The following is a 283,056-nucleotide window of genomic DNA, read 5'->3' as shown; positions in this document are numbered from 1 at the left end:
CCTGATACCCTGTCTTTGTGGGTACTATCTTAATAGGAACAATTTCTTGCTCTCTCCCAACAGTCCCAGAATTCAGAAGGCCGCTGGATTCGGGGTCTATTGGCTTTCCTTTCATATACTGGAAGACGTTCTGGTATATGGAAGTAAGACCTCAGGAGCACACTGAGGACTCTAGGTTTGACAATTTCTGTGGACACGCAGTCATTGTCTCTCCTAGGTGGAACAAATTATTACACAAATGCATGGAGCAAGGGCAAAGTATGATTTAAGTTTTACTGTTTGGGAGTATGGATTGAAAACATGACACAACAGGCACAGATAAGCTTGTAGAAAAAGCACATTGGATATTATACACTGACAACTAGGAATGAAAAAGCTATGTCAAATTCTATAGGTACAAGAAACCCTAGAAATTGTTTCTACGTGAAAGACAACTTAAGCTTCTATTTACCCAAACATTGGTTTGGTGGAATGAATTTTGCAAATATTGGTAATGTTATATGCTTGGTTATCATATTGATGGGTTTATTTATACTAGCAGAGATTTAAATAAGAATGACATAAGGAATATGCAGTCAGAACTTGAAATATTACTTCATTATCTCCATCATGGTTATTTAAGCTACAAATCAGATGTAAAGTGTATGGGAATATTGGTATTTGTTGAAAATTGCACTGTGATGTATTAATGTTTTTGCAAGGCCTGTAATGGTGCAAAATTATGTTCATATACAAGGTGAATTTTGATCTATTTAGATCAGGAATTAGGAATCATTTGGGATGTAAGTTCTGATATTACACATTGGCTCAGTTTCAAAGATACCACATAGACAGTGAGCCAAGAGTCTAGAATTTTGTATTAATTTGGGATCAGGTTCCCAGGATCATTTTCTAAGATCATTTGATAGGTGATAACATGATCCTCCAGAATTGTTCAGAGAGGATGTTTTTCTTTGAAGGGATCTCTCCCAACACACAAACAAAAAGAAAAGGGAGAGGAATCTTATAGAGATCAGTATGTTCATTTGAGAGAACACTTTTGATTCATTTTCAAGTATTCAACTTTGATTTTTCTGTTGCACAATTATTGCCAGAAATTTTAAGTACTAGGAAAGTACTGTTGATGCTCTGATCCAAAACTACAGAGGTGCAAGTATGTAACTGTTTCAGCCACAGGGAAGTATGAGACTGTGAGAATTATGATAACATTTGTTAATTTTCAGATAACCATCCTGGAGAGTGATGTCTGATTGCATGTAAGGGGAATCATAATGAATCTTTCTTTATGGACCAGACAGCCTCAGCCACGATTATACACTTTCCATATGAAATGGATGTTTGAGGTTGGGAAAAGCAGAGACATGGCGTGCTGACACCCTCAGTCGCTGGATGTCCTGGCATCGAGCTACTAACCAGTTTCCTATGTGGCAGGCATCTGGCAGTGAGCACGGAGAGATCCCTAAGATGCAGTATCAGTACGAGAGAAAGGAAGGACTTATCCTTCATCTCCAGAGATAGTATTTTGCTAACTGTTGAAAAGACTGACAACTTCTGATAGTCCAGACTGTGAAAGGTGGCGTGTTTGATTATGGCACCTGTCATGTGAGCCATAGAATTCTACTTCATTAAACCAGGATCAGTAGTGTGGAAATTATTTTCTTAACATTTTTATATCTACTAAGACTGTTGCATTGATTGTGAAATGCAGACAGGCAGATAGAAAGATCAGTTTGGGATTTTTAAGATTGATCTCTGAATCAGTTTATGCTGATGTTCACTCTTGATTGTTATATCTAAGTTATACAATCTGGTTTGGTTTTTCATCTCTGTATCAGAATATGATTATGCACCAGAGTGTTTGTATTTGTTAATGCCGTAATGTTGTTACATTTTGATATTGCACTATTTATTGTTATGTCAAACAAAAAGGGGGAGATGTAGCAGTCCACCCCTAGCTATGGGCAAGGGAAACAGTTGGTATGTACAGATTGTCTTAGAAGAGAGCATGCTCAGTATTGCACATGGCTGGGAAAGCCTCTGACCCTTGACCCCAGCTTCCCCCAGGTTAGGTGGGAACACAGGTTTCTTTGTGCTCACCTGGTTGAGAGAAACCACACCTATACCTTGTCATTAACCAATGATGATCATCCCTGTGTACTGTGTATATTTGCATATCAAAGAGATTAAATATGCCTCAGCCAGCTCCGCCTTTCTCTCTTCTACTCTTCCTCCCTTCCAGCTAACACTGATGCCTGTCCTTGCTGGAGCCTGGCCTTTGGCCAGACTCCATCTCTAATCTTTCTCTATCATCTCTCCGACCAGTGTGGTATTGAATCTGGATCTCTGGACTGGTATAAGCTTTCAGAATGGTCCTTTGATCAGAGCTTGGCTGTGGCTCATTGATAATTAATAAAGACTCACTCCTGCCACCTCATATTTCTAATTCGACTCCATCATCCCCCGCATGGTATCTAAAACTTCTATCCTCTCTCTATCTTCCTACCTTAAAGCTTCTCTCTCTCCCCTCTGAGGAAGCTTTACCTTCCCCGAAATAGAGATGGAAAAACACCTTCCTTATAGGTCAGCTAACAAACTGGTTCTCTCATGGTCTGCAAATCTTGGCTGAACTTAGTCCTCAAGACCCCTCCCCTGCAATACCAGTTTCTCATGTTCCTTCTCCTTCACAAAACTAAATTCTAGTCCAAAGGAAAACTTGTCCTTCTAAAGAAACTCGTGTTAGTCAAACTGACCCACAGGTACAAAATTCAATTAGAGGCCTGTTTTCTCTAAGAGAAGTACCTGAAATAGGATGGAACAGGGATGTGGTGACTTTAAGGCACAATATACCATTTACTCACCTAGAAATAAATGAATTTACATGAAATATCCCCACATATGAAAAAGATCCCTTTCTAGTAACAAAAAGATGACAGATATTTTTTTTCAGTATAATCCATCTTACAAGGATGTTGAAAACTTGCTATAGGCTTTTTTAACTGAATATGAGAAAAATAAAATAATTGCTCATGTTAATAAAACCCAGGAGCACAACGTAGCACATTGGCCATCTCAGGATCCGGAATGGGACTATTATGACTCTGAGGATCTTTTACAACTAATCCTTTGTAGAGAGGCCATTCTAACAGCAATGAGAGAGTGTGCAGACAGTACAGATAAGTGCACAGAATTTGAAAAAATTAAGCAAAATGAGGTAGAGACACCCTCCAGATTCATGAACAGAATAACTGAATTTGGGGGTAGATACCTGGATTTTGACCTATGTAAAGAAAATTGCATAAGACATGTTAGAAGGTACTTTGTCAATAACTCTTGCAAAGTGATTAGGGATAATTTTAGAACACATTGCCCAAGATGGCCAGAGATGGACCTTGAAGAATTGCAGAAAACAGCTCTATATGTTTCAAAGGGAAACAAAGAAAAGGAGGAAGAAAATAATGATGTCATAGAGGAAATAAAGAAAGAATTGAGATGTTTAAAAGATAAGATGGCTTACACTTGCCCCTCTCCAGGAATCTAATTATTGATCCATTACCTGCCAAATCTGTGAGAAGAAGGGCCACAAAATGATAGAGTATAGAACTTTACTCAAAATTATCAGAAGGAATACACAGTTTAATAACAACTACAGAAAGTGATAATTACAAAAATAACTATAATAATGACAATGGAAACCAACTTAAGGAATGATGACTATAGGAATAGATATTGGGAAAATGATAACTCAAACCAAATGACCCCACAACAATATAACTCATGTGGTGCTCGTCTAAAAAATACTCGGGGTGCTAATGCCCCTCAGGGGGTGCCTTTCATGGGATGCACAAGGAAATTCCCAAACACAATGAAGGTGTGTGTGTGTGTGTGTGGGGCGGTTGGGGCACAGGAATCAGAGGATACAACCTTTGATTTTCTGGACCCTGATGTCCTACTACCTTTTGTCTCTATCCACTGCCTCCCCATGTTACCTTAAAGGTGGGTAACCCCATGTTACCTTAAAGGTGGGTAACACCTACTATGATTGTCTATTAGACACTGGAGCATCCTGGTCTATATTAAAGAAAACACCAGATTTACAATGTTATTCTGTTGGCTCAGAGAATGTAAGAGGAGTATCAGGAATAACCCAAAGAGTTAAAAGACTTCCTCCTAGAATGGTGTCTGTAGGACCCCAAGAGGTACAACATTCCTTCCTTTTGATGCCTGACTCCCCTTTAAACTTGCTGGGGAGGGACCTTCTATGCAAACTCAGAGCCACAATAACCTGCTTCCCAGATGGTTCCTTATCACTGGAAGTACCTGAGGAATCTTTAAATTTACTCCCTGTAATTCTCTCAGAGAGTCAGGAGAAAAAAAGAGCATCCCATCTTTGCAATACCTGAAGATATACTGGAGTCTCTTTGAGCCACATCTTCTTCCGATGTAGGCTTACTTAAGTCAGCTGTTCCTGTGCAGATAAAAACTAAATCTAACCCACCTCCTTCCATTCTTCAGTATCCTCTCTCAAAAGAGGCAGTTGAGGGAATTACCCCAGTAATTAACTCATTAATTGCACAGGGAATAATAATCCCTTGTAAATCTGAATACAACACGCCCATCCTGCCTGTTAAAAAAACAAAAAGAGGGCCTCATGCAAACACCTCTATAGATTTGTACAGGACTTGAGGGCTGTGAACAACCACGTTATAAAGAGACACTCTGTAGTTTCCAACATCAATAGTATTATTTCTTCTATTCCTAGCACAGCTACATACTTTACAGTAGTATATTTGTGCTCAGCCTTCTTTTCCATACCCATACATGGGAACTCCAGGCATATTTTTGCTTTCACCTGGCAGGGCCGGTAGTACTCCTGGAATCATCTGTTGCAAGGTTTCAAAGACAGTCAAAGCTTATTTGCGCAAATTTTGAGCCAAGATACAGATAATGTAAAATTTAAAAACAGCAAATTAATCAAATATGTAGATGATCCACTCTTGGCTTCAACAGATGCAGAAGCATGTCAGAAAGAGAGTAAACAGCTTCTTTTGGAATTGCACAAAAGAGGTCATAAGATCTCAAAGAATAAGGTTCAGTGGTGCCTCCTTATCTAAGAGAGTATATATAGCCCCTGGTATAACTACCATAGCCTCTAAAGTGTGTTCAGCCTGCCCTATCTTCCAGGCATATAACCAACATGCCTTTCGTGGCAAAGCTTTTGGTAGGCGTCCTCTGGCTTACACACCTTTTGAGCACCTGCAGATAGATTTCATAACAATGCCAAAGGCTGGACATTATAAATTTTGTCTAGTCATATTAGATCAACTGACCAGATGGCCAGAAGCATTTCCTGTGACCTGACCCACAGCAGCTTTTGTTGCTAAGGCACTTTTAAAAGAAATGATTCCTCTTTTTGGCCTGCCAGCACATATTGATTCAGATAGAGGAAGTCATTTTACTGATTCTGTCTTAAATCAAATATACTCTTCCTTGGGAATAACTCCCAAATTCCACGTTCCATATCATCTGAAGAGCCAAGGGCCAAGTTGAAAGGATGAATAAAGAACTTAAAACTATGGTTGGCAAATTATGCACTGAGACCCCTTTAAAATGGCCTGAAATTCTCCCTCTGGCCCTGTTTTATCTTAGAAGCAGGCCTAGAGGAGACTTTCATATTTCACCATTTGAAATGCTTTTTGGACATCCACCTATACAGGCTAAGCCTTTCTCCCTGGCGTATACATCACTATTAGGGGGAGATACTACTAGTGCTTCCTATATACAGGAATTACAGCACAAACTGTGTGAACTCTATGAATCCAGAACTGCAGTACAAGATGGACCACTAGACTTCACTGCATGACCTGAACCCAAGAGACAAGGTATATATTAAGAATTTCCAGGGTACTAGAGTAACTCAGCCTTCCTGGGAAGGACGATTCCAAATATTGTTAACTACTCCAACATCTATAAAGGTTGGAGAGAAGGACTCTTGGATTCATTGCTCACATGTAAAGAGAGCATCTTCTGTTGAGACTGATTGCCTGTATCCTATCACATGCATTGAAGATTGGATGTTGTTTTTCGAGAACACATTGAATTCCTGATTTTTTCGTTTTCCCTTGTTTTTGTAACCTGCTAATGGTGGTTACAAAAAGGGATTTTTCCTTTGTTGGTTGGGACTCGAGAAGAAGTGAGGAGTCTGAGAATATGAGTGAAGAATGAGAGACACAGACAAGTCAAAATAATTGACAGGGCAGGCGTGATCCCTATGACATTCTCCCAGGTAGGAGAATGTGAGAAGTTTGCAGACACGTGGAAGTAAAGATTCTGAGACAGAAAGTATGTGGCCAAGAGAGGCCTTAGTAAAGAGACAGTAGTGAAGCTTTAAGATTGCTGGAACAAGAGAGAGAGGGGGAATAATGCCTTTACCCCAGACTTTATTGGGGATTTCCAGGATCAATGACCACGTAACAAAGGATAGATAATTCAGATTGGATGGCAAGGTAAGGGTGACCCCTTTTGGGTGTGTAGATTTCATCCTGAGCTTTCACAGGAATGTACTCTGCACCTAAATGTTAATGAGTTTGCCCTAGGCAATAGGCCGCATGGCCAGGTCAAGATTTCATTCACAAACATCAGAGTATCACCTTGTGTCTGAGGACACAGCAATCATACAATCATTTATATTTCATAGATGGGAATATGCTTGGAATGCTACAATTTTTATTATTGTTTTTCTTTTATTTTGATTAGAATATTTGATTTTTTCCCCTTTTCCTCATTTCTTGTACTAAAGGTACATACAATTAAATATTTTTTCTCTCTCTGCAGTAATATAAGATATAAGTTAGTTATATATATGTACACACACACGTGCACACACACACACACATACACACACACACACACACACACACATATATATATATATATATATATATATATATATATATATATATATATATATATATATACTTGCTGTAATATCAATATATACCCCAAAGCTTTAAACTGTTGGAACCTGCCATTTATTAATAAAATGTTATGGGACTATGATTAATGTTTGGGTCTAATTCCAGGAAATGGGATAAAAACAAGGAGAACCAACCTGAATCGTGCCAAAAGAGCACACAGGAAATACTAATGTGGACTTGAGGTTGCGATGCTTGACATATGTTAAGTTGTAGGACTTCCTTGTATCTACACCCTTTGTGAAGTACTCATACAAGTACCAAAATTTGCCTATCATGCTGGCTCCCTATATCCCTGAGAATGGAAAAAGTCAGACCAGGAAATGCCACTTCCTTATCAAAATAGAATTCTAGTTCCTTTCCTTTTTATAGTATGGAAACTTCCTGTAGTCTTGGCTGCAAATGGGTAAGTGAAATATTACTGCATTCTGTCCTACAGACTTGTGGGATAGAAATTACTTTAAATTGGATCTGTACAAGGGTCTATTATGAATCTATTCTTGCTTACTCAACATTTTATATACGTAGATTTTGGTATTTTGTTTCTGATTTTGAATTTTTTTCTTTCTCCCAAAAGTTTACCTTTCTTCCATATTTTTCCCTTTATATATTTTTTGTTTTGTTTTTGTTTTATTTTGTTTTTATTGCTTTTGAATTCTTTTAATAACTGACTCATATACCCCCATAACTCAACAATGCATCCTGAGATGAACTGGAGTTTTTTTTTTAACACTCACTTAAGGGAGGGATTGTATTTTAATAAAAATTGAAGATTTTGAAATATTTTTTTTGTTCAAGAAAGATCTTCAAGGAAGAAGCTTGCTAACTCCTAAATCCAGAGAATGAACTGTTACAGAAAGATGCCAGAAAACTGACATTACATCACGATCAAGAATGAATCTTGGGGTGTGGTTGATTGAACTGAAGGTTGATTGAACATTTATTTTGAATATACACTCATGTCAAAGGGGACTGCCCCCTAATTGGCTTTTGTCAATGAGCCCAGCAAAACATTGGTTTTGTTGTCTCTCTCTCTCCTATTTCCCCCTTATCTATAACTACTGTAATTTTATAGCTGGTATGTTTACAAGACCCATCAGAGAGACTAGTGTTCCTCAGGCCTCAGGGGAAATTGTGAATTTTAAAACTATTCCACCCTAATCAAACCATTCTGTAAGAAGATCTGATTTAGCTATTTCCTGATCAATAACAATAGAGATACTTGGAATAACAGAATCAGGTCTTGGAAACTCCACATTCTCCACCCTACTCATTTTAACAAGATTTTGAAGCTCTGCATCAAACTCAAGATTTATTTATCTGAGGAGAAGTGCAGAAAAAAGGACAGACCTGAGTCTTAAGAGAGAGCGATCAGTCAGTCCGTCTTTTATCACTCACCACAAGGTCCATCTAAGCAAGGATTCTAGTGAAACCAGGCCAGCAGCATCTCAGCTCCTTTCACCAGCTCCCTCCTCAATTTGAATGTTTCAGAATGAGTCCCCAGCTCTTCTCTGAGCTCTTATTTTTAAGGGCAAAATCTCCTATGTCACCTCCCCTAAGTTCTTCCATCTACCAATCATCGTAGATGTTTTCCAAAAGACAGCCCATTTTGAATTCACAGCTGTGTAGATTAATCTCTTTAGTAAGTCAGAAAAAAAATGCTGCTGTGTCGACTAATTCCATTAATAGAAAACCTCTGAATAAGTTTTCACCTTTTAGGTCTAAGTACTTTCAGTGTTTAGCAAGGAGTTTTCTGCCCTAAAGCAGTCTTAAGTATGGGTGGAGCAGGGATACTCCCATAGCAAGGAGTTTTCACATTCAAGTAGACTTCTTACTATCTGGTAGGGAATTATTTTAAGTAGTGAATTGGAGGATTCCTCAATGTGGAGTAAAATTTTTAATATTCATAAGTCTGTGAAATTTTAAGGTTTACAGAAGTCAGTGCTGAGGGCAGGTCTGTGGGGTAACAAGCTCTCAGCCTGTCAGTGTAGAGTTCCAGCTGCAGGAGGAGGATGGAGCTTGGCCTTTGTCTGGAAGCCTCAGTAGCTCAGATTAGGCCATGTCAGAAAGTGCCCCTGAGCAGGAGAAATCCCAGCCAAACTCCCTCTGTGCCTCCCCCTCAGGCTTGTCCCAGCTCCCCTTTGCGATCACAGACTGGGCAAAGAGAGAGAATTCTGAGAAGGCTTCAGCTTCCATTTCTTTTCCCCCTGACATGCCCAGAAGGCCTCCACACCATCATCCCACCACCAGACTGTCCCCACAAATGTAAAGCTCTGCCAGGCTGGCTGGGGAGGTTATTGTGGGTGCAGGAGACGGTGGAGGAAGGATGGAGGGCTTTTCTGGGATCGGGAGGACCACAAGACACTGATGGTGAAGCATGGAGAAGTTTATTTCCTCACTGCTCTGGTGAGGAGAGATTTTGGTACAGACTAAGCGATGAGGAGAGCTTTCCTCATGAACAATGGGGGGTAATGATTCACAGGAGCAGCACAAAGGACTTAGTTTGACCTTACAAAATTCATTGGAGATTATGGGGGGAAAGATGAGGAATCAAGAAAAATAATTAAAAAAATTAATAGTAATGACCAATGTACACATATTAGAAATAAATAATAAATAAATAAATAAATATTTACAATTCATTTTTACAAAAGGGCAAAAAAATCACAGAGTTCAGGGCAGCATCCAATGTGAAGGAAGCTCATTTCTAGCCCCATTTGGCCCTCAGTGCTGGTTGTTTCCCTACAAACTGAGAGAAACTGAGAGAAGGCAGGGGGGCGGGGGGATGGAATCTTAGATAACAGGATGAGGACATGAATGATTCTCCCTGGGTTTGGATCAGTCCAGTACAGTAATGATCCCAGGGGCCAATGATGAGGAGGAGAGGTCAGAGGTCAACAGGAACAAGACAGGAAATGTGGCCTTCGATATAACCAGGATTTTTCCTCAGCTCTGCACAAGGAGATTCTCATAAGCTGCAGAAAAAAGGGAAAGCTTAAAGGAGATTCTCCAAGTCATGTGTGGCCTGGAGCCTCCCCACCAACCCACCTTCTCCCTGAATCCCTCCCCTGCTGGTCCTCTGCTTTGTCCCCTTCTCCTCAGCCCCCCTCTAGCTCCAGGGCCCCCGGGGCCTAACCTGTGGCTGTAACAGACAGGTCTGAGCCCTGGGCACTGTCCTGGTTTGGAGAGAAAGGAGGGAAAGGACCCAGTGAGGAACATCATTGCCAGAAAGGGGGTGTGAGAAGGGAAGGGACCCCAAAAGACTACTGGGGTGAGCCTTTCACTTCTCCTGTCTCAAAGGTCATGGAGGCTGAGCCTCCTCTTTCTAGCCTCCATGTTAACCCTTCACTTACCTGCAGCTGGAACATAGGCTCCTCCTTTTCCACCTAGAAAAGAAACAACAATGGCAGTTGGGCACTCAGGAGAGGAAACCCTCTGAAGGGCCCAGAAGTTCACTTGATTTGCCTCTTAGACACAACAGGTTCCAAGTGTGACTCCACGACCCCTCCAGTACAGTATACAGATCCAAGAGGAAGTGAAGAAAAGGAACCACAAATGGGCAACTTCCAACCTCCAGGCCTTTATCCTTAAGCTTCTAGCCCTCATGTGTCCCCCCTCAGCCCCAGACACATCCCTTTCCTTGGCTGAATTCCCCACATTCATCTCTGCTCTGAGGCTGAAGCAGTTTCCCCCCTGGGCCAGCCTCCTGCTGCCTGAAGGGCCCCTTCCAGGCTTCTCTACCTGAATTCCTTCTCCTCAGGATCACAGCTCCAGCCACCACTGCAGTGACCAGGACGAGGACCCCCGCAGTGACCCCCACAATGACCCACAAGGAGGAGGCCTCGGGCTCTGAGGAGGGAAAGAGGAGAGAAAGGCCTGAGCTGGGTCTGCCTGGCATTCTCTGAGCCCTTCCCAGAGGCCCTCCAGAGCTCCATCTTCCTCCCCCTTGGCCGGCCCTCCTCACTGACCCCATCTCAGACTGAGGGGCTGGGCCAGGGCCTCGTGCTGGACTCGGCAGCTGTATCTGTCTTCCTGGCCCGGGGCCATGGCCACAGCGGCCCACTTCTGGAAGGTGCCATCTCCCCCCGGCCTGGTCTCAATGAACTCCGTGTCCTGGAGCTGCTCCTCGCCATCCCGCAGCCACATCAGGGAGATCTCCGCAGGGTAGAAGCCGTGGGCCCGGCACCGCAGGCTCACCTCCCCGTCGGGGCCTCTGTGCCGGGTCACTCTGGCAGAAGGGGGATCTGGGGGAGAAGGTCAGAGGCATTTCCGGGCTCCCCTTCTGCCCCTGCCCTGGGGGGAGGGTCTGATGGGGGGGACAGGAACGACCCCACCATCGGTCAGAGGTCTAAGGGGGCTCTGGGGGTCCGGACACCCGGGCTGGGGGTGTAGGGGAGGTTCAGAGAGGCCAGTGGAGGGTGAGGCGGGGCCTTGAATGCCGAGCACACTGGGGCGGGGGAGGGTGGTACCTGCCCTCAGCAGAACATCCTTCCCCATCTCCAGGTACTTCTTCAGCCAGTGCGTGCACTCCTTCTCCAGATAGGCTTTATAGCTCTCTGCGATGCTCTTCTCAGGCTCCCACTTGCGCTTGGTGTTCTCGGCTCCAGTGTCTGCTGCTGTCCAGGAGAGGGTCTCCGTATGCAGGGCGATGTAGTCGTGTCCATCATAGGCAAACTGGTAAAACCCCTTCCTGAAGCTGCCATCCGGGGAAACCTCGCAGCCCATCATTCTCTGGATGGTGTGAAGCCCTGCCCCGCCCCCGGCCTGGTCAGCAACTCAGGAAGGGCCCCGCCCGGTGCTCCTCCCCGTGAGAGGGCGGGGCAGGGCAGGCCCCTCCCATTCCCCAGGGAGAGTGACCTCCCTCCTCCTCCTCCCCGCCCCCCTCCCCTGCTCTGCTTGGGGGGACCCCGGACCAGCACGCACCGCCCTGGCTCTGGTTGTAGTATCCGCGCAGGGTCTCCAGGTTCCTTCGGTAAATCTGCGCGTTCTTCCTGTAGATCTGCGTCTGCTCCTCCCAGTAGTTCGGTTCCTCCTCCTCCATCTTGTCCATCCAGGCCGCCCGAGGCTCCATCCTCTGACTCTCGCTGCTGCTGTCGAAGCGCACGAACTGCTGATCGTCCACGTAGCCCACCGTGATGAACTGGGAGTCCCCGAGCTCAGGCCGGGACATGGCAGTGTGGAAATACCTCATGGAGTGCGAGCCTGGGACACGGAGAGCACCGGCCGGGCTCAGGGCGGCTGCCCCTCCCCCCTGGGGTGTGACCCCTGAACCCCCTCACACCGTGGGTGACTCCAGGCTCCCCCCAGCCTCTGCACCCCCACACTGCAGGCCCCTCCCTGGGCCACAGTAATCTCGTGGCTATGGCTCCGTGAGGGCACCTTTTAGACGGAGAAGCCCACACAGGAGAGGGAGGAAGCTCCGTTTGGGCTGCGGGGGGAGAGGCTGGGAAGTGAGAAAAGTCCTCAGGCACCTGGAGAGGGGAGGGAGCAGCTTGGCTCCAGAATCTCGGCCTTTCTAGTAACAAACGCTTGGGGGTGGAGCTTAGAGGGCAGCCCCCTTGGCCACAGGGAGCTCTGCATGCCCACTGGCACTCCCGAAATAGGTTTGCCATCCCTGCTATAGTGCTTTGAGGTCAAGAAACCACCTGCACTGAAAACAATCCTGCAGTTCCTAGTGTCCCAAAGCGTAGACTGCCCCGTCCCACGTCTCTCCTTCTCTGCACCAGAGTCCCTTCCTTAAGTTCTTACCTGGCCCCCATCTCCTCCACCCTCCCCACTGCCCTGTGAAGCTCCTTAACGAAGCTGCTCCTGGCTCTTCTGTCCTCACCCCTGGGTGTCGGGGATCCCAGATGCCTCTGTCACACCCTTACTTTCTCTGGCCAGCTCTGCCCTCAGTGTCCGGGACTCACACCCGCCACCAGCCCGCTCCCCTCCCCCAATTAAGTGGCCCTGCTGGACCCCCACCCTCCTGCCAAAACACCTGCCAGGCTCCCGGCTCCCGGGGAACATTTACCCGCTTATTCCTTCTTTCTTCCCTTCACCTCCACCCAGACTGCGCTGAGATTAAGCAGCTCGTTTCCGGGCAGCCACCTGGGGGCTTGTTGGAGGCGCTCTCCGTAGCGGAGCCCCCAGATAGCCCAACATTTAGCCCCAGAGGTTTGGCCCCGTCTCCAGGCTACCCTCTAATAGTCTCCTCTCCTCACCTGCCCGGGTCTCCGTCAGGGCCACAACCCCCAGCACAAAGAGCGACAGCAGAGAGGGCTTCATGATCCTGGGAAGCGGAGGCCCAAACAAGGTTTATTTAAGGGCGATTTCTTAACTTGTGATTGGCTCCACTCAGACTCTGAGATCCAATAGCCGATGGAATTCCAAAAAAAAAAAAAGAAGGAAAGAAAACAAATCGCTTATGGGCGGAAGCAGGTGAGGAGAGCAAAACTGAAAGTGACCCAAAGGAAATTCCAGCAGCCAAGACCTTTGATCAGTCTTTTACCAAATGGCCTCTAATTCTGGGCCGCCCTTACGCCTCCCCTCTGCACTCCGGGAACACCCAGCTCTCCTGCTCCCTGTTTGATCCAGAGAGCTCCTGAGAAGTGAGATCGCAGCCTCGACCCTTTTCCCAACTTCATCCCTTCTCTGCCGGCCTTCCTGCCTCCAGCCCTCCTCAGTGTCGCCCTTTCCTCTCTTTGAGATGAGGGAAGATTTTCTGCACAGACAACTGAGGAATCTGATGACTGGAGAAAGAAATCTGCAGACAATTGGTGTTGGCTGAACAGCTCCATTTTAAGGACATCCAGTCCAGCTGTGCCTCGGTCAAGTTATGTCACTGTCTCTCCTCAGACCTTGGAGATAACCCAGAGACCCAAGAATAAAAGAGAGACCAATAGCTGGAATTTGGATATAGAGTAGAGGCTTTGTCTCGGGAGAAAAGGACCACCTGAGTGGAGCAGTGGATCAAGCCCTGGGACAGAGTGCAGGGAAGCCTGGACTCAGGAAAACCCGAGTTCAAATGTAGCCTCAGATGCTTCCTAGGTCTGTGACCCTGCTCAACTCACTGCGCCCTGTTTATCTCAATTCACTTAATAGTAAACCCCTCCAGTATCCTTGTCAGGAGAACCGCAAATGGGGTCACAAATTATGTGAGACAGAAATGAAAGAACGTCCTTATTAGTAGGGGGAGGGAGAAGAGAAGAAAGAGCCACTATCAGGTTGATTCTGAACCACCTAGAATACGAAGACAGGATTTTGTGAGAGACTCATGAAACAAGGGATGTGGACCCTTTGGTCAGATTTTCCCTTCCTATCACCCCAACCTGGAAAGCAGGAAACTATAAGTTTCATGGATATTGTAAATTTCACCTGTAAAAATAGAGACTTGAACTCTGGACTCCCAGAATGCCCTCTAATCTCCCTGAGATTTCCACCTCAAGAATTTCTATTTAACCTGGCTGTAAAGGCTACTGGGTCTCTTTCCTGCATCTGCCTCTGAGCAGAGGGTCCCATCATGTAGGTGAGGTCAAATGGGCCTCTCGGCCCATATGCTTTCCTTACTTGTATTTTCTTTATATTGTAATCTTTAATAAAACCTTATAAAATATAATACTCTTTGCAGAGAGAAACTAATTTTTACCTGCCTCAGTTTCCCCAAAATTTTCATCATAACAGTTGAATTTTAACTGTTGCACACCCTAGAAAGTATCTTAGAGATAATCTTCTTCATTCAATGGATTAGAAAACTGAAGACCAATGAATGTATTAAAAGATTTTTAAAAGGTCATAAAGGTAGTGAATAGCAGAATTGAAATCTGAACCTATACCCCATAATTCCAAATTCACTCCTCTTTCCACCACAGCATGCTAGTCTAGAAAGATTCCTGAATAGGAAGCCTTCCCTCCACCTTAATCCTTCAAACCATGTTGAAGTTGATGTTGCCTGGAAAGGCAATGGAACAGTTGAATTACTTCGTTATGTATCATTTTCTGCTATCAGAACATTTATTCAGCCTCCTATCTCGTCTTCTTTTGATCCCAACAGAGCTTCAAAAATGCTATCATGAGAAAAAGTTTATCGTTTTCCATTGTACTTTCCTCCCCCATAATGCAATTATCTAGACACCAGTTTTCTAGAAAAAAATGTAGGCAAGTCCTTAAGATTTTCCATTCTTCCAGGAACATTTCCTCCGTGAAAAATAAGGAACAAATCTCCTTAGCCCTTCTCTACCTCAGTTGCTAACACTCTCCTACCTCTCAGAGTCTTCCTTGTTCTCTTTTGTCCCCCACCAAACTCCTTTAAGCAGCACTTCTGCAGTATCCGTCCTTACTCAAGCTACATCTGGTATATTATGTCCAGTCTGTGGCACAATATTTTAGAACAGAAAGGTCAGGAAGCTAGAAAAAAGGTGTGGAGTATTGATTTCAGGGATTGGGGATGTTTACTGAAGAGAAGGGAAAATATGGAGGGGAAAATGGTTGTCTTCATATACTTGAAGGAGGAAAGAATTAGATGATTCTAAGAGGACACACCCAGGACCTGAGTGAACATTGCCCAGATACTGATTTCATATCTAGATAAGGAAATCTTGCTAAGGATTAGCCTATCCAAAAGTGTAATGGAATGTCTCTGGAGGTAATATCTTCCCCTTCCTTGGAGGTCATCAAGAGGATTCAAAATGGTCACCTGGCTAAGATGTAGAAAGGACTGTTGTTGCATTATGAGTTGGAGTGGACATCTCAGGTCCTTTCAAGCTCTGAGAGTCAATGATTCTGAGTTCTTGACCCAAACACATCAGCATCCACACTAGCAAGTGAAAATGCTGGGTTTTTTCTCCCTATTTATTCCAATGGCAGATGGAGGGGAAAGGAGGAGCTAGCCAAGGATTAAGAGCTTGTATATTCTTCTAGCTCTCTATGAGTTTTAATTCAAGATTAAGTCTGCAAACTGGTAGCTGGGGTGGTGTAACAGTCCACCCATGTGTATGTTAATCTATAAGGATTGTATTGGGAAGGCATGCTCAGTCCTGTTCGTGGCAATCAAGGCATTGACCTTTGATCCCAGCATTCTTACGATTGTTGTCTGAACTCAGGTTTGTTTGTGCTTACCTGGCTGGACAATCCACGCCTCTACCTTGTTACTTTACAACTGAACCAATGGCAATCCACTGTGTCTTCATTAATATGTATTACGTAACTTTACATCACAGTGTCAATAAATACAGCAGCTAACAGAAAGAAGCCCTCTTGCTCTCTTTCACCTTTCCCTCTCCTACCTGGAACTTGGCCTCTGGCCAAGAGCAGCTTTTCTTATGGAATTTCCTCACTCTCTGTAAAAGACCTTTCCTTCTTAGTCTCCTAACCTTAAGGCAGTATGATCTGAGCTTGGGGTGCCAGCTCTAAGCATTCAGAGGTTATCTGACTCCCGTGTTGTTGATTTAAGGTTATCTATCTGTCTTGTGTCCCTGCAAAGAAAGATAACTGGGGCTCTCACTGGGTAGCTCGCTCTTTTGTTTAAACTGGTGGTGTCTGGCTCTATTCTTATCCATTCCCTTGATTTCAGCTCTTCCCTCAAGCCCTAATCAACTATCCTTTCCTTCTATTATGAAGGCTTCTGGACAGCACCTTATAGGTGGAATCTGGTGTCATAAGCTTTGTTAACTGCAGGGACACAAGCAGCCATTTGAGACACAATAGGCTCTGGCACTCTGCAAAACTAGTGATCCCAGTACTCCAAAGGAAATGGTAAGAAGTAAATACTGAGGGTTCTGCTGTTTCCAGTTGTGTTTCACTTCTCATGATGCCATCTGAGGTGCTCTTAACAAAGAGACTGGAGGCATTTAGCATTTCCTTCTCCAGCTCCTTGTACAAATCAGGTAATTAAGACCAACAAGATGAACTTGCCCAGGGTCACACAGTTTCTAGGTAAGACCAGATTGGAACACAGGAAGAGAAATCTGCCTGACTCCAGCTCTGGCACTTTCTCCACTGTGCCTCTAAGAAACCCAAGTGCTAAAAGAGAGATAGCCAAAACCTGTTGACTTTGAATAAAACACCTGGAAATCAGCTGCCTGGGGAAGTGGCATGGGCATTGTACCCCCAGAAACTCTGTGAATTTTAAAGCTACTCCACCCTACTCAGGCCGTACTTTAGAAGATATGACTATAACAGTTAAAAGTGGTTGTCTGGGAAAGGGATACAATTATGATAAATATAAGAGTGGGTGAGTAAATTGTGACCGCGGAAAATATGTTTCACTACAGTGTCTTGGTTTTTAAATCAAATATAAGGTGGTCGCCAGGGAATATATTCCCAATTATGAATATACCCAAGTCAACTGGGTTTTATAGAGAATTTAAATTAATAATACAATGAGGAATTAGAGAAAGAGAGAAAGAGTAAGAAAGGAATAAGTATGAAGGGCCTCAAGCCAACATGGCCTAGACCTGAGTCTTAAGAGAGAAATTGGTCAGTTTTTTATCACTCACAACAAGATCTGTCTAAGCAAGGATTCTAGTGACACCAGGCCAGCATCATCTCAGCTCCTTTCACCAGCTCCCTCCTCGATCTGAATGTTTCAGAATGAGTCCTAGAGCTCCTCTCTGAGCTCTTATTTAAAGGGCAATTTCTCCTACGTCACCTCCCCTAAGTCCTTACATCTACCAATCACTGTAGACATTTTCTAAAGGACAACCCATTCTGAATTCACAGCTGAGTAGATTAATCCCTTCAGTAAATCTGAACCAGAGAAAAAACCTGTTGGGTCGACTAATCTCATCAAGAGAAAACCTCTGAATAAGTTTTCACCTTTTAGGTCTAAGTAGCTTCACTGTTTAAAATGAGGAATAGTCCCATGTAAGTAACTTCATTGTTTAGCAAGGAGTTTTCTCCCCTAAAGCAGTCTTAAGTATGGGTGGAGTAGTGGTTCTCCCATAGCAAGGAGTTTTCTCCTCAAAATGGGGAATGTTTCCAGTAGGGAATTTGGTTCCAATGGAGGATTCCGCAATGTGGAAATTTTTAACATTCACAAGTCTGAGAAATTTCAAGGTTTACATGACTTAGTATTTCCTGATTAGTAACCATGGAAATACTTGGTCTAACAGAATCGTCTTGGGATCTCTACATTTCTCCACCCTACTTAGTTTAACAAGGTCAGGAATGTCTGCACCATACTCAAGGATTAAGTATCTGAGAAAATGGCCTTCAACAGACATGTGCAGAAACAGTGGACAGACCCTTGGGCTATCCTATGTCAAGCTAAGCTAACATTGGTACAGATGAGAAGCAGGAAAGTGACATAAAACGTCTATATTGGGCACATCACTTCCTCTCTTTGGCCTCTTTTCCCAGAGAGGACGCTCTGGCTGGGAGCATGCTAAGCATTCTGATATCTTGGCATGGTGGCAGTTATTTGTCTGGGTTTTGGCAGTGAGTTTTCCCTTGAGCTAATTCAGGTTCAGGTATCTTGGCTGAGCCCTCTTGGAGTTCAGGCTGCTTCCTTCCTCTTTTACTCTCCAAAACCTTACCTTCTAGAGCCTCTAATCTTCCCACCCGGCACAAGCCAGGCGGGAGAAATCCTATGCCCTTTTCTTCTCCCTTCTTCTTAAATTTCTTTCCACTATATTAATTAAATCACCATAAATTTCCAGACTGACTTGGGTAATTTTTTTGTTATTTGGGATATCCATGGCAACCAATAATTAATATAGTTTAGGTCACAATGCTAAAATTATCCTTTACAATTTTGGCTGACCACGTCAGTTATGACAAAATACCCTCAATCTTCTAAACTTTCCTAAACCTTTTCTCTACTGTGACTATCCCTAAGTTCAGCTTTTAATAACTTATTTTGATCAGCTGTAGAGGTAAGTAAATTTGGATTTTTTTCACTCTTTCCTTAAATTAGATAAAATACAGCTGTTATTCTTTCTTTTTTTTTTTAAGTCCAAAGTGGCAGGACTGGGAAAGTTGTTTAGCTACACATCCTCTTTCTCTCAGGGAACAATTGCTTAGATTACTCTTAATTAGGAGTGAATGGGACCTAAAGAGAGTTTTGGCCTTGCCCTGCTAATATATATATATATATATATATATATATATATAAATGAATACTACATTCTTCAACATTTATATGGCGGTTGAAGTATTAGGGACATTGAGGAATTCAGCATACCTCCAATTTTTTATATTATTAGGTAATGTCATTTTGGTACTCCTCAGTACTGTGTTTAGAGATGCTAAAATAAAAAATTATTTGAAGCTGAAATTCAGAAAAACATCCAAAATTACAAAGCTAAAATACAAGAACTTATGCAAGAATCTGAAGCTAAAATACAGAAAATTATGCAAAAAATACAAGAACTTATGCAAAAATCTAAAGATAAAAACAGGAAAACATAAAAAACATGCAATATAAAACACATATTTAAAAAATTGAGGCTAATATGCAGGAAAACAGGTAAGCCCAATTGGCCAATTTAAAATGTTTCTTACAGGACCAATTGGCAAACAGCCACCCCACCAGAAACAGGACTGGACATGACAGACCTGTTTCTGAACCTCTAAATGAGGAAATTTCCTTCCCCGAAGTAGAGATGGAAAACACCTTCATTATAGGTCAGCTAACAAACTGGTTCTCTCGTGGTCTGCAAATATTGGCTGAACTTAATCCTTAAGACCCTTCCCCTGCAATACCAGTTTCTCATGTTCCTTCTCCTTCACAAAACCAAATTCTAGTCCAAAGGAAAACTTGTCCTTTTAAAGAAACTGGTGTTAGTCAAACTAACCTACAGGTACAAAATTCAATTAGAGGCCTGTTTCCTCTAAGAGAAGTACCTGAAATAGGATGGAACGGGGATGTGGTGACTTTAAGGCACAATATACCATTTACTCACCTAGAAATAAATGAATTTACATGAAATATCCCCACATATGAACAAGATCCCTTTCTAGTAACAAAAAAGATGACAGATATATTTTTTTCAGTATAATCCATCTTACAAGGATGTTGAAAACTTGCTACAGACTTTTTTAACTGAATGTGAGAAAAATAAAATAATTGCTCATGTTAATAAAACCCAGGAGCACAATGCAGCACATTGGCCATCTCAGGATCTGGAATGGGACTATTATGACTCTGAGGATCTTTTACAACTAAACCTTTGTAGAGAGGCCATTCTAACAGCAATGAGAGAGTGTGCAGACAGTACAGATAAGTGCACGGAATTTGAAAAAAATTAAGCAAAATAAGGAAGAGACACCCTCCAGATTCATGAACAGAATAATTGAATTTGGGGGTAGATACCTGGATTTTGACCTATGTAAAGAAAATTGCATAAGACATGTTAGAAGGTACTTTGTCAATAACTCTTGCAAAGTGATTAGGGATAATTTTAGAACACATTGCCCAAGATGGCCAGAGATGGACCTTGAAGAATTGCAGAAAACAGCTCTATATGTTTCAAAGGGAAACAAAGAAAAGGAGGAAGAAAATAATGATGTCATAGAGGAAATAAAGAAAGAATTGAGATGTTTAAAAGATAAGATGACTTAATCAGAAAGTGGGCATGATACTCAACCAATGACACTTGACCCTCTCCAGGAATCTAATTATCAATCCATTACCTGCCAAATCTGTGAGAAGGGCCACAAAATGATAGAGTATAGAACTTTACTCAAAATTATCGGAAGGAATACACAGTTTAATAACAACTACAGAAAGTGATAATTACAAAAATAACTATAATAATGACAATGGAAACCAACTTAAGGAATGATGTGTAAACCTTAAAATTTCCCAGACCCTACTTTATAAGATTGGATTAAGACCATTCCCCATTTGGGCAGTGAACTCTACTTAAAGCAGGAATGTGAGAATTCTACTTTACCTACTTGGGTCTGCCCTAGGGTTAGATAAAGTTGTAAACTCTTTTCTGAACAATGAAAAGTACTTAAACCTATACTTTTCTTAAGCTAAGTACCTATAAAGGTCAAGCAACTTGTGAATTTACAAGGAACAAAGAACTGGAAAACTTACTCAGAGCTTTCCTGGTGTGAATTACTCAAAAATCCACACCTTCTTAGGTGTGGACTAAGAATGGGCGGTCCTTTAGAAACATCTACAGTGATTGGTAGATGTAAGGACTTAGGGGAGGTGACAGAGGAGATTTTGCCCTTAAAAATAAGAGCTCAGAGAAGAGCAAGGAGAGATCTCGATTTCTGACTCTCATTCTGAAGGAGAGCTCCTTGAGGAGCTCCTCTGAGGGGCTCTGTCCCTCTGGGGTAGGAGCTCTGGAGGCTCTTGAGAGAGGCCCTTTGAAACAATCTCTGGCTGGAAGACTCTTTGAGGAAGGATGCTGGCCTGGTGTCACTGAAATCCTTGTTTGGTCCGACCTTGTGTGAGTGTTAAAAAACTGACTGATTTCTCTTTTAAGACTCAGGTCTAGGCCATATTGGCTTGAGGCCCTTCATACTTATTTCTTTTTTACTCTCTCTCTCTTTCTTTGATTACTCATTGTATTGTTAATTAAAATCTCTATAAAACCCAATTGACTTGGGTATTTGAATAATTGGGAATATTTCCCTGGTGACCACCTTTATTTGATTTTAAAACCCAAGACACTGTAGTGAAACATATTTCTGCGGTCAAATTTACTCATCCTCTCTCATATCTATCACAATTTATATCTTCCACTATTTTAATCACTACAGTTTAAGACATCAACCATTTTAAATCTCACAGATGACTATAGGAATAGATATTGGGAAAATGATAACTCAAACTAAATGACTCCACAACAATATAACTCATGTGGTGCTCATCTAAAAAATACTCGGGGTGCTAATGCCCCTCAGGGGGGTGCCTTTCATGGGATGCCCAAGGAAATTCCCAAACACAATGAAGGTGTCTGTATGTGTGTGTGGGTATGGGACACAGGAATCAGAGGATACAACCTTTGATTTTCCAGACCCTGATATCCTACTACCTTTTGTCCCTATCCACTGCCTCCCCTATACTAATGAACCCCATGTTACCTTAAAGGTGGGTAACACCTACTATGATTGTCTTTTAGACACTGGAACTTCCTGGTCTGTATTAAAGGCAACACCTGATTTGCATTGTTATACTGTTGGCTCAGCGAATGTAATGGGAGTGTCAGAAATACCCCAAAGGGTTAAAAAATTTTCCCCTAGAATGGTGTTGTAGGACCCCTAGAGGTACAACTTCCTTCCTTTTGATGCCTGACTCCTCTCTAAATTTGCAGGGGAGGGACCTTCTATGCAAACTCAGAGCCACAATAACCATCCCCAGATGGTTCCTTATCATTGGAAGTACCTGAGGAATCTTTAAATTTACTCCCTGTAATTCTCTCAGAGAGCCAGGAGGCAAAAGAGCCTCCCACTTTTGTAATACCTGCAGATATGCTGGAGTCTCTTTGGGCCACATCTTCTTCTGACATAGGCTTACTTAAGTCGGCTGTTGCTGTGCAGATAAAAACTAAATCTAGCCCACCTCCTTCCATTCCTCAGTATCCTCTCTCAAAGGAAGCAGTAGAGACTATTACCCCAGTTATTAACTCATTAATTAAACAGGGAATAATAATCCCTTGTAAACCTGAATACAACACACCCATCCTGCCTGTTAAAAAAACAAAAAAGGCAGCTCCATGGCAGGCACCTCTATAGATTCGTACAGGACTTGAGGGCTGTGAACAACCACGTTATAAAGAGACACTCTGTAGTTTCCAACATCAATACTATTATTTCTTCTATTCCTAGCACAGCTGCATACTTTACAGTAGTATATTTGTGCTCAGCCTTCTTTTCCATACCCATACATGGGAACTCCAGGCATATCTTTGCTTTCACCTGGCAGGGTCGTTAGCACTCCTGGAATCATCTGTTGCAAGGTTTCAAAGACAGTCAAAGCTTATTTGCGCAAATTTTGAGCCAAGATACAGATAATGTAAAATTTAAAAACAGCAAATTAATCAAATATGTAGATGAGCCACTCTTGGCTTCAACAGATGCAGAAGCATGTCAGAAAGATAGTAAACAGCTTCTTTTGGAATTGCACAAAAGAGGTCATGAGATCTCAAAGGATAAGGTTCAGTGGTGCCTCCCTAAAGTAGAATATTTGGGGTTCATCCTGATTGTGGGTGCCCACTTTATTTCTCCCAAACGAATTGAGAATATTCAAAATGTAAGTGCTCCTACCACTAAGAAACAGTTGAGCGCAATTTTGGGAGCAACAGGGTTTTGTAGACAATGGATTCCTTGCTATGGGGAAATTACTCAACCCCTTATAACACTAACAAGGGATTCGGTCCCTGAACTCTGAAATTAGAGCCAGAACACCTGTCAGCTCTATCAGATCTAAAACAGGCCATCCTGTCTGCCCCCTGCTCTAGGCATCCCAGGTTATTATACAAACCATTTACTTTGTATGTACATGAGCAAAGAGGGGTAGCTTCAGGTGTTTTAACTCAGACTTTGGGGCCTTCTCAGTGCTCAATTGCTTATTATTCTGCCCAGCTGGACCCAGTAGCATCAGGAGCACCACCATGTCTTAGAGCAGTAGCTGCTACAGCCTACTAGTGACAAAACTATAGATTTAGTATTGGGATGCCCATTAACAATTATGTGCCCACGTGAGGTTGAAGCATTGTTGCTAAGACATAGAACACGGACATTTTCTCATCAGCGAATTACGAAGTATGAAATAACCTTGTTAAAAAATGAAAATATTACCTTGAAGCACTGTTCAACTCTTAACCCTGCCACCTTGCTTCTGATTTACCAACTTCAGGAGAACCATTACATAGTTGTGAAACACTAGTGTCCATGGCAGAAAAGCCTCGAGATTATCTCTTGGACACTCCCTTAAAGAACTCAGACCTGATATTATTTACTGATGGTTCTTCTTTCATGAGGGATGGCATATGCTACAGTGGAGCTGCTGTAGTCACAGAATTTGCCACTGAGTGGTCAACTTCACTGCCCTCTAACATTAGCGCTCAAGGGGCGGAACTCATAGCTCTGAACCATGCCTCTATAGTTGCCAAGGGTAAAAAGGCAACAATTTATATGGATTCTAGATATGCTTTTGGCATTTGTCACTCAGTCGGGATGCTATGGCTCCAGAGAGGATTTTTAACCTCAGCTGGAAAATCTATAGCTAATGCAGAAATTATTAATGAAGTCCTTTCTGCTCTCCAGCTGCCTGAAGGCCTAGCTGTAGTTCATTTCTCTACCCACATAGGTGGCACTGACCCTGCCTCTAGGGGAAATGACCCAGCAGATGCTGCTGTAAAACTAGCAGCCATAGAAGAAACTGTATCAATTTTAACATTAACAACTGCTGATGATTTAAATTTATCAGTTTCCTATAATGAAAAGGAAGTGGAAAAATGGAAACAAAATTTCAAAACAAAACTGATTAATGGAGTATGGCTGTCATCTGAAGGAAAACCCCTGTTCCCTCGAAGTTTCTATCACCAAATTTGCCAATCTGTTCATAAAAATGATCACTTTGGTACCCAGGGAATCGTGGACTCTGTTAAGAGAGTATAGATAGCCCCTGGTATAACTACAGTAGCCTCTAAAGTGTGTTCAGCCTGCCCTATCTTCCAGGCATATAACCAACATGCCTTTCGTGGCAAAGCTTTTGGTTGGCGTCCTCTGGCTTACACACCTTTTGAGCACCTGCAGATAGATTTCATAACAATGCCAAAGGCTGGACATTATAAATTTTGTCTAGTCATATTAGATCAACTGACCAGATGGCCAGAAGCATTTCCTGTGACCTGACCCACAGCAGCTTTTGTTGCTAAGGCGCTTTTAAAAGAAATGATTCCTCTTTTTGGTCTGGCAGCACATATTGATTCAGATAGAGGAAGTCATTTTACTGATTCTGTCTTAAATCAAATATACTCTTACTTGGGAATAACTCCCAAATTCCACGTTACATATCATCTGAAGAGCCAAGTTGAAAGGATGAATAAAGAACTTAAAACTATTGTTGGCAAATTATGCACTGAGACCCCTTTAAAATGGCCTGAAATTCTCCCTCTGGCCCTGTTTTATCTTAGAAGCAGGCCTAGAGGAGACTTTCATATTTCACCATTTGAGATGCTTTTTGGACATCTGCCTATACAGGCTAAGTCTTTCTCCCTGGCATATACATCACTATTAGGGGGAGATACTACTGTTGCTTCCTATATACAGCAATTACAGTACAAACTGGGTGAACTCTATGAATCCAGAATTGTAGTGCAAGCCGGACAACTGGATTTTTCTCTTCATGTCCTGAACCCAGGAGATAAAGTGTATATTAAGAATTTCAAGCTTACTGGAGCAACTCAGCCTTCCTGGGAAGGAAGATTCCAAATATTGTTAACTACTCCAACATCTATAAAGGTTGGAGAGAAGGACTCTTGGATTCATTGCTCACATGTAAAGAGAGCATCTTCTGTTGAGACTGATTGACTGTATCCTATCACATGCGTTGAAGATTGGATGTTGTTTTTCGAGAACACATTGAATTCCTGATTTTTTCATTTTCCCTTATTTTTGTAACCTGCTAATGGTGGTTACAAAAAGGGATTTTTCCTTTGTTGGTTGGGACTCGAGAAGAAGTGAGGAGTCTGAGAATATGAGTGAAGAATGAGAGACACAGACAAGTCAAAATAATTGACAGGGCAGGCGTGATCCCTATGACATTCTCCCAGGTAGGAGAATGTGAGAAGTTTGCAGACACGTGGAAGTAAAGATTCTGAGATAGAAAGTATGTGGCCAAGAGAGGCCTTAGTAAAGAGACAGCAGTGAAGCTTTAAGATTGCTGGAACAAGAGAGGGAATCATGCCTTTACCCCAGACTTTATTGGGGATTTCCAGGATCAATGGCCACATAACAAAGGATAGATAATTCAGATTGGATGGCAAGGTAAGGGTGACCCCTTTTGGACGTGTAAATTTCATCCTGAGCTTTCACAGGAATGCACTCTGCACCTAAATGTTAATGAGTTTGCCCTAGGCAATAGGCCGCATGGCTAGGTCAAGATTTCATTGACAAACATCAGAGTATCACCTTGTGTCTGAGGACACAGCAATCATACAATCATTTATATTTCATAGATGGGAATATGCTTGGAATGCTACAATTTTTATTATTGTTTTTCTTTTATTTTGATTAGAATATTTGATTTTTTCCCCTTTTCCTCATTTCTTGTACTAAAAGTACATACAATTAAATATTTTTTCTCTCTCTGCAGTAATATAAGATATAAGTTAGTTATATATATGTACACACACACACGCACACACACACACACACACACACACACACACACACACACACACACATATATATATATATACTTGCTATAATATCAATACATACCCCAAAGCTTTAAACTGTTGGAACCTGCCATTTATTGATAAAATGTTATGGGACTATGATTAATTTTTGTGTCTGATTCCAGGAAATGGGATAAAAACAAGGAGCACCGACTTAACCTGAATCGTGCCAAAAGAGCACACAGGAAATACTAATGTGGACTTGAGGTTGCGATGCTTGACATATGTTAAGTCATAGGACTTCCTTGTATCTACACCCTTTGTGAAGTACTCATACGAGTACCAAAATTTGACCATCATGCTGGCTCCATATATCCCTGAGAATGGAAAAAGTCAGACCAGGGAATGAAGCTTCCCTATCAAAATAGAATTCTAGTTCCTTTCCTTCTTATACTATGACAACTTCCTGTAGTCTTGGCTGCAAATGGGTAAGTGAAATATTACTGCATTCTGTCCCACAGACTTGTGGGATAGAAATTACTTTAAATTGGATCTGTACAAGGGTCTATTATGAATCTATTCTTGCTTACTCAACATTTTATATAAGTAGATTTTGGTATTTTGTTTCTGATTTTGAATTTTTTTTTCTTTCTCCCAAAAGTTTACCTTTCTTCCATATTTTCCCTTTATATATTTTTTTGTTTTGTTTTTGTTTTATTTTGTTTTTATTGTTTTTGAATTCTTTTAATAACTGACTCATATACTCCCATAACTCAACAATGCATCCTGAGCTGAAGTGGATGTTTTTTTTTTAACACACACTTAAGGGAGGGATTGTATTTTAATAAAAATTGAAGATTTTGAAATTTTTTTTTGTTCAAGAAAGATCTTCAAGGAAGAAGCTTGCTAACTCCTAAATCCAGAGAATGAACTGTTGCAGAAAGATGCCAGAAAACCGACATTACATCACGATCAAGAATGAATCTTGGGGTGTGGTTGATTGAACTGAAGGTTGATTGAACATTTATTTTGAATATACACTCATGTCAAAGGGGACTGCCCCCTAATTGGCTTTTGTCAATGAGCCCAGCAAAACATTGGTTTTGTTGTCTCTCTCTCTCCTATTTACCCCTTATCTATAACTACTGTAATTTTATAGCTGGTATGTTTACAAGACCCATCAGAGAGACTAGTCTTCCTCAGGCCTCAGGGGAAATTATGAATTTTAAAACTATTCCACCCTAATCAAACCATTCTGTAAGAAGATCTGATTTAGCTATTTCTTGATCAATAACAATAGAGATACTTGGAATAACAGAATCAGGTCTTGGAAACTCCACATTCTCCACCCTACTCATTTTAACAAGATTTTGAAGCTCTGCATCAAACTCAAGATGTAATTATCCGAGGAGATGGCCTTCAACAGACATGTGCAGAAAAAAGGACAGACCTCTGGGCTGTCCTAAGTCAAGCTAAGTCCTCACTGGTACAGATGAGATGCAGAAAAGTGATGTAAAAATGTCCATATAATGCATGTCACTTCCTGTCCCTTCCTCTTTCCCTGGAGAGGCGACTCTGGCTGGCAGCCTGCTATGTGTTCCAACATCTTGGGAGTAGTGGCAGTTATTTGTCTGGGTTTTGGCAGTGAGTTTTGTCCTTGAGCTGATTCAGGTTCAGGCGTCTCAGTTGAGCCCCTTTTGGAGTTCAGGTTGATTCCTTCCTCCTTCACACTCCAAACTCTTACTTTCTAGATCTTCTAATCTTCCTGCCCCATAGCAGCCAGATGGGGGGAGAAATCCTTCACCTTTTCCTTCTCCCTTCTTCTTAATCTTCTCCACTATATCAATTAAATCACCATAAAATTTGGCAGCTGACTTGGGTATTTTATTATTTGGGTTTTTCATTAGGGTTTTTATAAATAAAATTCTTGGCAACCTAAATTAATTATGCATTCAGTCTCAGTCATAATTTCACCCTTTATAATACTGCTACTAGGTCTATACCCCCAAAAGATAATAGAAAAAGGGAAAGGATCCATATGTACAATATATATATATATATATATATATATATATATATATATAACTGCTCTTTTTCTAGTGGTAAAGACTTGCAGAGTGAGTGAAGGGATGCTGGTCAATTTAGGAATGGATGACCAAGTTATAAATGTGATGGAATGCTATAGTGCTGTAAGAAATGATAAGCAGGGAAGACACATATGAACTGATTCAGAGTCAAGGGAGGAGAACCAGGAGAATAATTCATTCGACAACAATAACATTAGAAAACCAAATAACTTGGAAAGACTTAGGAATGCTGACCAACATAATGATCAACCCCAATTTCAGACTATCCATGATGAAATATACTATCTACCTCTCGATAATAGATTCAATGTGTAAATATATGTATATTTATACATATACACTATATATGTATATTACATATGCATATATATGTATATATATGCCATGTTAAAATATAGGCAACTAGATAATATAGTGAATAGAGCCTCAGGCCCAGAGTCAGGAAGATGTGGGTTCAAATCCAGCTTCAGACACTTACTAGCTGTGCAACCGTGGGCAAGTCACTTAACATCGTTTGCCTCAGTTTCCTCATCTATAAAACGAGGATAATAATAGTATTTACTGCTCAGTATTGTTTTGAGGATCAGAAGAAATAGTAATTGCTTGGCACACAGTAAACACCATATAACTGTTAGCTATATTATTATTATCACATATATATTTTGACATGGCTAATGTAGTTATTTGTTTTGTATGACTGTATTTGTAACAGGTTTTGCTATTCTTGCTTTCTCAATGAGGAAAGGAAAGGGAGAAGATTTATAGCTGAAAATGAAATGAAATTAAAAATGGAAAAAGAAAGGACTGGGGAGCAAATCAAATATCTTGGAAAAACTTAGGAACGCTGACCAACATAATGATCATAATGGTTGAAGGAAATGGGGGACATATTGCCTGAAGAAGAGAAGACTCGGGAATGGCTGTGTTCAAGTAATTGGAGTTTTGTAAAGGGATTAAACTAGTTCTGCTTGGTCCTGGAGGGTAGAGTCCTAGTTCTACCTGGAAACAAAGAGGTAGTGTTGGGGTGGGGTGGGGTGGGGGGGTGGGATGGGGGTAGAGGAGGGAAATGTATTTTTTGAGAGTTGTTAGAATTTCTGTAAGGAAATAACTTTCTATCAGTGACATCAAGAAAAGTCACTCAATCAGTCAAAAAGCATTTATTAAGTGTTCAGTGTGTACCAGGCACTGTGCTAAGTGCTGGGGACACAAAGAGAGGCAAAAATAATTCCTGCCCTCAAGGAGCTTACACTTTAGTGGGGGGCGGGGAACAAGTCAATGACTAAGTAGATACAGGATATATAGAAGGGAGAAAGAATGAACTACTAACTCTTCAGCAGGGACTCTGGAAAAGGGATTCTTATGCCGGGATATATCAGACAATGTCACTGAAGTCTCTTCTAGCTCTGAAGTTCAGTCATGTCCTGATTTTCCTGGGAGATGGGGTGGGGGGGATCCCCCTGCTTTGTGATGGGCTGATGAGTGACTCCAGGCCCCCACACTCACTCTTCTCCAACCTTTGCTCTTTCCAGATCAACCTCTGGATGGACCAGACTTCTTTTGGACAAGCTGCTTGAACTGAGACAGGATGGGCTCAAAAAGGTCATAGTAGATTTGGTGTGGGGCACTGTGGTTCCGTATGTAAAGAAGGTCATCTACCTTCACGGGGTCCGAGCCACCCTGCCACAGAGTCAGGCTGTACCTGGGGCCGAGAGAGATCTACATCAACCCAAGAGCTTTCTCAACCACAGCCCACACCAAATGCAGGACTCAGTCTGCAAACAGAACCTCCCAGGAACCTGGTCCCCGGCTGGGGAGTGCTGAAGTGGACAGCTCCTATTTCTGGACTCAGCTAGCAATGCTGGGGGTGGAAGTACAATCATCCCCATTTTACAGATGAGGAAACATAAGCTTGGAAAGAGGTTTGCCAAGGGATATATAGCCAGTAAATGTCAGAACCAGGACTCCTTCCTTCATACCTCAGGCTGCCTCTCTCTCAGCTTCACCTGCCCAGTAATTAATTATTTGTGAAGTAAGAGGTAGAAATGAGAAAATGAATCTCCTTCCCTTCTTTGATGGGGGAATCTGGGGGCAGAGCACTACATATATTATCAGACTCATTCAACAGGTTGGTGAATTTGGCTGAAATGGCTCTTCCCCTCTTTTTCTTTTTATTCTTGGTTACTGGAGAGTGCTTGCTGTGTGGGGAGGAAAGGGGATATATTTGGAGATTAAGGTGCCTTAAAGACAGAAGGTATTCATTAAACATTCTTTTAAAGACCTATGGATGCCCAAGTAGAGAGCTCTCCATAGGTTGGGAGCAAGGCAGGGATTGGGGAAGAGTTCATGGATTTCAGTGGGAAAGACGACAAGGCTTCGAAGATGGGCAGAGTTTGGACAGTAGCTATAACAGGTCCCATTCATAAAGCAATGCCCAGTTCACAAAACATTTTCCTTGCAACTTCTCTGGGTGGTAGAGTATCACATTTGACAGACAACTGAAACCCAGAGGAGGTAGTGAATGATCCAGAGTCACAACTATGTATAAACTCTCTCGAGGCCAAGCTCAGGGTATCTTCCAACAGATCTTAAAGCAATAGCTGAAGATTTCCAAGGGTGTTCAACTCTTGGTGACCAGCCCAGTGGAGAAAGGATGTTGGATTCATGGTAAGAAGAGCTGGGCTTGAGTCCCATCTCCATCATGGCTGGGTAACCACGGACAGGTCTCTCTGCTTCTCTGGATCTCAGTTTCTTGGGGGCAATAACTCCAGGTCTGCCAGTCTCATAAAGGTCCCAAAGCATGGGAAGGTGCCTTGTCTGTGTAAATTTATGTACAAACAAGGGAAATTGCAGCTTGCTCAAGTCACACAGCTAATAAGTGGTGGGCTATTCCTTCAATGGCCATGGGGTCAGTGAGACACCCTGGAAGGTAAAATGGCCTTGGAGTCAGGAGAGATCTGGGTTTGAATCCCAACTTTGACATTTACTAGCCATGTGACAACAGGGAAATAACTGAGCCTCAGTTTCCTCATGCATAAAATATAGGGAATAATGCCTAGAATACTTCCCAGGGTTGTTGTAAGGATCAAACAGGATATTTGTAAAGTCATTTGCAAACCTTAAGGTTTCTGATTATAGCAGCAGCAGCAGCAGCAGCTGATCTGACCATAGAAGTCCTGTATTCAATAAATTGCTGTGGCTCCCTATTGACTCCAGGGTCAAATATAAATTCCATTTTGCTTTTAACTGTGAGGTCCTTGAGAACTTTTCATTGCCTCTCCATCTTAGCACAGTGCCTGGAATGTAATAGGCACTTAATCAATCTTTGTTGACTATGTAAAGCCTTTCACCTGTATAGTTTCTCTTTTACTGTGCATTATTATTTTTAGTCAGGGATTAGATTTGAATCCAGGCTCAAGCCAGATCTTTATCTACTATCCCTTTCTGCCTCTCAAAATGCCATCTGTGGGCTGTCAGCCAGGTACCTGGTCAAAGATGCTTTCCAGATGCCCGAGGCAGAAAGGGACAAAGAACTATCCTGGCTGCCTTTCCTTGAGCCAAAAGAAGGAGTGACTCATAGATACTCTTCCTACCAGGGGAGTTTTCTAAGGAGTTCAGAGAATGTTGCTGTGCCTCCCCAGGATTACCTGGTCAGCCTCTCTCCTTGCAAACACCTGATATACTAGAGGCACCTCATTCACTTCTGACAGCCAGCACTCTTCCAATTCCTCACACGCCAAGCTACATAGCATCCCTATGGGCCAACAGTGGAAGTGCAGTGTAGACCATCATGTCAGCTCTGCTGCCTCACCAGGCCATTGAGCTGATTGTGCCAGAACTGTCAGTTCTGCTTTCTCCATGTCCCCAGAGCTTAGTCCTTCCTTCCTTCCTTCCTTCCTTCCTTCCTTCCTTCCTTCCTTCCTTCCTTCCTTCCTTCCTTCCTTCCTTCCTTCCTTCCTTCCTTCCTTCCTTCCTTCCTTCCTTCCTTCCTTCCTTCCTTCCTTCCTTCCTTCCTTCCTGTTTTCTTCCTTTCGTTTTCCTTCCTCCCTACTTTCTTCCTCATGTCCCCAGTGCTCAGTGCCTGGCACATAGTAGGTACTTTATACATGTTTATTGTATTTGATTTTTGATTTCTAAATAATCCTTGCCTTCTGTCTTAGAATTAATACCATGTATTGGTTCCAAGACAGAAGAGCAATAAGGCTAGGCAAAGGGGGTTAAGTGACTTGCCCAGGGTCACACAGTTAGGAAGTGGCTGAGGCCAGATTTGAACCCAGGATCTCCCATCTCCTGACCTGCTCTTTATCCTCTGAACCACCTAGATTCCCCTTAATACATGTTTATCGAAGAATTGATTGATCTTGGTACTCTTAGATGGCATCCCCCTCTCACCTCTCAGACTGCCTCAGGAGCCAGCTAAAATGAGACCAGGCAGCCCTTGCCATGACAGCTCTCACTGGGAAGGTCACCTTCTGTGGCAGGGCTGCCACCAGCTGGTGCATCTTCTCAATCATGGCCTGCGTATAGGTTCTGTTGGGAAAGAGGGAGATGTAGAGGGTGGTCCAGCCCAGAGACAGCGTGGCATTGGGGTACTTTTCTTGGACCAGGGTCAGGAACCTAGAGAGAAAAACAAGCAGATAAACACTTGGGAAAGACTTTAACTTTCTCTGAGCCTTGGATCTTTCCTGTTCTAATAATACTCACAGTCCTCATTCTTTTGGACCCCTCTGCAATATCCTGCTGTATTGCTCTGCTGCAGCGGCAGCCTAGCCCCTATACCCAGGTATTTGCCAAGGATTTGTCCTCTCTCCAACCTCTTAGCTATTCCATCAAAGCCTGTGTTTGCAGCAGATAGAGTGTTGGACTTGGAGTCAGAAAATCTTGAGTTCAAATTGCGCTTCAGATACTTACTAACTGTGAGACCTTGAGCAAGTCACTCTAGGATTTCCCTATATATAAAGTGGGGATAATAATAGAACCTACCTCACAGGGCTGTAGTGATAATCACATGAGATATTGTGCTCTGCAAACCTTCGATTGAGATGTAAATCTACTTAGTATTATTGCTACTCTTATTAAAATACTCCCAAATTGACAACCAACTACTGACCAAAGTATAAATAAAAATGTTTGATCTTCCCAACTCAACAATAATAACTAGCTAGCATTTATAAATGCATGAAAACATTTATAAACATTTTTATTTAAAACATTTATGAATGCTTTAAAACACAAGGCTTTACAAGTATTATTTAATTTTATTCTCACAACCCTGGGAGGTGGGTGTTATTAGCCCCATTTTATAGTTGAGGAAACGGAGGCAAATATAAGGTATAAGTGACTTGCCCAGGGCCATGTAGCTAGCAAGTAGCTGAGGTAGGATTTGAACTCAGATCTTCCTGACTGAGTGCAACACTCTACCCACTATAATGACAAATGCCATGATTTGACCAACAGATACTATTCCCAACTTCTCTTAGAATGAAGCTTGTTTGCTTGGAATGGAGTCAGTCTGAGTCATCAATCAATTCTTTGAATGAGACCCAAATATCATTAACTCCATTACAAGGACTCCTGGATCTAGACTCAAGTCAAGTCCGGATTCAATCTTAGGAAAGTCTGGCCCTTAAAGAATGAGATAGGAAAAGGTGATTTTCTCTTGCAAGAAAACATTTGTTTTTTTTTTTTCCCCTACCAGCAGCCTTCTGACTCTGGCAGATCCTGTCCCCAAATCCCTGTTCTTGACTCCTTCCTGTGAGTGGTCATTTCCCCCTCAAACTGCTATTTTAAGGAACAGCCCTCAAGTGAACTGTGACATGCCACTTCTCTTTGGGCCCTGCTCTTGACTTTCTGGGCTTCCCCCCCACACACTGTGACCCCCCTTCTTCTGGTTACCCACTCCTATTTCTCAGTTTCCTTTTTATGTTTTCCCCATTTGAATGTAAGCTCCTTGAGGCAGGGGCAGTCTTTTATTTTCTGCTTCAGTTTATATACACAGTAAACACTTAGCAAATGTGTTTTGACCTGATTTCACTTTCACATCCTGCCTTCACTTCAGAGTAGATAAAACCACCAATGTGATTCTATTTAAGTGATGACCTGATGATGTCACTCTGTAGTCAATAAACTGCTATAATAAAATATAAACTTCTCTTTTTTATTTTTAACTGTGAACTCTTTGAGAACCTTTATTTATTTATTGTTAATTTTGGGGGGATTTTATTTAATTAATTTAGAATATTTTCCATGGTTACAAGAGTCATGTTCTTTCCATCCCCTCCCCCAACCCCCTCTCATAGCTGACGTGCAATTCCACTGGGTTTTACATGTGTCCTTGATCAAGACCTATTTCCCTATTATTGATATTTGCACTAGGGTGATGGCTTAGAGTCTACATCCCCAATCATGTCCCCATCAACCCATGTGATCAAGCAGTTGTTTTTCTTCTGTGTTTTTACTCCCACTGTTTTTCCTCTGAATGTGGATAGCTTCTTTCTCATAAGTTCCTCTGGATTGTCCTGGGTCATTGTATTGCCACTAATAGAGAAGTCCATTATATTCAATTGTGCCACAATGTTTCAGTCTCTGTGTACAATGTTCTGGTTCTGCTCATTTCACTCTGCATTTCACTCTGTCTCTGTCTCTGTCTCTGTCTCTGTCTCTGTCTCTCTCTCTCACACACACACAAGCACACACACACATGATTCTTCCATCTTCCATCTCTGTTCCTTTGTCCTAATGGTCTTTCCTACCCTCTACCTCCAGGTGGGAATGCACTCTTTCCTGTCTCCTGGTCCATCTATCTTCTGCCTTTCCTGATCCCTCCAAATGCTGGTTTCCTCCTTGCCTAATCACCATGGATAAAATTACTTTGTATTTATTTCCTATTTATTCTGTATATGTTTATTCTGAGTGTAATTGTATATATCAATATAATTGCATGTATCCAAGTAATTTTATGTATCAATTCAATGTAACACTTGAACATATTATTCAACAAACATTTACCAAACTTGTCATCTGCTTGATTGAGAATAAGCTCCCTGAGAGTAGTGATTTACCCTCCACTTTTTATATTTGTGTTCTAGTATTTGGCACATAGTAGGTGCTCATGGAATGTTTTGAGCACTTAGCACTGTGCCTGGCACATGGCAAGTACTTAACAAATGTATGTTAATTGGTCGAGTGAGTCTGATTGTGTTTAAGTAACTCCAGGGAAACAATGTATTCTTCCCAGTCCTTATTAGGGGTATTCTGTCCCTGGTCACGAGTCCATCATTCTTGTATTTTAAATTTTGGTCCAAAGAACCAAATCCCTCCTCAGATAGCATCTTAATCAGCAGGACATTTCCCAGATTGTCTCTTCTGAAACTCTTGCCTTTTAATGGCTGATGCAACTACAGATCTTCTCAGTTTTGATCATCACCTTTAGCTTTTCAGCTTCCTTCTTGACACCATCTTTTATTATGCTCAGATGAGTCACTGAAATGAGGAGTAGCCATCAGGTCTTGGGTCAAGCTTCAAATGTTCCTCTTCATCCCTCCCATACATTCTCTGGGAGGCTGCTAGACCTCTTTGTTGTCCAGTTGCCATTCACCAGTAGGTTATCCTCCTCCTTCTCTTCCTTTGATCTCTCTCTCTCTCTCTCTCTCTCTCTCTCTCTCTCTCTCTCTCTCTCTCTCTCTCTCTCTCTCTCTCTCTCTCTCTCTCTCTCTCTCTCTCTCTCTCTCTCTTTTAAAATAAAACCTACCTTCCTTCTTGGAGTCAATACTGTGTATTGACTCCAAGGCAGAAGAGTGGTAAGGCTAGGCAATGGGGGTGAAGTGACTTGCCCAGGGTCACACAGCTAGGAAGTGGCTGAGGCCAGATTTGAATCTAGGACCTCCCATCTCTAGGCCTGGCTCTCAATCCACTGAACTACCCAGCTGCCCCCCCCCCCCCCTGATGTCTCTCTTGATGACTTTTGGGAACTCATTTCATCTTTCCTTAGGGCATGAGCAGCTGATGCTTCCTCTTTGGAGCTTCCAGTTCTCCTCCCACTTTGGACACAAAGAGCCTCAGATTATTATTTAGCCCAAATGGTTCCATTGTCTTTTTTCTCTTCTGACCTCTTGACATCAATCAGGATAGCCTTCTCTCCTTTCAGGTCTTTTTCCTCTTTAATTTGCACGGATTCAAACCTTCCTAAAATGTCTTTCCTTTACTTGGAAAGCCCTTCTTCCATTTTTAAAAGGAGCATTTCATTCACTCTGATGGCATAAGAGAGTGGAATGACATCTCTACCTTGAATGAGGCCCCTCTACCTTGTCTTCTGGGGGTGGGGGGGAGTCAGACTGTTCTTTGAGAAGAGACCATGGCAGGTCTTTTCTATGTGTCATGGAAGGTCATGTACTCTAATCTTCTTATTGTACAGATAAGGAAACTGACACCCTACCCTGAGAGATTTAAGTGACTTTTTCAAAGTCACACAGGGAGTTAATCATCAGACACAGGATTTGAACTCAGGTCTTCTGACTTCAGAACCAATGTTTGTTTCACTATACTTCACTGCTCACTTTACTCTGATAGAATGGAAACTCCTTGAAAGCAAGAAATGTTTGTTTTTTATCTTTTGGCTTAGTGCCTAGCACATAGTGCCTGACACATAGTAGGGACTAATTAAGTAAAACTAATTAAGTAAATCCCTGTTGAATTGAATTTGGATCATGGGAGGTTAGGGGAATTTGGAAAAAAACATTTTATTTGAACCAGGAGGGAGTCTGAGTTCAAATCTTATTACTTCTATTTCCTGTCTATGTGATATATAACCACATGCTGGCTGCTTAACCCTGTGGGCCTCTGTTTCCTGCTTTGTTATGTCAATGGAGGAGGACTAAATGATGTCAGTGGTCCCTACCAGCTTTAAATCCCCTAAATTCTATGATTATATGATCCCTCAGTTTTGAATCTGCCATGAAGACAAGCAGTTGCACTGACCCATTTTTTCCAGCTCTCTCCTTCCTCACATTATTTTGAATTTGATTACCTGTGTCCATCTCATGTCTCTCCCCATCACCCCAAATTCCTTCCCACAGAGACTAGAATTTCAATGAAGGAAGGGATTACTTTGTGTCTATGGTGCTTTGCATACAATAGGCACTTAATAAATGTATGTTGAATTGAACTGAAATAAATTAAATCTCTGTGCCTCTAATAGATAGATGGATGGAGGGGAGAGGAGGGAGGGAGGGAGGGAGAAAGAGAGAGAGAGAGAGAGGGTGGGGGGAAGGTGGGAGGGAGGGAGGGAGAAAGAGAGAGAGAGAGAGGGTGGGGGAGGGTGGGAGGGAGGAAGGAGGAAGGGAGAGGGAGAGAGAGAGAGAGGGAGGGAGAAAGAAAGATAGACAGACAGATGGATGGATAGATGAATAGACAGACAGCTATAGATAGGCTGACAATTAGATGGGGAGATATAGGAATAGATGGACAGATATATAGGTAGATGAATAGACAGCTAGATAGGTAGAGGGATGTATGGATAGACAGATGGATATAGACAGAACATTTAGCGAACACTTATGTGTCAAGAGTCTGTGCTAAGCACTAGAGGTACAAATACAAAGAAAATTGAAAACAGTCCTTATCCTCTAAAGAGGGAAGAGAGCACAGAAAAGGGGGCTGGAGGACGTTCCTCACAAAAGAAGGTAGAATTTGTATCTAAGATCTCCTATTCTCTTTTAACCTTCTGAGCCTTCCACATGTATTTGTGCCAGTGGGTGGATAGTCCAGAGTAGGGGTGGTTGGGTAAGGGACCATAGATTCAGTAGTATTCTTGTTTCATTCAGAGAGGAGAGAAACCATTGACTCACTGTGTGGCATTGACAGCAACTGGGATGGGGACATTGGGGCCATCTAGGACATCGGCATTGATCCACACAGGCCTCTGGATTCTCCCTTCTTCTGTCTGATTCCTCAAGAGATCCAAAGAGGGACCAACTGCTTTGATGTTCTTGAAATCTAATTTGATGCCTGGCAAAGAATGGTGAGTGGTTAGAGAGCTTTAAAAGTTCTAGACTAGAGAGTTAAGCAGTAGAGGGAAACCTGGACTGGGAATCCAGAAGGAGTTGAGTTCAAATCCCTTTTCTGACACTGTGTATGACCAAGGATAAGCCACTCTTGGAGTTTCAATTTCCTTGTTTGTAAAATGGGCATAACAAAACTTGTAGTAGCAGTGATCTCATTGCATCATGGTGAATATGCAACAAGGTAATATATGGAAAGTGCTTTGTATACCTTTGAGTACTATATAAATGTAGCTCTAACATGCTAGGGCCATGATGGCAAATCTATGGCACACATGCCAAAAAGGGCACACAGAGGCCTCTCTGTGGGCACACAAGCCTTCACTCACCAGTTTGTTACTAGAAAGGGAGAGGGACTCGGGAGAGCTCCTCTTTTCCTCATTTCCACCACACTGAGGACATTTTTTCAGTTCATCTGCCCCTCTGCCCTGCAGCTTAACAGAGATACTTCCTTCCCTATCTGGGGTAAGGAGTGGGGGGGAGGCAGCACCTGACCAAAGGGCATAGAATCTCTGGGGGGAGGCACAACCCTATATCTCAAGAGGGGCATGGCACAACACACAGTTGCTAAAAGGTTCACCATCACCGCTCCAGGATCTATGTTCCCAGACCCCTCCTAGCCCTGATATTCCCTCTTCTTTGGCCCCTCAAAGCCCTGACATTTATTGCCCTGAAGGCCCCTCCTTCTGATATTTTGTATTCACTGTGGTAGTTTTGTTATCTTTGTGGGTTGAGAAAGGCTTTATTACATGGAGGTCATTTTACCAGTAGGATGCTAATAACTCTGGGTACTGTGTTTTCTGACTTACAAAAAAAACTTTCACTAGATTTTCTCTTTTGGGGGTGCTATCCCCATTTTAAAGGTGAAGGAATAGATTCTCAGGGAGGCCTGAGCCCATATAGAAAGTTAAAGAGAGAATCAGGAATAAAATATCATATTGTGGAAAAGCTGCAATTTTCATTTGCCTTAGACAAGTCCCATAATATCTTTGGACCCCAATTTTCCTCATCTAGAATGAGAGGGTTAGTCTCCATAACTCCTAAGGCCCCTTCTAATGGTCTTTTACCATCTTATGAGGCACCCAGAATTCTGGCTTCTCAGCCAACCTCTTTCTAGTGGACCACATAAAGGTCTAGGAGCAATCAACCCATCAGTTAACATTTATTAAGCACCTACTATGTGCCAGACATTGTGTTAAGAGGCCAGAGCAGTTGTTACCTTTTCTGGATCTGGGCAATACAGCTTCCAGCCACTGTTCCAAGGTGTTGTCACTGTAGATGGCAGGGGGGTGGGCCATTATTGGGATCCCTGTCTCATTGGCTGTGCCCAGCCCTTCCACATTGACATCTGCTTCCAGTACCATGACATCGCCTAGGTCCCAAGGGGAAAGACAGAGAAAGAGTATCAGGGAAAGGTACAGCTCCTCCCCTCTCCCTTCATCCCCCCCAACTCTCAAATACTCTCTTGATTAGGGGGACCTTCTGAAATGGGAGATAGATGGCTAGTCCTATACCTGGACATAATGTGTGGCTACCTCTAGAGTGGGACTTAAGGGGGGTTCTGTTGATCCCACAAATATCTGCTTGGTTCCACCCACTCCTCTGCCCTAATCTAAAATTCTAAGCAACCACAGCATTCCTCTGTCTGAGTCCAACAGCCAGGACAAAGTTGTTGCCTTTAGGGAATCTCCATGAAGATCAACATTGAACAATCATATTTAATTGAGGAGGTGCAGTATGGAAGGGGAGTGTGTTACCCAGGAAGGCATGGATTAAAAAAAATCACACTCTTGGAAACAAGACACCTCAGACATTCCAATTAAAGAGAGAAAATCTCAGAATTCTAGAATCCTAGAAGCAGAGAACCCAGACCATGACTGAGTCACATTTTTCACCCATTGGATCCCAAGATTCATGGGATTTGGGAGTATTAAAGGAACCTATGAGACCATCGAGTTTAATTCCTCATTTGGGCTTAAGCCCAATTTTTAAGGTTTGTTCTTCTAGGCTGAAGGGACTATTGCTACACATAACTGGCCTATCTCTGGCTCCGAATTTTAGTTTTAGGGGTTCTATTAAGAATGAATTTGGGGGGGGCAGCTGGGTAGCTCAGTGGATTGAGAGGCAGGCCTAGAGAAGTGAGGTCCTAGGTTCAAATCTGGACTCAGACACTTCCCAGCTGTGTGACCCTGGGCAAGTCACTTAACCCCCACTGCCTAGCCCTTACCAATAGACAGTATTGATTCCAATCTGGAAGGTAAGGGTTTTTTTTTTTTTTTTAAGAATGAATTTAGGGGCAGAAAGAAATTAGTGGCACAAATGGATAGAGCACTGGGCCTAGAGTCAGGAAGACTCGTCTTCCTGAGTTCAAATCTGGCCTCAGATACTTTCTAGCTTTGTCACCCTGGGCAAGTCACTTAACTGTTTGCTTCAGTTTCCTCATCTATAAAATGAGCTGGAGAAGGAAATGATAAAACACTGGTATCTGTCAAGAAAACCGCAGATGGGTTCATAGTCAGATATGACTGAAAAATGACCAAATAACAACAGTAGTAAAAGAACCCTTCATTGAACACACCATCAACTTGGTCTCATTCTAAGCCATTGATGGTTAAAAAAAAAAAATTAGATCACTCTAGTACCTAGTCTCCAAAACATCAGTGGATTTAGGACTAGAAGCGGTCCCTAGAGGGCATTTTCTCTCTTATTTTACAGATGAGAAAACTGAGCCCCAAAGAGAAGCTTAGGTGGCAAGAGCTAGAAGGGATCTTAGTGGTCATCGAGCCCAACCCCTTCATCTTACAGAGGAGAAAACGGAGGCCCAAAGGAGTTGTTATAAGAAGTTATTGGATAGAGGCAGCTAGGTGGCTCAGTGGCTAGAGCCAAGCCTGGAGGTCCTGAGTTCAAATCTGACCTCAGACACTTTCTAACTGTGTGATCCTGGGCAAGTCACTTAATCCCTATTACTTATCCCTTCCTGCGCTTCTGCTTTGGAGCCAATTTGTAGTATTGGTTCTAAGACAGAAGGTAAAGGTTAAAAAAAAAGAAATTATGGGTAATCAGAGAAGCTACTTTCCAGGGTTGAGATGAGGAATAAATGAGATAATCCATGCAAAAATGCTAATTAAAACTTCAACCTCTCTCTATAGGTTAGCTATTATTAAGAGCCAAAGGTGGGATTTGAACCCAGGGCTTCCTGACTACAAGGCTAGCACACTATCTCACTCATCGCAGCCCCTCTTAGGTGTCTTGAGTTCATGCCATATGAGGATCAGGTGAAGGTTTGAGGGCTGTTTAGCCTGGAGGGTAGAAGATCCAGCTGCATTCAAATATGTGAAGGGCCACCATATAGAAGAGGGATCAGCCTCACTCTGTTTATCCCCAGTGGGCAGAATCAGCAGCAGTTACAGAGAGACTCCAGGGCAGAGAGAACTTTCACACAATTCAGGAAAGTCCCAGTGTGGAAGGGGCTTCCTGGGAAGCACATGGGCTCATCTTGGGGTAGAGGCTGGATGGTAGCTTCCTGGGGAGGACGTAGAAGAGGGTCACCGATTAATTGGTCTAGGATGGGTTGGACTAGATGGCCTCTGAGATCTTTGAGATCTTCTGTGTGATTCTTCTGAGTCTCACAATCACCCTGGGAGGAAGAGGCTCTTACCATGCCCAATGTTACAGATGAGAAAACTAAGGATCACAAAAGATTTGTGTCAGAACTAAAACCCAAGGCTCTCCTGAGTCCAAGAGCAGCCCACTTTGCGGCACACCATGGTGCATCTAACACAGAACACATTAGAACATAGGATGTTAGAGTTGTAGAAACCAGCCTCTTAGGTTAGCCAAAGGGCTGGAGGATATGTCTCTAGACTCAGGGTCTTAGACAGGTGGGGATGGGGGCCTAGATCGTGGCTTTCTCAAAAAGATTTGCCTCCTCCCTTTCCTTTGTTCATTGTGGTTCTTGCAGTGCTCCCTCCAGGAACTAGATGCCATTTTACCAATTTAACTCAATTCTATCACTATTTATGTATTTATTTTTTAACCCTTACCTTCCTCCTTAGAGGATCCTGTGTATTGGTTCCAAGGCAGAAGAGAGGTAAGGGATAGGCAATGGGGGTTCAGTGACTTGCTTAACTAGTAAATGTCTGAGGCAAGACTTGAACCCAGGACTTCCTGTCTCTAGGCCTGACTCTCAGTCCACTGAGTCACCCAGCTGCCCCTTCTACAACCTTTTAGAAAAAGTGCTGGAATGCATCCTGAGTCCAAGACACTCTCGTCTTGGCAAAAGGGAAAATCAGCCCCTGCCCACAGGGGGCTTACACTCTTGTAGGGACACATGTAAGGAAATGTAGGGCATTTGGAAGAGGGAGAGAACTCTGGAAAAGGCTAGCCTGGAAGGGACTAGAGATTCTAAGAGGTAGACATGAAGAGGGAGGATCTTCCAGGCATGGTGGGACAGCCCATGCACAAGCATGGAGGTGGGGAAGTAGAAGCCCCAATTCAATGGATGGCAATTTGGAACTGATGTCTTAGGGAAAGGATTTGGAAAAAATGGGAGAAATTCCTTCCCATTTCAACTTGCTATCATATATTGGCGAGCCACCATTTAGAAAATGGAATGTTATATTGAAAAAATGGAAAGAATGAACTTGGTTCAAATCCCATGGGTAATTCACTTAAGTATTTTGACCTTGGTCTTCTCTTCTATAAAATGGGCATAAAAATATCTGTCCTTTATGACTCACAGGGCTTTTGTGAAGATATCCAATAAATGCCAGGGTGAGCTTGAAGCCTCTTTAAGCTTGGGTTGACTATGTAAGGATGTGAAAGACTAGAATGAGGGTAGGAGGGTAGCAGAAACAATAACTGCTGTCCCCCTGGGCTTGGTTGGCATCTCTCTGCCTTTCCCCACCCCTCATTTACTTAGGAGAGAAGAGCTCTTGGGAATTAAGAAGCCAGAGGACTGTGAAACCTCAGGACTCTTGGTTGCCTGTATTGGGGCAGTAGCAACTTCCTTGGGTGATGCCCAGGTTTTGCAAAGTCTTCAGTGATTAAAATGGGGAAGCATACAGAGCAATGGCTCTCTTAAACCTGAAACCCTCACCCCTGTCCCTGCTCCAGATCCATTATGCCCCCCCCTTTCTCCTGGCATCAGGAAAGTCTCAAGAGTAGCTCCATCCATGAAGGCACAAAACCCCATCATCCCCTGTGAGTCCTGGGCCAACAAAGGATGAGGTGAGAAGATGGAAGGGAGGAGAGAAGCCTTCGATCCCAGGAATTGGGTTTGGTGGCACAACCGTGTGGGCGACCTTCTTTGTAACAGCTTAGATGTTGGGATGCCTCTTCATTCCTAGCACCAAGAACAAAAGAAATTGGAGAGCCATTGAGCTAGAGATCCAAGGGATCCCGGGCAACCTAGAGAGCTGCGAAGCTTCTGGGGAGATCTAAGCCCAGCAGCCAGGAAGTTGAGTCCAAAGAAAAGATTCGGCCTAGAGGTATTAGCCACATAGGAGGGAGGACCTTGTTCTCTGTTCTACTGACCTCAGCACCTGGGCAAAGAATCTCCTGCCTGAGAGCAAAAAACCTGCCCTCCAAGGCTGCATGAAGGAATGGAGTAGCCTTTCCTCACTGGAAAAAAAGCTGAGAAAGGTATTTTTCTAGGACAAGCTGGTGCTGATCGCATGACTAAGGCAAGGGAGGCTGTTTTTCTCAAAGAATTATTTGTTGTTGTTCAGTCGTGTCTGACTTTGTGACCCCATTTGGGGTTTTCTTGGCAAAAATATTGGAGCAGTTTGCCATTTTCTTCTCCAGTTCATTTAGCAGATGAGGAAACTGAAGCAAACAGGGTATGGTGACTTGCCCAGGGTCATACAGCTACTAAGTGTCTGAGGCTGGATTTGAATTCATGAAGTTGAGGTTTCCTGACTCCAAACCCAGTACTCCATCCACTTGCCACCTAACCGTCTCTAAAGAGTTATAGGAGGGGGCAGTTAGGTGGCTCAGTGAATTGAGAGTCAGGCCCAAAGATGAGAGGTCCTGGGTTCAAATCTGAACTCAGATACTTCCTAGCTGTATGACCCTGGGCAAGTCACTTAACCCCCATTGCCTAGCCCTGACCACTCTTCTGCCTTAGAACCAACACATAGTATTGATTCTAAGACTGAAAGTGTTTTTTTTTTTTAAGTTATAGGAGTTTTATATGAAAACAAGGATACGTGAGTTTATAAAAGTCTTTGGCTTTGAACTAAGAGAACTTACAATCCACTCTTCTTGAACTGCTCTGATTAGCAAGGACTTTAACTAAGGCCAGAAACTGGAAGCAAGCAGAAGCATCTAATACCTGGCACTAGACAGCACAAAGTAAGCAGCCAGTCTGGCCAGCAGATCCGAAGCCTTGAGTAGAAACTACCCATCCAATGTAGACTCAGCCTGGAGCAGGAGGCCTGATGTGTGCGGAAAGAGAGCTGGGCTCCAAGCTGGGCACTCTGCTCCAATTTAGCAGCTGGGTCACCCTGGACAAGCTATTTTGCCCCTCTGGATTCTGGGCAGCTCTCTAAGATTTGATGGTGTTGGCCTGTACAAGTCCAGATTGTTTTCTCCCCTTGGAGTTCCTTAAACCAATGAAACTGTAAGAATGTGAGGGATGAGGGACAGAGAAAAATTCATAGATTGGAGGAGAAATTGGATACAAACCCTGGGGAGAAAGATTCTGGAAGGAGAAAAGGATCTTGGAATTTGACTGTTTTTAACTGTCACTCCTGACTCTGGCTTTCCACTGAGCTGGAAGGAGGATCTTTGCTCTGGCATCCCCTGGGAAGAACTAATCTTGTGGAAAGGTTAGGGATTCCTGGGTAGGAGAATTTGCCTTGGAGTAGACTGCCTTTTCCCTGGAGTACAGAGATTCACCTGTCTGAGTGCTACCGGTCAGAGATCCACTTGGCTAAGGTAATCCCAAGGGTTTGTCACCTGGGACTCTGGGTTACCTAGGAAGCCAACCCCAGGCTTGAGAGGGGATTCAGGCTACTAGTGAGTCCTGTCTCCTTAGCCTTCTTAAAGACAATCTGGGTAATTAGGTTAGCAGATCGTCAGATAACATTTGGGGTTTTAGTAAGAGCAGGGAGTGGATAGGCAGGGCCTACAGAAGCAATGAAGAGTACCTCTCACGAGGTGCGTAGAAGGTGGTTTGAGTCTAGATCTGTAGTTTTAGGACCCTTCCTACCCTTTCCCTTCACTACAATGACCCAAATAAACTTGGTTTCAAAAGCCCAAAGGTTTTGTGCTTTGCTGGCCCTGGGAAGGTCCCAGGTGGGTGTTTCTCCCATCCATCTAGGCCTTTCCCAAACAATCTACCTCCCTTTGGAGGAAGGACTTTATTTCAAAACCACAGTTCCAGTCTCTAAGCCTTTCCTGGTCCAGAGAAGTCTCTGGGTGAACAAGAGAATGATCAAAAGTGGGAAATTCCATTTCCTCAGCTTGGCCCCAGAGCAAAGTGGGGGAAGTGCAGAGAAGGAAATTTATGTTTAATGTAAGGAAGCATTTCCCAGCAATGGGAGCTGTCCAACACAAAAGGGGCTCCCTTAAGAAGTGGGGGGGGAGGGGGGCTCCTCCCTGGCAGGTTCAAGCAGAGGGCTCCTAACATAGAGGGGATGTTTGATCAGGGATATATTAGACCAGGTGGCCCCTGGGGTCCCTTCTCCCTTGGAGGCAACCCTTCTTGTGACAATCTCCCCAGAAAATTCCACAGCCACTAGAAACTCTTATCTATTTACCTTCCTTGGAGACAATGATAAGATATTCCCATGTTATCATTAAAGGCCCAGAGTCCAAACCCCAGGTTTTTCTCCAAAGGAGGAAAATGAGACTCAAAGAGAAATGACTTGCCCAAAATCACAGAGAAAATCAGTGGAAAAGCTGAGATTCAAAGCCGGACCTCCTGCCTCCCAAGCTGGGTGGACGGACCTCCCTGGATCTTCTCTGTGTCCCTGGTTTGCTCACTCAAGTCTGGCTACAAGTCTTTCTCAGGAAAGATGATGAAACTTGAATGTGACTAATCTTCCCAGCATCTGCTTATCATTAGGAGAGAAAATCCTCCCAGTTAAGCCAGAGTTCATGACTAGTCTATGGTAGTTAGAAGTTATCTTCTTTCCTGATCACCAGGGGTAGAGTTAGCCCTCCTGTTTATCAGGTGAGATTCCTCTAGACCTAAGAAAGCGAAGCTGGCAAGCTCACTGCTCTGGTATTGGGTGTTCTGAGACTATATTTCATGGTCACTTCTGACCTTCTATGCTCTAAGGCCCTGTCTAGCTCTGACGTCTCTTGTTCTAAGGCCTCTCCTAATTCTGATCTCCTCTAAGGCCCCTTCCAGCTCTGACACCCTTTGTTCCAAGGCTCTTCCCAGTTCTGATCTCCTGTAAGGCCCCTCCCAGATCTGATCTCCTCTGCTCTAACATTCTAAGCTCTAACATGTTCTTTTCTAAGGTCCTTACCTACTCTAACTTCCTATGCTTTGAGGTCTATTATGATTCTACTACTTCCTAAAGTCCCTCCAAGTTCTAACATTCCAGCATGTTGGATTCGGAATGAATGAGGCCAGAGTCTTTCTTGTAAGTTGGTAGGGAGAGAGAAGTAGGCAGAAACTGGAACTCTGAATTAGGTTAGGAAAGAGGAGCCTGGAGGCCATTAAGACACAACCACTCACTGGGCAAGAAGGGCAGAAGACTCCTGAGCCCCTTGACTCTATTCCCATAGTCTGATCTCCTAGAATTGACTGAAGGAAGCATCCCTGCTCCCAGAGCTCTACTGGGGTCCAGCACATCTCTTCTCCTCCCACTCTAACCCCCTCCTGCCCAGCCTTCTAAGGGTTAAGGAGTTCTGGGCCTCACTGCTCAGGGCTGTCTCCATCTCACTCCGGTTGTTGGCAGCATGGTGCCAGGTGACCAGCAGGCCATCTCTGTGGCTGATATCCCCAGTGCTGAGAAGGTAGTCCATCATGTCACCATCTGGCCGACAGCTTTCACAACCTAGGGATGGGTTAAGAACATGGTCTTCATCAAAGGAATGAACTGGGACCTGGTCTAGTGTCCTAAGAAGAAGGACCCTTGATCTAGGAGTTCAGGACCTGGGTTCCAAGTTCTGGATTTGACCTGAAGTCATGTTTACCTTGGGAGATCTACTTGGGAGGCTTCGCTGGGGTTGAAGACTCTTGGGGAGAGGGAGCCCATATTATGTCAACTTTTACTGAGAAGAAGGCAATCAAGAGGGTCACTTTTGGGAGAAAAACTTGGGAAGGGGAAGAGGAGAGCTAAGTCCAAGTCATAAGTTTCCCATCACTCGGGGTTTCAATGTAGGGGAGGGTTTCCCCTCCCTGGAGGCCTTCAAGCAAAGACTATCAAGCATTCATTACAGGGGGGTCATGTTCAGGTAGAGATTGGACTCAATGGTGTCTGGAATCCCTTTCAATTCTGAGATTCTAGGGCTCAATGGAGAAAAATCTTGGGAAGGGAAAGGAGGAAGCAAACCCAATTAGATCCTTCCAAGGGGAAGGGGATCTTGGGAAATCTAAATAATGAGAACATTGCAGGGTCCAGAAAAGGGAGACAACAATCAGAGCCTCTCTTGGGCAGAATCCTGGAGAGAAAAAAGAATGGAGCACTGCTAATTAGAGCCTTACTGATATTAATCTAGGGGATTGCAATAGGGAGGATCAGGGGGAAGGTAAAGCAAGGTGGGAAATAGAGGCAATCAACTTTGCTGAGGAAGAATGGGTTGAGCATCCTGAGAGGGGGAAGAAGGAGGAATTAAACCAATAAGAGCTCTGCTGGGAAAGATGTTTGGGAGGAGGGAAAAAGGGTTGATGAGCCTATTAGAACCATTGCTGGAAGAGAATCCCTTGACTAAACCAGGGGATTCTGATATCTGGAATAAGCATCACAAAATACACTTGGTTCAAATACATTGTGTCCTCAGCTAGAGTGGCATGGGACATGGCTCTGAGACCACTGCAGAGGACATGGCCACAATGGGTAGGGGGCTGGGAGGAAGGCATGTGGGACCTCCCCCACCCCAAGAACTGCAGTACATTGTTTCCTCTATTGGGCACCATGAGGCAAAACTTGGGCTCTCACCCTTAACTGCAAGACCATCATAGGAAGGAAGGAAGGAAGGAAGGAAGGAAGGAAGGAAGGAAGGAAGGAAGGAAGGAAGGAAGGAAGGAAGGAACCTGCACCAAGCAGTACATTGCTAAGTGGGGTGAAGGGAGGGGGGATGTTGGGGAGAGGAGAATATTTGAGCCAATCAGAATACTTTTTGGTGGGGGAGAGCCCATCGCCTGAACCTCCTACCTGGCCGCGAGTTACCACTCTGGGTGAGGCTGACAGCCAGGACTATGGCAACCACTGAAGCTGCTCCCACACCTCCAGCAACTGCCCAGGCCTTCCCTGGAGCCATGGTACCCCCTTCCACCAAACAGCTTCACAAATGTCCTTGGCTTCGCTTCCCTCCCAGACAGGGTCCCTTCTGGGGCTCAGTCCTGGCTGTTTGGTATGAGCAGGAGAGAATTCCTTGTATCAGCCTGACTGTACAATGAAGGCCCCTCCTCCTGCCTTCCTTACCTAGCAGAAAATCCAAACTCCCCACCCTTTGGCTTTCCCTCCCTAGGACTGCCCTTTGCCCCACAGTGTGTCAGGCTATTAGGAGGAGAAAAGCAGCTGCAAAGGGTCACCTGTCCTTTAACTGGGCAGCTTGGTGGGCAGAGGAATCTGAATGCCAGAGCAGATCTGAAGGAGGGGTGGCTAGCAGCTGTAGAAATGTCCGCTCAGCCCTTAGGTTCGGAAGCTTGCATAGACTGCAAGACTCTGGACAAGTCACTTCACTCTCCATCAAATAGGGATAAATGTGTTCATTTCGTACCTCATAGGAGTGCTGTGGAAGGAAGGAAGGAAGGAAGGAAGGAAGGAAGGAAGGAAGGAAGGAAGGAAGGAAGGAAGGAAGGAAGGAAGGAAGAAGAAAGGAAGGAAGGAAGGAAGGAAGGAAGGAAGGAAGAAGAAAGGAAGGAAGGAAGGAAGGAAGGAAGGAAGGAAGGAAGGAAGGAAGGAAGGAAGGAAGGAAGGAAGGAAGGAAGGAAGGAAGGATGGGAGGGAGGGAGGGAGGGAGGAAGGGAGGAAGGAAGGAAGGGAGGGAGGAAGGAAGGAAGGAAGGAAGGAAGGAAGGAAGGAAGGAAGGAAGGAAGGAAGGAAGGAAGGAAGGAAGGGAGGGAGGGAGGAAGGAAACACGCATTTGCTAAGATGTGCTGGGCACTGTACTAATTTCTGCATACTTAATCCTTTCTGTCCAGGAACTCCCTGGAACTGCCCTCTTTGGTGAGGGTCTTATTTGGCTTCACCAGATGGAGGCTTGCTCTAGCCATGCTTCACTTCCCATCCAAGTTATCTTCTTTCCCTTCTCCATCCCAATGTTGTTCCAGTTCAGGACTTATATAATTAATACCGCCATGGCTACTGACAAGAGTATCCATCTGCTCCCTCTTGGCTCCTCTCTCCATTCTTATGACTTTCCTCCTTGGCCAGCAGGCCCCAGGTGTGTTGTCTTTCCCTATTAGAATGCCAGCTGCTCAAGGTCAGGGATTGTCTTCCCTTTTGTTTGGGCCTCCTCAGGGTTCAGCACAGGTGCTTGGCACATGGGAAGTCCTTCATAAATATTCATTCATTTCATCCTTTAGCAGTGCTAGATAAGGAATCAGAGGACCCAGGACAAGTCCCGACTCTGCTCCTTCCTCCCCCTGTGACCTTGGGCAAATGGCTTTTCTTGGTCTTAGTTTACTGATCTCTAAAATGGGTGTGTTGAAATCCATAATCTCTGAGGTCTGCCAGTTCTAAATTGATGTTTCTGTGAGGAAGTGACTTGCCCAGTGTCACACGTCTAGTAGTGCCCTCTAGAACTAAGTCAAAATCATCTAGTTCTTCGCGATCATGAGAGCTATAGGAGACAGGGGAATGGGGACCCTTTCCTCTGCTCCAGGGGTGAAGTCCATTGTCAGATGGTAGGAACCCTTCATTATTCTGAAAACCTAGCATGAGACTTGGAACAACCAATCAATCCACCATCATAAAGCACCTACTATGTGTGAGGTGCTGTGAACACACAAGATATAAGCAAGGTAAATGGGAAGGCATCTCTGAGGGAAGGTACTATGGGTAGGGGTGGGACTAGGAAAGACCTTCTGCAGAAGATGAGTTGAGTCTTGAGGAAAGTCAGGGAAGCCAGGTGTGGAGGGAGGGAGAAGATTCCAGGCGTAGAATTGGGAATCCCTGAGTTTGGAGTTAGAGTTGAGAAAGGCAGAGTTGGAAGGTGGAATTAATCTCTTAAATGAGGGATAGTAAATAGTAAATGGATGTAGCTGAACCTTAGCACTTGGAGAGAGTAGGAAGACTAGAAAAGTAGGAAAAAATCAGGTAGTGAAGGGCTTTAAAAGCCAAAAGAGACTATATTTGCTCCTGGAAGCAGGAGAGAGACTCTGGAATTTATTAATGGGGAGTGGGGTGGGTGCAGATAGACATGGACAGACCTGGGTTTAGGAAAATCATCTTGGCGACCCAGTAGAGGATGGATTGGGGCAAGTACATAGTAGGTCCTTAATAAAGGTTTGTTAATTGGTTCATCTAGTCCAATGTCTGAATTTTACAGAGGGGAAACTGAGGCCCAAAGACTCAGATCTCCCAAGTTGCCCAAGTGACAGAGCTGGTATTCTACACATCTGACAAAGGCATCAAAGATTCCTTTTAGTACATCACCTCTTAGGGCCATAAAATTGATACTACCCTTTGATCCTGTAATACCATCTGTATTATGGGTCTGTATCCTTAAGAGATAAAAAGGGGGGGGGGAGGACCTACTTGTACAAACATATTTATAGCTGCTCTTTTTGTGATGGCAAAGAATTGGAAACTGAGGGGATTCCCATTCATTGGAGAATGACTGGACAAAATGTGATGGAATATTCTTGTGCTATGAGGAAAGATGAGAAGGAGGATTTCAGAAAGAGCTGAGAAAATCTACATGAACTGATGCAGAGTGAAATAAGCTGAACCGAGAGAACATCGTACACAGTAACAGCAATGCTGTATGATGATCAGCTGTGAAAGTCTTGACTCCTCCCTGCAAGGCAGTGATTTGGGACAATCTTGAAAGACTTATGATGGGGAATGCTATCCCCCCCCCCCCCCCGAGGAAAAACTGGTGGAGTTGGACAGAAGTGGATCAAAGTAGACTATCTTTCACATCAGAGCATTTATGGTTTTATTTGGGGGTTTTGGCTTTGTATGAGTGTGTTCTTACAACAAAGATCAACATGGAAGTGTGTTTGCATAATAATACATGTATGGCCCAGATCAAATTACTGAGCATCTCCTAGAGGGGGTGTAGTGGAAAATCCTCAGATTCCCCCTTTAGGGACCCCCTTATGCTCTAAGGACTGGCTTTGCAAGGCTGACACACCCAGAAGCTTCCTCCCAATAGTGCCTCCTTCCCCTGCACCTACTGGAACTCCAGAACAAAGCAAAGTGGTTCCACTTCATAGGGCACTGTTACTTCCCATTCTGTGACCTAACAAATCCATTACTATGCAAGTCTGCCTGATCTCTCGATGTCTGCCCTTGCCTATGTTCTGTACTTGCCTGCCAAGTTTGTGTTCATAAACCATGGAAACCCCTGATTGTGTAGGTATCATGTAACCTCTGGAAATCCTCCCTGTGCATAAAGTAGAAAGAGCCCCTGCCCTTGGAGCCCAGCTCTTAGAGGAATGATCCCTGGCTGGATGGGCACATGCATGGGTGATAAACCTCCTTCCTTCCTTCCTTCCTTCCTTCCTTCCTTCCTTCCTTCCTTCCTTCCTTCCTTCCAAGTGACAATCGTAGTTTCCTATATGGCTAAATGGAAAATTCTGCAACAGGGGGAGGGAAGGAGACAGTTTAGATCTTATAACTTTGGAAAAATGTATGTTGAAAATTATGACATGTAATTGGTAAAAGAAAATATCTTTGAATGAAAAGTCTATCACCTTTGCATGAGCTGCCATTTTGAGATGGAGTTGGGGTAGGGAAGGGAGTTGTGCCAACAGATCTACAGGAGCTAAGTGGAAGCACCACAGATGATTCCTTGGGCACTGCCAGGTTATACAGATGCAATATCCCATATGGAGAAGGCTGGGAGTGAGCCACTAGGAGGGGTAGGACTAGAGTTCATGTTGGGTTTTACAGCCAGCTGGGCCAGGATTGAGGCGCTGAGTAGGAATCCAATCAGAGCTAAGATATAGAATCCTCTACTGTCCATATTACATTTGACCAGGGTTTTGATGGGACCCGTACTAGGCAGAAATTTTAAGCCTGAGCCCACTCTCCTCAGGAAAGTGTGTCCCCAAGGGCTGGGGAGAAATGTTGGTACTTAAAAAAACAAGTAACCCTTACCTTTGGTCTTAAAATTTATACTAAGTATCCATTCCAAAGTAGGGCTAAGCAATGGGGATTAAGTGACTTGCCCAGGGTCACACAGCTGGGAAATGTCTGAGGCCAGCTTTGAACCTAGGACCTCCCATCTCCAGGTCCAGCTTTCTATCTACTGAGCCACGTGGATGCCCTCAGAAATATTGGTGCATCTGTTCTTGCTTGGTCCTCAAAATAAATATCCCTTTGTAACAGCTAATAAACACTAATTGTCCAAATGGGGAGTTAAGAGTGGAATGGGGGTTTGGTTGGATAGTGTGAAAGAAGAGGCACTCTCAACACCTGGGAGAGCCTCTAGAACCCTGACCAGGAGATGCCACCAGTCTGGGAGAGTGAGGCTAGAGCTTCATGGATCAATACACTTGTACTAGTTCTTTAGAGCGCACAAGATAGTTTCGCATCCCCCTTCAAAACAACTTGCGAGCTAGACAGAGTAGGGATTATTCCCCCCACTGTGCAGAGGACAGAGCCCTGGCTTGAATCCCTTTCCTCCTCTCTCTGGGCCTCAGCATCTCCCTCTCAAAAAGGATGGGGCAGGACCACATGGTATCCAAGTTTCCTCTTAGCTCTAAAACCTACAAGCTTTCACTTTCACCCAGGAGGAAGCGGAGAGATGAAGGAACTTTGAGCAAGTTCATGGGAAATCATGGAAGCTGGAGACTTCAGAGCAGGGAAGGCCTTTCATTCAGCCCATGCCTGAGCAAGAAGCCCCTCTGTAAGAGCATTGAGCTCGGGGAGGTGTGGTGCACTGGGTAGAGAAGGTCTGGAGTTCTGGAGTCATAGGCTTTGATCTAGAAGGGACCTCCAAGGCCAACTAGTCCTCATGTTAAAGATGGCACAGAGATCCTGAGGCTCAGAGAGGGTTAAGCTATTTGCCTGGGGCTATACAACTAGTTCATTTCAGAGCCTCTGAAAGAAGGGGAGATGGGGAATAAATGGCGAACTTGACTGGCCACATCATCAGACAAAGGGGGGATGAAGAAGGGAACTGACGGGCTTTCTCCTAAATATCATTCTCCAGTAGGAAGTAGGAAGATTACAAGGTGGCTGTATTGGGGATTACCGAAAAAGAGATTTCATAGCCCCGTTTAACTGCTCTCCTTTAACAGGGAGTGTCCCACGAAATGTTACATTACAAGTATTTTGGGGTCTAAACCTACGGTTTCATTATGTACATTGGGTTCCATCAGCACAGGAAGGAATTGAACTTGGGGTTGACAATAGGGTCCCTCCCTCCCCCCGACATTCCAGCAACTCTCTCTTTCATGTCTCCTAAGAAAATAGGAAGAAGAAAGTCATTGGGGAACTAGAGGTTAGATTTGAACCCAAGACCTCTCATCTCTACTTGAAGACCCTTTGGAGGTTTGGATTCTCCTAGAAGGGAAACCCACCCAAGTCTATAAGAGCCAATATGGCAGAAGCAGCTGGGTGGCTCAGTGGATTGGGTTAAAATATGGCCTCAGACACTTCCTAGCTGTGTGACCCTGGGCAAGTCACTTTTACTCCATTGCCTAGCCCTTACTGCTCTTCTGCCTCTGAACCAATATACAGTATTGATCCTAAGAAGGAAGGTAAGGATTTTAAAAAATGTAAAAGGCAAAAATGGTCCTACATGTGCTAAACCAAGTTATTACTGTACCGTAGTTGCTTAGTGGAGCTCAGGAGTCTTAATGAACCCTTTGATTTTGGGGGTCACTCAACACTCAGCCCTAATTATATCTGCCAGGCAAGCCCATCACTTTATCAAAGATCAGGCAGACCTCTCTAAAAATGGGCAAACATCTATAGAGAAAGGCTAGTCATAGATAATGATCTGCCTGAAATCAGCATCCATCCTAATCAATCTCCAAGCAACAGCTGGAAACAGACCCCTGCCCTCAAGGAGCTTACAGTCTAATAGGGAGATAAAATATATATTTATACATTTTATTTTATAGTCAGATGACTAAGCATTTATTATAATAACCCCTTATATAATATTATTATAATTTATTATTATAAGCATTTATTAAATGCCTACTGTGTGCTAGGTTAGGTGCATAGCAGATAGAGTGCCGGTCCCTGCATCAGGAAGACCTGAGTTCAAATATGGCCTTAAACACATACTAACTATATGATTCTGGTTAGGTCATTTAACCCTGTTGGCATCAGTTTTCTCATCTGTAAAATGAACTGGAGAAGGTAGTCATCAGGAGTCAGACATGACTGGATGACAACTACAAAAAATAGACTAAACCCTGGAAATACAAAAGGAAGCAAAAGACAGCCCCTGTCCTCAAGGAGCTTACAATTGAATGGGGAAGACAACAAGTAACCAAATATATGGGAGATAATTAGTAGAGAGAAGGAGCTGGGGAAAGTTTCCTATAGAAGGAGGGATTTTAGTAAAGAGTCTGACTGGGAGAATGGTGCCACCTTCTATGGTAACGGGGAAGTTTGAAAGGGAAGAGAGTTTAGAGGAAAAAATATTGAGTTCAATTTTGGGTATAGTGAGTTTAAGTTGTCTACTGGACATCCAGTTTGAGATGTCTGAGAGATTGCAGTTGGAGATGCAAGACTGGAGGTCAGCAGAGCAGTTGGGGCAGGATAGATAGAACTGAGAAGCATAAAAATGATAATTAAATCCATGGAAATAGAAGGGAAAGGAAACTAGCATTTATATAGCTCCTACTATGTGTCAGGCATTATGCCAAGTGTCATTTTTTTACAGATATAATCTCATTTGATCCTTATAACAACCCAATGTAGTATAGGCTGCTATCATCCCCTTTTACAGAGAAGAAGCTGAAGCAAGTAAAGGTTAAGTGACTTACCCAGCTTGGCACACTTAGTAAGTGTCTGAGTCAGGATTTGAACTCAGGTGTTCCTGATGGCAGGCCCATCACTCTAAGGACTGTGCTAACATAGTTGCCTAAGCACCATAGGAGCTAGTCCCCAACTGTAGTATAGAAGGAAAAGAGAAGACCCAGGACAGAGTGCTGAGGGACACCTATGCTTAGAGGGTGAGATGTGGATGAAAGAAGATAGAGGAGCAATCATAGAGATAGGAGGAAAACCAGGAGAGAGATGTATCCTGAGGAGTTAGAGAGAAGAGAGTATAAAGGAGGAGAGAATGATCAACAGAGGCAAAGGCTGCAGGGAGGTCAAGGAGAATGAGGTTTGAGAAAAGGCCATTGGATTTGGCAATTAAGAGATTGTTGTTAACTTTGGAGAGAGCAATTTCAGTGGAATGATAATGTTGGAAGCTAGATTGTAAAGGGTTAAGGAGAGAGAGACAGTAAGAAAGAGAGAGACAGAGAGTGACAGACAGACAGAGACAGACAGAGACAGAGAGACAGAGAGAGGAAGACAGAGAGGGAGAAGGAGAGACAGAGAGACAGAGACAGAGACAGAGAGAAAGAGACTGAGACAGAGACACACAGAGAGAGACAGTGAGACAGAGAGACAGTGAGACAGAGAAACAGAGAGAGAGACAGAGAGACAGAGACAGAGAGAGACAGAGAGAGATAGAGAGAGACAGAGAGAGAAACAGAGAGAGACAGAGAGAAGAAGAAAAAGAGAGACAGAGACAGAGAGACAGAGAGAGGAGGTGCCTATTATAGATGGCTTTTTCAAGGAGTTTAGTTGTAAAGGTTAAAGGAGAGAGAGAGGAAGAGAGCAGGGATGGAAGGATCAAAAGAGAATTTTTTTGAGGCTGAGGGAGACATAGAAATATTTGTAGGCAGTAAAAAAGAAGCCAACCAAGAGATTGAAAATAAATAAACAAATGTGGGCATGAAGAGGAGGGAAGGCAATCTGCTGAAGAAGACAGGATGGAGCAAAATCACTTGTGCAGGTAGAAGGGTTAGCCCTTGGTTAGGAGTAAGGCCACCTCTTCATGTGAGAACATGTGAGGTGGGGAGGAGAGGAGGAGAGAGTGATAGAAAGTATATGAATGATATGAGTTGAGGAGGTGAGAAGAGCTCATGGTAAATGTTCTCAATTCAAAGATTCTCAGCTGAAGCAGGGGGAGAGGGTGGCATAGGTTTGAAGAGGGATACAAAGGTTTGAAAGAGCCCCTGTGGAGAGTGGGCTCTTGAGTAGATAAGGATTGCCAGGCAGCAGTGAGGACCCAGTTGAGGTTGTACAGCAGGACAGGTGTAAGAGTAAAGGCAACAAATATAAGAGTGATCTAAGGCTAAGGCTTAGCAGGGCAAGAGCAGTAATATAAGCAACATGAGAGAGCCAGGGAATCAAGAAGACAGTGTAGAATTAAACTGCTTCACCAATGGGTCAAGATAGAGAAGAGTGGAGTGACTAGGACAGGAAAGTTACTCTGGGAAAGAACTATGGGGTTTAGGGTCTGGGGGTCATGGCACAGATGAAGAGTAGGGTTTTGCAAGGGAAGACCAAGGGAGAGGGGAAAAGCCAATAGATTATAGTCCAATAGAATTCTTGAACAAGGAGGTAGACTATTTGTCGGTGGTTGCAGAATCGAGGGTGACCATATCTTTGTGTTGGCTAAGGTAGGGTAGAGTAGGTCATGTGAGGTGAGCATAAAGAGGAACTGAGTGATTAGTTTGAGGGAGAGTCAACATATATGTGTTGGAGTCTCCTAGTATGAGGTCAGGAAATAAGAGAGAAAAATCATGAGCCATGTACCAGGCTCACTGAGGAAGACCAGGAGGTCTGTGGACAGTAGCTACCAGCATTTTGATCGAAAGATAGAGATGAATAGCATGAACTCAAAGGAGATTTCTAAGGGCTGGAAATAGGGAGCAGACATGGAAGTGATCCTGGGGAACAAGAGGATTCCAACTCCCCTATTTCAGCTAGTAAACTGAGGAGAGCGAGCGAATGAGAAACCAGTATTGTAAAAGGGTGACCAGGGAGGCTCCCTCATTGGGAGAGATCCAGGTGTCACTGACTCCTAAAAGATGAAAGGAGTGGGAGAGGAAAAGAGTTCAGGTGAAGGTAAGTTTGTTGCTTATGGAACAGGCATTCCTGAGGGCACAGTGGGTAGCATTTGGTTGGGATTTTGGGGTAGGAAGGGAATGGGAATAAGGAATAAGGTGGGAGGGGATGGGAAATGGGGTTGGGATGATAACCTACAAGGGCTCAGAATCACTGGGATATATAAGGATGACCAAATGTGCAAATGTTCATCATTGAGAGGAAAGCAGCACTGAAATCTCAAGGGAGCCCGAAGATGCAGTTGGAGATAAGGGCACAATGAGATGGAAGGCACATGGTCAGATGGTCAAATGGGAGGTTCTGTGACAACTTCATTCCCTCCTTGGCAGTAGATGGGGGTTTTAAGGTTCCTGAAAAGGATAAGCAAAGGGGGGCAGCTATGTGGCTCAAAGGATTGAGAGATGGTCTAGAGATGAGAGGTCTTGGGTTCAAATTTGACCTTTAGTTCCCCAATGACTTTCTTCTTCCTATTTTCTTAGGAGACAAGAGCAGCATGAGATAGAAGACTTGAGGGCAGAGGAAAGATCATTTCCTCCAGCACAGAGTCTCTTCTCATCACCAGATTAGGCTGGTGAGGATGGAAGTCACCTCTACCAGCTTTGCCTCAGGTGACACATGCAGCAGGAAAAGGAAAGCAGGTGATCAGAGGAAGGGGGAGGGAAAGGAGGAGAAAGGAGGATGAATAAGCATTTATTATATGCCTACTAGGTGCCAGACAATGTACTAAAGGCTTGACAACCATTATCTCACTGGAAGATGAAGAATCTATAAATATAGGTTCGGTTCAGGTTGGGAAAGGAATTAACCATCCGACAGATGAGTTTGTGTTTGACTCTAAAGGGAGCCAGAGGAGCTTATTGAAGAGAGAAGTGATACATTCAGATCTGTGTTTTAGTAATATCTTTTTGGCCACAAAGTGGAACACAGAATGGAGTAGGGCAAGACCGGATGCAGTCTTGGTTTTGGAGAGGGCAACCTATTTAATACTTATTCTGGTCCAGATGGGATATTACAAGAGGAAGGAGGAAAAAACTAGCGGTCCCTGACCTTGGGGAGCCTACTAGCTGGAAGACAAGACTCCCACATGGGAGGCTGCTATCATTTATTGGAAGGAGTAGAAGCATCTTGCCCTGACAGTGAGAAGATCCAGGCTCTGGCCCTAGTTTTGCCACTATGTTATATTGGTCAAATCCATCTTCCTCTCTGAGACTCAGTTTTCTTATCTGTAAATAAAGATAATAATAATACCAGGTAGTTTCTACATTGTTGGATTGTTGTGGGGTCAATGTTGATCCTTTTTTTAAAAAACCCTTACTTTCTTAGAATCAATACTGTGTATTGCTTCCAAGGCAGGAGAGTGGTAAGGGCTAGGCAATGGGGGTCATGCCCAGGGTCATAGAGATAAGAAGTGTCTATGGCTAGATTTGAACCCAAGACCTCTCATCTGTAGGCCATCTCTCAATCCTCTGAGCCACATAGCTTCCCCTCTTTGCTTATCCTTTTTAGGAACCTTAAAACCGCCTCTAGAGGTTTTAGATGTTGGGTCATCATCATAACCAACATCCAAAGGGAAGAAGCTTAAAACATTAATCACTGAATACAACACTGGCCTTGCAGAATTCCTCAAATATAGGGCTCATTACCCTAAGGCAGTGATTGGTGGACCTTTTCGAGGGACAGATGATGTGAGAAATGTCCTCAGGTGCTTGTGGAGAGGGAGAGGGGAGCAGCCTGGCCCTGCACTCTCTTGTTTTCTAGTAACAAGCACTGGCAAACTCTGTGCTGAGGCAACAATGCACATGGCCACAGAGAGGGCTCTGAATACCCCCTCTGACATGCGTGCCATAGGTTTGCCACCATGGCCCTAAGGTGACTCTAGAAAGGGTTTTTTCACATTTAATCTCCCCCCCCCTTATTAACAAACATTTGTTTTCCCTCCTTCCTACTTCTCCCACACCTAAAGGAAAATAAAATCCTTATTGCAAACATGTGTTGTCAAGCAGAACAAACCACTACAATGGTCAAGTTCCAAAAGGCATCCTAAATCTAGAGGTGTGCTGCATCCTTCATCCTTGGCCTCTTGGAATCATGACTGGTCCCTGAGTTGGTCAAAGATTTTGTGTCTTTCAAAACTTGCTTTTATTGTGTTTTGTTATTGTATAATTGCTTTTTTGGGTCTGCCCTCTTTACTCTGCACCAATCCATACAAGTCTTCCCAGGATTCTCTGAAATGGTTCCCTTCATTTCTTTTATTTTTTTTAATGGTACAGTAGTGTTCCACTAAGTTTAAATACTATCATTTGTTCAACTGTTTCCGAGTTGATGGGTACCTACCCCCTTAATTTCCAGTTCTTTGGCACCACTAAAAGAGCAATTATAAAAGATTAATGCCTTTGCACCAAAAAGAAGGAAGAAAATTGGTAGACCTTATCAAACCTGCTAATTAAGTAAAAAAAAATGGTGAGAAATACCTTGGAATACCCAGGCACGGCTTCACCAGGCACTAAAAGAAGCTTCTGACAGTCACTGAAAATGGGTCGCCTCTGTGTTTAGCCTGTGAAACAACTAGAATCTGAGAGAGCGATCAAAAGGCCCTCTTTGGGTGACATCCTCACAAACTCAGAAAACAATTGGTAGACCCAGAGCCTTACAAATGGCACCACAACAAAACGGTTAAGTCATTTCACTTGTGGGAAGAAGGAGGGACTTATGCGGGCAATTAAGAACACCAGAAATTACTCAATGGCTATCTTCAAGCGATCAATACTGATTATGCCAGAAAACAGCAGGAACACAGTAACAACTAAGCTTCAGGCTGTAAGAATGTAGCACCTACTGAATGCTTAGTGAGACCTGACCCAATGCCTCTGTTTTCTATATCCTAAGTTGTCTTTCATGGACTGAGAACAAATGCCCCCATCCCAAATATGAACCTCAAAGTATCCTGGTGAATTCAGCTAGGAAACTGCTAGAACCTCACCATTTATCACAGATCGATCTGTGTTCTTCAATTACCTGGGTATAATATAGATTCATAAAACTCAAGAACGATTATAACAATAACAACAATAATAACATTTATGTCGTGCTTTAAGTTTTGCGAAGTAATTTACACATATCTTCACTTTAGCCTCACATCAGTTCTGTGAGGCAGGGCTGTTGGTCTTCCCATTTTACAGATGAAGAAACTGAGGCTGAGAGAGGATAAGTGACTGGCTTAGGGTCATACAGCTAGTAATGTGTTTGAGGTAAGATATAAAATCAAGTCTTCCCAACTTCAGATCCCAAACTACTCACTGTGCCACCTGTTATCAGCCTAGGAAAGGGGATCTAGAAAGTTTCAGGAAAGGGCTGATTCTCTACCCCTCTTGACCCCACATCACCATTCCAAATACTCATAACTCCCAAGCTCAAGAAACAAAACCTTTTCAAAGTATAAACATCTGTCTGGGGAAATCCAAGCCATTTGGGAACAGAGAAATGACTCCTCATCCCTATTCTCTTGTTTGTTATAGTTGTCCTGGAGATGCATTCTGGGAACCTACAGAAAATGAGCTTACTTCTTAATATTGTTATTGTCCTTCAGTCACTTGTTACATATGACTCGTGACCCCATTCTGGATTTTCTTGGCAAAGATACTGGAGTGGTTTGCCATTTACTTCTCCAGTTCTTTGTTTAGATGAGGAAACTGAGACCAACAGGGTTAAGTGACTTATCCAGAGTCACACAGCTAGTAAGTACCTGAGACCAAATTTGCACTCAGGTCCTCATGACTCTCTCAGGTCCAGGGCTCTATCCAGTGCACCTCTAGCTGCCCTTATATTCCCTAATATTTTTATTTGATTAGCAGAGGTAGTTATTTTATACAGGAATGTCCACTGGAGTATCCACTGATGGCGGGATTTTTCTCCTTGTTGAGAAACAAAAGATAATTTTATTGGAGAGAATCAGACCATGAATATTGAAGGTCCAAAGTGATGAGGATGTCACCAAAGGTGGGATGAGACCCAAAAGGGACCAGCTGTCATTTTAGACTCCTGCCCCAAGATCAGAGAAGGCTCTAGAGGTCCCAAATTCTTCCCAGGGTTCCCTTGCCTCATCTCTCCCTCCCCCCTCCCCCACTTTGCTCACAGGAGAGGTGGGAGCCCATTGGCTGGCTGACACCTTGGATGCTGGATCCTGGTGACCTCACAAAGGCCTTCAGTTGACCCAGTCTCTGGCTGGAGGGAGTCTTAGGTGAGTCTCTGGCATGGGAATGGGCTTGGGGATGATCTGCAGGTTATGTGGTTGCCACCCTAGATGAGTCTTCATAGCCTCCTGAGGACTTCTCTACACCCCATTAGCCCTGTCAAGGTCATCTCAGAGCTGGCCCCGATAGAGAGTGATTTTGAGAGTCAGATTCCCTTCCTTCGACCACCCCCAGAGGAAAAAAGTTGCCTCTCAACTTCTTGAATTTTCCCCATTAGAGATTCATATTTCTGGCTGAACATTTTTGGATCATAGACTTTTAGGAATCTCAGAGGTCATCTAGTCCAAACCCTTCATTTTGCATAAGAGGAATTGACTTGCCTAAAGCCACATGAGTAGCAGAAGCAAGATTCAAACCCAAGTCTTCCTGTCCCAAAGATGACTTCTCTGGAAAGTCTCACCATAAGCCCTTGGCTACTGGCCCTTAGTGTTGAATGGGCTTATCAGAACAAAGATGGGGATGGGGCCAGGCTATGAGTATGAGACAACAGGCACTTCCTGGTGGTTTTCCAGAGGGGAAGAATGGCCTGGGAAAAGGGAGGGCTAAACACACCCTTTATGGGCAAACTCTCTTTCCCTTCCTTCCTTATTGATTGCCACTGAAAGCCCGATCTTGTTTGAAAATCTGGTGATCACGAGTCCAAGGAAAGCAGCTGGGAATGTCGGTCTCTCCGTCATCTTCCCCCACCTCTAGGAGGGGACAGGCTGGGGCCAGAGTAACAGTCAAATCTGTAACTTAGCCCAGTGGACCCTGAGCTTACAGGATGGAGGCACATCCTGGCTCTTGGATTTCATTGTTTGATTCTTGAATCAAATCTCTTGAATAAAGCTTGGCTGTGGTTTAAGCCCAGGGATCCCCTTCTATTGATACTAGGTCAATGTCCCCACTCCTTAAAGAACGCTAACTCTGGGGGCAGCTGGGTGGCTCCGTGGATGGAGAGCTAGGTCTGGAGATGGGAAATCCTGGGTTCAAATGTAGCCTCAGACACTTTCCCTCTGGGTGACCCTGGGCAAGTCACTTCACCCCCACTTCCTGGCCCTTACCTCTCTTCTGTCTTGGAACCAATATACGGTATTGATTCTAAGATGGAAGGTGAGGGTTTTTTTTTTTAAGAATAATAGTATTTGTTTTTCTACTGTTATTCATGGCAACCCGGGGAGGTAGGGAGGATGAGGATGAGGATGAGGAGGGGGAGCAATAAGTCAGTCAAGTGGCAATCAGATTGAAAACTTCCCAACTGTAAGATCTTCTCTCCTCCCTTCTGTAAGATATCTCTTGCAGCATTTTAAAGCCTTTTCTTCTTGCCTTGCTCAGGAAGTAGGGAGAGCCAGAATCATTTCCCTAATCTATTGGCCAACTTCAGAAGGCAGGCCAAGGCCCCCAGCAGGTGGAAATTCCAGGCAGATGGATCTTAGTTGGGCAGGAGGAAAAGTTGGCTAACAGCAGTCTGGGAGATGTTGGTTCGAGTTCTACCTCTGACATTCACCACCTGGGCACCAGCCTTTTTTTTTTTTAATTTTAATATTATTTTATTTGGTCGTTTTCATACATTATTCACTGGAAACAAAGATCGTTTTCTTTTCCTCCCCTCCCCCCCCCCCCCCCCCCCCCCCCCGCCTTTCCCTCTCCCATAGCCGACGCATGATTCCACTGGTTATCACATGTGTTCTTGACTCGAACCCATTTCCCTGTTGTTGGAGTTTGCATTATAGTGTTCATTTAGAGTCTCTCCTCAGTCTTATCTCCTCCAACCCTGTAGTCAAGCAGTTGCTTTTCAGCGGTGTTTTTACTCCCACAGTTTATCCTCTGCTTGTGGGTAGTATTTTTTTTTAGATCCCTGCAGATTGTTCAGGGAAATTGCATTGATACTTATGGAGAAGTCCATCACCTTCGATTGTACCACAATGTATCAGTCTCTGTGTATAATGTTCTCCTGGTTCTGCTCCTTTCGCTCTGCATCACTTCCTGGAGGTTGTTCCAGTCTCCATGGAATTCCTCCACTTTATTATTCCTTTGAGCACAATAGTATTCCATCACCAACATATACCACAATTTGTTCAGCCATTCCCCAATTGAGGGGCATCCCCTCATTTTCCAATTTTTGGCCACCACAAAGAGCGCAGCTATGAATATTCTTGTACAAGTCTTTTTGTCCATTATCTCTTTGGGGTACAAGCCCAGCAGTGCTATGGCTGGATCAAAGGGCAGACAGTCTTTTATCGCCCTTTGGGCATAGTTCCAAATTGCCCTCCAGAATGGTTGGATCAATTCACAACTCCACCAGCAATGAATTAATGTCCCCACTTTGCCACATCCCCTCCAGCATTCATTACTTTGCATAGCTGTCATGTTAGCCAATCTGCTAGGTGTGAGGTGATACCTCAGAGTTGTTTTGATTTGCATCTCTCTGATTATAAGAGATGTAGAGCACTTTTTCATGTGCTTATTAATAGTTTTGATTTCTTTGGCTGAGAATTGCCTGTTCATGTCCCTTGCCCATTTGTCAATTGGAGAATGGCTTGAATTTTTGTACAATTGATTTAGTTCTTTATAAATTTTAGTAATTAAACCCTTGTCAGAGGTTTTTATGAAGATTGTTTCCCAATTTGTTGCTACCCTTCTGATTTTGGTTACATTGGTTTTGTTTGTACAAAAACTTTTTAATTTGATGTAATCCAGATTATTTATTTTGCATTTTGTAATTCTTTCTAATTCTTGCTTGGTTTTGAAGTATTTCCCTTCCCAAAGGTCTGACATGTATACTATTCTGTGTTCGCCTAATTTTCTTATAGTTTCCTTCTTTATGTTCAAGTCATTCATCCATTTTGAATTTATCTTGGTGTAGGGTGTGAGGTGTTGATCTAAGCCTAATCTTTCCCACACTGTCCTCCAATTTTCCCAACAGTTTTTATGAAATAGTGGATTTTTGTCCCAAAAGCTGGGATCTTTGGGTTTGTCATATACTGTCTTGCTGAGGTTGCTTGCCCCCAGTCTATTCCACTGATCCTCCTTTCTGTCTCTTAGCCAGTACCAAATTGTTTTGATGACCGCTGCTTTATAATATAGTCTGAGATCTGGGACTGCAAGACCCCCTTCCTTTGTATTTTTTTTCATTAATTCCCTGGGTATCCTTGATCTTTTGTTCTTCCAAATGAACTTTGTTATGTTTTTTTTCTAAATCAGTAAAAAAAATTTTTGGGAGTTCCATGGGTATGGCACTAAATAGATAGATGAGTTTGGGTAGGATGGTCATTTTTATTATATTGGCTCGTCCTACCCATGAGCAGTTAATGTTCTTCCAATTGTTCAAGTCTAGTTTTAGTTGTGTGGAAAGTGTTTTGTAGTTGTGTTCGTATAGATCCTGTGTTTGTCTCGGGAGATAGATTCCTAAGTATTTTATTTTGTCTTGGGTAATTTTGAATGGGATTTCTCTTTCTAGTTCTTGCTGCTGAGCTGTGTTGGAATTATATAGAAATGCTGATGACTTATGTGGGTTTATTTTGTATCCTGCAACTTTGCTAAAGTTGTTGATTATTTCAATTAGCTTTTTGGTTGAATCTCTAGGATTCTTTAAGTAGACCATCATGTCATCTGCAAAGAGTGATAATTTGGTCTCCTCCTTGCCTATTTTGATGCCTTCAATTTCTTTTTCTTCTCTAATTGCTACTGCTAGTGTTTCTAATACAATGTCAAATAATAGAGGTGATAATGGGCATCCTTGTTTCACTCCTGATCTTAATGGGAATGGATTTAGTTTATCCCCATTGCAGATGATATTAGCTGATGGTTTTAGATATATACTGTTTATTATTTTTAGGAATGACCCTTCTATTCCTATGCTTTCTAGTGTTTTTAGTAGGAATGGGTGTTGTATTTTATCAAAGGCTTTTTCTGCATCTATTGAGATAATCATGTGATTCTTGTTGGTTTGCTTGTTGATGTGGTCAATAATGTGGATAGTTTTCCTAATGTTGAACCAGCCCTGCATCCCTGGTATGAATCCTACTTGATCATGGTAGATGACCCTTCTGATCACTTGCTGGAGTCTTTTTGCTAGTATCCTATTTAAGATTTTTGCATCTATATTCATTAGGGAGATTGGCCTATAGTTTTCTTTCTCTGTTTTTGGCCTGCCTGGCTTTGGAATTAGTACCATGCTTGTGTCATAAAAGGAGTTTGGTAGGACTCCCTCTTTGCTTATTATGTCGAATAGTTTGTATAATATTGGGGTTAACTGTTCTCTGAATGTTTGATAGAATTCACTGGTGAATCCATCAGGCCCTGGGGATTTTTTCTTAGGCAGTTCTTTGATGGCTTGATGGATTTCAATTTCTGATATGGGATTATTTAAGAAAACTATTTCTTCTTCTGTTAGTCTAGGCAATTTATATTTTTGTAAATATTCATCCATATCACCTAGATTGGTAAATTTATTGCCATATAGTTGGGCAAAGTAGTTTTTAATGATTGCCTTAATTTCCTCTTCATTGGAGGTGAGATCCCCCTTTTCATCCTTGATGCTATTAATTTGCCTTTCTTCTTTCCTTTTTTTAATTAAATTAACCAGTACTTTGTCTATTTTGTCTGTTTTTTCAAAGTACCAGCTTCTAGTCTTGTTTATTAGCTCAATAGTTCTGTCACTTTCTATTTTATTAATTTCTCCCTTAATTTTTAGGATCTCTAGTATGGTTTTCTTCTGGGGGTTTTTAATTTGTTCATTCTCAAGTTTTTTGATTTGCATTTCCAATTCCTTGGTCTCTGTCCTCCCTAATTTGTTAATATATGCACTCAGGGATATGAATTTTCCTCTAAGTACTGCCTTGGCTGCATCCCATAAGGTTTGAAAGGATGTTTCGCCGTTGTCATTTTCTTTAACGAAATTGTTAATTGTTTCTATGATTTCTTCTCTAACTATCCGATTTTGGAGTATCATGTTATTTAATTTCCAATTAATTTTTGATTTGGGTCTCCATGTACCCTTGCCGATCAATATTTTAATTGCCTTGTGATCTGAAAAGGCTGCAGTTAATATTTCTGCTTTTCTGCATTTAAGTGCCATGTTTCTATGACCTAGTGTATGATCTATTTTTGTGAATGTGCCATGTGCTGCTGAAAAGAAGGTGTATTCTTTTTTGTCCCTATTTATTTTTCTCCATATGTCTATTAATTCTAATTTTTCTAAGATTTCATTCACCTCTTTTACCTCTTTCTTATTTATTTTTTGATTTGATTTATCTAAATTTGATAGTGGTTGGTTCAAGTCTCCCACTAATATGGTTTTACTGTCTATTTCCTCCTTCAATTCTCCTAGTTTCTCTATTAAAAATTTGGATGCTATACCATTTGGTGCATACATGTTGATTAGTGATATTTCCTCATTGTCTATACTTCCTTTTAGCAGAATATATTTACCTTCCCTGTCCCTTTTGATCAGGTCTATTTGTACTTTGGCTTTGTCAGATATCATGATTGCAACTCCTGCCTTCTTTCTATCGGTTGAGGCCCAAAAGGTCTTACTCCAACCTTTAATTCTAACCTTGTGAGTGTCAACCCGTCTCATATGTGTTTCTTGAAGACAACATATGGTAGGGTTTTGTGTTCTAATCCATTCTGCTATTTGTCTGCGTTTTATGGGTGAGTTCATCCCATTCACGTTCAAAGTTATGATTGTTATTTGTGGATTCGCTGGCATTTTGATGTCTTCCCCTAGTTCTGACCTTTCTTCTTTAGCTTTCTCCTTTTGAACCAGTGATTTACTTTAGGTCAGTCCCCCTAGTCCCCTCCCTTGAGGTGCTTCCCTTTCTAGCCCCTCCCTTTTTATGCTCCCTTCCCCTCCCCCCTCTCCTTCCCTCCCTTTTTGTACTCCCTCCCCCCTCCCCCTCCTTAATTTTCCTTTCTTTCTTGCCCTAATGGATAAGATAGAATTCAGGATCCCACTGGATCTAGATGTTCTTCCCTCTCAGATTTGATTTCACTGAGAGTAAGGTTTAAGTACTTCCACTTCACGCTCTCTTCCTCTCCTTCTCATATGAGAGTTCTTCCCCTCCTCTTCCCATGTGTATCTTTATATGGGAAAGTTTATTCTATTGATTCCCCCCCTATTTCTTGAAGTTAATCTTAGTATTATCACGGTTCCCCCCTCCCTTTTCCTTTTTTTGCCCCAACTTTCCCCAAATCTTCTTGATTCCCCAATCTTTCCCTATGCATGTTTCTTCTAACTACTCTTATGATGATACAATTTATGAGAGTTACACAAAACATTTTCCCCACATATTAATATATATAATTAGATGTAAATGTAGTCCTTATAGAAGAGAGTTTGACTTAAAGAGAAAGATAAGATTTATCTCCTTTTCCCTTTCTTTCATATTTACCTTTTCATGTTTCTCTTGCTTTCTGTGCTTGGATATCGAACTTTCCACAGAGCTCTGGTCTTTTCTTAGCAAATGCTTGGAAATCTTCTATTTTGTTGAATGCCCATACTTTCCCCTGGAAGTATATAGTCAGTTTTGCTGGGTAGTTGATTCTTGGTTGGAGACCCAGCTCTCTTGCCTTTCTAAATATCGTGTTCCATGCTTTGCGGTCTCTTAGTGTGTTAGCCGCTAAGTTATGTGTGATCCTTATCGGAGCCCCCTTATATCTGAAGCTCTTCTTCTTGGCTTCTTGTAGGATTTTCTCCTTTACTTGGAAGCTCTTGAATTTGGCAATTACATTCCTAGGCGTTGTCTTTTGGGGATTTAGTATAGAAGGTGTTCTATGAATCCTTTCTATTTCTATTTTGCCCCCTTGCTCCAGAACGTGGGGGGAATTTTCTTTTATAATCTCCTCTAGAATAAAATCCAATTTGTTGTTTACCTCTGGTTTTTCTGGGAGACCGATGATACGGAGATTTTCTCGTCTTCCTCTGTTCTCCAGGTCCGTGACCTTCTCAGTGAGATATTTTCTGTTTTCTTCCAATTCATTAATTGTTTGGGTTTGCTTTATTGATTCTTGCTGTTTTATCATCTCACTTTCTTCTAGGTGCTTGATTCTGGTCATTAGGGACTGGATTTGCTTTTCAGCCTTGTCTGCCCTTCTATTGGATGCTTCGAGTTCTTTTTCCAATTGAGCAGTCTTATCTGTCAGACAGCTGATCTCTTTCTCCCATTTTTCTTTCCAGAAGGTTTCCATCTTTTGGATAAGTTCCAGTTTGAGATCTTCCAGAGCTTGTTGATAGTTTCCATTTTGGGAGGCGTGTTCTGAATTTTTTTGGATTTCCCCCTCATTCTCCTCTTTTCCTTGGGTACTTCCACCATAAAAGTTTTCAATAGTCACTTTTTTCCCTTTCTTCCTGGAGGCTTGATTTTGGGCCATGTGAGCCATCCCTTTGGTGGTTTTATTTCCCTTTCCTTTTTGGTCTGGGGTCTGGGTTATAAGAGCGGTTTTTCTGTGAATTTAGGTTGCTTCAGACTAGTTCTTCCCAGCCTCCGAGCCCAGGTATTCAGCTGAGCCCAGGTATTCAGCTCCGCCCAGATAATCAGCGCGCCTTGTTCAGCGCAGCCCGCCCGAAGTCCGCTGGCTTCTCCAGTGAAAGCGCCCTGAGACGTTTTTTCCTGGCAGTCCCCAGATCCCAAGGACCCTGGAGTGCCCCCCCAGACAGAGACGCTCCCCACTCACTCGCTGTCCCGGTGAGCGCTCAGGTAGCTCACTCTGGTTTAGTGGGGGAGGTGGGGTGGGGGAAGGGCGGCTCAGTTCACTTTTCTGTGCAAGCTTTTCCTTCTTATTTTAGTGTGGAAATGTTCAAGCCCCACGTACCTTTGCCTCTGTGGGGTCCTGGGGAGTCCTTCTGTTCCTCCAAAGGTGATTTTATGCTCCTTTGATGTAGTCTATTTCGTTCGGTGCTGGGGAGAGAAAGCGTGCAGCGTCTAGATTGCAGCCATGATTACCCGGAAGTCAGCCTTTTAACTCCCTTTCTTTAGTTCTCTGTAAAATGAGGTTAGACTTCAGGATCTTTGAGGCCTCCTTCAGCTCCTACTGGTTGCCCCCCTAAGGTAGTAAGCTCCCCATCTCTAGAAGTGTGCAAGTAGAGGCTGGGTGATTCCCTGGCAGGGATATTGTAGAGGGGGCTCCAGCACTGGGAGTGAAGCAGGGAATAAATGGCCCCTTAGACCCCTTGCAGGCTTGGTACAGCCTTCTCTTAGCCTAAGTGAGCTGCAGAAAATCATCTTAACGCACCATGATCTGCCCTCTACCCCAGGCCTGTGTCCCTGGCCGCATAGGGTTAATGCCAGAAGGCTCTGGGGAGGCAAGATCCAGGGAGGGCTCTGTCAATGATTCTCCCATAGCCTTGGACAGCAGGATTTGTTTTATTGCCTAATCTCTGAGCTTCCTGGGGAGCATCTGTCCTGGGTGGAGGCAGGCAGGGCAGAGGATGAGTCATAGGTGGGAGTCCTAGGGGCCAGCAAGGCCCTTCCAGATCAGTCAGTCCAAGGACTCATTTTACAAAGAAAGAAACTGAGGACCAGATAGGAGAAGGGCCTCACCCAAGATCACACAGATAGAGAAGAAATCCAGATGGGATTTGAGTCTAGATCAGGATTTCCAGGTGAAAGGGACCATCTGGTCCAGCTTCTTCATTTTATGGAGGAAGAACCTGAGGTCTAAAATGGGGAAAGGCAAGGCAATTGCTAGGGCTACAAGGTATAGAACACTGATCCTAGCAGGAACCAGGAAGACCTGAGTTCAAAATCAATCTCAGGTGCTTATCAGAAGTGTGACCTTGGGCAAGTCACTTAACGTTATTTGCCTCAGTGTCCTCATTTACAAATGGTGATAATAATAGCACCTTTTCCCCAGGGTTGTTGCAACATCTATAGAGCTCTAAATAACTGCTAGCTGTTAGCATTACACAGTAAAGAAACCCAGCTGGGATTTGAATCCAGGTCCAGTATACTTCCCACTATACCACTCTGGCTCCCTAAAGACCAGCACTGCCCCTCCATGCTAAGCCAGAAGTGGAAACCCTGCTCCTGATTCAAAAGTCTGACTGCCCCAAGATGAAAGGAATAACTTATTACCCCCAGACTCCCTCAACAAGAAAAACAGAGCTTAAAAGTTCATGAATAATAGCTCACCTTTTAATGGTGCTTTGAGGATTACAGCCCAGTAACGTAGGAAATAAAAGAATTTTGATGCCCATTTTACAGGAGGGAAACTGAGGCTCAGACAGTTGAGGGAGTGAGCACAAAGCTAGAGAGTGTTTGGAGCTAGGGTTCCAGCCGGGAGCCCCTGACTTCAATATGTGTGTGTGTGTGTGTGTGTGTGTGTGTGTGTGTGTGTGTGTGTGTGTGCTTTCCTGTTGTTCACTTATTCAGTCGTGTCTGACTTCATGACTCAATGGCCCAGCCAGACTCAGCCATCCTCCACTGTATCCTGGTCTGTCCAAGCTCACACTGTTTGCTTCCACGACCCTATCTATCCATCTCATCCTCTGCCATCCCTTCTCCTTTTGTCTTCAGTCTTTCCCAATATCAGGGTCTTTTCATTATATTTATCTATTTTTATTTTTATATTTAAGCTTCAGCTTCAGTAGCTGACCTTCCAGTAAACAGCCTGAATTACTTTCTTTAGCTATTGGCTGATTTGATCTCCCTGCTGCCCAAGGGACTCTCAAAAGACTTCTCCAGGTGGAAGCCAGGTGGCCCAGTGGATGGAGAGCCAGGCCTAGAAGTAGCATGTCCTGGGTCCAAATCTGGCCTCCTACTTCCTAGCTAGGTGACCCTGGAGAAGTCACTTCACCCACTTACTGCTCTTCTTCCTCTGATCCAATACACAGTATCGATTTTAAGAAAGAAGATAAGTCGTCTGCAGGAGCACAGTTCCAAAGCCCTGATTCTACAATGCCCAGCTCTCCTTAAAGCCATCTTCATTACTGGAAAAACCCATCGCTCTGCCTATACAGGCCTTTGCCAGCAGGGCGATGCCCCTGCCTTGCAGTGCGCCGTAGCTTCCCTTCCAAGGAGCAAGCGTCTTTTAATTTCATGGTAGCCGTTGCCATCTGCAGTGATCTTTGAGCCCAAGAGTAGAAAATGCCACAGCTTCTATTTCCTCTCCCTCCGTTTGCCAGGAAGGGATGGGACCAGTTGCCAAAATCTTTGCTTTTTTCATGTTAAACTTCATACTAGCTTTTCCACTCTCCTCTTTCACCCTCACGAGGCTTCCTAATGCTTCCCTTTCTGACATCAGAGTGACATCTGCCTACGTGAGAGAGTTGATATTTCTCCCAGCATCCTTCATTCTGGCTTTTGATTTGTCCAGCCCGGCATTTCCCATGATGCACAGTGCATATACGCTAAATAAATAAGCCTTCTTGGACTCCTTTCCCAGTCTTCAACCCATCAGTTGGTTGCTGTCCTGTTCCAACTGTTGCTTCTCGATTCTCATACAGTAAGATGACGTGGCACTCGCAGCTCTTTGAGGACTTGCTACATTGGGTTGTGACCCGTAAAGAGAAGGCTTTAGTGCAGTCAATGAAGCAGATGTGACTGTTTTTCTGGAATGTGGTCCCCAGTCCTCTGCCTCCTCAAAGACCAGCCTGCTCCTCTGCTTTTTCTTGGTTCACACGTTGCTGAAGTGTAGCTTGCAGAAGCTTAAGCATGACCTGCTGCCATTTGAGATGAGCGCAATTGTTGAGTCATTTGAACGTTCTTTGGCGTTGCCCTCCTTTAGGTTTGGGACGTAAACTGATTGTTTCCAAACCAGTGGTCACTGCTGCATTTCCCAAATTTGCCAGCCTATGGAGTGCAGCATTTTTAACATCAGCTCTGCTGGGACGCCATCACCTCCCCTAGCCTTATGGTTGGCAATGCTTCCCAAGACCCACTTGACTTCATTCTCGAGGATGGCTGGCTCTCGATCAGTCACCACATCATGGTGATTAATCTGTGATATTAATACTTTTCTGGCACAGTTCTTCCATATAGTCTTGTCACGTCTACTTATTCTTTTCTTCTTCGGGCAGATCCCTCCCATTTTTGTCCTTTACCAAGCCCATCTTGGCATGAAACATTCTCTTGATATCTTTAATTTCCTTGAAGAAATCTCTCATTATTCCCATTCGATTGCTTTCTTCTGTTTCTTTCTATTGTTCACTTAAGAAAAGCTTCTCATCTCTCCTTGGTATTCCCTGGAATTCTGCATTCAGTTGGGCAGACCTTTCCCTTTCCTTCTTTCTCAGCCATTTAGCTTTCTTGCTCTTGAATGTTTTTCATTAGTGGCTCCTGAAGATTTTGGGAACCTCTGTCCATAGTTCCTCAGACTGGATCGAATCCCTTAAGTTTATTCTTCACTTCTGCTTCATAATCATAAGGGGGGGGGGGCTCTTGAGGTCCTACCTCTGTAGTCTCTTGGTTTTCTCTACTTTCTTCAATTTAAGTCTGAATTTTGGAAGCAGAAGTTGGTGATCTGAGCCACAGTCAGCTTCAGGTCCCGTTTTACCTGCTTGGCCAGAGCTTCTCCACTTTGGGCTGCAAAGTATATGAAGTCCAATCCACCCTGACCATCTAGATGGTGGCATCCATTTGGGGATTGTTGAAAAAGTGGGTTTGCTCTGACCTGTGGGCTCTCTTGACAAAACTCTGTTACAGTCTCTGCACTGCTTCATTCTGTACCTCAAGACTCAACATGTTCACTATTCCAGGTATCTTTGAATTTTTCACTTTAGCATTCCACCCCGCCATGAGGAATGGGACATCCTTTGGAGTGTTATTCCTAGAAGATGTTGTCGGTCTGAGGTAGAACTGAGCAAATTTGACCTCGTCAGCATCAGTGATTGGAGTGTAGGCTTGTTTGACTGTGGTGTTGAGCACTTGGCCCTGGATTCAAACAGAGAGCATGTGGCCATTTTTGAGATCATTCCCCAGAGGTGCTTCTTGAACCCCTTTATTGACTCTGAGGGCTCCTCCATTTCTTCTGAGGGATTCTTACCCACAGAAGTAGAGGCAACAATCACTTGAACCAAATTCACTCTTTCCCATCTGCTTACGCTCACTGACCCCTTGATGCCGATGTTTCATCTGTCTATTTCCTGTATGGCCCCATCCAGCTTACTGCGGCCCAGAGATCTTACATCCCATGTTCCTATACACTATGGACCTTTAGAGCATCAGACTTTCCTTTCATCACCAGGCTTTGGCTTCATTCGTCTTGTAGCTGTCCTCCACTCTTCTCCAGTAGCATGTCAGGCACCTTCGGATGGAGGGACTCATCTTCTGATGTCACACGTTTTTATCTTCTGAATTCTGCCCACCATGTTTTCTTGGCAAAGAACTTGGAGTAGTTTGCTATTTCCTTCTGTAATGGGTCACCTTTTGGCAGAACTCTCTGCCTTAACCGGTGCATCTTGAGTAACCCCACACAGCATTGCTCATAGCTTTATTGAGCTACACAAGCCTCTCTACCATGACAAGGTAACGATCCAAAAGGGAGGAGTGCTCTCCTATCCCCTCCTTGAATCATTCAGTCCTCATAGCTGAGCTGGGACGATGGAGGCTGTTAACTCCATTTTTAGGGCCAGGGGAAGGAAGTGACTTACCCCAACCTTCATGACTTCTCGAAGAAAAGTGAGGCCACATCCCTCTATGTTCCTTGCTCTTCTCTCATTATCTCTCTGTTCTCCCTTCCTTTGGTCAGTGAGTCAAGCAATCAATCAAAAGCTTTTTTAAAGCACCTATCAATCAATCCACAAGCATTTATAAAGTGCCTACTGTGTGCCAAGCACTGTACTAGGGGCAGGGCATACAAAGATCCAAAATGCAACATTCTGGCCTCGAGGCATTTCCATTCTGTCAGTGGAGACAACCTATAAGTAGGTACAAATTACATTAGAAATAGATACTCAGGGGGCATCTGGGTGGCTCAGTGGATTAAGAGCCAGGCCCAGAGATGGGAGGTCCTGGGTTCCAATCTGACCTCAGACACTTCTTAGCTGTGTGACCCTGGGCAAGTCACTTAACCCCCATTGTCCAGCCCTTACCACTCTTCTGCCTTGGAACCAATACACAGTATTGATTCTAAGACAGAAGGCAAGGATTTAAAAAAAAAAGAAAGAAATAGATACTCAGTCATTTTGAGAAGAGGGAAGAAATAATCTCTAGAGTGATCAGGAAAGGTCTCATGCACAAAATGACATGAGAAGAACTTCAAAAAAATCTGGACAGTCCAAGAGGTGAAGAGCTGGAGGGGAATGCATGGGGCACAGCTAGTGCAAAGGCATGGAGATAGGAGAAGAAGTGAAACAGCTGGTTTGGCCATACCATAGAGCATGTATAGGGGATCATGTATCAGCATAGTTGAAAAGGTAGGAAGAGATAAAATTTTAAAGGGCTTTATAAGCCAAGCTGAGGAGTTACATCGCACCCAGGGCTTAGGCCAGTCCCTGGCTCTTGGAAGGTACTTCCTCTATGTTTCTGACTACATGATTTGAACAGAGAGGCAGTAGGGGACTACCAAAGTTTATTGGGCAGAGGGGAGTCACATGATCATAGCCAAACTTTGGGGAAATTACTTTGGCAGCTTAGTGGAGAGCCTAGTGGCAGGGAGGCCAATTAGGAGGCTGTTGCCACAATCTAGGCAAGAAGCAAGTAATGAGAGCCTGAACTAATGGGGCCAGTTCAAGGAGAGACAAACAGCAGTTGGTGGTTGTGATTCAGGATGCTGAGGTAGCGCCTTGTTAATCATTTGGGAGTCAGTTATCTTCCCAGTGCCTGCATCCAAGACTTAACAGCATATCCCAAGGCTTATCAGAAATGGATGGCAGCTGCCCATGACTGGTAATTCACATGGGCACAAATGACACTTACAAAGAAATCCTAGAAAGTAGTGCCAGTCATGATCAAGTCTTGGGCAAGAAACTCTATCCATGGGGCCGCCTAGCTGCCCTTGATGAACTCTCATCACTGGGTCCAGATGAACTATAATTCCTGAAGGTTCCTGAAAGCCCTAGATGATAGGATAATTGAGCCGTTGTCTGTGGTTTCTAAAAGATCTTGGAAGCCAGGAGGGGTGCCCCAAGACTGGGGAAGGGCACATGTCCAGATTCTCCAAAAAGAGGAGGCCAAAGTCTCCAAATGAGAGGTCAGTGAGCTTGTCTTTGATTTCTGGGGAGTTACAGACACGTCATTCAAGAGATGGTTAGAGAAAACCCATCCAGAGAAGGGGGTGATTCCTGAGAGCTAGCCCAACTTCATCAAGGAAACTGGCCATGCATACACTGGGGTCAGAATTACTTCAATTGTAGATGAGAGAGCCAATTCCCTAAAGTTGATCTAAATTTTAGCAAAGCTCTGGATGAGGTATCTCGTGGTATTCTTCATGAAAACATGGAGAGGTATAAATTAGACAAGAACAGTGTTAGATGGCTTCAGAGTTGTTGGGTGGATGGATGGATGGATGGATGCAAAGAGCATGTTCATGGTTCAGTGTCATTGTGACACAGAGTCTTGGGGGGAACCACAGGGATCTTTGCTTAGTTCTGTGTTATTTTAACATTGTTATCAATGGCTTGGATAAAGGCATTGGCTGTATGCTCATCAAATTCTCAAATGACCCAAAGCTGGAAGGGACCACATGCATATTGGATGATGGAGTCAGGATCCAAAAGAATTTGGACTATAGCTATGGAGTGAATCAAGAAGATGAAATTCAATAGACATCTTATGCTTGCTTACAAAAATCTCAACTTCATAAGTAAGGAATAGAGAAGTATGGTTAGACAGTAGCTGTTCTGAAAAGGATGTGAGGGTTTTAATGGACTCCAAGCTCAATGTGAGCAGTGTCACAACCAAACAAGCTAGGGAGACCTTGGGATGCATTGAGAGACTGGCCTTCCCCACATAAGGAGAGGATGGTCCCACTGTCCTCTGTCTTGGTCATAGTAGTTTGGAAGGACTCCATTCATTTCTGGGTACCATGTTTTAAGGACGTCAGAAACAAACTGGAGGGTGTCCAGAGAAAAGCATCCAGATTGGGGTGAAGGGCTTTGAGTTCAAGTCATATGAGATTTGGTTGAAAGAACAGGGTGGGGCAACTAGATAGCACAGTATACAGAATACCAGGAGTCAGGAGGACTTGGGTTCAAATGTGAACCCCAGACATTTCTTAGCTATGTGGCCTTGGGCAAGTGACTTAACCTTGATTGCCAAGCATTTGCTACTCTTCTGTCTTAGACTTGATACTAAGACATAGGGAAAGGAAGGAAGGAAGGAAGGAAGGATGGAAGGAAGGAAGGAAGGAAGGAAGAAGGAAAGAAAGAAGGAAAGAAAGAAAGGAAGAAAGGAAGAAAGGAAGAAAGGAGGAAGAAGGGAAAAGGGAAAGATGAAAGAAAGGAAGGAAGGAAAGAAAGAAGGAAAGGAAGAAAGGAAGAAAGGAGGAAGAAGGGAAAAAGGAAAGATGAAAGAAAGGAAGGAAGGAAAGAAAGAAGGAAGCTTTAGGAGATGGTCAGTTCTAATCAAGGTTGTTTAAGATTGGGGGATGCCCAGACCTATTTATAGGCAGTCTGAATTGGTTGATGAGTAGATGATGAAAGTTAGGAAAAGGAGGATGAAATGAATGAGAAAACAACCTATTAGAATAGCTGGGATATTGTCCAAAATGTTGAGAGGGGAAAGAGTGCATTAGGGTGGCTAACAGGTTAAGGTTAACAGTGCCAAATACTGCCCTTGGTCAAGGAGGAAGAGGAAGCCTGAGGAGAGTCCACCATCTATTGTAACAAGTCCAGGGAGCCCTCTTTCTAATACTGTCTTCTCTTGCTTGTCCTTAGGGGCTGCTCCAGTTCGAAGACACCATGTGTGCAGGTAAGCTGGCCCTTGGCAGCCCCTATGAGGCTGGGGGACACTCCACCTTTGGGAGGGAAGCCCCTGGGTGCCTGGAGGGAGCAGAGACCTCTGGGTGGCTGATTTGACTGGAGTAGTCTTGGCTTTGTGACAGATGATAGCCAAACTCCAGATTTTCCCATAGCATATGGACACACTGTTGAGGGTCACCTGTAAATCTGTGAATGGGAGGAAAAAAACAAAGTAGAAATTAATAGAGTGGCCATTCACAGAGTGCTTTCTGGAGCTCATTAGCATCTCTCTAGCTTGGGCCCTATAATCCTTTTCTTTTTCTCTTCTTTCTTTTAAACCGTTATATTCTGTCTTAGAATCAATACCATGGTTTGGTTCCAAGACAGAAGAGTGGTAAGAGCTAGGCAATGGGGATCAAGTGACTTGCCCAGGGTCACATTGTTAGGAAGCATCTGAAGCCAGATTGGAACCCCGGGCTTCCCATCTCCTGACCTGGCTCTCCATCTACTGGATCACCTCGCTGCACCGTTCTCCTCCCCCCAATCTTTTTTCTGGGTCTAGCCTGAAATAGAGGCTCCTATAACCTCAAAAAGATGGCTTAGTGTCTAGAACTACATTGATTTGGTGAAGCACGTGGGCCTAAGGGGACCTCCTTTTGAAAAGGGTTTGAAAAGGGTTCAAACGTTACTCATTTTCACCCACTCCCCTCCTCTAGCTTCTATGTGCTGGTTGGAAATCCAGGCGCTGTTCAGGAGGCATCCACCTTATCTTTCTTTTTTCAAAGGAACATCTTATTGATGCTCTTTTCCCTCCTTTGCTCTAACTTCCCAATGACTCTTCAACACCCCTGGATGCATGCTATCACCTCCACGGAATCCTCCCTTGCCGTGAAGATGTTTACATGAACTAAATGTGGTGAGGTAGGCCTCACTCTGTACCTGCAGGCCACCACCTCTCTGTCCCCAAGTGGCCCTCCTCCATCCCTTCTCCCTCTTGGATGTAGAGCAGGAAGCCGGAGGGTGGGGAGGCTCACGTCTCTAACATTTCCCTTCTCTCAGGGAAGCTGCAGAGTGCTGGAGAGTCAGCTTTTGGAGGGAAGAAGGGGACAGTGACTTTCAGAGCCCCAGGGGCCAGGCATGGCCCTGAATCCAGACAAAAGTGCACACCACAGTAAGAGCTCTGACATGACCCCCAGTCCAAGCATGGTGCTCTCCCCAACCCTGGGCATCTCCCTAAGTCCCAGCACCAGTGAGACCCTGGTCCCCAATCTGGGCAGCCTTCCCAGGTTGGCTTCTACGGCAGCCCTGGCTCCGTTCTTTGGCTTGGCTCCCACCCTCATGGTGAGCGACGCTGAGAGTGCAAGCTCGGACCTCGCCCTTGTTCCAGCCTCCATCACGTACCAGATTCCCACCTCCAGCAAGGCTGTCAGCATGGGCGCAAACGGTGGCCCCAATTCTGGCTCCAGCATCATCCTCGGCCCAGCTTCCAGCACGATTCTCATTCCGGGCCTCAACGATTCCAGTGATCCTGGGCCCAACCAGATCTCCAAACCCCATTCGAACGCAGCGATGGCCCCGGGCCCTAGCCCCAGCCTCCTGGCCGGCAAGGAGGCCGACAGCCCCAACCCCAGCTCCACCGTGCTGCTCCAGCCCGCGCTCTCCTCCGCCTTCCTGGTGAGCAGAAGTCCGAGCACCCACCGGGCCCTGGGCCTGAACTCCAACAGCACTCCCAAGTCCAGCTCCACCGGCTTTGACAAGGCGGTCAAACTGAGTCAGAGCCCCAGCCTGACCTCCGGGAAGGCCCTGTGTCTGAGCTTTGATACCAGCCACCTGATGGGCCCTGCTGGGACGCACCTGATGGTCACCGACCCGAGTCCGAACTTCCAGAAGAACCCGGACGTGGAAAGCGTGTCGAGGCCGAGCTCCAACTTGACGCTCTCACCCTTCTCCGGCTTGACCTCCAGTCCCAGCTCGAGGAAGGCCCTGGGGGTAGGGATGGGCAACGTGTCCAGGTCCAGCTCCAGCGTGGCCCTGACTCCGACCCTGAGCAGGCCTTCCAGTCCGGCCTCCAAAAAGGCCTCCAACGCAGAAACGGACAACTCCAACGGCACGCCGGACTCGGCTGCCAATACGGAAGCTCTCTCGGACCCCAACGTCTCCAGGCCCAACTCCCTCATGGCCCTGGCGCCCATCGCCTGCATGGCCCTGGTGGTAGACCACAGCCAGGACAAGAAGAACGATTCGGGCTGCATGTTGACGGACGCTTCGTGCGTGACCCTGTCAAGTAGCCAGGACAGCCCGGACAACTTCAGCATCGTCCTGGAGAGCAACAGCAAGACCACAGAGCTCAAAAGGAAGCTGGAAAGCAGCCAGTCCGTGATGCTCCAAACCCTGTCCAGGTCCACCTCGGAGGACAGCCGCCTTTCTCAGGCCAAAAGTGACGGTAAGGAAGCTCTGGACCGAGATAGCTAGAGGAGAGCCTCAGGGGTCTGAATCCGCTCAGCCAGTCCTACCCATTTATTTTGTACGTGAGTAAACTGAGGCCAAACAAGATGAAGGGAATTGACTCTCATCTTGTAATAAGTGAGTGACAAAACTTGAACCCAGCATTCTTTCATGAGCCCACGGAGAGGAGGGGACCCAAATTTAAATCCTGCCTCTGCCATCCCCTCTCTGAGGCCATGGGCCAGTCACCCCCCTCCTCCGTTGGCCCCCCATTTCCTCACCCATGAAATGGTATAAAAAACACGGGGTCCTCACTACCTGTTGCCCTGTGATCTTTGTCCTGAGTGACAAAGGACAGAGCAGTGGGGAGAAAATGAACTCAAGGATAGAACAACCCTTTAACCATGAGACAAAAGACGATTACAGCTGGAGGGGGGGACGGTGAGACGAGGGGGAGGGGGTGAGGAAAAGAGGGTGAAATGGAGAGAATGAGAGGCAGAAAGAAGGAGAGAGGAGGAGGGAGGGAAGGGGAGAAGGAGGGAGAGGAGGAGATGCTCGCCGGCCCAGATTGAGAAGAGCATCTTCAGGTTTGCAAAGCACTCTACATGTATTTGATTCTCACAAAACCCTGTTTTACAAATGAGGAAATTGAGACTTAAGTGAATGGACTTGCCCAGGGTTACATTTAGCAAATGACAGAGTTGGAATTCGAATTCAGGTCTTCTTGACTCCAGGTCCAGCTCTACGCTGTCCAGGGTTCCAGTGTCTGCAGGGGATGCTTGAGGATCTAAGGAACACAAGCTAGGCCTGGAGAGAGGCTAACAGGCTCAAGATTGTCAAAACAGGGAAGACTGTGGACTAGTGAACTCGCATCCTCTTACTGGCAAAATTCCCCCTAGATCGTAACAGAGGACCTCTTGTGAGCTTGTAGAAAAGGAGAGCTCCCGACGAGCCAGCATAGGATCCCTGAGAACAAGCCACACTAGACTTGTTCATTTTCTTTATTGACAATTACCAGCCTGGCAGACGAGGGGGATCCCACTAGCACAAGAGACCCCACGGAGGCAAAGCATAGACCAAAGGTCGAGACATGCAGGGGTTGGTGGTAGAGTTTGGGAGGTATAGAACGAGCCAATACCGTGCTGGAAAAGTGATGACAGGCATGAATCCACCCTCCTTCTGCCCATAGAATTTGCACTTAAAAATATTTCCTCCACGCCACTGATTATCCTTATTCCAAACACTGAGCCTGTTGGTTTATTCCTGAACATTCTTTTTTCCTCATGCCGAGACTACGAGGGATTCAGAAACTGTAAAATCTACAAATGTCACAGTTTGTCACCCTGGTCCCTAGTCTGGAGATTAGGTGGCTCTCCCCACTGCTCACATCCCTTCCTAGAAGGATGCTGGAAACCAGAGCTGCATTGCGGTCTCGTGTTTCAAAGGATGGGCAGAATGAGCGAGCCTCTGGGGAAGCTCCTCCTTCTGAGTTCCAGTAAACCCAGACTCATGCCCTCAACTTGTTGTTCAGCCATTTCAATCATGTCTGACTCTTTGTGACCCCATTTGGGGTTTTCTTGGCAGAGATACTGGAATGGTTGACCATTTCCTTCTCTAGTTCCCTAAACTAGCTTCAATTTACAGATGAGAAAACTGAGGCAAACAGGGTTAAGTGACTTGCCCAGAGTCACACAGCTAATAAGTATCTGAGGCTGGATTTGAACTCAAGTCTTTCTGGTTCCAGGCTTAGCACTGTATCCACTACACCACCTTGCTGCCCAACTTGAGGAGTTACCAAACTGCCAAGTCTCACACAGTACATACACTCTCTTTTCACACACATCCACCAAATGATGGTTTCACATATCTATCCGTGGGCCAGCCTTGCTTTCACCAAACCTCCAATCATCAGCAATCAGAGCACACCCTGACACTTTCTTCTAGCCCAGAGAGACCAATGAATTCTGATAAGATATGGGGATTAATGAATGGCAAGCAGTTGCATGAAAACCAGTCTTCCACTGACAGCTATCTGTTTTCTTCTGATGTTCTCATACTTTGTCTTCAAAGGCCCAGTGAGTAAAAGTGATTTGCTCATGATCACATAAGTAAGCTCAAAAGTAGCTCAGTGGATTGAGAGCCAGACCAGGAGGTCTTGGATTCAAATCTGACCTCAGACACTTCCCAGCTGGGTGACCCTGGGCAAGTCACTTGACTCCCATTGCCTACCCCTTACCACTCTTCTGCCTTGGAGCCAATACCCAGTATTGATCTAAGATGGAGTTAGGTAAGGGTTTTTAACAAAAAGTTTTATAGGTGGTGAAGTGTTGCTCATTGGAACTTGAGTCTGGAGGACATAACTGTAATAAGCCCATGGCTTCCCACACCAGGCCACCAGATCTTACCTTGGCAGCAAGTCATAAAAATATTCCCCACCCAGTTCATAGCATTATTATTGGAACCTTAGCTTTTATCTGCTTGGATTTTTTTAAGCAGCTAATCTTTTTGTACCTGGGATGATTTTTTTTAACATTTCTTTCACTACAGAGGCATATGTGGGCTTGTCCTAGCTCTCTTGCTTAGCTACCCGAGAGAACTAACAAGGATAAATAGAAACAATAGCCTACATTTCTACAGAACTTTAAAGTTTGCAAAAGTACTTGGTTTCTGCCAACCCTAGGAAATAGAGTGAGTTAATGAAAAAACTTCTCTGACAAAAAGGGGAGTGAATCATCCAAAGTCACCCAGTGGTAAAGCTAGATAACACTCAGTTTCTCCCTCCCTCCGAACCCTTCTCTTTAAAGAGAATTTAAAAGAGAATTTAAAAGCTCTCTGAGCTCTTCTCTTTACATTACACCACCTAGATTTCCCATCTAAGAAAAAAAGAGAAGCCAAACGATGGAATCAAATTTCTATGTCAGCCTGCCTTCCTCCAATCTGAGTTATTTTCCACTCTCTTTCCAAGAAGAGAGTGACCTCCCTACTCCCAGTAGTAATCTCCTACTCAGTCAAATTTGACGTGTCAATACATTATCACTTAGTTTTTTCCTTGTTGAGATGTTTTCTTTTTTTAAAACCCTTACCTTCCATCTTGGAATCAATATTGTGTATTGGTTCCAAGGCAGAAGAGTGATAAGGGCTAGGCAAGGGGGGGTGAAGTGACTTGCCCAGGGTCATACAGCTGGGAAGTGTCTGAGGCCAGATTTGAACTAGGACCTCCTGTCTTTAGGTCTGGCTCTCAATCCACAGAGCCACCAAGCTGCCCCCAAGATTGTTGTCTGAAGTAGAACTATTAGTGACAAACCCAACCTTACACCAAAACTTGTGTGTATGTCTCTCTCTCTGTGTATTTATAAACCAAAAAAATTAATGTTTTTCTGGAAGAAAAATTAATCATTACTGCATGATAGAAGGACCTAAAAGAAAGTCTGGTCCCTGTCCAGAAGGAGCTTATGATATGGTCAAGGGGATAAAATATTCACATTTAGGGGGAAAAAAAGGTCATTGTGTGAAAATTAATTGTAGGTTTTGGGCAAGTCATTTTCTGGACTTGTGTTTCCAACTGTAAAATAAGGGAGCCTGACTTTCAACTGTATCATTCTGTATTTTATATTCCTATATTTTGTAATATTCCATATTGAAGATCCTTTTCAGCTGATATTCGATGCTCTAAGATTCCTTGTAACTTTGAAATTCTGTGTTAAAGATCTCTTCAAGCTAGTGTACCTTTCTATATTTTATTTTGTTTTTTTTAATCCACAGCTTCTATCTTAGAAGTAATACTGTGCATTGGTTCTAAGGCAGAAGAGGAGTAAGGGCTAGGCTACTGGGGTTAAGTGACTTGCCCAGGATCAAAATAGGAAGGAAATCTGAGATCAAATTTGAACCCAGGACCTCCCGTCTCTAGGCCTGACTCTCAATTCACTGAGTCACCTAGCTGCCCCTAAATCCTATATTTTATATGATTTATACACATATATATTTATATTTTATTCTAAGGTCCCTCCCTGCTCTGACATTCTGAGATTCTGTAATTCTCTGACTCCCCAACATTCACTCAGAATCAAGCTCAGGGGAACAGTCAGCTCCCTGAGATCTCCCAGTGCTCAGAGGCTGGACTGGCCCTTGGGCTTCCTGCCCTCTAGTCTAGGATCTGGGGCATACCTGGCAGAGGCAGGAGATTGTATGAACTAGCCCCCACCACTACATCCCATACATTTCTCTCCCCCTTAGCGAATGATGGGAAGAACTTAGCCCTTCTTCTTTCCCATGTTTTGGTCTGATGACATACAGAGATCTGTGATGAGGGCTATTCAAACCTCCCTGAGGAGGAAGAGTTGAGATTGAATAGCAAACATGTTGTGCAAGTATGATGAGGACGCCATCTCTGCCTTCCTCCAAGACACTGATAAAAAATGTTGAGCAATACAGGACCAAGGACAGATCCCAGAGATGCTCCACTAGAGACTCGCCTCAGATTGACATCAATCTATAAATGGCTCCTCTTTGAGTCTGACCAGTCCGAACCTCTGACTCTAAAGCTAAGAACTCTTGTCTCCCTGCTCTATATTGTCTCCTTCTGACAAGGCCTGGGAACTTGACTCTTCCTTGCTCAATGACTCAGATAAAGTCTTGTCTATACATTCTGCTTATGGGGGAATCCTTGTATGGGGTCTCCTCACTAAGTTTGGAAGACGGATCTAGATCTGTCTAGATCTTCACAGAAGACCCTGAGACTTGGAGCAATCCCCTAGCAAAGCTGCCTTTCCCAGGAGCAATTCCTACCCTTATTCCTTTGTTTAGTCATGTCTGCTATGCAGTTGATGTCTTTAAGACCCTTTAAAATCCTGTATATTTAAGATAACGGAAAAACCTGGAATATAGAATGTTAGAGCTAAAAGAGACTTTAGAACTTAGAATATTAGAGTTGGAAAGAACCTTAGAATATAGAACATAGGATGTCAAAGCTGGAAGGAATCTTAGAACATAAAACATCCAAGGTGGAAAAGATCTTAGAATATAGAACACAGGATGTTAGAACATAGCATGCCAGAGCTGGAAATAGTCTTAAAATAAAAACATTTGAGTTGAAAAAAGGCCTTAGTACACAGAACACAGAATTATTAGATCTGGAAGTAATCTTAAAACATAGAATGTCAAAACTGGGAGGAATCTTAGAACATAAAACATTCAAAGTGGAAAAGATCTTAGAATACAGAACACAGGATGTTAGCACATAGCATGCCAGAGGTGGAAATAATTTAAAATATAAAACATTTGAGTTGAAAAGGCTTTAAAACACAGAACACAATATTAGAACATAGCATGCCAGAGCTCGAAATAATCTTAATATATAAACATTTGGGTTGAAAAAAAGGCCTTGGAACACAGAACACAGACTATTAGATCTGAAAGTAATCTTAAAACATGGAATGTCAAAACTGGAAGGGCCCTTAGAACCTAGAACATTAGAGGTGGAAAGGACCTTAAAATATAGAACATGTTAAATGTTTAAACAAAGATGTCAAAGCTGGAAGGAATTTTAGAACATAGACTGTCAGAGCTGGCAGGGACCTTAGAACCTAAAACATTAGAGGTGGAAGGGGTCTTAGAATACTGAACATGGAATGTTAGACATAGAAGACAGTTTGAGGGACTTTAGAACATAAAAAGTTAGGGCTAAGAGAAAGCTCTAAAAGAACATCTAATCCTGTCCTCTCAGTTTAAAGTGGAGGAAGACTGGGGAATCAGATTGGGGAAGCTCCTTAGCCCAGACCTCAAGGAGTTTACAGTCCATATGGGGAGGCAAGACACCCCCTAGTAACACCAGAACATTTGAGCTCAAAGGGACCTTGGAGATCATTTACTTTGCCCCCCTAATTAAGGCTACCCAGTGAATTAAAGGCTGATTTGAGGTCTATGAGATTCTGGTGGTCTTTTCTCTATATTGCTGACTTCCAAATACGTATATACAAGGGCTGAACTCAAGCTAAGTCTATGCTAAAGGCCAAGGGATAAGTAGAGAGAAAATTATTGTGGTGGGGCTTAGGGAGATGGTCATGGAAAGCTTCATGGAGGTGGTGAGTGGCTCATGAAAGATGGAATTTGGAAAGGCTGAGAGAGGGAGATATCTTGTGTACCATTCTCACAGGACCATTTCTTTCCATGAGATAGAAAAATAATGGATAAATCAGGCCAATCAAGGAATGTAAAACAAGTCCCAGGCAACAGAATACCTTAATTCAGTTAGATTACACATGTCTCCAGAAGGTTCTCAGTAGTTCTCGTAGGGATTTTTTTAAAACCCTTACCTTTCACCTTGGAAATGATCCTGTATATTGGTTCCAAGGCAGAAGAGTGGTAAGGGCTAGGTAATGGGGGTCAAGTGACTTGCCCAGGATCACACAGCTGGAAGTGTCTGAGGCCAGATTTGAGCCTAGGACCTCCTGTTTCTAGGCCTGGCTTTCAATCCACTGAGCTACCCAGCTGCCCCCATCAGAGATTTTGATGGATGGAGTAGGGGATATATTTTGAATGGGAGCAGAAAAGTACTATACCTTCTCAGTCTAGGTATAGGCTCAACCCTCCCATCCCTTTCTGGGACTTGTCTCACCACTTCTTATCCTTTCTCTATCTCTCCCAGTCACTGGATTCAGAGGATACATAACCTTGGGAAGTCCCTTGACAAAGCCCAAGACCTTTAGAGATTCACCTGGCAAGGAGACACAGGTGGAACTGAGCCCTTTTCATTTCCTTTTAGACTTGTGGCTTATTCAGGGCATGTTCTTTCCCTTCTATTTCTGAACACTGATGATGCTGGCCCCTTGAGCTGGGGTCCTACTCTCGATACTGGGCTTTGAAACACCACCTCCCTGCCTCCCTGTCTAGTAATTGATCTACCTGGTTTCCTTTCCAAATGTTCTTCCTTGGAGTTTGGGCTCCTCCAGACATTTGTCACCTGAGCTGAATTCTAGCTCTTCTTTTGGCTTGTGTGATCTTGAAAGGTGAATTAAGCCTCAGTTTCCTCATCTATAAAATGGGGTATCAGACTAAATGACAATTGCTGTCCTTTCAAACTCTGCCTGTGATTTTGAACATGACGCTCCCCTTCCTTGACTCAGGTCCCCTCAAAGTCCAGACCTTGGTTAGGAACTGGAGAGAAGAGGGTTCAGTTTTGTTCCTGAACTCTGACCTGTCAATGGGGTTTGGGAGGAGTGTCTGAGGGTGTGTGTGTGTGTGTGTGTATGAAAGAGAGAGAGAGAAGGAGAGGGAGGGAGGGAGGGAGGGAGAGAGAGATTGAGAGAGAGAGAGGGAGGGAAAGAGGAAGGGGAGGGGGGGAGGAAGGGGAGAGAAGGGGGAGAGAGAGAGGAGAGAGATATTGAGAGAGAGAGAGGGAGGGAAAGAGGAAGGGGAGAGGGGGGAGGGAGGGGAGAGAAGGGGGGAGAGAGAGAGGAGAGAGAAAGAGAAAGAGAGAGAGAGAGAGAGAGGCAGGCTGTGGAGAGCTGGGGCTCACCCTGTGGCTTTTCCTGTTTTGCCCTCTGGGAGGAAGAGAATAAGAATGTCCCTGAGAAAAGCCAAGAGCAGTTGGAGCCAGAAGGAGAGACAAAGCAGCTGCTAAGGAAGATGATGGTGCGGGAGCCATGAGCTGGTCTGTGGTACCTGGGGAGGAGGGGCCCCTTGAGGGAGGGGACAGCCCTGGTAAGTTTGCTCCTATGTCTGTCTGATCCTCAGCAGTGGGGAGAGGCCATGGTATCAGGGAATGTTCTGGGAGGAACCTTAGAATAGAGACTATCAGAGATAGGAGTGAGCTTAGAACAGAGAACATCAGAGGTGGGAGGGAGCTTGGAACAGGGGATTGTCAGGGCTGGAAGTGAGCTTAGAACAGGAGATGTCAGGGTTTGGAAGAACTCTAGAACACAAATTTTCAAAGCTGGGAGAAGCCTTAAAACTCAGAATGTGAGAGCTGGGAAGATGCTTAGAACTTAGATGATCAGACATAGAAAGGTCCTTGGAATACAGCTTTTCAGAGATAGACGTGATCTTGGAAACTAGAACACTAACAAAAAGGCCATCCTGTCCAAGTTCATAAATGAAGAATATTGGGAATCATGCCAGTCACTTAAAACCTTGTCCAAGGTACTTGCCTTTCCTTATTTTCTCACCTATGCTGTACCAGTGACAACTGATCTCTAGAGAGCTTTTGGATTTACAAAGTGGCTTTTTCACCATTGTCCCATGAGGTGGAGGATGCACCCATTATCCTCCCCTATAAGTTTAAGAAGCTGAAGGATAATAATATAACAATTTCCATGACTGCTGACATCTCAGGATCCTAGATTTGGGGCTAAGAGGGACCTGAGAGGCCATCAAGTTTCATCCCATCCTCTTATTTTACATATAGGAAAATTGAGACCAGGAAAAGTTAAATGACTTACCCAAGGCCAAATCAAATCAAATCAAGAAGCATTTATTATATATCACTATCCCTATTTCACAGAGGAAGAACCTGAGGCCCAGAGAATTTCCATGACTTCCCTATAGTTACACAGTTAGTAAATACAGGAGACAGAATTTCAGTGTGGGTGTCCTTGATCTCAGTTCTCTTCCATCCAGCAAGGCGCTTTTTCACTATGACCCTGGGCAAGTCATGGCACTCATCTCTAGCCTCATTTTTCTCATCTGTAAAACAGGGAGAGAAATATTTTCACTACCCACATCACAGGCTCTTGGTGAGAAAAGTTCTTTGAAAACCTCCAAGGGCTCAAGGAGCAAAAGTTGCTGTTATTACAGTGCTGGAAGGCACTCAATTGTCCGCCCCCCCCCCCCACCAGGACCAGTGCCTCCACACAACGCAACACCCCACCTTGAGCATTTGCAGGGCGGCACATCTGCTCATCACCAACACTCTTAGAGATCTTAGGCACAAAGGAATGGCATTCTGCCTGGGAAGACTGACCCAAAGAGCCAGAGGCACATAGCCACAAATGTGGCCCAACCATAAATTGCAGGAATGGTGCCGCCTGGGACTGGTTAGTCCAATGAAATCAGAGGTCCAGTCCTTAGTCAAAGGCAAGCAATGAAGAACCATTAATAGTCCTTGAACAGCAAGGTGGATAGTGAGCTTGTTATTTCCACGAGAATTCCCATCATGTCCTCTGTAAAAAGGGAAGGACTGAACTCGGTGACCTCCAAGGACCCTTCCATCTCAGAATCAAAGATTCTACTCTTTCCTGACTCCCTAGTCTGGTGTTCTTTACTCCAGAGCACCCCTCTTTATAAGGTTCCTGATCTACGATTACAAGGGTGGGCTTCATCCTGTCTCCTCTGCCCTTCACTCTGACAGGAAAAGCCTTGTGGAGGTATTAGTGCTGTCTGACAAGTTACTGTCTCCCAAGGTAGTGGTTTCCCCATCCCTGGAAGTATTCAGGGAGAAATTGAATGTCTTCTTGTTGGATACTGTAGAGGGGATTCCCACTCCCAATATAGGCTGGACTGTGCCTGCCTTCCAGAGTCTTGATTCTCTTTGGGGACCTTTATGGGTGAGGCCGGGGGAATGGAGGAAAGAGGGCTCATTTGCTCCATTTTCCCTTCTTCAGAAGCAGATCCAGGAGGAGCCCATCGATGTACTCTCCAATTCCAACCGACAGCAGGCAATGATAACCCTGGCCCACCTGAGGTATGTGGATGTCCCCTCCTACCCTTCTCCCTGCTTCTTCGGCCTCAACCTACCATTTATTTCAGCTGGATCTCATAGCCAGAGCTCTGCTCCTTGTCTGACCCAATTCTTCTGCTAAGAACAGGTCCATCCCTTTCCCTACCTGATGCATTTCTCCTGGTGTCCTCTTTAAACCTTGGTCCCCCATGAATCCTCCTTGTGTGATTCTAGGAAGGATTAACCCTAAACTAACAATCACAAGTCTACACAGTCCGCATGCCTGCTTAAAATGGTTGTTGCTATCCCACCCACTAGAATTCCCACCATTGACAGCATCCCTGAGAACCTTCTGGAAACCTGGACATTCTAACTTGATTGAGACATTCTTTTGTGAAACAGAAGGGTGTTCTGGCTTCAACTTGACCTGTTCCAAATCTTCCACACAACTCTACTTTCCCTACACAAATTCATTTCAGTCAAAAGTGTTTTTTTTTTTTAATTTAACCCTTACCTTCCATCTTAGACTTAGCACTATGTATTGGTTCTAAGGCTGAAGAGTGATAATGGGAATTAAGTGACTTGCCCAGGGTCGCACAGCCAGGAAGCATCTAAGGCCACATTTGAACCCAGAACCTTCTGTCTCTAGGCCTGGTTCTCATGGGGGAACAGAGGGAGAGAAGGGAGGGAGGGAGGGAGAAAGGAAAGAAAGAAAGAAAGAAAGAAAGAAAGAAAGAAAGAAAGAAAGAAAGAAAGAAAGAAAGAAAGAAAGAAAGAAAGAAAGAAAGAAAGAAAGAAAGAAAGGAAGAAACAAACAAACAAACAAAGAAACAAAAAAAGGAAGGAAGAAAGAGAAAAAAGAATGAGAAAAAAGAATGAGAGAGAGAAAGAAGAAAAAAGAGAGAAAGAAGAAATAAAGAAAAAGAAAGAGGGAGGAAGGAATGGAGGGAGGGAGGAAGTAAGTAAGGAAAGAAGAAAAGGGAAGAAAGCAAGAAAGCAAGAAGGGAGGGAAAAGGAAGGAAGAGAGAGAGGAAAAAAGGAATGGAAGGAGAAAGTAAGGAAAAAGAAAAGAAGAAAGAAAGGAAAGAAGGAAGAAAGAAGAAATAAAGAGGGAGAAAGGAGGAAGGAAGGAAGGAAGGAAGGAAGGAAGGAAGGAAGGAAGGAAGGAAGGAAGGAAGGAAGGAAGGAAGGAAGGAAGGAAGGGAGAGAGGAAAAAAGAATGGAGGGAGAAAGTAAGGAAAAAAGAAAAGAAGAAAGAAAGAAAGGAAAGAAGGAAGAAAGAAAAAATAAAGAGGGAGGAAGGAAGGAAGGAATTTTGAAAGAGTTGACTCTGACAGAGCATCAGGGCCAGAGTCTCCGGGAGTCTTTGGCCCGGCCTGTATTGTACCCAGTTCACCTGGAGAGGGGATCAGTAGATCATGTCAATGAGTAACTATATAAGTCGGGCAGAGAGGTAGCACAGTAGAAAGCATCCCAGGCCCTTGAGATGGGAGGTTCTGGGTTCTAATCAGACACTTCCTAGCTGTGTGAGCCTGAGCACGTCACTTAACCCCCATGGACTAGTCCTTACTACTCTTCTGTCTTAGAACTGATACTAAATAGGTAATTGTTTTAAATATATATATACACACATATAAAGCGTATCCCCACACACTATATATGTATATGTGTGTGTATATATGGGTCCCTTCCACTAGCAGACTTCCCCCGGGGGGTTTCAGTGCTCAGCGGGGTGGCCGAGCAAATGAAATGGGCGTTGGTGTGGGGGAGGGGCGCAGAACCCACCGATGACCCGCGGAGGCCAGGCCATGGCCAGGAAGGCAGGAGCTGAGCTCCGAGGTGGCTCGCGGGATCGGGCTTTGGGACCGCGGCTCTGGCAGCGGAGAGGAGGCGGGCTGGGAGGAGGCAGAAGGAGGGACGAGGCCTGGGGAGGTCCGGCGGGCGGAGGAGGCCACAGACCCGTCTCTCCGTTTTGTTCCCCCCAGCCAAATACCTCCCCGCCTGCACGCCAAGGAGAAGTCGGAGCTGGTGACCGTGTGCGTGCGCAGTGTGTTCTCGTTGCCCTCAGTGCAGACCATGCAGGAGCAGGACAGTCCCAACGCTGACTTCATAAAGGTGAGGCTGGGTAGCCCCGCCCCCACCCCCACCCCCATCCCCCTACCTCCCACCCCCCCACCCCCCACCCTTCATTCCTCTCCCAGATCCCGGAGGGCGCCGAGCTTCCTTCAAGGGGCTTTCTGGAGGAAACGTGGGAGGACCGACATAGCCTCTGTGGATGACCATCTCCAGAGAAAGGAGATCATGTGCAAAGGTGCCCAGGGGGGTCAAAGGCTCCCCAGTCGCTTTAGGCCCGCAGGGTTAGTCAGGGATGAAAATATAGCTGGGAGGGGCAGCTAGGGGGGCTCAGTGGATTGAGAGGCAGGTCCAGAGGCCGGAGGTTCTGGATTCGAATGTGGTCTTAGATATGTCTCAGCTGTGTGACGCTGGGCAAGTCACTTAACCCCCACTGCCCAGCCCTTACCATATAGTATTGATTCTAAGAGAGAAGATAAGGGTTTTACATATACATATAGATCGATGGATCTATCTATATACATAAACACATATTTACACTTATAAATAAACATGTCCCATATATATGGGAAATGTTTCACAAAAAAATAAAAACACGATGCAACATAAACAATGTGAATTTGTGGTTTTCTTTTTTTAAACCCTCACCTTCCATCTTGGAATCAATACTGTGTATTGGTTCCAAGGCAGAGGAGCAGTAAGGGTTAGGCAATGGGGGTGAAGTGACTTGTCCAGGGTCACACAGCTGGGAAGTGTCTGAGGTCAAATTTGAACCCAGGATCTCCCTTCTCTAGGCCTGATTCTCCATCCACTGAGCTACCCAGCTGCCCCCTTAATGTATGGTTTTCTAAGTCAATAGATGGCCCAAATTTGACACCATGACTCAAGTGCCCTCTTTAATTTTACCAAGGAAGTCCAAAGGAGAAGAGGATTGTTTCCAATTCTAGACACCACATTTTAGAAGGGATGTTTATAGGAAAGATCTTTCTTTAGGAAGAACTCCAGAGCCAATAGAATGAATCCAGGCTCTAGGGGTCAGAGGGATCTGACTTCGAATCCTGCCTCTGTTGCTTATGACCTGAGTGACCTGGGACAAGTGATTTAACTTCTCAGGACTTCCATTAGCTATTCAGTAAAGGAGTTAAGCGAGAGGTTTCCAGCTCTAGGTCTGTGCTCTCTAGTTGGCCCATGTGCAGAGGAGGTCTTGACCGAGGCCTGGAGGGCATGGCTATTGAGCTCAGGGTAGCAGATACTTGGTTGGGGGACAGACAAAGTTGCTGTTTCTCAAAATTTTCTATTCTATATTTCTAAAATGTTTCTATTTAAAAGGTGGTCAAAGGGAAGGAGAATTGGCTGTGTTCTGCTTGGCCCTCATGGCCAGAAATAGGTCCCATGAGAAGAAATGACCGGGAGTAGATTCTGGCTTTTTCTAAGGAAAATCTTCCCAATAATTCAAGTAATCTCCAAATGGAATGGTATTGGAGTAGGCGGTCTTCGAGCAGTGTGGTTGGTGATTTATTGAAAGTATTATCAACCAGGACCCACAGGGTGCAGTAGATGGTCTCTGGAGTCTCTCCCAGTCCTGCCTCTTTTTTTTTGAGATTACACGATATGCCCAGGATCATGCAGTTAATGAATGGCACGGTCTGGGACCTGAAGTCTAGAAGACATGAGTTCAAATCCAGCGTCAGACATTCATCAACTTTATGATTCTTGGGCAAGCCTCTTAACTTTGGTGTGCCTCAGTTTCCTTCATCTATAAAATGAAGATAATAATTGTACCAATCTCTCTTGAGTTGTTGTGAGGATAAAAGGTAATCATTGTATAGTGCTATGTATAGAGAAATATTTCCTTCAGGTCCCTGGTCTCCAGACCTTCCTACATTTGGAAAGGGGCTGTGCCGGCTCCTGCCTCTATGACGTGGGGCAAGTCCCTCTCCTTCTCTTGAGCTTAAAATAGATATTCTCCAAGGTCCCTCCTAATTCTATAATCCTCCAGATAGCTCATCTGGTGAAGAAGATGCCCTTGGTCAGAATTTGTGGCAATCCTGAACCTTCTGAGGCCATGGAAAGTGGGGGAGTTGGGGATACTAATATGTGGACTGTGAGGATAGGACCAGACTCTTCCCTGGCCATATTCCCTCCCCATTCATGGTAGCTGTTTGGAAATATCATCCCAAATAAAATCCTTTTTGGTCCAAAGTACTACATCTCCTCAATAACAATGTGACACCCTTGGCACTCTCAGACCTGTGAACAGAAGAGTTTAGATAATGCTCAATATGAGTCCCCTTGAGTCCCCAAGAGGTTCTTAGAATGAGAAAACGTAGAATCTCAAAGCCCTAGAACTTTAAAACCATAGAAACTTAGTGAGATCGAACTTTAGAACAACTGAATCCTAGGACCCTCGAGCAAAAGAAATGTAAGGTTGTTACAGTGATTGATTGTTGGGTTGATGGAACCATACAACTCCTGAATGATAGAATTTTAGAATCCTAGAACCATAAAATCTGGTTGATAGATCCTTAGAACAATAGAATCATAGATCAGTAGACGTATAGAATACGCAGAATAACCAGTTCATAGAGTCCTAGAATGATAGTCTCTTAGAACCCTCAAACTATAAAATCTGGTGGGTAGAACCCAAGAAACATTAGGTTCTAGGATCATAAAACAAAAGAATCTTAGATTGATTAACCCCTATTATCTTGGAATAACTGAACCCTAGTATCCTGGAACAATAGACTTGTTGCTAGAACCATCAAACCCCTAGAATAATCAAGCTGTAGAACTTCTGAATTTTAGAAAGTAAGATCCATAGAACCTTAAATTGCTAGAATTTTTGAATATAGTATTCTAGAATAAGATAACTTAAAAATAGGAAAAACACTGATTCCACGAATTTTAGATTCCAAAAATGTAGATTCTTTAAATTCAGTTGGACCCCTTTTAGATCTAAACGCTATTATTCTTCATAAGGGGCCTGAGGATATTTCACCCAATCCAATGTCTCAGGATGGGTAAAGACTCAGCAGAGAGTGTTGACACCACATTATCACAGTAGGTTTATCTAATGTAATCACAGAGCACATGATGGACTGGGGACAAATCATAGAATTTCAACCTTTAATGCTGGACAGCTCCTTTAAAAAAAAATCAAAGAATCAAACCACCAGGCCACACTGCTGTTCTCTTTGTCAGTATTTATACATGACCACATATGTACGTACATGTTAATCAACAGATCTCTTAGGAACTCTGGTCTGTTCCTCTTGGTACTATTTTAACTTAATTGTTCTGAAAGGGGAGAGGAAGGATGTATCTCTTGCCTTTCCCAATCTGAATTTTAGGAATAATGTGCCTTCTGGATATTTGATTCTAAAATTATGATTATTTACTTCTCCCCCTTCCCACCCCAACATACTCAAAAAGTTAATCATAGAAATAAATTTTGGAAGTGAAGTGCTGTTTCTTTTCTTTTGTTAGGCTTTAGGTTAGGATCATTGAAATAAATCATTTCCAGTACAAGGCTTAGTCCAAATAATGAAAACTTGAGGATTCAGGGAAATCAGGCCCTTCACTCTGAAAAATATCAGTTTATATCCTTTCACCATTTATCAATTAGGACTCTCTCTGTCTCTCTCTCTATCTCTGTCTGCTTGTCTGTCTGTCTGTGTCTCTCTCTCCCAAATCCTTACCTTCTATCTCGGTATTAATTCCAAGATACAATCGCAGTTAGGGTTAGGCAATTGGGGTTAAGTGACTTGCCCAGGGTCACACAGCTGGTATCTTAGGTCAGATTTGAAAATGTCTCTTATTTTTATAAATTGAATCATTTCCCCATAACCTTTGAAATGAGATTGATATCAGATAAACTTCCTGGAAAGCTCCCCCACCCAATATTTTTGCTTCTCTTTTAATTTTAGCTACCTTGGTTTTATTTTTACAAAAAAAAACTTCTACTTTTATATAATCAAAAGTGTCCATTTTATTTACTATGTATCTCTCTGTTTTGTTTGGTCAGAAATGTTTCCCTTACCCATAGCTCTTATAGGTAATTTCTTCCATGTTCTTCTAATTTGTTTATGTTGTTAGTCTTTATGACTAAGTCAAGTCTCCATTTGGAGTCTGTCTTGGTGTATTGTATGAGATGATTGTCTATATCTAGTTTCTGTCGGACTTAAATTCCAGTTTTCACAGTAGGTTTTTTCAAATAGTGAGTTCTTATTCCAATAGCTGGTATCTTTGTGTTTATAAAATAATAACTATTGTGTTCATTTGTTTCTTTTGACTGTGTATCTAATCTATTCCACTGATCAACCGTTCTATTTCTTAACTAGTACTTTCATGAGTATGGCTTATAGTTGAAGATTTAGTACTATTTGACTGCTTTACTTCCCTTTTTTTTCACTAATTCTCAACATTCTTGACCTTTTTTCTTCCAGATGAATACTATTGTTATTTTTCTAACTCTATAGAGCAATCTTTGGTAGTTTGATTGTTTTGGCACTGAATAAATAATGAATTTAGATGGTATTGTCATTTTTATCATTGCCTTATTTAGGTTGCCTTAACCTACCCATGGACAATTAATATTTCTCCAATAATCTGACTGTATTTGTAGAAACAATGTATGATGAAATAGTTCCAGTGGGTGTTATGGGTAACCAAGAAAGCTGAAGCAACTCTACTTTGTATCCTCTATCTTTCCTCACGCTGTTTGTATTGGAACTCCCACCCTACTGTAAACTTCCTAACACAGCAAGGACAAGTCTTGTCTATTAGAATAGGATTACAGGAGATAGCTAATCTGAAGCAGAACTTCTTCTATTGCTAGCCCAGCAACAAGCTGTCTAATCATAGGTTGCCCCCAGCAGCAGGTCTTATCCAATCCTAAGGTACCCCCATTCCCATTTTGCTTCCTGCCTAAACCTATTGAAACCTATATAAACTTGGTCCTTTTGTTCCTCTGTGAAGTCAGCACCTGTACAAATGAGGTTCCCTTGCTGGCAAACTCAATAAATCCTGGTTAGTTTCTAAATTTTTAGTTTGGTTTTGGTCTTGGTTCTGGTTCTGGTCCTGGTGTGTTCTGGCACCAACAATTTGACCCAAAGTAAATGGTAGTGGTGGAATTCCAGGAGTTGTGACCTGGGAATGCCATGGACTCTGCTTGGGACAGCCCTAAAGTGTTGGAGCTGAGAACCTGGTCAATATTTGTGCTCACGCAGTGAGGATTGGCCAGGCTGCCCTGATCCACAAATGGCAATACCCATCTCCAACAACAATCTGATCAATTGTGTCTGTGCCTTGCTCTTTGTCACCATAAAAATTCTCTATGGTTAGGTGCTTTTTTTTGTTTGCTCATTTTTCCAACCTTTTTATAGGTAGCTTTGGTCTCTGGGACGTTATGGTACCCTCTTAAGCTTCAGTCCATCTTTGATGCTACCTTTAGCTTTATTGGTTCTGGGTTAAAAACTACTTTTTTGGTAGTATTTGGGAAAGATTTCCTCAGCAACTGATTCTATTTTTTTTTCTTTAGGTGTTTGTATTTGGGTAATGTCTGTTATGTTGGCAGTGTGGTCTATGTTCTGTGTCTTGGTAAATCAAAATGACTTTATCCTGTGATCTAATCAGACAAGGGAAAGAAGAGTATAAAGAGTAAAAACTTTTATGGAGAACTTTCAAACCCTTCAAAAAGAAAGTCTCTTCTCTGAATTTATAACTTGGGCTAAATTGGGGAAGCAGAGAGGAAAAACAAGTAAGAGAGAAGGGAATCATTCCTCCCAATTTGCAGAAATTTATGGCATTGTAAACTAGTTGGGGACTAAATCTGTGACAGAAATTTCAGTTCTCTACTGTGAATTTCCAGATTGTGATTTAAATGTTTTTATAAATACTAGGATATCTAAGTGAGTTTTGAGGTATCACTCCATAGAATTTATTTTAAGGAAAAACAAGAATAAAAAGTTGTGAAAATTACATAGAAATAGCACTCAGAACTTTTAGCACCTTCCCTGGAAAGCGACAGATGTATTGTTTTAGTGGAGGAAGGTTATTTCATTGACTTAAAAAAAAGGAACTGAAGCTAGTTTGAAAGTATTGTTAGTGAAGTTGGCAGTCTGCAGTTTAAATTCATCTGGTATTTAAGAACTGCCTATTATGAAGTCTTTTCTTGACCATGAAAAAAAAGTCAAAGCTGTTTTAAATCTTGGAGTAACCCTCCCCCACCTATGTACTCTGATCTGATGACACTGGTCACCATGCTATTCCTCAAACAAGTCTCCATCTTCAGGCTCTGGGCTTTTTCACTGGCTGTCCTCTCTGTCTGAAGTTCTCTTTTTTCTCATCTCTTCCTCCTGACTTCTTTCAAGTTTCAGTTGAAGTCCTACCTTCTGTAACAAGTCTTTCCTAATTCCTCTCAGTGCTAGTGCCTTTTCTTTGAAATTATCTCTAGTTTATCCTGTATATAGCTTGTTTGTACACAGTTTTCTGATTGCCCAAGTCTAAATTTTAGGAAATGATTTTCCTCCCTCAGCTTTTGAGCTCCTTTTTCATTTGGCCCATTTCTTCTTGCATTGCTTTCACTTCTCATTCCCATTTTTCCTTTGCCTCTCTTAATTTTTTTTGACATTTTCTCTGAGGTCTTCTAGAATCTGTGCCCAATTTGTAGTTTTCTTTTGGAATTGGAGTGTACTAGCTTTGCTTTCACTGTCCCCTTCTGTGTCTGTGCCTTGCTCTTCGTCGCCATAAACATTCTCTATGGTTAGGTGCTTTTTTTTGTCTGCTCATTTTTCCAACTTTTTTATAGGTAGGCTTTGGTCTCTGGGAGGCTATGGTACCCTCTTAAGCTTCAGTCCATCTTTGATGCTACCCTTAGCTTTATTTCTGGGTTTCTGCCAGTTTCAGTTCTTCCAAGATGTTATGATGGCCTCAAGGCTAGGAGCTCTGAGAGCCACCTCCTACTACTGATTCAATCAACCTGGAGACTGCTGATGGTTGAAATTTTCACCTCAGACTAGGCTTTTGGTCTCACTGTGGGCTTGATCAGATCAGGCACAGCTCCAAATCTAGTCTCAGGCTTAGGTGAACTTTTGGTCTTGACCAAGTCATGCATACAGTAGACTGCCTAGTCCTCAATTGAACGTTTGACAAGAAGCTCAGGGGGTCCGGCTTTGGGTTCACCAATTACCCCAAACTGGGATCTATATCCTCGCCACAGGCCCTGGCTGGGACTCCTGGCCTCAGTCTGGGCCCACACAGATCAGGTTGCTTCAGCACAGACTGCCCTGGGCTGGAATTCCAGACGCCACTGCAGGTTTGCGCCACTGCAGGTTTGCTTGGAACCTCAAGGGGTGTGCATTGGCTTGGACCTCTATCTGCTCAGATTGGGTCTCAGGGTCTGGATGTTGCCTTGAGCTCAGGGTCAGAACAGGACACAGCAGATGTGGTGTGTGTGTGTGTGTGTGCTCATTTCATCTGAGATGGCAACAATTCATGACTTCCAACCACACCGCATCACTGAGGGTATATGGATGCCCCAAAGATGCACTTTTGAGTCAAGTGGCAGCTTGGGACCTATTAATGGGTTCATGTGTGTGCTTGCTCTTGACTTGCTCCTTACTCCTTGCTGTAGCCTCCTACTGGTTGTGCTCCCCTCTCACCCACTGCCCCAGATGTTCTTTGCCTACCTTTTAGGCTTTTTTCTTCTTGACAGTTGTGTCACTCTGTCTCTTTGTTGGTTCTTTCACTCCTGCATTCATTTTGTGGCATTATTTTAAGATTGGTTGGAGGGGATTCTCATGCTGTTTTTGTGCTTCCCTGCTTCTACTCTGCCATTTTGACCCTTTACCCACCCCCTACACAGTTATCTCAATGTTTTCTCTTCCATCGCGCTTTGACTTCCTTCAGAGTGGGACTGGGGTTTTTTGTTTGCTTGCTTTGTCTTCCTTTGAATCCCCAGTGCTAAAAATAGTAGGAGCTTAATAAATGTTTATTGATTGACTGACTGACTGACCTCAGAGGGCATTCCACCCAAGAGAGTCTATGATTCTCGTCCCCTTAACCCACAGAAGGGGCTAAAGGTATCTCCTTGATTCCTCTCCTTTGAATGACCTATTGCTTGTGGGAGGTCCTCTTACCATTCTTCAGAACTCCTAATTACCTCCCTTTTCTTCTCCTCCCCTCTCTCAGATATTGTATTCTCAGACCCTGGATGCTCTTCAGGCATTGCTGAAGTCTCTCTTCCTAGAAGATCCTACCCCAGCTAGCCTGACTAGCATTTTGGAGGTGAGCAGAAGCCTTCGAGATGGTTCTGGACCTGGCCTTGGACAAGTTAGAGGCAATGGATGGACGAGAGAAAAGGTGGAGGGGATGGGTCTGGGCACAGGGTTTGGGAGGTAGGGATGAGACTGGAGAAATGAACATCTCATGTTGTCATGATGTCATCAGGAATGAACCCTTCTTCCTCCTCCCCTCCAACCTCTTCCCCACCATTTCTCCCTTCTTCTCAACTCCTCTCCCCTATCTTTCATCCCTTCCTTCTCTCCGCCATTCCCCATCTCTGTTACCCCATCTCCATTCCCACTGTCATCCCTTTCACCCATTCCCACAGTGGGAAAGAGTCATGGATTTAGAGTCACAGGACCCCTTGTTCAAACACCACCTCTTCTACTCACCACTTGTGTGATCTTGGACAAGTCAAATAGAAGGTTGAAACTTTTGACCCCCAAGAGCCCTTCCGGCTCCAAATCTATGCTTTTATGGTTCATCTGAGATGGCAACAGTTCATGACTTCCAACCACACAGCATCACTGAGGGTATATGGATGCCCCAAAGATGCACTTTTGAGTCAAGTGGCAGTTTGGGACCTATTAATGGAGTGGCATAGTGTGGGATAGTAAAAAGGAGACTGAATTTGAATCCAGGCTTTGCTGCATACTTTTTGCACAAGTAATTCAATCTTTAGGACTAAGTTTCTGCATCTATAAACTGATGAGGAAGAACTAGGTGGCCTCTGACACTCCTTCAGCTCTAGGCTGGCAGACAAGCCCTGAGCATTTATTAAGCATCTACTATGTGTTAGGCACTGTACTGAGTGCTGGGAGGATAAATTAATCTAAAAGAAAGATGGTCCCTGTCCTCAAGGAGCTTACATTTGGATGAGGGGAGTCCATGAATAAAAGGGGAGGGGAGGAGAAAGTACACACCTAATGCTGAAGTCAGTAGAGTCAAAAGCACAAGCCAGAGGCAAATGGTACATGACCAAATAGGCCTCATCCCCAAAATGGAGGCCCAGGAAGGAATTTGCCAATGGGAGGTCTATGATCCAGCCCACTTTTCTCTTCATCCTCAAGTCTGAGTCCAGCTCCTTGTTACCTAGCAATGGCTGTTCAAGATGCTGGGCTTAATAATTAACAAAAGCTTTTTTCTTTCTTTTTTTAATCCTTATCTTCCATCTTAGAATCTATACCGTGTGTTGGTTCCAAGGCAGAAGAGCAGTAAGAGCTAGGCAATGGGGGGCTAAGTGACTTGCCCAGGGTCACACAGCTAGAAGTGTCTGAGTTCAGATTTGAACCCAAGACCTCCCATCTCCAGACCTTGGTCTCTATCCACTGAGCTACCTCACTGTCCCTACAAAAGCTTTTAAAAACAACTGTCTCATTTTCCACAAAAGTTTTATGAAATGCACAAGTTGGGGTGATTGTCCCCATTTTGCAGATGAGGAAGATAAGGTCTAGAGACAAGTTTCACCACAAAGGAATGGATAGATGGGTCATGCTCCTGTTCCATTTTATTTGCTCTATTCCTCTATCCTCATCCCCTATCCCTGTCTTCTTCCATCCCTTTTTGTCTCTGCCCATCTCCATTGCCTCAATCTCTGCTTCTTCCTTTTGCCCCTTCCAATCTCATTTTTTCTTCTAAATCTCTTTCTACTTCCTCTGTCCCAATTTGCTTCCTTTCTCCATATGTCTGGGGTGACCTCCTTCATTGGCCCCTCACAGCACACATCTGTGTTGATTTGAGGAGGTAGGTGGGCCTTGGTGGCCTCAGTGACTAACTTCCCACCATCCCCCAGCTTTTCCCACCCTGCCCACACTAGGATATTAAGAGGAATCAAAGCCTATTCTCTAACAGCAAAGAATGTCCTCCTATCCCAGGATCAATGCCTTATTCCTTAGCCTGGCACTCAAGACCCTCCTAAACCCCCTCTCTACCTACCTTGTCTCTCCTCCCCAAATACACTGTATTTGACTATCTCCAGATCTTTCCTCTAAGCTTTTATTTCTTCCTGGAGCACTGTTCCTGTTTTATTTCTGCCTCTGAGGTCTTCTATAAGCTACTAAGCCCCACTCAAATGCTTCTTCTTCCAGGAAGCCTTCTTTTCTTTCTCCACAGCTCCCTCAGAGGACCTCAGGGCATTCTGCCTTGTCTTGGCATTATTTGGAGCTGTGCCCCTGCTGGATTGCCAAATTCTTGAGGGATCTGTCTTAATTGTTTTAGTATCCTCAGTACCCTGGCCTCTGTCTCTTACTCTAGACATTCTATGTCCAAATGTATATACCACCTATTCTATGCTTAAAGGTTCTTCCTAGCTCAGGTATTATGGTCCAAATTTCTTTTCCTCTCCAACATTGTTTGTAACAGTATTCAATCTTTGCATTTTATATTCCCAGGTCCACTTTAGTTCTGACATTCTGGGCTCTGTGTTCTTGTGTAATTCTACATGTCCTTCACTCTCAGTTAATTTCTAGTTCTAATGTTCTATGTTTTAAGGCCCATTCCAGCTCTAGCATTCCATATTTTAAGACCTCTTCAAGCGTTGGCATTCTGTGGTCTAAGGTCCTTCCAAGTTCTCACATTCTGTATCCCATGGTCCTTCCCTGTTATGACAGTCTCTGTTCTAAGTTCCCTCTCAGTTCTGATATTCTAGGTCAGTAATGGCAAACCTTTTATAGATGGAATGCTGAAGCCTGCCACCCCTCCACTGAGTGCTGTGCCTGCCCCCCAAAACCATGTGCTGTGCACCTCCCCCAATCACATGCTGGATACTTGACCCCACCTCTTACCTAATACAGGGGAGGGAAGAAGCTTTCCCATTGGGCTGCTGGGTGAAGGGGTGGGTGAAGTGAGGAATATCCTCAGCAAGTGTAGAGAGGAGAAGGGAAGTGGCCTAAGCACTCTGCTCCCCTCCAGCTCTGTCATCTGCCACTCACTTTCCCCCCTATATACTCCCATTGGGCTTCTGGGCAGAGGGGTGGATGATGTGAAAAAATGTCATCAGGTGCAGGGGGAGGGGAGCAGCTCCACCCAAGTACCTCTGCCTTTCTAGTAATGAACTCTGGTGAGGGCAGTGGAGGGAGGGTGGCTGAGTGCTCACAGAGAGTGCTCTATGTGCCATCTTTGACATCTGTGCCATAGGTTCACCATCACTGTTTTAGGTTCTAGGGTCTCTCTCATTTCTGACCTTCTTTGTTCTAAGTTTCCTTCATTCCCTGATATTCTGTCTTCATTTCCCTTCATGTGCTAATAACTTGTTCTATATTCTCTCTCAGTTCTGACCTTCCATGTTCTAAAATTCCTCCTCTCCCTGACATTCTGCAACCTAGCTTCTCTCCCTGCCCTCATATCTATTTCTAGTTCCCTTCAGCTTTGACTTTCTATGGTCTAGGTTTCCTTTCTGCCTTGGTTTTCTGTGTTCTAAGTTCCCACCCTTACCCAACATTTCTGCATTGCAGTTTCCTTCCCCAGCCTGAGTCTATGTTCTAGGTTCTTGCCAACTCTGATTTTTATGTTCTAGGTTCCCCCAGCACCAGTCTTCTATGTTCTAAGTTCCCTCTCAAAACTGATATTTCTGTTCTAATGTGCATTTTATGCATTCTGTATTCTAAAGTTCTTTCTGGCTCTACCTTTCTTTCCTTCCAGCTTTAACATTTTCCTTTCTAATGTCCATTTTATGCCTTCTACATTCTAAGATTCTTTCTAGACTCACCACCATTATGTTTTATGCTTTAGTGATGTATTCCAGGATTCTTTCCTGCTCCCACATTCTATATTCAAAGTTCCCTTCTAGCCCCTAACAGCCTGTGGTTCTTTGCCTGGTCCTTGCTACAAAAGCTACATGCCCAGCTACAAAAGCCCATGTCCAGCAGCCAGAGAAAAAGAGACTAATAACATTTCAGAGCTCAGAAGGAATTTCAGGGTCATCCAGCCCCAAGACCTCACTTGCCAGAGGAAGGGGTGAGACCCAAAGAAAGGAAAGCCATTCCAAGGTCACACATGGAATTGGGGCCCAAGCCTAAGTCTCTTGACCAGCTGGCCTCAGCCACCACAAACAAATTCTTCTCCCCACAGCCGCTGGGACCCTGGATAACATCTGCAAAGGCTCATGAGAGAGCTAGAGCGGTGAACAACAATGTGTCCCTGCTGAACTGCACTCTTCAGACTCAGTCTTTCTTTACCAGCCACATAGAACATGACTCAAACACCCCTATGGAGCCTCAAAACAAGGAAAAGTTGAGCATAGAGCAGAACCGACGGAACTATTATGTGGGTACCTGCCTCACAAGACAGTCTGTGTGTGTCCAGTAGTATCCATGCATGACTGCTTGTTTCTGAGTATGTCCCCGGGCTGTCTGAGTATATTATCTTATTCTGTGTGCATGTGAATTTGGGATATTAGAGCTAGAAGAGATGGGGGAGACTCTCTATTCTAACCCTGACTTGTGATAGAGGAGAACACTGAGGCCCCCAGAGGGGAACTGGCTTGCCCATGGTGACACAGTTAATAAGTAGTCTGACCAGAAATAGAATTGAAACCTCCTGAGGTCTCAGACTGTCTCCATGTACATATACCTTTATGTGTACCTATGTCTGTGTCTGTGTCTATATCTGTGCTAATTCTAATCAGTTCAATATTATCCATTTGTTTGGAAAGGGCTGACTACATGCTGAGCAGTGAATCATTAGCCATAATCTCTGCCTTCATGGAACATATAGTCTAGTAGGGGGAGAGAAGACCCATTAGGTAAATAAAAATAATACCTGATTAATGTATTAGAGAAGCACAGAGTAGTGTCAGGTGAGGGAATGAATAAGAGGCATATCTGCATTGCAGCTTCCCTCCCCAGCTCCTCTGGAAGAGATGGTACCTTCAGTTGGGCTTTAAAGAATAGACTAAAATTCAATAATTCAAAGAAATAGAAGGAAGACATTTCATGCCCAGGGCATGAACAAAGGCATAGAGGTGAGAAATCATAGGAGGTATTTCAACAAAGATCAGGCCAATTTGGCTTGATAGATGAATGGATGGAATAAATATTTATAAATACCTACTATATGCCAAGCACTGTGCTAAATGCTTCACAAAAATTATCTCGTGATCATTAAAACAGCTCTATAATGTAGGTGCTGTTATTCTTCCCATTTTACAAATGAGAAAACTGAGGCAAACAATGTTAAGTGACTTGTCCTGGATCACCCAAGTAGTAGTGTCGGAGGCCAAATTTGACTCATATCTTGATGACTCTTGGCTCAACACTGTACACTATGCCATGTAGCTGCTGTCCCAGTGTAGTGCATCAGGAATCTATGTGATATAAGGCAGGGTGGTGCCATATTGTGATGGTTTAGGATGTCAGACAGGGGAGTTTGAACTTTATTCTGTGGACAAAGGGGCGCCACTGCAGAATTTTGAGGAGAAGAGTGATGGGGCCAGATGTATGCAGAAAAAAGCTTCATTTGCCAGGATGGATTGGAAAGGGAGAATTCTTTACAAATGACACATAATACACCTCAAAGACAAAAGGGCTTGGAAGAAAGCTTTGACAGGAGTCCACATTGGGGTAGGGCTGGTGGCCACGGGAACAGAGAGGAGACAGATGGGAGAGACATTGTGCAAATTGAAAATGATGAGTAGACTAGAAGAGGTGAGGGAAAGAGAAGATTGGCAACATGGGAGACTAATCAGAGGCATTATGGGGCAAAAGTATTGGCTTTGGGCTCAGAGGGACTTGGGTTTAAATCTCTTCTCTGATGGTGACTTACTGTATGACCCTGGTAAGTCTCGTTTCTCTGGGCCTCAGTTTCCTCATCTATAAAATATGGAAAAGGGGAGCAGATTGGACTATATAGCCTCTAAGGTTCCTTCCTGCTCCAAATCTCTGCCCCCTAATGAATGATGATAGCACAGGTAGAAATAATAAAGTCAGGAAAGAAAATATAAGATGTTTCAGGAGAGAAGAGGATGGGCTGGATATGGTGTGTGTGTGTGTGTGTGTGTGTGTGTGTGTGTGTGTGTGTGTGTGTGTGTGTGTGTGTAGAATCTATGTACTTTATACATTTGAGCATGGGACCAGGGGGCAAGGGTAGGGAGAAGGAGGGATGGGATGCTGGGGAACTTGGGGCCGATTGCCTGAATGGAGGAGGAGACAAGCTTGTTCAGAGTCATATCTGCCTGGAAGCCTGTCCTATGGACGCCGTCTTCTCCCATTCCTTTCTGTTGAACCTACAACAGGCATTGCCTTGATGGGCTCAAATTCAGACTTTTCCATTTGGCATTCAGGGCTGTTCCTCCATTGGTTCCAATTCCAATGAACCTAACTGGCAAAGCCTTTTCTCTGCTTTATTCCATTCCATCCATCAAGTATGTAATAAGCACCTACTGTATGCTGAGCACTGTGGATACAAAGACAAAAGTGAAACCAGTCTCTGCCCTCGAGGAATTTACAGCCTATCAGGGTGAAAGGGCATAGAAGCAGATGAGTACACCATCCTCCCCCAATGAGTACACACATTCATGCCCCCAGACAGACAGACAGACAGACAGATAGACACACACATTCCCCCATTGTCAGCACCAGTAAGTGTGCCATTATTAAGTCCCAGGACGAAGAATCCATCTCTTACCAGAAACAACCCCACTCCAGTGCTATTACTCTTCCCTCTGCTCATAACCACTCTTCTTTCTCCTCCCAATACTCCCACCCCCAAGAACAGCCTCTCCCTAATTCTTGACATCAATCAATGCCCATCCCGTCCTTTAAATCAGACAGACATGACAATTCACAGCCACAACTTCCTTCAAGGCTCAACTCAAGGCTCCTTCAAGGCTCAACTCAAGAGCCCACCACCTATGTGGTCTTCCCTGAGCTCCACCACACCAAGCCCCCTACTCTCCATCTCCCCTGCTTGGCTACCGTGATGCCAGACCCAAACAGAGCCATGCTGGCCTCACATTGACTCAGAAAACCACAAATGAACATTATCTAACTTGTATTATATTTTCTTAAATATTTCCCAATTACATTTTAATATGATGAGGTCCCACTCAAGAGTTTTGGGGGGGGCAAGGGCCCTCACTTTAATACTTCTGCAGTTTGGAATATCTGGTTGTATCTCACTCTACACTCGGATCTTTTCTCATAGGGCTCTCTTGCTTGTGTTCATATTCTTCAGAGCAATGGCCACCATGTTCCTCAAGGGTCAGGGACAAGGTCTCTTCTCTCTTGAGGGTCTTAGCCAGGCTCACTCTGCATGTATCCTCAGTGCCTGCTACAGACAAGGCTTTCCCACAAGGCCAATATTCAATAAGCCTTTGTTAATCAACCAAGAGAGCTAGCATGGCATTGGGGTTAAAGTGGTGCCCTTGGCGTCAGGAATTCTGAGGTTCAAATCCTGCCTCTGACTCTGGACAAATCACTGAATCTTTATCATCTTTGCTTTTCTTAGCTCTAAAATGAGCAGATTAAATTCAGTGACCTCTGAGACCTCTCTAAATTTGTGATCTATGATTCTATCAAACAGTTAGTCCCTGGCTTTCCCATGTTTGGTCTTCTGCTTGGACGGCTCATTCTTCGAATCTGTGACCCAGATGAAGAGATTGGCAGTGAAGCCCTGGATGGTGTCATCATCCTTTATACCATCCTGGAATTACAGAAGAGTATGTGATGGGATGAGTAGCATGGAGGAAGAACACAAGGAAGACACGTCCAACTGGGCTCTCCCATAAGTAGCATTAGGTTCCTCAGCATTCCCTTAAGGCCATGTTAAGAAAATGAAATGTTGGAGATGGGAGCTGCTAGGTGACTCAGTGAATTGAGAGCCAGGCCTAGGGATGAGAGGTTCTGGGTTCAAATCTGTCCTCAGACATTTACTAGTTGAGCAAGTCACTGAACCCCCATTGCCTAGCCCTTACTACTCTTCTGTCTTAGAACCAATACACAGTATTGATTCTAGGATGGAAGGTGGAGGTTTAAAAAGGGAAAAAAGAATGTCAAAGCTAGAAGTAGATAGATTCCCCCAAATTTAAGAGCTGAAAGAAACCTCAAAGGCCATCTAATCCAATGCCCACTACTAGACCATAATCCAGTTCTGCCATTCCCTTATACTTCAGCAACTTTGAGTAAGTCACTTCCTGCCTCTAAAACTCAGTTTCCTCATTTGTAAAATGAAGGTTCTGAATTAGATCATCTTTTTTTTTCTTAAAACCTTTCCTTTTAGATTGGTTCCAAAACAGAAGAGCAGTATGGGCTAGCCAATGGGATTTAAGTGACTTGCCCAGCATTATAAAGCTAGGAAGTGTCTGAGATCGGATTTGAACCCAGGACCTCCCATCCCTGGGCCTGACTCTCAGTCCATCTAGCTGCCCTCCAGATAATCTTTCAGGTCCCTTCTCACCTCTAAACCATACTCTTTGCCATTGCCCTGGGATTATAAAGAAGCTAAGATGAGCAGCATCCTGAAGGCTACCTTGAAAGATGGTGGCAGAGATGAACTCAGAACCCAGGTCTCCTGGCCCCTGAGTTCCTAGATGAGGCTGCTATAGCCTGGGTTTCTATGATGAGGTTCCTATGAAGGGTTAGACCAGTTGAGCATGAGTGGGTGGTGGGCTCTCTGTCTGAGAAGAAAGCTCCATCTCTCTCTCCTTCCAGGGAACCTGGATAAGGAAGAAACCAATGAACTAGAGCTGTACGAGAGCAACAAGCGATTTCTAGGGCCCTACAACCCCGTCAGCCCTTGCCAAAACATCTTGAGAGTGATTGCGGTAACTACAGGTGATGGGGAGGGGAGGGAGGGGAAGCTAGTTGATTGAGCAATCCTACACACTGGTCAATGGAACAAGTCCTGTCCTCAAGAGGCTGACATTCTATGGATCCAGAGCCTTGGTGTTTGGAAACCTCCAGGATGCTGATGTCTGGAGTGAGTGTGCTTCCTCCCTCCCCTAGTGTCCCTCTCTCCCTAAATCCAGTCTCCCGGTACTGAATAAGCTCAGTCCGTAGCCTTCCCCGATGCTCCTAGCATCCTAAATGCCCTTACAGATTAATTCTTTAAAATAACTAATAACTATGTACATTTGTTACAAGGTTTTGTTTCTCTTCATGGAGAGGTAGAGGGGAGAAGGGGAGAAAACAGATTTTTGTTCACTGAAAAATATAATGACTTTTAAAAAAGTTTTTCAAAAAGTCCTTACCTTCTATCTTGGAATCAATGTATGTGTTGGTTCCAAGGTAGAAGAGGGTTAATGTTCTTGGTCTCCGTGCTCTGAGAAAGAATGTACCAATGTCCTCCTTGGTTGCTTGCATGAATCTTCCAGAAACTGTCCCCACCATGTCCCCTGACATCTCTGTCTCTGGTTTTCTTCTCTTTGGGTCCCAGCTGCATTCAAATAGCACAAATGCTCATTTTTTGTCCCCTTCATGTTGCTCCAGCCCCAAACTTCCATCTTCTGGTACCTATGATTTGAAAAATTCAGTGATGGAGAATCTGCCTCTTTCCAACATACCCTCCTTGGCTCAAATTCTTCTCCCTGGGGCCAGGTGGAATGAGGCTAATCCTTCTTCTACATGTGTGTCTGTGCGTTTCAGGAGTTTGGAGACTTTCTTGGACCCCAACAAGTGAAAGACCTGTTATTGGCTGCTTTGGAAGGCCTGAGGGATGACCAAGAAACTCCTACAAAGGACACAGCAGAAATGATGCAATTGGCTTCTGAGGTCACCCTGAGCTCCGTTCTGGAGTGGTATAGACACAGGGTATTGGAGGTGGTAAGAAGGCTACTGGAGAAAGTCCCAGAAGCAAGGAGAGGAGGCAGTCCCCAGGATAGGGAGCCCCAGTATTCCCCTTTTCTACCTCAACTCCATCTTTGAGTGGTCTCTGGACAGTGCTCTTGGGTCATCAAAGGGGCAGAGACCGGGAGATTGGAAAGGATGCCTACTTGAATGCACATCTGGCTTCAGGGGGAGGGAAAGACAGCAGAGCCCCAGGGGTACCTTCTTCTCCTCTCTCCTCTCAGCCAATGAGGAATAAGAGGGCTTTTCTATAGAAAAGAGCCATCACTCTCAGCTTGGGACCCAGATTCTACTCCCTACAGGAGTCCCTGCAGCTTCTCTTTCTCCTGACTACTTCCTCCTATCTCAGCCTCTCTTTGTCTTCTCATTCTTCCCTTCCTTGTCTGCTCATCCTCCGCTTTCCCTTGACCCTGTTCCTTCTTAAGTTTTCTCCTTTTCCCCATCCTCATTCCTCTTCCCCCTCCAAGTTACTTTCTTCATCCCTTTTTCCTTCCTTCTCTTTCTTCTCTACTTGACGTTCTCTTTATATCCTTTCCCCTCTTTCTCTAATTCTCCTCTCACTGAAAGTGAGACTTTTGGGACCTCTGAAGGACTTCAGGAAGTGAATCACCTTATTTTTTCAGTTTTCTTTCTTTTTTATTATGTATCATTTTGTATTTTGGGAGCTTTCTCCATAGACAAGGCAGAGTGACAAAATAATAGTGAGACAAGTTTGGAGAAAGTCCCTGAGCTGCCACAGTTTTGCCAAAGAGAATCGGTACTTGGTTAAAATAGGTCACACTAGTGCATTAACTTCTCCCAAACTCCTCTTTCTTCTCTTTTCTCTTTTCTTCCCCTGTGTCCTTCTACTCTCTCTCTCTTCTTCATTTCTTCTCATCCTTGGCCCCCTCCTCTCGTCTTTCTGATCGCATTCCTTTCTTCCATCTCTCCTGTTTTCTCTTCCCCCTGCTCTGTCAACCCTTTCTCTCTTCTCTCTTTCCCTCTCCCTTCTTTCTCCCTTCTCTCTGATTTCTTCTCCTTTGTCCCTCTCTTTCTCCCTCTTCTCCTTTCCCCTCTGTCCTCCCCTCTGTCCATCCATTTTCCTCTCATCTCCTTTCTTCTCTCTGTCCCTTTCTGTCCCCCTTCTCTTTTCTCTCTTCCCCTTTTTCTCCCTTCCCTTCTCTACTCTCTCTTCTCTGCCTCTGTCTTTCTCCCTCTTCTCTTCTCTTCTCTTCTCTTCTCTTCTCTTCTCTTCTCTTCTCTTCTCTTCTCTTCTCTTCTCTTCTCTTCTCTTTTCTTCTCTCTTCTCCCATCCCCCTTCCCCCTTTTTCTTTTCTTCCTTCTCTCCTTTCTCTTCCTCTACTTTCAAATTTGTCCCTTCTATTTTTTATTCTTCCTTCTACTCTCTTCCTTTCCTTCTTTGCTTTTATTTCTCTTTATTTTCTTTCGTCCTTTCTTTCACTTATCTTTCTTCTCTGGGTTCTACTCCCTTCTTCCTTTCTATCCATCTCTCTTTTTCCTTTCTCCTCTCTCTTCCTTTTTCCCTCTTCTATCTGCCTCCACTTCTCTACTTCTGTCTCCCATTTTCCTCCAGATTCCAGAGATCATGAACGGCATCTATGTGCATCTGCATGGCATCCATGAGCCAAGAGCCCGAGAAGTTGCCCTCTTGCCCATCTCCCTCTTGGCCAGTTCCTTCATGACTGAGGTGGTCATTGCTCTGCTCATGTGTCCCCTCCCACTGGACAGGTACCAGTCAAGGACAGTGGGGCAGGGCCTCAGCTTGAGGTGCCTGCCACTTCCTTTATCTGAAAGAACTTTATCTCCTTCTTGGGCCTCAGTTGTCTCAATTGCCAGATAAGAATTACTCTCCCTCAGAAATGTTGTGAATCCCAAAGACCATAGAGTTTACATCTGATGCAGACTTTAGGAGTTATCTAATGAAACCTCCTTGTTTGACAAGAAAGCTGAGACCAAGAAGGGATTGGGTGACTTGGCATTAGGTGACAGAGCTAGCATTTAGAACCTGGTCCTCTGACTTTGTGGAGCTAACTAGTTCTCTGTAGATAGGAGGTTATGAACTACTATACTTGCCCTCCTTGACAATAACTCATAGAATGTTCATAGCATTAATGGTGAGAACCAAGTCAGTGCCATCTTTACCTTCCTGACTCCTCACTGAATCCTTGGTGATGGAGGCAACCAATCAGGCATTGGATTGGGTTAAAGCTAGAGCAGACTATGTTTACAAGATCTCACTTCTAATTCCTTGGGAAGATCACTGACCAAGCGAGGGTCCTAGAGTCATATACTTTTAGAGTTTTAGGGTTTGAAGAGACTTCCTGCCTGATATATGAATCTCCTCCCTGAGAATTGTTCTCCCAACTGCCACTTGAACAGCAGTGATGGGGAGCTCACTACTTACCTTCCAACGTAGCCCATTCCAAGGGAGCAGCTCTTATTGTTAGAAGTCTACATTGAACTATATCTATTCCTGATGACCTCTAATAAATGCTACTCTCCTTTTTGTCCTACCTCATACCTGGCCATTGGGCATCCTCTGGCAAGTGGGTGGGTTCACACTACCCCTATGACTTGCTTTTGTACCCTGATAGCAATGGGGCAGAGATGTGGAGGCAATTAATTCTTCGAAAACCCAGTTGTGATATCCGGGACCTTCTGGAGCTACTCCTGACCAGTCTGAAAGAGAAACCTGTCACTAACAAAGGCCGGGCCTCCATTGTACCCCTGGCGGTAAGGACCCTATGTTCTCCTTCCTCCACAACTGTATCTCTTCTCTCTTTCACTAGAAGTCAGAAGACCTGTATTCAAATCCTAACTATTGTCAACTCTTTGTGTGACTTTGGGCAAGTTATTTCAAGTAGAGCAAACTTAAACGATCCCTGAGGTTCCTTCTGGTTCTAACACTCTATGTTCTATGAACTGAAGTTCTACCTTATCTCATAAAACTGCTTCAGTGTGTTTTCATTTACTAGTCAGACAGAGGATGGCAACTAACTAAAAGCAAAGGTATTCAATGATAGTCTCTACTAGGGTGTCCCAGGGCCCTCTCACAGATAATATATATATTATATATAATATGTGTTATATATATATATAATATATATTTTAAAATATATATATTTTTTTATCAAAGACTTGAGCAAAGTCCAATCTCCTTTCTCTTCTTTCCAGTTTGGATCCATCCTACCTACCTTTCCTTTAATTTTTTTTTATTTTAATACATTTCCACATAAGTTTTCCAAAGTTATACGATCCATATTGTCTCCCTCCTTTTTTTCCTCCCCCTTCTGGAGCTGACAAGCAATTCCACTGGGTGGAATCACCTAAAACACATTTCCATATTCATTTTTATAAGTGAATAATCATATAAAACCAGCCCCCCAAACATATACCCAAATAAATGAGAGATAAATCATGTTTTCTTCTGCTTTCTATGCCAACAGTTCTTTCTCTGGAGGTGGAGTACTGAGAGTTGTTCTCCTACCTGTATTTTCAACCTTAGCTGCTTCTATGTCTGTTCTTGCAGCAAGTCTTCTGTAGCTCTCTCCCAGAGTTAGGGCAGCTATATCTCCCCTCTCAGGACTCTTGGTAGACCCTGAAGGGTTTGAGTTAGATATGTCGCTTCTCTAATGCCATTGGCTTGGTCTCCACTTGTGTTCTTCTCACGGTGAGCCACCTCTCTTCAAATCGACCACTTAATACAAATTCATTTTTAGAAAGATGTTGACTTCAAAAACAGCAAACATTTCCCCAAGTATCCCAAAGGGCACCACCTCCCCTTGCGTTATATTGAATAGTAATAATGATAACGAACATCCTTACATTGCTCTACTCTTATCAGAAAGGCTTTCTAGCTTATTCCCATCACAAATAATGTTGACTCTTGGTTTTAGACAGACAGTACTTATCTTAAAGAAAGGTCCATCTAGTCATATGTTTTCTACCAATTTTAAAAGGAATGGATATTGTTTGTTGTCAAAAGCTTTTTCTGCATCTATAGATAGTTTTCATTGTCTTTGTTAATAATAAGGCCATTCATAGTTATAGCTTTCCTAATATCAAACCACCCCTGTATTCCTGCTCAAAATCTGATCTAGTTATAGGGTATGATCTTTGTGACATGTTGCTATAGTTTCCTTGCTAATATTTTATTTAAATATTTTTCCATCATTTTAAATTAGGGATATTGGTCTATAGCTCTCTTTCTGTGACTTGACTCTCCATGGTTTAGGTATCAAGACCATATTAGGACTTTGGTAGAACCATTATTTTCTTTTTTTTCCAAACAATTTATGTAGTTTTGGAATTAATTCTTTAAATCTTTGGTAGAATTTGCTTGTAAATCCATCTGGTCCCAAGACTTGTTTCTCTGAGAGTTCATTTATGATTCATTTAATAAATTATTTGTTCATAAATTATATTTTATTTTCTTTAATCAGCACAAATCTGCCTATTCAATCCTCCTATGCCTCCAACTTGAGAACTAAAGAAAAATAAACTTCATTACAAAACATATATAGTCAATTGAATCAAATTTCCATATTGGCTACATAAAATTACATACATATATACATATATTTGTCTCATTCTGCACTCTGAGCTCATCCATTCTCTATCAAGAAGTGGGCATTTAACCCCCATTGCCCTAGCCCTGACCACTCTTCTGCCTTGGAACCAATTACACAGTATTGATTCTAGGATGGAAGGTCAGGGTTAAAAAAAAAAAGAGGTGGATAGCCTTTTTCATCACTGATACTGTGGAATCATGGTTGGTCAATGCTTTGATAAGTATTCCTAATTTCTTACAAAGTTGCTTGCGTTTACCAAATTGCAGTCTTCATATAAATTGTTCTTTTGGTTCTGCATACTTTGTTATGCATCCATTCATATAAGTCTTTCCAGGTTTCTCTGAAACTATCTCTCCTCATAATTTCTTTTTTAAAAAATTATTTTCCTTCCAATTAAATGTAAAAACAATTTTAACTTTTTAAAATCTTTTTTTTGATTGCTGAATTCTCTCCCTCCCTTCCCTCTGCCCTACCTGTTAGGCAGTAAGCAATATGATACAAATTTTACATATGCAATCATAATTTTTCCATATTAATCCTTTTGTGGAAGAAAACATGTTTTTTTCTCCATTTTAATTAGTTTATTTAGTCAATTTAGAACATTATTGCTTGGTTACAATAATCACATTATTTCCCTCCCTCCCCTCCACTCTACCCACCCTTCCCGTAGCCAATGCACAATTTCATTGGGTATTACTTGTGTCCTTAATCAGAACCTGTTTCCATGTTGTTGGTGTTTGCACTAGGATGTTCATTTAGAGTCTACATCCCCAACCATATCCCCTCGACCCATGTATTCAAGCAGTTGTTTTTCTTCTGTGTTTCTACTCCCACAGTTTTTCCTCTGAATGTGGATAGTTTTCTTTCTCATAGATCCCTCCGGGTTGTTCAGGATCACTGCATTGCTACTAATGGAGAAGTCCATTACATTTGATTGTACCACAGTGTGTCATTCTCTGTGTACAATGTTCTCCTGGTTCTGCTCCTCTCGCTCTGCATCACTTCCTGGAGGTTGTTCCAGTCTCCATGGAATTTCTCCAGTTCACCATTCTTTTGAGCACAATAGTATTCCATCACCAACATATACCACAATTTGTTCAGCCATTTCCCCAATTGAAGGGCATCCCCTCATTTTCCAATTTTTGCCACCACAAAGAGTGCAGCTATGAATATTTTTGTACAAGTCTTTGTGTCCATTATCTCTTTGGGGTACAAACCCAGCAGTGCTATGGCTGGATCAAAGGGCAGACAGTGGAAGAAAACTTATGTAAAAACAAATGAAGAAAGAAAGTAAAATAAAGTGTGCTTTGGTCTGAATTCTGACTCCATCAGTTCTTTCTCTGGAAGCAGATGGCATTTTTCATCATAAGTCCTTTGTTTTGGATCATTGTATTACTAAGAATAGTTGTCATTCACAGTTATTTATCATACAATATTGCTGGTTCTGCTTGCTTCATTATGCATCAATTCATGTAAGTCTTCCCAGGTTTTCCTGAAACCATCTCCCTCATCATTTCTTATAGCACAATAGTATTCCATTGCAATTACATACCACAACTTGTTCAACCATTCCCCAAACGATGGACATTGCCTCAGTTTCCAATTTGTCACCACCATAAGAAGAGCTACAATAGATATTTTTATTCAAACAGGTCCTTTCCCTTTTGATTTTTTATATCTTTGGGATACAGACTTAGGAATGGTATTGCTAGGTCAAAGAGTATATACAATTTGATAGTCCTTTGGGCATAATTCCAAATTGCTTTCCAGAATGGCTGAATCAGTTCACGACTCTCCCATAGTATATTACTGTCTCAATTTTCCCACATCTCGTCCAACATTTGTCATACTAACCAATCTGATAGATGTGAGGAGATATCTCAAAGTTGTTTTAACTTGTATGTATCTAATTAATAGAGTATTTTTTTCACATGAAGATGGATAGCTTTGATTACCTGAAAACTTCCTGTTCACATTCTTTGACCATTTATCAATTGGGGAATGACTTGTTGCCTTATATACTTGACTCATTTCTTCATGTATTTGAGACATGAGCCTTTATTAGAGAAACTTGTACATTTTTTTCATTTTTGACTACTGTATATTTCTCTCCATCCTATTTTCCACTCTGTTTATTCTATGGTCTCTTTCTTTTTTCATCCTGTCCATCCTCAAAGGTATTTTGCTTCTGATCACCATCTCCCCCAATCTATACTTCCTTCTATCAGTACACCCCCTTCCTTATCACCTTCTCTTTCTACTTTCCTGTAAGGTAAGAGAGATTTCTATACTCAGTTGAGTGAGTATGTTATTCCTGCTTTGAGCCAATTCTGATGAGACTATGTTTCAAGGGAATCCCACTCCACCATAAAAGTTCTTTTGTGCCTCTTTTATGTGCAATTATTTTCTGCATTTTACCTCTCCCAGTGGAATTCCCAGAAGAATGTCTTTCTCACCCCTTAATTTTAATTTTTTGGTACCATCCCATCATAGGGAACTCACACCCATGTAGAAATCTAAATAGATTAACCTTATGTAATCCTTCTCATTTCTTACAACACAATAATAATATTCTATCACAACATGTCCAACCATTCTCCAACTTATGGGTGCCCCCTCAGTTTCCCATTTTTTCTCACCTCAAAAGAGCTAGAAGTATTTTTGTTCATTATTAGGTAGTTTCTTTTGCTTAGGAATAATCTCTCTCTTATTCTGTCCTCCCCCGTTTATCCCTCCTCACCCCCATCGTTTCCCCCCTTTCCTCCTATTCACCTATCAAATGAAATGTATTTCTGTGCTCGACTGTGTGTGTCTGTGTATTCTTTCTACCTTTATTCTACCTGACTTACCCAACATTCTGTGTGTGGCCCATTAGTTGAAGAGCCTGGACTGGTATCTGCTTACCTATATACTCAGCTTAGTATACTGAGTTTTTAGACAAAGAGAAAAGAAAATGGAGAACCTTGTGGCTTGCCCCTTGCTCTAGACCTTCAGACAAGAGAGAGACATTTCTGGAATCCCTGGAGCAAGGCTCCCCTGTGCTTCCCTCACATAGATATTGTGTGTAGGTGGGACTTTCTCAGAGGCCAGTGGAGCCCCATGCTTTGTCCTAGTAAAGAAAGGCCAAAGTCATTAAAACTTCAGTTCAAAATGGCAGCCTGGCCTCCCACCAAGGAGGGACAGGGTATTCCCCGAGGGGAGTGGGGATGGGAGTTCCCAACCCTGCTAGGGAAGAATGGACCCATCGGCTGCAGAGCAGCCTTGGTGGGCTTCGAAGGATGACCTTGGACTTCACATTCCTTCCCTCCTCTTCTCTCTCCCTCCACTCTCTCTTCCCCCTCCCCTACTCTAGGCAGCCAGTGGTCTGTGTGAGCTCCTCTCTGTCAACAGCTGTGTGACTCGAGTGAGGCGTATCTACCCCCAGTTACTCCTTGCCCTGTTGGTCCAGGTCCATTACCACATTGGCCTGAACTTGCCTGGCCAAGGCTCTTGCTTCAGGAATAGCCTAAGCGCCACCTTTATGCCTGTCCGGTAATCTCCACCCCTCTTACCAGCCCCAAGTTCCAACAAACCATCCATTAGATTTGGCACTACAAGGGTAAACAGAAGGCCGGTTGGCGAATCTGCTCATTCTTCCCTTCCTAGGAACTGAAGCTCATAAAGTGATGCATTCTTGCGGGTAGTCAGGCCATTTGGGGTGGGAGGTGCAGGGCAAAAATGGATCACAAGATCTGGAATGGGAGAAGATCTTGGAGACCATCCAAGACATTTTGCAGATAAGAAAGCTGTAGGCCAGAAAGAAGGGACTTGCCCAGCCTCACACGGGTGGACAGTAGCAGAGCAGCGAACCCCGATGAGGTCGGTAGAGCAAGTGCGTTGCAAACATTAAGGCTTGTTGAAATGGCAGCTCTTAATGAGTTGTTCCACTCAATAAGTCAAGACCTTTTCTTAATGGCAAGTATAGATTCGAGGGCAGGAAGGGAGTTGGGTGATGGCAGGTAGAGTGGTCCATACAACATAGTTTCCCGAGTTTTCTGTCCCTCCCATTTTGGCTAAAGTGCCCCTAGGGAATCAGCAGGCTTCCATCAGTCATGGAGGGTGGAACTAGACATCCCCCAAGCTTCCTTGTGCCCCAGATTGAATTCGCTGTTTGTGGAAGCCATCAGAGACAAATGATGGCTTCCGCCACCAAAGAATGTCCCACCACAGCCCTGTCAGATATGCAGTGTAAATGTGGACTCTCATGATTACTCTCACGCATTGGTTAGGTCCTTGGGGAATGCCTGCTAACTAAGGTTCCGGGTTAGCCCTGTGATCTGTAGTCCTAACATTATGGCTCATGAGCCCCTACTGGTGTAGGTCTCATTTTACAGACAAGGAGAAGTTCTCACAGAAGGGAACTGACTAGTAATGGGCAGACTAATGGGCAGGACTCAAAGTCGAATCTCCAGAGTTCAAAGCCAAATGGGAAAACTAATCAGAGACAGGTTTAGAGGTATAAGGGCCCTTTGGGGCCCTTTGAGAGATTGAGCAGGGTCATGTGGTGAATAAATGGCAGAAGCAAGATCTGAACTCAAGTCTTCCTGATTTTAAGTCCAGCACACTAAGGATTGACTACCTGATGTTACGTCTCAGGTGATATGGGGACTAGCTGTAAGAGGGTGGAGTATAGCCTAAAAGATGCTGCTTGGCCACTGGCTGAAGGACATTGGGGCATAGCCCCTACATAGGCATGCTCTTATCCCACCAATATAGCTAGTTAGACAAAGGGATTTTGGAAGGAAGGTCTCCAAAGGATGATAGATTTTGCTTCTGTTTATTCTTGAGTTCCCAGGGCTAACCCTTTTCCTAAAACCTTGTTCTTAATGCACTAACACCCCCTAATGGAGACTTAAAGTACCTAACACAGCCTGTGTAATAGGCTGCAGGTAAATGGAGGGACTGCAGTCCTGGGGCAAGGGGTTCCTTCCACTGCCATTGTGGGTCCTAGGGCCATGGCCAAGGTGATCTGGGTTGTGGGGGGAGAATGTTTGGGAGGGACAGACAGCCTCAACTTCCTCAGGGTAGGGTAAGGATAGATGTGATGTTAGCTCTGTACTGTCCCACCAGGTGGGTGGTGAAGGTGGTCAAGACCCTCTTGTTGAAGATGGGTTGTTCTTATGAAGCTACCCTGCTGGAGAGCCAAGGAGGCTGGGAGCTCATGGGCCAGGCGGAGCATCACCACCGGGGTGTATCTCTGCTGGCCAGGTAAGCCCCCTGCTAGCCCAGGTCTGGGCCCTGGGTGTCTGCGAAGGAAGGCTTGGGAGGGAGAGGCCAGCCTCTTGTACCTAGAGCACTGTAGGGCATACAAAGTGCTTTCTTCACAATAGTCCTCGTATGTTCATGAGCACTTGTATTCCGAGTTTACAAAAGAGGAAAGGGAAGCTCAGTGAGTTGAAGTCACCCATCTGAGGTCATGGATCTCAGATCTTCTGACTCCGAGCCAGGAGCCCTTCCTTCTACTCCACAGTCTCTGAACTTCAGACCACAACAGACCACAAAGGAGCTGTGGATGATGTACTTTCTGCAGTTGGTCCCCCAAGGATAGGAGAGGCCTGAGGATTGTCCCCCTAGAGCCTCAGTGGAGTATTTAGCCCAGAGGAGAGGAGTCTTGGGGGAGACTGAAATCTGTCTTTAATACCTGAAGAGTAGTTCCATGAGAACAATGATTACTTTGTCTTTCCTTTTCTGTTGCTTACCTTGGTCCCCGGCCACAGATTGGAGGCTAATAAATTCTTGTCGATTAATTGACTCAAATATTTGAAGGACTTTCCTATGGAAGCAGGATTAGATATCTTCTGCTTGGCCCCTGAGGACAGATCGAGGACCTTCATCAAAGAGAGTTGGGCTAGATGTGAAGGAAAAAAATCATTACAAGAAAGTCTATCCCAAAGTCTCATGGGATGCCTGGGATTGTAGACTTCTTCCACAAAGGCTGCTATGCTGTAATTGGGCACCCTGAGTGTCTAGGACTGTGCCTTGGTGGCCTTGGGATCTCCCTAAAGGCCTGAATGCAGTATGGTTCAGGGAATAGAGCCTTGGGCTGGGAGGGAGAGTGGCTTTGAGTTTAGGCTTTGCCGCTAAGTTGAAAGGGCTAAAAGAAGGTGTCTGGTCTAACCCAAATGATGAACAGGAATACCCCACTATCACTCTGCCCTTCACTTAAAGACATCCACCCACCCATAAAGAACTCCAGAGAGGCAACCCATGCCCTGTTGGAAGAGTTCTTATTTGGAAGTCTTTTCTTAGCATCCTATCTAAATCAACTTATTGAGAGGACAGATTGTTTCATCCTTTGAATCAATAGCCTGTGAACCCAACACAATGCCTGGCACATAGTAGGACCTAAATAAAAGCTTTTGGTTGATTGATGTCATCTGCCTTTCTAGACTTCCTCCCATGGATCCTAGCTCTGACCAAGTAAGGAGAAGCTGATCTTTTTATCTGATAACCCTTGAGACCCTTGAATAAAGAAGTCCTGTCTCTCCCCTGCCCTGCTCCTTTCTTTCAGGCTGTGGCAGGGGAATGAACCTTGTTCTGTTGGGCCTCTGAGAGCAGAATCAGGAGCATTTGGGAGGAAGGGTGAAGGCTGAGAGGTAGATTCTACGTGACATCATGAAAACTTCTTAATTATTAAGCTTCTTGAGAGAGGTAGTGAGTACCCTTGGGAGGGTGTCTGAGCTAAAGAGTTCAATCCCTTCTGGCAGGGGCATTCATGTAGAATTATGGATTCTACAGCTGGAAGGGATCTTAGAAGTCATCTGGTGAAACCCTCTCACTTTACTGATGAGCCCATAGAGGTCAAGTGCTATTATAAGGGTTACAGAAGTAGTAAGTGGTCAAGCCACTATCTGAACCCAGATTCTCTCCTTCATTTTCCTACTCTGGTAGCAAAGAGAGGGAGCAGGGGGGTGATTTCTCCATGTGACCCAAGAGGTCCATTCCAGCTCTGAGATCCTCAGCAACCTGAATTACAGAATCATGCCTGAAGGATGAAGGGCCACTAGGAGTTCAGAGAATATAAGGAACCATGGCTGTCAATGAAGACTGTGGAGGAGGTCACATTTGAGTTGTGCATCAGATCTTGTTTTATTTGGTAGGCGAGGTGGAGTGGACAGCCACAAAGTCAAGGATCATAGACTCCTCAGTTTAGAAACAGATAAGACTTCAGACACCACCAAGTCCAGCCCCATCATTTTATAGGTGAGGCAATAGCAGTTTGTATTGCTGGGGGCCTTGGTCTAGCTTCATCTTCTCCCCTTCTCTGTGCCCATCCAGGGCCATGGTGCATTATTCCTGCCAAGAACTCTGTCGCATGCTTTACCTGCTGATTCCACTCCTGGAGAGAGGGGACGAGAAGCACAAGATCACTGCCACCGCCTTCTTTGTGGAGGTAAATCTGGAAGGAGGGTGGGGCTGTGAGATATTTGGCGGAGATGTCCTAAGCACCCACTATGTGCTAGGCACAGGGCCACGTATTGGGTATACAAAGAAAGATGGTCCTTGCCCTCAAGGAGCTCCCAAATCACTAGCTCCAAAGGACTGAAGATATCCCGCAAGGGGCTTAAGAGAACAAGCAGGACCTTCCCCACTGATAGCACCATGGACAGGGCTCAACTCTGAGGAATAAGTAAGATGACCGCAAGCTTCCATAATACTTTATTGCCAATAGAACTACATAGAGTTATACCGGGATAGGGACTGAACCTCAGATGTCATTGGGCTTGGGGATTCTCCTGGGAGAAACTCCTTGTGCCAATTGCAGGTCAAACCCTTAACATCTTGGTCTTAGAGTGCTACCTAGAGCAAGAGGATTAGGTGATTTGTTGAGGATCACATAGTCAAGACACATCCTAGGCACAACTTGAACCCAGATCTTCCTTGTTCCAAGGTCAGGCTGGCCCATTGCCTTCTGTGTGTGCGTGTGAGTGCACAAACACAAAAAAATAGACTTTATTTGTTATGTATATACATGAGTTTTACATGTCCTACACTCTCATATACACATAGATGTTATATAATTTATATGGTTGTAAGTATAATTCTATATCTATTTTTAGTTGTGTATTTTATGAGTTTTATACATAAAACAGGGGCCTGGCCAATGGAGCTATATCATCAAAGCATACTCAGCTCCCATGCACCAGAAGTCTGATTCTATGTATCTGTCTCTTTATCACCTCTCTACCCATCCATCAACCTGTTATCTATGTATCTATATCTTTGTGTGTGTGTATATGTATGTATGCATGTACGTATGTATCCATCTATCCATCATTCACCTATCTATCCATCCTTCTAGCCATCCAACCATCCCTCCATCTATCTATCCATTTATCATTGATGTCTCTCTTTCTCTCTAGCCATCTCTCTGTCTGCCTGCCTGTCTGTCTATTTATCTCTGTCTGTCCATCCATCCATCAATCTATATGTCTTTCTATCTATCTATCCATTTCTTTCTTCTATCCATCTCTTTGTCTATTCATCCTTCCATCTATCTGTCTATATTCCTACTGTTTGTCTTATCTATCTGTCCATCCATCCATCCATCCATCCATCCATCCATCCATCCATCTCTCTCTCTCCCTCCCTCTCTTTTTCTCCCTCCTTCCCTCCTTCTTTTTCCACTCCCCCCCCCCCAATCTGTCCACCCTTCTGTCTACCTACACACACATTTAAATGAGAATAATCATGGCATGACTTAGTGGATAGAGCCAGCCTTGAAGCCAAAAAGACTCAGGTTCAAGTTCTGCTGCTGACACCTACTGGCCATATGATAGAGCAAGAGTGGTAAATCATTTATCCTGCCCTTGGGATCAGGCAGGATTGTGGGACTTTAAATCATAAAGGAGGTGCTGACTGACATTGGGAGAGGATGTCTCCTTACCTGGGAGTTCCCCATACCGATACCATCGCAGCTCTAGATTCTATGCCTATGGTTATTTAGGCTTTAAGCATATAGAATAAGACATAATTTATTCCCAATTCAGTGATTTTGGGGTGACTATTGTGGAGCTTGTTTTCCTAAGTGGAGAATTCAAAGTATAGAAAGACATTCTTTTGTTGTGAACTGATAACTTGTTTATAGCTTTTGGTCTTGTCAAATCTCCTGATGGCATTAACATAAGTGACTTGCCTTAGGTTAAGTCAGGACTTGAACTCACTTCTCCCAGCCTGGAAGGCCATTCTCTTTACTCCTACTGCCTGTCTTTCAGTGATAAATTGTACAAAAATGAAACCATGATTTTTGGATTTCTGTTTGTCTTCCAACTGAGAAATGGAAGGTTGTAGGTTCTTCAGCATCATTAGTGGTCCCCAAGCACAGTTCAGATGACCACTTGTCAGGGACACAAATGGATTTCATTCATCAGGACAGGGTTGGATTTCGGCTGGACTAGGATCACAGAATCAAAGATGGCAGGGACCTTAGAAATGATAATAGTAACAATGATAGTGGTAATAATAATAATAATAATACCTGGTAGCAATTATATTATTTCCTAAGATTTTTTTCTAAGATAAAGTACATTATCTATGCTATTTCATTTGTTCATCACAACACCTCTAGGAAGTAGGTGTTATTTTACAGATGAGGAAACTGAGGCAGGCAGAGGTTAAGTCAGGGTTATACAGATAGTAAGTGTCTGAGGCAGGATTTGAACTCATGCTTTCCATACCCCTAGTCCATTAATAGTCACCATGCCACCTAGCTGCCTAGGGCTAGGTAATCTCTGAACCCAGCTCCAGCTCTAATATTCTATGAAATCCTCCTTTTATCCACCTCCTGGCCCTATAGGGCTGCGGTAAGTAGGAAAGGAGTGGCTGCTCCATTTTGCAAATGAGAAAACTTCTGCCCTCAAACTTCTCAGAACCCTTTGTTTGGTACCTTCCAAATCATGTTTTTGGTACCTGGAAAATGTGTGGGTTGTTAGATTTGGGGACACTCTGTACTGATGCAGATGGCCTGTCCTTTGTCATGTGATGTTCAGTAATGTCAGAATCTCTGTTTGCATCTTTTCCTCCTATTAGAATATGAGTTCCATGAAGGCAGGGACTGTATCTTATTTATACTTTGTATTAAGTACTAGTGTAGCAGGTAAAAGATGAATGCGTGCCAATTGCCTTAACAAATCAGGATGGGGGGGGGGCAGCTGGGTTGCTCAGTGGATTGAGAGTCAGCCCTAGAGACGGGAGGTCCTAGGTTCAAATCTGGCCTCAGACACTTCCCAGCTATGTGACCCTGGGCAAGTCACTTGACCCCCATGGCCTAGCCCTTACACTCTTCTGCCTTGGAACCAATATACAGTAGTGATTCTAAAGAAGGTAAAGGTTTAAAAAACAACAACAACAAAATAAATCAGGACCAGGCTCCTTCCTCAACTTAGGACTAAAGCCTAAATACGAGAGGAGCCAGACTTTTATAGTATTTCCTTGAATTTTTCCAGCATTTTTTATCAGCACCTTTATTTGGGAATCTGATCTCTAAGCCAGGATAGGAATCAGAAGAGAATCTCTGAGATGATGGGGAGGAAAGGGGGAGAAATCTCGGATGTGGATTGTGGGAGGTGTCAGTTTAAGTCATCCTTTCTATTTCTTAATTAAATTATACCCATTTTTCAGTTGCTCTCTGATTAAGACAAGCTTTTCTTTTTTCATGGTCAAGGAAGGGTGAAGTACCAGGTAAATTTAAACTGCAAACTGCTTACCTATTTCTCTTCACTCTGAAATTGCTTTCAAGCTGTCTTCCTTCATTACACTAAAACAATAGGCCTATCGATCTTTGTGGGGAGAAAGAAGTGATCTAAGTGCTGTCTACACCTGGAAATCTGATAGAATTTAATCCTTATTCTTTCTGAAAACAAATTCTGTAGAGTATAGGGTGGTACCCCCAAATTTGCTAAGATATTTCAGAAGGGGTGATTTCCTGTAATTACCCAAAGTCCTAGAGTTCTTCCCCACAGTCTTAAAAGGATTAATCTCCAAATTCCTCAATGATTAATCTCCAATTTTCCTTTAACTCTGCTCTAAAAGAGAGCATCCCTAGGTTGGCAGGGACCTCCAGGGTCTTCCAGCTCTGCCCACATTCATCACTCAATGCATTCCCCCAACAAGTTCATGGTCAAATGTAGCATGGCCACTGGACAAATCTGTCCCTTGCTGCAGGACAGGATATCTCTGGCTGATACACTGCTAGTCTGGGCCAAGCAAGTTGTTCCTCAGGATTGTGCTGCCTCACACATGGTAGGCACTGTGTTAATAAATAATAAATGTTTGTTGACTGACTATTGACAGCTGCTGGAAAACTCTGGTTTGGTCTTCAGTCCCTGGATCTTTCAAGGTCTCACAAAGCCCTTCATCAAGAGAGAAAAAAACCCAAATGGGAGGTGACCCCATTCTGGATACGGGCTTGCTTAGTAAGCCACACTCTCAGGACAGATGTAAAGCATTATAGAAACATAAGTTGGAGTGGGAAGGGCCTTGGGCCTCAGAGTCAATGAACCTTGGGAGATACTTGATTCCAATACTGACTAGTGGTGAGCCCTGGATGAATCACTTCGCTGAGCTTGGTTTCTTCATCTGTAAAATGGGAATAAAAATACTTGCACTTCCTATCTCACAGGAATGTTGTAAAGAAATCATTATGTAAAGCTTAACATACCCTACTCTTCATCATGATCATAGTCGTTGCTATAAACAGGAGGTGTTATTAATCTAGACTTTTGGATGTGATGCTAATGAATGGTCAGAGGGGCTTCCTATTCCCTTCCTTTTCTCCTTTCCCTTACCCCCTCCACCTCTCCCTCTCTGTTTCCATCTCTCTCTCCCCTTACCTTTACATCTTTCCCTCTCTCCCCTCTCCTTCCTCCTCCTTGTCTTTCTTGCCCCTCTCTTGTTCTCCACTTCTTCTCCTCCTCTTTCCCTTCACCCTCTCCCTGCATTGTCCCTTCCCTCTCCACCTCTCCCTTTCCCTCTCTGTCCCTTTCCCTCCCCTCTCCTTCCCAGCGATCAGATCCATCTCCACCCAAGAGTCAATGTCAAATTATCTCCTTAGCTCCTTCGCATGGAGCAGGTGAAGCGGATTCCAGAGGAGTACTCCCTGGGCCGAATGTCTGAGGGCCTGAGTAGTGAAGACCCCATCATGAAGGTGCTCTGTATCAGGGGTCTGGTCATCTTGGCCCATAGAACAGAAAAGGTAAGAGAGCTGAGGGAGGTAACTTTGTCAGGATTCGAAGGGCACAGGGTGAAGTATGTGTAGGTTTGGTTCCCTTGGCAAGGAGATTCCTGAATTCTTTTTGCCACTGAATCCACCTGATCTCCTACCCATGATCTTGGGCTTAGTTCAATGTCTCCATCCATAGAAAGGAATGCCCTTTCCCTTGGCCTCTTCACAATACAAAGCACTAAATTACACTCTTAGGCCAACTCTGAGTGGTGGAGGCCAGGCAAAGATTATTATGTCTCTTTTCCAGGTGAGAAAACTGAAGACTAAAGAGATTAAGGTCCCATCATCATCGTCATCAGACTCAAGTCCAAACACAGAACAAATAAGTGTGAGACTCTAAACTCGGCTCTGGGGACTCAGAAATATGTCAGGCATAGTTCTTGCCCTCAGGGAGCTTATAGTCTAGTTGGGGATTGACAACAGAGACAAGGTCAACATAAGACCATCCATGCTAAGATCTGGGTGAGCCCAACAGTGTATGTGGTACAGGAATTCAGAAGGCCAAGGGTCGGTCAGTACAATGAGGGTAATCAAGAAAGGCTTCCTGGAAGATGTGGGACTGGAGCTGGCTAAAAATAGCACCACAGGATTCGAAACTAGAAAGAACCTCAAAGGCCATCTCTTCTAACTCCCTCATTTTACAAATGAGGAAACTGAGGCCTGGAGAGAGAATGGGCTTGCCAAGCTCACATAGATAGAAAAGGGCAGGAATTAACTATACAGAGAGAGAAAGGGGCATTTCAGGAGGGAACAGTTAATCTGGGATTCCAATCTGGTCCTCGGACTCCCAGGCAAAGTCTAATTCCTCTTCTTCCTCCCCAACAGAGTAACAAAATCCAGGCTCTTCTGCCCTCTATGATGAAAGGCCTGCAGTGGGTAGATGGCTTATTGGCCGTGGAGGCAGTCAGCAACGTCAAAACCATCCTGAGATCTCAGGACAAGAAGTCAAGTGACATCTCCATTTACCTGGACATTCTGCAGGTTCTCCAGCCTCACTTTGATGATGTAAGAGCAAGGAAGGGAGATTTGGGGGCATGACCCAAGAGCCATGAACCTGGTTCAATAGACAGAGAGCCTTTGGTTGGGGCTAGTCAATAGATCCTTCTTATCGAGTGTCTGCTCTACAGGACACTGTGTTAGGGTCTGGAAGTGACCTTTCAAGCCCACTTTTCTCTGATCTACCTGCTTCCTTTCCTCTCCTCTCCTCTGCTAGAGGCATCATAGAGTCAATTCAGTACTGTACCACCCAACCCAAAGCAACTCAACCCAATACAATCCAAACACTTGATTAAGCAATGACAACAGAAATAGCCCTTGCCCTCCCCCAAAGAGATGACCTTCTAGTGAGGCTGGGAGTTGGAGATTTAATGGGAAATAGTTCAGTAAAGACATGATAAGGAGGGGGGAGAGGCCAATGATACTAGGATAGCCACAAAGGTTTCCCATAGTAAGTGATATCTGAGATGAGCCCTGAAGGAAGCCAATGGTTTTAGAAGACAAAGAAGAAGAGGCAGAGCATGACAGACATGAGGGACCACAGCCCAGACAAAGGGAAACTATGAGTCAGGAAAGACCTGGTGCTTAAGGTTATGTACCCTAATACTTAAGAGAGAGATGACCCTTAGTGAGTCTCTTAATGTTTCCAAGTCTCAGGTGGTTCCTCTGCAAAAACGAGAACACATGACCTATCTACCTTCAATGATATGGTAAAGATCAAATGACATAATCAAGGGAACAAGCATTTATTACTGTGCTAAGTGATGGACAGATATCTCATTTGATCCTCAATGCAACACTGAGAAGTGGGTGATATTATTCTCCCCATTTTATAGTTGAGGAAACTGAGGCACATAGACATTAAGTTTTGTGCCCAGGGTCACTGTTGGGAAGGGTCTGAGGATGGATTTGAACTCAGGTTTTTTTTACTCCAAGCCCAGCCCTATATGTACTGTAGTACCCCCTAACTGCCTCAAGATACCCCAGAATGCTGAATCAATATGTAAGCTCCATACTTGCTCACACTCTCTATGCATTGTGTGTATATTTGCAGAAGAGCATGTCTTAGGTTTATGGACAGAATGTTCCATTTCACTTACTATGCTATTCATTAAATAAATTTGCTTTGACTTAATTATATTCCCACTGATCAGAGAAAAAGTCCACATGTTAGTGGGAGCTTGCAAACCCTTATTTTGAGTCCATAGTGTACCTTGAACGTGGGTTAGCAGCTGTTCTGAGAGAATCCCAGGGGCCATTATTACAACAATCTCCTAACTTGGAGGTGACCTCTGAGGTCACTTAGGATGGGCACTTAAACAAAAATCCCATCCAAACTTCTCCAGCTTTCTCTTAAAGACCCCCCATGTAATTAATCCATTCCATCTTGGGACAACTGCCATTTCTAAGAAACTTTTCTCAGGCTAAAATCTATCTCCAGGCACCTTTTAACATTTTGTGTACTAAAAGGGGTCAAAAACAGAGTCTCCTGGGAAAGTATACTAGAAACATCCAAATACAATTCTAGTCTTGCCTGGTTAGGCAGTACCCCAAACCTGAAAGACACTTGGGTGCAATTGGACAGAAGTCACATTTAAAAAGAAGCACCATGGGACAGCTTTCTGGCTCAGTAGATTGAGATCCAGGCCTAGAGAGAGGAGGTTCTGGGTTCAAATCTGCCTTAGACACTTCCTGGCTCTGGGAAGTCACTTAACCCCCATTGTCTAGCCCTTACCACCCTTCTTCCTCAGAACCAATATATAGTACTGATTCTAAGACAGAAAGTAAGGGTTTTAAATTTTAATAAGAAGAAGCAGATGAAGAAGCAGAAGAAGCAGCAGCAGCAGCAACAGCAGCAGCAGCAGCAGCAGCAGCAGCAGCAGCAGCAGCAGAAGAAGAAGAAGAAGAAGAAGAAGAAGAAGAAGAAGAAGAAGAAGAAGAAGAAGAAGAAAAAGAAGAAGAAAAAGAAGAAGAAAAAGAAGAAGAAAAAGGAGAAAAAGAAGAAGAAGAAGAGGAAGGAAGGAAGGAAGGAAGGAAGGAAGGAAGGAAGAAAGAAAGAAAGAAAGAAAGAAAGAAAGAAAGAAAGAAAGAAAGAAAGAAAGAAAGAAAGAAAGAAAGAAAGAAAGAAAGAAAGAAAGAAAGAAAGAAAGAAAGAAAGAAAGAAAGAAAGAAAGAAAGAAAGAAAGAAAAAGAAAGAAAGAAAGAGAAAGAAAGAAAGAAAGAAAGAAAGAAAGAAAGAAAGAAAGAAAGAAAGAAAGAAAGAAAGAAAGAAAGAAAGAAAGAAAGAAAGAAAGAAAGAAAGAAAGAAAGAAAGAAAGAAAGAAAGAAAGAAAAAGATAGGGACCAGGAGATATGGTTTATAGTTGCAGCTCTATTGCTATCTGGATGACCTTGGACTGATCATATTCCATTTGTGGGCCTCAGTTTCCTCATTTATAAAATGGACAGATGGAACTTGATTTCTAAAATCCTTTTGAGCTTTGACATCCTTTATTCTAAGGTTCCCCTGAAACCCACCCCACACACAGATGCCCCAACCTAGTCACTCCATGACCCAGTGGTTCCTTCTTCAGAATAGAGAAGAGGTGCGCTTGGCGGCCATCACCCTCTTTGGTAAGGTGGTTCAGCTACTGCGAAGCCCCTGCACACCCCTCACAGAGCAGCAGTTGGTGAATAGCCTGGTACCCCTGATCCTGCAACTTCAGGAAGGGAATCCTGTCGTGGGGAAGGTGAGTTTGTTCATTCTTCAGTTGGAGAAGTGTCTGGGACCCTGATAAAAGGGTGGAGTTAGAGGGGTGGAGAGATGTAGGTGTCACCTTAAGCAAGCCTGCTGGGGTGGTGGGGTGAGTAATGAAGGTATATCTCATTTAATCAAATCCTGCTCTAAAGGAGAGCATCCCTAGGTTGGCAGGGACCTCCAGGGTCTTCCAGCTCTGCCCACATTCATCGCTCAATGGCTATCTGGCTTCCCACTGAAGGAAGACCTACCCATGAAAAGGAGCTACTGGGAGGGATAAATGACACTCCTTTTCATGGCACTCTGGGCCTGGTCTCAATTTGGGTTCCCCAGGGACATGGAGTCCAAAGGCCTGGCTTGGATTCTTGACCTTGCCACTCACTAATTGAGAACCCTCCAAGAAGTCACCTCCTTTCTCTTGGCTTCTCATTTCTCACTTGTAAAATGGAGGATAAAGACACCTAGCCTTCCTTCCTACCTCACAGCGTTGTTTTAGAAAAATGCCCTATAAAAACATATGTTATTATTCTCTTGATCCCATACTTTCTCAATCTGCCTACAGAGATGTAAGAAGACTTTGTCCTACTGCTGCTACCACATGGCATGGGTTCTGCCAAAAATGATGTATAGCAAAAAGCCATGGGACCCCAGTCAGCAGAGTGTGGCCAAGATCTGCAAGTATTTGGTGAGTCTTGGGCATAGGCTTCCTAATCAGGGGAAGAAAGGCACTGCAGCTGAGTAAGAACTTACTAATCACCTCCTAAGTGCCAAAGATCTATGTTGGGAACTGGGGTACAATGAGAAAAGCCAAACAGTTCCTGCTTTCAAAGAGTTTCCATTATATTTGGCAAAAATAACATAGACACAGAAAAATAAGTAATAAATACATAATTATGCAAAGTAATTTCAACATAGAGAGAGGGTATGTGTGCTATTGATTAGGGGCCGAGATCAGAAAAGGTTTTATGTAGGAGATGGCATCTGCGATAGCCTCTTTTGAGGCAGAGAAGAAGAGGAAATACATTCCCCCAAATGTGGGAGAAAATCTGTACACAGGGATGTGAAATGGGACTAAAGTCATTTATCTTCTTTTGAGTTTCAGTTGCTTAGGAGGCTGGACAATATGATTTCTGAGTTCGCTTCCAGTTCTAGATTTGCAGGAGTCTTAGGTAGGCCAGTATGACTAGAAGGGAGAATGCATAGAAGGAAATAATGAGAAACAAAACCAGAAAGGGACATCCATGCATTTATCTAATGAAATCTCCAAAGGAACCCAATGACATTGTTAGGTATTGTAGTGTATCAAATGGTGTACCATAAGCTTCTTCACTGTCATCTGGGTGGAAGGGAAGAAGCATTTATTAAATGTCTACCAGGTATCAGGAACTGTGTTAGGGACTTTACAGATATTATCTCATTTGGTCCTGTAGGGGATCCCCCTTTTTAATTCTTCAGAGATCAAGATATTCCATAACTCATAGTTCTGCAACAACTCCAGTAGAAAATTAATATGTACAAATGCAGGGTATCCCCAAAGTCATCTAATGCAGTTTATTCTTGTAAAAGTTTAAAAGAGCACACTTTGGGGACTCTGGGTGTATATATATACAAATACCTAAGTATAACATACAACATTGTATTGTAAGAGAAGAGCAAACATTATACCAAGTAAGGGCAGAGAGAGAAAGAGTCATTGCCCGCAAAAGGGTGTAAAGAAGGACCTATTTCCATTCTCTCATTTTCTAGAACAAGAAATTGAAGCCCAGTCAAAAAAAGAGACTGAGAATGCTACAATCCAAGAATATTTAATACGATCACCTAGTTAAAAAAAATTAAATCTTTTGTCAGTCAGCAAAAATTTGCCTTCTATCCCTCTTTCATTCTTCCATAGAAAAAAACAAATTTCTATTATAAATATGTATAATAAGCAGAATAAATTTCCACACTGGCCATATCCAAATATATACACACATTCATATGTACATACATACATATAGCCACACATGTATACATGAATATGAATACAAAAGTATACATATATGTGTAGGTGTATAGGAGCAATATATGTGCACATACATCCCAAACTATGTGAAATAACTTTTCTTAATCTTCTTCTCCCTTCCCCCTAGAATATTCCTTTTTCCTTAGCTGTCTATTCTTCCTTTAAATCCTAGTAGAGCTATATCCAGGTCTACTACCTAATTAAATTCTTTGGTTGATGATGATAAGATTCAAAGGGGACATATGTATAATTTCCCCATATTTTAATGTAAACAAGTTATACTCATCCTTTCATATTTATCTTTTTTTCACTTTGACTCATGTTTGGAATTCAAAGTTTTTACACAGTTCTGGCATTTTTGTCAGGAATGCTTGCAAGACCTCTATTTCATTAAAGGTTCATTTTCCCCTTGTATGATATGTTCAGTTTTTCTGGGCCTGTAAGCTTATGTCCTTTGTCTTCTGGAATAAAATATTCCAAGCTTTCCACTCTTTTAAGGTGGTGGCTGCTAAATTGTGTATGATCCTGACTGTGGCTTCTCAGTACTCGAATTCTTTCTGGTTGCTTTCAGTATTTTTTATTTGACCTAAGAGCTCTAGATTTTGGCCATGGTGTTCCTGGGAATTTTCATTTGGAAGTTTCCTTCAGGAGGTGACTTATGGATTCTTCCCATTTCCACTTTGCTCTCTGGTTCAAAGAGATCTGAGTAGTTTTCTTTATTTCTTGAAATATGATGTATAGGTTCTTTTTTTTGTGATAGCTTTCAGTTAGTCCAATGATTCTTACATTTTCTCTCTTTGATCTAATTCCAAGATAGTTTTTAAGCCCATACCTTCTGTCTAAGCAACTGAGGTTAAATAACTTGTGCAGTCACAGAGCTAGGGAATGTCTGAGGTCATATTTGAACCCAGGACCTCCCATCTCTAGGCCTGGCTCTCATTCCACTAGCTGCCTCCTAGACCAATCATCTTTCAGCACTCCCAAAATGGTTTGATCCAGGGCAAAGTCTGATCACTGCCTCCCCTGGTCCTAGCTCTGCAAGTTCCTGACCTGGGTCTGAATCAGAGTAATAGCAGATGCTTCTGGTTTCTGCCTCAGACAACTGGAAAAGTTCTGTTGGTTGAGTGACAGTTCTGAATCCAAAAATGGAAGGCCTTCAGTTAGCTGAGAAGAATTAGATGAAAACTGTGTTTCCTCTCACTGCTGATATCCTACGTTCTAAGATTACTTTTATCTCCAACATTCTCTATTCTAAGCTTCCTCCCAGTTCTGACATTCTCTGCTCTAAGGCAGCTAGATGGCATAGTAGGCAGAGTGCTACACATGAAATCCAGAAAACTTGAGTTCAAATCTGGCCTCAGCCACTAAATAGCTGTGTGATCCTGGGCAAGTCACTTAACCTCTGCAATAAAATGGTATTTAATAACAGCACCTGTCTTGTTTTGAGAATCCAATGTGGAGAGCATTTTGCAAACCTTTATGTGCTGTGTAAATTATATCAACTGAGGATGCTCCCCACTCCGATATCCTGAATTCTAATGTTCTAGGTTGCAAGGCTCTGTCTGTCCCTCAGTTGACTTGATGCCCCACTGCCTTGGCATCAGAGCCCCAGATGATCCTCCTCTACCAGTTCTCTTCTTCCCATAATGACAACTCACAATATGTCACTGTGTGATGGGAAACATGGGATGATCACTGCGATAGGTACCTTTCCCAAGGCAAGGGAACAAGACTTTCCACTCCAGTGGGACTCAGATGTCATCCATTTGGATCTTCCTCCAGTGATGCTGATCACACTCTCATCTTCTTCTCCCCATCCCATCTTCCCACAAATTCACCACAAGAGGTCCACGCAGGGCAACTGGGGATTCTGAGTTACATGGAAGCCAGGAGAGCATGGGGCTAACAATCCACATTTCTACTACATTTGAAAATATATACACATTCACATATTTATGTATCTATGTAGATATAGATCAATCTTCATTATCTCATTTTTAAAAAAATCCATCATCTCATCCATTGTTTTGACAGCCTTGTGTGATCAATAAGTTGGGCATCATCACCCCATTTTACAGGTGGGGAAATGGAAGTTCAGAGAAGGAAAAGGACTTGCCCAAAGGGTGTGTTCCTAACAGATAGGGGAGCCAAGAGTCAGATTCAAGTATTCTGTGATCTTTCTTACTACCTTGAGATGCTTTCCCCCATTTTGCAGAGCAGTGGACTGAGTTTTAGATAAGTAGTAGGTCCTTCTTGGTTGAAATCAGAAAGGATAGCTTAGGCTCAGCTCTCTTTCAGATGTTAGGACAGGGGGGTATAATTTTAATTAATCTGTCTTAAGTGGGCGGATACAGAGAATGCAATTGGGTCATTCCTCAACTGGCAGATGGTATAATGGAGGTTTTTTGGCCCAGGTGAACACCCACCGTGACAGTGCTTTAGTGTTCCTGACCCAGAGCCTGGAATATACCAAAAGTCCTCGGGCTGCCCTCCGGAGGAGTGCAGTCACATTTATAGGTAAATCCCAACTGTGCCTTGGTGTCTCCAGTGAGGCTCAAGGTAGGGTCACTTCAGACTGAATGGAACCCCTTGTGAGACAAGCCTCTAGGAAGAGGGCAAGGGGAAGACTCCTGTGTTGGGCTAATGCTTGCTTTGCTTCCCCTATAAACTACAATTTGTCTACAGATGGACATATTCCTTCCCCTCCCTTAGCAGTCCCCAAGGGTATTGCGAAAGAACTCACCTCAGACATTTACTAGCTGTGTGACCTGGGGCAAGTCAATTAATTCCCTGGGCCTCAGTTTCTTCATCTGTAAAATGAGGATTTGGAGGGAAATAGAAGACTAAACCTGTAGTCAAATCCTGCAGCCCTTCCTTCATCCTTACACATGTGTAGTAAGTACTTAAAGCTTTTCAAAGTGCTTTGATTTTGTCCCTCTGTCCTCATTGATCCTCACACTGCCCCACTGGAATAAGGGAACAACTAGTAATGATCCCATTTTGCAGAAGAAGAAACCAAAGCTCCCAGATGCAACAGGTCTTGCTCAAATTCACAAAGTCATTGGTGGAGTTGAGACTCCTCCAACTCTCTGGAAACCTAAACCAGAGGCTTCTTTCCCCTGTGCTAGTCCTTCCCTTCTGGAGGACTGGCTTGAGGGCAGTGCTGTCTTTTGCTAGTGTTGTTACAGAGGAAAGAGAGCCTAAAGGACCCCAGAGATGCCCTCCCTTTCTTTGATTTTCAACATTTCCATGATTGGAGGATTGGGGTGAAGTAGGGGAGGTTGAGCTGTGCTTGTCCAAAGGGCTGAGATGTGGGCTATAATCCAGGGTCTTGGTTGGTGGGGAAGAAAGAGGAGACTAACAGGCCAGCTCAGTCACTCCTTGGAATTGTGCTTGAAGGGTCCCTGGTACCCTGCATGGAAGGCATGCTGACTGAAGAACTCCTAAGTGAAGTGAAGTCGGGTAAGTTAAATGTCTGCTCTCTCTGTCTCTCTTCTTGGTCTCTGTATCTACCTCTACCTCTGACTCTTTCCTTCCCTCTGTCTCTGTCTCTGTCTCTCTACTCTCCCTTTCCCTCCCTCTTTTTCTCTTTGTCTCTCTCTCACCTTCTCTACCTCCCTCCCTCTGTATCTATTTCTTTCTCTACCTCACATTCTTTTTCTGTTCTCTCTTTTCTCCTTTCTCTTTCTTTTTTCTCTCATTTCTCCTTGCTCATATTTTTGCTCCTCTTTTCCTCCCTTCCCCCTATTCTCCTCCCTCCTCCTCCTCCTCCTCCTCCTCTCTCTCCATCCCTCTCTCTCCCCCCTCCTCCTTCTTTGGCTTTCATTCTCCACAACTTTTGTCACCACCACTTCTGGCTTGATAGCATGGCCATCTGGTCTACCAGCTTCTTTGGCAAAGTAAGAGTAGGTTTCCAGAGTTGTCATCTTCTTGTTAACAAGATGAAAGCAAAACCTTCAGAGACCTTCTCTTTCCTCTCAATGGCCATCACCATCCTCCTGGGGGCTTCCTTTCCTCCCTCTTCACTTGCATCCTTACTGAGGTTGAAGGAATGAATGAAGTTAGATAAGAAAACTTATGGAGAATACCATCTCTGTTCTCAAGAATCTGATGGCTCAGAAGGAATAGAGCTTAGATCTGTATTATTTGGTCCCAGAGGGAAAAAGCTAGGAGCTACCAGGAGATGTCCTGGAGAGGGAGATTTAGTTTAGATGATCAGGAAAAACCCTTCCTAAGCAGAACTGTCTGGAAGTGGAATGGGGTGCCTCGGGGGTTGGTGGGTTCTTTGTCCTGGAGGCCTTTTAGGGTTAGGACTATTAGCCTACAAGTGGTAGGGATTCTTTTTTTAAAGATGGCACTGGGGCCCCATCCAACTCAATGACCCTGTGATCTCCAAGTATCCCTTGGAGGGGCCATAGGTTCTGTCCCTTAGTTACTCTTCATTTCCTGGGGAGGTGTAGCAGGCCTACTGATAGGGAAATATATGACCATTTGAGAAGAGAACATTAAGGAATGAAGCCAAAAAGATGTTCAGGGGAGTAGCACGAGAGACAGGAAGAGACCCATGGGCCAGAGGGTGGGAGGCTTTCCAGGTGGGAGGGGGAGCTTGGAATTTCCTCCAGCAGGTCGTGAGGAGCTCCTGCTGATGTGGGAGCCAAAGGGATGAGAAAGGGTCAGCAGCAGTTCCCTATGGGGCGCTCTGGCTGACCTGGGTAACCCTCCCCTGTTCTGCTCTCTCTTTTCCTCCCTCCTGGCCCCCATCTTCCCCATGCTTGCAGCCCTGGAGGCCTTGAGACACGACCCAGAAGCGTCAGTGTGCATCTTTGCAGCTCAAGCCCAGGATCACATCCTGGCAAGTTGCTGGAGGAATTCCTGGCCCCTTCCCCGGGGCGACTCTTGGGTCTGTGACCCGGCCTCCACACATCGGTGGAACTCCAGCAAAGAGAACCTCCCTGTTGCTCATCACCGCAGGTCCTGGATCGTGGAGTCGCTGAGGGCCTGGAAGAAGACTTTAAAATAGCAATACCCCACCCTGTGCTCCCGGCAGCTGCCCAGACTGCCCAGCGGCACTATAAATGCTAGATTGGTTATTGTGCTTGCTGAGTTCTTGCAGGGGAGGAGGGTCGGCTCAGACTTGGGGCCCCAAGCTTACAATTCCACGGGGGGAAGTAATATGGACACACAAAAGGGAGGCTTAAAACCACAGGAAGTATGGACAGTTGGATGGCTCAGTGGATGGAGAACCAGACCTGTAGAGAGGTTCTGGGTTCAAGTTTGACCTCAGACCCTTCCCCTGAGGGGTGACCCTGGGCAAATCACTTAATCCCCATAGCCTAGCCCTTACTGCTCTTCTGCCTTGGATCCAATAATTAGCATTGCTTCTCAGATAGAAAGTAAGGGTTTAAAAAAAAAAGTGTCTTTGGGAAAAGTGGGGAGAGACTTGGTGGTGAGGCACACATGCAGGTATATGTGGGCTGCTGGGTGGCTCCACGGACAGATCTGAGTTCAAATCCAGCCTCAAACACTTACTGGCTATGTGACCTTGGACAAGTCACTTCACCCTGTTTGCCTCTTTTCCCCAATTGTAAATTGTAAAATGGAGAAGGAAATAGCAAACCATTCCTGTATCTTTGGCAAGAAAAGTCCAAATGGTGAGACAAGAGTCAGATGTGGCAGAACAACAGGGAGGAGAGGCTGAACTAGCTGGCCTCCGAGGTCGCAGTCAGATCCAGGGCTGAAAAGGACTCTTCCAGGTCAGCTGGTCCAAAGCCCCGATTTTACAGAAGGGGTGACCTGCCCGAGGAGGTGGGAGCTGAAGCCAGTCCCCGCCCCCTAACCAGTTTCCATCTCCCGAGGCTCTCCGAGGTTGGGAGGAACGCAAGGGCGGGGTCTGCAGGCCTGGGCGCCGGAAGTGGGGAAGGAAGTCGAAACGGACCGGCGGAATGAGGGCGGAAGTGGGTCAGGCCGGTGCGAAGCTGAGCAGCTATGGAGGGGCAGCAGCCGCCGCCGCCGCCGCCACCGCCGCTACAGCGGGGCTCAGCGGGGGACAATCCCGGGCCCAGAGAGCTGGGGAGGGGGCAAGAGGACGAGGCTGAGGCCGAGGCCACGATGGATGCCTTCCTGGACAAGTTCCGCAGCCAGCCGTATCGGGGACGCTTCCGCGAAGACACGTGGGAGCAGGTGCGGGGCCACTGGCCCTCAGTTTACCCCTCTGTCAGTGGCCCGCACGCCCCGCCCAGAGCTAACGCTCACCCTTAACTGTGGTTCTTTCCCTCAGTCGAGCCCATTTCACAGAAGGAGAAGCGGAGACGCAGGCAGGGGAGGGAATTCCCCCCAGAGCAATGATAGCAATAGCCCACGATTCCACCGCGCGTTCCCTAGTGGGGAAGAAGAGCCGTCATTAGCCCATTCTACAGATGAGGAAACTGAGGCCGGGGGAGGCTACGGTAGCTGGGGCACCTCCTGGCCAGATCTGATTAAGTGATGACCCCTCCCCCCCAACCCCCAACCCTCAGTGATTCTGGCCATGTCCATAAGGTCTTGCTGACATTTACAGCAGGGTGGGGTGAGGAAAGATGTTTAACAACCTGCTTCCGCCAAAATATGACCTGAAACATGTGTTGGTTTACTCTGCATTATTAGTATTTGATCCTGAACTCTACGAATTAATCGAATAATCCATGAAGCCCTGATTTGTCCTGAGTGCTGAATTAAATGCTCCCATTTGAAAGCTTAAGTCAGTGCAGGAGCTGGTCCAAGCCGGCTCCATCAGCCCTCCAGTGTGGGAAGTGACTTAAATAGGGGCCTGGGCAGATGATTTGTAGATTTCTAATATTTAAGTCAATGTAGGGAGCAGCAAGGTGGCCTTGTGGATAGAGATCCAGGCCTGGAGACAGAACTTCAAATCTGATATCAGTATCCTGACTGTGTGACCCTGGCCAAGTCACTTAACCCTCATGGCTTAGCCCTTCCTGCTCTCCTGCCTTGGATCCAATATTTGTATCGGTTCTAAGACAGAAGGTGAGGGTTTAAAAACAAGAAAAGCCAGGGTAGGACAGACGTTTTGATGGTCTTCAGAATGACCCGGCCCAGCCTGGTCCCTGGCACTTTGCTGGGGCCTGAGCAAGGTCTGCAGACTCCAGACTCGGTGGGTAGGAAGCCTCTGAGAGCCGTATTTCTCTTGGCTGAGATGGGATCTGGAGCCCAAGTGCTGGGTTGGGCGCTCTGCACTTTCACACTTGGTTTGACACGCTGCTTCCCTTCACTGGTTTGCTGCAGGAGTTTGAGAAGATCCCGATGTTCATGAAGGCAGCCCCGACGGAAATCAACCCCCAAGAGACCCCCGACTTGGCCTGTCTGCAGTCCCTTATTTTCGATGATGAGAGATCTCCCGAAGGTGCTTGGCGGGTGCACAGGGTGCCAGACGGGCCTGCTTTTCTGATCTGACAAAGTCTGGATGATTGTGTGGATGGTACAGCCTCTGGCCCCAGCTGCTGGGGATCATCGGGCTGGAATCGGAGGGGGCCGCGCCAAGTGCCAGGCCTAGCTTGGCCTCATTGTGCCTCGGCTTCCCCAGCTGTCCAGCGGGTGGTTGAGGAAATCCTCTTCCAAATCTCAATCTGGGTTTCCAGGATAGAGGTGAAAGCCTTTGGTAAGCAAGAGGCGCTGCATACAGATAAACGTGGCAGGGTGGTGTGTCCCTGTCAGAGCGTCTTCGTGCTGGCTTGTCTCGGGGACATCATCACTCACCGAGAACGGCCGAGAAGGCTGGGGTCTCCTTCGTCTTTGCCCAGTCAGTGCTGACTGAATGACTGATAGATGCTCTGTCTCCCTCCCCAAGAGTGTGGCTTGATTCACAACTGGGTCCCTTTGTTTTGCTGTTGCCGTCTCAGCCTAGCAGCATGCTTGGCATATAGTAAGAGCTCAAGTAAGGTTCAAGGATTGATTGGTTAATGTGTCTGGAATAGAATTCAGTTATAGACTATGGAGTGGAGTTTATGTAAAAACTGGGGCCCTCCGTGGTCTTTGTAGCACTAGTGCCTGGCACACAGTAGGTGCTGAATACGCACGGCCTGCAGGAGCCCAGAATCTCTGCAAGGCCATGGCAGAAGCTCTAAAGAGGCCTGGAGGGAGGGAGAGACAGCTGCCAACCCTTTGTCCTTTCACAGAGCAAGCCAAGACCTACAAGGACGAGGGCAATGATTACTTTAAGGACAAAGACTACAAGAAAGCCGTGCTTTCCTACACAGAAGGGCTGAGGAAGAAGTGCTCGGACCCCGACCTGAACGCTGTGCTCCTCACCAACCGGGCAGCTGCCCAGTTTCACTTGGGTAAGTCACGGCGAGACCTTCATGGATGGAGGCCCTGGGGCAGAGCTGGAGGACCCACCTGGGTAGTGGCTCGTTGATGGAGTGATGAGACTGTTGTCTGACAAATTCCAGAGCCTCTGGGTTAGCCCATAGCTGAAGAGGCCGGAGCTCTTCCTTTCCACCCTGAGAGCTGCCGCTCCATCCCTGGTCCAGGACGTTGGACTCTGGGGATCCTTGCTAAGGCTGGAAGAGACCATCCAGGCCAAAGCCTTCCTTCCACACCAATGGGGCGACGGTGCTGTGCCTGAGATCCCGGAGAGGACGAGCCTCAGGCCTTGGGGGGGTGTAGCCGGGGCCACCAGGCCCAACCGCTCTGGGCAAGGCACTTACCCTCTCCGGGTCTCCTGTGAGGCCCAAAGGAGACCTCCGTGTCCCACATTCCCGCGGCCTCCCCGGCAGCCTGGGTTGGGGCTGCAGCTTCATTTGCTTCAGAAATTCCAGCAGAAAGACTTCCTGATGGACAGCGAGCGTCCTCTCCTCCTCACATGCTCTGTTAGGCAACCTGCGCTCGGCTCTGAATGACGTCACAGCGGCCAGAAAGCTCAAACCGAACCACCTGAAAGCCATCATCAGAGGTGAGCCGCCCCCCCCCCCCCCCATCGAATGAGCTGCTATTGGCTCCCAAGCTGGGGCTCTCTGGTTTAAGGGGGGACCCCGGGCCACACCAGGGCTCAGAGTCAGAGGAGGGACGTGAACCCTCGGCTTCAGATTCTGGGCTGCCACAGGGGCTCGGAGCAGGCTCGGCGCCCAGACCTCGGCCCTTCAGGTCCAGCTAGAAAGGCCCAGACTCCTCGGGCCTTTGGACCAAAGCCCAGCCCGGGGCAAGGGGCCAAGAGCCCGGCCTGCGAAGGCCTGTGTCCGGTGGGGCCCAGAGGACAGGGAGGAAGATGAAGGTGAGGGCTAAGGAGGTGGCTGGGCGGTGCTGAGGAAGGCGAGGGAGGCCTGGAGTTAGGAGGTTCCGGGCTCAAAGCTGGCCTCTATCCTACCTGGCTGTTCCACGAGCCACCCTGAGCAGGAGGCCCTCGTTGTCCCCATGTCGCTGCACAGTGAGCTGATTGGCCCAGGGCGGCACAGCTAGGAAGGGTCTGATCTGAGGCAGCATTCGAATTCGGGGCCTCCTGCCTCTTGGGCTTCCCTGAGATGCCTCTCTAAGCATTCCCATGGGGAGGCCCTGCAGGGCGGTTGGAAAGGGGGTGGAGGCAGCTCGAGGACCCGACTTCAGATCCTGCGCCATCCCCTGCTGTCTCCGACCTCTCTGGGCCTCAGCTTCCCCTCCAGTAAAATGGGCTCCCGCAGCCTGGACATCTACCATCCTGTAGAGCAAAATGCCCCTTTGAAAAAGATGGGGGGGGGGGTTGGGCCTGTGGTGGGGAAATGATGGGTTAACCCCGCCCTCTGCGCCAAACCTCCAGCTGAGGAGAGCTTCTTCCGGGATCGGGAGCCTTCCTCGCCGGCCCCTAGAGCCGGGCGGATGCAAACCAACTGCGCAGGCGCAGCGCGGCTCTGTTCTCCCTTTTACATTTACCCAGAGCTGCGTGGGTGCAGAGCCTCCAGAAGGGGGGGCTGTTCTTAGCGGAGCAGAGGTGGGAAGGCTTGCCCTGGGCGCACAGCCAAGGGGAGTTTGAGGAGGATTCGCACCCAGGGCTTCTGGCCAGGCTCCGCCCTGGTCCAGTCCTCTCCTCCACGCCCCAAGGGGGGCCTCTCCTGTGGCCTCAGGCCCTAAAAGCACCCCCTCCCCCTCAGGGGCCGCCTGCCACCTAGAACTGAAGAACTTCCGGGAGGCCTCGAACTGGTGTGATGAGGGCCTGAGGCTGGACTCCCAGGAGAGGAAGCTTCTGGAGACCCGGGCCAAGGCGGAGCGGCTGAAGGTGGGTGGCTCGAGCTGGGGTGCGAGTCCTGCCTCAGGCACAGGCCCGCCCCTCCCCTGGGGAGCTGGGAGGCTGGGCTCCACCTCACGTGACCTCGAAGGGGGCGGAGACTGGCCAATGCTGGGGCATTGATGCCCCAGGGGACAGGCCGGCCTTCCGGCAGCTCCCGGTGCCCTCTTGCTTTCAGAGAGTTGAAGAACGGGACATCCGGAAGGCGAAGGTGAAGGAGAAGAAGGAGGAGGCCCAGAAGGGGGCGCTGCTCCGCGCCATTCAGGTGGGTGCTCCCAGCTCGCGGGCTGCCTGGGCCCGGGAGAGCGCCGAGATCTTTGTCCCAAAGGGACGGCCCGGCAGGCGGCTGGGACCCACGTCGGGGATGAGTGAGGGGCCCCGGCAGGGTTCCTACCGTGAGGGCGGAGCTTTAATTTCCGAGCATCCGCCACCTTTGGGTGTGCTCAGCCTCGTCCCGGGGTGTTGATTTGATGGGGAAGGGGGGCTGTCCGAGGGGGCCCAGGACACCCAAGGGGGCCAGACAGCAATCCAGCGCAGGGTCAGCGTTGGGGACCCGGAATGGGGAGCTGCGAGTTCAGATCTTGCCTGTAACCTTCAGCACTTGGTGGCTCGGAGCCCCCTGTGGGCTTGGGGAGAGGCTGAAGAGCTGGGCCATGGAGGTGAAGTGACTTGCCCAGGGTCACTCAGCTAGGGAGTGGCTCGGGTCATAGTTGAACCAGGACCTCCCATCTCTAGGCCTGGCTCTAACCATTGGGCCCTCCCCCCAATTTAAAGTCACCCCCCCCCCCCCCAGCACTCATGGTATTTTGGCTTTTGATAAAACTGACTTTAGCCCCAGCTAATGGCAACAAGAGCTTTCCCCACCCACAGCCCACAGAGAGCAGTGCAGGTGGTGCTCCATTATGGTAACAAGACTGGAATCCGAGGAGCCGAGTTCAAATCCTGGCCCTGCCACCCACTGCCTTGGCTTACCCTCTGAGCCTCCTTTCCTCCTTTTTAATGGAAGGGACGTCCAGGATCCCCATTTTCCAGAGGAGCAAACTGAGGTGCTGAGAGGCCCAGGCTGTAGTCTTGGGCTTGAAGATGCCAGAGGTCAGGAGTCACTATAGATGGTGTCGGGCCCAGGCCGGGGCAGCGCGGGGGTCCTCGTGTTTGTAGATTCCGATGGCCTGAATCTGAGGCCGCCAAAGGCCTGTCCCTGGGCGCCCCTGCCCTCGGGGAGCCGCCGCCCCTTCCCCTTCCTCAGTTTCCCTCCCCGCGCAATGGGGAGAACACTGGCCCTGCCTCCAGAGGCACCCCGGTGGTGTTCACTGTCGCTGTGTAGACGAGGTTCTGGGGGCTGCACGAAGGCACTTCTTACGGTTTCATTTGAAAACCAGGCCAGGAACATCCGGCTGGCGGCCGCGGCGCCCGGGGACGACGACGAGCCATCGGACGACGCGGATGATCCGGACGGAGCGTCCCCACACGCCGGCCTGGGCGCCGAGAACGCCGCGGGGGCCAGGGTGTGTCTGGGCGACGACGGCCGGCTCCGCTGGCCCACGCTGCTGCTGTACCCCGAGCACGGCCAGACGGACTTCATCTCGGCCTTCCACGAGGACTCCAGGTAACGGCGTGGCCGGGCCCTGTGAGGAGAGAGCAGCACCGGGGGGGTGGGGGTGGGGGGGGGCGTGCCTCTGCAGCCGAGGCCCCCCTTCCACAGCCCCCTCGTCTGCAGTGTGGACGGCGGCCCGGCCCAGGCCCATCTCGGGCCTCGCCTGTAAAGGCATCCGATTAAGGCGCGGGGAAGCCAGCTGTTCCTGGGCCCTCGGCACGTCCTGGCCTAGGGGTGACTCCCGGGGGGGGGGGCAGAAGGGGCCGAGTGGCTCGGGACGCCCCCTTGGAGGTGGCCGTGGTGCCTCTTGGTGGCTCTGTCGAGGCTGTGAGTGAGACGCTCGTCATTCCTGGGTCCTGTGAGATGCTGAGCAGGCGTCCAGCTCGCGGCGGCGCTACATGCCAAGAGCTTTGTCCGCTTGACCATAGCCCCAGTGGCTCTGGCACCGAGTGTCCCAAGGACCTCCTCTCCTGAGGTCCATCAGAAGGGGGCCACTTGGTGGATTGAGCTCCAGGCCCAGAGATGGGAGGTCCTGGGTTCAAGTTCGGCCGCAAACATTTCCCAGCTGGGTGACCTTCAATAAGTCACTTGACCCCCATGGCCAGCCCTCACCACTCTCCCTCCTTGGAACCCACACAGCATCGATGCTCAGAGGGAAGGTGAGGGTTCAAAAGAAGCAGGCGCAGGACGGAAGGGAGCCCAGGGTGACCGAGGAAGGGCTCAGGGGCTTTAGAAGTCTGAGTCCAAAGGGAAGCGCAGCCTGCCCAGCCCCGGGCAGGGGGGGCCGTCGTCCAGGCGCCCCCCCCCCAGAAGGACCCTGGGCAGTGCTGTCTCCCTGGGCTGTCCGAGGCCCCAGAGGCAGAGTGAAAGCAAAGCCTGGAGTGAGGGAGAAGAGGAGGAGCTAAGCCCGGTCAGGATGGCAGAGCTGGGAGGGGAGGGGGCCCCGGACGAGGAGGGTCTCCCTCAGGCCGCAGCTCTGCTCTCCGCCGATCGGGATGACGAACAAACCGTGGAGCCTGAGGGACGCCATCCCCCCACCGAGGCCCGACACCTCCGCCGAGAGTGAGCCTCGGCCTGTGCAGAGAAAGCACTCCCTGCCTGGACAGAGAGCCGGGTCAGGCGGGGGCTGCCCTGTTCTGTCATTGGAGAAGCCGCCAAGACAGACCTGGCGGGGAGGGTGGAGCGCGAGTGTGTCTGTGTGTCTGTCCCGGCACCTGGCACGCACGGACACGTGGGAGCAGCTTCCTCTGTGCTAGACGAGTCTCCCCGCGGGGCTGCCCCGGCCTCAGTAGTTTCCTCATTGTTTCTAGGCCAGGGAGGCTTGGCCCTAGCTTGGCCCTGTGGTCCCAGGAGAGCCGGGGCTGGGCCTCTGGCGTTTCTGTGTCTGCGCCAGGCTCCTTCCGGGGGGCAAGGCCGCCCCTCCCCTTGCGGATGTCATTGGCTGGCCAGCCTGCCCACGGGAGGGGTCCCTCCCTGGGACTTTGGGGCCCCGAGCGGGGATGCCCGTGACGGAGGCTCACCCAAAGCCCTGTCGCTCTCAGGTTCATCGACCACTTCCTGGTCATGTTTGGGGAGCTGCCGCCATGGGACCTGGAGCGGAAGTACCACCCGGATAATCTCCAGGTGAGAGGCCTGATCTGCCCGGCATGGACTCCTCAGGGCTGCCCAGGGGCCCTGCCGGGTGTCCGGAGAGCCTGGCCCGCACATGTGCTGTTCCCTCAGGCAGGGGCAGTTCCTGGGGGACAGGAGGGCAGTGTGGGCAGGTGGCAGGGGCTCAGCAAGTGCTGGTGGGCACGGGGTGGTGGCAAATACCCTGGACCTGAGGGCCATCTTCTCCCCTCCCCCCCAGCTCTACTTTGAAGACGATGCCCAGGAGGAGCTGTACCAGCTGAGCCCAGAGAGCACCTTGTTGGAGGCCTTGCAGCACCCCAGGTAGGCGGCCTTCAGTGGGAAGGTCCTTTAGGGGATGGAACAGGGTGAACACAGGAAACTCCTGCTCCTAGATGACACCCTGAGCCTGGCCTCATGCTCACTCTGCAGGGAGGCTTCTGGCCATCCTGCTGGTCAGTGGGAATTTATTAAATGCCTGCTGTATGCCCGGAAAGGTGCCGGGTGCTGGGGCTACAAAGAAAGGGGGCATTTATCCCACCCCCCCCTCTGTGGGGGCAGCCCAGGCCCCTTCTTTATCAGACATTTCTCTGATGCCCTCCCTGTCGCCTCGTCTGGGCCCCAACCTGTGAGCCCTTTTCCTACAGTCCCTCGGAAACCCCAGCACAAGACTAAAGGACATTCCCTCTCCGACCTCCTCCCTGACCCGGGCCTTGTCCAGCCTCTCCCGGAGCCCCAGGGCCTGCTGCGGTGCCAGCTCCCTTTGGCCAGCTCTAGAGCTGTGGAGGGAACCCCACTTTGCTCCTGCCACAGTGGACGTGGGTTTGCTTAAAGGCCCTGTGCCTCCCCTACCCCCACCCCAGGAGCCAGAGAGCCCAAATTCTGGGCCTCCTTCCCCCGGCAGCCCTGGGGATCCTGGGCAGAGAGATGTGGGGAGGGACAGAATGAACCTGTCTTGGGGGCCAAGTCCTTCAGACTGTCCAGTCAATACTAGAGAGTAGTCTGGAGCATGTCCAGTCCAAAGGAAGGTGGTGGGGCATGGAGAGTTGGGGCGTGTAGTGGTGGGGGGAGGGGGGCAGCACTGCCATCATTTTCCTGATTTGTCTTTCCTGTTTCTGAGGAGGGCCCTCGGGGAATGGGGGGGGGGGGTGTTGGGAAACCTAGGTGATGTGAAAACCAATGAAATGTATTTTAATGACATTCAGCAGAGAAAATAATGGGCGCTGTTGTCGCCTCGGCTTTGCTCTCATGTCTTTGAGGGGCTGGTCACCCCCTAGCATGAAGAGGCACAACAGGGCACCCCGGAGCTCTGCAGTCCTGCTCACTTCTGCGATTCTGGCACTGGTCCACAGGCCTGGGGGAAGGGGGGTGCCAAGCAGACTGGAAACAAAAAGCCTCGTCCCGGCCCGAGAAACGGGCCGGACTTTGTTTTCACGTGGAATCGTGCCGAGAGTCATTCGCCTCCCGGGTTTGGGGAAGGAGCCTAGATGGGCCGGACCCTAAGGAGGCTTCCCTCTGTCTGTCGGAATCCCAGGTATGTCGTGAAAGCTTCCACTCCGGCCTTCCTGGTCTTGGCCAAACAGTCTCCTTTCTGCAAGAGTTTCCTCCGGGGCAGAAAAGTGCATCGGCTGAAGTGATGGAGCCACCTGCCAGCAGTCGCACAGCCTGGGCTCCCCTCCCTCGGCCTCAACCTGAGGAAAGGAGGCAGAAGGGAAGGAGGAGGAACGAGCCCAGGCCAAGTCAGGCCCCTGGGCACGAGGGTCTCGGAGTGGTGGCTGGCCTCTCAAAGCCTTCTGCCCATTTCTGAGAGGTCCTTAGCAGGCCACAGCTTTCATACGACTTAATGATTATTTTGAAAATCATTTTATTACCAGCTTAATAACCATCTCCATGAAAACGAAACAATAAAACTGTACTTGAAGCCACAAACTCAGAACTGTTTACAGTTTGCTAAAAAAGAAAAAGAATGCCCGTAAACAAACAAAATAATAGGAATAAAATCCTAATAGTGCCACATCCTGGCCACTTTTCTGACCATGAGCCTGGCAGGAGCTGCTGCTGGGGAGCAGGACCTGGCACTCATTGAACAGGTACCCTGAGGTGTGGGGCGGCTTTCCTCTTAGGAACCTTCTAAGTAGAGGGTCTGCTGTTTCAACTGGGGAGCCCCCCACAGGAACTGTTTTAATGTGCTTTTCTCATAACCAACTTGTGCTGTCTATGGGCACAATAATTATTTCCTCAGAGACTTCTGCTGAGATCTCATTCCGACTTTGCCTGGATTCCCCCCAAATCCCGTCCCTTCCTTCCTTCCTTCAGGGAGCCACCCTAAATAATAGCCTAAGGCCTGGCACATCCATTCTCACAGATGAGAGGAAATGGGCCTCAGTTTCCTTCTCTGTCCTTGAGGGGATTGACCTAGGTAGGGGAGAGTTCAAAGATCTTTTCTAAGATTTAGATTCCTATAAAGATTTGGAAGGACTTTTTTTTTTTGAAAATTTTATTTAATTAGTCAATTTAGAATATTTTTCCATGGTTACAAGAATCATGTTCTTTCCTCCCCCCTCCCCCAACCCCTCCCATAGCTGATGCACAATTCCATTGAGTTTTCCATGTGTCCTTGATCAAAACTTATTTCTATATTATTGATGTTTGCACTAGGGTGATCATTTAGACTCTAAATTTTAGAATCTACGTCCCCAATCATATCCCCATCGAACCATGTGATCAAGCAGTTCAAGCAGTTTTTCTTCTGTGTTTCTACTCCCACAGTTTTTCCTCTGAATGTGGATAGCATCTCTCTCCTAAGTCCCTCAGAATTGTTCTGGATCATTTCATTGCTGCTAGTGGAGAAGTCCATTACATTCAATTGTGCCACAGTGTATCCATCTCTGTGTACAATGTTCTCCTGGTTCTGCTCCTCTCGCTCTGCATTACTTCCTGGAGGTTGTTCCAGTCTCCATGGAATTCCTCCACTTTATTATTCCTTTGAGCACAATAGTATTCCATCACCAACAGATACCACAATTTGTTCAGCCATTCCCCAATTGATGGGCATCCCCTCATTTTCCAGTTTTTGGCCACCACAAAGAGCGCAGCTATGAATATTCTTGTATGAGTCTTTTTGGAAGGACCTTTTTTAAAAGAGAGATTTTCATTAATATGTTTTGATGTTGCCTAAATTTGTCCATAGGAAAACTTCGAGAATCTTCTAAGTCTAACCCAGGGCAGCCATCTTCCCTCAGGGCCCAACCAGACATGAAATACTGTATTCAGGGAAAGGGATCTCGCCACCATCACTTACAGGCACTCATTTGACCACTCCTTTCAGGATAAAGCAGGCAAGAGAAGGCCAGAGTCCAGAGAGAAGAGATTGGCTGAGAGAGGAGCCTAGAGGATAAGTCACTAAGAATTAGACTCTAAGGACAGCAGAGCTGATTAGCAACCTTGAACCCAGAACATTCCATTGAGGGGGGCCTGGGCAACACAGGCAATGAGAATAGTAATAACGATGGCTCACACTTATATGGCACCTACTATGTGCCAGGCACTGTGCCAAGGGCTTTAGTTATCTCGACTGAGCCTCAAACAACCCTGGGAAGTAGATGCTGTGTTATCTCCTTTTACAGATGGGGAAATGGAGACAGACAGGTTAAGTAGCTTGTCAAGGATCACATAGCTGTGGCCAAACCATATTTGAACATTGGGCTTCCTGACTCCAAGTCCAGGATTCTGTCTCCTTCAATACCTGGCTGCCCAGGGTACATGGAACAAGGATGGAACTAGGGGCCACATCTAACCCCCCCCCCACACACACCCCGCTGAGTAACAGCCACCTAGTGGTGAAACTCAAGGCCCCAAGACAAGCAGGGATCCAGGCAGGGCCTCAGATTCGCCAAGGTGTTGGGGTCAAAGGTCCGGGGCTTCTCTCCAGCCTAGTTGGAGCACCACGGCCAGAGGGGTGCTGTCATTGGAGAGGAAGAACAGCCTAGCAGCAGTCATGCACAAGGCACTGGCAGCCACTACCGTGTACAAGTTATTCACAGCAGCTGATTAAGTTGGGAAGACCCCAGCAGGTGCTTCATATAACTGAGAAGATAGGTTATTCTTAAACTAGCTGGGGGGCATGGGCCCTTTAAACATTTTCTGGGACTCAAGGGACAAGCTGGCACTGGAGCTGGATGGCAAAGGGCTGCCTATGCCCAGGGACCACTGTATCTGGGAAGTACCTGGAACACGGTAAGCCCTTAGACAAGAAGGCAGAAGAAATGCTGTTTATCCAGCCATATCCTGCCAAGGCCAGACTTGGCTCCCATCTCTGGTGGTATACTGGACATTACATTATGACCTTTATTTTTACAGGTAAGAAAATGGGCCCAGAGTGGAAGTTATTCAAGGCAACACCAACATGGTTGAGACTTATATTTAAAATTGGAAGGGATTTTAGAGGCCATGGAGCCCAATCCCTTCCTTTTACAGATAAGGAAACCAAGGTAAACAGGTTAAGTGGTTTGCTCAAGGACGCATAGTTAGTGTCTGGATTGGGATTTGGCCTAGGTCTTCCTGATTATGGGTTCAGTGGCATCAACTCTTCCATGTTGTCTTCAAGGTATTCCATCCATAGTAAAGGACATTTTGGAATTGTAAGAATAATTTAAGGTTGTGATCTAATCTAAATTTGATTTTTGGTTGCCAGGGGATTTCCCAAATAAAATGCCCAAGTCAGTTTGGACATATATGGTGGTTTAATCAACATACAGGGAAGAAATCAAGGAGAAGAGGGAGGGAAAGGTATAGGATTTCTCCTGCCCAGCCTGTGCAAGGCAAATTCAAAGTCCTCCGCCACGAGGTCCTTGAAGATTAGAGGCTTTATCTAAGAGGATAGTGCTTGGAATGTAAAGGAGAGAAAAATTAGTCTAAACTCCAAGAGATCTCAGAGAAGAGTCTCCCCTGAACTAGGTTACTAGGCTTCTTCCAGTATGGTATCAGGGAAAACTCATCGCTAAACCCAGATAATAGATGCCAACACGTTCAGCAAGCTGCTGCTAGAAACCTCTCCACTGTCAAAGAGCCCGGAGAGAGGAAGTGACACGAAATATATAGACAGTTTTACATCACTTTCCTGCATCTCACATGTACCAATGATATCTTAGGTTTGACTTGGGACAGCCCAGGGGTCTGTCAGTTGATTCTGATTTGTCATTTGCTAGCACATGTCTGTCATAGGCCACCCTCCTAAATACTTAATCCTTAAGTATGGGTGTAGACATTCCTGATTTTCTTAGACTAAGTAGGGTGGAGTAATCAAAAGTTCACAGAATTCAAGCCTTGGTAGATTGCATTAACAAACATAGATTGTACCAGGAATAACTTCAGTTGCAAATAGGGTCTATAGCAAATGTTCTATCTGTTTGAAATTCAACCAGTTAGCTTTTAGGAAGAAACGATTAGGTGGACAACTATTAGCTTACTCCCCATTTGAAAATTTACAGGTAGACTATATCAATATGCCCAAAGCTGGGAAATACAAATATTGCTTAGTGCTGGTAGATAGACTAACACAGTAGCCAGAAGCTTTTCCATCAGCTACAAATACAGCAGGGGTTGTGATTTAAATATTGCTAAAGAAAATAATTTCTAGATTTGGTGTCCCAGTTTCCATAGACTCAGACCATGGGACTCATTTCACACAGGAAATATTATGTAAAATTTATGAAAATCTGGGAATAACAGCTAGATTTCATGTCATACATCCACAGATCTCTGGACAAGTAGAAAGGTTGAACAGAGAGAGAAAATCAATGGTGGGAAAACTTTGTACAGAGACTCATTTGAAGTGGCCAGAAATTCTTCATCTCTGTGCAAGGCCTTGTGCAGACCTACATATTTTCTGCTTATGAAATGCTGTATGGACATCCACTCTTACAAGCAAAAATGTGTAAACAAGCCTGTCTATGCTAAGAGGAGACATGCAAATAGCATCTTATATAACAGCTTTACAGGATAGACTAAGAGAGCTAAATGACATGGGTCTTTTACAACAATCTGGACCATTATATTATTCACTTCATAACACAAAACCAGGAGACTCAATATATAAAGAACTTTGCAAAAACCTCAGCCACACAAGAAAATTGGATAGGACCATATAAAGTTATCTTAGTAGCACCTTCAGTGGCAAAAAATCTTAGAAAAAGAACCGTGGGTTCATTGTTCACATGTAAAACTCGCTCAGTGAAAGTAGAGGAGAAACAGACAAGATAGATTTAGGAGATATAGAAGGAGAAGAAGAAAAAGTAGAAAACTGCCATATAGAGGAGGGCTGAGAGAAAGATTCATCAGGCAACTTGAGTCTACAGTCAGAAAGTTCATGAGGGGACAAATCCAGTGGAAAAGGAATTACAGACAGACTAGAAAGGAACAGCGTAGAAGCAGAACTTAGCAGCAGGAAGGAGAACCAAGCAGAAACTGCTTACCGGAGACTGACAGGACAGTAAAAACTATAAGGAATCTACAGAGAAGAGGAACAGAGGAATGTACACAAAAATTGTGAGATAAACGTGTCATTAAACACAAGCTCACTTCCAAATATAGTTACATGCAACATTACACAAAGTTACCAAGAACTGAAGACTGAAGAGAAATATCAGGCAACATGAGAGGAGGAGATCTGAAGTCTCAAATAAGTATATCTGCATACAATTAGCACCTAAAGGTTACATGTTTCACTAACTGTTAGAAGATCTGTATTTGATACAATATCCATGTAGATAAATGGATATTTAGGAAAGGGTTGATATAGTAGTAAAATAGTGTAACCGTGAAAATGTGGTTTGCCAAGACTGTGAATTGACAAAACTGTAAAGGTTTCGGCCAAACTGTAAAGATAATTTTTAATGTCTTGATTTAAATAAAAAATAAGTGGTCGCCATGGGAAAATTCCCAAATATGAAAATACCCAAGTCAGCTGGATTTTATGGAGATTTTAATTAATACAAATGAAGGAAGGAGAGAGAGAGAGAGAGAGAGAATAGTGGAAAGGGCCTAAGGGAGAGCGAATCATGCTTTATCACTCACCACAAGATCATCTCAAGCAAGCTACAGTCCTCCACTGAACTCCTGAACTCCTATTCAACTTCCAAACTGAACTAACTCCAAACTGAACCAAATTCTCCTTTTAAAGAAATTTTCTCTTATGTCACCTCCCCTAATTTTTCACATCTACCAATCACAGTAGACGCTTTTTCCCAGGACTGTCCATTCTTAGTTCTCATCTTCTTTGGTTCTCACCTTCTCTGGTTAGACTAAAACTTCACACCTCTTTTGTTAAGCTTGCCTTTTGTAAGTTGCTTGACCTTTTAGTGATTAATTTAACCTTTATAGGTATTTAAGCACCCTTTTGTGCTAGATCTAAAAATAAACCACCTAGCTTAAGGTTTTAGCTTCACTATAAGTATGAGTTAGGGACTTTTCATTGTTCAATCAGGAGTTTTCAACTTTATCTTCCCCTAAGGCACTGTCTGAGTAGGGTGGAGTAATTTTAAAAGTTCTTAATACATTCCTGAGGAGTACCTCTATTATTAAAAATGGGGAATAGCTTAATCAAATCTTCTGAAGTAGAGTCTGAGCAGTTTTAAGATTCACAATAGTTATATATATATTAGATCAATAAGATCTCACTCAAATAGAAGATCTGATGGAAATATTGGGAATCATACAGGGATCAATATTGAAGTTAGAGTAGGAACATATAATACATAAACTACATATTATACACATGCATGTACATGTAAAATAAGTAATGTCCGTGTGTATGAGTTTGTACATATATGTAACTTAAATGTCTATAGTTGCTGAAATGCAGAAGTTTTGCAAGTTTGTCCATATATGTAGATATATGTATAGTGTGTGAGAGGAGGAAACCCAGAGACTTTTTGGACATGGGAAAAGCCTGGAGTGGTTCCAAAGATTCCAGCAGCAGCAATGAGGGATGGGCAAAGATTTGGAATCCTGGGGAAAGGAACTCAGAGAGAGAGAGCTGCAGTGGGGGGTCTGGCTCTGACTCTGAGACAGTAGAGGTGAAGGTCCAGTCTGGTTGGGTCTTGATCCCCAAGAAACCTTTTCTTTCTTGAAATCCTGATCACCACTCCCTCAAAACCCCAACAAGTGGACAAAGAGTGAAAAGAGAGTCCACCAGAAGAATCACCACAGTCTCTCCCCTGATGAAGCTCCTGCTGGGCAGAGCTGAAGCCAGGGTTCATCGCTCACCCCTTCAGGGGCTTGGGGCCATTAAGCCCAAGTCCCCTCAACTTTGAGGGGAGGATTTAGACAGGGAGGGACTCCTCCTTCCTCTTACCCTTTTTACCTCGTTACCAGCCCTTCCCAACTTCATCCTGTTTCCTTATTATATTAGAATAAACTTGTGATTTACTACAACTGGCTAAAACTGAGTAAAGGGCAGTTTACAACTGGGGGGGGGGGAGTGAAGGGACCTCTCTTCCCCTAGGAAGAAGACCTTAATGGATAGAAACAAAGTAATATAGTGAGGGGCCATATCTAGTGAGGGCTGAAGGGGGAAAACCCAGACTCGCCTTCCTTCTCCCTCCTAGTTAAACTTAATAACAAATACCCCTCCTTTGCCTTGCCTGGGGGGGGGGAGTACTCCATTCTCCCTCTCTCTTATAGCATCAAATACAGCCTCTATTACAACAGAGTACGTAAAATAAGGATGTGCATAGTGCAAGATGTGAAAACCTTAGAGTCATAGTCTAGCATACTTAGTCCACAGTTCAATGTAGTCAGTGTGGTTGAATGTATTAGCAATCACATTTAACATCAAAAGAATTTAGGGGGCAGCTGGGTAGCTCAGTGGATTAAGAGCCAGTCCTAGAGACGGGAGGTCCTAGGTTCAAATCTGGCCTCAGCCACTTCCTAGCTGTGTGACCCTGGGTAAGTCACTTGACCCCCATTGCCTAGCCCTTACCACTCTTCTGCCTTGGAGCCAATACACAGTATTGACTCCAAGACGGAAGGTAAGGGTTTAAAAAAAAAACATAGAATTTGTTTTGAATTGTTCAACTTAGAATGTTTTAAATGCATTTTGCAGAAGTCCATTTTTGAGTCAGGTAACATTGAATTTTTTTGTAAAAGCTTATGCTACATTGTGTTTTATTGTAATTTTTTCTAGATTCATACAGTTTTCTAATAATTTTTATTTGAGTGTTTTTGTACTGGTTTAATAGCATAGTTTTTTTAGATGCAAACTGGTTTTGAAAAAGCTTCTGTTGGGATATTTGACTGAATTTTATTGCATTTTGTATTCCTAGCAGTTTAGATGCACATTTATTCTTGTTTGTTTTTGACTTTGCAAATGTTTGCAGCCTGATCTTTGTAACAACTTGTTGTAAATCCCTTCCCTTTCCTTTCCTTTCCTATGTTCAAGTCCCTAGAATAGAGAAGTTAAGATAGGAATAGCTGGGAAAGTGTAGTTGTTTGTCATTTGGGGGTAAAAATTTCGAGTGGGAATACAAGGAGGCAAGAGAAACTTATTGGTGCACAGATGACAGAACAAATTTTTGTCAAAATGAGTTTTGATCTGTGCAAAGGGGGGAAAGTAAGAGAGAGCAAAGGCAGGCAGGAGCTTTTGCAAAAGTCTGGTATAAGACTTTGCAGAAGGCGGCTGGCGCGTGCAACTAAAAGAGATTCCAGAGTGTGATGAAGATATGAAAGGAAACTCACAGAAACAGTTGGGGGGGGGGGGGGAGAGGGAGAGACCATTTCCTGCCCTTTGTTTGACCAAGAAGGTAACCTGACTTTCTTTCTTTGGAAGCCGTTGGTTCCTGTTTTCTGTGATTCAGCCACCCGGCCATCCAGTCAGTGAGTGAGATATCCTGACCACCTTATCTTCACTGTAGCCATCAATTTAGTTCCTGAGATCCAGTGCCATAAGGGATTTTGTACCAACTAAGAACCCTACCAGAGCCCAGAGACCTGTCTGTGGGAGTGAGCCCGCGGCCATTTTGGCTGAGGCCCCAGAGGGTGAATTCCTCAGTTACCTCACCCTGTCTGCTACTTACTGATGAACTATAACTTGTCAGTTATTGAATTTGAGGACCAGTTAGGTCAGGAAGCTAGGTAGGGTGTTTTTTTTTCTTTTAAACAGTCAGAGTGTAATTGAGGCAGCATCAAGATCAAGACGATGACTCTGTGAGGAGTCCATAGATTCTGGGAGGGATTTAGAGGGAAAAGATTAGGGTCTTCTTTTCCCTGGTCCTCCATCCCCTTCCTGAGTTAAGGAAAGTGAATAAATCAATTTACTGTTTTATATCATCAAGAAGCAGTCAGATTGCATCTCAAATCATCATACTGCAGGTGAGGCCTACCATGTGGGCCTACAGCCTGTTACCATCTAAAACCGGGTTCAGCACTGGTCCAAACCTTTTATGACAAACAATTTACAACTATTTCATTATGTACTGGGTATGGTCCTAAGTGGGGGTAACAGCAAGAAGACCCCTAGGGATGTCATCCAGAGGCAAAGCTTCCATTAACCACAAAGGATTGCATATTACCAGTGTAAGATTAAAATTAATATCCAATAACTCCAAGTATTATATTTTATAGAGTTTATTAATCACTCCAAAGTAGAAGAAATAAAAGAACAAAAGTATGAAAGCCTAAGAAAATAACGCGTGAGTAAAAGTCTCCTGCCTAGCACCCACCCAACCTCCACCAGCCAAGTTCCTGAAAAAAAGAGAAAGGGCGTAGCTACACTCAAAATATATCCTCCCTAAGATAGCACCTAACGTGAGAAGGAACATCAGAAGCTGGGAAAGAGAGTTCTGGGATGGAAAATTCTAATTATACATCAGGACTAGGACTACCCATCATCATCCTTAACCATCCATTTGTATATGCATCCATTTATTCATCCATCCCACCACCCACCTACACCCACTTATCCACTCATCCATTCATCCATCCGTCATCTATCCACTCACCCATCTATCCATCCACACTCATCTGCCCACCCACCCATCCAGCCATCCATTTACTCATCTATCCATCTCTCTACCCATTTGTCGATCCATCCATCCATCCATCCACTTTTCCTTCATTCAGTCTTTCAAGCAGTCATTCTTCCATCTCTTTATGGACTCCCCAAACCTTTTACGAGGAAGATAGATGGGAAACAAGGTTCTGACTCAAAGTGTTCTTTCCAAAGCACTGCCGTTGACCTTAGCCTCTAAGAAAAGGCTGGAGATAGACTTCCTGAGATGACAGGATCATAGCTGGAGGGCTAAAGGGGACCTCAGCAGAGTCCAAGCCCCTTGTTTTACAGGTGAGCAGACTTCATTCATTCCCTGCCCAGGAATCTGAGGCAGGACTTGGAACTCAAGCCTTCTTGACCCGAAGTCCCACACGCCATCCACTATACCACCTGGCTCAGGTCCTTCCCGGCAAAAAGGCGCTGTTGTTCCCACTGGCCCAGCCCCCAAGAATCAAGGCTGGGTGTCCTGGCCAGCCCCCCGGTCACAGGGTGGAGAGGTTAGTAGCCATGTGGCAGAGGCTGAAGCCATTACACGCCAGGCATCCCAGGTTGCAGAGGGAGGAGAGGAAGCGATAACGGTTGAGCTGGCTGGACAACTGCCTGTATTTGGGGTTGGAGTCCCGCAGCCGGGTATAGGACTTGCGTGAGAAGAACCCGATGTCCTGGCCCAGGCCGTAGCTCTGCTCTATGAGGTGCATGTCAGCCATGATATCTGAGGTCATCTGGCCAAACCACTGGGCGTTCAGTGCAGACACAATGACGCACACGAAGAAAATGATGAGCTGCCACAGGGAATGAGCAAATCAATATGGAGGCCACCAGGAGGCCCCCTTCACACTCACGGGCCTCGAACCTCAGAAATAGTAGCATCAGTGAGATTTCTAGAGGGCTCCCAGCCTGGGATTGGGGGAGTACAAGCTTTGTTGGCCCATTTTACTAAGGAGGAAACTGAGTCTCAGCAAGGAAGTGGCTTCTCCAGTCATACACTAGTAGGGATCAGAGCCAAGAGTCAGACCTGCCTCCAGATCCCTCCAGCATGCGGGCTCTGAGGGAGTGGCAGGCTGGGACCACCTGCTCACACCACCACACAGTGTCCAGAAGTGAGGACGACCTGTGGCCTAGTCAGGCGATCAACAAAAGTGAGGAAGCCCCCACTGTGTGTACGAAGCACAGGCTCGGGGCGAAGTGCTGGACACACAAGGAAGCCCTGGAGGAGCTTCCGGTCTAAGGGAAGCTGGTGTCCTTGTCTGTCAGACGGGATCACGATGGACCGCCCACCCCATCAGCTCCCAGAGGGCAGGGCGGTGCCTTCGGCCCCCAAAGCCAGCAGAACGGCCGGCATTTCTAGTGTTCAAAGCTGCGAAGTGCTGACCAACAGTATTTATTACAAGTACGATAACAGCAGAAGCTACGTTCTTAGTTTATGTTAAGACATCACTTGTGCCTTACTGACACTTATCGGCATCTATCCTTATAGTAACCTGGGCAGGCAGGTGCCATTTTGATGTGCATTTTACAGAGGCAGAGAGAGGTAACATGACTTGCCCACAGATACACCGTTAAGAAGTCTCAGCAGGCCCAGAGACGGGAGTCCTGGGTTCAAATCTGGATGACCCTGGGCAAGTCACTTAACCCCATTGACCAGCCCTAACCACTCTTCTGCTTTGGAACCAATACCTAGTATTGATTCCAAGGTAAGGGTTTAAAAAAAAAAAAGAAGTATCAGAAGCAGAATTTGAACACAAGCCTTCCTGACTCCAGACCTAACACCACCATCTAACTGCCTTCAAAAAGAAAAAGAGGAGATATTTAATAAATGCCTATAAGAGTGAATTTGGGAGGGCAGCGACGTGGCTTAGTAGATAAAGAACCAAGCCTGAGTCGGGAGGTTCTGGGTTCAGATGTGGCCTCGGACACTTCCTAGCTGGGTGACCCTGGAGATGTCACTTCACTCTATCGCTGTCTTAGAATTGATACAATAGAAAGTAAGAGTTAAAAGAGAGGGGGGGAGGGCCCTGCTGCCCCACCTTCTGAGCTAGAAGAGACTTCTGATCCCACCCTCATCCACCCTCAAGGGCACCTGCTTGGAGACTTCCAGGGACGGGGGGCAGCTGAGCCCCTCGAGGCCAGCAGCCCAGTGAGGTTCACTGGCACGGCTCTCGGTGTGAGAGAGGAATCCTTCCAGCCCACAGTGCGTCTGCCTGCGGGCACCTTCCCGCCTCCCCTGGGTCTGCCTGTGGGTACCTTTCTGCCTCCCCTGGGTCTGCCTGTGGGTATCTTTCTGCCTCCCCTGGGTCTGTCTGTGGGCACCTTCCCGCCCCCCCCCCCCCGGGTCTGTCTGTGGGCACCTTTCCGCCTCCCCTGGGTCTGCCTGCGGGCACCTTCCCGCCTCCCCTGGGTCTGCCTATGGGCACCTTCCCGCCTCCCCTGGGTCTGCCTATGGGCACCTTCCCGCCTCCCCTGGGTCTGCCTGCGGGCACCTTCCCGCCTCCCCTGGGTCTGCCTATGGGCACCTTCCCGCCTCCCCTGCGTCTGTCTGTGGGCACCTTCCCGGCCCCCCCGGGTCTGCCTGCGGGCACCTTCCCGCCTCCCCTGCGTCTGTCTGCGGGCACCTTCCCGCCTCCCCTGGGTCTGCCTGCGGGCACCTTCCCGCCTCCCCTGGGTCTGCCTGCGGGCACCTTCCCGCCTCCCCTGGGTCTGCCTGCGGGCACCTTCCCGTCTCCCCTGGGTCTGCCTGCGGGCACCTTTCCGCCTCCCCTGGGTCTGCCTGCGGGCACCTTCCTGCCTCCCCTGCGTCTGTCTGTGGGCACCTTCCCGCCTCCCCTGGGTCTGCCTGTGGGTACCTTTCTGCCTCCCCTGGGTCTGCCTGTGGGTATCTTTCTGCCTCCCCTGGGTCTGTCTGTGGGCACCTTCCCGCCCCCCCCCCCCGGGTCTGCCTGCGGGCACCTTCCCGCCTCCCCTGGGTCTGCCTGCGGGCACCTTTCCGCCTCCCCTGGGTCTGCCTATGGGCACCTTCCTGCCTCCCCTGCGTCTGTCTGTGGGCACCTTCCCGCCTCCCCTGGGTCTGCCTATGGGCACCTTCCCGCCTCCCCTGGGTCTGCCTGCGGGCACCTTCCCGCCTCCCCTGGGTCTGCCTATGGGCACCTTCCCGCCTCCCCTGCGTCTGTCTGTGGGCACCTTCCCGCCCCCCCCGGGTCTGCCTGCGGGCACCTTCCCGCCTCCCCTGCGTCTGTCTGCGGGCACCTTCCCGCCTCCCCTGGGTCTGCCTGCGGGCACCTTCCCGCCTCCCCTGGGTCTGCCTGCGGGCACCTTCCCGCCTCCCCTGGGTCTGCCTGCGGGCACCTTCCCGCCTCCCCTGGGTCTGCCTGCGGGCACCTTCCCGCCTCCCCTGGGTCTGCCTGCGGGCACCTTCCCGCCTCCCCTGGGTCTGCCTGTGGGCACCTTCCCGCCCCCCCCCCCGGGTCTGTCTGTGGGCACCTTCCCGCCTCCCCTGCGTCTGTCTGCGGGCACCTTCCCGCCTCCCCTGGGTCTGCCTGCGGGCACCTTCCCGCCTCCCCTGGGTCTGCCTGCGGGCACCTTCCCGCCTCCCCTGGGTCTGCCTGCGGGCACCTTCCCGTCTCCCCTGGGTCTGCCTGCGGGCACCTTTCCGCCTCCCCTGGGTCTGCCTGCGGGCACCTTCCTGCCTCCCCTGCGTCTGTCTGTGGGCACCTTCCCGCCTCCCCTGGGTCTGCCTGTAGGTACCTTTCTGCCTCCCCTGGGTCTGCCTGTGGGTATCTTTCTGCCTCCCCTGGGTCTGTCTGTGGGCACCTTCCCGCCCCCCCCCCCCCCGGGTCTGCCTGCGGGCACCTTCCCGCCTCCCCTGGGTCTGCCTGCGGGCACCTTTCCGCCTCCCCTGGGTCTGCCTATGGGCACCTTCCTGCCTCCCCTGCGTCTGTCTGTGGGCACCTTCCCGCCTCCCCTGGGTCTGCCTATGGGCACCTTCCCGCCTCCCCTGGGTCTGCCTGCGGGCACCTTCCCGCCTCCCCTGGGTCTGCCTATGGGCACCTTCCCGCCTCCCCTGCGTCTGTCTGTGGGCACCTTCCCGGCCCCCCCGGGTCTGCCTGCGGGCACCTTCCCGCCTCCCCTGCGTCTGTCTGCGGGCACCTTCCCGCCTCCCCTGGGTCTGCCTGCGGGCACCTTCCCGCCTCCCCTGGGTCTGCCTGCGGGCACCTTCCCGCCTCCCCTGGGTCTGCCTGCGGGCACCTTCCCGCCTCCCCTGGGTCTGCCTGCGGGCACCTTCCCGCCTCCCCTGGGTCTGCCTGCGGGCACCTTCCCGCCTCCCCTGGGTCTGCCTGCGGGCACCTTCCCGCCTCCCCTGGGTCTGCCTGCGGGCACCTTCCCGCCTCCCCTGGGTCTGCCTGCGGGCACCTTTCCGCCTCCCCTGGGTCTGCCTATGGGCACCTTCCTGCCTCCCCTGCGTCTGTCTGTGGGCACCTTCCCGCCTCCCCTGGGTCTGCCTGCGGGCACCTTTCCGCCTCCCCTGGGTCTGCCTGCGGGCACCTTCCCGCCTCCCCTGGGTCTGCCTGCGGGCACCTTTCCGCCTCCCCTGGGTCTGCCTATGGGCACCTTCCTGCCTCCCCTGCGTCTGTCTGTGGGCACCTTCCCGCCTCCCCTGGGTCTGCCTATGGGCACCTTCCCGCCTCCCCTGGGTCTGCCTATGGGCACCTTCCCGCCTCCCCTGGGTCTGCCTGCGGGCACCTTCCCGCCTCCCCTGGGTCTGCCTGCGGGCACCTTCCCGCCTCCCCTGGGTCTGCCTGTGGGTACCTTTCTGCCTCCCCTGGGTCTGCCTGTGGGTATCTTTCTGCCTCCCCTGGGTCTGTCTGTGGGCACCTTCCCGCCTCCCCTGGGTCTGCCTGCGGGCACCTTCCCGCCTCCCCTGGGTCTGCCTGCGGGCACCTTCCCGCCTCCCCTGGGTCTGCCTGCGGGCACCTTCCCGTCTCCCCTGGGTCTGCCTGCGGGCACCTTTCCGCCTCCCCTGGGTCTGCCTGCGGGCACCTTCCTGCCTCCCCTGCGTCTGTCTGTGGGCACCTTCCCGCCTCCCCTGGGTCTGCCTATGGGCACCTTCCCGCCTCCCCTGGGTCTGCCTGCGGGCACCTTCCCGCCTCCCCTGGGTCTGCCTGTGGGTACCTTTCTGCCTCCCCTGGGTCTGCCTGTGGGCACCTTCCCGCCTCCCCTGGGTCTGCCTATGGGCACCTTCCCGCCTCCCCTGGGTCTGCCTGCGGGCACCTTCCCGCCTCCCCTGGGTCTGCCTGTGGGTACCTTTCTGCCTCCCCTGGGTCTGCCTGTGGGTATCTTTCTGCCTCCCCTGGGTCTGTCTGTGGGCACCTTCCCGCCCCCCCCCCCCCCGGGTCTGTCTGTGGGCACCTTTCCGCCTCCCCTGGGTCTGCCTGCGGGCACCTTCCCGCCTCCCCTGGGTCTGCCTGCGGGCACCTTTCCGCCTCCCCTGGGTCTGCCTATGGGCACCTTCCTGCCTCCCCTGCGTCTGTCTGTGGGCACCTTCCCGCCTCCCCTGGGTCTGCCTATGGGCACCTTCCCGCCTCCCCTGGGTCTGCCTGCGGGCACCTTCCCGCCTCCCCTGCGTCTGTCTGCGGGCACCTTCCCGCCTCCCCTGGGTCTGCCTGCGGGCACCTTCCCGCCTCCCCTGGGTCTGCCTGCGGGCACCTTCCCGCCTCCCCTGCGTCTGTCTGCGGGCACCTTCCCGCCTCCCCTGGGTCTGCCTGCGGGCACCTTCCCGCCTCCCCTGGGTCTGCCTGCGGGCACCTTCCCGCCTCCCCTGGGTCTGCCTGCGGGCACCTTCCCGCCTCCCCTGGGTCTGCCTGCGGGCACCTTCCCGCCTCCCCTGGGTCTGCCTGCGGGCACCTTCCCGCCTCCCCTGGGTCTGCCTGCGGGCACCTTCCCACCTCCCCTGGGTGACAGGGACCTACCTGGGTGGTCTCTTCGTCGTTGAGCAGCTCCCTGGGGTGGCACATGGCGAAGATGGTCAGGTTGAAGAAGGAGCAGGCAGAGCCGATGTGGAAATAATAGGGGAACAGCCGGCTCTGGATGAAGCCCAGAGTGTGCCGAGTGAGGTTTCCGCCCATCACGAAGCCTGCAGACACACACAGGGAGAGGGCGGAAGAGCCGGGGCTGAGTTCCATGTTTAACACCCACAAGTGGGAGAGGAGCCCCGCACAGTACACTCCTGGCCGGAGAGGAGCCCCGCACAGTACACTCCTGGCCGGAGAGGAGCCTCGCACAGTACACTCACGGCCGGAGAGGAGCCTCGCACACCACACTCCTGGCCGGAGAGGAGCCCCGCACACCACACTCCTGGCCGGAGAGGAGCCTCGCACAGTACACTCCTGGCCGGAGAGGAGCCTCGCACAGTACACTCATGGCCGGAGAGGAGCCTCGCACACCACACTCCTGGCCGGAGAGGAGCCCCGCACAGTACACTCCTGGCTGGAGAGGAGCCCCGCACAGTACACTCCTGGCCGGAGAGGAGCCTCGCACAGTACACTCCTGGCCGGAGAGGAGCCCCGCACACCACACTCCTGGCCGGAGAGGAGCCTCGCACACCACACTCCTGGCCGGAGAGGAGCCTCGCACAGTACACTCCTGGCCGGAGAGGAGCCTCGCACACCACACTCCTGGCCGGAGAGGAGCCTCGCACACCACACTCCTGGCCGGAGAGGAGCCTCGCACAGTACACTCGTGGCCGGAGAGGAGCCCCGCACAGTACACTCCTGGCCGGAGAGGAGCCCCGCACACCACACTCCTGGCCGGAGAGGAGCCCCGCACAGTACACTCGTGGCCGGAGAGGAGCCTCGCACAGTACACTCCTGGCCGGAGAGGAGCCCCGCACAGTACACTCCTGGCCGGAGAGGAGCCTCGCACAGTACTCTCCTGGCCGGAGAGGAGCCCCGCACAGTACACTCCTGGCCGGAGAGGAGCCCCGCACAGTACACTCCTGGCCGGAGAGGAGCCCCGCACAGTACACTCCTGGCCGGAGAGGAGCCCCGCACAGTACACTCGTGGCCGGAGAGGAGCCTCGCACAGTACACTCCTGGCTGGAGAGGAGCCCCGCACACCACACTCCTGGCCGGAGAGGAGCCTCGCACAGTACACTCCTGGCCGGAGAGGAGCCCCGCACAGTACACTCCTGGCCGGAGAGGAGCCTCGCACAGTACACTCGTGGCCGGAGAGGAGCCCCGCACAGTACACTCGTGGCCGGAGAGGAGCCCCGCACAGTACACTCCTGGCTGGAGAGGAGCCCCGCACAGTACACTCCTGGCCGGAGAGGAGCCCCGCACAGTACACTCCTGGCCGGAGAGGAGCCTCGCACAGTACACTCATGGCTGGAGAGGAGCCTCGCACAGTACACTCACGGCTGGAGAGGAGCCCCGCACAGTACACTCCTGGCCGGAGAGGAGCCTCGCACAGTACACTCCTGGCCGGAGAGGAGCCTCGCACAGTACACTCACGGCTGGAGAGGAGCCTCGCACAGTACACTCACGGCTGGAGAGGAGCCTCGCACACCACACTCCTGGCCGGAGAGGAGCCTCGCACAGTACACTCCTGGCCGGCTCTTTGTGGCGGCCGAGGATTGGAAACTGAGGGGTGACCCTCCATTGGGAGCAGCTGGATGCCCTGGGGTGTAAGAGGTGCTGCAAGGAGCAACGAACCGGAGGACGTCCAAAAGAGCTGCATGAACTGATGCAGAGTGAAAGGGGCAGAACCAGGAGAGTATCCGACAAGGTAACGGGCAGACTCTCAGCAACGCTGCTCCAGGGCAGCTCCGAGGAGCTCAGGATGGGGCTCGTATCCACCTCCAGAGGAAGAACCGGCGCAGTCGGAGTGCAGGAGGAAACCTATGATTCATCACTTATTATCTGGATCCGTGTGTTGGGGGTTGGGTTCTATAAGACTACCCTCACAGAAATGAATAATATTTAAAAAATGAGGGGGCAGCTGGGTAGCTCAGTGGATTGAGAGTCAGGCCTAGAGACGGGAGGTCCTGGGTTCAAATCCGGCCTCAGCCACTTCCCAGCTGTGTGACCCTGGGCAAGTCACTTGACCCCCATTGCCTAGCCCTGACCACTCTTCTGCCTTGGAGCCAATGCACAGTATCGTCTCCAAGACAGAAGGTGAGGGTTTAAAAAAAAAAAGAATAACATGGAAATATGTTTTGCATAATAAAACCTGTATAATCTAGATTGACTTGCTTGACGCTCTGGGAGGTGGAAGGGAAGAAGAGAGGGAGACATTTTGGATCATATAACTTTGGAAAACTTACGTGGAAATTTGTTAAGACGTGTAATTTGTCACCAATAAATAATAAAATAAAAATGAACAAGTGAGGGGCAGCGAGGTAGCTCAGTGGTTAAGAGCCAGGCCAAGAGTGGGGAGGACCTGAGTTCCAATCTGGCCTCAGATACTTCCTAACTGGGATCCTGGACATGCCACTTAACCCCAACTGCCTCTTCCTTCCTGCCTTGAAACCAACACACAGTATTGATTCCAAGAGGGAAGGGGAGGGTTTTTAAAAATCAACTGAGAGTGTGTAGGGGGAAGGGACAAAAGCCTGCTAAGCTCTGGAAAGGAAACATAAATGGAAGCCCTGGCGGAGTGAAAACTCTAATAAGAAAAGACAAATTCCGAAGAATGGTGGAGCCCGATGCTTCCTCCTCCCCTCCCCATCCCAACTCTCTGCATTTTAAAACACGTTCTGTTTTTTCCAATTACAAGTAAGAAGAATGTTTAACATTCATTTTTTAAACTTTTGAGTCCCAAGTTCTGTCCTCCCTCCTTCCTCTCCCCTCTCACTGGGAAGGCGAGTCATCGGATATGGGTCCCAGACATGCAGCCGTGTTTGCAGCTTTTACTTTAATGTTCACTTTTTCTATGAAAAAAGAATTATTTTCTCTCTTGGCTTTAAAGAAGAAAAAAAGGAACACAAAACCTTGGCACAAACTTGGGCAAATTCACACATTGTCAGTCCCCAAACTTGTGGGTCCCTTTCAGGGCTAGCCGTTGGGGTGGCTTCAGGATCACCCCATGTGGGTCCTTCCAAACTCAAAGAATGGCTCAAAGAGTTCTGAACATGGTGGAAGGATGCTGACTTGAGGGGGTGAGATCCGAAGGGGAGGGGGCCTTCCCTCTAGATGGCTGAGCAGGAGTGAGGCCACGGGACACAGGGCTTGAGGAGGCTGAAGAACAGGGGGTCAGGCTGTTCCAGGGGGCATTAGTCCTCGAGGATCAAGTTGGAGAGGAAGCACAGAGAGAGGGGCCCATCCCAGGGTACCAGAGGAGCCACCATGGCTGCAGGGGGTGTCCCTGGAGGCAGGGGCTTTCAGAAGGACCCTCCATGAGGTCCACATGATGGGAAGAGGGTGACAAGGTGACGTAAAGGATGGCCTTTACTTCTGCCACGACAGAAAATAGAGAAGCTCCAAAGGACTGCCAGGGTTGGTGACCAACTGGATAATCATGAACCACTCCAAAAGCCCATCAGGCTTCCCATGCCCAAAGGTAAAGACCCCTGGGGGCCTCTTAGCCAAGGCTCCCTGTTGGCCTTGCACAATCACTGAGTAAGCAACTCACAGAGTTTGAATGACTGAGAGAGGTTCCAGTTGGCACAAATGAAAGGGAGGACAGAGAAGGAAAAGGCTAAGAGATTGGCAGAATTGGGCTAGAAGGGCAAAGACAGGGGATGCAGTGTAGACAGAGCATGGAAGCCGATGTCGAATTCTGCCTCAGACACTTAACTGTGAATCCAGGCTAGTCCCTTAAGCCTTCCTGGCCTCAGTCTCCTCATCTGTAAAATGGGAATAATAAAAGCACCTACATCCCAGGGTTGTTTTGAGAACCAAAAGAGTTAATAGATGTAAAGAAAACCTCAAGGGGGCTACGTGAACCCTGGCTATTTCTTTGATTATGGCAGGCTTACCACATTCTGCTGGACCTTGCTATCTATTTAATTCATCAGTCCTTGCCCCAGACCCCCAATCCCACCACTAAACTAAGCTCCCTAAGAACTGGGCTAGGTCTCACTCATGTGAAAACATGCTGCATTCAATTAAATAAAAATAATCCTTATCTTCCATCTTAAAACTCAATACTGTGTACTGGTTCCAAGGCATTACCTATCACCTTAGAATCAATACTATTTATTGGTTTCAATGTAAGAGGTAGGCAATGGGTTAAGTGACTTGCCCAGGATCATACAGCTAGGAAGTATATGAGGCCAGATTTGAACCGAGGACCTCCCCTCTCTAGGCCTGGCTCTCCATCCATGAAGCCACCCAGATGCTTCTGCCACAGAATATAAACTTCTTGAGGGCAAGAACTGATTTCTTTTGACCATGCATCTTCTGTGCCCCTGGCATGGTGCCTAGTACACAGTAGGCACTTAATATACACTTGAAGAACTGAATCTCTGCCTCCACCACAGATCCCAAATGCAGATGGAGACTGATAAATGCCTCTCACAACACATGGATAAAATCCTCCCTGAGACCCACCTGAAATGAAGGTCACCCAAATCTGCATTCCCCAGAAGGTGGAGAGGAAGACAAGGTGGAGGGTCTTGGCCAGCACTGAGGGCTCTGCATCCGTCGGCATCGTGGACTCCAGGGGCCTGGGGCTGGCGATCTAGGCTACAGGGACAGAGACTGTTGTCAGTCATGCATCTGACTCAACAAACAAGCACCAGGAGGTGGCCTAGTACAGCAGGAAGGGGATTGGCTCTGGACAACCAGGATCCCAAACCTGCCTTGATGTTGTCTTTACAGCCTTGAGGAAGTCGCTTCTCCTCCCTAGGCCTTGCTTTCCACATCTATAATAATAAAAATAATTCATACAGTACTTTAAGGCTTACAAAGCACTGTCCATAAATTATCCCACCAGATCCTCACAAACCATTCCAGAGAGGTCCTATTCATTTTCCCATTTTGCAGAAAATAACTCCAACCCCATCCTTAAAAAAAATCCTACTTGATCCCTCTAACCCAATTAGCTATCCTCCTATGGCTCTCCTTCCTTTTGTGAGTAAACTCTTTGAGAAGGCCATCGACACTCAGTGCTTTCACTTCCCTTCTCCTTATTCCCTTCTAAACCCTTTTCAGCCTGGCTTCCAACCTCATCATTCCACCAAAACGGCTTCCTCCCACCTTATCTGGGATCTTGTTTTTTGGGCCCTTACCTTCTGCTTTGAATCAATACATGTATCAATTCTAAGGCAGAAGAGGGATCAGGACTAGGCAGTGGGGGTGAAGTGACGTCAGCCCAGGCTCACATAGCTAAGAAGTATCTGAGGCCAGACTGGAACCCAGGACCACTCCTCTCTAGGCTTGTCTCTCCATCCCCTGACCCACCAGGCTGCCCCCTACCTTGGGTCTTTTTAACAGCCAAATCTAATGGCCTTTTCCCTTGATCTCTCTGCAACTTCTTCTGCCTGGGTTCCCGGTTTTCTTCCTGCCTGCTAGAGAGCTCTGTAGTTTCCTTTGCTCGATCTTAATCCCAGTCACAATCCACTAACCCCATTCACTGACTTCCTCAGCACTCGCAGGCCCTCTTCTCCTCTTCCTTTATCCCATCTCAGCCACTCCTATGGATCTAGTTATCTTCTCTACGAAAATCAGTCAGTCAGGAAACATTAATTAAGCAGCTCCCTGGGTCCTGCACAATGCCTGTCCTCCAGGAAGCTATTTCTCCAGTCCCAACGTCTCTCCCGACCTCCAGTTTCTCTCCTCCAACTCTGCACTGGACATCTCCGACTGGACGTCCGGGAGATGTCTGAAGCTCAACAAGGCCACCATCCTTCTCCCTCAGAGGCTCTCCTCTTCCCACGTGCCCCAAGCTTGGTTGATTCTACCTTCACCATCCCATGAATAGGTCCGTCCTCTCCTCTGACCCTCCGCTCCCCTCCCCGCCCCCCACCTGGACCACTGCCATGGCTGCTGGTGGCCTGCCTGCCTCCGGGCCCTCCCCAGGTGAGTTATCAGAGGCTCAGACCCTGTGACTCCCTCCCTGCTCAGTCCGCTCCAGTGGCTTCTTGGGGGCACTCAAAGGCCTTTACAAGATCGGCCCCTCCCTGGCCGGTCCTTAAACCCTTGACTGGCCCCACACTGGGCTCCCTGCTCTCCAGTGCCTGCCTTTCCTCTTGAGGCTGCCCCAAGCCTGGGATTCTGTCCTTCCCCCTCTCAGCCTCCCCTCGGACACTGCCCAGTGGATCCTGGCCGCATCCCATCCGGTTTGCTGGTGGTCTTTCCCTAGACTTCCAGCTCCACAGGGGCTGCTTTTTGGCCTTTGCTTCCCCAGAACAATGCACCGTGCCTGGCACACAGTAGGTGCTTCCTAAATGCTCTGCCGCGAAAAGGCCTGTGATAGAGGTCAGGAAGGGCCTCAGAGCATAGAAGGCCGGTGTCAGGGTGGGAGGGAGCCCCACTCATTTCAGACAGGAGAGGACACAAGATGAGAGACAGCCAGACAGAGGGGGGGGGGAAGGGAGGGAGAAGGGGGCAGGGGGTCAAGAGAGAGGACCAAGAGAAGGGAGAGAAAGAGGGAGGGGGAACAGGAGAGAGGGCAAGAGGGGAGGGAGGAAGAGAGGGAGGGAAAAGGAGGGAGAAGAGGGAGGGAGGGAGGGGGAAGGAGAAAGGGAGGGGGAGGGGAAGGGAGCGGGAGGAGGAGAGGGGAGAAGGGGATAGAGGGAGGGAAAAGGAGAAGAGGGAGGGGGAACAGGAGAGAGGGCAAGAGGGGAGGGAGGAAGAGAGGGAGGGAAAAGGAAGGAGAAGAGGGAGGGAGGGAGGGGGAAGGAGAAAGGGAGGGGGAGGGGAAGGGAGCGGGAGGAGGAGAGGGGAGAAGGGGATAGAGGGAGGGAAAAGGAGAAGAGGGAGGGAGGGGGAGGAGAAAGAGAGGAGGGGAAGGGGGTGACAGAAACTTCTCCAACTTCCCAATTGTGACTGTCCCCCCAGCCCCCACTGGCCCAGTGCACGACGGGGTCCCCACAGAGGGGCTGACACACCCTCCTCTCCACCCCCGGCTTGGCCCTAGCTGCCCGGGGTTCTCCCAGCAGATTCCCGAGGCCCGGGCTCCCCGCACGTCCACGCCAGGCCGCGCCCCTCTCTGGCGCGGTCCTGGCGGGCTTTACCTGGGTCTTGTACCCCCGTCCTCCTTGGTTCCGCGGCCCTCCGGGGAGTTGCCGGGCACGGTGGCCCCACAGGGACAAGGCACGAGTGGGCGCGGGGCCGGGGCGGGGCGGCACTGAGCAGGGTGGAGCTCCCCCCTCTTCCTGGCCCCTCCCCCCGCCCTCGGCCCTGGGCTTGGGAGCCCCACACAGCGCGCGGACGCTGGCCCGGGGCCGGCCTGTCCAGCTTCGGACATCTATCAGCCGAGGGCCCCCAGAGCGAGTCCCGAAATGTGTGTGCCTGCTGGGGGTGAGCTTCCCACTCCCGCCCGGGGCCGCGGCCACTTGGGCAGCCCCTGTAGAACCAGGCGCCCGGGGGCCCAAGGGAGGCCCGGTCTGGTGGGGGGCGGCGGACAGCAGAGGCCGGACAAGCTCGGGGGAGGATAACCTGGAGGCTCGGCGGGGACAGGCCTGCAGGAGCCGGGGGTGGGGGCGGCTCACCCCGATCTAACGAGGTCAGCCCCGGCACCATCTCCGACTCCGGGGAGAACCTGAGGTGCAAACAGCCCCTGCCAGGAACGGGGCACCCTGAGGGCTCCCGAGATAGGCCGGCGGGGCAAACCTCCACCAGCAGCTGCTCTGGGGCTCTCCCGAGACAGCCCGGGGGCCCAGGGCCGGCGCATCCTGGGGGAGCTGGCCGGGCCCACTCGCTGCCTTTGGGCAACTCCTCCTGCAGAGAGCCGAGGACCCCTCCAGGACTCGCTGCCCTCCCCCCAGAGGTACCTCGGGCCTCGGGCCCACCCTCCCCGGCCCGCTGTGGCCGAGCCCCTACCCCGGGGTGCTTTCCGAAGGAGAGGGTGACCACCCAGAGCAGGAAGAGCCCGGGCCAGCCTGATTCAGCGCAGACCTTGAAGGAGGTTCCTCAGGCTGGAGGAGAAGGTGTCCACCTCCCAGGAAAGAATACTAGTCCCTGTTACTGCTGCCTGATCAGGTCTTCGCAGGGACTCTTGTACGTGTGGGGAAGGAAGCCTTCCATGGCTGCCTGAATGCTTTGAAGATTTATTGGGCACACTCTGTGCTGGGCACTGCCAATACAAATGGAAGCCGTGCTAGGGCCTGGCCTTAATGCCTTAACGATCACACCCTCTAATCAGAAAAAATAGTGCCATCAGGCAGTCTGGCCGGGCAGTCCCAAGGGTGTTTCAGAGGGGTGGGGGGCAGGGCAGTGGCGAGGATGGTAAGGCCCAGGAGGCAGGGGCAGGGCAGGTGGAAGTCCTGATGAGCCTGCAGTTCACCAGAAGGTGGTAGTTGGTGACTCCAAGCTCAGTGCTTGGAGCAGCCACTGCGTGTTCTTCCTGCCCCAATGACAACCGTTCCATTCTCCCTTGTTGGGGAGACCTTAGACAAGAGCCAGATCTAATATTAGGTGATTTTCCCTGAAGATTTGGGGGCACTTGGGGAGGCTGAGTCTAAAGAGTGAGACGGTGTGAACAAGAGCCTGAGCCCTCCCTTGGGGGGCAGGACTGACTGGGGTCAGCAAGATGAATGTAGAGCTGAAGGTCCCCTTTGTGCTCTGGTCAGTGGTGGTTGTTAGAGGCCAACGGTGAACTCGAGTTGTCTCGAATGGGCAAATTTAAACCACACTTAAAGAAAAACCAACAATAAATATTAAAGACAAAACCAGAGAGACAAATTCACTGAGAACAAGGACTGTTTGTATCACCTGGCCTGGCGCCTGGCACTTAAGAGATGGTTATTGGATCAATCAATCCATCAATCAGTATTTGCTGATTGGCTGCTTAATAAGCTCCTGATGATGGGGCAGCCAAGTGGCTCAGTGGATTGAGCAGCTCTGGAGACTGGAGGTCCCAAGTTCAAATCTGGCCTCAGAGACTTCCTAGCCTTGTGACTGGGCAAGTACTTGACTGCTCTTTGCCTTAGAACCAGTACATAGAACCATACGCTGCTAGAAGGCAATGGTTTTCAAAATAAATAAAGCAAGTCCCCATGAAAGCACTCCCAAAGTAGAATGATCTGTGGTTTCCTCTGGAGATTTTCAGCAGAGGGTGAGTGAATGAATGCCCGTTTCTCCTGTGTGTAATGTAGTGGCAAGTCGTATGCCGAACTGGAAATCAGGAAGATCCTGGTTCTGAAGCTTCCTGGCTCTATAACCCTGGGCACACTAGGAGACTCAGTTTCTTCATCTGTAAAATGGGGATAATAATACCTTCCATAATTACCCCACCCGGCCATTGGGAGGGCTCTACTGGATGGGCTGTGCTTTGGTAAGTCTTAATCTCTTATTTCATTACTGTAAACTTGATAGACATCCACAAACATGCCAATTTATGACAAATACCAATTGGAGGAAAAGAAGGCTGCTCATGAAAACGTGACTCTCCATGACAAAGAACTCCTTAAAAAATATACATTTCAAATAGAAGTTGGGGATTCCAGCACTGCCCTGCTTGTCTGTTCCCTTCTGTTCTATTTATTCTTGGATCTTTTTTAAGGTACTTCTAGTTCTAACACCCCCCCCCCACACACACACACACACTACCTTTCATTTCTCTTCCTCCCACACCAGACCACTCCATACATTGGCTCTATTGACAAATGGATCTCTCCGTGCCCATTGCGTGCCTCTCCTCTTGGCCAAGAAGCGGGAGGCAGGCTTCGTCCTCGTTATTGTGGAGCCCGACGTGGTCATGCCATGGATCCTGATTCCGGGAGTCTTCCTGGCTGTTTTCCTTTGGAGTGTTTCCACATTGTTCTGGTTCTGCTCACGTCTCTACGTCAGTTCATACAGCACCTCCCAGACTTCTCGGAAGCTGTCTTGGTCATCTTCCTCACAGACCTGCGATACTCCATCAAAACACGCCCTGTGCTGCGTTCAGCCATTCCCCAACGGCTTGGCACCCCCTTTGTTTCCAGTTTCTGCCACCACAAAGTGTCCGTACAGACGATTCCTTTTTCTCTTTCTTGGATCTTTGCGGTCGAGGTCTAGAAGTGCTGTGGCTGAGGGCACACACAGCTCCAATCGCTTTCCAGAATGGTGGAGCAAACACGAGCGCCACCAACAAGGCCTTTGTATTACTGGGTTCCTGCAATCTGTCCAACGCTTACTTGCCGTCTTTGCCGATCTGGTAGGTGCTGAGGTGAGATCCCAGAGGTTTGGTTTTCTTTTTTTATTTTCGGTTCTCTAATTATCAGGAACTTTGTTTTCGATTGTTTCTTCTTTTGAGAACTGCTGTTCGTGTCCTTTCACCGTTTGTCTAATGGGGAGCCCTTTAGAGCAGCAGGGAGATGGCAGTTTGAGGAATTATTGGAGGGAGCCACGTTTAGGGTTGAATCAGCCAGTTTGGCATCTGAGATCCCTTCTACAGTGAGCTCGTGAGCATCACCTGCTCTGTGCCCATGAAGTGCAGGAAATGGGGGCTCTTCTCTTGGGTTTATCTGTCTTTATTCACCAAGTCTTTGCTGAGTTCTGGCTGTGTACCTAGTACAGGGCGAGGCACAGAGCTCTTGTTGGGACCTCAGTGGCCCAGTGAGGCCGGGAATGCGAGCTATTACTATTCCCACGTTACAGTTCCTCCCCAAACAACCCATGTTCCTTGAGGGCAGGCCCATCTCCCTTTTATCTTTGACTCTCTGGTGCCCAGCAAGGAGTCTGGCACATAGTTGGAGCTTAATTAATACTATGGATCGAGTTATCCAAAGTCACAGCTATACGGTTTATTAATATAGTTTGTCTGTGTGTGTGTCTCCTTTGGGGTTCTCAACCTTGATTCAGACACATCTCCTCAGGGTTTCAGGGTAACCCCAAGAAGTTGGGGTGATTCCTAATACTATAGGCTCGAGCCCCAACCTGGAATTCCCCTACAGTATCAGTCACCTGGTATATTGCCCCAATATCATTTGCCAGAGCAGCTAAATGGCCCAGTGGATGGAGTGCCGAGCCTGGAATCATGAAGATGCTCAAGTTCAAATCCTGCTTCAGACACTTACTAGCTGTATGACCTTGGACAAGTCACTTAACCCTGTTGGCTCGAGTTTCCTCATCTGTAAAATGTGCTGAAGAAGGAAATGGCAAACCATGCTAGTATCTTTGCCAAGAAAACCCCAACTCAGCTTTGTTTTTATAGGAGTATTCTCTTACAACAAATGCTAATATGGAACTGTGTTTGGCATGATAATACATGTAAACCCCAGATTAAATTGCTTCCCGTCTCCAAAACGGGACAGAAGGAGGGAGGGAGGAAGGAAGACAATTTGGATCTTATATTTTTGGAAAGTGTATGTTGAACATGGTTATTCCATGTAGTTGGGAACCAAATAGGGGTGAGGAAGAGTCAGACAACACTGACCAGCAGCAGATCACTGGCCAGCCTTTGTATCTCCCTGGTGTTATTAACCAGGTGAGAATCCCCTCAATAAAATCGATAGACAATGAGATCGATTCACTTTTGCCAAGAGATATTTACTGAAAAGATCCTGTAGGAACAAGGCCTTCCAAGTCCTCCCTCCGTCCACACTGATTTGTTCCCTGGAAGAGGAAATTCAAACTCAAAGTGGCTGCTTGAAACCATCTCCACTCCTCTATCAAGCTGAATTGAATTAATTAATCCTCCCACCCCCCACCCCCCACCCCCAAGGTCTAAATTAAATGTCCACGTGAAAGTTGCCACCTGGCAACACAACATCCAATCTGTTTTCTGATAGTAATACCTGCATTGATAGAGAATTCTAAGGTCTGAAAACTATTTATATCTGTGATCTCATTTGCTGTGAGGCAGAAATTATTATTATATCCATTTGACAGAAAAAGACGATGAGGCTCAGAGGGTAAGTGACTGGCCTAAGGTCACACAGTTATCCTGCCTTTTGACCCAGCTATACCACTTCTAGACTGATACCCCAAAGAAATCAGAGAAAGAGGATAAGAATCTCTAGTGCAAAAATGTTTAGAGCAGCTCTTTTCATGGCAGCCCCAAATTGGAAACCTAGGGGTGCCCTCCTACCCGGGAATGGCTAAACAAACTGTGGTATGTGGATGTAATGGAACAGGATTGCGCCATGAGAAATGATGAAACGGGCAATTTCAGAGGAAACTGGGAGGACCTTTGTGAACCAACGGGGAGAGAAGTGAGCAGAAATAGAACAATCTAGATAATGACAACCGCATTGGAGAGAAAAACAAGCTTGAAAGACTTCAGAACACTGATCGATGCAAGAGTCCAAAAGAATGAAGGTGAAATGGGCCACTTACCTTCTGCCAGCGAGGTGATGAACTTAAGATGCAGAGAGGGAGGGAGACAGAGACAGACGTGGGACGTGGCTAACGGGACTATGTGGTTACATACCGAGGGCTTTATTTTTTTGTTTTCTAAATTCCCTCAGTAAGAAGAGAATAAGCATTTATACAACTCCTACTATGTACCAGGGATTGTGCCAATCACTTTTCAATTATTACCTCATTTGACCTCCACAACTACCCTGGGAGAGGCCCTGTTATTATCCCCATTTTACAGCTGAGGAAACTGAGACAAACAGAGGTTAAGTGACTCACCCAGAATCACACTGCTAGTAAGTATCCAAGGATAGATTTGAACTCGGGTCTTCCTGAATCCAGGTCCAATTACCACAATAACAGGAAAAGGTAGGAGAAGGGGTAGTGGGTGGGGAAGATTAGTTTTTTTTTAATAGTTAATTGAAAAAATAAAACTATTTTCAAAAATAATTTATAAGTATCTGAAGCAGGATTCAGTCCGTCAGAGCTACTGTTTTAGGTCCATATATGTGATTTCACTGGGGTGAGGAATTCCCTCACAAACAGCAGGTCAGCACTGGCTCTGCCTCTGAGAATCAGTGAATTGCCTGAGCCTCAGAGGCTTAGTGGCTTGCTCAGGAACCTCCCTGGAGTCCTCCTGATGCCAAGGCCAGCCCTCTCTATAAATCAGGCCACACTGCTTGATAATACACATTTCTTTAATACTTCTGGGTTTGCAGAATGCTTTCTTTACAACCACCCCATAAGGTAGGTAATAAACATCATTTCCCATTTATCAGATGAGGAAACTGAGGCTGAGAGGAAGTGACCAGCTTATTGTCATAATCTAAGTGTCAGAGCCTGGAGAGAAAAGATTTTCACACCAGCCATGGAAAGGCTGGAGCTCGCGTCCAGGGACTTAACTCATCGGCCCTTTGGAGCCAGCCAGCCATGGGCCTTACAAGGTGGGTTTAACCTTGTAGATACACAGGCCTCAGTTCCTCTTAGTTAGGAGTCTGCTATCCTACAGACCCTTTTGGCCTCTACACCATTTTAATTAGCTGAGCTCAATTAAGCTTTAACTGTGTGAGCTAATTAGCAGCCATGAACACTGCTGCTTGACAGAGATGTGCATGAATCCCTTAGATAGCAGTTCCTCTGATCACACTCCAAAGAACAGTGAGTCTCCACAGGTAACCCTCCACTCATCAGATCTGGAGTGAGATCGTCTCATCTAACCCTGTCATTTTAGAGATGGGGAAACAGAGGGTCAGAGAGATCATGCAGGAAACCATCAGGCAGGATTTGAACCTAGATCCCTGGCCCCAAATCCCACTTTCCCCCGTATGTACTCTACAGATTCATCATTCATCAGTGAAACATTTATTGAGCCTGTTCTATATCAGAAGCATCTAGTGTGATTTAGAGAAGTATCAAGCTCCAATAGAAATGGGGCCACTAAACCATACATGGGGATCCCTCCTGGCTGCATAGTGACTTAGAAAACTGCACATCAGGAGCAGCTAGCTGCCTCAGTGGAGATGGGAGGTCCTGACTTCAACTCTGGCCTCAGATACTTAGTGGTGTGACTCTAAGCCAGGCACTTAACCGCCACTGCCAACCTCAGAGGACAGCTTTAAATCCCTGCCCAAAACGATTCCGTTCTCTCCTCCATTAAATGAGAGGGTTGGACTAGATGGCCTCAGTGGTCCCACCCAGGATAAGCAGATTACCTGAAACTATATATGAGGCTCCCTGAACCTGCGAGAAGCCTCAAGGTAGGAAGATAGAAAAAGGATAGAAGTTTTGGATACCCCGAGGGGCGTGGTGGAGCCAAGTTATAGATAGGAGGTGGCAGAAATGAGTCACAAACCAGGCCTTATTGATTATAATGGGGCCACAGCATAACCCCGATCTTTAGGATGTCGCAGAGGCATGATCCATCCTGAGATCCACAATTAATACCACACAGGTCGGAGACATGATAGAGAAAAGAGAGTGCCTGGCCAAAAAGCCAGGTCCCAGGTGGGAGAGGTAGATAAGGAAAGGAATTAAAGATGAGCTTGGCCAGAGACCAAGCTCCAGCAAGGACAGCCATCAGTGAGAGCTAAGATCCAAGAGAGGAAGAGAGGGCGGAGCTTGCTGTGGCCCTGTATTTAATCTCTTTGATATGCAAATATACACAATACATAGGGATGATTATCATTGGTTAATGACAAAGTATAGGTGTGGTTTCTCTTGGCCAGGTGAACACAAAGAAACCTGTTTTCCCGCCTAAGCTGGGGTCAAGGGTCAGAGGCTTTCCCAGCCATGCTCAAGACTGAGCATGCTCTCTTCTAAGCCACTCTGTACATACTGTTTCCCTTGCCCATAGCTAGGGGTGGACTGCTACAATATAAATCAGCCAGCCTTGAATATTCCACACTTTCCCTCCTTCCTCACCTCTCTCCATCTTGCAGCTCTGCTTGGTTTGAACGACATGGAACAAGGTGCTCCCTGGTGTTGTCCCTCTTGTTTCCTTTGTGTTAGAGTATAAGTCCCTTGAGGGCAGGGATTATCTTTAGTGCTTAGCCTTGTGCCTGGATCATAGTAGGTGCTTACTAAATGTTTACTGAATTGAATTGGTCCTTCCAAGCACTATGATCATAAGTAATTTCCAAAGGTCTCTTCCACCTCTAAGTCCTCTGATCCCAATCGGCCCCCTACAAAGAAGCTCTTCTAACAATTATACTTTTCAATCCCTGTTCTGTGGTGGAATCCTTGGACTTCAATGTCTCTTACATTAAAATAAGTCTTTTTTTTTCCAAATAAAAAGAGTAACCAAACAAAACCAATAGAGGAAATAATCCTACATTCTCCCACCCATGACTAAACTGTTGAGAGCATGGTTTAGGGTTACAGGGGGCACTTGTTTTATTCATGATTCTCTTCTGCAATCATCAAAGGTTGACGCTCACAGCTACCTGAACATACACTCTCCACAGTAGCAAAGTAAAAGGAATAAGGAGAGACAGGATTGCTTCTTTCTTGCCTCTAGCTTGGGTTTCCCTGGTGCTGAGCTCCCATGTCTGCCAGTCCGGAGTTGTCTGGGACTCTGGGTGCTCGATGGTTAAGCCATAAAAAACGCTGTCCTTTATCTGAGTGCCCTTCATGGATGTTCTGGTAGACCCCCTCATTTTGTGATGATACACCTTGGAGCTTCTCCTAGTTATCAGTTTGTGCTGTAAACCATAAAGGTCAATGGCCCTTTCTAAGAGAACAGGAAATTGCCTCATTTTCTTTCAAAAAACCTCTACCCACCTCAGAGATAATAAACCCTTAAGTGTCCCTCATTGATCATTCCAAGTATCCAGCATGCAAATGAAGGATGGGAGAAGGGATGCAGACGGGGCAAGGCTTAAATAAATAGTTTTAAAAATCACAAAAGTTTACCAATTTCTGCAAATGTCCTTTATCGTGGAGTCAAAAAAAGTGCTGGTTAGTGCCAGGAGGCTTGGGTTCAGGGCCCACCACTGATACATACTCATTAGGGAACTCTGGGGCAATTCACTATTCTCTGTGAGCCTCAGTTTCGTCATTGGTAAATAAAAACACCAATTTTCACACAACCAGCACCTCACAGGGTTGTTGTGAGAAAAGTCCTTTGTAAACTTGAAAGTGGCATGGCAATAGGAGCTTCATGCTCACTAAAATGTGAAGGGAGTCCATGACTGGTGTTATAAAGCTGGCTAATTCTTGTCTCTTTGTTAATTCTGCTTAACATTCTTTCAGCTTCTCCTTTCAGAGCTCCCTCAGGAACAGGCAGGGAGAATACAGCTTGTACCTGATATTCTGCCAACATCGCCATGCCATCTATGGATGGCAAGAAACAAAGCAAGTCCAGAACAACAACCGTTTGAGAACACAGAGCATATATCCCTCCTGACTTTCCTCCAAGGGGATGGAATCATCTTACAGACAGGATCTCATTTGTGGTCACTGCATTCTCTTGAGGTAGGCAGCAAGTCACTATTATCAAGAAAACAAGATTTGAGATTTCACAGTAGCAGTGAGAGCTGAGGGCAGAAACATTGAGAAGAAAGTTAGAAGACTGGCTCTCTAATCCTGGGTCCGTAACTTCCATGTAGTTAACCTGTTAACATGGCTAAGCATTATAGAGGCTAAAAATTAATATTTTCATATTGGAGACTCATCATCCAATAGGTTGGCCTCATGGATCAAGAGAAAATGAACTCAGGATCTTAGGTGTCCAATTTAGGGCTACGAGCTCTAGCGGAAGCTTCTTTTTGGTTTCCCATCTAATTGTCTCAAGCTTCCAGTTAGCTTTGAGTACGAAGACTTGGCCTACAAGGTGAAGACCAAGAATTGCCTGCCATGAATGTATTCCTCACATCACAGAAGTTCTGTTGATTTAAAGAATAACAGGCAAACAGTTAGTGGAGAAAGAAATTTCTTTCTCTTTATAAGAAGAACGTGTGATATTTATTGAATGAGGGATGTTCACTGAATGATGAAAACTTGCTCTCCTAATTAGCACCCCACTTCCACCAGCTGCATGGCTTCCAGAGAGAACAGTACAGTATAACATGATTGTGAAAGGACATAACTTAGGACCTAGCAAGGATCAGAGACTCTGCATTTAGACAATTTGTACTTTACGTAGCAAATCAATCACTGCTTGTTTGGTGAGGAACACCACCTCATTGTTGTTCTGACACCAAACCTCAAAATGGCAAGGCTGTTCCGAGGCTCTCTTGCCAGCTATCACAACAAAGGGGTAACCAAGTTTGTTAGCATCTTTCAATCTGTTTCCAATTGTCAAATGTATCCTGTCGTCAAGCAAAACCTCCCCCTTCAGCTGGGGCAAGGCTTCTGTGATATCGTCATATAAAGTCCCCATCAACTCTATTCCCATTTCTTCCTTGCTGCCCTTTTTGGGAGGAATAAGGCATACTTGGTAAGGGGCAAGCAGACTAGGCCAGCGGATACATTCTTCCATGGAAAGCATTTCGATGGCTGCAGCTAAAATGCGGGTCACACCTAACCCATAGCACCCCATTTCTAATAGCGAAGGCTTGCCCTGAGCATTGATGAACTCAGCATTGAATACAGATGAGTACTTGGTGCCCAGATAAAAGGTGTGCCCCACTTCAACGCCTTTGGTTTCTGTCAGTTTCCCTTGGCACACTGGGCAAGTTGGATCTCTGGGATCCAGCGTCTCAACATTGGCCGCGAAGTTGCAATTGGAGCAGACTGCAAGCACGTCTTCCCCAATGTTCAAGGGGAGCTGAAACTCGTGAGACATTGTTCCACCGATGCTCCCCACAGCTGCCTGGACCCTCACAAACTGAAGCCCAAGTCGGTTAAACACCCTGCCGTAAGCTTCGCATACCAGGTCATACGTCTGGTGAGCGGCCTCAGAAGAGCAGTCAAAGGTGTACATGTCCTTCATGTAAAACTCCCGGCCCCGCAGCAGGCCAAAGCGGGGCCTGGGCTCATCCCGGAACTTGCGTGTGATCTGATAGAGAAGGTAGGGAAGCTGCTTGTAGGACAGAGTCTTCTGAGAGGCCATCAGGCTGGTGATGACTTCCTCATGGGTCGGTCCCAAACAATAGTCTTTGTTATGACGATCCTGCAGCCGAAAAAGCTCTTTGCCCATCAGGTTCCACCGGTCGGTGACTCTCCAGAGCTCAGCTGAGCTCAGGGTGGGCATGTCAAGCTTCTGCCCACCGATGGCCTGCATCTCCTGGTCTATCACCTTGACCAGCTTCTCCATGGCTCGAACAGTATAGGGCAGGTAGTGGTAACAGCCAGGGCCAGCAGGGTGAATCAGCCCCGTCTGAAGCATCAGCCTCTGGCTCTTACAGGTCACTTCGGCAGACTTGCTCTCTAGTCCAACCACTTGATCTTCCCGGAGGTTCTGAGGCTGGAAGAAATGAGACAGCACCAGGCGTTTTGCTCTGCCTGGAGGGTGATGGTAAAGCCTGCAAGGAGTATGTTGTGACCGCTGGCAAATGGCCCACAGTACACGGGGAAAGGCCCTCCATCTTCTCAGAAGCCCTTCCATGCCACCCCAGGGCAGGAACCACTCAGATCTGTGGGGAAATGAGTTATGTGCCATGAAGCATTCGTTCCATAGCGTTAGATCATCTGCATCAGGTGGCTGTTGGGAGAAAGTGGGCTGTTCTTAACCTAAAGATGCCATCTAATAAATCTATTTTCTTTCCTTCTAATTCAAGCAAGATTTCTTCCTCTCTCTTCTCATTCACATAGCTATGACAAGTCTTCTTTCCACAGATCTAATTTCTTCCTTTCTCTTATTAGCCTTCCCTCTCATTTAAATTTAAATTGTGTTGCGGTAAAGAATTATTTTTTTGGGGGGGGGGGGCGGTGCATGAGCACAGCAAAGTGGCTAGAGGGCAGGGCCAGGAGGCAGGAGGACATCGAGGCTGGAATCCCTGCTTGCCCACAGACCCCAGAGAGATCACTTAAAATGCCCCAGGTAGCTCTTTTGATGGATTATTCCTCCTCACAAGACCAACGAGCAAAACACTAGTCAACAGGCTGTGCTGGGGGAGGTAAGGGTATGGCCAAGTTAGGTTTGAGATAGGACTGAAGGCCAGAAGGTGCCTGAAGATTCTCCAGTGCGCCCCTCTGCTCACTTGGGAGAGGACCTGCCTAACTCACAGCAGGAAAGAATCGCTTGCCCTCTCCCGGCCTCAATTTGGGGCGGAGCATCGCGCCGCCCTGCCCTCACGAGGGGAGGAGCCAAGGCACGGGACGGTGGAGGGTGGCACGGAAAGGGGTGTGGCTTACTGGGACAGGGGTCCTCCAGCTGCCCAGAACCCCTCGCTAACCCCAATCCGCCCTATTCTCTCTCGAGGACCCATCCCGCTGCCCAAGGTCCTTCCTAGTGCTCCGCCCCCACGACCCCATGCACCCACGCCCTCACCCACCGAATTGCCGCAGGACCAGACGTACCAAACGAAGGACGCAAGCGTGGGGCTTGGGAGGCGGGGCCTACCGAAGCGGGAAGCCTCGAGTTCCCGTCAGCCTCCCACGGCACCCACCAATCAGAAGGCCACGATCAGCAGGCTGCTCACAAGAGAAGCGCCAAGCCCCTCTAGCACGTGGTGAAAAGACCGGGGTGGGCGGGGGAAGAGAAGAGCAGAGACACCGACTCTAACCGCAACCATAGAGCCGGTGAGGGAGGGTTTTATGTCAGTCTCCACCCCCCCCCGGAAGTCGCTTCTAGGAAGCCGGAGGTCTTTATCGATGCTCCCAGTCCGGCTGAGAATCAGGCTGCCCCGCCCCTTTCAGGACTGTACGCCAAGTGGGAGAGGCAGTACCGTGACAATGGCGGGTGGTCCCTGGAAGCTTGTGGTTCGAGCCTGGCCTCTGATAGAATTTTTTTTCTATTGTTAGAAAAACGAAACATAATTTGTCCACAGATCTCACGATTTGTACAAAGCTAAAAATGATCATTAAAATGTGACACTAAACTCAATTTAAATTTAGCTTCAGGCACTTACTAGTGACCAAGCAAGCCACTTCTCTAAGAAACAATTTTCCTCTTCTGCAAAATGGGGAAAATAATAGCACCTCCCTCCCAGAATTGTGAGGATAAAATAAGATGGTATCTGTAAAGTACTTAGCCTAGTGCCTGGCATGTAGGAAACACTTAGTAAATAAATGTTTGTTTCCTTACTTGGCAAGTAAATGGAAGATTTGCTCACTAAGTTTTTTGAAGCTTTTTATGTTATAACAATAATTCATTTTAGATCAGTTTAATTTATATCTGAAAGTATGGTCATCGCCATCCTCAATGCTCTTTCATTTGTCAATGCCCCAGCAGTCAGCTTCAGGCTCGACTGGAGTTCTTAAATACATACCATATTTCCCTCATCATATGTCTTTCTTTTCCTTTCTCTTCTTTTTTTCCCTTTCTTTCTTCTCTTTCTTTTCTTTTTATTTCTCTCTTTAGCTTTCCTACCTTTCTTTTATCTTTTTCTCTACCTCTCTTTCTTTTCTTTTTATTTCTCTTTAACTCTTCTTCTTTTCTTCTTCTCCTTCTCCTCCTCCTCCTTCTTCTTCTCCTCCTCCTCCTTCTTCTTCTCCTTCTTCTCCTTCTTCTTCTTCTTCTTTCTCTCTCCCCCCCCCCTTGATTAGAAGCAACTTCCATCATGAATAAAGAGCCACCCCAAGGGCTCAAATCCTGCCCTGCCTCTGACCTATCCTGGCTGAGTGATCTCTCCCTCATGCCATCTCATAGTACATTCTACTTTCCGTATCTTTATAGAGTCTATTTTGCACTATACATAGATCAGAGAATCATGGATTTTGGCTTAAGGATCATTGAGTTTAATCCCTTCATTTTTACAGATGAGAAAACTGAGGCTCAGATAGTGTAAATGATTTGTTAAAAGACATTAGGCTAGTAATAAAGAAGTCGAAAAGTCAGGATTTGAACCTAGCTCTTCCACTGCATAAAAATGAGTAATACTTGGATTGGGCTGGATAGTGCTGGTCATCTGGGAAGAAGAGACAAGGCCACCAAAGCCCCACCCACATATTCAAGGCTTTTGGGGCAAATCTCATGGGAGGGACAGCAGAAGAGAGATAAGCTTAAGGTGTCATTAATCATCATTACACTAATTGCTATAGGATTAGGGGTTTCATAAAGCACCTCTTAGGAGGCTTCTGGGCACCTAACAAGGCATGATAGCAGGTCCCCTAGAGGGTGGGTAGGGAAGCCGAAGAGTTGTCTCTGCTGGATTGAAAAAATAACCTGATGCTCCTCCTACCCTCCTTGGCTCACACCCTCAGTTTCCCCTAACAACCTGAGGCCCCAAACTGTCTGAAACAGTAGTGGCAGCCCGATGTCCATGGAGTCCCCACTCTTCCTGGCCCAGATAGTTTCTTCAGCTGGAGGAAAAATCCGTATGTCTAAAAGTCCTCTGAAAACCTGCCAAGGGCTTTCCTCAAAACAAGCCATGGGAGGCAGATGGCACGCGTCGGCAGAATCACCGAATGCCAGACATAGAAGGGACCCCAGACCCGAACAAGAATCCCCACTGCCGGCTTAAGAGCTCTCGTAAGGGGGAATTCACTTCTTCCAAGGCGGTTCATTCTCCTTTGGGACGGCTTTGAGTCCTAGGAAATGTCTGCAGACGACAAACCTAAATGTGCTTGCTTGTCCTTTCCACCCATTCTTAGGTTTGCCTTATAAAACCAAGTGGGATGAGGCTGATAATCCATCTGCCAGGCGCTAACCCTTCAAATACCTGCAGCCAGCTAGCGGGTCCCCCAAAGCTTTTTCTCCTCCACGCTAACCACCTTGTCCCCCCCAAGCATGGCATGCCCAGAGGTCTCTGGAGTATCCAGATTGCACTTAAACCATCACTCTCTGGACACGGTGGGTGTCCTAGACAAGTGCAAGGCAAAGCCCGGGGCAGGGTTCTCCAGCCAGTGCCTAGAGTGCTGGTTGGCCAGTCACCGAGGCTTTATTAAACACTTACTGTAAGGCAAAAGCCACAGTCCTTGTCCTCAGGAAGCTCCCACTCTATGAGGGGAGACACAGCGATGGACGTGCAAGAGGGATGCAGTGTGGGAGGTAATCCGGGGGGACATGGCTGGGGAGGGAACAAGGGAAGGCTGGTGCAAGATGGAATTTGAGCTGAGTCTAGAAGGAAGCAAAGGGAATTAGGAGACAGAGGTGAGGGGGGAGAGCATTCTAGGCATGGGGTCCAGCCAATGAAAAGGACAAGATAGGACAAGACAGGACAGGATCCGGTGGGGTAGCGAGGGTCCTTGGGAGGAAAGTATCTTGTAAATTGTAGAGGTGTATAGAAACATGAGTGATCCAGAAGAAGAAACGTGATGACCTTCGAGGCTGGGATCTGGGTTCAGATCCCAGCTGTTACCAGCTATATGTTGTTGTCATTCAGTCATTTTTAAGTCATGTTTGACCCTTTGTGACCCCATTTGGGGTTTCCTTGGCAAAAATACTGGAGAGGGTTTTACCATTTCCTCCTCCAGCTCATTTTACAGATAAAGAAATGGAGGCAAACAGGGTAAAATGACTTGCCCAGGGTCACTCAGCTAGTCAGTGCCTAAAGCTAGATTTGAATTCAGGAAGACGATTCTTCCTGACTCCAGGCACAGCATTCAGTACATTATGTTGTAGCAGTTAAAATTAGTTTCTCTTCTAGAAGTATTATATTTTTTAGAGCTTTATTAAAGATTAAGAATTAAAGAAAATACAAAATAAGAAAGCATGTGTCTAGGCCCAGAGAGCCCATTCACAATCACTCACTCTACATCCTGCCTGGTAGAGCCGCCTGAGCCCAGATGCAGAAGCCAAGAGAGCGAGCAGTAGGCGGAGTCCCTTTAAATAATAATTTGTGATCTTGAACTCAGGGAGATTCAGGGAGATTAGAAGACAATTTGGGAACTCGCAAGGGGTTCAAATCTCCATTTTTACAATGTATGTCACCACCCAGCTGCCCAACTAGCTGTATGGATTTCTTTCAATGAGCCTCAGTTTCCTCATCTGTACAAAGGATGTACCAGGTCAGCAGGAGAGGGAGCGGTCACTCGGCCGCGGCTCCGTCCAACTGCTGCCCATGCTGTCGAAGAGCAGCCGCACCAGCTGCAGCCGGCCCTGCGCCACCAGGGCCTTGGAGAGCGCCACCACCTCAGCCGGGTGGCTGCGGCACACGCGCCGCAGCTCCTGCCTCACCCGCTCGGCCGGGTACTTGCCCTGGGCCTTGCTCACCCACAGCTCCACCTCCCGGCCCAGCTCGCCGGCGCTCAGCCTCGCCTGGCCCAGTAGGGCCAGCAGCGTCTCGAGGAGGCAGCGGAAAGCGTCGCTGTGGCGGGAGCCACTGTCATCCAGCTCGATGGCGCGCTTGAAGCACTCCACGGCGTTGGGCTCCTCGCCCTTGATCCGCAGGCACTTCCCTCGCAGCAGCTGGATCTCGGGCAGCGTCTCCCCCATGTCGTACTCCATGGCTTTGGCGAAGAAGACCAAAGCCTTGTTCAGGGCCGCCTCGTCCACGGCCAGGAGCTCCTTCACGGCGTCCACTCCCATGTAATAGTAGACCTGGCAAGAGGGGAGAAAGAGCAGGCAGAGGCCAGTCACATGGGCAGAGGAGGGAAGACCGAGGCCTGGGTTCGAAACCTGGCCATGCAACCGAGGACGTGCGTGATCCCGTCCTCGCCTCTAAAGTGAGAGTTAGACCGAGTGGTGTGGATGCTGCCTCCTCCTCAGAGGGCAAGGAGGACATCGCTGCCTTTCTGGTGTCCTGGGTGCTTAGCACAGTGCCTGATGCACAGTCAGCCAAGTAAATGAGCACTTATTAAATTCCTACTGTGTGCCGGGCACTGAGCTCCATGCAGGGGGGGGGGGGGGGAGGCTTCATGAAATGAGATCCTCTTTGGTTTTCTTTTTTAACTAAATTTAACCAATTTTTTCCTAGTTACATGATTCATGTTCTCTCCCTCCCTCCCTCCTCCCGGAGTTGACAAGCAATTCCACCCAGTTATATATGCAGGTTAGGAGGTCCTCTTTGGATGGGTGATCAAGTGAGCTAGCCATGACTCCGGGTCATGTGACCACTTCTGCTTATATCTGGGGCCCTGAGATCTCAATATGAAGAAAGCTTTCCAAGAGCTGCTGTTCAGTCCAGCTCCTCATGATTCCATGGACTGGACTGCCAGGGGTTTTCTTGGCAAAGTTGTCCTTCTCCATTGGATCGAGGCATCTAGAGGCTAAGTGACTTGTCCAAGGTCACGCCGCTAGTAAATATCTGAGGCTGGATTTGAACTCAGGTCTTCCTGACTCCAACCCTAGTGCTCTTTTCCCTGAGCCATTAGTGGGACAGGCTGACTCAGTGGGTAGAGTCCTAGAATCTTGGGTTTTAAGCTGGAAGAATGGTTTGTTCCACCACCATGCTTCTACCCAGGCCTATCAAGGTCATCCCTACTTATAGACTGAAGTGTAGAGAGCTTAAGTCACACAGGCAAACTGGGATTTGAGGACTTTGCTATTGCTTTCTAGAGTTCTTCCCACAGACCCACAATGCCTCTCAAAAGGCTGAGTAGTGAGCTCTCCATCACTGGAGGGATCTCAGAAGAGGTGGGATGGGTACTCATTGGACTTGCTGGAGAGAGACGAGGTGGTTCCGGCTGTGTGACCCTTGCCAGGGCAAGTCCCAGAACCTCTCGTGTTTCAGACATTTCTCATTTCCAGATACCTGGCTATTGCCTCACCTGACCAATGTCCAGGTAGATCTTCAGGCCTGGGCACACCTTGACCACCTCCTCCAAGTCAGCCCTGGCCACTGTGAGGTGATTCCTGTCTGGCAGGCCTCCAAGGCCAGCCTTGGCCCGTTCCAGGTCCCGCAGGTATGCTTTGGTGTGGATCTGGGGGGAAACAGAATCAGCTCAAGGGAGTTCCAGAAGGGCTAACAGCTGCCTGCCTACTACTTCTCCGGATGACATTGCTCTTCCCCCCAGGCCTCTCAGCAACCCCAGGAAAACTTCCAAAATCAGCTTTCCTTTCGAGGATCCCTTAGAATTTGGAGGAACCGTGTCTACAGGAACACCATGTGGAAGAAAGCGTAGACTTGTCCTGCTTGACCTCAGAGCGAAGAACCAGGAAAAACCACCGACAGCCTAACTGAGGCTTGATGATCAGGGAAAAACTCCTTAACCCTCAGAGCTAGCCCAAGGGAAATGTGCTGCCTCAGGAGAGTGAGCTCCCTGTCCCCAGAGTGGCTCAAGCAAAGGCTAGATGGTTCCTTGCCAGGGGACGCCTGAACACTTTCTTTTGCCCTGCCCACCGATTCTGAGAGTCTATGAATATCCAGCCCAGGAACCTTCCATTTCCTCTTTCCTCTTTCCCACAATGCCCAGAGCCATGACTAGTGGGCGGCTCTCCCTGGGTACCTTGGCCCTGGTGCAGTAAGCCTGCCAGTTGAGCTCGGGATCCGCTAGGATGTCCAGGGCCATGTTGCAGGTGCCGATGGCCATGTCTTGCTTCCCCAGGAAATGGAAAATCTTGGCCAGCCGGTTCAAGATGGGCACGTTGTCCTTGGCAATATCTATGGCCTGGGGAGGACAACGTTGGCAGAACAAACCATTCATCGGGTAGGTAGGCAAATGTGGGAGGACAGCGTTGTAAGAGTCCAGAAAAGAAGCCAGGAGTCATTCATTCATTCATTCATTCATTCATTCGCTCTCAATCATCCAGCACATCCGAGGACCAGCCGTGGCTTCTGTCTTCACAGAGCTGCTCATCTAATGAGCGTTCTCATTCTCAACAAGAATCTACTGAGTGCTTACTGTCTGCAAAGCTCAGGGCCAGATGTGGGGATAAGACAAAAGGGTTCCTGCCCCACTGAGCTCATGCCTTGTGTTCTGAGCAGGGACTGGGGCCCAGAGTGGGCTCCCCTAGAGGGAGAAGAACACCCCCAGCCAGGCGGCCCCACACAAGACCTAGTGACCTTCCCCGTCTGAGCGTTGATATATCATAGGTCGGTGTAAGAAATTAAATGGGAATCTGGGAGGAGTTTTATGGAAGCCACCAAGGATCTGCAAAGGCCAGCAGACCATGCAGAAAGAGTTGGGAAATTATGGAGCTGATGGCCAAATGCCTAACCTGAATTTTGCAACGAGGCCCAGCAAACACCCATAAGAGAAAAAGAAGCCATTCACATTTCTTCTCTGCTACAAAGGGAGGCCCAAAAACCTGTACATGCATTTTCCAGATTGACGGGGACCCCTGCAATGTGGAAGGGCTTCCTGTCCATAGTCAGGAATGCACATTTGAGGAGGGAGAGGGCACTGGCAGCTAGGGAGATCAGGCCGGTCTTTGGAGAACCCTTGGAATCTGAGCTGGGCCTTGTGGAGAGAGGAGGATTCTGGGAGGCTCCGATTAAGAGGGAGGAAGGAAAGGCTTTTGATGCATGGGGGCATGCTTCTTGCAAATGCTCCAACGGGGGAGACTTTGAGTTCAGGAAAGAATCCGTGGTCTGGTTGGACTGGAAGGGAGAGTGTAAGAAGGAAACTAGTGAGAAATAAGACTGGCCAAGTAGGAGGGGGTCAGACTGTGGAGGGTCTGACATGCCTGAATGAGAAGTTTGTGGCCTCGAGGCCATAGAAAAGCTAGTGAAGACTTCCAAGCAGAGGCGTGATTTAGGGATGTAATTTTGTGGTGAATCAATTAACAAGAATTTATTTTCAAATATGATCTCATTTGATCCTCCCAACAACCCTATGCTATAGGTGCTGTTATTATTCCCATTTTATAGTTGAGGCAACTGAGGCGATCAAAGATTAAATGACTTGCCCAGGGCTATATAGTTAGTAAATATCTGAGGTCACATGTGAATTCGGGTCTTCCCAACTGCAGGTCCAACAGTCTACGTACTGGACCACCTCCCTGGGTGATTTTGGACCAGTTCCTTTTTGTTTCTGGGCCTTGATCTGTTTTCTCATCTCTAAGATCCCTTTGCAGCTCTAAGTGACCAGCCAAATCTGAGGCTGCAGAGCTCTCTTCTGGCTGGGGATATCAGGGAGGGTTTCCAGGAAGAGTTACCATTTGTACATGGCCATAAAGGGTGGATAGTGTTTGACAAGTGGAGATGAGATGGGAGCGGATTCCATGCCCAATGGAGGTCCCCAGGCCCGATTTGTAGTGTCGGACTCAGAAATGGGAGTTGAACTATATAATGACTTAGGAAATCACACATATTTCCTTCTTTCCTTCCTCCCTCCCTTCTTTTCTTCCTCCCTTCTTCCTTTCCTCCCTTCCTCCCCTCCTTTCTTCCTTCCCTCCTTCCTGTCTCCCTCCTTCTTTCCCCCTTTCTTCCTTCCTTTTTTCCTTCCTTTTCTTCCTTCCTTCCTCCCTTCTTTCCTTCCTCCCTTCTTCCTTTCCTCCCTTCCTCCTTTCCTCCCTTCTTTTATTCCTTCCCTCCTTCCTGCCTCCCTCCTTCCCTCCCTCCATCTCTCTCTCTCTCTCTCTCTCTCTCTCTCTCTCTCTCTCTCTCTCTCTCTCTCTCTCTCTCTCTCTCTCTCTCTCTCTCTCTCTCTCCCCTTCAGAAGAAATTCAATTTTTATCTGCTCTGAATTGTATTTTTTACAACTCTAAGTCAGAAAGACTGAGTCAGAAAGAGCAGAGGAAAAGAAGAAGATGGTCCTGGAGCTGGAAGGGACCTTAGAGGCTATCTAGCCCAAACCTTCACTTTACAGATGAAGAAACTGAGGCCTCAAGAGGTTAAGCAACTTGCCCATGGTCATACAGAGAGTACCAGAGCTGACATTTCAGTCCTTGTCTCCTGAGTCTAAAGTCAGCAATCTTTCTACCAAGACAACCCAGAAAATGCTGTCCTGCAAAGGCAGGCAGTCTAAGGATTCCAGACTTCATCCTGTAGGCACTAGGGAGCCACTGAAGGATGCTGAGCAGGGGTGTTGCATCCTCTGATCATCCTGCTCCTCCCTCCAAGGACACAGTGGACCAGTTCTGATTTGTCCACTTTTCCTCATACCTTGCCGAAACAGTCCAAGGGGTCAGTCCCCGAGTAGCCGCAGTCGTGCACCCCCATAGGGGTGGTAGAGAAGGTGTCTTTCCTTTCCAGAAGCATCCCAAGGTAGCACCAGGCCAGAGCTGAAAGGGAGAAAGGAAGCTCAGGGACATTTCAGCAATGGAGGCTCCAGCCGGAGCTTGACCCTGCATGGAGCCGAAGCTTCAGACAAGGCTCTCCCATCCCGCCTGGGGCCTGACCCCTAGCGGAGGCTTCCCTTCATGGATTCATTCACGCTGACCAATCAAAGACGCCCTCATTGTGACTGCAGGAAGCGCGTGGGCCTGGAGCAGCACAGACAGGAGCCACATGGGCTCTGCTCTCCCTCCCCGTCTGAAAGGGGCTCCTCCGTCCTCTGGGGCGATGGAAGAGCAGAGAAGGAAGGAGAGTCTGAGCAGACTCCCGAGCTGGGCTGGGGCCTCCTGCCTGCGGAGTGCAGCCCATGGCCGGCCCATCATCCCTTCTGTACCAGGCCTTCCAGCCTGGGCCTGAAGATCAGTGCCGAGGAGCCCGGCATCTCCCGGGGGCAGCCCGCTCCCCCCTGGGCGGCTCTTGTGGGCAGGAAGTTGGGCTCCCCTGGGAGGCTGAGCTTCCACAGGCCCGTTTGAAGCTCCAGCCATCGTTCCTAGTCCTGCCAGGCTGTGGCCCCCCCAAACACCCAGTGAGCTCCTGTCTCTCCCTCATCCCCAAATCCATCTTCTCTCGTCCACGGCGGACATCCTCCGGCTTCAGCCATCCTCGTGAGCCCATCCTGGTCGCTTTCCTCTGGACCTCTTTGGCTGATCAATACTTTCCCTTTTTTAAACCTTTACCGTTTGTCCTAGTATCAATTCTAAGGCAGAAGGGAGGCGAGGGTCAGGCCACTGGGATGAAGTGACTTGTCCAGGGTCACCCAGCGAGGAAGGGTCTGAGGCCAGATTTGAATCCAGGTCCTCCTGAACTCGGGTCTGGCACGCTATCCACTGGGCTACCGAGCCACCGGAGATCCACGGCTTCCCTAACAGTTTGTGCTCCAAACTGAACCAAATCCTTCGGTTATGCCCCGGCCCGCTCAGGGGGCAGCAAGACAACCACCTCTCATCCTAGACCCCTGGGAAACTCGTTCTGGGACACAAGAATGGATGCACCGAGGCGATTGTCTGCTATACGTCTGGGCCCTTGGGTCCCCCCAGACAACTCCCAGCCTGGGCATCGGGCCCGGGAAGGGAGGCGGCAGGCTGGGCCCTTCCATTTCCTGCAGCTCGGCTGTCCCCTTCGCCTGGCCTCCGCGCTGTGCAGGCTGCGTGCTGGGCAGAGGGCGCCCCTCCCTCCCCGCCTGGCTCTTGCCACGGTGTAATAAAGCCTATTGATCGATGACTCCCCCCCAGAGCCATCCATCCAGGCCTGCTTGGCCCCCGTCTTGGCCATCCCTGAGGCAGCCTGGCAGGAGTTCAGGCAAATGCTTACCCAGGGCTCACAGACTCGCCTCTCTGTCTCCAGGCCACCCACTGAAGGGAAAAGGAATCCCCTGCCCACGGCATCCTCCCCAGAAGGAATGGGGACCCCTCCCCCCCCCCCAGCCACCAGTCCCTCCAGGACGGCTCTGCCCACTTAAGAAGTCTTTCTTGGTGGTGGTCAATATGGTGCGGCTGACTCTTCACGTCCTCACTGGGGCTTTTCTTGGCAATGATGCGGACGTGCTTGCCATTTCCTTCTCCAGCTCATTTGCAGCCAAGAAAATGGCGGCCAACAGGGAGAAGTGACTTGTCCAGGGACCCACAGCTAAGTGACCAAGGGGGTTTGCCATTTCCTTCTCCAGCTCATTTGCAGCCAAGAAAATGGCGGCCAACAGGGAGAAGTGACTTGTCCAGGGACCCACAGCTAAGTGACCAAGGGGGTTTGCCATTTCCTTCTTCAGCTCATTTGCAGCCAAGAAAATGGCGGCCAACAGGGAGAAGTGACTTGTCCAGGGACCCACAGCTAAGTGACCAAGGGGGTTTGCCATTTCCTTCTTCAGCTCATTTGCAGCCAAGAAAATGGCGGCCAACAGGGAGAAGTGACTTGTCCAGGGACCCACAGCTAAGTGACCAAGGGGGTTTGCCATTTCCTTCTTCAGCTCATTTGCAGCCAAGAAAATGGCGGCCAACAGGGAGAAGTGACTTGTCCAGGGACCTACAGCTAAGACAGAGCTTGCTGTTGACTAACTCTCCCAGGACTTTTTCTGATCATCAGCTAATAAGCATTTATTATGTCCCTACTGTATGCCAGGCACTGTGCTAAGTGCAGAGGAATGGCAAAATAAAATAAAATAAAATAAAGTCCTTGGCCTCAAGGGGCTCTCACACTAATAGGAGACACCATGTAGGAGAGCAACACGTAAATAAGAAATAGGCAAGATAAGCATTACAGATGCACCGCCGGCTTCCTCTCTCCCCCTTCTTGTACTTAGGAATTTGGATTTGGGAACCCAAGTGTGAAACTTCCTACTAAATTCCATTTTCTATGACTGAAGCTGGTAAGCAGGCCTGGCAGGTGCCTTTTGGGACGCTGGCTTTGACCTGCTTTTGCCCTGACAGCTTCCTGAAGCTCAGATCTTGCCGTGTCACTCCAGTAGCCCCCTGTCATGTCCAACATCAAATAGAGCATCCTCTGTTTGGCTTTTAAAGCCCTTCAAAGCTGGTCCTCCCTCTCCAGTCTTTCTATACCTTACTGACTCCTAGATTCAGACTCTGAGCCTGGCTAGTCCTCCCATATAACACTCCGTCACCTGACTTGGGGCGCTTCTGCTGGTCATTTCTCAGGGAATTATCTCCTTCCGCCCCTCTGCTTCCTGGTTTTCTTGGCTTCCTTCAAAAGGTTTTTGGAACAGCTGGGTGGCACAATGGATAGAGTGCCAGCCCTAGAGTTGGGAAGACCTGGGTTCAAATCTGGTCTCTGGCAAGTCCCTTAACTTTAATTGTCTAGCCCTTACCTCTCTCTATCTCAGAATTGTAAGATTAAAAATTAATATCCAAATACTCCAAGTATTTTTTTTTAAACCCTTACCTTCTTGACTCCAAGGCAGAAGAGTGGTAAGGGCTAGGCAATGGGGGTGAAGTGACTTGCCCAGGGTCACACAGCTGGGAAGTGTCTGAGGCCAGATTTGAACCTAGGACTTCCCATCTCTAGGGCTAGCTCTCAATCCACTGAGCTACCCAGCTGCCCCCTCCAAGTATTATTTTTATAAGATGTAATAATAATAACTTGAAGCAAAGGAAAGAATAGCTTCAGTAAAGAGAAAGCTTCTCAGACCATACACCCGGGAGAGAGCACAGAGCCGCTAAGATATACTAATACAGAAGGAAAGAGTTAAAAAAATGTCTTTGCTGGGGTCTTCCATGCCTTCCCTCTGAGATTCCCTTCTCCTTCTACTGTCCATAGCAGTTTGCATGTTGTTTCCTCCATTAGGAAGGACCACTTATTAAAGCACCTACTTTTAAATACTTTACAATCTGTATCTTGTTTCTCACAAGAGCCCTGAAAGGTGGATTCTATTATTATTCCCATTTGATAGATGAAGAAACTGAGGGGGAGGAGGTTAAATGACTAGCCCCAGAGTCACACAGCTGGTTAGTAGGCAGTCTTCCTGACTTCAGCTCCAGCTCTATCCACTGTATCCCCTCGCTACTTAATATTGGGGGCTGGGAGGGGGGGAGAGAAAAGAAAACTTCCCAACATTGGGAAGTTTTGGGATCCTTTTCCAGAAGTGGAATGATATCGGTTAGGTTGGGGCTAGGGGGGACAGAGAGACAGAGACAGAGACAGACAGAGAAACAGAATGAGACCAAGAAAAAGAAAATGAGAAAGAGACAGAGAGGGAGAGAAAAGGAGTCAACAAACAAAGGCTAAAGGATAGAGGGAGAAAGACAAAGCAAGAGAATGAGTCAGAAGGACAAAGACAAAGAAAGCAATAAAACCAAATACAGATAGGGCAGATCTAGCACAGGAAGGGACCTCCAAGGCCATCTAGCTTAACCCCCTTGTTTTTTGCAGATGAGGAAACTGAGGCAGAAGGACTGGAAGTCTGACCCAAGGTCACAAAGGCAGGAAGTGGTAGAGGCAGTATTTGAACATCTCTATCCAGAGGCAGGGCTGTTTTAACTGTAGCCCAGAGAGAGACAGAGACTCAGACAGGGTCAAAGATAAGGAGAGGTCAGGGGCGAGGACCAGGACACAAAGTGCAGGAATGTGGACTAGGCAGCAGATGGGGTAGGGAAAAGGCAGGAATTCAGATGGAATGAGGGTGGGGGCTGGGGCCAGGCCAGACTGAAGGAACCCAGGAAGATGAGGAGGAATAAGAGGGACTCTTGGCCTGGCATGGGTTGGCAGGCTCTGATTACCTCGATGGTAGGTGCTGGAGGACTTGACCACTTCCCGGAGCAGCTTGAGGGTGCGGTTAAAGGGAACCAGCCTCTTCTGCTCCTCAGTGCCCTGATTCAGTAAGATGCCATCTAGCCTGGGGAAGGACCAGGATACAGTGGGTCAGTCCCTCTCTCCCACTGAATTGAGCAGCTGAAATTTCCCCCTGCCAAGCAAGCCTCTCCTTCCCCAGGACCCTCCAAGTTTACTCTTAGGGTTTGGGGCTCCATTCCTATGAGGAGATTAAACATTTCTCTTCCCCACACAGTTGTTCCTTCTGTAAAACAGGGGGGTTGGACTAGAGGACATTAATGGTGCCCAATTTGAGGGGGAAGCCATAGGGTCATGAGCTCAAGTGGGGTCTCAGATTAAAATAATCATCAGAGCTACCATTGCATGAGCCCTGTGAGGTCAAGAGAGTAAGTATTGTTTTATATTTTCACCATTCTCTATTTTACAGTTGGGGAAACCAAGGCTCAGAGAATGTAAAGTGACTTGCTAATGGTGATCCAGCTGGAGTCAGAGCAATAAAGACCTCTGGGACAATGAAGGGCAAGGGCTTTCTCCTGGCCTGCCTGGCTTCCATTTATTAATTACCTACTATGAGCCAGATGCTAGGCTAAGTACTAGGGACTCAAAAGCAAAAGTGAGATCAGTCCTCTCCTCCCCATTCAGGAGTTCAAATCAAAGGATGCTCTCATTGCAGGAGACTCCCAGAGCAGGTTTTTTTTTTTTAATCCTTACTTTCTGTCTTGGATTTCAAGGGAGAAGAGTGGTAAGGACTAGGCAATGGGGGTGAAGTGACTTGCCCAGGGTCACACAGCTGGGCAGTGTCTGAGGTTGGATTTGAACCCAGGACCATCTCTAGGCCTGGCTCCCAATCCACTGAGCTACCCAGCTGCCCCCCCAGAGCAAGGGTTTTGAGACAGTTTTCTCATGCATCTCCCTTTTTCTCCTCAAGCAGGCAGTCTGGGGGAACCATCTGAACCCCTCCACAGTATAGGATGACAAAGGAAGGAGCCAAATATTTTTAAACCTTCTATGGACCCATGATCTGAGCCAAGCCTTTCATAGATTGTTAAGAGCCTAGACTTAGAGCCGGAGAGAAATAAGGGAAGGGAATAACCATTTATTAGATGAACACTGTGTACCAGGCACATGCTAAGGGCTTTTTCCATATATTGCTCTGCTCGATAAGATCATAGAGGAGAATAGAAGGAGAGCTGGGTCAAACCAGAGAGTCCTTCTAGCCCAACCTTCTCATTTTACAGATGTAGAAACTGAGGCCCAGAGAGGAAGAGGCTTGCCCAAGTTCACATAATAACTAACAGACTCCCAATGTGACTCCAAGTCCAAAGCTCTGTCCTCTATGCCTCCTAATTAGTATCTTTGCACCAAAAAAAGGCATTTACTAAGTCTATTAAAAAATCAAACGGTCACACTCTCATTTGTTTGTTTGTGTCTATTTTTTTACAATTTCTGCTGTGGGTCCCCAAAGGTGGAAGAGATTCTAGCCTTTCTCAGTGCCTTCAGAAGCCCTGACCGACATCCGATGGCCAATCAATCCATCATCCATCAGCAAGCACTTAGGAGCCTCCTGCCCCATGCTGGACCCTGGGATAGCCCAATCTCTCTGGAGCCCTTTTTGGGTTTTCAAGGGGCGATGAACCTGGGCACACACGGGAGCTTCCCCTGCCCTTACTCAAGCTCCCTCTGGAGACACCCCAACCCCTGCTGCTTCTCTGGCCCCGGCCATGTGTGGGCAGGACCCCTCCTCCTGTCCAGGCTCTCCTCCCTCCACTGGCCCATTACCTCTTACCTGAGGAATAGCGTTGCCATTGTGAAGTACCAGCCTCGTTTCTCCTCCAGCGGGATCTAGCGCAGACAAAGGGAGGTCAATGGAAACATCTTCCTTCCTGGAGCTCCTTCCTCAGCCTCGCCTACTTGGGGAGAAATCTCTGCCCTTCTGCCTCCCACAGCCTGGACCGTCCCGGTGCCAGACAAGGCGATGAATGGGCTTCCTCATTTTTCAAGCCCATCCTGGCATTCAGTGCTGCATTCGCTCTCAGGACTTGAGTTTAAGCTCCAGCTCTGCCCCTCAAACTTGGGAAAGCCACTTGTCCTATCAGTCAAACAAGTGTTTATAGAGCCCCCGCCATATATGGGGCCTCGAGTGCAAAATGAGGTCGAACTCAAAGGTTTCTGAAATTCCTTTCTGCTTTAAGTCTAGGATCCTAAGTGGAAAGGATTGGGAACCAGAGGCCCTGGATTCAAATCCTGCAAGTTATTTAACCTCTGGGTCTCAGTTTCCCTATCTGTAAAACATCTAGCCTGAGTTAGATGCCCTCTCAGGCTCTGATCGCTGGTCCCTTCCTGCCTCTAGACTCCCTAACAACCAGCACTGTCTTCCAGTGCTGTGAATTGCCTCAAGTAGAAGTGGGTTCCTCATCACTGGCATTCAGGGATGACAGATCTAGTTAGAAGGGACCTTCGAGGTCATTGGGACCAACTCTCTCTTCTGACAGATGAGGAAACTGAGGCCTAGGGAGGTTCAACGACTTGCCCAAGGTCAGATAGAAAGTAGCAGAGGTGGGGTTGGCACCAGTGCTCCTCGGAATCCTCAGGATTCTTATTCAGGTGGAGGTTGGGCTAGGGGACCACTTGAGGTCCATTTGGATTCAGAATTCCATTTGGCTTCCCTTCTTCTATGACCATCCTTTCCTAGAGCCTCTCTCTGTCTCCTGTCTTCAGTCACTCCTCCATTATTTCCTTCTTCTCAGCCTCAAAAGATTTTCAAGTCTTCTCTACCCTTAAAAAAGTACTCCTGAATTTTCCTTTCCCACTCTGCCTTTTAGTAGTCCATATTGCCTTTCTCCTTTGCTCACCATCCACACTTCCTCCTAAAAGCCCTGAACATCAGACTTCCAACCTTACCACTGCATTGGTAAATCAGTGAATGGAGTACTAGACCCAAAGTCAGGAAGACCTGAGTTCAAATCCTGAGTCAGATACTTACTTGCTGTGTCATCCTGGACAAGTCACTTAACCTCTATTTGCCTTAGTTCCTCATCTGAAAAATGGGGGGTCGTTATGAGGATCAAATAAGGTAACATTTATAAATCACTTCATAAACCTTAAATTGCTATGTAAATGTGGCTATTGTAATAATTATTATTATTAAGGGGTTAATAAATGCTTGTTGACTGACTGGCTTATCTCCCCTACAAGAGTGCAAGCTGTATAGGGTCAGCAATGATGTAGGAGAGAAGGTACAGAAGGTACTTTTACTCTTTATCTGTTTTCTTTACAAAAGAGAAGACTCTGGGCTGGAAAAAAAGAACAAAAATGGCCATTGTGGCAGGAAAGCCGGAAGTGGACAAAGAGTCAGTAAGAGAGCACTAAGCTGACCTGACCTGACTCATGATGGCAAACTCAGTTACCTTCGAGGGTACTGAAAAAACTGATGGCTGTGATGTTTGAGCCCCCATCAGTGATCTCTGAGAGCCTGGGGAGAATGAGGGCAGGATGGTGAAGCTGAAGAAAGGCAGAGAAATTTTTAATGCTCTTAATTAAACATTTTAATATTTTTAATTGACACTCTAGAAAAGGAAGAGGTGGCCATCATAGAGAGCCTGGTTAGTTTCATCCAGTTTTGATTATTTCAGGCTAGCCTTATTAACATTTTTAAACTCTTATCTTCTGTCTTAGAATCAGTACTGTGCATTGGTTCCAAGGCAGAAGAACCCAAAGGGCTAGGCAATGGGGGTTCAGTGACTTGCCCAGGGTCACACAGCTAGGAAGTATCTGAGATCAATTTTGAACCCAGGACCTCCCATCTCCAGGCCTGACTCTATCCACTGAATCACTTGCCTGCCCCATTAATGGTTTTTGACAGAGTCCTCACAGACTTCTGCTCTCTTTCTGACCCAAGTTGACCCTTCATTTAGATACTTGAAGGCAGCAATTATATCCTCCCTCCTTTTTGTATCTTCTCTAGTTCAAAGAGACACAGTTTTTTGCCTCTTCCTTTTTATTTTCATTGTTCACTTATTTATTTATTTGCCTTTTCTTTTTATGATGTGGCTTTCTATATCAGGTGGCATTTCTACCAACATAGATTTCCAATAATCGTTATCATGGATTGTTCTCTAGGCTAGGAAACAATGCCAGTTTTCATCTCAGCTTCCCAATCCTCCCAGCATAGGGCCTGGCATGAGGCAGGCACTTAATACATTTAAGGGGGCAGCTAAGTGGCTCAGTGGTTTGAGAGCCAGAGCTGGAGTCAGGAGGACCCTGAGTTAAAATCTGGCCTCAGATACTTCCTAGCTGTGTGACCCTGGGCAAGTCAGGGTCTTAATCTCCATTGCCTAGCCCTTACTGCTCTTCTGCCTTGGAACCAATACACAGTATTGATTCTAAGGTGGAAGGTGAGGGTTTAGAAGGAAAAAAAAAGTGAGTTAAGTCTGTGAAGATGGGATTAACTCTCTCCTTGCCTACTTTTAAATTTAATCAACAAAATGGAATACACCCTTACTTAACCCTAAAGTAGGGGAAGTCCACAAACTACTTACTAAAGGGGTTTGTACCTACAGAAACAACTGACTGCCCCCCGGGCAGTCCTAAGCAAATTTAAAGATTACAATTGTTCCTCTAAAGTGGAGGAAGGCACAGGAAGTAATGCAAAAAAGGGTCTTTAAAAGTGGCAGAAACTTCCTGTTATGAGGTCTGCGATCTTTTTAAAAGCTCTGGAGGCTGGTGGAGGACCTTCTTCAGTGTGGACCTGGGACACTAGCATTTGGTATGACTGCTTTTGGATCTTCCCCTTTGGACTACAATGTGGATGAGTGAAAAAGCTGACTCCTTTCCTGGCTTCTAGAGAGATTAGTTTCCAAAGGAGGCTCTGTTTGTTCACCACTGGGTCCTCCAGCTAAATAGCCCTCCAGCTGAGGGTTCTCTGGTGGAGGTTTAATAAGCCCTGTCTGAATTGTGCCAAGCACCAGAGAAACATTTAGGGTGATAAGCTAGACTGCTTACTCTATCCTCTTTCATATTTCTCTATTCTTTCCCTCTATTTTGTAAATAAAAGCTGCTAAGTAAAAAGTCATTCTGACTTGAGTTACGATATTGGTGACTAGAACATTCTCTTATATTTAGTCAAACCATATTAATTTCATCCCCTACAAGTCCAATAGAATGAAAAAGACAGTTGTGATCAGCATCAGTGAGTGGGCTTCATGCTTTGAGTCATTTCTAGACAAGTAAAGAGGGTTTACATGGTGCTTGCTGGACTGCCACTTGGTGGCAATATCCTTAAATTGCAGGGGTGGTTGCAATAGTCTTGAAGAGTGAAATTTCTATAGCAAAAGTTATGAGGGACGAGCTCTGCAATAGCTTCCAGAGGCACCCAGGTGCCCAGTTGGCTCTTTGAACAAAACAGCATGAATTTTCCAAGTATCAAAGCCAATTCTGCCACTAGTTAGCTGAGTGACCTTGAGCATGTGCTTCCTTCTCTCTGACTTTTTGTTTCTTCCTCTATAAAAAAGAGGGGATTGGGTCCTTGTAATTCATGCTGCTGCTGCTGCTGCTTCTTCTTCTACTTCTCCTCCTCCTCCTCCTCTTTCTTCTTCTTCTTTTTGGTGGCAAACAGGGTTAAGTGACTTGCTCAGGATCACAGAGCTAGTAAGAATCTGAGCTCAAATTTGAACTCAGGTCCTCTTGACTCCAAGTCTGGTACTCTATTCACTGTACCACCTAGGTACCCCACTATGGTTTTTTCTTAATCCTTGCCTTCTGTCTTAGTATCAATACTAAGTATTAGTTCCAAAACAGAAGAGCAGGAAGAGCTAGGCATTTGGGTTTAAGTGACTTGCCCAGGGTCATACAGCTAGGAAGTGTCTGAGGCCAGATTTTTTTTAACCCTTACCTACTGTCTTAAACTAAATTCAAGTATGGGTTCCAAAGCAGGAGAGTGTAAAGGCTAGGCAATTGGGGGCATTAAGTGACTTGTCCAGGGTCACACAAATAGGAAGTGTCTGGCCAGATTTGACCCTTTGGTCTCCCATTTCTAGACCTGGCTCTCTCATCACTGAGCCACCTAGCTGCCCCCAAGCCTCCCCCTGGATTTTTCAAGCAGAGGGCTGAGGTTGGGTTTTACCCTCTGGGGCAGTAATAGATTCCCACGTTGGCCTCGTGAACAGATTTCTGCTCCCTTCACCTCAGCCCCAGGAAGGAGATGCCCCAGAGGATCCTGCCTGACTCCCAGGGGCCTTTGCTTCTGCTCACTCTGTATCTTAGTTTTTTCTGGTGGGAGCAGAAAAAGGTGCTGAAACTGTTGCTAGGAGCAACCAGGAAAAGGCTGTTACATAACTACAAAGCTATTGTGGGTTACGTTTGAGCCAAACCATCCCCTGGCAGAGGAGAGCCAGGAGGGACCTGCTTCACTCCCCCTCTCTCAGCGAGGTGCAGGGGCTGAGGGAGAGCCTCCTTCGCTGGAGGGCTTCGAGGAGAAGCCGAGGAAGAGAGGAAAGGCCAGATGTGCTCTCCAGGTAAGTAAAGGACCAGAACAAAGCGGTTCCACAGAGACTTTGATGCCAGGCTAACAGGAGTCTCCAGGAGCCAAGCACTGGGGCTCCCGGGCTTTGATGGGAACCGGAGATTCCGAGGGAGCTTCCCTTGTTACCAGGCTAGCACGGGATGCTGCTTACAGTGACCCAGGGAAAGCAGGGGGCCCTGGAGACTGAGGGCAGACGCAGCTACCCATTCTATGGAAGTGGAGGAAGGAGACAAGTACGAACCTCCAAAGCCTCGTCAGAACTTACTCCAAAGGAAGATTTTCTTTGAATTAGGGCTTGAATTCAAGTCAGAGACAATGAGGGAGACCTGAGGCTGAATCCCAGCCTCTGACTGGCTGTGTGACCTTAGGCAAATCACTTAACTTCTGTCTGCCTCAGTTTCCTTATCAGTCAAATGCAGATAATAATAACACCCGAGAGGGCAGCTGGGTAGCTCAGTGGATGGAGAGCCAGGCCTAGAGATGGGAGGTCCCAGGTTCAAATCTGGCCTCTGACACTTCCTAGCTGTGTGACCCTGGGCAAGTCACTTGACCCCCATTGCCTGGCCCTTCTGATCTTCTACCTTGGAACCAATACACAGTATTAACACCAAGATGGAAGGTAAGGGTTTAAAAATAAATATAACACCCAAGAACCCAGAGAGATTATAAAGGCCAAAGAGTATGAAATATTTTGCAAACCTTAAGATGCTACATAAATTTGAGCTATTATTATTTAACCTCTTTCACTCTGAGTTTCCTCATCTGTAAAATGGGGATGATAACAGCATCTACCATCTCTGAGTTTTAAATGAGATAGGCATTCAATGTAAAATGTTTTGCAAACTTTAAAATGTTATATAAGTACTAGCTACTATTACTATATTTATTTATTTATTAAACCCTTACCTTCTGTCTTGGAACCAATATTGTGGTTCCAAGGCAGAAGAGTGGGCAGGGCTAGGCAATGGGGGTTAAGTGACTTGGCCAGGGTCACACAGCTGGGAAGTGTCTGAGGCCAGATTTGAACCCAGGACCTCCCGTCTCTAGGCCTGGCTCTCCATCCACTGAGCTACCCAGTTGCCTCCAAGCTACTGTTATTGATAAGAATAATGATAATCTGGATAGGCTTGAGTAGAGAGTTAGTAGAATGTAAGCTCCTTGAGGACAGGGACTATTTTATTTTTAAAAACCTTTCTTTTTTAGAATCAAGATTATATATCAGTTCCAGGACAGAAGAGTAAGTAGTAAGGGCTGGACAACTGGGGTCAAGTGACTTGTCCAGGGTCACACAGCTAGGAAGTGTCTGAGGCCAGATTTGAAGTCCCTGGCTTGAGGCTCCATGCTCCAGGTCTGACTCTCTACCCACTGAGCCACCTAGCTGCCCCCTCAGGATTTTATATTAAGATGATTTACTGATGTTTATGAAGTTATGGGTGAGTGATGGTCAGAATATATAGCTCCTGCCTCAAAATTCACAGGTTTTTGTTTCTGAGTTGTATTATTTGCAATAATTTATGAAATAAAAGTTCTAAATTAAGATGTATATATATATATGTACATATATTTAATCTTGGTATCCTCACTACCTGGCACCAGGTCTTGTAACTGACAGATGTCCAGTAAATGTTTGTTGAATGGAATTGTCACTTCCTTCACCAGTGATGACCTTCCCTTTTAGGTCCTCACAGAGCTTGGATTTCCCCCTCTTAAAAAAAAAATTATTGCTCCCTGTTGTCTTTACATCACCTACATTTCCTAGTGTATCCCTCTCTTCTCTCCCTCCCAGACAACTGTCTCTGAAAGAATAAAAAAGAAAAAAAGAGTTGAGCAAAACTAACGGAACTTCAGGAGAAAGTCTTACATCTTTAGCATTTCACGCCGGTCGTGGCCCTCCTCTTTTCTTCTGGACCAAACTTCATTGTTCTAATTTCTCAGCATTCGGTTTTCTAGTTTGATGATTTTTCCGTTGATATTATTGCAGTTATTGCTTAGGTCATTTTCCGGGTTCTGCTTATTTCATTTTGCATCAATTCATAGATGTCTTCTCGTGATTCTCTGGATTTTTCGTTTTCATCATTTATTATGAGACACTCATATTCTATCACATTCAAGAACCACAACTTGTTTAGTTGTTCCTTGGTCAGTGGGTTGATCCTCTCTAGTGTATTTTCATGCTCAGTAGAGTTGTTTGTGCCTCGTTATCTAGTAGACTGGGTGCTCCACGAGGACAGGGAATGAGTCTTATTTCTTAATAGTAATAATAATAACTCTTATTTGCATAAAACTTTCTGTGACTGCTCTCTTCCTATTGTCTCCAAGATCTAGCATGTACTCCTCCATTTAGCTCCTGGTCGTCTTTTCTCCTTTAAAATATATGTGAGGGGAGTAGCTAGGGAGCCAGGCCTTGAGATGGGAGGTCTATCCCCCATCACCTAGCTGCCCTAGTTACATCTTTACTTGGTTATGTCTAACTAAACATTGCCCTTATCTAATCTCAGCACTAGGCACCCAGTTCTGTAAACAGTGGGCAGCTACTACTGTAAATTTGGAATTTGAAGAGGCCATGGAAGCCCAGCTTGAAAGTCCTTTAGGAGCCAGCCTATTCCACTGTTGCACAAAGTAGGCCCTGAACAAATGTTTGGTGATGGTTGCTAGACAGCCCTGACTGGTAAGGAGCACAAGTATTAGTGAACTGAATCTGTGTCTTTGCAGCATCCCTCCTTGTTTCTAGCTAGATCCATGTTCTGGGGCCAAATGGAGCACAATCTCCCCCCCTTCTCCCTTTTCCTGTGGAATGACACCCCTTCCAGTACTTCAAGGTGCCACTGTCTCTCCTCTAAGTGTTCTCTTGGCTAAACACCCTCGAAGGATTTCGCCAGCCAGTCTCGGTACAAGATGGTCTTCATTTGTCTTCCCATCCCATTGCCACCCTCTGGGCAGGCTCCAGTTTGTCAATGTCATTTCCTGAAATGTGGCATCCAGGACTGATCTGGAATACTCCAGCTGAGAACCTGGACACACTCCAAGTGTGAAACCGTCTACAATGGAGTCTCGGGGCTTTTCCTGGTGTGTGTGTGTGGGGGGGGCGGGGGAGAGTGATCCCTATTTCCAGACAATGAGGAGGGAACCAAAAGATGCCAAAGACCTCAGATGTGTGGATTAGTGGCTTGGCCTCGATCCCATTGAAAACTTTCTGGGCAGTACTTCCCTGGACTGAGATCTTAGAATGGTAGGGCCTAGAGGCAGAGAGGACCTCTGAAACCATTGACTGTAATTCACTCATCTTACAGATGAGGAAACGGAAGCCCAGAGAGTTTGGATGACTTAGGATCATAGAACCATGGATATAAAATTAGGGTAGAACTCCGAGGTTACCTAGTCTACTGATCTTATTTTGCAGATGAGGAAACTGAGTCCTAGAGAGTTCAGGTGATTTCTCCAATGCCACCCAGGTACAAGTATCAGCATTTGAACCCAGATTCAGGGTTAATGGACATCACCAGATGCTATACTGCTTCCCTAAGCACAGCAAGGCAGGTAGGAAAAGATATCTACCGGGGCCTCCACTTTAAGAAATCATTAGGAGGGGGCAGCTGGGTGGCTCAGTAGATTGAGAGCCAGGCCCAGAGATGGGAGGTCTTGGGGTTCAAATATGGCCTCAGACACTTCCTAGCTGTGTGACCCTGGGCAAGTCACTTTACCCCCATTGCCTAGCCCTTATCATTCTTCTGCCTTGGAACCAATACATGGTATTGATTCTAAGATGGAAGGTAAGGGTTTAAAAAGGAAAAAAGAAGTCATTAGAGCAGGAAGGGAAGGATTAGGATACATTCCCAAATAAAATGCATTGAAGAGTGAAAGCAGATGTGTGACACCGTGGGAGGGGCCCAGCCTACCCTGGAGCTGTTAGCAGTGCAAGCTATAACTTGTTGAATTGTGCATCTGGGAAAGTGATGGGTTTGGAATCCCTGTTCTCAGCTGTGGGAACTCTCAGGTCACTAATAGTCTCTCAGTGGTTACACAATATGGGCCCTTCTCAGGTCTCATTTTTCTGGACCATCTCTCTATAGCTTTTGATACTACTGATTACCTTCCATTCTATGCCTCACCCACCTGGTCTCCCTTAACATTATTCCCTCTTGCTTTTCTGCCCATCCTTTCTCAGCCAGCCAATAAGAGTGTTGGGCCCAGAGTGATGGAGACCCGAGTTCAAATCCCTCCTCAGGCATTATGAGCTGACCAGCCTTTATTGTCTCAGTTTCTTTGGTTATAAATAGGGATAACAATAGCACTTATCTTGTAGGTTTTTTAGAATCAAATAAGATAATATTTATAAAATGTTTAGCACAGTGCTGGCACATAGTAGGTACTAAATAATTTCTTTTTTTTTCTCTTTCAGTCTGTTTCAGGAGCATCATTAAAAAAAAACAGATAACAAAACAAATTTTTGTCAAAATGTATTTTGATCTGTGCACCTTCTATCTTAGAATTAATACAAAGTGTTGGTTATAAGACAGAAGAGCAGAAAGGGCTAGGCAATTGGGATTAAGTGATTTTCCTGCCCAAGGTAACACAGGAAGTGTCTCAGGTCAGATTTGAACCCAGGACCTCTCATCTTTAGACCTGACTCTCTATCCATTAAGCCACATTCATGTTTCACCCCTCCCCTCCCTAAAAATCCAGGTTTCTGCCTCAAGCCCTTTTTATTTTCCATCTTTGGGGATTTTATCTTCATCGCCCATGGATTCATTCAGTGATCTTCTGTACAGATGATGCCCAGATCCCCACATTCAGCCCTCTCTCTCCTGAGTTCTAGTCCTATGTGGCCTCCTGCCCACAACATATCCAAAGTGGAACATTTTATACTATCGTAATGTCAAGGCAAACCTCATTCTTTCAGGCACTAGAGTTCATCACGTCAGCATCATCCGGGATACCTCCCTCTCACTCACCCTGCATCCCTTCATTTCTATTTGTGTATTTCCTCTGCTATCTATCCCCTGCTGTTCACTCAGACAGCCACTGTCCTAGTTTGAATCCTCATCCCTTTTTGCATGGCCACTTCTTTTTGAGGAGAAGAAACATGGTCAGAGTCCTGGTTCTGGAGTCAAGATCTGGATTCAATTCTGCCTCAGTCATTTGCTGACTGTGTGGCTCTCGCCTCTCGTGTTCTGGATTCCTTGTCTATAAAACGAGGGCGTTGATCTCTTAAGGTCTCTCTCATATCTAACTCCACAATTCCCTGTTTCTCTCATCTCCTGGTCTCAAGTCTCTTCCCCCGTCAGCTCATCCTCCATTCAAGTACTCAAGAGAGGTCAATGGATCTGCAATCTCATCAGTGTGGACACTCCTTCCAATGACACAGCTTGTAGCCCTTTAACATCCTGTGGAACTCTCAGCCATGTCCTACCCATAAGTTCGCCACAGACTCATTGATGATGGCGAGGACCCTGGTCATCTCTGGTCATGGCAAAGAGTCCAGGCCATCCTTGTGGCCATCCATGGGCATCCTTTGCTCTTGCCACACATGCCCATGGGATTATGAAGCTAACTCTCCTGCACCAGCAGAGAAAAGCAGACTTTACCATCCTGAAACAGATCTGAATATGGTTCAGCAAAAAATGTCACTTGATTTTCAAGGTAAAGCTTAACTACTAGGAAACTAGCCCCTTCGTGATGAAGTCTTGGCCATGCAGTCCATTCTCCACACTGAAGTCGAATTGATATTTCAAGAGCACAAGTCTAGTCATGCTACTTCTCTCCTCCCTATGCCCCTCAGGACAAAATATTGGGCTCAAACAAAACAAACCTGGGTTCAAACCCGGCCTCAGCTACTTCCTAACTGTGTGACCTTGGGCAAGTCACTTAACTCCAATTGCCTAGACCTTACTGCTCTTTTATCTTAGAATTAGTACTCGAATCCAAGACAGAAAGTAAGACTTTAAAAAAAAAAGAAAAGAAATATGGAGCAAGGGATGCTCGAATGTTCTTTCCCACCTAGAGGACCCCCTGATTGTCCTCTACTCTCCAAGAATTATTGCTTCGCATTATCCCCCTCAAAATAATTTGCTTTTACTTTGAACCTATTGGTATTTGTCTGTGTACATGATGGAAGTTTTTCTCAAGAATGTAAAGACCTTGAGGGCAGGACTGTTTCCGTTTTGTCTTTGCAGACATGAGAACTAGTCCATAATAAATGTTTGGGGAACGGAACCAAACTGAATCCAAAGAGATGAGTTCATATCCTAGTTCTGCTCCTTGCTACTTGTGTGGCCCTGGACACAAATTTCCCATCTCCGAACCTCAGTTTACTTACTTTAAAAAAGAATCCCAATAACCCTTAACTTCTGTCTTAAACTTAGTTCTAAGAATTGGTTCCAAGGCTTCTGTGGTAAGGGCTAAGCAGTGGGGGGTTAAGTGACTTGCTTAGGATCCCAATTTGAACCCAGAACCTCCCATCTCCAGGCCTGACACTATCCACTGAGCCATCTAGATGCTCTTCAGTTGACTTATTTGTATAAGGAAGGGACTGGACTAGGTGATTTCTAAGATCCTTTCCAGCTTTAAATCTTAGAGTTCTCCCTCTGGAGAGAATATCACTAAATCAGACTGGCCTCTTAGGAACCTACTGATGATGCTAATAACATGCAGCAAAGTGTGTCAGCCAGGAAGAGCACTGAACAGAAACTCCTGTGATCAGCCAGCATTCTGGGATGGCCAATTGTCAATGGCTTCACTCTTCAGCATATCAGTGGCTGTTAAAGCATCAGCACGGAAAGAGGGGTGTGTGTGTGTGTGGGGGGGTGATGGAAGAAGCCAGTAGAGAAAGGAGGAAGCAGGAAGCAGCAACCACAATTTCTCAGAAAGAGACTTGGTACCCCCAAAGCTCCCACTCAGAAATTGTCCTAATTCACTCATTTTGGGAAACTACAACTGACTTTCCCAGCCCCAGAGCATCATGGGAAGATCTCTGGTCTAAGTCTTCTCTGTGTTTCTCCAAAGGCTTCCTGACTTGGTGCTTTTATAACGACGAATATAAAGTCCCACAAAACTAATTTTTAGAACGTATGATGGCCCATCTATGGGTTTCAGTTTCCTTACCTATTAAGGGGCACCAACTTATAGTCAGGCAGCTGGGTGGTCCAATGAATAGAGCACTGAGTGTATAATAAGGAAGACTCCTCTTTCTGAGTTCAAATAATCACCTCATATACTCACTAGTTGTGTGACCCTGGATAAGCCACTTAACCCTACTTGCCTCAGTTTCCTCATTTATAAAACGAGCCAGGAAGGAAATGGCAAACAACTCCAGGATCTTTGCCAAGAAAATCCCAAAAGGGGTCATGAAGAGTTGGATGTGACTGAAACGACTGAACAACAAATTTAAAAAGAGCTGCATGGTTAGAAAGCTGCTCATCTGAACAAGATCTAGGGGTGTTGGTGGACTGCAAGCTCAGTATAAATCAACATGGCAGCCTAAAAGGGGAAGCTACACTAAGAAAGGTGTGGTGTGTAGGATCACTAAGGTGGCAGTTCTTCTGTCTTCTGCCCCGGTCAGACTACATCTGGAATACTACGTTCAGATTTGAGCTCCATATTTTAGAATGGAAGGATATTGATAAACGAAGGCATTAGAGGAGGGTCACCATGCTGGGCATTCTTTGTTCATCTGTTCAGTGCCACCAATTCTTTATGATCAAGCACACGAGGCCCTTCTATCTTCCACCTTCTCCTGAGATCTGTCCAGGTTCTCGTCTGTGGTTTCCATGCCACTTTCTTTCCATCTCGTCCTCCACTGTCCCTCTCTCCTTTTGCCTTCAGTCTTTCCCATCAGCAGGCTCTTTTCCAAGGAGTCTTCTCTTCTGATTACTTGACCAAAATATTTACGCTTATAGAGGAAATCACACTCTTGTTTGGTCCCAAAGGAGACCCAGGAATTAGGGGGGTGAAAGGCAGGGAGGAGGAAGGCAGGGAAAGCCACAGAGAGGCTGTAATACCTGCATTTTCTACTCATTAGAGCTGCCCAGTAATTGAACAAATAGCAGTCAGTCCCTGCCTTTGAGGGAGGGGAGGGTCATTTGGCCACGTAGTCAACAAACTAGCATTTGAAGCAAGAGCCATGTTTCTGGTACTAATAAAGCAGTTGCTTGGCTGGAGGCAGAGCTGCTCCAAAGTTGCCTGGGTTACCTCTGGAACAGTGAGGGGCTCTTTATCGGATGCTTTCAATTGTAAGCATCTCTAGAGGGTCTTGGAGGAATTTCTGACTCTCAGTCAGGAATGGGGCCAGAGCAGTGCAGACTCCAAGTCTGGGACATTCTGGATTCTTAGCTCAAAAGTCTTAGAAACAAAAGATCTTGGCCATCCCTTCTCTACATGCTCCAGATCTCCTTCCTCTCCTCCCCCTTGAATATCCAATCGGTCAGGAGTATGCCTTTTCTTCCCTAACACCAGGAAACTATTTCCTTGATAACAGATCAGAGTCTGTGTCAACGGGACATTGACCCAGAGAGGGCCTTGCCTCTGGCCTTCTGCAACTGGCAGAGTGTTTGTTGGTCCAGCCACACCTTTATTTGTGCAGCTGCCTGAAGCAAAGCTGGGGATCAGGCTTTCAGCTCTTTCCTGCTCCCTCTCCAGCCCTCCTCCCTCTCCCTAATCTGCAGACCCCACTGACTGGGAAAGTCTTATTTTAACTTTCCTCTCTCATCCCCTGAAGGCAACAGGATCTGAACCATTCTCTACCTCATAGGTGGGGCTGGGAGGGCTTTTTTCCCTCCTTTTTCTTTTTTTTTTAAATCTAGGTCTCAGAGAAAAAACAGCTGAGGGCTACCCACAAGTAAGAAACAACATGTTTCTAAACATATTTGGGGGAGGATTTGTGTGCTTCTGTATATAAATATGAATGAAATATGTTTAATAGGACCCTGACTTTCTCCATGTACTATTTGGAACATAAAGAGAGAAAATAGCACGGTACAGCAAAAAGTTTACAGGATTTAGGGTCAAAGGACCTGTGTTTGAATCCAGACTCTTCCATTCTGCTACTTGTGTGTCCTTGGGCAACTCAACTAACTTTCCTGGACCTCAGTTTCTTCATATGTAAAACAAAGGAGATGGGTTAACTGGTTCTGAAGTAGATTCCAGCTTTCAATCTATGGGTGTAGACATTCCTGATTTTGTTAGACTAAGTAGGGTGGAGTAATCTAAAGTTCACAGGTATAAAATGTCAAAAGAATTTTAATTGTCTGTGATCCAAGGGCATGGTGGGTGTCAGGCTGCTGGGAGGAAACTTTCATGAGCTAAAAGTCCTGCTCAAAGAAATGTAGAAGTAGAAGAGGAGGTTGACCAGTTGCATTTATAACTGCCCATAAGAGATTTATATATGTAAATATGACCATTTTTATACATATATAGATCAACTCTTATTTTCTGTCGTAGTAACAACTCTAAGATAGAAGAGGAAGGGCTAGGCAAAAGGGATAAGTGACTTGCCCAGGACCATATAGTTAAGGAAGTGTCCGAGGCCACACTTGAACCTCTGTCCCCCGGACTCCAGGCCTGGTACTCTGTCCACTGAACCACCTAGCTGTCCTGTCCATAATGTATTAAAAGAGCCAGGGGCAGGCCACCAATCTGGGGGGCTGCTAGAACTTTTCCACAGAGGATTTATGGAAAGATGAACACAAGGAACAGAAAAGAGAAGGGTCTACATGGGCTGATATCTATATATATAGCTATGGGCCTGGGTTGCTTCACAGCACTCTCAGAGCTCCAGAGGAAGACGAATTGAGTTTCATTCAGCTGATTTAAAGTGGGACCCTGGAATTGAAAAATTAATTTCAAACAGTCCAACATGATGTTTTAAATGTTGGTTTCACATTTTTGCCATTTTCATTTTTTTGACCAAATTAAAATCTGTTGGGAAACTCAGAGTATGAGGACAACATTGACCTGTGGGACTTTAGGCAAGTCACACAAACTCTCTAGTCCTAAATTTCCTCTGCCATAGAATTAGAAGATTGGCTTATGTGGCCTTCAAGGTCCTTTCTAGCTCCAAATTCACAATGTAAGCTTCCCATTGTGGAGAGCTACCCAAAGGCACAGAGGGGTTAGAGAACTGGCTCCTGGTCCCCTCCACAGCATGTGTCAGAAGAACTTGGATTCAAGTCTTCTCGATTCTGAGATTGGCTGGTAAGAATTCACTCTCGTGGGTGGTGCCTCTCTCTCCATTAGGGTTAGTTGTTGTATTGGAAGATGGAGTTGGAAGGCAGGAAAAACCCATGGATTTGTTGTTGTTGCTCAGTTGTTTTTCACTTGGGTCTGACTCTTCATGATACCATTTGGAGTTTTCTTGGCAAAGATACTGGAGTGGTTTGCAGTTCAAGAAACTGAGGCAAACAGGGTTAAAGTGACTTTCCCAGGGTCACATAGCTGGTAAGCATCTGAGGCTGGGTCTGAACTCAGGAAGAGGAGTCTTCCTGATTCCAGGCCTGGTACTCTATCTATTGCACCACCTAGCTGCCTGAAACATTTATTAGTTGTCTACTATGGGATAGACACTTTGCTAAAAGTGCTTTCCTGGGAAGGCACTCCCAGTGAGGAAATTCCCTCTCATAATGCAGATTGGAACCTTTCCAAGCCTTTTCCATTATGACACATTTCAGCCAAATTGGCTTATTTTCTTTCTATGTCCCACCTCCTTGCCTTTGCACAGGCTATTCTCTGATGACCTGAATATTCTTTTTTTTCCTCTTTCTTGGACTTTCTTCCAAGGTTCAGTTCATGAGGTCAGTTCTGATTGTCCCAGCTAATAGCACTTCCTCTTGTTAGTTTTGTGGAGAGGCAAAGGGACAGAATGTGTGGTTAAATGGATATAAGGAACTCTTGGAGGAAATTCCCTCTCCCAGTCAGCACTCTCCTTTCGACTTTTCATTTTTAAATGGGTTGGGAAGCACGGAGAGGTTAAGGGACTTGCCTAGGGTCACCTAGCCAAACAGAGAAGAATCAGAGTTGGGATTTGAACCCAGGTCTTGGATTCAAGGCTAGCTTTATCTATTCCAGTTCATTTGTTATATTTACTGAAAAGAAAATGAAGGGCAGGAGGAGAGGGGGAAAGGAAGAGCACCAACTAGAGAATGTGTCCAAGTACACATCCTACTTCTGTCCCACAAGAATCATCCTCGACCCTTCCCTCTCCCTCCTTTTCCCCCACAGCCAATCAGTTGCCAGGTCTGATTGCCTGAGGGCACAGCCCATCTCCCATCCATCCCTCCTGTCCCCTCACTGGACCACCCTACCAATTCAGGCCCTCATCACCCTTCAGCTAGACTAATGGCCTCCTCTTTAGTCTCCTCCTCCCTCCTCTCTACCCCAACCTGCACAGGCTACCCCATTCCTAGATCTGCCCTTCTCAGATCTCTTTCCATGGCTCCTCGTTGGGAGGACGAAGGTCACATTCCTTAGCCTCATGTTGGATCACTGGTCCTCACCCTGTTCTTTCAGCCTTATTTCCCACTGCTCTCCTACAATCCTTCTTAGTTTCTAGACTGGAGAACTCATTTTCTCCTGAAGACAGCTCCTACTCTCCCACCTCCATGCCTTTGTAATAGCCAAGAGTCCCTTCATCTCTCTTTATGGAACTCCTTTTCTTTATCCTTCAAGGTCTAGGCGGCGCCTTCCTTAAGAACTTCCCCCTGATCAGCACTGATCTTTTGAACCAGATAGGTGCTCTCCCTCCTTTTTCTGGGGCAGGTGGGTGAGAAAAGCCTGGCTTCAAATCCAGCCTTAGACACTGACTGACTGAGTGACTTTGGACAAGTCACTTAACTTCCTTGCCTCAGTTTTCTCAATCATAAAGTGGGACTAGCAACAGCACTAACTTTCCGGGTTGTTGTGAGCCTCAAATGAGATAATATTGGTAAAGTGATTTTCGGACTGTAAAGGACTATAAAAATATTAGCTGCTCTTTATTATTATCACCTCCCTCCTCCTCCTCTTCCTCAACTCCTGCCACATTGCATTTGTATCTCTCTTTTCTTAAGCCCTTACCTTCTGTCTTAGAAATGATGCTATCAGTTCCAAAGCAAAAGAGTGGTGAGGGCTGGGCAATGGGGTTAAGTGACTTGCCCAGGGTCACATTTCTAGGAAGTGGCTGAGTTCATATTTGAACCCAGGACTCTCCTGTCTCTAAGTCTGGCTCTCTATGCACTGAGCCAGCCACCTCAATGCTCCCTGTATCTCTCTTCATGTCCTGCCTCCTATGTTAGCTTCCTAGGGCCATTTCAAGAGAAAGCAGGTAATAGCTCAAGGGCTGAACTTAGAAGCAGGAGGAAGATCTGAGTTCAAATCCCACCTCTGATAAGCTCTAGCTGGGTGCCTGTGGACAAATCATTTAATCTTTCTTGGTCTCAAGCAGTTCCCTAAGGGCTTCATATCCTCAGTAAGGGATGAGTTACCCTGTTCATGTCTTGGCTCTGCCCCGGCTGTATGTGATGCTAGTGGCCATGGAGAGCCACTTTCTGCTTTTTAATGCATGTTGGGAATGAATGAGTGAAGCCGTGTGTGCAGTGATATCCCTGCGGGCCAGAAGCCACCAACTAAAGACAAAATCTGCCCCCTCAACAAGGGGGAGGCCGTCTCTTCACTCCTTTTATACAGCAGTCCCCATGGACAATAACAGCTGAAGAATAATTCATCTTCCTTCTTCCCTCCCCCCCTCTTCTTCCTTCCTTCCTTTCTCTCTCTCTCTTTCTGCCTGCCTTTCTTCCTTTTTCTCTTTCTTTCTCTATTTCTTTTTCCTCTCTTTTTCTTTCTTTCTTCTTTTTCTCTTTTTTCTTTGTCTCTGTTTCTCTGTCTCTCTCTTTCTGCCTGCCTTCTTCCTTCCTTTCTCTCTCTCTCTCTTCCTGCCTTCCTTTCTTCCTCCTTCCTTTTTTCGTTCTTTCTCTATTTCTTTTTTCTTTCTCCTTTCTCTTCTTTCTTTCTCTTTCTTCTCTTTCTTTTTCTTCTTTCCCTTCTTTTTCTTTGTCTCTGTTTCTCTGTCTCTCTCTCTGCCTGCCTTCCTTTCTTCTTCCTTCCCTTTTCTCTTTCTTTCTCTACTTCTTTTTTCCTTCTTCTTTCTCTTTTTCTTTCTTTCTCTTTATTCTTTTTCTCCTTTTCCTTCTTTTTCTTTGTCTCTGTTTCTCTGTCTCTCTCTTTCTGCCTGCCTTCCTTCTTCCTTCCTTCCTTTCTTTCTCTCTCTCTTTCTGCCTGCCTTCCTTTCTTCTTCCTTCCTTTTTTCATTCTTTATTTTTTTCTTTCTACTTTCTCTCCTTTCTTTCTCTTTATTCTCTTTCTTTCTTTTTCTTCTTTTCCTTCTTCTTTGTCTCTGTTTCTCTGTCTCTCTCTCTTTCTGCCTGCTTTCCTTTCTTCTTCCTTTCTTCCTTTTTCTCTTTCTTTCTCTATTTCTTTTTCCTCTCTTTTTCCTTTCTTTCTTCTTTTTCTCCTTTTTCTTTGTCTCTGTTTCTCTGTCTCTCTCTTTCTGCCTGCCTTCCTTCCTTTCTCTTTCTCTCTCTCTTCCTGCCTTCCTTTCTTCCTCCTTCCTTTTTTCGTTCTTTCTCTATTTCTTTTTTCTTTCTCCTTTCTCTTCTTTCTTTCTCTTTCTTCTCTTTCTTTTTCTTCTTTCCCTTCTTTTTCTTTGTCTCTGTTTCTCTGTCTCTCTCTCTGCCTGCCTTCCTTTCTTCTTCCTTCCTTCCCTTTTCTCTTTCTTTCTCTACTTTTTTTTTCCTTCTTCTTTCTCTTTTTCTTTCTTTCTCTTTATTCTTTTTCTCCTTTTCCTTCTTTTTCTTTGTCTCTGTTTCTCTGTCTCTCTCTTTCTGCCTGCCTTCCTTCTTCCTTCCTTCCTTTCTTTCTCTCTCTTTCTGCCTGCCTTCCTTTCTTCTTCCTTCCTTTTTTCATTCTTTATTTTTTTTCCTTTCTCCTTTCTCTCCTTTCTTTCTCTTTATTCTCTTTCTTTCTTTTTCTTCTTTTCCTTCTTCTTTGTCTCTGTTTCTCTGTCTCTCTCTCTTTCTGCCTGCCTTCCTTTCTTCTTCCTTCCTTTCTTCCTTTTTCTCTTTCTTTCTCTATTTCTTTTTCCTCTTTTTCCTTTCTTTCTTCTTTTTCTCCTTTTTCTTTGTCTCTGTTTCTCTGTCTCTCTCTTTCTGCCTGCCTTCCTTCCTTCCTTTCTCTCTCTCTCTCTCTTCCTGCCTTCCTTTCTTCTTCCTTCCTTTTTTCGTTCTTTCTCTATTTCTTTTTTCTTTCTCCTTTCTCTTCTTTCTTTCTCTTTCTTCTCTTTCTTTTTCTTCTTTCCCTTCTTTTTCTTTGTCTCTGTTTCTCTGTCTCTCTCTTTCTGCCTGCCTTCTTTTCTTCTTCCTTCCTTCCTTTTTCTCTTTCTTTCTCTACTTCTTTTTTCCTTCTTCTTTCTCTTTTTCTTTCTTTCTTTTTCTCCTTTTCCTTCTTTTTCTTTGTCTCTGTTTCTCTGTCTCTCTCTCTTTCTGCCTGCCTTCCTTTCTTCTTCCTTCCTTTTTCTCTTTCTTTCTCTCTTTCTTTTTTCTTTTTTCTCTCTTGTTCTTTCTTTCTCTTTATTCTTTTTCTCCTTTTCCTTCTTTTTCTTTGTCTCTGTTTCTCTGTCTCTCTCTTTCTGCCTGCCTTCCTTTCTTCTTCCTTCTTTTTCATTCTTTATTTCTTTTTTCTTTCTCCTTTTTCTTCTTTCTTTCTCTTAATTCTCTTTCTTTCTTTTTCTTCTTTTCCTTCTTTTTCTTTGTCTCTGTTTCTCTGTCTCTCTCTCTCTTTCTGCCTGCCTTCCTTTCTTCTTCCTTCCTTCCTTTTTCTCTTTCTTTCTCTATTTCTTTTTTCTTTCTTTTTTCTCTCTTTTTCTTTCTTTGTCTTTATTCTTTTTCTCCTTTTTCTCCTTTTCCTTCTTTTTCTTTGTCTCTGTTTCTGTCTCTCTCTTTCTGCCTGCCTTCCTTCTTCCTTCCTTCCTTTCTTTCTCTCTCTTTCTGCCTGCCTTCCTTTCTTCTTCCTTCCTTTTTTCATTCTTTATTTCTTTTTTCTTTCTCCTTTCTCTTCTTTCTTTCTCTTTATTCTCTTTCTTTCTTTTTCTTCTTTTCCTTCTTTTTCTTTGTCTCTGTTTCTCTATCTCTCTCTCTTTCTGCCTGCCTTCCTTTCTTCTTCCTTCCTTCCTTTTTCTCTTTCTTTCTCTATTTCTTTTTTCTTTCTTCTTTCTCTTTTTCTTTCTTTTTCTCCTTTTCCTTCTTTTTCTTTGTCTCTGTTTCTCTGTCTCTCTGTGTCTCTCTCTCTCATATTATGATTAAGTGACTTGCCCAGAATCACACACCTAGGATGTGTCAGGCCAGATTTGAACTCGGATACTCCCAACTCCAGGCCTGGGGCTCTCTCCACTGTGCTCCCCAGCTGCCCCCTAACTTATATTTCAATGACCCTTTGTTGTTTGAAGAGTGGTTTCCTTGAACTATCCCACGAACCTTTATTATTAAGTATTATAGCCTCATTTATTTAATCTATTATTCTATACCCATTTCACCCAGAAGGACCCCGAGGCTTAGAGAGCTTAGGGTGCTTCGTCAGTGTCACAGAGTCAGTGGGTGTCCTGAGGTGGCCAGAGGAAGGACAAGGAAGCTTGGAGAGATGTTCTGGGGGATTCGCCCAGCCTGAGTCAGCCTCCCTCAGGGCCCCAAAGCAACACACCCAGCTAAGCCCTTCTCAGCCCGGTTCCCCAGCATCTTCATGGGGCCCGCTGCAAACTGGTTTCCCCACTTTCCTTCCCTCCCCCTCCCACCACCCCAAAGGAGATCCGTCTAGAGTGGCCTCTAGTTCACTGATAAGAAGCTATAATGTGCTTCCTGATCCTCAACTCCTCCAGGCAGCCTGCCCTGATTAATCATCCTTTGCTTGAAAATGATTCTTTCACTCGGGTCTTAGGATTCTGCGCGTGTGAGTGTGAACACATAGTAAATACTTGAGGCTTGTTGATTGACTAATTGACAGACTGCCCCATCGCCCGTTTGCTCCTCTGTAAAATGGGCCTGTGGACTGGATGAAAGGCCAACCCCCGGTTCTGCCATTCTGACTCAGCACAAACGTGGCCCCGGGGTGGAGGGGGAAAAGCCTTCGGAGGACGCTGGAATCGGCAGCTTCTGTCCCGTTTAGGAACTTACGAAGGAGAATCCTGGGATGTTAGAGCTGCGGAGCGGCAACAGCCCTTAACTGAGGGCCTTCTTGTGCCCAGCACTGTGCTGGGTGGGACCTGCAGACTCCACAAGGGCGGAGAGGCAGCTGGGTGTCCTCCGAGTCAGCCTCTGGATTCCGTCCTGGTGACCCTGAGCCAGTCACTTCACTTTCCGGGGTTCCAGGCACGTCAGAGAAGGTGCCGCGTGCCTCCGTGGGGGGTGTTTCCTCCTGTGGGAGCTCCCCGGTCTGCTTATTACATTTAACCCTGTGCATTGGCTCCAAGGCAGAAGAGCAGTCAGGGCTGGGCCATGGGGGTCAAGGGACCTGCCCAGGGTCACCCAGCTGGGAAGGGTCTGAGGTCAGATTGGAACCCAGGACCTCCCGTCTCTGGGCCCGGCTCGCCATCCCCTGGCCAATGGGTCTTTGACCGCCTCCCCCTCCGCGGCTCTGTGTTCAGTGGAGGGGGAGGGGTTTGCGGTCTGGTCGGGGGGGGGGGGGGGTGGGACGGACAAAGATTTTCCCACAGTCTGTGGGCATCTGCTGAAAATGACCCAGAGAGAGAGGGAAGAGACGCTCTGCCGGCTGGGGGAAACTGAGGCAGGCATCACCGAGAGGGAGGCCCGTGGGCTGCGCCTCGGCAGAGATAACAGGGAGGCCACTCCTGAGGCAGGGCGTGCCCTGCGGGCACCAGGTCGGGCTCGGGCGTCCCAGGGGGCTGCCGTTCATCAGTCACGCATGGGGCATCCGGGTGGGACGGAAGCCTGGCAGAGGACCCTGGCGAGGAGGGACCTGGGACTCCATCGCAGAGCCCTGGACTTGATGGCGACGGCAATGGGGAGCCATTGAAGGTTCTATATTGCCCCCAATCTCGGCCGCGCGTGCCTCCCGTCCCCGAGCCGCGGGGACGCCGCACACCTCCGACGGGCCGGCGCCTCAGAGCTGGAGGGACGGCGGAGCCGCCTGGCCTGGCCGGAGGGCATCGGGCCGACAGACGCGTGTTAGCTCCCCGGGCGCGCCAGGCGCCGAGCCAAGCCCTTTGGACCCACAGACGCACGGCAATCGGCCCTTGACCTCTGGGGGCCCACGGTCTAACCGGGAGGAAGACAACGTGTAGACTAAGCAACAAACACGTACATGCGCGGGTCTATCCAGAGAGAGAGCAAGACGGAGCGAGTTCTCTTGGAGGAAAGGCACGAGAGGGGAAGGATGATACGTGTAATAAGTAGGGGGCAGCGGGGGGGCTCAGTGGAGGGAGAGCCAGGCCTAGAGGGGGAGGTCCTAGATGCCAATCTGGCCTCAGACACATCCTGGCTGTGTGACCCTGGGCCAGTCACTTAACCTCATTTGTCTAGCCCTTACCAGCCTTCTGCCTTGGAACCAACATAGTATCCTTTCTGACAAGAAGGTAAAGGTCTAAAACACCCCAATGTGGCCTGATAGGAGGACGGAGGCCCTCTAAGGGCGGGGGCTGCGCCCTTGTCCCACTGGGCCCCCGTGTGCAGCCCGGCGCCTGGCCACAGGGAGTGATTAACGGAAGCTGCTGCCTCGCGTTTGAGGCGGCGGCTGGCCTGACCGGTGAGGGGATTGGATCGCAGCGAGGCGGCGTCGAATAAATAATATTCCAAATGAAGTGCTGACTGGCTGCCCTGCGACCCCTCCCTCTGGGCATCTTACTCTGAGTAGCTCCAGAGCACAGCCTGCAGCCTTCTCCTGCCTTCCCCATCCCCAAGGCCCCCACCCCCACCCCAGGTGCTCTCCGTCACCTGGTAGGGGCGGCTCAGGCCCAGTTCTGGAGTGACACAGACCAAGCCGAAGGCCCCGCCCTCAGGGGGCTCACACATGCCTGCCCTGAAGTGGGAGCGCTGCCTCACTCTGAGGGGACTGATGGACGATGTATGAAGATGGGTTTCCAAGTGTCTCTGTGGGTTTTAATATATGCCTCTCTCTGTTTATGTCCATGTACTGAGAGACAGACAGACAGACAGACAGACAGAGAGATGGATGGGCAGACAGACAGTCTGATTGGTAGGTAGGTAGATAAAAGGAAAAATGGGTACACAGGAACATGGATAAGATGAAGGATGGATGAACAATGAACAGAAAGACTGAGATGGGTGGATAGATAGATGGATAGATGGATGGATGGATGGATAGATAGATGGACAGACAGACAGATGGATAGATGGATGGATGGATGGATGGATGGATGGACAGATAGACAGATGGATGGATGGATAGATGGACAGACGGATGGATGGATGGATGGATGGATAGATAGACAGACAGACAAATGGATAGACAGATGATGGATGGATGGATGGGTAGATAGATGGATAGATGGATGGGTGGCTGGATAGACAGATAGACAGATAGATGGATAGACGGATGGATGGATAGACAGAAAAATGGATAGATAGACAGATAGATGATGGATGAATGGATAGACAGACAGACAGATAGATGGATAGATGGATGGATGGATGGACAGACAGTTAGATGGATGGATGGATAGACAGACAGATAGACAGATAGATGGACAGATGGATGGATGGATGGGTGGCTGGATAGACAGACAGACAGATAGACAGATAGACGGACGGATGGATAGACAGACAAATGGATAGATAGATAGATAGATGATGGATGAATGGATAGACAGACAGATAGATGGACGGATGGATGGCTGTATGGGTGGCTGGATAGGCAGGCAGGAGACAGATAGCTAGATAGGTAAGTAGATGGATAGGATGAAGGATGGATGAACAGTGAACAGAAAGACTGAGAGATGGATGGATGGATGGATAAATAAATGGACAGATAGATTGACAGATGGATAGATGGGTGGATGGATGGATAGGTGGATTGCGCGCACACACACACACACACACACACACACACACACATGTGCACATAGAATGAACAACTAAATACAAACTGATTTCCCTGGGGAGGCAGAGGGTCCTCCGAGTTCTCCTGAGCTCACTGGAGCTGCCCAGCATCCCATAAGACAAATGAGTAGGCCAGCTGTTGGCTGTTGGGGGTGGGCGGGGACTATTTTAATTCTCTGCATTATCTCTATGTCAGCAGCTGCCCAGGGTCCTGATGCAAAGCCAGCCCTGCAGGGGGTCCTGTCTTCCCCAATACTGGCCTTAAGCCCATGGTGGGTCAAGGGATCATGGGAGTTAACAGTCTTAAGGTCCCAGATGGGGCTCTGGAAGGGTCCTCAGAGGCCATCTAGTTCAACATCCTCATTTTACAGATAAGGAAACTGAGGACCCTGGACACGAAGTAACTTGCCTGAAAAGTCCCCCCAAGAGCCCATCAGTCAGTCAGTTGAGAAGCACCTTCTCTGGGCAGACAAAGAAAGGCAAAGTCCAGGTCCTACTCTCAGGAGGGCAAAAACAACCCTACAAAACAAGCGCACACGATCAACAAAAGGAAACGTGGAGAGAATCTGAGACTCGGGCAGGACTTGGAAGGGCTTTCCCTGGGATTGGAGGGACGTCGGGTGGCAGAGATAAGTGAAGACTGTTCCGGGCACAGGAGAAAGCCAGAGAAAATGCCCAGACTGAGAGGCAGAGTGTTCTGGGTGGGGAGTCGTCAAGCCAGTTTCACTGGATCCCAGAGTAAATGGGAGTAAGGCATAAAAAAGCCTGGAAACGCACAAGGGACCAGGCTGTGAAAGGCTCTGAACGCCAAACAAGAAAGTTGATCCTGGAGGTGATAGGGAGCCACTGGAGTTTATTGAGGGTGGGGAGGAGGAGGGTAACATGATCTGACCTCTGCTTTTTTTTTTTTTTAACTCATCCTCTGTCAGTATCAATTCCAAGACAGAAGAATGACAAGGGCTACACAATCAGGGTTAAAATGACTTGCCCAGGGTCACACAGCTAGGAAGTGTCCAAGGCCAGATTTGAACCCATTTCCTCCCAACTTCCAGCCTGGTGCTCTATCCACTGTGGTACCTCACTGCCCTTTGCCCTGGGCTTTAGAAATGTCACTTTGGTGGCTAAATGAGGGATGGATGAAGTGGGGAGAGACTGGAGGCAGGAGAATCCATCAGCAGCCACTACAATAGTCCAGGGGAGGGCATCAGGGTCTACCCTGGGGTGAGGGAAGCCTCAGAGGAGAGACGAGGCATACTGGAGAGATGGCTGCAAAGGTCTTAGCAATAGCTTGGAAATGGAGGGTGGGAGAAAGGGAGGAATCCAGGATGAAACAGCGTTCAAGTCTGGGTGCCTGAGAGGACGGGGTACCCTCAGTGGTCACAGGGAGGTTCAGGAAAGGGTCTCTAATCAGAGGGACAGCTCGCTCTACTTAGCACTCAGCTGCAGTGCTATCCTTGTGCCCATTTAACAGATGGGGAAAGTAAAGGAGGTGGTGTGGTTTGCCCAGAGTCCCCCAGGGAGGAAACATCAGAGTTAAAATTTGAACCCAGGGCTTTCCCCACTGTCCCATAATATCTAGCTCATTTTTGTGAGGATCAAAGAAGATAATGCTTGCCGAGTGCTTAGCAGGGTGCCTGGAACAGACTAAGCGCTATCGAAATGCCACCTATTTCTATTATTCTTATTTTACAAGTAAGGAAGCTGGAGACCAGAAGGGTTCAAAAGCCAGACCTGGAGTTCAAACCCGAGTCTTTGTGACTTAGTGAGCTCCCCGTCAGCAAAGGTATTCAAGCAAGGACTGGAGCAGCCCTGGTGAAAGATGAAGAAGGATCAAGAACTCCCAAAGTAGGTACACTGAGGCGCGACGCCCTTGACGATCCCTTCTAGCTCTGGGTCCTTTCTAGGTCTGGTCATGGTGTTCTCACATCTCTCTGGGCTGGGCCAACTTTGGAGTCTGTGGGTGTGGCTAAGTCCATGCAGCTGGCGCTTCATTATGGCTTTCCTGCCTTTCTCCTGGAAATCCCCCAGCGTCCCCCTCCCCCCCTGCCCGGGGCGGGTCACTGACCTTCTGCCCGTAGGCCAGGCCTTGGTCGTAGAGGGCGAGGCCGGCGGTCAGCTTCTGGGCCTGGTCACTCTCGCTGGCGAAGCCCACGTCGAAAGCCGAGGCGTAGCCCTGCTCGGCCAGGCAGCGGGCGGCCCTGAGCCGGAGGTCGCCCTCGGGGGGCCCCTCCCCCCGGGCCTCGAGGCCCATCAGGCCGGACAGCTTCTCGGCGCAGCGCGCCCCCTCCTGCTCCAGGCCCAGCTGGTCGTAGACGTGAGCCAGGTTGGCCCAGGCGTTCAGGTTGTCCGGAGCCTCCCGGGTCACCTGCACGAAGAGCTCGCGCGCCTGCTCGAGCTCCTCCAGGTGGAGGGAGAAGACGCCCAGGAGGTTCTGCACGGCGTGCCGCAGGGGCCCCGCCTCGAAGTCCAGCTCGGTCCGCAGGCTCTCCCGCCGGAGCTTCATGTCGCGGCCGCGGAAGGACGCTGCGCAGCCCGGCTCGAAGTTGAGGTTCAGCTCCAGGTGGAAGTGGCCCGGCAGGTAATCCATCTCCTCCAGGAGCGCTTCGATGTCGTCCTCGGGCAGCCCCTCCGAGCCGCCTCCCGGGGGCAGAGCCCTGGCCTCGGGGAGCCCTTGGAGCATGGCGCGGGCCTGGAGGAAGGGGGGCCGGCTCCGCCGCTCCCTAGCTGTGCGCCCTCGGGCGAGGGGCGGCCCTGGGCCGCCTCTGGGCCCCCATCGGTAGACGAGGGCTCGGGCGGGGCGCTTCCTCCTCTGCGACTGCCGGGCGGCTGCGGCACCGGTCCCCTCTGCCGGCCGGCCGAGCCCTCCCAGCTGGCTCTTCAGGTTTGCCCGAGTCGGGGAGGAGCCTGTGGGGGAGGGGCCACCCCGGAGGAAACGGCATGGAAAGGTCAGCCGGTGCCACAGAGACGCCCGGCGCCGGCGGAGAGCCGAGAGGGGGCTTGGGAACGCCCCCACTTTACAGAGGGGGAAACTGAGGCAGGCCCCGAGAGAAAGGCGCTCGCTCGCTCGCCCGAGGTCGCACGGCGGACTGGGGACCCAAGTCCGGGTCCCGGGCTCCGGGTGGGAATGATCAGCTGACTGCCGCTCCCTGGCCTCCACCCATTCCAGCCACGCTCTCTGGAGGAGGTGTGGGCTGGACAGCCCGGAGCCGCATTGCCCTTTCTCTCCCGACAACGCTGCCAAGCCCGGCGGATTGTGAAAGAAGGGGGGATGGGGGACGGCTGAGGGGGCAGAAAGATCGGGGGCTTGTCGTTTCCTTTTCATTTTACAGATGAGGAAATTGAGGCAAAGAGGGTTAAGTGTCACATACTAATAAGCTGGATTTGAATTCAGGTCTTCCTGATTCTAGGCTCTATATGCTACACCACTCAGCTGCCCCTCCAGGCTTGTTATGAAGCTCAAATGGGAGAACACGTTTAAAAAAAAAAAAGGAGATTTGCAAACGTTAAAGTATCTTATAATGGTAGTTTTTAGCTGTTATTATTCCGGATCCAAGTCAAGTTCAGTGCTTCATCCACAGATCTAAGCCGACAGACCCCTTTTGGAAACTAAGGACTAAGGAGAGGAAATGACTTGTCCAAGGTCACACAGTTAGTAAACTGCCCTGGCTCCACATCTAATGTTGCTCACCATGGGCTATTCAGGGAGATCTTCAACAAAAGGCACGTTGGCTCCTTGGTCCTGGGCTGGAGGATGAGGCTGGTGTGTGTGCAGGAGAGGATTCCTGCCTGGCCTGGGAGATACCCTCCAGGGCCAAGGCTAACAGGCAGAGAGGCTTCTGTGTCAGGAGAGTCAGCTTCTATGGCTATGGGCCAGGGAGCCCACATGAAGGAGCAGGGGACCGATCAGGAATCTGGGGGGAGATCAGGAGAATGGAGGTGGGGGCGGGCCATGGGGGTGGTCTGAGGGTTAGGCTCCAGGGTCGGTGCTAGGAGAGCAGCCAGGGTCTGAGGGACCGATGGAGTTCCCTTTGGCTCCCTACTTTGGGCATCCCTGAGGGATGGTGGGAAAATCTTCAACTCCTGAGTCTTGGGGAAGCTCTTCTCTCTGCTGATTGGCTACCTAGACGTTTGGGCAAATCATTTCCCCGGACCTCAGCGTCTTCTTTTGTAAAATAAGGGCCCCAAACTAGATGGTCTGTAAGGCACTTCAGGGGGATAACAGGCATTTATTAAGTGCCTACTGCATGCTAAGCCCTGGGGCAGTCCGCCTTCTCCAAGCACTCAGACTAGCGGGGATGTCAGCACTCTGACAGCTGGTACCAACCAGATCTCAGGGCCAGGGGATAAAGGCTAGAAGGATAAATGGAGGTCCTAGAGGGGGGCTGGGAGAGCCTTGGTGGGGCGCCCACCTTGTGGTGGTTGTTGTTGTCTCATCTCTGCCCCCTCTGCTGGCCAGCCTCCTCCTGCCCCACGCAGGATATCTGGGACATCTGAACACACACGTGGGAGGGGCTGGGGCCAAGGGGAAGAGCCTGCCGGGAACCCCTGAGAAATAATAGGAAAGAGGGATTGCTGGGAGGCTGGAAAACCCCATCGTGAGGCAGAGACGACCTCCCTGAGGAGAGGCGGATCCGGTCCAGTCGGCACACAGAGATGAAGCTTTCGAGACAGACAGAACAGATGGAATGGGAGGGGGCAGTCAGGCCCCCTCCCACAGCCCATGGAGGGCTGCAGAGAATCCCGCAGCTCTACTGTCAGGGCCAGGAGCCACGAGCTTAGCTGCTTTAGTCCCTCCATCAACAAACACACAAAACCAAGTGTTCAGTCTCCTGGGGCTACATGCATGGAACCCCAGAACCTTCCCCCTTCAAGAGAGGCTCTTAAAAGCCCTGGAGGCCACCTCATGTCCTCATAACTGCTGCCGTGATGCACTAAGCTCGCACAGTTCTATGCATGCTACTCCCCTGCTCAAGAAGCTTCAATGATTCCCTATGTCCCTCAGGATCAACTACAAACACCTTTGATGCCCCTCACGATCTCCCTGGCCGCATCTCCAGATTCCACTTTACTCTCTTTCACAGTTCAGCCAAACTGGCCTGTTTGCTGGTCTTCCTCCCTAATGTTCCATCTCTTGGCAGAGTCCATCATGCACACATTCCCGCCTCCTTCAAAGCTCAGTCCAAAGGCCGCCTCCTCACTCAGCCCCCCTGAGTTACCTTGCTTCGTTTACTGTATTAACCCATTTCTAGTAGCTCCTCCTAGCTGGAGAGGCTGCTTTCCTTGACCGAATGCAAGACGGAGGGCCAGAATGGATTCATTTTTGTCTTGGCATCTCGAGGGCGCATCACGGTGCCCGGCACCCAGTCGGATCATAGGCAGAAGACTGTAGACCTGAGAGGCCACGCCGTTTTACAGATAAGGAAACTGAGGCCCGGGGAAGCTGTCACTCGTCCACGATGACACAGATTCTCCCAGCAGTGCTTCAGCTTTCTCTAGGGACTCTTCCGTTGGGGAACGTGGCCTCCGGGTCAGCAGCTCAGCAGACCGGCGGTCTGGGTCTCTGGAGAGGCATCATGCGGGCGATCACAACCCTGGGGCGACGCCAGAGACTGGAGGGAGCCCCGGTGGGTAGAACCCTGAGAAACACGCCTGGGTTGCTCATGTGAGTCTCTTCCCCAATCTGGACCCTCCTTTTCCTTACTAATAAAATGAGGGGGTTGGGATTGCTGAGCTCGGAGGCCCCTTCCGTCTGTGGCTCATCACTGGCTCTGCAACCCGGAGGAGGAAGCAGCATCTCTCGTATCCCGGAGCTCTTAGCGTGGAAGCCGGCGCACGTGTGTGTTGACAGACGACCCTCTTCCATTCTGCCTCCAAAACAGATAAATCGCTCTCGTTCCCTCCTACAAATACCCCGAGAGCGTATGAACGTTGGGCTTTCCTTTGGGGGAGGGGAAGGAGCTGCCCAGGAGACGATGAAGGGAACAGAGGCTGCTGGGAGACATACATCTCATTGCAGAAGACACCCAAGATTTCCTTAGTCAAGTGGGAAAGGGCAGCTAGTGGTAACAATAGCGGCGTGACACGGTGGATGGAATGCTGCGCCTAGAATCAGGAAGACTCATCTTCCCAAGTTTAAATCCAGTCTAGACGTGTGACCCTGGGCGAGTCACTTACCCCTGTTTGCCTCAGTTTCCTTGTCTGTAAAATGGGCTGGAGAAGGAAATGGCAAACCCCTCTGGTATCCTTGCCAAGAAAGCTCCAAATGGGGTCATGAAGAGACAGCCATGACTGAAACAACTCAACCACAGGCTGATCAGTGAAGAGCCAGCCTCCCGCCCTAGTTTAACTCCTGGCTGGACCCTGGGGCAAGTTGTACCACCCCTCAGTGCCTCTGAGGGGACTGCAGATTGGCCCCTGCCTGGCACTTGAGATTCTTCAAGATTCCCATCAGAGGGGGGAAAACCAATGGGAAGCTTCCCTTCACAGCACAAGGTGGGCTTTCCTCTGGGAGAGGGGAAAGCGCTCAGGAGAGAATGAAGCCAGGACCAAGAGGGCAGTGCGCCATCTCTCTTAGCAGAGGGCATTTCCTCCTCAGCTAAATCCCTGGGCAAGTCTGAACAAGAACATTCGCCCTGGGAACAGCAGGCTGGCCAGAGCTTCCCCATAGTCTAGTCCATTCCTGGAGCTGTCCCAAAGGTGCTTCTGCTCTCCAGCAAGTCTATCCAGTCAGAAAAAATGATCATTACGGTCTTTCTGTGCAGCTTAGGTCCCTGCACATAGTAGGTGCTATTGTTGGTTTGACTAGCTGAATTCCACTGCCTATAAAAGTGACATGAACAGGAAATAATCACAGTAAAGTAACTGTCAATAAAGTGCTCCTGAAAACATTAGAAGGATGTCTTGGGTTGAAAAGACAGACAAAAGGATCCAGAGAGGCAGGAGATCTCGGCAGGACCGCCTGTTTGGCTTGTTGCCGTTGCTGTTTATTCAGGTCTTGACTAGACAAGATGGTTATTCAGGCGTCTCCCAACTCTGAAGTCCCACAATTCCACAGAGAAGGGCCATTGCACAGAAGGAGCTGAGAATCAACTGGGAAATTCTTTATGGAGAAAAGAGAGCTGGATGTTCCGAGGAGGGATCCCAGAATTCGGAGCGGGTGGGGGTCTAAGAGGCGTCTGTCCCAACTGATGTCTGAGCAAGAATGGTCAACCCCAACAAGTGGGCAACCAGCTTCTGCTCCAAGACTTCTAAGGGGAACATAGAGACGAGGCGAGGGAAGCCATAGTTGCTATCTATCTGTTGAGAGGCTCCATATTTAAAGCAAGAAGAGGCCATAGGAATGGCCAATGGCCTTGAGGACCACTGAGTCCAACTCCCTCATTTTACAGATGAAAACTGGTTGAGTAATTGATTAAGACAATCCCTCCTGCCCTTCCCACCAGCACAGCATCAGTATTCATAGAAACTAGGCACTGGGGTGGATTCTTGCCTTCTTAGTCTAAAACAGCATTGGGTCTGCCATCTTGCTTCTGTACTCCCAACAAACCCACCCTTTAAATAATAACAACAGCTCCCATTTATAAAGTGCTTATCATGTGGTGGGCACTAGGCTAAGAATTTTTTGATTAATATCTCATTTGGTCCTCACTAAACCTTGTAAGGTAGGTGCCATTATTAACTCCATTATACAGAAGAGGAAACCGGGCACGGATGTTAAGTGAGTTGCCCAAGATTACACAACTGGTAAGTATTGAGGCTGGATTTGAACTCAGGTCTTTCTGATGCTGGGAAACTAAGATAGTAGAGTAAGAAACACTCTGAGCTCACCCCCAACCCTCCACACATGTAAAAGAAAATAAATTGGCTCTGAACTGAGGTCTTTCTGACTCCAGGTCAACAGCTCTATCTATTTTTTTTAAACCCTTACCTTCCATCTTGGAATCACTACTGTGTATTGGTTCCAAGGCAGAAGAGTGGTAAGGGCTAGGCAATGGGGGTCAAGTGACTTATCTAGGGTCACCCAGCTGGGAAGTGTCTGGATCCAGATTTGAACCCAGGACCTCCTGTCATGGGGCCTGGCTCTTAGCTCTCAATCCACTGAGCCACCCAGCTGCCCCCTAACAAAGCTCTATTTATTGAAACATCTGGCTGCCCAATAATTTCCATTTCTCTTGAGTTATGTAGCTTACAACCACCCTAGGAGACAGGCAGTACAAATATTCTTCTCACTTGCCAGGTGAGACTTAGAGGAGGCAATGACTTACCCAGAGGCATGCAGGTATCCTGTCTGGAGATGTGGTATTCAAATCCGGATCTCCTGACTACCTGTCTAGTGTTCCTTCCTCCTCCATCCACCATCACTCCGCCATCTTGAGAATCTCTTGTGTAGCCAGTCTTGCTGAAAGGACATGGTGAAAGAGAGGCAGAGGAAAAGTGTGATCTCAGTCCCCAGCTAGTTTTGACCTTCCACAAGGCAAAATTCTTTCCTGAATGCTACTCATACCCATAGAAGTGTGTGGGATAGCTGGAGGTCACACACTTCAGTTGAATTGGATTGGATACAGCAGCGTTAGAGGCATGTTGAGTCCAGAACTCTGGAGCCCCAGTACTGCATTTTCTCCACCTCGGCTCAACTCCTGAAGGGCAGGCCTTGTACGGGAAGGTGGAAAGGTGGTCTGCAGAAGGGCAGGACAAGATATGGGCAATGGGCAACAATTTCAGTTGGCTAAGAATTATGGAAGCCATGACAGTGACTGTCACTCTAGCCTACCTCCTTTCCCCATCTTTCTTGCCTTCATCCCTCTCTTTCCCTCTTCTCTCCTTCTTCCCTTCCTCCTCTCCTGTTTCCTCTTTTCCTCCTTCCTTTCATTCTGCTCTATTCTTCCCTAGTCCACGTTATTCTGATAGAGCTCTTCTCCCTCAAGGAGGTGATATTCTATGTGGAACCCTTTGAGTTTGGAGTCGATCGGACGTCCTGTGGGCTGTCCTGTGTGTCACCAGAGACGCGGATCTCTAGGGAAGGGCAGAGGTCAGGCCTGGGGATGCGGATATCACGTAAGGGATCATGAATGCCATGGGGATAAATGCAAAGGCAATGGCGGAAAGCCTAGAGAGAAGAGAGAACGAAGGAGCGGCAGTTATGGTGACTCAACGACCCCATCATTCCCAGTCCTGTTTGTCAGCCAGTGCTGGGGAGGCATCACCCAGAATGCAGTTTTTTGTATTATCTGCTATCCAGCAGGTGGCAGGTCATCCCCACCTGGGAGCCAGCATTTGCTGGTGATTGGGGAGGCACCGGGGTGCAGCGGTCCATCCCCTTTGGCTGACGTGGGTCTCCCCAATTTATCTTTATCTCATTACCAAAGTTACCAATACAAACTGGCCCCATCTTGAATCGCTTGCTGATCTGACATGATTTTTAAAAATAAACACCTTTTAGTCTATCCCACGCCCACGCCCACACCCTGAGTTCTGCCTCATTAATCAGGGTGAAAGTCCAAAGAAAGAATTTTCCAAGGATGGAACTGGGAGAACACCCACTTTCGAGAAGTCAGCAAGCGTCCCAGGCCTTGACAAGCAACATAAAGATAGGAGGCGAGCCAAGGGTGATTCTCCCTGTCCCAACTACCCAAGGAAGAAGAGAAGAGCCAGAAGGAGATGACCAATCAAAACCTGAACAGTGATGAGGGTTGAAAGAAGGCTAATGGGTTTGCCAATTAAAGGACACTGACCACCTTGGTGGAGCTTTCTATCTACTGGTAGGGCTCAGAACACACTGCAAGAAGACAAGGAGTAGATGCTGAGGAAATAGAGAAAAGTGTAGGCAACCTTTTCAAAGTTAGGAGTGAAGAGGGAGGCAGAAGAAGGTGGTTGGGATTAGAGAAACAAAGAAGGAGGGGGCAGCTGGGTAGCTCAGTGGATTGAGAGCCAGGCCTAGACACGAGAAGTCTAGGTTCAAATCTGGCCTCAGACATTTCCTAGCTGTGTGACCCTGGGCAAGTCACTTAACCTCCTAGCCTAGCCCTTGCCACTCTTCTGTCTTGGAACCAAAAAATAACATTGATTCTAAAGTGGAAGGCGAGGGCTTTAAGAAGAAGAAAAAAACAAAGAAGGGGCGAAGAGAGGCATTATTTCCTCTCTTAGGAATACTCTCAGGTACTTCTGACTCCTACTGGTTGGGTAACCCTGTCAGTGCTCTAAGCAATTCTCTTAAGATTTTATGCTTCGTTTCTAGGCAGCTGGTGGAAGGAAAGGAAGACAAGGAAGGAAATAAGAATGAAACCAAGCACCTACTATGTGCCAGGCACTATACTAAGCACTTTGCAGATATCTCATTAGATCTTCACAACAATCCTGGAAGATATGGGCTATTATCATCCTCATTCTATCGTTGAAACTAAGTCAGAGAAAGGTTACAGGACTTGCTCAGTCATATAGCTATTAAGAGCCTGAGACTGAATTTGAACTCAGGTCTTCCTGACTCCAAGCCCCAGGATTATGTACTGAGCCACCTGGAGGGTTGAGGAAGCTCTTGATGAGAGTTCCCTCCAATGATGAAATTGTACCTCACAAAACAAAAGTCCAAGGGAGGTTCTTTTAGGATGGGGGATACTTGATAATGTCAGTGGAGAGAAAGGAGACAGTGGAGAAAGAACCATGGAGGATGCATTAAAGGATGGACTGAGAATCCAAAATTCCAGAGATGTTGGGGAATAGAATAAAGAACCCAAGGAGAACCCAAGGAAAGAGATCAGCCCTAGTGAAAAGTAGGGAAGCATGTTCCTCTGTAAGGAAAAAGGAGAAGAAAAAGGGGGGGAAGACTGGTGATGCAGAGGTCTGAATGGAAGAGGGGCTGTGCATGCCCCTGATCTATGACCCCAGGCTTCTCCAGGAAAAGAGGCTGAACCTGCTATATCTGAAGCTAGAAGCTCCAGGAAAAGGGGAAGGTTTGGAACAGATGCTGAAGGGAGAATGAAGTGGGGGGTGGGGAAGAGGACAGTTGTCCAGTAGGATCCAAGCTGAGGTTGGGCATTATCAAGTTCCAGAGAGAAATGGGATGGCTAAGGAGTTTTGAAGTAGGGACAGCACAGACCATGGAATTAAGGTTAGGTACAGAAGCCAGGGATGTACCCTCCCTCCTGTTTTCCCTCTTTTCTCTCTCTCCTGCCTCCTCCCCCATCCCTTGTTACCTTCCTTTCAGCACAGCCCCCTTCATTCCTCTCTTCCCTTTCCTCCTTATCCTTTCCCCCCTTCTCCCTTCTTCATCTTATCCCATCCATAACCCCGTCTCTCTCCGCAGTTTCGTTCTCTATCTGCTCTCTCCCGGCTTTCTTCCTCTCCATCCTTCCACGCCCCACATTCCCCTCCTTCTTTCTTTCCTCTCCCATTCCCCTGCTCCTTTTCTAGTCCTCCCCACAGCCTCTTTCTTCTCTGGTCCCTTCTTCCCCACCTCCTTTCTCCTTCCTTTTTTCTTTCCATTCTCTTCGCCCACCACAATTCTAGGTCATAAGAGCCGGGAGAGCGTTGCCTGGCAGCTAGGGCGGGGCGAGTAGTGTAAAGGAGCCTCCCCCATGCTAGAAAGCTTACAGCGGATCCAGTGAACCTTCCCAGTGCTAGAAAGCTTAGTGGCAATCCGGGGAACTTCCTGCAACACTTGGAAGGCGTCTTTCAGGAGTTTGCAGGATGCCAGAAAAACGTTTTGCTGGAGCGCCCTTCGGGAGCCAGTCAGCCAGGTGAGGCTGGGGAGTCTAGGAGGAGGTGATCTCCCTCCTCCAGAAGGGCGGGGTTAGGCGCCCGCTCTTCTTCCCTAACCCTCTGATTCCCCAGCTGTCCTCAGCCCTGGGTTCAAATCCAGCCAATACCACTGACTCCTTGTTGTGTTGGACTAGATCCCTCTCTTCCTGGTCCTCAGTTTCCTTCGCTTTCATGAAGCTAGTCTCTGATTTCTAATCCCTTCCTTAAGAATTGGGTTCAAACCATGACTGAAGTCCAGTGGAAAGGTCCGAATTTGGAGCAAGCAGACCTGGGTTGGGATTCTGGTTCTGCCCCTTATTACTTTCCTCATCCAGAGCAGATACAGCCCTTCCCTTACCTGGACTCAGTTTGCAGGAGTGGAGAAGCCGAGAAATGAACTCTAATGGACCATCCTTTCCAGATAGAAATGGAAGGTCTTTGGCCTCTCCTCCCTGCTCTCTTTGGGGCCCTTAATTCCCCCTCCCCATTCTTTTAGGCTGGGGAGTTCATGGATCCCCCTGACCTGGGGAGCAGGCCAGGATTTAGCTTTTTTCCCTTCTCTCTCTTCCCTTGCTCCTCCTCTATTCATGCTTTCCCACCTCCATCCATCCATCCATCCATCCATCCATCCATCCATCCATCCATCCATTCATTCATCTCCACAGGCTTTTATTAAATCCCTACTATGTGCCCAGGCACAAAAGATCAAAAGATAGAATGAAACAGTTTCTGCCCTCCAGGAGCTTACATGGGTTAGGGGAGACACACGGATGCATACTGAGATCTAGGAAATAGGTACAAAATGCAAACAGGAATTCATTGATGAGTTGGGGGGGTGGGGGTGGGGGCAGAAAAGACTTTCTCTTCCAGAGGTTCTCAGCCTTTTTTTATGTCCCAGCCTCCTCTGGTAGTCTGGGGAAGCCTATGAACTCCTTCTCAGAAGTATATTTATAAAATAAAATATACACTATTACCAAGGAGAACAATTACACAATTATCAAAGTTTTTGTTTGCTTGTTAAGAAAAAGTTGAGTGGGGCAGCTACATGGCTCACTAGATAGAAAGCCAGGTATGGAGATGACAGGTCCTGGATTCAAATTTGACCTCAGATTAGTCCTAGGGTAACCATTCACTTCACCCTAGGTGCCTAACCCTTACTGCTCTTCTGCCTTGGAACTGATACTTAGTATGGATTCTAAGACAGAAGGTAGGCGGGAAGCACAGAAGGAAGGAAGGAAGGAAAGAAGGAGGGAAGGAAGGAGGGAAGGAAGGAAGGAAGGAAGGAAGGAAGGAAGAAAGGAAGGAAGGAAGGAAGGAAGGAAGGAAGGAAGGAAGGAAGGAAGGAACTAAGGAAGGAAGGAAGGAAGGAAAAAAGAAAGAAAGGAAGGGAGGGAGGGAAAGAGGAAGGAAGGAAGGAAGGAAGGAAAGGTCACCAGAATCAAAAGTTGTGGTGATATTGGTGAGTTGGGAGAGATCAGTTTCAGTTAAGGTCAGAAGCCAGATTGCAAAAGTTTTAGTAATAATAGCATTTATATGAGGAAGCTAGGTGGCCCAGTGGTTAGAGTGCCAGGCCCAGAGTCAGGAAGATTCATCTTCCTAGGTTCAAATCTAGCCTCAAATACTTAACCAGCTGTGTGACTTGGGGCAAGTCACTTAACCCTGTTTGCCTCAATTTCCTAATCTGTAAAATAAACTGAAGAAACAAATGTCAAGACATTCTAGTCTCTCTGCCAAGAAAATCCCAATAAAAGAATTAGACATTCCTGAAAACAACTGAACAACATAGCATTTGTTTTTTTTTTATTTAAATTTATTTGTTATGTTAAAATAATCAGGAAACTCCCTCTTTCCTTCCCCTCTGCATTAGAGAAGGCATCACTTGACAAAAAAAGATACATGTGTATATATAAAACTATGTCTTAGTTATTTCTATTTTTTAGTTCTTTCTCTGGAAGTAGACATAACACAAATCATTTTTCAAATAGCATTTGTTGCTATACATATATGCATACATATTGCTCTCTTGGTTCTGCTTTTTTCACTCATCATAACTTCATGTGAGTCTTTCCATGTTTTAAAAAAAGTTACCTGCTCATCATTTCTTCTGGCACACAAATATTCCATCACAATCATGTGCCACAACTTATTTAGTCATTCCCCAATTGATGAGCATCCCCTCAATTTCTAGTTCTTTGCCCCCACATAGAGAGCTGCTATAAATATTTTAGAACATTTGGGCTCTTTTCCTTTCTCCCTGATCACCTTAGGAAATAAACATAATAGTGGTATTGCTGGGCCAAAAGGTATACAGAGTTTCATAACTCTCAGCATCATTATAGATTTCCAGAATGGTTGGATCAGTTCACAGTTCCACCAACAGTGTGTTCCCATTTTTATACATCTCCAATATTTGTCATTTTGCCCTTTTATCTTTTTAGCCCAATCTATTAGGTGTGAGAAGATATTTCAGAGTTATTTCAATTTGAATTTCTCTAATCAATAATAATTTATAGCATTTTGATATAGTTGTATGTAGCTTTGATTTCTTCATCCAGAAATTGTCTGTTCATATCTTTTGACCATTTCTCATTTGGAGAATGGCTCATATTCTTATAAATTCAACAAAAAATTCTCCATATGTTTTAAGTATGAGATCTCTATCTGAGAAACTGTCTATTCCCCCAATTAACTGCTTTCCTTCTGATCTTGACTATATTAGTTTTATTTGAACAAAACCTTTTTAATGTATTCAAAATTATCCATTTAACATCTCACAATACTTTCTATCTCTTGTTTATTCACAAATTCTTCTCCTATCCATAAATCTCAAGGCTAACAGGTTCCCTATTCTTCTAATTTGCTTATATCTCTCTTTATTCCTAGGTCCTGTATCCATTTTGATCTTATCTTGGTCAATGATGTAAGACATTGGTCTACATCTGTTTTCTGCCAGCCTGTGTTCCAGTTTTCCCAACATTTTTTTTTTACCAAATAGTGAATTCTTATCTTAATAGCTAGGTCAGTATAATCTTTTACAACTATTTGTTGTATGTCTGTTCTGTTCCACTGATCTATGGTTCTATTTCTTAGATAGTTCCAGGTAGTTTTGATTACTGCTTTGAAATACAGTTTAAAATCTGGTATTGCTAGTCCTCCCTCTTCTACATTTCCCCCTTAATTAATTCCTTTGGTATTCTTGACCATTTCTTCTTCCAAATGAATTACTATTTTTTCTAGTTCAATAGAATAAATTTTTAGTAATTAAAATGGGATGGCATTGAAGAAGTGAATTAATTTACATAGAATTGCTATTTTAATTATGTTGGCTCTGCCCACCCATGAACAATTAATATTATTTCAATTATTTTAATATGGCTTTATTTGTATTAAAATGTCTTATTAAAATTATGTTCATGTAGTTCCTGGGTTTGTTTTGGCAGGTTTTCTTATTCTATCTATGGTTATTTTAAATGGGTTATCTCTTACCATCTCTTTCATGACTGTTGATAATAGATGGGAAATGCTGATGATTTATGTGAGTTTTTCTTTTATCCTGCTAATTTGTAAAATTATTGATAATTTCTACTAAAATTCTGTTGAATCTCTAGGATTCTCTATATATGTTATCATTTCATCTATTAAAAAGTGATAGTTTTTTAAACTTCTTTGTCTCTTCTGATTCCTTCAATTTCTTTTTTATTGCTACTGTAAGCATTTCTAATACAATATTTAATGAGCACACTTGTTTCACTCCTAACCCTATAGGGATGGCTTCTAACTTATTACCATTACAGATAATGTGTGCTGACGATTTTAGGTGTAAACTTCCTATTAGTCTATGGAAAAATCCATTCATACTTATATTTTCAAGTGTTTTTTTTTTAAACCCTTACCTTCCATCTTGGAATCAATATTGATTCCAAGGCAGAAGAGTTGTCAGGGCTAGACAGTGGGGTTAAGTGACTTACCCAGGGTCACACAGCTGGGAAGTGTCTGAGGCCAGATTTGAACCTAGGACCTCCCATCTCTAGGCCTGGCTCTCAATCCACTGAGCCACCCAGCTGCCTCCTTCAAGTCTTTTTAATAGGAATGAGTGTTGTATTTTGTCAAAAGCTTTTTCTGAATCTATTGATATAATGTGATTTTTGTTACTTTTATTATTGATGTCATCAATTACGTTAATAGTTTCCTTATATCAAACTATTTCTGCATACCTACTATAAATCCTGTTTGGTCATAATATACAATCTTTATGATATATTGTTATAGTTTCCTGGCTAATATGCTATTTAGGACCTTTGCATCTATAGTCATTAATGATATTGGCCTTTAGTTTTCTTTCTCTATTTTTGCTCTTCCTTATTTAGGCATTAGTCCTATATTTGTTTCATGAAAGGAGTTTGGTAGGATTCTTACTTTATAAATTGTTCTATTGGAATTACATGATCCTTAAATGTTTGGTACAATTCTCTTGTAAATCCTTCTGGTCCTGGTGCTGTAATAATTAAAATAATAATATTTCTATCCAGATATATATTTTATAAAGTTTATTAGAAAGATATATAGACAATGTTCCTATAAGTAACCTGACCACGTGGTGCCTAGCCTGCCAGTCTCTTCCTCATTTCCCCTCAACTGCCTGCACTGTCTCTTCTCCTCATGGTTCTCCCGATTCTCGCTTCAGTTTCCCCTGATTCTGCCCCAAACCTTAACGTTTATTCACATACAGAATGTACACCGACACAACCCTGGCGCAACTGTGGTATGTTTGATAGACAGGTAAAGTTACTCAGGAGGGGGAGGGGATGAGCTTCCTTGTCACAACTCCACAAATAATCCCCCCTGTGATCCTTTGGGAGACCTGCCTCCCCAATGGATCATTTAAATATAACTATCTTATAACTCTAAATACTTTCTAGCTAAAAGTACATTCTAAGAGGGAGTTACAATAGTTAGAGATTGTAGTAAAATACAAAAACTGATTGATAGATGCATTGACAAAATGCCAACTAGGGGGCAGTCTCCTTTGGCATGAGTTTACATTCAGAATAAGTATGTTCAACCCCCTTCAATTCAGTTCATTATATTCCAATCAAAAAAGGTCCAGAATGAACTTTGGACCACATAACTCAAGAGAAATGGAAATTATTGGGCAGCCAGATGTTTCAATAGATAGAGCTGTTAGGGGGCCGCTAGGAGGCTCAGTGGATTGAGAGCTGAGATCCAGGCCCAGTGACAGGAGGTCCTGGGTTCAAATATGGCTTCAGACACTTCCCAGCTGGGTGACCCTGGGCAAGTTACTTGACCCTCATTGCCTAGCCCTTACCTCTCTTTTGCCTTGGAGTCAATATATATTGACTCCAAGACAGAAGGTAAGAGTTTTTAAAAAATTCTGTGTATTCGTTCTAAGGCAAAAGGAGTAGTAAGGGCTAGGCAGTGGATATTAAGTGATTTACCCAGAGTCACCAAGCTAGGAAATGTGAGGTCAAATTTGAACCCAGGACCTCCCATCTTTAGATCTGACTCTATCCACTGAGCCACCTGGCTGCTCCAGGACTCTTCCCTTCTTCAATATAGTCTTATGCTTGTTTGTCTCTGTCCATGTTGTTTTTCTCAGTAGGATGTAAAGTGCTTGGGGTCAGGGATTTGGGGGTTTTCCTCTGTATTCTCCATGCCTAATACAACTGCACATAGTACAATATTGGCCGATGCTGAGGAGTTGAATCAATTAAAACTCATTTCATTATCCATATCTCTGGATGGGTGCAGAGACATCAGACGTCCTGAGCATCCCTTCTGCCTCTTTGCCCTGCGATGGTCTCTCAGGGATTGCTGAGCACCTCTGCCACTGCAGAGCCCCAACTCCCTTCTCCCATCAGAAGGGCTGCTATAAGTGAGGAGGGCTGGGATTTATGTAGTCAGCTTATCCCTGGCGATCTCTACTGGGCCCAATGAGCAGACTTTCCAGGGAGGCTCCACAGGAACGCTCGGAGCTGCCCAACGATGCTGTAGGCTACCTTGGGAACGTTCCGAGTTCTCTGTCACTAGAGATATTCAGGAAGAGGCTGAGCATCATCCCTGTGGTGGTGTACCAGGTAGGCCAGCATCATCTAGTCTCTTTTCCTGCCAGTATTCTATAACTCCAAATAATTCAGTCTCCTCTTTACCCTTCCTTAATAGGTGATGAAGGGAAGGGGCAGAGAGGTGGCTCAGGGCATAGAAAACCTGGCCTAGAGATGGGAGGTCCTGGGTTCAAATTTGGCTTCAGCTACCTCCTAACTGTGTGATGCTGGTGAGTCACTTGACCCCCTTAAACCTCACTGCTCTTCTGCCTTAGATACTTAGTACCAGAAGATAAGAGTTTAAAAAAATGGGTGGTGAGGTGAGAATCTCAGAATACTTGTGCTAGACAAGAAGGCTCAACTCTTCCTGTCATTCTCCAGGTGTAACAGAGGAAGACCAGGGTCTCCCCAATTGTTCCAAAGGGTCCAGGAGGTCAAAATCATTTTCATCATAATCTCTTTATAGTTTCATTTCTCATATAGCTATCCATGGCCATAACCCATGTAAAGAACAGTTCTTGGTGGGGTGGGCTGCCTCAATCCTTTTTTAAGAGTGGAAAAAGACCAAAGAGGTTGAGAATCTCTGATCATGTCCAAGCTATTCACTTACCAGAGAGCCAGAAAAGGACGAGGGACTTGTCCAAGGTCACGCAGCAAGTCCACCGTGGCGGGAGTATTTCACCTGGAGATTTCGTTCTCTCTTTTCCTGGCTAGATTTGATGTGGCATCGTTGATTATTCCGCGGAGCAAGACAGTGCCCACCTTCCCTTCGGTGTTGTATTCCAAGCAGTATCTGCCACCCCGGGTGAGTGGAGCCGTCCCAGAGTCACAGCCTGAACGATGAGATTTGGTGGGGGGCCCAGGAGAGCCCCATAACTCTGGCGAATTTGTCAGGAGGTGAGGAAGGGCGTGAGAAGAGAACCTCAGGCTCTTCCTCAGGTCCAAGACAGACCATCCTGGCAAGTTGTCCTGAAATGTTCTTTTTGGGTGGTCTAATCAAGTTAAGTGACTACCCTGTGCCACCACGCGCTGTACTGGGCATTAGGAATCCAGAGAGGCCAATGAGAGTTCCAGATCTCCAGGAGCTCCCAGTTGTGTGGGAGAGACGACACGACACACACAACACGGAAACAGCTTGGACAAACAGGATAGAGATGAGATGAGGCAGAGATAGTCCGCAGAAAGGCTCTTTGCAGGCACTTTGCAGGGATTTGAAGGAAGCCAGGAAAGCCACGAGCCAGTGGTGAGGAAGGCCAGGATTCCAGGCATGGGGGACCCGCAGCCAAAACGTACCCTGAGGAAGAGGAGGCACCTGCATGAAGGGTCAAAAGCTAGGACTCCAAGACTACGGGAGGGGGGCAATTCAGGTGTAGGGAGGCTGGGCTGGGCCGGGCCAGAAAGGGCTTTAAAAGCCAAACAGAGGAGTCTGGATCGCCTTTCTGTTTGGCTTTGGAGGAGGAAAGAGGGAGCCAGTGCCATTTACCAACTAGGGAGGTGACGTGCCCTTTAAGGAAGCACACACTGACAGCTGAGTAGAGGATGGATCAGAATGGAGAAGAGACTCAAGGCAGGCTGACCAGACCACCAACAGGCTATGGCAGAAGTCCAGCCTTGGGTGATGGGGGACTTTAGTACAGGAAAGGGAGGGGGCCCTAGAAAAGAGTAGTCAGGGCTGGGAAGGATCTTAGAACAGGGGATGTCAGGGCTGGGAAGGGCTTAGAACAGGAGATGTCAGGGCTGGGAAGGAGCTTAGAACAGGGGATGTCAGGGCTGGGAAGGAGCTTAGAACAGGGGATGTCAGGGCTGGGAAGGAGCTTAGAACAGGGGATGTCAGGGCTGGGAAGGAGCTTAAAACAGGGGACGTCAGGGCTGGAAAGGATCTTAGAACAGGGGATGTCAGGGCTGGGAAGGATCTTAGAACAGGGGATGTCAGGGCTGGGAAGGGCTTAGAACAGGAGATGTCAGGGCTGGGAAGGAGCTTAGAACAGGGGATGTCAGGGCTGGGAAGGAGCTTAGAACAGGAGATGTCAGGGCTGGGAAGGAGCTTAGAACAGGAGATGTCAGGGCTGGGAAGGAGCTTAGAACAGGAGATGTCAGGGCTGGGAAGGAGCTTAAAACAGGGGACGTCAGAGCTGGAAAGGAACTTAGAACAAGAAATATCAGAGCTGGGTGGACATTTAAAACATAGAACACTGGCTCTACAAGGTATTGCTCTACTTGAAAAAAAGGTAGAATTCTAGACTCAGAGACTGTAGAGCTGGGTGGAAACTTAAACTTAGAATATTGCTGGAGTGGACCTTACAATAGAACTGGCAGGGAGCTTAGAACAGGGGATTTCAGGGCTGGGAAGGAGCTTAAAACAGGGAATGGCAGAGCTGGGAAGGAACTTAGAACAAGAAATATCAGAGCTGGGTGGACATTTAAAACATAGAACATTGGCTCTACAAGGTCTTGCTCTACTTGAAAAAAAAGGTAGAATTCTAGATTCAGAGACTGTAGAGCTGGGTGGAAACTTAAACTTAGACTATTACTGGGATGGACCTTAGAATAGAACTGGAAGGGAGCTTAGAACATGGCATGTCAGGACTGGGAAGGAACTTAGAACATGAAATATCAGAGCTGAGTGGAAAATTTAAAACAGAACAATGGCTTTACAGGGTCTTGCTCTACTTGAAAAAAGGCAGAAATCTAGACTTGGAGACTGTCAGAGTTGGGTGGAAACTTAAACATAGATATTGCTGGGATGAGCCTTGGAGCAGGAGATGTTAGGGCTAGGAGGAGACTTAGAACAGCTGAGAATTATAGAAGAAAGCTTTAGGAGGAAAAAAAGGTGAAGAGATGAAAAACTTTGTGATAGAGGATCGTGACAGCTGAGATTCAATCTCAGACTTGTCAAAGACTTTTCTCTCTGACCCTGAGCATGTCCTCACCTAAAAAAATGGGTTGGTTCATCTAGAGGGCCACCAAAGTCCCTTCAAGTAGAAACAGTCCAACTTTAAGGTTCCTCCCAACTCCTACCATTCTCTGCTCTAAGGTTCCTCCCAGCTCTGACTTCATCTGTTCCAAGGCCCCTTCCAGTAATGCTTTATGTTTTGTTTCCACCCAGTGCTGACATTCAATGAGTCTATAATTCTGCCTTTTTGAAGTAGAGGAGAGCAGGTCTCTGTAGATCCCATTATAACCCTGTTCTAACTTTTAGGTCGAGATGGGACCTGGGAAGTACACCTTAATTGATGGATGCTTCAAAGAGGAAGAGGTGAAGCAAGCCCTTGGGAGTGGATGGGCCAAGGCTGAGGAAGCCAACAGGCTAACCCAGTTGCCTCACTTCCAGTATAATCCTGTCATCAAAGAAAAGAAATCCCTTGTAAGATCCTTGTTTTCATCTTCCCAATAAGGATTCTCCTTTTCATCCATGTTCTTAGATTACCCACTTCCTAGTCATATAATATTACATGGGAGGGATGTGAATTTAATCCTAATTTCATCCTGGGAGATTCCTATTCACATATGGGTTAGTTGCTCATGGACAGAATCTTTCCAATAATGTAATTTTGTGATTGTGCAATTTATCCTTTTTTAAAATTTAAAAAAATTTTTAATTTTTTTCTATCATTGAAAAATCTGCCTTCTCTTCCCTTCTTCCCCATTGAGAAAAAAAAAGGAAAAAGAAAATACAATCACACACATGTATAATTATGCAAAACATGGTCCTCTGTTGACCATGTCCCCCAGATATGCCCAAATCCAATACTTCCCTTTGAGAAGGTAGGTACCATGTTTCGTTATGAGTTCTTGGAATTGGGTCCAGTCATTGTGTTGATCAGAATTCCCGAGTCTTGCCAACTTTTCTTTCTTTTATCATTATTGTTAGTGTATCAGTTGTTCTCCTGGTTCTACAGCAAGGAGGCCAGTTTGGCCACACAGTGTGACGAGAAGAGAGTAACTTATAAGGTTAGAAGAGTAGGTTGAGGCCAAGGTTGTAAAGGGTTTTAGACGTTAAACAGAGAGACAACCACAAGTCATTGGAGTTTACTGGCCAGGGGAGTGACATGCTCTTTTCTCCAAACAGACAACATAGATACAAAATAAAAATAGTAATTTCAGGAGGTAGCACTAAGAGTAGGAGCGAGAATTGGAGTGAGTATTGTAGTGAGATCAAAAGCCTTTTATAGAAGAGCATAGGACTCTAGATCTAGAGTCAACAGGGACCTTAGAGACCATGAAGTCCAATCCCTTGTTTTACAGACAGGAAACTGAAGCAGACAACAGTTAAATGACTAGCCCAGGGTCACAGAGCTAATAACTGTCAGAGAAGGACTTTGAACTGAGGCCAGATCTCCAGCTGAGTCATGAATAATAATAGTAAGAGAAGACATTTCTATATCACTTTTAATGCAGCACTTAACATATGCCATCTCAAAAAATCCTGTGAATTAGGTGCTATTTTTATTATGTATTAAAAAAAGATAAAAGAGGGAAGCTTGTACCCCAAGGGAAGCTTGGACTTTAGATATGGAGAGGGGGAAAGAGAGGAGAACCCCCTTCCACAAAGTGGGGTTCAGGGGAGACAGCGGATGTAATGGGTTGTCTCAGAGAGAGGAGAGAGGGTTTGAAGATTTTCCCCCTTCTGCTTTTCCTCCTTAACTAAGGCTGCTCTCCCAGATTCACTCTTGTCCCTCTTGTCCCCCCTCCACTACTCGAGACCAAAAGGTCACCCCTTGATCCGTTCACTCACACTCAGCTTGGGGAACAGATAACTTTTAATGTTAACTCAATCAGGTAATAAATACAAAAGGAATAATAGGCAGGGAAGAATGGGAGAAGGAAAGTGGGAAAAGGGGTCCCTGTCTCTATCTAAACCCTTTTCCCTCCCTCTTTGAGTTTGGGGGGGAACTCGGGCCTTGGCAGCCTGAGCCCCCTGAGAGAAAGTCAAGTGGACTCACCCCTGGGCAACAGGAGCTGAGGTAAAGTCTGCTCAGGTTTCTCTTCAGAAAGTCCCTTCAATTGGGAAGTGTTGTGGGGAAAGATTTTCAGTCACCAGCAGGAAAAATGGGTGACCCTCAGAAGAAAGTCTTTTTCTTCCCACCTTCTCTATTCAGCTTCTTAAGACCGAGAGAGTCACTGCTCTCCCCACCAGAGACTACTCCTCCTTCCAGATTCCACTCCTGGGGCCCCTCCCCCATAGAAGTGATTAATTTCACATACTCTTCAGTCTGGCACTTTTTCTCCAGTGCCAGTCTCTTGTCACAATTATTCCCATTTTACAGACGAGAAAAGCAAGACTGGGAGAGGTTTAATGAAAGTTACTAGGTATTTCAAGGTTTCCTAGCTAGGAAGTTTTTTTACTAGTTTGTAAGATAAGAACTATAGAATTATAGATAAGACCTCTTCTAAGGGTATCTAAATTGAATTTCCCATCCCATTCAGGGATCCTTCCCACCCCATGCCACCACCTCCCCAGACTGCCTTCCTCTTACTCCTTTCCTGTTAGGGGCCTTCTCTGGCATTTGCTGGAATGCTTTTAGAGATGAGAAATTCAATATTTCCAAGGATGACCTGTTTCCTTTTTAAGTTCCTTACATTGAGAACAGCCCCTCTCACTCCTGAGAATGTCTTTCTGTAGAATTAAAATCAGTCTTTTTAAATTGAAAAATTGTATTTAATGAATTAATTTAGAATATTTTTCCATGGTTAAATAAATAATGTTCTTTTCCTCTCCTCCTCCCACCCTCCTCCCATAGCCCATGCACAATTCCACTGGGTTTTACTTGTGTCATTGATCAAGACCAATTTCCATATTATTGATATTTGCACCAGGGTGATCAGTTAGAGTCTACATCCCCAATCATATCCCCATCAACCCATGTGATCAAGCAATTGTTTTTCTTCTGTGTTTCTGCTCCCACAGTTCTTCTGAATGTGGATAGCATCTTTCTCACAAGTCCCTCTGAATTGTTCAGGATCATTGCGTTGCTGCTAGTAGAGAAGTCCATTACATTTCATTGTACCACAGTGTATCAGTCTCTGTACAATGTTCTCCTGGCTCTGTTCCTCTCACTGTGCATCACTTCCTGGAGGTTGTTCCAGTTCCCATGGAATTCCTACAGTTCATTATTCCTTTCAGCCCAATAGTATTCCATCACCAATAGATACCAATTTGTTCAGCCATTCCCCAATCGATGGACATCCCCTCATTTTCCAATTTTTGGCCACCACAAAGAGTGCAGCTATGGATATTCTTGTACAAGTCTTTTTCCTTATGATCTCTTTGGGGTACAGACCCAGCAGTGCTATAGCTGGATCAAAGGGCAGACAGTCTTTTATCGCCTTTTGGGCATAGTTCCAAATTGCCCTCCAGAATGGTTGGATCAGTTCACAACTCCACCAGCAATGAATTCATGTCCCTACTTTGCCACATCCCCTCCAGCATTCATTACTTTCCCTTCCTGTCATGTTAGCTAATCAAAATCAGCCTTTTTATCTAACTTCTCTACACTGTTCCTTGTTTGGAGCCAAGTTGTATAACACTAATCCTTCTTCCACAAGATAGCCCTTCAGAAACTTGATGGATGACAATCATGCTCCCACTAAGTCTTTGAATCTTGAGGCTAAACCTACCCAAACTCAAGGAACAAAACCCTAAATCAAACAAAGAATGGATTCTGAGTTGATTGAGCAGATTCTAGAAAAGTTATTTTAAAATCATGGTAATTAGTAGATTTTTCTGTTCTTTCTCCCAACCTTAATAGGACCACTTGGCTCCTAGTGGAATGTAGTTTCTCTTTAAATCTCTGCCTCATCAGGTTCCCCTTTTTTTTTTCTTCTGAGATGTGTGGTTCAGACCCAATTTTTAAAAAAATGAATTTACTACTTAATTTTAACATTTAAATTTTTCTGAGTTCTAAATTCTTTTTTTATTCAAAGGTATTTTATTTTCCCAATTATATGTAATAACAATTTTCAACGTACATTTTCTGAAATTATAAGATCTAAGTTGTTGAGTTCTAAATTTTCTCCTTCCCTCTTGCCCTTCTTCCTCTGTTGAGAAGGCAAACAATATGATATCAATAATGCATGTGAAAATATGCAAAATACATTTCCATGTTGCAAAAAAGAAAGTGAAAATATGATGCTTTATTCTGCACTCAGACTTTGTCATTTCTTTCTCTGGAGGTGGACAACATTTTCCATCATGAATCCTTTGGAATTGTCTTGGATCATTGTCTTGATCAGTTTTTACTGTTGATTATTGTACAATATTGCCGTACTGTATACACTTCTCTCCTGGTTCTGCTCACTTCACTCTGCATCAGTTCATACAAGTCTTCCCAGGTTTTTTTGAAACTATCTCCCTCATTATTTGTCATAGTGCAATACTATTCCATTACAACACATTCAGACTTTCTCCGATTGATGAGTACGCCCCTCAGTTTCCAATCCTTTGCCACAACAAAAAGAGCTACTACAAATCTTTTTGCACATATTGATCTTTTTTCCTTTTTCTTTGATCTCTTTGAGATATAGATCTAGTATTGCTGGGTCAGATGGATGCCCAGTTTTGTAGTCATTTGAGTGTTATTCAATAATAATTCCAAATTATTCTCCAGAATGGTTGGATCAGTCTCAACTTCACCAACAATGAATGGATTAGTGTTGCAGTTTTCCCACATCCCTTCCAGCAATTGTCATCCTCCTTTTCCATTATATTAGCCAATCTGATATGCGTAAAGTGTTACCTCAGAGCTGTTTTCATTTGCCTTTCTTTAATCGATAATGAGTGCTTTAGAGCAATTTTTGAAAGCTTTGGTTTCTTCTGAAAGTAGTCAGGCATTATCTTCTGGATGAGGCTCTTGGGATCTCCCTCCCCATGTGCCTTGTTTTTAGCTATTGTGTATTGATTGTTATTTATTTTATATTTATGCTGTGCATGTTTTCACAGGTACTTCTCTCTCCCAATAGAGGTTCAGTAGGGAAGACCCCATTCTTCAAATTACAAGTATCCCCAGTGCCTTGCACAGTGCTAGCACCTAGTATGAAATTCTTATTACTGACTGAGTGATGAATGACATCCAGTGCTCCCGCATCCTGGTCCTGCCCCTATCTGGGCAAGCTTGACAACTGGATGGCCATTGGGGAAAGCCACGGTCATATTGGACTTGGCCAAACCTATAGCTCCTCAAGGAACAAAAGCCTCAGTTTCCAGTTTTCCCAGAGAATCTTCCCAACATTTTCTTTATTTTTTTTTTCCTTTGTCTTCAACAAGAAAGAAAAAGTTGGTCCTGGATCATACAACTATAAGGATTTTCTTGAATTGGCTCAGGAAAGACCATGCAGCACCATTGGCATGCTGAGCTCAGGGGGAGTACGCTTTTCCAAGATGGCAGGGGTAAGTTTTCCTGGCAAGGTTTGCCTCTCCGGTAATCGGTTCCTCCAAGGCATGGTGCAGGTTAAGTGACAACCCTGTCTTCCTAGACCACTAGGAAGAAGGTTAAGGGATTAGAATTTAGCTGGAAAAGAGACTTTGGAGTTCACTTGGTCCAACCTTTCCCCTCATTTTGAAGAGAAACCAAAGCTCAGACCCAGAGAAGGACTTCTCTAAGAGGCAGTGTGGTATAATGAATAGGGAGCTATTCTGGGCAACAAGAAGATGGGGCTCCAAATTCTGCGTCTGGCCTTTACTAGCTGTGTGTGACCCCAAGACCATGTTTCCTAATTTCTTGGGTTTCTCTTCCCCATCTATAAAATGAGAGGGTTAGGCTCAATGGCCTCTAAGTGCCTTCTGGCTGTAGGGCTGGGATCCTTTGCTATGCAGCTAAGAAGAGCCAGAACTTGCGTCCACACCCAGGTCCCCTAACTTCAAATCTGGGAGATTTTCCATTAATCACCAACCAACAAAGACATCTTCAGGGACCTCCTTGGAAGGATACCTCCAGTGGTCTGCCCTGGAGATCTCCTGCTGTTTAGCATTTCAGCAATGACTTGGGTAAAGCTATGAATGGGAGAACCTTGCCATTTGCCTTTTGTGAATGACCCAGAGTTGGGAAGAATGGCTCATCTACTGGATGAGAGCCAGGGTCCAAAAGGATTTCAGTAGACTAGGAAAGTGGGCCAAATTGTATAAGATGAAGTAGGCAAGACAAGTAAAAATCTTATTCTTGGGTTGGAAAAATCAGTGCCCTAAATACAAGGTAGGGAGGAGGAATGGTTAGATAGCAGTTTGTCTAAAAAAATCTGGACGTTTTAGTGGACAGCAAGCTCAATATAAGTCAACAATGAGATGGGACGGCTTCCTCCACCCAAACAGTGAGATTAAGGACATAACTTCCAAGAATAAGAAGGTAGTATTCCTAGGGCACTTTGTTCTGGCCAGCCACACCTAGGATATTTTGTTTACTTCAGTTAAATGAATTGCATCCTTGGTACCACCATTTAGGAAGGCATGGCTAAGGTGGATGTTGTCTAGAACAGTGATGGCGAACCTTTTAGAGATGCAGTGCCTGGCCTCACCCCCCAACCCCAGACTGAGTTCCATGCCCATCCCCCTCACTTCACCCTCTTCCCCCCCTTACCCAGAGAGGGGAGGGAGAAAGTGCTCCCATTGGGCTGTTGGGCAGAGGGTGTGGGTGATGAGAGGAATATTCTCAGGTACATGGAGAGAGGAGGAGGGGAACAGCTTCTTCCCTAGTCCCTCTGGCTTTCTAGTAACAAAATCTGGGGGGGGTGAGGTGCATGTACCCACAGAGAGTACTCTATGTGCCATCTTTGGCACTTGTGTCATAGGTTCACCATCACTGGTCTAGAAGAAGGTGTGAAAGACTTTGAGTCCATTCAACCCAGGGGAGGGTCAATCCTTGAAGCAACTAGAGATATTTAGCTTGGAGTAGCCTGAAGGAGAGAAGATAGGAGAAGTTAAGACTGTCGTCAAATATTTGATGGAAGGGATTTAATGGATTCTGGTTGGCAGAATGATGACCAATGGATAGAAATTATAGCAAGTCCAATTTAAGCTTCATATAAGAAACACTTCCTAACAGAATATGGCCAAAATGGCCTGGGCTGACTTGGGAGGTAGTGAGCTCTCTGTCATTGGAGATCTAGCAGAACTTTGATAGGGATGTTGCAGTGGGGGTGCTTATTCAGGTTTAAGTTGGACCAGATGGTCTCTGAAGCCCCTCCCAACTTGGATATAATGTGATCTAGTGAAAAAGATGTATCTGCAACTGTGGGGTAGAAATTGGGGCAGGAAAATGATAGGGTGGAAAGGGACTCTCTGACACTCTCACTCTCTTCTCTCTCTCTCTCTCTCTCTCTCTCTCTCTCTCTCTCTCTCTCTCTGTCTCTCTGTCTCTCTCCCTCTCTCTCTCTGTCTCTCTCTCTCTCTGTCTCTCTCTCCCTCTCCCTCTCATTCTCCCTTACCTTCTGGCTTGGAATCAGTACTGTGTTGGGAGCAGCTGGGTAGCTCAGTGGATTGAGAGCCAGGTCCAGAGATGGGAGTCCTGGGTTCAAATCTGAACTCAGACACTTCTCAGCTGTATGACCCTGGGCAAGTCACTTAACCCCCATTGCCTAGCTCTGACCACTCTTCTGCCTTGGAACCAATACACTCCAAGATGGAAGGTAAGGGTTTAAAAAACCCGATGCTGTGTATTGGTTCCAAGTCAGAAAGAGCTGTCAGTGCTAGGCAGTTGGAGTCATTACTTGCCCAGGGTCACACAGGTTGGAAGTATCTGAGGCCAGATTAGAACCCAGGACCTCCTGTCCCCAGGTCTGGCTCTCCATCCACTGAGCCATCCAGCTGCTCCTCTTTAGCTCATGAGATCCAAATGGGAACAATCTGCCTGGATTCGTAGTTCCTCGTTCTGAGGGTGATTTCGTTTCTCTGCTCCTCGGTAGTAAGAGCCGGGGATCACGGAGCCGCTTCAGCAGCCTGCTGCCAGACAGTGTGGCCCAACTGGGCTTGGCTAATGAGGGCTGCCTGTGCCATGCCTGTGCTTGTTCGGTGGGAGTCTCTGAGGGCGCCCAGATGTTGGCCCTGCCTGTGCCCGATGGTGCCTGGGCGTCTGCCGGCCACTGGAAACCTGATCAGCACCAGCCTGTGCCAGCTCCCACTGGGGAATTCTTGATGAAGAGATGCCGTGGGGGGAGGCCAGGAGGACCAAGAGGACCTGGATGGAACCAGCTGGTTCTGCCCTCCAGGGAGCTCCCTCTGCTGTCTGAAATGCACCTCTAGGAAGATGGTATCTCTCACTCTGGGCTCTGAGACTGTTTTCTGAACAAACCATCCAGTCTGGTGTCAGAGGACCTGGGTTCGAATCTTGTCTACAGTTCTCTTAGTGTGATCTTGGACGAGTCCTGTAACCTCACTGGGCCTCAGTCTCCTCACCTGTGGAAGGAGGAGGGAGAGTACAGAGTTTGTCTCTGAGGTCCTCCAACTCCAAGTCCCTTAGCCCCTCTCTGCCTCAGTTTCCTCTTTTGTATAACAAAGGGGTCAGACTAAAGGAGTGTCATGTTACCTTTCAAGTCTGTGATCTTTGATCCTCTGACAGTCTATGAAATGACAGACATTCTCATATTCAACAGTCTAACATGCTTTCCCCTTTTGATGTGCTGAATCCTATTTGCTAACATTTTTTGTTCTCAGGCTCCTCCCAACCCTCAGGTTCCCTGTTCTAAGCCCCCCTCAGATTCCCTGTTCTAAACTACCCCTCAGGTTCCCTGTTCTAAGCCCCCCTCAGATTCCCTGTTCTAAACTACCCCTCAGGTTCCCTGTTCTAAGCCCCCCCTCAGATTCCCTGTTCTAAGCCCCCCTCAGATTCCCTGTTCTAAGCTCCCCCCTCAGATTCCCTGTTCTAAGCCCCCCTCAGATTCCCTGTTCTAAACTACCCCTCAGGTTCCCTGTTCTAAGCCCCCCTCAGATTCCCTGTTCTAAACTACCCCTCAGGTTCCCTATTCTAAACTACCCCTCAGGTTCCCTATTCTAAGCCCCCCTCAGATTCCCTGTTCTAAACTACCCCTCAGATTCCCTGTTCTAAGCCCCCCTCAGATTCCCTGTTCTAAGCTCCCCCCTCAGATTCCCTGTTCTAAGCTCCCCCCTCAGATTCCCTGTTCTAAGCTCCCTCCCTCAGATTCCCTGCTCTAAGCTCCCCCCTCAGATTCCCTGCTCTAAGCCCCCCCTCAGGTTCCCTGTTCTAAGCTCCCCCCTCAGATTCCCTACTCTAAGCTCCCCCCCTCAGGTTCCCTGTTCTAAGCTCCCCCCCTCAGGTTCCCTGTTCTAAGCCCCCCTCAGGTTCCCTGTTCTAAGCTCCCCCCTCAGGTTCCCTGTTCTAAGCTCCCCCCCTCAGATTCCCTGTTCTAAGCTCCCTCCCTCAGATTCCCTGTTCTAAGCTCCCCCCTCAGATTCCCTGCTCTAAGCCCCCCCTCAGGTTCCCTGTTCTAAGCTTCCCCCTCAGATTCCCTACTCTAAGCTCCCCCCTCAGGTTCCCTGTTCTAAGCTCCCCCCCTCAGGTTCCCTGTTCTAAGCCCCCCTCAGGTTCCCTGTTCTAAGCTCCCCCCTCAGGTTCCCTGTTCTAAGCTCCCCCCTCAGGTTCCCTGTTCTAAGCTCCCCCCTCAGATTCCCTGTTCTAAGCTCCCCCTCAGATTCCCTGTTCTAAGCTCCCCCCCTCAGGTTCCCTGTTCTAAGCTCCCCCCTCAGGTTCCCTGTTCTAGGCTCCCTCCCTCAGATTCCCTGTTCTAAGCTCCCCCCTCAGATTCCCTGTTCTAAGCTCCCTCCCTCAGATTCCCTGTTCTAAGCTCCCCCCTCAGATTCCCTGCTCTAAGCCCCCCCTCAGATTCCCTGTTCTAAGCTCCCTCCCTCAGATTCCCTGTTCTAAGCTCCCCCCTCAGATTCCCTACTCTAAGCTCCCCCCCTCAGGTTCCCTGTTCTAAGCCCCCCTCAGGTTCCCTGTTCTAAGCTCCCCCCTCAGGTTCCCTGTTCTAAGCTCCCCCCTCAGATTCCCTACTCTAAGCTCCCCCCCTCAGGTTCCCTGTTCTAAGCTCCCCCCTCAGGTTCCCTGTTCTAAGCTCCCCCCTCAGATTCCCTACTCTAAGCTCCCCCCCTCAGGTTCCCTGTTCTAAGCCCCCCTCAGGTTCCCTGTTCTAAGCTCCCCCCTCAGGTTCCCTGTTCTAAGCTCCCCCCTCAGATTCCCTACTCTAAGCTCCCCCCCTCAGGTTCCCTGTTCTAAGCTCCCCCCCTCAGGTTCCCTGTTCTAAGCTCCCTCTCAGCTCTGACAATCCTCTTCTAACTAATAAGAACAGGGATTGAGAGCTGGAAGAGGGAACCTTTAAGGTCGTCCAGGCTCTCGGTCCCATTCCGAGGTGGCCCCCAAGGTAAGGTGACGCCCAGAGATGGGGGAGCTTTGGGGGGGCACAAACAGCGCAATCACCATTCCAGCCAGGGCCTCGCATCCCAGATTCAGCCGCCCTCGCCCGGCCTGTCAGGGCTCCCCCCTCCCCCCCAGGCCAGCAGCCTCCGTTCTCCATGGGGTCATTCTTTGTCGGCATCCCTTTGGGCACTGGTGGCAAGAGGCCGAGGGCCGCTGGGCCCGAGCCTGCCTGCCAGCCCTCGTCTGTCTGCGAGGCAGCAGCGCCCCCCAGCGGGGATGGAGGGAACAGCAGGGACAGGACCGAGGATGAAGGGAGAGCAGGCAGAGGCTGGGGAAGGGCCAGGACTTTCCTCCAGGCTGTTTCTTTCTTAAGAGATTCGAAGCTTCTTGTCTAGTGCCCCAAGCAGGAAAGGAACAGCTGCTCCCAGCCCGGAGACACAGCCCTGGGCATCACCAGGTCTTGGGGGTCGGGGAGGCAAAGGGGCCACCAGAGCTGGAGAGGCCTTAGAACGGAGGATTTCAGACCTAGAGAAGGGTCCTTAGAACATGAAACACAGAACAGGGCAGCTGGGTGGCTCCGTGGATGGAGAGCCAGGCCTAGAGAGGGGAGGTCCTGGGTTCAAATCAGGCCCCAGATACTTCCTAGCTGGATGACCCTGGACAAGTCACTTGACTCCCCTTGCCTAGCCCTGACCACTCTTCTGCCTTGGAGCCAATACACAGTATTGATTCCAAGATGAAAGATAAGGATTTTTAAAATAATTTTAAAATAATTTTATAATTAATAATCGTTTAATTTAATAATTATTATAACGAATAAGTACAATTTATATATTATATAAAATAATAATATAAAAACAATACTTAGAAATAAAATAGAAATAATTAATAATCATAGATAATAAAATAATCATAAAAATGCAGACCATCAGAGCTGGGAGAGGCTTTAAAGATCATCCAGCCTCCTCCTCCCCCCTCCAATCTTACAGAGCAGGAAACTGAGGCACAAGGAAGAAAATGATTCATCCAAGATCATACATGCCTAGACGCCAGAGGGCCAGCAGCCCTGCCGCCAATGCGAGGAGGCTTCCCAGCTCCCCAGCGCTGTGAGTCTAGGATTCAAAGGAGGGGTCAGTTTGTTCTCTGTTCAAGGGAGCCCCTCCGTGTTTCCACAGAGCGCTGAGAGAGGAATCGGAATCCGGGGAGGATGGAGAGTCGCTGTTTGGGTTTGAGTGAGTGAGCCGATGCCAGGAAGTGTCGGGAGTCAGAGGGTAGGAGCGGATTTAGCTATTAGACTCTGGGGATGCCAGAACTGAAAAGCAAACAGCTGTGCAGAGGCAAAGGGGCTGGCAGCTGCCCATAATTGTTAATTACTCTCCAGGCTATAAAAAAAAGGAATCAAAACACACTTTTGATGCTGATGATCAGGCACGGCTTGGTCAAGTGGCGAGATCACAGCAGTTCTGAGTTGGAAGGGGCGTAAGTGGCATCTGGTCCAGCCGGTCCCTCTCCCAACAGCTCTGATGAGTGGTTGCTCAGCCTCGGGTCAAAGACCTCCAGGAAAGTAAGCAGCCCAGAGCACTTTGGGAGAGGAGGCTTCTCTTGTTAGCAAGACAAAATCTCTCTTTTAGATTTCTAGCCACTGCTCCTAGTACTGTGGATAACCAGCATTTTTTATAGCAATACCAGGTTACAAAGCCCTTTATAAATAATAGTTCATTTTATTCTTGCAAATTCAATGCAAAAAAAATAGAAGAAACAATAGAAGGGGGCAGCTGGGTAGCTCCTTGGATGGAGAGCCTGGCCTAGAGATGGGAGGTCCTGAGTTCAAATCTGGCCTCAGACACTTCCCAGCTATGTGACCCTGGGCAAGTCACTTGACCCCCATTGCCGAGCCCTTACCACTCTTCTGCCTTGGACCCAATACACAGTATTGACTCCAAGATGGAAGGGAAAAATAAAATAAAATGTTGCACCCAGTCTGCCAGCAAATTTGGAAAACTCAACAGCGGCCATTGGATTGGAAAAGGCCAGTTTACGTTCCAATCCTAAAGACAAGCAATGCCAAAGAATCTTAAAATTATAGAACAATTACACTCATTTTGCACACCAATGAGGTGATGCTTAAAATTCTGCAAGGTAGACTTCAGCCACATGTGAAGCAAGAATTATCAGTATTGCAGACTGGCTTCCAAAGAGGCAGAGTGAACTAGAGACCGAATTGCCAACATTCGCTAGATTATGGAGAAAGCAAGGGAGTTCCAGAAAAACATGCACTTCCATTGCATTGACTACATGCAAGCCTTTGGCTGTGTGCATCACCACACAATGTGACAAAGAGATGGGAGTGCCAGTTCATCTTGCTTGTCTCCTGAAGAACCTGTATGTGAATCAAAAAGCGACACAAAACAACTGATGGGGTTAAGATTGGGAAAGGAGTACAATAAGGCTGTATATTGTCACCTTCTTTATTTAACTTCTATTCAGAGAGCATCCTGGGACATGCAAGGCTGAACGAATCAAAAGCTGGAATGAAGGTGGCTGGGAGAGATAGCAACCATCTCAGCTAGATGCAGATGATGCCCCTCGGAGGACAGAAAGTAAAGGAGAATTCTGAAGCCTCTTGATGAGGGCTGAAAGAGGAGCCGGTGAAAGTGGCTTGAAGGCTTAACATAAAAAACAAAACAAAACAAAATCTTGGCAAATGTTTCCATCATGCCCTGGCAAATAGAGAGAGAATCAAGGAAAGCTGAGTCTGATTGCATGTTCTTGGGCTCGAAGATCACCGCAGGCTGTGACTGCAGCCGTGGCATTAAAAGTCGCTTGTTCCTTGGAAGGAAAGCTATGCCAAATCTGGACGATATACTAAACCACAGACACAAAAGGTCTGTGCAGTCAAAGTCATGGTTTTCCTGATAGCCGTGTGTGGTTGGTTGTGAGAGTCGGACTATGAGGAGAGCGCCCTGCTGAAAACGGATGCTTTTACATTGGGGTGCTGCAAAGGCTTCTGCGGGGAGATCAAATCAGTCAACACGTTGACACTTCAGGGAGAACAACAGCTCCCTAAAGACACTGATATTCTGCTCCTGGGAGCAGAGATAGCGTTAAGGCTGGCAAAGGGCTTTCAAACATTGGGGTGGAGGAGTGTTCCAGGAGGACGGCACCTCTGGCGTGGGGGCTCGGCCAGCCTTTGGGGGCTGCTCTTCCACCTGGCGCCCACCTTTCACTGGCACCTCACCTGTGGCTCCGAGAAGCCGTTGCATGCATGGGGCCGTGCTCGCTCCATCTCAGAAGATGGGCAAAGCCAAGGTGAGGGCAGCCCACAGACCTTGTGCCCATTGGTGAGTTGAGGAAGGTCTACTCCAAGCATAGGAAGACATCCCTCCCTGGAATGGGCAGATGGGAACACTTTGTTCCAGTGGCCGAAGTGGGTGCCGTGGAGGGCTTAGAGCTTGGTCAGAGAGGAAGCATGCTAAGGGCATCCATGTCTTCCATCTTCTGTCTGTCCTGCCGCCAGACTTTGATGACTCTGGAAAAGAGAGAGGCTGATGTCTGTGTGTACCTCTGCCTCACTCCCCCAGGACTCTTTGGACCTTTTCGAAAGTGAAGGACCAACAAATATCTCATTTAATCTCATAACCACCCTGGGAGGTAGATGCACTTATTATCCCCACTGGGGTGAGGTGACTTGCCCAGGGTAACATATCTAATGTGTGTCTGTGTCTGGAGGAACCCAGGACTCTTCTGACTTACCTCAGAAGACATCAAGTCCAACCCCTTCATTATACAGAGGAGGAACCCACAAAAGGGAAATGACTTGCCCAAGATCACGAGGTCCTGAGTCCTGGGATCTCAGTCCTGGGATCTCGGGTCCCAGAGCCCATTCTCTTCCCACTGCCATAGTTTGAGTTGCTTAATCCATTTTTCTTTGTTATAGAGTAGGGAACTACACCTGGAAACGATCAATTTAGTAAAAACAAAGGCCAGCAATAGAATTGATAAAAACCAAATGAGGAAGTTGGCCTGGATGATCTTCGAGTTTCCTTCCAGCTCAAAATGCTATGATACTGTGACATTTGTTCCTTCTCTCCACCTGGCAGAATTTTTATCCTGGCCCTGGGAATTATGGGAAAGGAGGGAACCCCTACACAGAGATGGAGGAGAAGGCCTGGGAACGATCACATACCAAAGGAATTATGTGTACCAAGTCAAAGAAGACTTTGGCCCCCTCCAGTGAGGTGAGTCCAGGGGGCTTTGGGTTCACAGGTCGTTTCTCCAGGGGCCATCTATTCATCGAATATTTGTGCCATGTCTCCCCTGTGTGGGCTCAGGGCTCAGCCCCGGGGCCCAAAAACACAGACATAAGTGGACAGGTCTACTGCCTGTCCGCCCGGAAAAGCCCCTTCCAGGGTGAAGATGAATATAACTTCCTGAGTTGTTCTACTAGGTTTGGAGAGCCGGGCAGCAATGGTGGGGATAAGTGGGGACATAGACTCCCAGGTACCTTCCTGTCTTATCATCATTTAAAAATTCTTTATTGGTGTCTTTTGTATGTTTTGTTTGTATGTTTATTTTATGTTTGTATGTTTTATGTGCATTTATGTTAAAATTCTTTATTGGTATCTTTTGTATGTTTTGTTTGTATGTTTTATGTTTGTATGTTTTACGTATGTTTATGTTAAAATTCTTTATTGGTGTCTTTTGTTAGTTTTGTTTATATGTTTTATGTTTGTATGTTTGTTTTACGTATGTTTATGTTAAAATTCTTTATTGGTATCTTTTGTTTGTTTTTCTGCTATTTTTCTTTCCCAATGTATCCCTCTTAACAACAAATTTTAAAAGTTTAGGGGAAGGGGGCAGCTGGGTGGCTCAGTGGATTGAGAGCCAGGCCTAGAGACTGGAGGTCCTGGCTTCAAATCTGGCCTCAGCCACTTCCCAGCTGTGTGACCCTGGACAAGTCACTTGACCCCCATTGCCTAGCCCTGACCGCTCTTCTGCCTTGGAGCCAATACACAGCATTGACTCCAAGACGGAAGGTGAGGGTTTAAAAAAAAGTTTAGGGGAAACCCCTGACGTGCCTGATGGCACATAGAGTGTCCCACACCCACGATCCCAACTGTCTTCCAAGAATGTCGATTCTTCTTTGGGGCCAAGTTTGGCCATTGTAACTACACAGCGTCCCAAACTCAAACTCAAACGAACTGAAAGGAGGATCCCCATCTGGAGAGTGCTGGCGTTCTTGAAAGCCTCTCGTCTAACGTGGTGGCTGCTGGAGCTGAAAGGACTGACCGAGGCTCCCTGAGTGAAGCACAATGAGATGTGCGCTTGCGCTTGCGGGTCTTCTGATTCTGAATCCATCCTGGCTGCTTTCTTGTCCCAAACACAAAGCAAATAGCAAACCATTTAATCAGGACAGGATAGCCAAGGAGATAACAGAGAACTATCCTTAGTGCACCTCACACACACACACACACACACACACACACACACACACACACACACGCTTCATTCTCCTAGACTTCCAGGCCATGGGAGATGGAGATGAGCAGAAAATACTTCCTGGGTGCCTGATGGCGGAAGAATCTCTTAGCAGCTCCATCTCCAGCCACCCGATGAGAACCGTAGAGTTCAATGGACCCACCTCTCACCAGCCGCACCACCTTTACTTTAGGTTACTTCCTTGACCACCACAGTGGTCATCGACTGAAGCTTTGCCCTCTACCCTTGATCTCTGCCTCCGGAATCCCTGTTCCCTTCAGTTTCTGGGAGGTCACTGGCTGCGGAGGCTCTTTCTCCTCCTGGAGGAAATGCTGCCCTGTTTAAAAAGATGAGCCTGGTGCATGCCCTTTAGGCTGAACTCACCCATTTTCAGCCTTTTGGTTAGAAAGGCCGTGTTATACACACCTGGCAGACACTCGGGAAGTTATCATGATCTAATTAGGTTTAATTAGCTTGTCTAGTATCAGACAGGTAGAATAATGGTGGCCCTGGGATTCAAACTCCTTCATGTTTTATGAGGCAATCCGGCTCTTGTCATCCTCCTTCATGTTTTTCTTTAATAAAAACCCCTTTACTTTCTGACTTAGAATGGATCCATCCTAAGACAGAGGAACAGTAGGCAATTAAAGTCAAGTGACTTGTCCAGAGTCCCACAGCTATGGAGTGTCTGAGTCCAAATTTGAATCCAGGACCTCCCAACGGTGTACACCTGTAACTACATTCACTGTGCTATCTAGCTGCCCCCTTCATATGTTTTTCAAATGAATTCATATGTTAAACTGGTGTTGCCCTTGGATGCCAGATTCCTTCATTTGATAATGGAGATGAAAAATCTACTTGAGAAAGTTTCTAGGATCTGCTGGCCTCCTCATTGTGATATCTGGTTTACTTGGGTTAGATTTCCTTAAGGACTTGTGAAGGGTTTTGTCAATGGTCTTTTTAAGCATTTACCATTTTTCAGCCTCAGTAGGCTTGTTAAAAAGCTCCCCTGCTCAGCTCTTCACAGGCTAGAGTTGTTCTAATTGCATCCCATATCTTGTATCCACAATTTGGAGTTGGTTTTGATCTTTTCTCTAATAAGTTGATGTCTGAGAACTTAGCCTCGAGCATTATTTGGAAATGACTCCCACAATGGCCACCATTCGTTTCCTGTTTTCTAAGAAATAGTTCATTCCATTGGTGGTAGTGGCAGCTGCTCATCCTCACCGAACTCTCTTCTTAAGAAACATATTCATTATAAATGAGCGCGAGACTTCCCTTTTTGACTCAGATCATCCAATTAAATCTCATTTAATCTGATCCTTACTGGTTTTTATGCTAACTCACAATCTCTAGTCCTCAAACTTCCTTCCACATGTCTAAGGCTGGTTCCAACCTCCATGGAACCTCCTATCCCTCCATCAGCTATGAGCGTATATCTCTACATCTTGAATAAGCCCAGGGTGGATGTAATGGGTGGTTGGGTGTCCTCACCATCTTTCCATACTCTTATCAACAGGGGAGAATTCACCTTTAAAGTAGGGATGGGGAGAGAAATATAGAAAAGAGGAGTGTTCTGGGGCATAGGAGGCAGTCATCACTTTAGGTCCCTAACTGCATGGTTCAAGATCCCTACTAGATAAGAAAGAGGAGCTGCCACAGCTTTCAAGGACTGTCATCCTCCAGGGGACCTTCCATCCCTTTCTATCATTTGAAGACCATGTCTTCTTGTCCTGAATCTGGAGCAATTTTTTTTAAGCCCTTACCTTCTGCCTTAAAATCAATACTGTGTCTTGGTTCCAAGGCAAAAGAGCAGTAAGGGCTAGGCAATGAGGGTTAAGTGATTTATCCAGGGTCACACAGCTATGAACTTTCTGAGGCCAGATTTGAACCCAGGACCTCCCATCTCTTGGCCTGGCTCTCAATCCACTGAGCCACCCAGCTACCCCCTGGAGCAATTGTTTCTTTGACTATTGGATTGTATTATATATTATTCTTCATGCTCAGATGGTACTTGTTCCATCACCCATGTCATCCTGACCTCCTGCAAGTCACCCACCAATCCTCTTCACCTCTTCATATCTTTTTTGGGGAAAGAGATGTGACAGGTCACCTGTGGTATAGGAGGGGAGAAAATCTTAGAGTCCAAAGATCTGAATTTGAATCTCATTGGGCAAATCACACATTCTTTGATCCAAATTTTAGTTTGTTGAAAAATGTTTTGGGAGAAAATGTAGTTAGAATGGCCAAGCTTGGCCACAAAGAAGAGGCTGAAGCCCGTGGGTGTGGAATAATCTATCTAGGATCAGAATCAGTTGATGTTTCTAAATCACCACAGTGCTTGGCGCATCAGTTCTTAAGAAATTCTTGTCGATTTTCTGATTGGAAATCTCTATCTCTCACTCAGCTTCACTATTTCATAAATTCTTGCCTTTGACGTCAGTGAGGAGAAATCAAGCAGATACAGCTGAGTAACATCCCTCTTTTCCCCTTAAACCATCTGGTTCTCTTCCACACTGGAGGTGGGTAGATCCTGTCATGTGTGCTTGGCTCAGGTGTCCCGTACCAAAGAACTGAGAGCCGGGGTTGAGGGCGCCTCTCCTCCTCCCTCCTCCTAGACTTGAGGATGCCCAGGTGTCTTCCTACTTTGAAGAACAGTGATCCCATCTGTGTCTCTTACCCCTGCCCCACTGGGCCATAAAGAGTTTTACACCAACGGCGCCATCAGCCCCATTTGTAAGCATTTTTGTCTTGAGACGAGACGTACCAGTCCCATTGTTGCTTCTGTGGAAATCTCCAAGTCTCAGCCTGTTGCCCCATTCACCCGACTCCAGGGGCTCCCTATTACTTTTAGGATCCAATAGAATCTTTCCTGCTTGACATATAAAAGGCTTCACCTCTACCTGTCCAGCCTTATTATACCATGCTGTACTCCCTGCACTCTTCTAAAAAGAATTTTAATTTTTTCCTCCCCTGAAATGCATTCCATCTTCTAATTTGCTTCTACAGCTAGACAGCGATGTGAATGGACTCTTTTGGCCAGCTACAGTGGCCTTCTTGCTGTTCCTCACCCACAGGGTCCCATCTCTCATCTGGGTCATTTTTGGCACGTGCGCCCTTTTTGAGTCACCAAGATTGACATCTCCCTCTCCATTTCCAGCTCAGCATCCCTGACTCACACCCCTGCCTGGACCCAGGAGTTTCCTTTAGAGTTTAGCCCAAATGCATGAACACACACACACACACACACACACACAAGATAGTGTGCTGGTTTCTCCTCACCACTCTTCACCAAAATACCTTACAGTAATTTTAGGTACATGTATGTATACATGTTTACACATGTAAGCATATACATGTGTGTAAATGTCTGTATCTATGGATATATACATGTGTATGTGTTTATACAGAGAGTTGTCTCCTGATGGAACGGAAGCTCCTTGAGGACAGGTCTATTTCGCTTCTGTATCCCCAGTAATTAGTTCAGAGCTTGGCACACAGAAGTTTTTAATAAAGGTTGTTTATTGAATGACTGATTGATGAGCTCTTGCAAGTGGCCTCTCTCCAAGGGGCAGCAGCCCATGCAATCTCCAAGCCTGGTTCCATGTACTTGGCTCCCATGTCCAGGTCCTTCTGAAGATCTCTGGAGCTAGCACCCCCATAGCTACTTCCTCACAGATCCTGACATTGGCTGGTCTGGGTGTTCCATGTTGGCCAGAATTATTTCCATTGTTCAACTTTTGACCCCCAGCTATAGGCATGGAGCTTTGTCTACAATCCAAATCAATGCTTATTCAATTACACCGAATTTGATCAAAGGATCACATTTCGTAATGATTGGTCATTCTCTTACTCCAGGGCAGTGGCTTAGCACCTTGTACCTACAACTTTAAAAGTGGAGTGGAAGAATTACTGAAGCGCAGCACCAGCAAGCGTGGGCCCTATGATCTTTTCACAGGAGATCGTTCCATGCCCATTGCTTATGGACATTTTGCCAAAATGGTATGTATGGTGGTTGGGCAACTCATTCCCATGCATCCACATGAATTGTAGATGGTATGGGGGAGGGCCTTGACTCATTATGGTTGGGCTCATCTCTATAGATGCAGCTCCCTCCAACATCAGCAAGACCTGGCAGGAATCAGGAAGGATTAATGGGTCCCCCAACCCTTTCTTTAGGTCTTGGTTGAAAGCCCTAAACAGACAACTATAATCAATGAGAAGACTAGAGTTCAAAGGAGCCTTGGGGCACAGAATATATTTTTTAAACCCTTACCTTCTGTCTTAGTATAGTATCAAAACTAAGTATGGGTTCCAAGATTGAAGAGCAATAAGGGCTTAAGCAATTAGGATTAAGTGACTTTCCCAGGGTCCCACAGCTAGAAAGTTTCTAGGGCAAGATTTGAATCTAGGACCTCCTGTCTCTTGCCCTGATTTTCTGTCCACTGAGCCACCTAGTTGCCATCAATACAAAATGTATATGTACCAAGTGCTATAGCATCCAAATGTATAAAGGAAAAGGTAAATTAATTATAGGTAGAAATAGATAACAAAACGATAACACTGAGGGTCTTCAATGCTCCCTTTTCAGAACTAGATAAATCTAGCCAAAAAATAAGTCAGGGAGATGAATAGAATCTTAGACAAGATAGATATCTAGAGAGGATTGAATGGGAATAGAAAGGAATATACTTTTTCCCCCTCAACAGTACATGTCACCTTTACAAAAACTGACCATATATTAGGGCATATAAACCTTTCAGTCAAAATCTTTAAGAAAGCAGAACTATTAAGTATGTACTTTTCAGATCATAATATGGTAACAATTACATTTAATAAAACATCATGGAAACACAGATTAAAAATTTAATTGGAGACAAAATAATGTATTAAAGAACAAATGGGCCAAAGAACAAATCACAGAAAAAAAATTTACTTAAGGAGAATAATAATAATGATACAACATACCAAAACTTATGGGATGTATTAAAAGCTATAATCAAAGGAAAATTTGTATTTTAAAATGCTTACATCAGTAAAAAATAGAAGAGCTGAATTGGGTATGCAGTTAAAAAATAAAAAAGAACAAATTAAAAATTCCAAATTAAATAACAACAAATCCTGAAAATTAAAGGTAAGATTAATAAAAATAAATGTAAGAAAATATTGAATTAATAAGTAAAACTAGGATTTAGTTTTGTGAGGAAAACAATAAAATAAATTATTGGGATTTTTAAAGAGAGAAGAAAACCAAATAACTACTATTAAAAAATGAAGTTAAAATATTACTAATGAAGATGAAATTAAAGCAATTATTAGGAGTTATTTCTCCCAATTATATGCCAATATATTTAGCAGTTAAATAAAATAGAAGAATATTTACAAAATTTAAAACTGCCCAGATTAATATAAAAGGAAATAGAATATTGAAAAAAACTTATTTTAGAAAAACAAATTAAACAGTCCATAAATGAGCTTCCTATGAAAAAAGCATCAGGCTAAAATGGATTTTAAAAGCAGATTCAACCAAACATTTGAAGAGCCACTAATTCCAATATTAAGTAAATTATTTGGAATAATTGGTAAAGAAAGAGTTCTACCAAATTTCCTTTGCAAAACAAATATGGTATCGATATCTAAACCAGGAAGAGTTAAAATAGAGAAGGAGAATTATAGACCAATTTCACTAATGAATATTAATGCAAAAATCCTAAATAAAATACTAGCTAGGAGACTACAGCAGTATTTTACAAAAATTAAACATTGCAACCAAGTGGATTTGTATTTGTATCAGGAATGCAGGTCTAGTTAAATATAAGGAAAACTTAATATAATTGATGATACCAATAACAAAATCCATAAAAATCATATGATTATATCAATAGATATAGAGAAAGCTTTTTTTGGACAAAAATACAATACTCCATTCCTATTACCAGCACTCGGAAGCATAGGCTTAAAAGGATTTTTTCTTCAAATGATAAGACATCTACCTGAAACCATCAGCAAATATTATATGTAATGGGAATAAGCTAGAAGGCTTCTCAATAGGATCAGAAGTGAAACAAGGATGCCTATTATCACCAATTTTATTCAATATTGCTTGCAATAGCAATATGAGAAGTTGAAGAAATTGAAGGAATCAGAATGGGCAATGAAGAAACAAAACTCGCTTTTGCTGACATGATAGTATGCTTGGAAAATCCTAGAGATTCAAGTAAAAAGTTAATTGGAAATGATAATTTTAGCAAAGTAACAGGCTATAAAATAGACTCACATAAATTTAAAATCTGCATTTCTACATATCACCAATAAAGCCCTGTAAAAAGAGATAGTAAAATATATTTCATTTGAAATAACTGTAGACAATATAAATCTGGGATTATATCTGCCAACACAAATCCAGGAATTATGAACATAATTATGACACTTTTAAAAAAAAATAAGCCCTTACCTTCCGTCTTGGAATCAATACTGTGTATTGGCTCCAAGGCAGAAGAATGGTAAGGGCTAGGCAATGGGGGTCAAGTGACTTGTCCAGGGTCACACAGCTGGGAAGTGTCTGAGGCCAGATTTGAACCTAGGACCTCCCATCTCTAGGCCTGGCTCTCAATCCACTGAGCCACCCAGCTTCCCCATTTATGACGCTTTTTATACAAATAAAATCAGATTTAAGTAATCAGAGAAATAGGAATTGTTCATGGATGGGATGAACCAACTCAATAAAAGTGGCAACTCTACCTAGCCTGGTCTATTTATATGGTGCCATCCCAATTAAACTACTAAAAATTATTTTTATTGAGCAAGGAAAAAATAACAAGTAAATTCATTTGGAAGAACAAAAGGTCTAGAGTATTAGGAATTAATGGAAAAAAGTAAAGATGACATCTAGCAGTATGAGATCTTATATTATAAAGTGGTAATTATCAAAACTATCTGGTAACTGGCAAAAAATTAATATGGTGGATTGGTAGAATAAAGGAGGTATACAATACATAGCAGTAAATGAGTGTAATAACCTTGCATTTAATAAATGTAACGATCTAAGCTTTTGCGATAAGAACTCACTATTTGGTCAAAATTGCTGCCACAACTGGAAAGCAGTCTGGCAGAAACTAGTTCCAGACAGACCAATATCTTAAACTATTTATCAAGCTGTAGTTAAAATGGAAACATGGATACATAAAGGAAAATATCATAAGTAAATTAGATGAACATGCAACATATTACCTATCAGATTTATGGATAAGAGAAAAATTATGAATAAATAATTGTGAGATAAAAAGTGGATAATTTTCATTACATTAAAATGTTTTATACAAATAAAATCAATGTAGCCAAAGTTAGAAGGAAAACAGAAGATTGGGGGAAATTTTATAGACAGTCTCTCAGATAAAGACCTCAGGCTCAAATATATAGAGGACTTTATCAGATTTACAAGAATAGATGTCACTCTTTGATTAATAAGGGGTCAAAAGGATATGAATAGACAGTTTTGGGGGAAAGAAATCAAAGCTATAGATTGTATAGTGAAGTGAAAAAATGCTCTAAATCACAATTGACTAGAGAAATATATATTAAAACAACCTTGAAGTTGTCTGTCATCTCTCACTTATCAGACTGACTAAAATGAGAGAAGGAGAAAATGACATGTTGGAGGGATTGTGGGAAAACTGGGACACAGATAGCCTTTTGATGGAACTCCGGACTGATCTACTCCTTTTGGAGAGCAGTCTGGAATTATGCCCCAAATGTCTCTGACTCAGCAATACCCAAATAGGTCTGTGTCCCAAGGTAATTGGGGAAAAAGGGAAAGAGCCCACGTGTTCTCGGTCATTCATGGCAGCTCTGGGTGGTGGCAAAGAACTAGAGTTGAGCGATTGTCCATCAGTCAAGGCATGGCTGAATAAGTTGTGGCAGAGGATCATGATGAAATACGATTGTGCTCTAACAAATGGCAAATAGGTTGATTTTAGAAAGATGTGGAAAGACTTGCATGAGATAATGCAGACCGAAACCAGCAGGACAAAGAATGTTTTTAAGGATGACAGCGATTGCTCAAAGAGTAACTGTAGATGGCCAAGCAGTTCTGAGTAATATGAATGTCCAAATGAACTACAAAGGACTTGAATAGGAAGATGCTATCTACCTCCAGGGAAAGAACTGACAGACATATGGAAGTATGTATTCTTTGGTTCTCTATATACCAAATGTTGACCTTCTCTAATGCAGAATTTGGAGAAGGGAGACAAACAACCTGGATTTGTACTTGAAAAGGTAACAACAATATCAATTTTTTTATAACCCTCACCTTCTGTCTTAGAATCAATACTGGGCGTCAGTTCCAAGGCAGAAGAGCGCTAAGGGCTGGGAAATGGGGGTTAAGTGACTTGCCCAGGGTCACACAGCTAGGGAATGTCTGGGGTCAGATTTGAAGCTGGGACCCCCCATCTCTTGACCTGCTTCTCCATCCACTGAGCCACCCAACTGCTCCCCCAAATAATTTTTAACTAAAAGAAATAAAATAAAATGGTGGGAAATGGAGGATGGGGTGTCATGTGTGTAACAGCCCAGGAGGTTAGTATTGCGGGAACATAGATTAAATAAAAAACAGTTAAGGTATAAGATGTTGGGGGGCAGATCACGAAGGGCTTTAAAAGCCAAATATGAGATTTTATATTTGGTTTTGGGGGTGACAGAGAGTCACTGGAGTTGATCGAACAGGCCACAGTCAGATTATTGAGTTTTCAGAATGCTTTGATATGGGGTCAATGTCCTAGAGATAGTAGTTGAACCTGTGGAAGCTGAGGAAGCATTCAAGAAAGAGAATGTAGAAAGAGGAGAAAGAATCCAGAAGTACCCAAATCATGGCCTTTGGATTCTATCAGTTATACTTACTGCATATTCCCCATTTGTGGTTCCTATCTCATTCCCACTGTAGGGAGGGACGCCCTTTATTGCCTTAGCATCATTTCTCAGTATCGTTCTTGGACCCTAGAAAAAAAAGTCATACGAGATATTCTCATGCAAGACCTTTGTGGATGAGCTGAATTCGAATGCCAGGAAGAAACATGGAGTCTTTGCAAAGCTCTCCCGGAGCCCAGCTGTACCCACTGAGAGGATATACTGTGCTACTCTCAGCCAGTGGCCCATCAAACCGGTCAGTGACCTTTGCTTCCCTTTTCTCCATCCTTCCCAAACTGAGCATCTGTTGGTTTGCATTGTATATTGTAAGTCTTGAATTTATACAATTTTACTCACTTGTCTTTCTTCTCCCTCGCTCCTCTCCATTTCTCCTCTCTCTCTCTCTCTCTCTCTCTCTCTCTCTCTCTCTCTCTCTCTCTCTCTCTCTCTCTCTCTCTCTCTCTCTCTCTCTCTCTCTCTCTCTCTCTCTTCTCTCTCTCTCTCTCTCTTTCTCTCTCTCTCCCTCCTTCCTTTCTTCCTTCCTTCCCTCCCTCCCTCCCCCCTCTTTCTTTCTTTCTTTCTTTCTTCCTTCCTTCCTTCCTTCCTTCCTTCCTTCCTTCCTTCCTTCCTTCCTTCCTTCCTTCCTTCCTTCCTTCCTTCCTTCCTTCCTTCCTTCCTTCCTTCCTTCCTTCCTTCCTTCCTTCCTTCCTTCCTTCCTTTCTTCCTTCCTTCCTTCCTTCCTTCCTTCCTTTCTTCCTTCCTTCCTTCCTTTCTTCCTTTCTTTCTTTCTTTCTTTCTCTTCCTTCCTTCCTTCCTTCCTTCCTTCCTTCCTTCCTTCCTTCCTTCCTTCCTTCCTTCCTTCCTTCCTTCCTTCCTTCCTTCCTTCCTTCCTTCCTTCCTTCCTTCCTTCTTTCCTTCCTTCCTTCCTTCCTTCTTTCCTTCCTTCCTTCCTTCCTTCCTTCCTTCCTTCCTTCCTTCCTTCCTTCCTTCCTTCCTTCCTTCCTTCCTTCCTTCCTTCCTTCCTTCCTTCCTTCCTTCCTTCCTTCCTTCCTTCCTTCCTTCCTTCCTTCCTTCCTTCCTTCCTTCCTTCCTTCCTTCCTTTCTTCTTTCTCTTTCTCTTTCTCTCTCTCTCTCCCTCCCTCCTTTCTTCCTTCCTTCCCTCCCTCTCTCTCTCTCTCTCTCTTTCTTTCTTTCTTTCTTCTTGTCTGACACATAGTAGGTGTTTTCATAATGTTTTTTGATTAATTAGTAGGCCTGCCATTTAGATATATACCTTAAATCCATGGGATACAAGCAAAGACTTCTTCAGACTGCCTAGTTCCTTTCTGTCTAGAAAGAGGCTCATTTTGTCCATTTGGATCCTTAGTTCTTCCCTTCCCTTCTCTGTGCCTAAGAGACCATCAGGCCTGATGTTCTTATTTGGCGTTGGCTTGGCAATAGCCATAGATGGCCCCTGGGTATTTTGTAACTGGGGCTGGCACAGTTTTTGGATGGAGGTAATGACCTTGGTAGAGAGGGGTAAGGGAAGAGAGAGAATGATGTGAGCCGATTAGCGAGAATTGCTCAGAGCTGATTCTGCTTGGAGTGAGGGTGCAGCTTGTGGAGAGCCTAGCAGGTTAGAATGCCCTAGCTTAGGGAGCTTGTGACTAGACTGTGGAAGGGAAGAAAAGAATGGATGTTGCCTCAGTTTCTTCCTTTATAAAATAAGGGGGTTGGATTATATAGCCTCTAAGATCTTGTCTAACTTTAAATCTATGATCTGGAGAGGCATCTTTGTTAGTGTAGGGATACGTGTTGTTGTTTAGCCATTTTTCAGTCATGTCCAATTTTTTGTGAGACCAATGGGTATTTTTTCTTTTCCTAAACCCTCACCTTCTATCTTGGAGTCAATACTGTGTATTGACTCCAAGGCAGAAGAGTGGTAAGGGCTAGGCAATGGGGGTCAAGTGACTTGCCCAGGGTCACACAGCTGGGAAGTATCTGAGGTCAGATTTGAACCCAGGACCTCCCCTCTCTAGGCCTGGCTTTCCATACACTGAGCCACCCAGCTGCCCCCTGACTTAGTTTTAAAAGATGATGTTATCTGTTTTTTATTGTATTTTTATTGATTTTATTAACTAGTTCCCAATTCCATTTTAATCAGGTTTGGGCTGCACTCAGGAATGCTGAGGGCCTGGGACCCGTGTTTGGGCATAGTAGAGGAAAGCTCTCTTTGGAGATGGGAAGACCTGGATTCTCTGATATATTCTGGCTGTGACCACTTAGTTCTCTGAGGGTATCCGTTACAGAGAAGATGCCAACCCACATTGGTAGAGGGAATTCTCCAATCTGGGTGATTTCTGTTTTCAGTGAAACTGCCAGTCCTGGCCAGATGCCAATCTCTTCCGCCCCCACTGGGATGGGTGGAAATTGATATACTCAGTTAATGCTTAGAGCTCGTACTTGGGTGGCTGTGGGTGTGGGTCCCCAGGCCTTCTTAATGAGAGAGATGGGCATTTCCTTGGCTATGCTGTCCAATGAACTGATGGTCATAGCTCCAAGTCCCCATTAGCCTGTACGTTGGGAGGAAAGCGCTTAGAGGGCATTTGAGGGAGGACCCACGTCCCATTGGGTCATAGACCCCAGGAAGCTGAGCTCCAGTTTCTTATCTACAAAACAGAAAAAAAATTATCTTTGAAAGTCATTTCTTCACCCATAAAATGGCCATCATCATACTCACACTGTCCATCTCAGAGTTGTCGTGAGCAAATCTTGCTATAGAATTGGACACTGTGTACCTAGAATGGTGTATAAGCAGAAGGTGTTCTTCTGACCAATCAGTAATCGGTATTTCTAAGTGGTCTTGGATCCATCTATCTGGCATTTGATCTTCTCCCCTAAGAGACCTCTCCCTGGGTCCTGGAGTTAGTTTTTCTGTTCCTTCCTTCATGGGGGAGGGCCAGGGGTCACCCAGAGGGATGAAGGACGAGGGAGAACCTCTCTGTCTGCCTTCACCAATCTCTTTTCTTCCCTAGTCTGACCTTGGTCCAGGTTCCTTCAACCCGAAACCTGTGCCAGGGTTTGCATTAGCCAAACCGCCTCCATTTGGGACCAATTCCAAGAGGGTGGACCTGAAAGCCTATCAGCATTTTGTTGGAAACACGGTAAGTGGGGGGCATTTGAGGACGAAGGAGGTAGGCAAGGAGAAAGTACTGACCAGTGCGCAAAACCAGGAGGGGTGAGGCAGCAGGATGCCATCCCACTTCTTTCCAGGAATAGTCAGAAACACTTGACTGCCTTCAATCTGTCCTATGACATGAGCTTCAACTTCCCCAGAGAAGTACACCCAGCCAACGTTTGTATTCCTCCAAAGAAGCTCTCTTAATCCTGTAATATTCTGTGATATTCTAATACACCAAACGATAGCCTCTCTACCACTGTGGTTAATATTCTATTATCATACCAATATCTTTGTACACAGTTTGCTAACTGGGTCTAACTTCTTCTAAAAAGCACAGCTGTAGCTACCTACCTAGAGGATTACATGGGATCACTTGGCTTATGACCAGTAATATACAAGCAATAAAGGCAATTTCCTTTTCACGTGCCCTCTTATGGGGAATTAAAAAACCCAGCCATCCTCCTCCCTTATTTCTACCAAATGGCAACCATCTTTCATTCTCATGGTGGTAACAGAGAGGAAATCCACTGCATAGAGGAGTTTTTCTGAAACCTTGGTTTCACGGTGATTAGGAAATAAGGGTGTGGGAAGGTTGGTGTATTGGGTCCTTTGGAAAATTAAAGAAGTGGGATGGTCATTGGAATTAGAATTTGGGGTGCACTAAATATATGTTGATCACACAATTGCCAATTATACAGAAGAGGGTTTAACTTTGTCCTGCTTGGCCTCTGTAATATTGAATAATATTATGCCCAATGCAATATGTTAAATATAATATTTAGAAATTGGTTTGGAAATATATTAGTTAAAAAAAGATTGTTGTGGTCGCCATTTATAAAATAATTAACCTGTAAGTCATGAGGTTGATAGTAGCTTTTAACAATTTAATTTTAATATAAATATTTAAAGTATAATATATATAATATAATAATATAATATAAGCATTAAAAATAATTTAATATAAATATAGTCTAGGAGGGAAGGAAATGGAAAAACATTTCCCAGCCTACCACCCTAATCTTACCAGCCCACGAGAGTGTCTTCTGCCCAAGCCACCAATGTCGAATCACTAAAAGACCCCCAGCCAAAGACCTCCAGAGAAGAACCCAATCTCCATTATGGTCTCATTTTTATAGTCCTCTTTCTCCATGTCCCTGCCTTTCCCTATGTGTTGGTCTGTCACATCTCAGGAATCAATCAAAGTCTCTCTGACTTGAACCCGTAACCCTTAGTTCTGGGTCATGATCCTAGGGCAAAATTTTAACCTGTGACCTCCATTTGGAGCATTCCAGTCATGCCAATGGACTGGCTTGGACAAGCAGAAAGTTTAGGACCCTGGAAGGAAGGAATTCCCTTTACACACCTCAGAGGGCAGAACTAGAAGCTATGCATGAGAATGGCAGAGAATAAACCAATGAATAACCATTTATTAAGTAGCTACTATGTTTCAGGCACTGTGCTAAATGCAAGGGTTAGAAAAAGGCAAAAGACAGGTTCTGCTCTCAAGGAGCTTACAGTCTAAAGGGGGCAATGACAAGCAAACAAATATAGACCAAGGAAGCTCTAGAGAAATAAAAATTAATAGAGAGAAGGTCCTAGAATTAGGAGAGGTTGGGAAGGCTTCCTGTAGAAGGTGGGATCTTAGATATATTTAAACTTGATGTAAGGGGGGAAAAACATTAGAGCTACCCCAAAATGAAATAGCTGCCATAGGAGAATTGATCATTAGGAAGTTCATCCTGTACTTGCCTCTGGACATTCATTGCTCCTAGCTCTGCCCCCTGGAGCCAGACAGCAATCATCAGAGATATCCTGGCCTCTTGAGTTCTCCCAAAATCTCAGAATGTCTCATTCTCTGGGGAGTGTCCACTGGCACGTCTAGCCATCCAGTAACCTCACACATGCCTGCTTTTGTCTTGCTCCCTTCAGAACCCAGTAGGTGTTGGACGCTACAACAACACAAAGCACGAGGCAAAGGATTCTCGGCAACGGTACCGGTCTCTCTACCTGTCCAGACCCGAACGCTATCCTTGTGAAAATTACATGAAGGAATTTCTTCTGCAGTAAGTGAAGCCCAGAGTCCTGGGGAATTAGGGGCTTCAGGACTGGCTAGGCATCCCAGGTGTGCTGAGGAGGGATGGGTGGATGGGGACCTCCAGGGCCACTGAGGCCAACTTTCAGGTGGGTCACTTTAAGTTGCACAATATTAGCCCAGCAAAGGGCATTTCCATTCCACGTTGTCAGGCCTGTAAGTCACGGGTCATCTAGTCTCACCTCATTTTATATCTGAGGAACTGAGGTCAGAAGGGTTTTAAACAACCAAGATAATGTCGCAAGTCACTGGCAGAGTTGAGACTAGGACTCCGGTCTCCTGACTCCAGGGCCAGTGCTCTGTCCATTGGGGCATGCTTTTAGGTGGGTGCAGACATTTGATTTTGTGCCTGGATAGGACTTGTCAGGACCACTCATTAATCCAGGCAGAACTGTGAGAGATCTGGGCATTTTGGTGGGGTTCATTTCTTTTCCCTAGAAATTGAGAAAACAGACCATTGAGGTTATTAAAACTATTATATAAAGTAAAAGTCAATAGGTCCAAGTGAAAATCTGAGTTGATAGCAGCTAGGTGACTCGGAAGATTGAAAGTGAGGCCTAGAGACAAGAGGTGCTGGGTTCAAATCTGGCTCAGAACCCTGCAAGTCACTTAACCCAAGTTGCCTAGCCCTTACCGTTCTTCTGCCTTGAGACTGATACTTAGTGTGGCTTTTAAGACAGAAGGTAAGGACTGTATTTGTTATTTATTTTTTAGGACTTTATTTTAAGAAAAAGAAAGCTAAAAAAAAGAGATTAAAAGAGATAGCACTCACAGTGGCAGAGTCCTCTGACCGGTGACTGCGAGGGTCCTCCCCCAAGTGGGAGACTAGGCGAGGGCTCAGAGGATGCGGTCCAGGATTCAGCTTTGAGGATGCTCATGCATAACTCTTCAGATTACAGCACAGCTCAGGGCCAAAGACCTCCTCTGCAACACCCACACAGCAGAGGACATCAGAAACAAAGTCATAGATAGGAAACTACCCATTTGGCCAGACTCCCCAAAGCCTCACTGTATTGGCACAGATCGATTCCTCTTTTTCTCTTGCTGTCTCCCATGGCAAAACAGTTCACTTGGAAGCTATGGCAGAACTAGTTAAGAACACCAACCTGAGAGTAGGGGAGAGACTGGTGCCCTCTTTAGAATTACCAGCAGCTGCTGCTGTCTTCTAGCTCCCAAAGTTTAATATGGCTGAATGAGCCATATTAAATGTAATTACTAATTTAAAATTAATTAAAATATTAAAATGTAATCGCTGTTCAGTCACCATGACCTGGTGGACCCTGGTGGCAAACCACGGTTTTGTTTTGTTTTTTTGGCAAAGATACTGGAGTGGTTTGCTATTTCCTTCTCCAGTGTTTTTTATGGTTGGTGAACTACGGCAAATAGGGGTAAGTGACTTGCCCAGGGTCACATAGCTTGTAAGTATCTGGGGCTAGATTTGAACTCAGATCTTCCTGACTCCAGGTCTAGTGCTTTATCTATAATAGAATTAAAAATATAATAAAACTTAGATAACTACACTTTAAAATTATGCCAATATGTGGTACAGGAGTGCTTATGAGATTAGTGGTCCCAGTTTCTACTTGAGTTTGACATCTTGTAGAGCTTAAAATATAGCATAGAGAAATAGAAAGCATTCTGGTTCAGATGCAATATTCCATTTCCCACCTCTGGGTGTCTGCCTGGGCAGGGACTCCTATCTCTCTGACCCTTGTCCTTTAGAAAATCCAATTTCCTTCAAAGTTCAGCCTAAGCACCACCTTCTCTGGAACACTTTTCCTGACCCTCACCCCCATGCAATTCATTCCCCCTCCACCAATTAGCTTGAATTTATTTCATTTCTATTTTTTGTATACATTGTATACATATACATACATTGTATACATTTATGAATACACATTCTCCATGTTAATAGAACGTAAATGGAAACTCCATGAGGGCAGGAACTATTTCACTTTGGTCTCTGAACCCCAGTACCTGGCCCAGTTCCTTGCACAGAGTAGGTGCTTTATAAATGCCTACTGATTTGATTGACTGACTGCTTGAGGTTTGGGCCTGAATGAATGGGAGCCTTTGAGGCCCTCTAATGCATTAAGAGATTAAGGTTCTTTGCTTCCTCAGTGGACACAATAAATATTTGTTTAATTAAATTTGGCCAGAAGAACTAGGTTCTGTTGGAGCCAAGACTCAAACCAGCTCTTGTCACTCTTTGAGCTGAGCATTCTATCCACACTTCTTGGCCTCTGTCTTCCTCCTCAGTCCAAAGAAGATAATTATCCCTGATATTCCACTATAAAGCAGAAAGGGTGGGCAGAGCTAGAATCCTTTAGTGCAGTGGACAGTCTTGGCTTTGGAGTTCAAGGATCTGAGTTCGAATCCTAACTCAACCTCTTACTGTATTTGACTTTGGAACCAGGACTGACTTCTCTTTGGCCTTTGTTTCCACCTCTCTAAAAAAGAGCCTCCTCTAAGGTTCTGCCCAGCGCTAAAGCTATGACATCATTGGTATCCTAATGATCATTTGTAGGGCAAGCAGTCCTTCCTGCCCTCAGCAGGTGTTTTCATCTCTGATGCTTTCTTCCAGCTCCTTTTACCTTTTGTTTCATTTAGGGAACGGCTCATCCCCTTTAACAAAGGGAAGAATTTTCAATTTGAGGATCACAGTTCTGGATCCCCTCCCTGCAATATGTTAGCACGATGTCTGGACACGGGGCGTGAACCATGCCCTTTTATGGAAGCCTAGAGATCTACAGGAGGAGGGGGGCACCGGGAGGGAGACTGGGGAGGAGAAGAAGACACTGCAAATGCTGTGGCGACTTAACTCATCACGTCGGCCTGGGGCTAGCGCCGGAGACCACAGGGATGCTGGGGACACATCTTGGCTTCAAGAGGTCAGTTCATTTCGAGCCCAAAGAGACCCTCTGATTTAAGCAGGCAAAGAAGGCCAGTCAACCCAAGCAAACTGCAGGACGAGTTTGGGATGAGGCCTCCTAACTCTCCTTTTGCAAAACAGATTCCCTGGTTTGGGGGCATTAAAAAGTATACATTGAAGGGGATGCATAGAGCCTATGTGGGGTCTGAGCCAGGAGCATGAGGAAGAGAGCGGAGCATCCAGCAAAGAGGTGTGTGTGTGTGTGTGTGTGTGTGTGTGTGTGTGTGTGTGTGTGTGTGTGTGTGTGAGTAAGTGAGTGTGAGAGAGAGAGAGACAGACAGACAGATAGACAGACAGACAGACAGACAGATTCATGAGTAGGGTCCAGAGGTACTTTCAACTTGAGATGCCACCTCCTAACTAGGGCCTTGAGAGTGCCAAGGAGGAAGAAAAGAAGGATGGGATGGAAAGGAGGTAGGTAGGGAGTTTTCAGGAGACCCCCCCCCCCTCCCAGCTTGTGGCTTACCTGTGAGACCTCTGGTAAGTCATTTCCTATTGTGAAGATTGGATTTGGCTCTCTCTTGATTGTAACAATGAAGGTACTTAACTCTTCCTTGACTGTGAAGATTAAATTGTAATCCCGGTCTATTTTTAGATTTTAGTCCCCAAAGTATCAACACAATTCTTAAAGTTGATCTACCCATTTTGGATTTTAACCATAAAAGGTGTGAATACCCATTGCATACACTGAGGGGGAGGTCTGTGACCCACGTGTGAAAGAGTGGGCAGGCCTGGAGTGGAGCATCAGCTGTGATTGGTAGGCGTAAAATTTAGGGGAAGTGACCCAAGAATAAAAGGTCTTTAAAAGTGGAAACAGAGACACTCAGACTTGGAATGAAGAGGGACACTTGGCTGTGGAACTCAATCCTGGAGGAGCTCATGTGGGAGATCTCAGACTTTCTTTCCTTTTAGAAGGTCACTGTGGTAAGTGTAAAGGCTGACTTCCTTCCTTGCCCTTCTTGTAGGTGTAAGCCTCCAGGAAAGGCCCATCCTCTTGAAACTCCTTTCCCATGGCTGGGGCCTTAGAATTGCTACCTGGGTCAGAGGAAGCTCTCTCTCTCTCTCTCTCTCTCTCTCTCTCTCTCTCTCTCTCTCTCTCTCTCTCTCTCTCTCTCTCTCTCTCCCCTCCTCCCTTCTCTCTCTCTCCCCCCTCCTCCCTTCTCTCTCTCTCTCCCCTCCTCCCTTCTCTCTCTCTCTCCCCTCCCTTCTCTCTCTTGCTCTCTCTCTCTCCTCCCTTCTCTCTCTCTCAGATCTCTCTCTCACACCCCTCTCCCCAATTCCCTCTCTCTCCCTCTCCCCCTCTCTTTCCTCTCCCCTCCCCCCTCCTCTCTTCCTTAATATCTTCCCTCTATTGTAAAATAAACTACCATAAATTCCATTTGACTTTAGTAATTCAATTTTGGGATTTAGAAATTGTGGAGGAGAGAAATTACTAGGCATGCAAAAGGGCAAGAAGCATCTCAAAGACATAACTAAAAACAACATACAATAAATCTCCTTGTGAAAAAATTCAAACATCAAAAAGATAAGAAAACTTCAAATTCATAGTCCTGACAAAATTCTAAGAACGTATACTATTATGCTTACACCCGCCCATGAAGAGGACCACATGTAATGCTTACTTCCACACATGAAGAATAACTAATGAATTCTGACAAGCACTCATGAAGAACTCATAGCTTACTTCCATGGAAATTTCAATCTTACATGCACATGTAAAAACCTCACACGCATGCATGTTCCTGATTGTTCCAGTATGTTCCTGATTGTTCCAGTTTGTTACTGAATTGAAGAACACAGGACTACAATCAAGAGTGACAGCAGACAAGAGTGGCGTGCTGACCAGATGATGAAGGACACAGAGTTTCTACAATCAACATCAAAGGACATGGAAGGACTTTGAAAGTTTGTACTTGTGATCATGAGGTTATATAAGCATGCGATGTACATGTTAACATTACATATATACATGCACATGCTACACACTAAGATATAATGTAGGAAGATATCCCATGGAATGGGTAAGTATGCAACATACGCACAGTTGAAAAACACAAAAGTCACACTGATAAATAAATTTCTGTGGAAAATTCAAACAGACAAAGATAATTTGCCTTTAATAAAATAATTTAATAAAACAATAAAATAAAAAAAAGAATAAAAAAATTCTTTGAGTTTGCACAGAAATCTAGAACAATGTATGTGGATGTACACATGTAAATACTAATGTACTAACAACCTAACTATATTAGAATAATTTATTAATGTTCTAATGACTAAACTATAGGGACAGTTTAGAAAATGTGTTCAAAGTCTTAGGGAAGTAGGGACAGACCTTAAACTACTTAAGCAGAGAAGTTAGATTGCATTATAATTGTAGGTTACTAATTGTTAGTAATAGAAAATTTTGCTTAATTGAATTATAGTCATCAGGAGATAAGACAGCTACATATTCAAAAATGCTGTTAAAATTATTGGAATTGTTTAAAATTGTTCCATGATTTGTTATTATGTCAAAAACCATGTTCATGTATAATCTGTATTACCTAAACCATTTTCCAATGCCCAAAAGAGCATAGAATTAGATAGAATAGCTAAGATAAATTTAGGATTTGTTATTTGGGGAAGGTAAAGGGATATTTAATATAGTACAGGGTTAAGAATTAGATAGTTAGGGGGCAGCTGGGTAGCTCAGTGGATTGAGAGCCAGGCCTAGAGACGGGAGGTCCTAGGTTCAAATCTGGCCTCAGCCACTTCCTAGCTGTGTGACCCTGGGCAAGTCACTTGACCCCCATTGCCTAGCCCTTACCACTCTTCTGCCTTGGAGCCAATACACAGTATTGACTCCAAGACGGAAGGTAAGGGTTTTAATTTAAAAAAAAAAGAATTAGATAGTTAGAAATATAACAAAATATATCTAAAAGGTAAGTATCATTAAAATTGCTGGTTGCAATTTTTTCAAGACAAAAAGGGAGGAATTGTGGAGGAGAGAAATTATAAGGCATGTAAAAGGACAAGAAGCTGGACATCAATCAGCTTGTCAATCAAAGGAAAATTCCATTTGGAATGTGACTGGGAAACAGTTGAAGGCAAAAGCCAATAGTGACTGGATTTCTGGGCTTTTGGTTGATGGTGGTGACTTTGAAGGAAGAAGCTGAGTTTATCTCTGGGACTTGGGATAATCAAGTTGGAGGTGGCCTGGCCGATTTGAAGGCAGAAGAAGAAGGACAATAGTCCATATAGCTCTCTCTGACTGGCTCTGTTTCATGGTAGTGACTTAATTGCCATTTCTCTTAATATCCTCCAACCTAAGACTCATTGTAGATAATAGGGAAAGCTCTACCCCTCTTACCTTATCCTCTGTCTTTCCTATTTCCCCCCAATAAATCCTTACTTGAGATAAAGAAGAGAAAAGAGTATTTCCTCTGAAATATCATAGCTCACCCTGAGTGATTTAGAAGGAGGCTGAAGAAGAAGGGGGAAGGGAAACTGAAGGGAAGAAGAAGGGGAGGCAGGGAGATTGGAAGAGGGAGGAAGGGAGGTATAAAAAGGGAGGAGGGTAAGCAAAAGGATATAACTACCTGATCCATTAGTTGTCTAATATCCATCAAATATACCCTCCAAGATTATTACAAAATTAAATCCCTGGCAACCAATTAAATATTCAATTCAACCACAAAATTAACACTCTCTGAGCCTTAGTGTCTCAATATGAAAAATGGAGAATTAATAACATTAATGATATCTATTTCATGTGAGCAAATTGTTTTATAAGCCTTAGAATGTTATCTGGAAATGATAACGAGAAGGCAAGGGAGCTGTCCAGGGTGATTCAGATGCTCAGGTTTCAAGCTGAGATCTCTGCTTCTGTCTTCTCAGCTCGGAGTCAGTGAGTCCTTCCACAATTCCATGCTTGTATCTTGTTATAGTCTAGAGGAGGGAAAGAAACTTGATAATATCTGTTAAATTATATTCTCCAGTTCTCTCTACCAATTTTCTGACTATTGCTCCAATTTGACATTAAGGTAAACGGAGGCACAAAGCTCCAAGAATTGTTCATTTATTAGTAAGGCAAGGCATTACTAATAAAAGAAGTCTTTAGCTCAAATGAGGGCGGACAGATCATTTTTACAGATGGAAGGATGAGCATCCCCAAACTAGAAAGCAGCATCATAGATGGGGAAAGCAATAGGATTTGTTACAACATCTGTAGCATCATAGATGGGAAACAAGATGACTGACTGGCAATTAGAACGGTGAGCTGGCAGTAACTCCCCCTTCCGGCTTGTCACTGTGGAAAGCTCCCTGGTGATGTCCGCCTGGCAAGGCTGGTGAATGTCACACAGATAACAGGCCAGCCTTTCTGAAAGCACAGTCAGGGTTGCAGAGATAACAGAGCAGCCTCCCTGGCATCTTCCCGCATCCTTTCCTGATAACAGATTTCCGGCACTGTGATTAACAGGAAAAACTGAACTTCTAGACTTCATTAACTCGGAGAGGAACACTGAGCTCCTGGACTGAACTCTGAGACAAAGCAATGTGACTGAGGCGGTACGCCAACCCCCAGCAGATACAGGGCTGCCTCTGTTGTCAAAACGAGACAATGTCTGTATCACTCCCCATAGCCTCCTCCTCCTGGAAACTGTTACCAAGGCTGCGACTCCTCACATCTCCTCAGAACCAGATCATTCCACTCGGGAGCTTTCTTGGGCCCACAAAAATGGATCATTCTATTGAATGGGCTTCAGGCTACCTTTCTGCAAGAGAGACACACAGGCAGAGAGACAGGAAACTAAAGGGATACTTTATAGCTGCTATCAAGCAGATACTTTATAGGCACTATCAAGCTTACAGTTAAGCAGCGAGCGGACAAAGAACTGTCCTTGGAAGCAGGAAGAGCTGAGTTCAAATTTTAACTCAAACTCAATTGTGTGACTCTGGACAAGTTGCTTAACTTCTGTTTAACTGGACATTTCTTTTTAATTTTAGCCCTCACCTTCAATCTTAGAATCAATACTGTGTATTGGCTCCAAGACAGAAGGGCTAGGCAATGGGGGTTAAGTGACTTACCCAGGGTCACACAGCTGGGAAGTGTCTGAGGCCAGATTTGAACCCAGGACCTCCTGTCTCTGGGTCTGCCTCTCAACCCACTGAGCTGCCTAGCTGCCGCTGGGTATATTTTTCTTGAAGAAGAGAAGACTGATGGGACACAGCTTGAAAGACTGACCTAGAAGAGGGATGGGACTTGTTTTGTTTGGCCCTAAAGAGCAGGGGCAATGGGGGAAGCTGCAAAGAAGCCAATTTCAGTTTGATGTCAGGATAAACTTCTATCAGTTAATAGCTGTCCAGAAGTAGAACAGGATGTTTTTATTTTTTTATGCCCCTCCCTTCCCCCACCCACTGAGAAATCAAGCAATACGATATTAATTATATGTGAGAAATCATGTAAAACATTTCCACATGAGCAATATCAGAAAAAAGAAAAACCAAATGAGAAAACTAGACTTCCATTTGTGCTCAGAGCTTATCAGTTCTTTGAAGGTGAATAACGTTTTTCATCCTGGATCCTTTGAAATGGTTTGGTTTCATCATGGATCCTTTGGTTTGGATCATTTTATTGATCAGAGAGGCCAAGTCTTTCACAGCTGATCATTATAATATTGCTGTTACTGTGAAGATTCTTTTCATTTCACTTTAGTTTTTTAAAACCTTTACCACCTAAAACCATCTTAGAAAGAAACCTTTGTATTGGTTCCAAGGCAGAAGAGTGGGAAGGGTTAGGCAATGGGGGTTAAGTGACTTGCCCAGGGTCACCCAGCTAGGAAGTGTCTGAGGCCAGATTTGAACTCAGGACTTCCTATCTCTTAGCCTGGCTCTCAACCCACTGAGCCACCCAACTGCCTTTATTTCAGTTTTATAGGTCTTCCCGTGTTTTTCTTCAGCCATTGGCCACAATGAGCAATCCCTTACACAGATGTCTCAGACCTATCCTGATGACCTCCTAATTTGTCTTAGGCTGGAAAATGCCATATCCTGAACCTCTGTTGGCTCTGTCCGTGGCAGAGATAACACACACTCATAATCTATGGCCTGATTCTCACAGCTCCCAAACAGAACAAGTCCCATTCCTCTTCCAGGTCACAGTCCTTCAAGTACTTGAAGAAAGTGATGTCCCCCCAGAGCTTTCTCTGCTCCAAGCTAAATATGCCCACTTAGAGGTAAGTGACTTTCCCAAGGTCACATAGCTAGTGTCTGAGGCCAGATTTGAATCCAGCTTTTCTTGCCTCCAGGGTAGCTCTCAGCCACCTAGCTGCCTGCTTGATAGTCCCTTTAAAAATATCTCACTGTCTATTTCTATGTTTTATCTCTCTCTCCCTTTCAGCCCAGGCTTGAGAATTTTAAAGACAATTATACATATGTGATGGGTTGAAGAATATTTCATTTCCTTCAAAACCAATTTTAAGTGCCACTGCCTAGATTTAGGGTTGGATGGGAATCCAGAGATAGTTTAATCCAACCACTACATTTTATAGGTGAAGAAACTGAGGTCCAAGGAAAGGCTTAAAGTAACATAGAAATGGTTTCCAATCATACCACGTGCTCAGAACAGCAGTTAGGAGGCTTGGGTCCCAAGTCTAGCTCTGCCATTTAACCAGTTCTATGATCAGAACAAAATGCTTAGAGTTTGAACATGGAGTTAGAGGATATGAATTGGTGTTCCAGATGTCTGCCATTTACATAGCTTCGTGCCCTCCTCTTTAGGTGGCAGTTTTCTCCTCTATAAATGAGGGTGGGTCCTATTCTTAATTTGTGGACTTGTGGGATGCTGCCATAACTTTGAATAAAGAAAAGTGCTTTGAAAATTTAAGATGTGAAGAGTATCCACTCTAAAGCTCTTTGAGATTGAATAGTGCTGTATAATCTCTAGAGTGCTTGGTGGAGCCTTAGTGTACTATAAACTCCACAGTCCTTTGAAAAGAAAGAGTACTCTGTATACTGAAAAGTATGGAAAATGTAAAGGGTACTCGAGTACTCTGAGAAGCCCACTTCTCTGTCGAACACAAATTAGTTTGACCATGTAGCATTTGGTAAACTCTTAAGTACTTGGAAAAAAATCTTGTTGACATTGCCAAGTTCCCTCAAAAGTCTAATAGTTCAAAAATGTTAAGTACTCTGTAAATTCTCAAATATTTGGAAAATCCTAAATTCTCTATAAACTGTAAAGTACTTTGAAAATTGAAAGGACTCTATAAACTCTAAATTACTTTAAAAATACTTTGAACAGATAAAGGACTTTGAAAATCCAGAGGGCTCTAGAAATCCTAAAATCCTTCAAAAATATGTTTTCATGAAGTCTAAAATTGGAAAATCCAAAGTGCTCTGGAAACTCCAAAGTATTTTGAAAAATATGAAATATTTTGAAGAGTTTGTCCTCTGGAAACTCTGAAATACTTAGAGAATGCAAACTGATCTGTAAACCATAAAAGTCTTTTGATTCTTCACCTAGTATACTTTGAAGATCCCTAAAAATTCTGTTGAAGAAGCCTACAATTTATCATAATCAAGGCACTCAATCAACAAGCCCCAAGCATATGGTAGTAGTAGTCTCTTGGAAGCCGAGAATGATGATCAAAGATACTTGTGCGTGAAAGAGATTTAAGTGGGAAAGCTGATGCACAGAGACAGTCCCACTCGGCATTGGAAGCCTGGGTCCAGTGGCATGAAAAATCATTACACCTGGAGACTTCCTCAGCTGCATTGGATGGCCGTCTTTTGTGCTCCATCATACCCTAAGCACTCCACAGTGCTTTTCTGCGTCGCCATCTCAGCCGTTGAACCTTCTAATTGTTTTCTTCCACCTGTTCCGCCAAAACAGTCTTCACACACTGGGTGAGCAAAGCCCTGGTTCACCAGGGGTCCACGACGACGACCCGATGGCTACCCTCACGAGGTTTAGCCGGCCTGTCGAAGCCGTTGCCCGGGGTGTGGCCGCTGCCACATGCTAGCAGCTACTGGGAGCCACAAGTGAGAGCTGGGTGTTAGGTGAGGGTCAGAGACTGGAGAGCTGCCTAAGAGGGTATGACAAGCCCTCCATACCAAGGTGCTACCCCTC

The 283,056-nt window shown here is 46.1% G+C and overlaps 8 protein-coding genes and 3 long non-coding RNA genes across 20 annotated transcripts; 4 read left to right on the top strand and 7 right to left on the bottom strand.

Annotated features, from left to right (window-relative positions):
* Positions 1-9,341: 9,341 nt before the first annotated feature.
* On the bottom strand, positions 9,342-13,259 carry MODO-UB (MHC class I antigen). Of its 3 annotated transcripts, none has more exons than XM_056814096.1 (8): positions 13,175-13,259; positions 11,895-12,173; positions 11,441-11,719; positions 10,940-11,215; positions 10,713-10,820; positions 10,325-10,357; positions 10,108-10,147; positions 9,342-9,946 (listed from the first exon to the last, which is right to left on the bottom strand). In XM_056814096.1, the coding sequence occupies exons 1-8, from the start codon at positions 13,236-13,238 to the stop codon at positions 9,940-9,942; spliced, it is 1,086 nt and encodes a 361-aa protein (XP_056670074.1). In that variant the 5' UTR covers positions 13,239-13,259; the 3' UTR covers positions 9,342-9,939.
* A 16,223-nt stretch (positions 13,260-29,482) lies between these two features.
* Positions 29,483-49,024, bottom strand: FAM151A (family with sequence similarity 151 member A). 2 transcript variants are annotated; one of them, XM_056815076.1, is made up of 6 exons: positions 48,731-49,024; positions 47,273-47,410; positions 39,616-39,768; positions 38,184-38,343; positions 32,731-32,955; positions 29,483-30,040 (listed from the first exon to the last, which is right to left on the bottom strand). In XM_056815076.1, exons 1-6 carry the CDS (start codon positions 48,834-48,836, stop codon positions 29,872-29,874), a joined length of 951 nt encoding a protein of 316 aa, XP_056671054.1. In that variant the 5' UTR covers positions 48,837-49,024; the 3' UTR covers positions 29,483-29,871. The 2 variants fall into 2 exon arrangements, with proteins under 2 accessions (XP_056671054.1, XP_056671055.1); XM_056815077.1 differs by lacking the exons at positions 47,273-47,410; positions 48,731-49,024 and adding an exon at positions 40,819-41,365.
* Positions 49,025-61,984: 12,960 nt separating this feature from the next.
* Positions 61,985-137,798, top strand: MROH7 (maestro heat like repeat family member 7). Of its 2 annotated transcripts, none has more exons than XM_007480534.3 (24): positions 61,985-62,075; positions 77,885-77,918; positions 78,968-80,351; positions 87,903-87,982; positions 89,950-90,029; positions 91,991-92,120; positions 100,269-100,364; positions 104,430-104,624; positions 107,880-108,015; positions 109,007-109,119; positions 109,940-110,116; positions 111,714-111,868; positions 112,735-112,873; positions 118,064-118,242; positions 119,821-119,958; positions 122,029-122,143; positions 126,803-126,943; positions 127,221-127,301; positions 127,799-127,978; positions 130,543-130,698; positions 131,269-131,391; positions 135,123-135,225; positions 136,108-136,170; positions 137,487-137,798. In XM_007480534.3, the coding sequence occupies exons 3-24, from the start codon at positions 79,046-79,048 to the stop codon at positions 137,726-137,728; spliced, it is 4,128 nt and encodes a 1,375-aa protein (XP_007480596.1). In that variant the 5' UTR covers positions 61,985-62,075; positions 77,885-77,918; positions 78,968-79,045; the 3' UTR covers positions 137,729-137,798. The 2 variants fall into 2 exon arrangements, with proteins under 2 accessions (XP_007480596.1, XP_007480595.1); XM_007480533.3 differs by having other exon boundaries at positions 100,269-100,439.
* Positions 88,805-92,049, bottom strand: LOC130457045 (uncharacterized). The gene is made up of 2 exons (XR_008916030.1): positions 91,791-92,049; positions 88,805-89,032 (listed from the first exon to the last, which is right to left on the bottom strand). It is a non-coding gene; the product is annotated as an uncharacterized LOC130457045 (long non-coding RNA).
* Positions 137,799-138,607: 809 nt separating the features above from the next.
* On the top strand, positions 138,608-148,085 carry TTC4 (tetratricopeptide repeat domain 4). The gene is made up of 10 exons (XM_001381478.4): positions 138,608-138,888; positions 139,987-140,104; positions 140,877-141,038; positions 141,575-141,652; positions 142,821-142,945; positions 143,133-143,219; positions 144,334-144,560; positions 146,090-146,171; positions 146,398-146,480; positions 147,691-148,085. The coding sequence occupies exons 1-10, from the start codon at positions 138,694-138,696 to the stop codon at positions 147,791-147,793; spliced, it is 1,260 nt and encodes a 419-aa protein (XP_001381515.2). The 5' UTR covers positions 138,608-138,693; the 3' UTR covers positions 147,794-148,085.
* Positions 148,086-156,763: 8,678 nt separating this feature from the next.
* LOC103094594 (transmembrane protein 205-like) lies at positions 156,764-171,383 on the bottom strand. Of its 3 annotated transcripts, none has more exons than XM_056815075.1 (4): positions 171,255-171,383; positions 167,745-167,879; positions 163,167-163,330; positions 156,764-157,985 (listed from the first exon to the last, which is right to left on the bottom strand). In XM_056815075.1, exons 2-4 carry the CDS (start codon positions 167,842-167,844, stop codon positions 157,686-157,688), a joined length of 564 nt encoding a protein of 187 aa, XP_056671053.1. In that variant the 5' UTR covers positions 167,845-167,879; positions 171,255-171,383; the 3' UTR covers positions 156,764-157,685. The 3 variants fall into 3 exon arrangements, with proteins under 3 accessions (XP_056671053.1, XP_056671052.1, XP_056671051.1); XM_056815074.1 differs by having other exon boundaries at positions 171,180-171,351; XM_056815073.1 differs by lacking the exon at positions 171,255-171,383 and adding an exon at positions 170,372-170,490.
* LOC103102513 (uncharacterized) lies at positions 170,528-181,849 on the top strand. The gene is made up of 3 exons (XR_008916029.1): positions 170,528-170,657; positions 172,935-173,505; positions 179,388-181,849. It is a non-coding gene; the product is annotated as an uncharacterized LOC103102513 (long non-coding RNA).
* On the bottom strand, positions 176,318-182,942 carry PARS2 (prolyl-tRNA synthetase 2, mitochondrial). 3 transcript variants are annotated; one of them, XM_056815072.1, is made up of 2 exons: positions 182,573-182,942; positions 176,318-181,779 (listed from the first exon to the last, which is right to left on the bottom strand). In XM_056815072.1, exon 2 carries the CDS (start codon positions 181,735-181,737, stop codon positions 180,256-180,258), a length of 1,482 nt encoding a protein of 493 aa, XP_056671050.1. In that variant the 5' UTR covers positions 181,738-181,779; positions 182,573-182,942; the 3' UTR covers positions 176,318-180,255. The 3 variants fall into 3 exon arrangements, with proteins under 3 accessions (XP_056671050.1, XP_007480593.1, XP_007480594.1); XM_007480531.3 differs by having other exon boundaries at positions 176,318-181,711; XM_007480532.3 differs by having other exon boundaries at positions 176,318-181,711; positions 182,598-182,942.
* Positions 182,943-185,832: 2,890 nt separating this feature from the next.
* On the bottom strand, positions 185,833-229,449 carry TTC22 (tetratricopeptide repeat domain 22). Its single transcript, XM_001381459.3, has 7 exons — positions 223,287-229,449; positions 197,400-197,455; positions 195,562-195,677; positions 191,168-191,286; positions 188,568-188,729; positions 187,890-188,042; positions 185,833-186,720 (listed from the first exon to the last, which is right to left on the bottom strand). Exons 1-7 carry the CDS (start codon positions 224,541-224,543, stop codon positions 186,190-186,192), a joined length of 2,394 nt encoding a protein of 797 aa, XP_001381496.2. The 5' UTR covers positions 224,544-229,449; the 3' UTR covers positions 185,833-186,189.
* CIMAP2 (ciliary microtubule associated protein 2) lies at positions 201,985-278,357 on the top strand. Of its 2 annotated transcripts, XM_007480529.3 has the most exons (12): positions 201,985-202,125; positions 222,915-223,066; positions 239,731-239,821; positions 242,216-242,380; positions 247,280-247,402; positions 256,478-256,615; positions 261,714-261,857; positions 266,088-266,132; positions 266,854-267,015; positions 269,774-269,902; positions 271,849-271,982; positions 274,622-278,357. In XM_007480529.3, exons 2-12 carry the CDS (start codon positions 223,041-223,043, stop codon positions 274,752-274,754), a joined length of 1,290 nt encoding a protein of 429 aa, XP_007480591.2. In that variant the 5' UTR covers positions 201,985-202,125; positions 222,915-223,040; the 3' UTR covers positions 274,755-278,357. The 2 variants fall into 2 exon arrangements, with proteins under 2 accessions (XP_007480591.2, XP_007480590.2); XM_007480528.3 differs by lacking the exons at positions 201,985-202,125; positions 222,915-223,066 and adding an exon at positions 232,601-232,953.
* LOC130457044 (uncharacterized) lies at positions 229,628-232,664 on the bottom strand. The gene is made up of 3 exons (XR_008916028.1): positions 230,481-232,664; positions 229,992-230,327; positions 229,628-229,896 (listed from the first exon to the last, which is right to left on the bottom strand). It is a non-coding gene; the product is annotated as an uncharacterized LOC130457044 (long non-coding RNA).
* Positions 278,358-283,056: the final 4,699 nt, after the last annotated feature.

Source organism: Monodelphis domestica, chromosome 2 (assembly GCF_027887165.1).
Source record: "Monodelphis domestica isolate mMonDom1 chromosome 2, mMonDom1.pri, whole genome shotgun sequence".
NCBI lineage: Eukaryota > Metazoa > Chordata > Mammalia > Didelphimorphia > Didelphidae > Monodelphis > Monodelphis domestica.
This window is presented reverse-complemented; position numbering and strand designations above follow the sequence as displayed.

What these genes read in the sequence shown, in the direction of transcription:
- MODO-UB (XM_056814096.1), bottom strand. Translation starts at nt 13,238, where the DNA reads ATGAAGCCCTCTCTGCTGTCGCTCTTTGTGCTGGGGGTTGTGGCCCTG. An exon ending in CCTGACGGAGACCCGGGCAG is followed by an intron (nt 12,174 to 13,174) that starts GTGAGGAGAGGA and finishes TCCGTGTCCCAG; the next exon opens with GCTCGCACTCCATGAGGTAT. An exon ending in GCCCCTCAGTCTGAGATGGG is followed by an intron (nt 10,821 to 10,939) that starts GTCAGTGAGGAG and finishes TTCCCTCCTCAG; the next exon opens with AGCCCGAGGCCTCCTCCTTG.
- FAM151A (XM_056815076.1), bottom strand. Translation starts at nt 48,836, where the DNA reads ATGGCTCCAGGGAAGGCCTGGGCAGTTGCTGGAGGTGTGGGAGCAGCT. An exon ending in ATTGCCCAGATCCAGAAAAG is followed by an intron (nt 38,344 to 39,615) that starts GTAACAACTGCT and finishes ATTCTTTGCCAG; the next exon opens with GCATCAAATTAGATTTCAAG. An exon ending in CTCCTGAGGCAGTCTGAGAG is followed by an intron (nt 30,041 to 32,730) that starts GTGAGAGGGGGA and finishes TCTCGGCCCCAG; the next exon opens with GTACAGCCTGACTCTGTGGC.
- MROH7 (XM_007480533.3), top strand. Translation starts at nt 79,046, where the DNA reads ATGGCCCTGAATCCAGACAAAAGTGCACACCACAGTAAGAGCTCTGAC. An exon ending in GGTGTATCTCTGCTGGCCAG is followed by an intron (nt 119,959 to 122,028) that starts GTAAGCCCCCTG and finishes GTGCCCATCCAG; the next exon opens with GGCCATGGTGCATTATTCCT. An exon ending in GGAATCCTGTCGTGGGGAAG is followed by an intron (nt 130,699 to 131,268) that starts GTGAGTTTGTTC and finishes ATCTGCCTACAG; the next exon opens with AGATGTAAGAAGACTTTGTC.
- TTC4 (XM_001381478.4), top strand. Translation starts at nt 138,694, where the DNA reads ATGGAGGGGCAGCAGCCGCCGCCGCCGCCGCCACCGCCGCTACAGCGG. An exon ending in CCAAGGCGGAGCGGCTGAAG is followed by an intron (nt 142,946 to 143,132) that starts GTGGGTGGCTCG and finishes TCTTGCTTTCAG; the next exon opens with AGAGTTGAAGAACGGGACAT. An exon ending in GCCTTCCACGAGGACTCCAG is followed by an intron (nt 144,561 to 146,089) that starts GTAACGGCGTGG and finishes TGTCGCTCTCAG; the next exon opens with GTTCATCGACCACTTCCTGG.
- LOC103094594 (XM_056815075.1), bottom strand. Translation starts at nt 167,844, where the DNA reads ATGCCGACGGATGCAGAGCCCTCAGTGCTGGCCAAGACCCTCCACCTT. An exon ending in TTGGGTGACCTTCATTTCAG is followed by an intron (nt 163,331 to 167,744) that starts GTGGGTCTCAGG and finishes GTGTGTCTGCAG; the next exon opens with GCTTCGTGATGGGCGGAAAC. An exon ending in ACGACGAAGAGACCACCCAG is followed by an intron (nt 157,986 to 163,166) that starts GTAGGTCCCTGT and finishes TCCCTGTGGCAG; the next exon opens with CTCATCATTTTCTTCGTGTG.
- PARS2 (XM_056815072.1), bottom strand. Translation starts at nt 181,737, where the DNA reads ATGGCACATAACTCATTTCCCCACAGATCTGAGTGGTTCCTGCCCTGG.
- TTC22 (XM_001381459.3), bottom strand. Translation starts at nt 224,543, where the DNA reads ATGAAAAGGAAACGACAAGCCCCCGATCTTTCTGCCCCCTCAGCCGTC. An exon ending in CTCCAGCACCTACCATCGAG is followed by an intron (nt 191,287 to 195,561) that starts GTAATCAGAGCC and finishes TCTCCCTTTCAG; the next exon opens with CTCTGGCCTGGTGCTACCTT. An exon ending in CCTTGGACTGTTTCGGCAAG is followed by an intron (nt 188,730 to 191,167) that starts GTATGAGGAAAA and finishes TGTCCTCCCCAG; the next exon opens with GCCATAGATATTGCCAAGGA.
- CIMAP2 (XM_007480528.3), top strand. Translation starts at nt 232,904, where the DNA reads ATGCCAGAAAAACGTTTTGCTGGAGCGCCCTTCGGGAGCCAGTCAGCC. An exon ending in TCAAAGAAAAGAAATCCCTT is followed by an intron (nt 242,381 to 247,279) that starts GTAAGATCCTTG and finishes GTCTTCAACAAG; the next exon opens with AAAGAAAAAGTTGGTCCTGG. An exon ending in ATGGACATTTTGCCAAAATG is followed by an intron (nt 261,858 to 266,087) that starts GTATGTATGGTG and finishes TCTCTAATGCAG; the next exon opens with AATTTGGAGAAGGGAGACAA.